The sequence below is a fragment of the Cervus canadensis genome, chromosome 12 (assembly GCF_019320065.1).
Source record: "Cervus canadensis isolate Bull #8, Minnesota chromosome 12, ASM1932006v1, whole genome shotgun sequence".
Taxonomy (NCBI): domain Eukaryota; kingdom Metazoa; phylum Chordata; class Mammalia; order Artiodactyla; family Cervidae; genus Cervus; species Cervus canadensis.
In genome coordinates, this window is record NC_057397.1 from 9,645,251 (window position 1) to 9,869,391 (window position 224,141).

The 224,141-nt window shown below is 59.9% G+C and overlaps 14 protein-coding genes across 35 annotated transcripts; 4 read left to right on the forward strand and 10 right to left on the reverse strand.

Annotated features, from left to right (window-relative positions):
• The first annotated feature begins 3,964 nt into the window (after positions 1-3,964).
• Positions 3,965-13,239, forward strand: RHPN1 (rhophilin Rho GTPase binding protein 1). Of its 3 annotated transcripts, XM_043484292.1 has the most exons (15): positions 3,965-4,160; positions 7,034-7,149; positions 8,169-8,297; positions 8,646-8,721; positions 9,274-9,351; positions 9,638-9,762; positions 9,854-10,020; positions 10,226-10,419; positions 10,789-10,945; positions 11,026-11,130; positions 11,358-11,552; positions 11,857-11,933; positions 12,142-12,288; positions 12,373-12,534; positions 12,866-13,239. In XM_043484292.1, exons 1-15 carry the CDS (start codon positions 4,080-4,082, stop codon positions 13,034-13,036), a joined length of 1,980 nt encoding a protein of 659 aa, XP_043340227.1. In that variant the 5' UTR covers positions 3,965-4,079; the 3' UTR covers positions 13,037-13,239. The 3 variants fall into 3 exon arrangements, with proteins under 3 accessions (XP_043340227.1, XP_043340228.1, XP_043340229.1); XM_043484293.1 differs by lacking the exon at positions 12,866-13,239 and having other exon boundaries at positions 12,164-12,288; positions 12,373-12,523; XM_043484294.1 differs by lacking the exons at positions 12,373-12,534; positions 12,866-13,239 and having other exon boundaries at positions 12,020-12,154.
• Positions 13,240-46,279: 33,040 nt separating this feature from the next.
• MAFA (MAF bZIP transcription factor A) lies at positions 46,280-48,978 on the reverse strand. Its single transcript, XM_043484417.1, has one exon. It carries the CDS (start codon positions 48,602-48,604, stop codon positions 47,537-47,539), a length of 1,068 nt encoding a protein of 355 aa, XP_043340352.1. The 5' UTR covers positions 48,605-48,978; the 3' UTR covers positions 46,280-47,536.
• A 7,572-nt stretch (positions 48,979-56,550) lies between these two features.
• On the reverse strand, positions 56,551-119,057 carry ZC3H3 (zinc finger CCCH-type containing 3). The gene is made up of 12 exons (XM_043484265.1): positions 118,843-119,057; positions 115,718-117,053; positions 114,493-114,689; positions 92,584-92,737; positions 72,619-72,803; positions 68,395-68,437; positions 68,159-68,320; positions 68,001-68,070; positions 66,299-66,430; positions 59,254-59,438; positions 58,340-58,734; positions 56,551-56,943 (listed from the first exon to the last, which is right to left on the reverse strand). The coding sequence occupies exons 1-12, from the start codon at positions 118,928-118,930 to the stop codon at positions 56,912-56,914; spliced, it is 2,979 nt and encodes a 992-aa protein (XP_043340200.1). The 5' UTR covers positions 118,931-119,057; the 3' UTR covers positions 56,551-56,911.
• Positions 119,058-123,032: 3,975 nt separating this feature from the next.
• LOC122451461 (ADP-ribosylation factor-like protein 13B) lies at positions 123,033-127,028 on the reverse strand. The gene is made up of 2 exons (XM_043484435.1): positions 126,873-127,028; positions 123,033-126,355 (listed from the first exon to the last, which is right to left on the reverse strand). The coding sequence occupies exon 2, from the start codon at positions 124,005-124,007 to the stop codon at positions 123,294-123,296; it is 714 nt and encodes a 237-aa protein (XP_043340370.1). The 5' UTR covers positions 124,008-126,355; positions 126,873-127,028; the 3' UTR covers positions 123,033-123,293.
• Positions 126,904-132,258, forward strand: GSDMD (gasdermin D). 2 transcript variants are annotated; one of them, XM_043484382.1, is made up of 11 exons: positions 126,904-127,043; positions 127,991-128,246; positions 128,402-128,594; positions 129,152-129,320; positions 129,466-129,568; positions 129,830-129,883; positions 130,302-130,397; positions 130,520-130,695; positions 131,462-131,612; positions 131,705-131,778; positions 131,892-132,258. In XM_043484382.1, the coding sequence occupies exons 2-11, from the start codon at positions 128,033-128,035 to the stop codon at positions 132,129-132,131; spliced, it is 1,470 nt and encodes a 489-aa protein (XP_043340317.1). In that variant the 5' UTR covers positions 126,904-127,043; positions 127,991-128,032; the 3' UTR covers positions 132,132-132,258. The 2 variants fall into 2 exon arrangements, with proteins under 2 accessions (XP_043340317.1, XP_043340318.1); XM_043484383.1 differs by having other exon boundaries at positions 131,471-131,612.
• Positions 132,259-135,254: 2,996 nt separating this feature from the next.
• Positions 135,255-142,195, reverse strand: MROH6 (maestro heat like repeat family member 6). Of its 8 annotated transcripts, none has more exons than XM_043484270.1 (15): positions 140,602-142,195; positions 140,324-140,350; positions 140,036-140,188; positions 139,746-139,900; positions 139,108-139,225; positions 138,729-138,913; positions 138,506-138,643; positions 138,302-138,416; positions 138,050-138,193; positions 137,801-137,974; positions 137,479-137,646; positions 136,829-137,270; positions 136,651-136,716; positions 136,413-136,501; positions 135,255-136,368 (listed from the first exon to the last, which is right to left on the reverse strand). In XM_043484270.1, exons 1-15 carry the CDS (start codon positions 140,983-140,985, stop codon positions 136,267-136,269), a joined length of 2,460 nt encoding a protein of 819 aa, XP_043340205.1. In that variant the 5' UTR covers positions 140,986-142,195; the 3' UTR covers positions 135,255-136,266. The 8 variants fall into 8 exon arrangements, with proteins under 8 accessions (XP_043340205.1, XP_043340208.1, XP_043340207.1 ...); XM_043484273.1 differs by having other exon boundaries at positions 136,829-136,931; positions 137,211-137,270; positions 140,036-140,350; XM_043484272.1 differs by having other exon boundaries at positions 136,829-136,931; positions 137,151-137,270; positions 140,036-140,350.
• Positions 142,196-142,323: 128 nt separating this feature from the next.
• NAPRT (nicotinate phosphoribosyltransferase) lies at positions 142,324-145,499 on the reverse strand. The gene is made up of 13 exons (XM_043484359.1): positions 145,218-145,499; positions 145,016-145,143; positions 144,842-144,924; positions 144,513-144,643; positions 144,306-144,421; positions 143,866-144,062; positions 143,643-143,783; positions 143,321-143,405; positions 143,143-143,223; positions 142,959-143,061; positions 142,716-142,870; positions 142,518-142,625; positions 142,324-142,442 (listed from the first exon to the last, which is right to left on the reverse strand). The coding sequence occupies exons 1-13, from the start codon at positions 145,441-145,443 to the stop codon at positions 142,380-142,382; spliced, it is 1,617 nt and encodes a 538-aa protein (XP_043340294.1). The 5' UTR covers positions 145,444-145,499; the 3' UTR covers positions 142,324-142,379.
• A 1,040-nt stretch (positions 145,500-146,539) lies between these two features.
• EEF1D (eukaryotic translation elongation factor 1 delta) lies at positions 146,540-159,289 on the reverse strand. 4 transcript variants are annotated; one of them, XM_043484290.1, is made up of 8 exons: positions 158,997-159,289; positions 150,867-150,987; positions 150,696-150,767; positions 147,646-147,745; positions 147,426-147,526; positions 147,056-147,274; positions 146,746-146,940; positions 146,540-146,631 (listed from the first exon to the last, which is right to left on the reverse strand). In XM_043484290.1, exons 2-8 carry the CDS (start codon positions 150,981-150,983, stop codon positions 146,593-146,595), a joined length of 843 nt encoding a protein of 280 aa, XP_043340225.1. In that variant the 5' UTR covers positions 150,984-150,987; positions 158,997-159,289; the 3' UTR covers positions 146,540-146,592. The 4 variants fall into 4 exon arrangements, with proteins under 4 accessions (XP_043340225.1, XP_043340224.1, XP_043340226.1 ...); XM_043484289.1 differs by lacking the exon at positions 158,997-159,289 and adding an exon at positions 152,695-155,046; XM_043484291.1 differs by lacking the exon at positions 150,696-150,767 and having other exon boundaries at positions 158,997-159,268.
• Positions 159,290-159,379: 90 nt separating this feature from the next.
• TIGD5 (tigger transposable element derived 5) lies at positions 159,380-163,824 on the forward strand. The gene has a single exon (XM_043484295.1). It carries the CDS (start codon positions 159,504-159,506, stop codon positions 161,427-161,429), a length of 1,926 nt encoding a protein of 641 aa, XP_043340230.1. The 5' UTR covers positions 159,380-159,503; the 3' UTR covers positions 161,430-163,824.
• A 303-nt stretch (positions 163,825-164,127) lies between these two features.
• On the reverse strand, positions 164,128-170,512 carry PYCR3 (pyrroline-5-carboxylate reductase 3). Of its 2 annotated transcripts, none has more exons than XM_043484431.1 (6): positions 169,875-170,512; positions 166,400-166,464; positions 165,835-166,014; positions 165,417-165,629; positions 165,029-165,121; positions 164,128-164,867 (listed from the first exon to the last, which is right to left on the reverse strand). In XM_043484431.1, exons 3-6 carry the CDS (start codon positions 166,009-166,011, stop codon positions 164,685-164,687), a joined length of 666 nt encoding a protein of 221 aa, XP_043340366.1. In that variant the 5' UTR covers positions 166,012-166,014; positions 166,400-166,464; positions 169,875-170,512; the 3' UTR covers positions 164,128-164,684. The 2 variants fall into 2 exon arrangements, with proteins under 2 accessions (XP_043340366.1, XP_043340365.1); XM_043484430.1 differs by lacking the exon at positions 169,875-170,512 and adding an exon at positions 169,715-169,873.
• A 126-nt stretch (positions 170,513-170,638) lies between these two features.
• Positions 170,639-177,223, reverse strand: GFUS (GDP-L-fucose synthase). Of its 3 annotated transcripts, XM_043484399.1 has the most exons (12): positions 177,070-177,223; positions 175,970-176,126; positions 175,519-175,633; positions 174,826-174,931; positions 174,368-174,576; positions 174,216-174,289; positions 173,896-174,029; positions 173,729-173,793; positions 173,360-173,426; positions 173,139-173,218; positions 172,830-172,929; positions 172,262-172,590 (listed from the first exon to the last, which is right to left on the reverse strand). In XM_043484399.1, exons 2-12 carry the CDS (start codon positions 176,113-176,115, stop codon positions 172,535-172,537), a joined length of 1,152 nt encoding a protein of 383 aa, XP_043340334.1. In that variant the 5' UTR covers positions 176,116-176,126; positions 177,070-177,223; the 3' UTR covers positions 172,262-172,534. The 3 variants fall into 3 exon arrangements, with proteins under 3 accessions (XP_043340335.1, XP_043340334.1, XP_043340336.1); XM_043484400.1 differs by lacking the exons at positions 172,262-172,590; positions 174,826-174,931 and adding an exon at positions 170,639-170,794 and having other exon boundaries at positions 174,368-174,496; XM_043484401.1 differs by lacking the exon at positions 174,826-174,931 and having other exon boundaries at positions 174,368-174,496; positions 177,070-177,222.
• Positions 177,224-177,519: 296 nt separating this feature from the next.
• On the reverse strand, positions 177,520-184,711 carry LOC122451453 (zinc finger protein 679-like). Of its 6 annotated transcripts, none has more exons than XM_043484422.1 (5): positions 184,329-184,710; positions 184,128-184,180; positions 183,832-183,958; positions 183,325-183,438; positions 177,520-181,894 (listed from the first exon to the last, which is right to left on the reverse strand). In XM_043484422.1, exons 3-5 carry the CDS (start codon positions 183,863-183,865, stop codon positions 181,155-181,157), a joined length of 888 nt encoding a protein of 295 aa, XP_043340357.1. In that variant the 5' UTR covers positions 183,866-183,958; positions 184,128-184,180; positions 184,329-184,710; the 3' UTR covers positions 177,520-181,154. The 6 variants fall into 6 exon arrangements, with proteins under 6 accessions (XP_043340357.1, XP_043340358.1, XP_043340355.1 ...); XM_043484423.1 differs by having other exon boundaries at positions 184,122-184,180; XM_043484420.1 differs by lacking the exon at positions 184,128-184,180 and having other exon boundaries at positions 184,329-184,711.
• Positions 184,712-190,800: 6,089 nt separating this feature from the next.
• Positions 190,801-201,506, forward strand: ZNF623 (zinc finger protein 623). The gene is made up of 2 exons (XM_043484378.1): positions 190,801-190,923; positions 197,656-201,506. The coding sequence occupies exon 2, from the start codon at positions 197,744-197,746 to the stop codon at positions 199,226-199,228; it is 1,485 nt and encodes a 494-aa protein (XP_043340313.1). The 5' UTR covers positions 190,801-190,923; positions 197,656-197,743; the 3' UTR covers positions 199,229-201,506.
• An 8,236-nt stretch (positions 201,507-209,742) lies between these two features.
• On the reverse strand, positions 209,743-211,552 carry CCDC166 (coiled-coil domain containing 166). The gene is made up of 2 exons (XM_043484385.1): positions 210,857-211,552; positions 209,743-210,774 (listed from the first exon to the last, which is right to left on the reverse strand). The coding sequence occupies exons 1-2, from the start codon at positions 211,295-211,297 to the stop codon at positions 209,845-209,847; spliced, it is 1,371 nt and encodes a 456-aa protein (XP_043340320.1). The 5' UTR covers positions 211,298-211,552; the 3' UTR covers positions 209,743-209,844.
• Positions 211,553-224,141: the final 12,589 nt, after the last annotated feature.

The following is a 224,141-nucleotide window of genomic DNA, read 5'->3' on the forward strand; positions in this document are numbered from 1 at the left end:
AGTTCAGTTCAGTCACTCAGTTGTGTCCTACTCTTTGAAACCCCGTAGACTGCAGCACACGAGTCTTCCCTGGCCATCACCAACTCCCGGAGTTTGCTCAAACTCATGGTCATTAAGTCAGTGATGCCATCCAACCATTTCATCCTCTGTCGCCCCCTTCTCCTCCTGCCTTCAATCTTTCCCAGCATCAGGGTCTTTTCCAATGTCAATTCTTCCCATCCGGTGGCCAAAGGATTAGAGTTTCAACTTCAGCATCAGTCCTTCCAATGAATATTCAGGACTGATTTCCTTTAGGATGGACTGGTTGGATCTCCTTGCAGTCCAAAGGATTCTCAAGAGTCTTCTCCAACACCAGAGTTCAAAAGCATCAATTATTCAGTCCTCAGCTTTCTTTATGGTCCAACTCTCACATCCATACATGACTACTGGAAAAACCATAGCTTTGACTAGACGGGCCTTTGTTGGCAATGTAATGTCTCTGCTTTTTAATATGCTGTCTATGTTGGTCATAGTTTTTCTTCCAAGGAGCAAGTGTCTTTTAAAAACTTCATGGCTGCAGTCACCATCTGCAGTGATTTTGGAGCCCAAAAAAATAAAGTCTCTCACTGTTTCCACTGTTTACCCATCTATTTGCCGTGAAGTGATAGGACCAGATGCCATGATCTTAGTTTTCTGAATGTTGAGCCTCAAGCCAACTTTTTCACTTTCATCAAGAGGCTCTTTAGTTTTTCTTCGCCTTCTGCCATAAGGGTGGCGTCATCTGCATATCTGAGGTTACTGATATTTCTCCTGGCAAACTTGATTCTAGCTTGTGCTTCATCCAGCCCAGTATTTTGCATGATGTACTCCACATATAAGTTAAATAAGCAGGGTGACGATATACAGCTTTGATGTACATCTAATGCTAATCACCTCCCATAGGCCTCACCTCCAAATCCTATCACTCTAGGGTTATGGCTTCAACACAAGACTTTGGAAGAGGGATAAAATTCAGCCCATAACATAGTTAGCTTAGCTACCTTACCAAATTATCTAATTAGTCCTAATAGGGGGTTTTTTTGGTTAAATTTCTTGCACGGAGGTCTCTGCCTTCTGGGGCTGACTGGCCGCCCCTCCCAGGCGGATTCTGTAACAACAGGGGCAGGGCAGGCAGATGCCAGCAGGTTCTGACACTCAGCTGTGTGGGCAGAGCCATGCAGGGCCTCCTGGCCTCTCCTCGTTAGCCGTGGGCCTCTGACCTTTGTAAGCCGTTCCGTGTCCCTCCATGTCCTACAGGCCGGGGTCCTCTGAGAAGTGGAGGAGATGTCTGCTCTCAGATGGATTTGCTGCAGGACTGTTGAGTCTGGTGCCCCTTTCAGCAGTTTGTTCTATACTCATTGGTGCCCCTTTCAGCAGTTTGTTCTATACTCATTGGTCTATCCTTGTTTTTCCACTTTTCTGGGGTCAGCTTTGATCGTTGATATTTGGGAACAGAATCATCTGTCTTCTCCAGACCAGTTTACTGTCATAATGCTCTCTCACGGTTTGTAGTTATCTCCCCGTGCCTTGGTAATTGTCTCTTTTCCTTTCTTGATGTGGTGTACTTGTGCTTTTGTGGGGATCCAAACCCACCCTGGTTGTACTGACAGACAGAACCACAATTATTTTGGGACGGCATGCAAGGACAGTGCATTTGCAGCCTCCCATGCAGACACATGAGGCCATGTGACAAAGTTCTGGGGGAACTGGGGGGATGTCTTGTTTTCCTCCTGATGCTTCTTCCTTCCTGGAAACCAGAAATTAGCCCAGAGGAAGTAACCTCACCTCCACTGTGAGGCTCACTGTCTGTGGTGGACACCCCTGCGGATGCACCTGCTGCCACCACCCACCTGTGAGTGGTGACCTGGGGAAAAATAATAAACATCTCACTCCCCAGGGCTAAGCAATGCACCCAATCTTATGCAATCAGAGGCGGAGTCCAGCGGATAAAATCTTTTTTCCCACCCTGATTGGGCCTCTTGGGGATTAATCAATTTTTTCCCTCAAATCCTCAGTTTCTTTGCTATGTAACTGATGTCAGCTTTAAATGTTTTGTTATTTCCTCCTCCTTTTTTTTTAATTTGGTTAATTTACCTCACATATATATGATATCTACATAGTAATAAACTCACATAAAGTTACAGAATTTCCTTTTGTTCTATAAATTTTATATAATGTTATTTACTTTCTAGTTATTTTTTAGGTAACATGCAGTTCGTGTTCTTTCTTCTAATTCACACCTTATTTAGAAGTATCTCTTCATTTCCAAAGGTTTCCTTTCATTTTGGATCCTTTTTGTTGTCACTTACTAGACATCCATTCTTCAAAACACAAGTTTTGGGGTTACTTTGTTATAGAAGGTTTGGGGCTTTACCAGCCTCAGGTCTCCAAGACCTGCTGAGCCAAGAAGGAACCTCCTCCAGCACCCCACCGCCTCTCCAGGGGTGACTGCTTGTAACTCTGAGCTGCAGATTTGGTGTTGAATCCCACAGTTCCGAAGAACATGCATCTGCAACTGGAGGTTTTTCTTTATTTATCTATTTGTTTTTGGCTGTGCTGGGTCTCCGCTGCTTTGTGCAGGCTTTCTCTAGTTGTGGCTAGTACGGGTTATTCTTCCTTGCCGTACAGGGACTTCTCCTTGAAGTGACTTTTCTTGTAATGGAACACAGGCTCTGGAGCATGCGGGCTTCAGTAGTTGTGGTGTTTAGTTGCTCCATGGTATGTGGAATCTTCCTGGACCAGGGATCAAACCTGTGTCCTCCATGTAGGCAGATGGATATATTGATTCCTATCCACTGCGCCACCAGGGAAGTCCCAGACCACATGCTTCTGCATCTGGAATTCTGCTTTCTAACTGAGGCCTTATCTACTGACTTCCCCTCAGCAGAATGAAGCTTCAGCTTCTCTCACCCACTTTTCTTCACCCTTCCCCTCTCCCCTCCTCCTAACAGAAACTCCTTATGGTGGTCTTATGGCCAAGCTGCCAGGGCAGCCTGAAATACACAGCTGAGTCAGGTAATATTATGTGTTACATTTTATTTTCCTCAGAGTTAACAATTACCTTATTTTGTTGTTACTATTGTTTCAGATGGCCAGGGTGGGCCAAGGAACTTAGTTTACAGGATTTAGCTCTGGGGAACTACAAGATCTGGCGTGGCCATTTGGGGAGGGGCCCAGGGCTCTGCACCGAGGCATGGCAGGGACCGTGGGGAGATGGTTACGATGGACAAGGCTGGAACTTTACCGGAACCTGATGAAGATGTGCTGTGGCTACTGCTTATGCTCTGGTGTTCCTGCCCCTGCTCTTCGGTGAGGTGAGCCCCACATGAAATCTGAGTGCGTTACAGAGTTGCCAACTAGAGAAATTATGAAGGGCCTGGGGGGTAACCCTGCGGTGAGAGCAGGTTAGGGAGAGTTCGGTTCTGGAGGCAGGCCGGTCCCGGGAGTCAGTTCTAGATGTAGGTGGTGAAAGTAAGATGACTCTGGAAGTAAGTTGTCTAGGGGAGGTTCTGGAGTGTAGGCTCCAGAAGCGGGTTCCCGAGGAAGGTTCTGGAAGCGGATTCTGGCCACCAGGCCAGAGCCTAGGTCCCCAAGCGGAGACAGCAAAGGGGACCTTAAGAGCTGCACGGGCGCTCATGCCAGGAAAACCGTTAACAAGCCATCGCGGATAACGGACTAGCCCCGCGGAGGCCCCGCCGCCCGGCAGGTGGAACCCGGACTGCCCCTGGGCCCTGCGCTGCGCCTTGTTTTTCCCTTTTCCGCCGGCCGGCGGTTGCCAGGGGCGACCACATTCCCCCGGGGCTCCGCGGGCGCGAGTGGGCAGAGCCTGGCTTCGGGAACCACCTCCCTCACGCTCTAGTTGGCCGGCGCTGCTGTCCGTCGGAGTCGCCGCGGCCGCCGATTGGGCAGCGGGAAGTTTCGCACGCTCGGAGGCCTGCGCCCCGCCCCTCCTGCCGGCCGGGCAGCCACCCCCAGGAGAGGGCAGTGCGGGGTCCCGCGCACCCGGAGTCCCTGCGCCTGCGACGGCCTCCAGGCGGGCGTGGCCCGAAGAGCGAGCGGCGATGGTCCCCGAGGACAGATCGGACGGCCCGGGAGACGGCGAGGAAAGGGCCCGGCTGCGAGCGGCTGGCACCGTCCGCAAGGTGGGAGCGCCTGGCGGGCGGGGGGCGCCGGGAGGTGGGTTCCCAGACCCGGCCGCACCTGTTGCCCGCTGCCGCCGGCGAGCGCTGGGCTGCGGGATCGGCACTGGTTTCTCCCGTCCGAGCGCGCCGCTGGACTCCGGGGCGAAAGGTCGCGTATCGCACGCCCCTCAGAGGCAAGGTGAGCTTGACGCTGGGGAACTGGGAACCCGTGCGGAGCCAGAGCCCGGCCGCTGGGCTCCTGTCTAGTGAGTTTGGGGGACCCCTCCTGCGTCGACCGGAACAGGTCGGAGCGCAAGTCCAGCTCGTGGTTTTCTCCACCACTCCAGGACCCCCTTCTCTGGCAGGTGCTGGGCTCTGGTCAGTGACAGCCCGTGGCCCTCGTGTTTGTTCCTGGCATCTGTCTTCCTCCTTTCCTAGCTGTTCCCTCTCTCCTAAGGCTGTTCGGCTGTGCCCTGGCCACCCAGCTCTGTGTTTGATGGAACTTTTAGCAACAGGTGCCTGATGCCCGCCGGGTACAGGAAATGGCTGGAGGATTTCCCAGCAGGGTGGTTTGGCCCTCCTCACTTCCCCGCACCTCTGCCGCCTCCTGAAATCCCTGATTCCGCGGGGGCTGTGGACTGTGGACCATTTCCAGGAGGACTGAGGAAGCGGTAGAAGGGAGGAGGGTGGAGACATTTGAGTCTGTGTCTGAGGAGGAGGTGCGCTCTGGCTGCCTCACCTTGCAGCCTGGGAGCCTGGTCGTTCCCTGGGAGTCACTGAGAGGCTTCCCAGTGTTTATGCCAGGCCTTGGGCATCCAAATACACAAGAGTTTTCAGTCCTGTACCACCAAGCATAGCTGCACCTACACCAGGGAGGGTGAGGCCTGGCCCCGCCAACCATCTTGCAGTCTGTTACCAGACCTGTGCTGGCCTAGTTGCCTGCACATTTAGCCAGTTCTGGCCACTGCCCCTGCCATTTCCTCCTGGGCTTCTGGGGAATCCATTAGACCAGTGCTGCCAGGGCTGCAGCAGGGAGGGCGTGGGAGAGGCTCGCTGCTCTTCTCCATCAGGTGGGGGTTGTTCCACACATGCGTGAGCTGGCAGACCCCTTCACCACCCGGTGTGGAAATGGGGGTGAGCGTGGCTCTCGCCCACCCAGCACTGCACATTGGGCCGCAGTCACACTTCCTACCAAGTCATGCAGTCAACCTGCATCCTGGAGGGTGCGTTGGGGTCACAAGGCCATGAGGGGTGCTGACTGCAGGCCTCAGAGGGGACTATGGTCTCCTGACTTCAAGCACATCTCTCCGGGAGCACTTGACATCGGACACCCAGTGAGCTGTGTTGACAGGACAGCCCCGCAGGGCTGGCAGCCTCTCCCCAGTACATGGGGCGCCCCTCCCCCAGCAGACAGCCATGCTGCTCACTCAGAACCTTAGGCTGGAGCTGTGCAGCTGGACCATCAGAGGGAGAGGAGTAAAGCTTCGGCTGTGGCCTGCCCCCTGTTCCGGATTCTCAGGCCTCCTGGAAGGGAGACTGCCTGTGTCCTCTTCTCATTCCCTTCTGCACCAAGTGGGTATGGGAGGTACCATGGGGAAGAGGTGAAGGCCAGTGGGAAGACAGACACTCAACTAGCAGAGCGGAGAGAGGAGAGCTGTATTTTGACTTCTTCCTGCCTGGTGCCACCTTGACACCAGCCCCCTTTCTGTCTACAAATGAGGACCTGCCCAGAGTCCCCCAGCAGGCAGTCATCCAAGGTGGTTGCTGTCTCTCTCCCATTGTTCAATGGGGACAAGTCCCCTCTCCCCAGTTACCTCAGGACCACTTGGAAGTCCCAGAAGAATGCTTCCTCCTACAGGAAGTCTTCCCTGATTGATCTCTCCTGAGAATACTGGAATGTGGAGGAAACATTGAACTGTAATCCAAGGTGGCCATGTGCCATGAGTCTTGTCTGTGCAAGAGAGTAAGGCCTTCTTTAGGGTGCCTCCTGCTGTGGGGCTGGGATAAGCTAGAGCCCCCAGGAGGCGGGGACTGCTCTGTGTGTGACAGCGGGGACATACATCCTCAGATTTGTGCAAGACAGCGGCCACTGCAGAGAGGCTGCGTTAGCCCTGCACGTCTATGCTTTCAGGGTGGGGTCCTAGGAGGCAGTATGTCCTCTTCCCTGTTCTGTACCAGGGCCAGGAGACCACCTGAGCCTGAGGACATGGTCCAAGGAAGAACATTCTGAGAAGTCCTTCCCAACTCTCGGGCTGGTGACTGACCAGGCCAGGAGGTCCCTAAATGGCCGCAACTGCACCCGTCCCACTGGGGCCCTGAGAGCTCCTCCCCTCACAGAGGAAACCTCTCACCCTCTGAACCTGCTGCAGGGCTCCCTGCCTGGGGCCCGGGACGCAGGCAGGCTGGCGGGATTGCCCGTGTGCAGGGCAGAACCCACACTGAGGCACCTCAGATGGGGATGCCAGAAGGCCTGGCCCGCTGCTTATGAGCGGATTGACCCTTGGGGCCTGTGGTTTGGGCATTTGCCACAAGTAAGCAGCCAACTAGGACGGAGCCTGGCCACAGAGCGTGTGGCCCAGGGGAGACCCAGCACCCTGCAGTCAGGGTGCTCTCCATCAGTGCCCTGGCAGGAGCTGGCTGGGCATCCCCTCCATCTAGACGTGCGCGGTCTGGCATTTATGTGGGCGGGACGGGTCGTGGGGGTTACAGAAGGAATTCAGAAGTGCAGGAGGATGCGGGGAGCAATTGGCCGTCTCCCGGAGGGGCTCCAGCTGGGCTTCTGAGCCCCAGAGCGGCACCCAACGGGCCCAGCGTCTTCCCAGGGCAGTCCAGCCCTGTCCCCGCCCACCATGTCCTTGCTGGCCTGGCCCTGGTGACCTGTGGCCTCTCCGCAGGGCTGTGACCTCCCGGCAGATTCATCGCATGGCCACCTGCAGAGCCGCAGGGCCCGGATCCACCAGCAGATCGACAGGGAGCTGAGAATGCGGACGGGCGCTGAGAACCTGTACAGGTGGGCGCTGGCTGCCCGGGACACCCGCCCCCGGCTGGACCCCCAGGAAAGCAGGGCTGTGTTCCCGGAGGCCCCCGTGAGGCAGGCTCACTCCGGGGCAGGCAATGACCCAGCGGGTGCCTGGTCTTTTGGTCCATGTGTAAGTCCATGACCAGGCCTCCTGTTCAGGCTCCTGAGAGGCAGGGCTGGACTTCGCACCAGGGTCTGGGGCAGCCATACTGCCCAGCAGGGACGCTCACAGATGACTCAGGCCCCCACCTTGGTGGCCCTCACTGGCAGGGTCAGCTCAGGGCCAGCCAGGTTCCGTGCTAAGCTGGAGAGGATGTCCCCACCGGGATGAGCATAGCAGCTGCACTTCTTAGGCTGAGCTGTGGCAAGTGACAGGTGTCCCAAGATTGAGGACCTGAGAATGAGTCCTTGACACAGGAATGAGTCCGCCTCGGAGCCTGTATGCTCAGACCTTCACACCCACCTGTTCTCCAGGTGCTGATCTGAGGCCCGGGAAGAGGGCCTCGCCTGCCCGAGCCCCCACCAGTGGGCACAAAGCCAGCTGCAGACCAGGGCTCCGCCAGGCCCTCCTTTTCCTTAGCAGCCCGGCCTCCCTGTCCACCCCGTGCCTTCCTGGGCACCCGCCAGTCCCTCTGGCAGGCACAGAGGGAGTCCGACCCCATCTCTCCAGGGAAGTTGCCTTCCAGTTTCCAGAGGACAGGCGTGAGCCATGTCCTGGGGGAGTGAGAGGTGGTGGGAGGACTTACGCCCTGGAATTTCTGGGTCCAAGCACATGTACTCAGGCCAGAGTCATGACATACATGTACAGACAGGAAACTGCGTGACCCACAGGGAACCTCAGAGAGGAGGGGGTCATCTGGTGGGCCCTGGACCCCACCACTGCCTCCCAGGGTGGCTGGGCCCCTTGGCACATCACTGTGGAATGGGCTCCAGAGCTTGGGCTGCAATGAAGCCCTGGGGCGTGGGTCCCTTGGCAGCACTAGGGCTTCACCTCGGCCTCCCTCCTCTAGAGCTACCAGCAACGCCCGCGTCAGGGAGACTGTGGCCCTGGAATTGAGCGACGTCAACTCCAGCCTGCAGCTGCTGAAGGAGGAGCTGGCAGGGCTTGACAGCAGTGGGGACACGGCCCAGCCCGAGAGGTGCGTTTGTGAGTGTGTGCAAGGACGTGAACTGGCCCCAGAGGCACGTGTGTGTGCAAGCATGAGCAAGGACACAGACTGGCCTTGAAGGCACATGTGCATGCAAGTGTGTGCAAGGACACAGACTGGCCCCAGAGGCGCGTGTGCGTGTGAGCGTGAGGCAGAACACCACCACCACGCCTGTGTGTGCAGGGCTGGCACCCAGGCAATACCTGAGAGACGTGGTGTGGTGTACCAGAATTGGGGGAGGTGCGTCCCGTGTAGCAGGAGTAGTGGTGGGTGACTCCAGGGCCACTGAGGACAGCGGAGTCCAGCCCTAGAGTTTGGACTCAATACTTCTGCTTCTAGCGAAGGCGTCACTGCCCCCATGATCCCCCTGGGGCTGAAGGAGACCAAGCCCCTGGACTGGGCCCCACCCCTGAAGGTGAGTGCCAGCCTGGGCTCAGCTCTCGGGGGCTTCCTGGTCAGCGGTCTCACTGAGGTGAGGACTCAGAGGGAAGAAGGGTCTGACCTGGAGCCACCTAGCCTCCACAGCCAGAGGAGATTTTGGTTGGGTGGGCTTTGCAGAAGAACGCACCCTGGGATGGATGTCTGCAAAACTGGAGGTTCCAGGATGGCTGCAGGGTCCCCGACTCCTGCTCTGAGGGTTCCGCTGGCTGGAGGCTGCCCCTCTAGTCAGAGCCTGTGCTGAGAAAACCCTCAGGCTCTGGGAGGCCTTGTGGGCACTCCCAAGTCCCTGCAGCCAGGCCAGGGGGAAGGTGCCTCAGCCTCAGCCTCAGGTGTCTGCTGGCAGGTGGCACTTGGCTCATGGGAGTTAATAAGGGTAAGGGGTTCCAGTAGAGATATCCCTGAGTCCCTGGGCCCCACATCTGTGGTGGGGGTCCCCTCGCTATGGGGCTTCAGCCATGTTGAGCTGGGAGGCTCCAGGGAAGTCCTGCACCCAGCCCCACCCCCCCACCCCCCCCCACCACCTCAGGAGCTGATCTGCAGGCACTTTGGGGAGGACGGCGCTTCCTACGAGGCTGAGATCAGGGAGCTGGAGGACCTGCGGCAGGTGGGTTTTGGCCCCCCTAGCCCCCAGGTGAGAAGACTGCTGGCCTTTGGGAATGGCTGCTCTGTGCCCGTGCCCGCCCCAGGGACCTTGCCCAGCCTCCCGCCCCAGCGGCCTGCAGTCCCCTGGAGTGGCACGTGTGGTCCCCAGCAACCCCAGGGAGGGCAGGTGTGACCATGTTCACCCCTAGACCCTGAGACGTCCCCTGGAGCTGTAACATCCCTTGGGCTGCCATGTGTGCCCTGGGGTGGGTGGGGGCGGTAGGACCCAGCTTACTTCCATCTGGCAGGCCACGCGGACCCCCAGCCGGAGCAAGGCCGGCCTGGAGCTGCTCACGGCCTACTACAACCAGCTCTGCTTCCTGGAGGCACGCTTTGTCACACCTGCCCGCAGCCTCGGGCTGCTCTTCCACTGGTAGGGGCTGGGGTGGGTAGGAGCCCCGGGGCCGCTCCTGAGACCCCCAGCTTCTTGAGGGAACTCTTCCCAGCCTGATGCAACCCTGCAGGTATGACTCGCTGACGGGGCTCCCAGCCCAGCAGCGGGCCCTGGCCTTCGAGAAGGGCAGCGTGCTGTTCAACATCGGTGCCCTGCACACCCAGATCGGGGCTCGCCAGAACCGCTCCTGCCCCGAGGGCATCGGCCGCGCCGTGGAGTCCTTTCAGAGGGCTGCTGGTGAGGCCGCCAGACCCTGGCACCACAGGTGTACCTGTGCAGTCCTTACTTCCAGGCTCGAGGGCCAGAGTTGGGGTCGGGGGACAGGCGTGGTGGCCCCCTAGCCTGAAGGGCTAAGCACACACAGGCTCTCTGAGGGGGGCCCAGGGGCTCGGGGCTCCGCGGGCAGCCCAGCTGAGCCCCTCTGAGCCCCCCTCCCCCGCAGGGGCCTTCAGCCTCCTGAGGGAGAACTTCTCCCACGCGCCCAGCCCGGACATGAGCCCCGCCTCACTGTCCATGCTGGAGCAGCTCATGAACGCCCAGGCCCAGGAGTGTGTCTTCGAGGGCCTCCTGCTGCAGGCCCCCGGGGCCGCCCACGACTGCCTGGCCCAGCTGCGCCTGGCCCAGGAGGCGGCCCAGGTGAGGGCAGGGCGGGGGGCGGCTGTCCCGGGGGACGGGCCAGGCTGCGGCTCTCAGGTGCCCGCTGAGCTGAGGGGCGGGGCCGGGGCGGGACCGGGGCCGGGGCCGGGAGGGGCGGCTGCAGAGTCTCTCGAAGCCAGCTGTCCTCGTGAGCTCCGGGGGGCTGTTCAGGGTCCCGGGGCCCTGAGTCCCCACGTCTGGGGCAATGCCAACCAGGGCAGGGACTGGGGGCCCCAAGCCCTGAGCTCGGCTCGGTGTGGGGCAGGGCCGCTGGAAGTTTGGTGGAGGCGGGGCCCCAGGGTGGGCAGAGGCCGGGGCCCAGGCCGCTGGGCTCGCGGCAGCGCCCTCCGTCCCCCTGTGCGCCAGCAGGTGGCGGCCGAGTACCGGCTGGTGCATCGGACCATGGCCCAGCCGCCCGTCCAGGACTACGTGCCCTTCGCCTGGACCACTCTGGTGCACGTGAAGGCCGAGCACTTCCACGCCCTGGCCCACTACCACGCGGCCCTGGGCCTGTGTGACGGCGCCCGTGAGTGCCCCTCCCCGCATGCCCGCGTGCCGTGCCGCCAGGGGCCCGTGCGGCGGCTCACCGCCCTCTCTGACCTCCAGCGGTGGCCGAGTCGGAGCTCCCCGTCCTCGAGCAGGTGTTCCTGGCCTCAGCTGAGGCCCGGAGCCCGGCGCTGCCCCAGGAGCGCGAGGAGCGCAGCAAACTGGGTAAGGCCCTGGGCCCCTGCCGGCGTGAGCGCCCCCCTCCAGCTGTCACTCCTCGTGGGGCCCCAGCAGCACGGGTGGCCTCATGGGCAGGGCAGGCAGCCGTGGGAGGCAGCTCTTCCCCGGCGAAACCAGGATGAACTCGGAAGCCCTGACCTGCCCTCCTCGGGCTGCATGTGGGGTGGGGGCCTGGAGGGGCCCAGCAGCGCGAGACAGCTCGGTCCCCGCAGGCAAGGCCCACCTGAGGCGGGCCCTCCTGGGGCAGGAGGCAGCACTGCAGCTGCACGCCGTGTGCCGGGCCCTGCGCCGGGAGGACCTGCTGCAGGCCGTGCTGGCCCGGGCGCTGCGGCGCTCTCTGGCCAAGTACTCGGAGCTCGACCTGGAGGACGACTTCCACGAGGCCACTGAGGCCCCTGACGTCCAGCGTAAGCAGCGGCCCTGGGGTGGGTGTGTCTTTGCCCGGGCGTGGGTGGCGGGCGGCAGGCAGAGGCCCCTGCGATCAAGCTCCGTGTGCCACACGGAGGGCCCTCGGAGGAGGAGCCGGGCCGCGGTGGCAGCTCCCCGCTGCTCATTCCTGCCCCGCCCCCCATGGACGTCAGACGCCAGAACCACCAGGCTCCTCCTGCTGGTGGTGCCCAGGGGGGCCAGAGTACACGGCTGCACCTCAGGCCACCACCCTGGGACCCTGAGCCTTGGACTCAGCCCCACCTCCCTTCACCATCCTTTCAGCTAAGACGCAGCAGAGGCCAGAAGGCAGGACACCCAGCTTCTCCCGGGTGAAGGTGGCTGATATCTTCCACAGGCTGGTGAGCACCCTCCCAGGCCTCCCCCTCCTCAGCTTTCTCCTGGTGCTCACGCAGGTCCTCCAGGGCCGCCCTCCGCCCCCGCCCAGGCCCCCTGCAGACACCACCGGTCTCTGTCACTGAATGGAGAGATGGCAGCAAGGGCGCTCCAGGCCGGGGGGCCCCTCCAAGTGCAGCAACCCAGCCCGGCCTCTGACCTCTGACCCCCCAGGGGCCCCTGTCCGTGTTCTCAGCCAAGAACCACTGGCGACTGGTGGGGCCTGTCCACCTGTCTCGAGGAGAGGGAGGCTTCGGCTTCACGCTGCGGGGAGACTCGCCCGTTCTCATTGCTGCCGTTGTTCCGGGGGGCCGGGCTGCGGTAAGGCCCCCTCACCGGGGGGCGGGGAAGGTGGGACCACCCAGAAGTGGAGGGGTGCGGCGGGACTCTCCCGGTCTGCTGCAGGAGGCCGGCCTGAAGGAGGGTGACTACATCGTGTCGGTGAGCGGGCAGCCGTGCAGGTGGTGGAAGCACGCGGAGGTGGTGGCCCAGCTGCAGGGCGTGGGCGACGGGGGCGTGAGCCTGCAGGTGGCCACGCCATTGCCCGCCACTGAGCTGCCCATCTCGGTGAGCCCAGGGCCCTGGGAGGGTCCCTAACTCCTTGTCCCACCCCAGCCCTGGCCTTTGGCCAGGCCCCAAATACCCACGGATGCTACGAGGGTGCCGGGACAGTCCTCCATGAGGCCCAGCCCGCCCCTCAGCTGCTCCGGGCAGAGGCTGCCTCTGGAGTGCTGCCCCCCGAGCAGGGCAAACCTATGGGGGCCCCGCTCCATGACCATCCTTACATGGACCCCCATCCCCTGAGTCCCCACCACTTCATCCCCTGGCATTCACCAGCTGGCCACAAGCAGGCCAGGCCAGGGGAGCTGACCCACGTCCGTTTCCATGCTGAACACAGGGGGACCGCCAGCCAGCCCTTGGGGGGCTTCTGAGGAGCCAGAAGGAGTGTGGCCAGGAGACACCAGTGCCCTCACGAGCCAGGCCCAGGCCCAGGCCCCTCCTTGGCTGGAACCGCAAGGCCAACAGGGGCAAGACTGGAAGGACGCTGTCCCCAGCCCCACAGCCCTGAGCTGATCGCTGCCCTTACCCTCTGGGTTGCCCAGGGTGGTGGTGCGGGGCCGGCTCCCCCCACACATGGGCCCCAGCGCAGGCTCCAGCTGGCTGGGAGTGAGGACCCCATGCAGGCCTTCCCGATCCAGGACCCAGAAACTTCAGCCAGTCTGCTGCCCCACCCAGTGCCTGGAGCTGCCCATTAAAGACGGTGTCTGATGAGATGTGTCTGAGCCCAGTGCCAGGGGCCAGGTGCAGCACCCACACGAGAAGTGCCACAGTCACTCTGGGCACTGAGTCCCACATGCCAGGAGCCTGTGTCTGACCTGCCCTGTCCTCCTGTGCCCCGACTGTCCACTTGAGGGCAGCTCCCCAGTGGAGGTGTCCATGGACTCCTCTCGGACTGGAAGGAGCTGTCACGGGAGAAGGGGGCAGGCTAGGGGGATCTGTGGCAGCGGCCCCTGCAGCTCAGAGGCCCGCTGCCCCTGTGCTGGGCTCCTGAGACCCCTGGCTGAGCTCTCCTGTCCCCTTCCTCCCAGCATGCCGCCCCCTGTCCACACCCTCCCTCAGGACCTCGGCCCCAAGCCCAGCTTCTCTTTGGCCTGCAGTGACCCCTGCCGGGCACCCCCCCTCCCACTGGTCCACCTGGCGCCCCACAGGCTGGAGAAGGACCAGCTCCCCTCCTGCCCTGCCCCTCCCTCCACAGACAGCCCAGGTGCCCACAGCACAGCCTCCCATCTGAGTGGTGTCCCAGCAGAGGCCAACTACTGCATGCCTTCTGCTGTCCCTCGGTGCAAAGAGCGGGACTCCCTCCCTGCTTCCGTACCTCCTGTCCCCTCTCCCGACCCCTTGTGCATCGTGGGCCTCTGACCCGAGCCCGGTCCCCACGTCCCCTCCGGCCAAGCTCCGCCCCCGCCCTGCCTGGTCTCCACCCCCACCCCGTCTGGCCCCGCCCCGTCCCTCCAGGCTCCACTTCCTCTGCCCCCGCCCTGCAGTCGAGCCAGGGCGTCTGAGGCCGCTGCTCCGGCTCAAGGGGTATCTATGGGGCCGTCTCAGCCTCCTTGCTCCCAGGCCCAGCACAGAGGGGTACCCCCAGCCCACCCTTCCACCCTAGCTCCCTTGGACTTCTCCCCAGCCCCTTCGGCACCAAACTGGGCTCCTCGGACCGTGAGCCTTCAGGGACCACGCCGCCCCAGCCACGCATACTGAGAACAGCCCCAGAAACCAGGGCGGCCACTCTGCCCCAGGCCCCACGGTGGTGTGGCTCAGGGTCTGGCCCCAAATGAAGGGCTGGGAGGTGGGAGAGGCTGCTGTCTGCAGTTCTCGCCGGGTTAGGTTGGGGGGGGTCCCGTGGCCACCAGGGGGCAGCCACGGCCCGCTCACGAGGCTGCAGGAGGCGGGGTCTCTGGACCGTGCAGGGTTAGGGAGGGGCGGGCAGCAGACCCTGGAGAGAAGGAAGGCCCCCTGCAGACCAAGGTCTAGCCCCCTCTTAGCACAGCAGGCCTGTCTCCTCCGTGGGGTCCCCAAGCAGGAGCAGCCCTTAGGGACCTGGACCCTGCTCTCTCCCACCTTCACCATTACTGGGGCTGGGGAGTGAGTGGGGGACATTGGCAGGGGTGTGTGAGGGTGGGTGAGTGGGTGTGATGAGGGTTCGCAGTGTTGGGAGTGGGAGGGCAGGGCTCCCCCCATCTGCCCGAGCCGGGGGACAGGACATCCAGGTGCGTCCGTCCTCGACCACCTGCCCCTCCCGGGAGAATGCCCCTCTCAGCAGAACCCGCCAAGGTCACCTCAGCTCATATTAATTTGATTAATAAAACTATGCGTCAAGGAAGCCATTACACGCTAATCAGGGACGACAGGACTGGCAGGTCCTGTCCAGAACTCAGCAGCATCCCCGCTTCCAGCAGCCGACCTGGACCCGGGAGGGGCTGGGGCCGGGAGGGAGCCACCTGCTTCTCACCCAGGCTGGTGGGGAGGGCCTGTCCCAAGGCCCAAACCCTCCCAGCCTTCCCAGGCGGCCTGGCTCCGGGCCCTCGGGCAAGCCAGGGCCTTTGCTCCCCTGGGTCAGGGGTGGCTGGGAGTCGCGCTCTCCAGGAAGCAAGGAAGTCTCTTTCCAGATGGAAAGTAGGCGTTGAGCGAGGGGCACTGACCAGACGATACCCCCAAGGAAGGTGGGGGCTCCGCCTGCACCCTTCCAGCACCCCGGGGTGGCCCGACCCACCTGGTCTCCCTGGCACCTCCCTGGTGTCCCCAGATGGCTGAACCAGCAGCTGGTGGAGTCCTGGGCTGGCTCCAGGAGGCCTCGGGGATGAGGTCATGGACACGACTCTGGGCCTGGCAAAACCCCCAGTGGTCAGCTGTGGGCCGACCCCCACCCTGAGGGCAATACTGCACCCCCAGGGGGCCGGGACTCAGGACAAGAGGCCAGCCTGCCACCCAGGGGTGAGCATCGCCATGCGCCTACCTCTCGGACAGCAGCCCCAGCTCATGTCAATACCGGATCTGGCCCAGAAGAGAAGCCCGTGGCCAAGGGGCTTCTCCAAGTGCTGGGGGTTGTCCAAGCTGGGAGACAGGCTGTTTGCCCCGAGAGCCCCCAGGTCCTATACCCTGATGGGCTGGCTCGTGGGGTCCACACACAAGTGGGCGTGCGTGTGAGGAGGCGTGTGCCTGCCTGACCGTCCACTCTGCTCTGTTGTATCTGGGTGCGCTGTCTCTTCCCATCCGCCTGCTGCCACCAGCCTCACTCTGCGCTCAGCCTATGCTCTCTGCCTCCTCGATTCTGGGCTGGGACGCACTCAGACGCGGCCACGTCTGAGGGCCCGGCGTTAGCCCCCCACTCTCTGGTCCAGCCACACCAGAGAGTTGTTGTGCCCCAGATGGGCTGTGGCCCATGGATGGGCACCACGCCCGCTCCTCCATGCCAGCAGCAGCAGGACACTGCCCTGTCCCCGTGCCCAGCGCAGAGAGGGCCCATGGAGGACATGGAGAGCCGGGGGCTGGAGGGGGGGCTGGGCAGGAGCACACAGATGTCCCCAGCATGTGTTGTGCCCACGACCAGGCCCCCTCCTCGGCCTGGCCCGGCAGGGACGTCTCACTTTCCAGGGCGGTCCTCCCCTGCGCAGGGAGGTCGAGGTGAGCGTGCGCTGTGATCATTTTGCTTAGCCAACAGAAAACTGCCGAGAGGGGAAAAGGCAAACTCTGTTTCGCTTGGGTCAGCAGTGAGCCAGTGCAGATTAATGTGTGGAGAGGCAGGCGGACGGGAGCCCCAAGGCGGAGGCAGCAGCGAGGGAGCAGGGATCAGAAGGGGCGCCAGGCGGGAGACCACGTCAGAGCCGCTGGCTTGGGGCCCTTCCTGGCTTCCCTCTCCCCCACAGGTTCACTCTCCGCTGGGCTCCTCCCTCAGTTTCCACCTGCCCCTGATCCCCCTAGAGGCAGGGTTGACCCAGGAGCCTCCAAAACAGGGCCCGGAACAATGCCACACACCAGCCAGAACCCCGCTAACTGTGGCTACCTGGGGGTTCACACCCTTCACCCCGCTGGACACCAGCCCCTGGGCTGAACCCACAGGAGGCAGCACTCGGGGATCCAGGGCCAGTCTGAGAGGTGCTGAGTGTCACCCAAGCTCACAAACACAGTCAATGGTGGAGCTCAGCCCCCAAGGCCATGCAGAGGAGGCTGGGGGTTACAGGTCTACTGGTCATGGAGGCCGGAAGGTAGGGCTGGAGCGCTGGGGCATTCCAAGCCCAGGATGCCTGGGGCACATTGTGTTGCCGGCACCCCAAGTCAGAGCCTTTGCTGGAGAGGCTGAACTTGCTGCCCGGCTGCAAGGGGCTCATTGGTGGCCCCAGACATGCAGCCACCCAGAACTGTGAATGGGCCCCAGTTTAGGAAAAGGACCTTTGCTGGTGTGATCACTTAACTGTCTTGGGATAAGACCATCCCGATTACCGAGATGGGCCCTAAATCCACCCATGCATTTTGCAGTAAGAGACAGAAGGGGCGAGGTCATGTGAGGATGGGCCAGAGACTGGAGTGGTGAGGCCACTAGCCAAGGACACCTGGAGACAGCAGAAGCTGGAAGGGACCACAAATGGTCCTCTCTGGTCTCTGAGTGAGCACGGCCCTGCTGCTTTGCCAACACTTCAGTCTCAGACCGTTGGCCTCCAGACCTGGGAGAGAACAGGTTTCTAGCACTTGAAGCCTCCAAGTTGATGGAAACTTCCTCAAGTCCCCGAGTTTCGGGACCTCAGTTTATCCTTCCGTAGCAGGTGTGACCCGACAGGGCTCAGGCGCTGGTTTAGAGTGGTGGGCTCAGCCCCGTCGTTCATGAGAAACACCCGCCCTGTTCGGGAAAGCCCACCTCACCCCCAGATTCCAAAGCGTGTGGCTGGGGCGCTCCGCCACAATGGCCTGAACACGTTTCCAGACTTCCTGCTGGAGACTGACCAACTCAACAAGGCAGCCGCAGACACCCCCAACCCTGCCCCTCTCCCCTGGCTTCAGAGTCCTGGGGATGCAGAGCCTTCTGTGCTGGCCCCCAGGGGCTGTGTGTCTTCGGGGTGTCACTATCTCTCAGATGGGCTGTGGCTCAGCCCCAAGTGGAGGCGAGGCCGTTCTAGCTGTGGCCAGCGAGGTGAGGCCCCAGGACTGTGGGGTTGCTCAGAGCCTGCGTGGAGCAGCGGCCGAGCCCCTGGCTGTGTGTGCTGGGGGGCTGAGGCCTGGGGGGCTCCCAGGCTCAGCCAGCAGCCCCATCCCACACACCCATCCTGGCCAGGCAGCCTAGCAAGCTCTGCTCCGCGCCGGGGTCTGTGCGTTCAGGCATCCTGCGGGCGGGTCCACCTCACCGAGCTCCTGTGTGGACGGTGCGCCCAGGTGCAGTCACCCCAGGTGAACTTGGGGGTCCTCACTGGGGATGTCCAGGGAGGTGGAGTGCAGACCTGGGCCAGGGTCCGTGTGGCTCTCGCCGGGACGCCCCCTCACCCACCCCCATGAGCCTCCATCTCCCAGCCCCAGGGGTGAGGGCCTCCCTGGGCAGTGCACCCCCCCTGCAGAGTGTCGCTAGGCCTCCGCTTCCCTACCTGTGAGCTCAGAGCCCTGCTGCAGGGGGCCGGGGCGCCAGCCTCGGTCCTGGAGGGGACACTCCCACCGCGACCCCTCCGCTCAGGACATTGATTGTGTCAGCCTGGCCAGCATGTGCTCACACACACAGCCACCCTCTGCCAGGCCCTGTGGACCCCAGGCTGGGTCCAGGCCCACAGGGAGCGCAGGAGGACACACCAGGCCTGGAAGGCGGGGTCACCTCAGAAATGCAGGAAGGCCCTCCTCACTCCGGGGACCCCCTCCAGGCTCCTGGGCCCTCAGAGGCCACTGCCACCTGCCCTGCTGGCCCCACGGCTGCGGCCGGTGCTCAGACCAGCAGCAGCTCCACCTCCGTCTCACCAGCACCGAGGGCGCCGTGGGCCAGCGCAGAGCCTCCGCCCCACCCGCCCCCACGGCCATCAGCACCCGCGGCCCCCCCACGGCCTCCGTCAGCACCCCCGACAAGCAACACCATCCCTTCCATGGGCTCACAAGTGTCGCCACCGATTCGGTCTCAATCCCCTCAACGGCCAGGACCCTCCAGCTCTAGAAGCCCCTGTCCAGGCCTCCCTTCACCACCGTCCTTTCCTTGGGACAGAGGACCCCAGGCTGGGGCCGGCTGATGTTGGGATGATGGCTCTGGGGACCACAGGCAGCCACCAGGGCCCCGCTCGGCTGGCCTCGCTGAGCTGGGCTCTAGGCACTAAGAGGCCAAGCTGGGCCTCTGCCTGGTGCGCCAACCAACTGGGGGGCTGAGACAGGCATCTCAGGGCAGTGGTGGAAACAGCACAGGGAGCTCTGGGAGCCCAAGGGGCCTTGACCGCCTGCCTAGTTTCAGGTTGGTCCCTCCAGGGATGAGGGGTGGGAGGCAGCAAAGAAAGGCAGCGTGGAGCCAGGGGGGCCAGGGGCCTGGAGTGGGGCGCTGTGAGGGACCGGGACTCATTCCAAGAGCCCACTGGGGGAGGGCACGACCTCAGGGCTGCAGCCTGCTCCCGGAAGGCCCCTGGAGGCCCGGACCCTGAGGACTAGGATTCGCAGTTCTAGGACATCTGTGAGGCCACCTGAGCTGGGGGTGGTGGGGTGGGACTCCAGGAGGCAAGCAGGTCGGGGTGGGTCGGCTCAAGGAGACTCACTGGGCTTGGGCTGTGAGGGAACGAGGGGCATGTCTGGGGAGGTTGGGCGTGGTCTGGGGCTGAAGGGGAGGGCTGTGGGTGGGCCAGGAGGGCTACCTGAGGCCTGGCAGAGGGCGATTGGGCGATTGGGCAGGAGGGGTGCAGGACAGCTTGGAGATCCCACAAGAAGAGGCGAGGGGGAGAATCTCAAGGGGTAGGGGGCAGCCTGGAGCACTGTGGGGAGCAGAGAGAGGAGCAGCCGAGCTGGGGAGGAAGAGAGGGGGTCAGCTCCTCCCTGCCCCCAGGCCAGCCCGGCTCAGGCTGGGTGGCTGCAGCTGCAGGCCCTGCGGACCCTGAGGTCTCCAGAGGGTGGAACTGGGATGAGTCCAGGAGGGGCAGGGGCCCCTGCTGGTCAGCGGCACAGACCAGGCTGGGGGGCGGCCCTCCCCGGGCCGGGGTAGGAGGATGGACAGAGGCCTGGGCAGGCCGCACTCGAGGGCAGCCCCTGGGGTCAGAGGTCTCGCCTTGCCTTGACCAGGAGGAAGGCCTCCGTGGGCCTCCCTCCTGGGAGTGGGCCTCCGGCCTTGCTGACCCTGTCTCACACACCACCTCTGTGCCCTCCCTGCAACTCTGCACGACTCTGCGCTCTCCTCTGCAGCCTGGGGCCTGCGGCTGGGGAGGGGGGCCTGAGGCCAACGCCCACCCGGGATGGGGCCCCATGGGGTGCCTCCCTGGGCCCAGGCCTAATGCAGTATTTACCGCCCCCAGGCTCCACGCTCCCCTCCCCCTCGGCCCCTGGACGGATGAGCCAGACGTGCATTAAGACAAGAGTGACTTATCGAGCTGTCAGTGGGAGCGTTTTAAGACAGAATTATAGGGGAGAGGAAAAAGATTTTTACCAAATTAATGAAAAATCAATCTGGCCTCAAAAATCCATTAGCCTTCATAATGCGCTGGTTACAGGCGGAGCCGCACAATCCGATAGCGGCCGTTAAATACTGCAGCCCCTCCCCCACTCATCACCCTTCGGTGCTTACTTCTGAGAATGACACCTGCCGCCCCTCCCCCAGGCGTCCAGCCTCGGCCGGCCCACGGCTCCCACCCAGAGCCCCTCGCAGGCCCGTGTGCTGGACCACTGCCCAGTTGGGCAGGCCCAGGGGTCCCCCAACAAGACCCAAGGGTCCCCGGGAACTGAGTGAGGTGGCAGTATGGTGAAGAGGGGGCAGGCAGGATGGGGGAGGCTGGCTGGGGGTGTGGGTGATGTCGGTGTCCGCGCAACTGGCCGCACGGGTGGAAGGCAGGATGTGGTGGGCCAGGGCTCAGGGTGTGTGGCCACAAGGGTCAGTGTCACCCACGACGGTGTTGCTGGCTGCGGAGATGGGCTGGTGCTGTGCGGGTGAAGAGGCCCCGCCAGCCCGGGCGCTGCGCTGGCTGCTGAGCCCTGGGGTGGGCGTTCTGGGTCCAAGAGGACAGGATGGGCCCGCTCCTGGGAGCCAGCTCCTACGGAAGCAGGTGGCATGCCTGGACCTCTCCCCCAGTGGGCTGCCACTGCGTGGAGGCCACAGGGCCCAGGGCTTGAGGGCAGCAGGAGGCTTCTAGCTGACCCCAGGCCCAGGTGTGACCGAGGGGCTTCCTTCCCCAGCAAGAGAAGGTGACCAGTGGAGGGAGGTCCGCCATGCCCGCCAGGGGCCTGCACTGGGCCAGGAGGCCAGGTTGATTGACTTTCCATTAAATTGGCAAATCTCTCTCAATTTCTCCCCTCTCTCCTGGAACCCTGCCTTGAAACGCCGCTGGTCTGACAGCCGCATCTGTCAGCAGCCCGGCTCCCTCTAACCCTCCCAGGAGGTGCAGTCAGCACCCTCCTTTCACTGTGTCCCTGGAGGGGTGCCCTCAGGCCTGACCTCAGTTGGGCAAGACCCCCAGGAAAGCCCAGGGCCCAGAGGGCAACCCCCTGCCCCAGTCCTTTTCCTCAGGGCCCCGCCTAAGCTGCTCTAGTGACAGCCATGTCCCCTGCCCTGTGCTCCCTGACTCTGCCCCCACCACACCCAGGTCGTGTTTTACAGTCTTTCCTGGAGCCTCGACTCTGAGCTGTCACCCTCCGGCATCCTCCTGGGGCTCTGCTCACCTCACTTGTTCACCATCCATTCATTCGCATGCTCTTGACCATCCTGGGGGCTCGCCCTGCCAGGCCCTGCTGCCCAGATGGGGCTCAGGCCTGGTCCCTGCCCCCAAGGGGTGAGTGGGGAGGTCAGGCAGGTGAGGGGAGGGACCCTGGGGTGGGGCGGGAGGCCGGGCTGGGGGGACAGAGGGGTCCAGCCACCAGGAGGGTCTGGGGGCAGATGTGGTGCCGGCCAGGGCCTTACAGCGGGTGTGGAGGAGAACGGCGCGTGGTCAACCAGGCAGGGGGAGCCCGGGGCGGGGGCAGCTGGAGAAACCCCTTGGGCCCTGCACACCCCCCTGCCCCTGGGGCTCGCTGCCAGAGTGGGTCACACTCAGGAGTCCTCCCAACATGGGGAGCCCCAGCCCAGAGGGTGACCGCCCCCGGCCCTGAGCAGAAGGGCGGCAGGCGGGGGTGAGGCCTGCCCCTCACCCGCCAGCTGGAGCCAGACAGTCAGATGGGCAGTGGCGGGCTGTGGTCTCGAGGATCAAATCCCAATTCATTAATGGTGCAGATCTGGGCGGGAGGGCCGGTGTGGGCAGGGGGCCGAGACCACGTCTGCGGTTTTCCAGGTGGCCTGGCCGCCTGGCTCCAGAGGCTCCCAGATCCCATCAAGGGAGCCTGCTCCCAATAATCAATCAGGGGTGGCGCTTGCCAACATGAATCCCTTGGGCGGCCCAAGGTGACTTGAGCCTGGCCTGGCCTCTGTGGGGCGCACAGGGCAGCGAGGGCTGGGTGCTCTGTCCTGTGGCTCCCTCTCTGTCTGGGCATGCCCTGGTGGGGGTGGGGGGTGGGGCTCTGCTCCCTTTTTTGCCCCCTCCCCAGCCTCCGGTCCTGCGGGTGCCACCTCCTGCTCTGGTTCTTGCGATCACACCCCTCCCTCGCCAGGGGGGCACCATCAGTTCTCGGGCCTGTGCCTTCTCATACCTGGGCAGGTCTGGGGGCCCAGAACCAGTCAATGCAGGAGGGGGCCAGGCCCCCCAGGTCACAGGGCCCCACGGAACAGGCTAGCAGTGTGCCTGCTAGGGTTCAGAGGTCACAGACAAGTTCCCACTTTGCCTGATATCAGGAGTGTCTGGTACCCCTGCCAGGGCCAGGCCCCAGCTCTGGGATGATGCCAAGGCAGCCTCAAGGATGCCCTGGCCTCAGGGTGGGCCCAGCAGAGTGTGGTGGGCACAAGGCAGAGGGTGAGTCTGCACCTCCATCACCCTGCACAGGCAGCCCCACCTCCCCAGGGCCTAGCCCAGCCAGCATCCTCTGATCAATGGCCAGGCAGGACTTGACATCCTGAGCTGGGGCTGGATCTGCTGACCCAGGCCGGCCGGCCCCATCCTGTCCAATCAGTCGATAGCAGAACATCCCGTGCTATGCTGCTCTCAGCCCCCCAGGGACCTTCGGCCCTCAGGGACCCTCAGCAGGACGCCAGCCGGGCCTACAGCCACAGCGGGCAGGCCCTGGGAGCCAGGTGGGTGGGTAGGCGGTCAGCTGTAGGCTCCTGGGCCTCTCCACCCCACCCGTCTCCCTGGTGGCCTCCAGGGCCCAAGAGGGTGGCCTCCCCAAGCCACCTGGGGGCCTCTGCCAGGCCTTGCCCCCAGGCCTCCTGAAGGGCTGACCTCCCACCTCTCAGGCATTGCCTTGTGGGGAAAAGAGCCTGGCAAGACCTTAAACTCCCACCAGGGCACTGGGAGGAATTCCTGGGCCAGACCACTCTGTTTAAAGAGCTTTCTCATTTTTGGCCGGACCACGTGGCATGTGGGACCGAAGATCCCACTCACGCCCCCTGCACTGAAAGGTGGCGTCTCAACCGCTGGACCGCCAGGGAAATCCTGGAGGAGCTCCTACGAGACACAGCTGTCTCAGGGGTGGGGACCGTGGAAGGAGGAGTCCCCGTCACCGAGCTGCTCACGACAGGGCCAGTGAGCGGCCCCCGGCAGACAGCTGGGGCCCTGCCTGCTCGGGCAGCCGCCTCCTCTGTCCCCAGGGGCTTGCCTGAGCTCCACACACGGCTCGCACACCACCACATCCTGAACTTCCCTGGGCAGCTCGCCCATCAGACAGAGCGTCCTGCCCTTAGAACAGGGGCTCCAGGAGGAGATTAGCCAGCCTGGGGGCAAGCCTGGACCACCAAGGGGCTGCCGGCCAGTGAGGACTGGGTTGTGGCTGGGGCTGTGGCGTGGTCAGTCAGAGGCTGTGGGGTGGGCAACCTCAGACAGCAGCCCGGGGCCCCTCAACCAGCAGGACCGCCGCCTTCGGCTCTTCGACCCACAGTGCCCCTGGTGGCCTAGTGACCTTTTCACTGCATCACTGGACCTCCAAGCCCTGGACCCTGACACAGGTGTTCAGGTCCCCGGGGCTGAGCCTGAGCTTCTGTTTTAGTGTCCAGAGAGGTTCTGAGACCTGTCCAGTGTCACACAGCGTTTGGGCAGTCAGTGGACCTAGACACTCACCTCTGGGCCCGTTCAGGCAGCTGGTTAGGGTCTGACTGGGAGCCCCGAAGGGCAGGCCCACCCTCTGTCTGCCACCGTACCCCCTGCTGTGGGCAACCCCCACTTTGGTGCAGAGTGGAGGCAGGAGGAGGCAGGGCGAGGTGCCTTCACTCTCTGCCCTGGAAGGAGGTTGTGTGGGGGCCACACCCAATGGCCCCCTGTGGCTGACTTGGCATGTGGACTGGAGTTTACCTGTTCTTGGAACTGGAGTTTACGGATATTCCTGAAGTGGAAGGTCCATCAATTATCCCCGGAACGTGGCCATTTCTCTAACTGGGAGAACATGCAGTTTTCTACACCTTGGAAGAGACGCCGGGGTGGATCGATCACTGAGCGAGCGCCATCTAAATCCTCTCTGGGCTGGCTGCTTCGCGGGCAGCCGGCCCCCTCCCCGTGGGACCCCCGCACTGCCAGGTCAGCAGCCCCCGCCTCCCACTGCTCATCAGGACAACAGCCATGATCCCTGAGATGGCCAGTCTCAAGTGCCCCCCTCCCCCGGCCTGAGGACCCCCCACCTGCCCTGTGGGTGACAGGGGGATCCAGTGAGGACCACCCTGGGGGTCGGCCTGCCCTGTCCCCGCCAGGCATCCAGGTGGTCTCATGCCTGGGGGACCTGCCCACCTGCCCTGCCCAGAATGGGGTGGGTTAACTGCAGAGTTGAAAAACTCCAGTTCAGTTCAGCTGCTCAGTCATGTCCGACTCTTTGCGACCCCATGGACTACAGCACGCCAAGCCTCCCAGTCCATCACCAACGACCATCTAAAAGTTGGCCTGCTTTTTATCATGACTGCATTAACCAGTGTCAACAAGAAAATGCCCGTCCCCCAGCAGACCCTCCTCTGCCCCCACCTCCAGCCCCGCTTCCTGCAGCCCCAGCATGGGTCTCAGCCTCCACTACAGGGACAGCGGGTGGTCTCCTGAGCCTGAGTCTGTCCTGGGGGAGCTGCACTCCCAGCCTGGCCTGAAACACCACCTGTCCCCCTCCACCAGCCCACTTGCATCCCCCAGGCTCCCTCGGCCACTGCCACCCCACCCAGGACATCCTCAGAGGAGGGCCTGCTGGGCCCGGGAATAGAAGGAAGAGGTGAGGCGCACAGACCCCTTAGTACTCCACGGCCAGGTGCCGGGCGTGGGCATTGAGGGCATGAGACACGGTGCACTTAGATTTTTTCAAATCATATTAAAATATATTTCACATAAATTTCTCCATCTGAGCCATTTTTATGAGCACAGTTCAGTGGCATTAAGCACATCTACCTTGTACAATCTGTACCACCATCCGGCTCCAGAACTTTCTCACCTTCCCAAACCAAGACTCTCCGCGCCTAAAAGGCCAGGCAGGGCCGGAATGCCGCCCAGCCCGAGGGGCAGGCCTCACCCCGGGAGGGTGGGGAAAGCCAGGGGGACCCCTCAGGTGGAGGCGGAGCGGTGGAGGGGAGGCGGTGCCGTAACTATAGTCCAGCAGCAAACTGGTGTCTCCAGCGGCCGGCAGCCCAAAGGGTTTTTAGAGTCCCAGAAGTCCTCGGTCAGCCGCAGCCCTGAGCTCAGCATCCCCGTGTGAGGCTGGGAGGGGCCTCAGCACTCAGCTCCCACCCCCTCCTCCCCGCCAGGGCCGCCGGAAGAGCTGGCGAGATGGCGAGGCTTGTCCTGTGGGTCTTCAGACACCGGTTTCCAGCCCTGCCTGCCAGGCCGGAACTGCCCGGCCCTTGGGGGCCCTGCTGGGGGCAGGGCCAGATTGAAAGCTCCCCCAGCCTCCTCGATCGTATTTGTCAAGGGGCCCATTAGCTGCTGACAGCTGCTTCCCTGGCTGCCCATCTGGGGGCGAGGCCATGGCCCCCAAACCCCCATCAATCACTGACCTACTGGTGATCACTGGTCTACAGCCCCCGCCGCCTTGGCCTGGGCCGAGGGCCCTCAATAGGACTGTTCGTCCGGGAAGGACAGGGCAGCTTGTACAGAGGAGGCAGCTCCCAAGCCGGGATGGGCAGCATAAATGGCCGCCCCCACCCCTCAGCCCCGTGCCCGCTGGTGGACGGAGCACATGCACTGCCCTTGGGGAGCCAGGGTCAAGCTGGCCGCAACCCCACCCCTCATGGCCCACCCTCGGGAGGGGGCCCGAGGCTGACCCTGCTGGCTCTCCAGGCCTGTTTTTGCCCACCACCCGGGCTAGAGGGTGCATGGGAGCCAGTCAGAGCCCAGGAGGGTGCAGCCGTGGGTCCTGTTGGGCTGAGCTGCTCCGGGCGTGGACGCCGGCCCAGGGAGCAGGGAGCCACCGGAAACGTCTGGCCGCTCGCTCCTCCTGCGGAGGCTGGGTGAGGGCCTGGGTGCAGGTGATGGCCTGGCCAGCCCAGCAGCTGCCTCCAGTTCGGGCCTGCCCGGCAGGCTGTGGTTTATTTATATGACGAGGTTTATTTATTTATAGGGCTCCCCCTGGGCGTTGCCCAGCTGTGGACTGGGAGCTCCCGGCGGCTGCAAGGCCCTGAGCCCTGAGTTCCTCAAGGCCCGGCTGCAGAGGGCCCACCGCAAAGCTGGCTGATGTCCATCCCCCACCGGGAAGCGGTCCCCAAGTGGGTGGGGAAGCAGGGGCCACAGGGTGAGAGTCGCCGAGGGGTGTCGGGCCGCGACGATGACAGCAGCCCTCCAGCACCGCGTTTCTGGAGCACCACGCCCTGACCGCTGGCAGCTGCTGGGCACGCTCCTGCAGGAGGCTGGTGGAGATGAGTGGGCCTGGGGGATGGGCGGCCTGGACCCTGCCGGGCCCTGTGGTCACAAGACTTCCCTCCTGCCTATCCACGGGCTCCCATTCCCTCCAGGGTCTTCAGGTAAAGACCCCACAGGACCCCACAGGCATGCGCATTTTACACAGGCTATGGATACTCTTTGGTATAAGTATTTCCCAAATCAGGAAGGGACGTACTTATACTCAAATGAAGTTGTTGATCTGAAATCTGACTGTGGCCAGGCCTCTTGGGATTTTATTTGCTGAATCTGGCTGCCCTCCAAACACTGGACAGCAGCTGCCCAGACACCCTGAGGGGAGAAGCAGCCCCACCCCACAGAAGGGCCACAGAAGGGCCCCAGGGCTGCCCGGCTAGAGCTGCCCTGCCCGCCGCCTCCTCACATTTCAGCCTCCCATTTGCCCTCTGCCCGCCCCCTGCACCGCGCCTGGATTAATTTGGGAAGGGCAATGTTTATATTAACCGTTCATTTATCGACATCTGCTTGCTGGGTCAATAGCCAAATTTATTGTCTCACAAGATGGGCCTTATTGAGCCGTGTATGCCCCTCCCCCAGCCCTGGGTGGACAGACACTGTCGATATGCAGACGGCTGACCTTGGGCCCGTCTCTGCTGGGGGCTTAGGGTCTCCCAGGAGAGGCTGCAGGAACCAGAGGAGAGCACCCCTAGACCCCACTGTCATTGCAGCCCTTCAGCAGTCAAACCTTCCCTCCTGGGCAGTGGTGGAACTACCAACAGGCCACAGCTGGGACCCAGGCAGGGGGAGGTCAGAGGCTCAAGGAGATGGGGGACAAGCCCACTGGGCACCTGCCAGGTGATGAGGAGGCAGGCAGGAGACAGCTGAAGGCCTCAGCAGTGCACAGTCACACGTGGCGGCTCCAGGCCGGAGCCTGTGGGGGGGGGGGCGGGGGGCCAGGTCAGGAAGGGAGCAGAGACTCCAAGGGTGCCTGAGAACTGGCCCTGCCCTGACACCGGAGTTACAGGTTCGTGTACACGGCTGGGTCATGTAGATGACTGGTGAGGACCCCTGCGCCAACACGGAGGTCCTGTGCAGACTGGGGCATTTGCAGGCCATGCCCACTGCCAGCTGAAGGGGAGACCAGGCCCCCAGGAGCCCTGAGCTTCCCCACATTCCAGGCTTGTCCTGGTCCCAGGGGTCAGTGTGGGCACTTGTCCTCCTGTCTGTAGGATCCTGTGGGGCTTACAGACAGGAGTCTTCCAGTCGGGGAAGCTGCCAGCGCCAGGGTCCTGAGCAAGAGTGGGCAACAGCCCGGGGCCAGGGGCCAGCGGGGGAGGCTGCCCAGGTCAGGGCCAGCAAGGGTGGGGAAGGGTGGGCAGGCAGTTCCTGTGTCTTCTGAAGGAAGACGTGAGAGAGGAGGGGTCTGGTGGCTGGTGGGGAGCAGAGTTGCTGGGGAGCTGCTCTGCTGGAGGCCCACCCCGCCCTGAGCTCCCCCAGGCCCCCCCTCCCCACCCCTGCACTGTGATGCCAAGGGCTCACTTGTGGGCAGCAGGTGGCCGGTGGGTCCAGGACAGCATGGTGCTGACCAAGATGCCTCCCTGTGTTAGAGCCTCCCGGGGGGGGGGGGGACAGGGATGATCAGCTCATCTGGGGAGCAGGGCCCAGACGTGGGGAGAGACAGGGGCTGGGAGGATGTGTGGGCCCCCTTGGGGCAGGTGGGCCCCAGCCCCTCAGAGACCCCAGCCCTCCATCCATTCACGCCAGGCCCCACATCATTTTGCTGTCTCCTTTGATAGCTAGGTAGCTAACTGCTGCTGCTGCTAAGTCGCTTCAGTCGTGTCCGACTCTGTGCGACCCCATGGAGGGCAGCCCACCAGGCTCCCCGTCCCTGGGATTCTCCAGGCAAGAACACTGGAGTGGGTTGCCACTAGACAGGGGTAAATATAGAAATAAAATTCATAGACTTTGGGGGGAATTCAGTGGTTAGGAGTTGGTGCTTTCCCTGCTGCGGTCTGGATTCAACCCCTGGATGGGAAACTAAGCTCCACACACAGAGAATTAAGAGACCACTTTTGAGCATTTTTTTTTTTTTGGCTGCACCGCACAGCATGTAGGACCCTAGTTCCTCTACCAGGGATGAAGCCGCGCCCTCTGCTTGCAAGGCAGATTCTTAACCAGTGGACCACCAGGGAAGTCGCTTTGAGCATTTTTATGTCTATGGAAAAATGAGCAGGAGGTAGAGTTTCCGTGGACCCCCTCATCCCTTCCCAGCACATGGCACTAATGTGATACTTGCATTGTAACCGATGAGCCAATACTGATACATTATCATTATGAGCTGAAGTCTCTAGTTTTCCCTAGGGGTCACTCTTGGCGGTGCACACTCTCTCCCGTGTACCCACCACCGCGGTATCATTCAGGAGAGTTCGACGGCAGAGAAGTCCCGGGCTCCTGCATTCTCCCTCCCCACCACACCTCTGGCAAACGCGGGTCCTTTCATTATCTCCGTAGTTTTGCCTTTTCCAAAACAGTCATAGAGACTGAATCACACAGTATGTAATTAGATTAGCTCTCTCATTTAGGGACATGCGTTTAGGGTCCCTCCACGTCTTTTCATGGCTGACAGTTCTTTACTTTCTTTCTTCCTTTTTTGTTGCCTTGAAGAAATCTCTCTCTCTTTTTTAAATTGAACCGTAGTTGATTTACAATAGCAGGTTAGTTTTAGGTACATGTAAGCAAAGTGATTCTGTTTTATATATATATATACTTTTTCAGATTCATTTCCCTTACAGGAAATGAAGCATAAAACGCTGAGCACAGTTCCCTGTGCTATACAGTAGGTCCTTGTTGGTTATCTATTTTATATACAGCAGTACGTGTCTGTTAATCCCAACCTCCTAATTTATCCCTACTGATAGCTCATTTCTTTTTCCATTAATACTCCATTGCCTGAACGGACCACAGCTTCCCCACTCATCTACTAGAGGACCCCTTGATTACTTTCAAGTTTTGGCAGTTATGAAGGTGCAGGTTTTGTGCAGATGTAAGTTTCCAGCTCATTTTGGGTAAATACCAAGGAGCAGGATCCCTGGACGCTGTGGTAAGGGTATATTAGTTTTGTGAGACACCACGAAGCTCCTTCTAAAGCAGTTGCACCACTTTGCATCCCCCCCGGCAATGGATGGGGGGGGGGCACCATTCCTCCACATGGGTGCCCATGGTCAGTTTTTCCTCTTTATTTCCAAATAATCCGTGAACGTGGCTCTCTTGATTTTTCCAGCGTTAGTTGTCCCGGCCAGTGGTCCCCTTCCTCCTCAGAACAGGGGGGTCTCCAGGCCCCTACCCTGCTCTGCCCACATCCTCAACAGTCTCACCTGTGGTTACAGCACTCTCTGGCGGGCCCTTATTGTGGCAGTGTAGACCGTCCACACGTGACACTGAGTCCCCCAGCTTCCTGAAGCCAGTTCCCCCCACCAGGGCTCCGTGCCTGCAGTGACTCTCAGCAGCGTGACACTCCCACGGCCTCCCCCAGGCCAATCCTGGACCTTCTGCGTGCAGGGCGTCCCTCGTCCCGGGATGACCTTGCTGCTCCTGTGGCTGCCCCCTGGGGCTCTCTCTCCTGTGCCAGATTCCCTTCTCTGGGGACCCATGTCTTCCTCCTCACTGGTTTTCTCTCACAGCTGCTGTCTGCTCACTTCCCCAGGAAGTACCCTGGAAGGCAAACCTCCGGGGACTTGGCACACCTTGAGCTGTCCTGATTCTACACCCCACTGCGCGGCGCAGCCAGCCCACACTCTGGCTAGAAGCCAGCTCTGGGACAACTCTGCTATCTTCTGGCTCCTCCCCTTCTGATTTCCTTCGTTGCCTGTGACCTGGGCCACCCCAGCCCCGGTCTTTTAGGATGTTCTCTTTGTCCTAGGGTTGGGAAGTTTCAGCCTGATGTTTGGCCTCTTTCCACCGGATGTCATGGTCCAGGAGTGAGATGCCTCATCGCCCATGGGACCCCTGCTAGGATCCCACCTCTCTGCACAGGAGTGGGTGCCCCCTCCCTACGCAGCCGTGCCCCCTGCCTGCCCCCGCCACCTTGGCCACCCAGCGGGGGCCAAGGGAGGCCAAGGAATAGGTGGGCAGCCAATTGGATGCCCAGGCAGGGCGGGAGCTGGGAACCTGATGTCCTGCTTGGGAAGGGGGAGGCTAGGGCAGGCTGGAGGCTGCAGAGGTGCCCCCACCCCCGGGCTGAGGTCACCTTCCAATCTCAGCCAGCTGCATTATTCATGTCGCGGCGGAGTGACCTGAAACCCAAGCCCAAGGCTCCAGTTCCCTCTGCAGAGCCCAGGGCCTGGCCCACTGAGGGGCCGTCACTGGCCAGAGCAAGGGCGAGGGCAGGGGTGGGTGTGGGTGCTGCCCGCGAGAACGTGCCCCAGGCCCTGTCCTCTCCACTCCCTGGCCTCTCGGCCTTAGCTGCAGGTCACCTGCGAGGTCACCCCCATGTCACCTCCCCAGGAAGCCCTCTCCCAAACTGTCCCTCCACCGTCCACAGCCCCTGTGATCCAGCCATGTGAACCTGGCCCCTATGAGTTTAGCCCCAAACCCTGAAGGCAAATTCTGGGCAGGTCCTTGGCCCCTTGGGGTCCCCAAGACTCCTGGTGCTGGGTGGGCACTGTGGTGGGTGCTGCCCTTAAGCACATGGGGTCTGGGGAGCCTACAGAGAGGGCCTGCGGCCCTTCTCAGCCTTTTAACGCCTCCCTCCTACCAACACGTTGTGATAAATATTATATACTTCACTTTGGTCAAATAGATCTGATTAGGAAAACACTGAGCTGAATTTCATTGCTTTGAGAAAATAAAGCAAATGCAGGCCAGAAAGAAATTCTATTTATTTTAATAAAAGTGCATCAGGCCTGGTGGTTTTTAAAAGGCCACACCCTACAGCCCCTCTCAGGTCCTCACAGTAGCCATCTGCTTCCAGGGCAAGCATCCCACCCCCGACCCCCACTCTCAAACCCTCCAGACTCTTCTGCAGTCTGAGCCCAGGGACCTCGCACACTGTGCACAGAGGTCTCTGGGCTGCAGCACGCCCACGCCTGTCCTTCAGTCTCCACCCCGCCTGCAGCATTCTCCCGAGGACCACAGCATGGTCTCCAGTGCCCGGAGCACCTGCCCCTCTGCGGTCTCCTCCCACCGCCCCACCCCTGGCATGTGGCCACCCCTCCCCACCCGGGCCTGGTCGACCACCCTCAGCACTGAGCCCACTCATGGCAGCCAGGAGGACAGGGAGCCCCCTTCGGAACGGGGACCCAGTAGGCTGGCCTGGGCAGAAACAGTGCTCCTCTCCCAACGGCCCCTCACACACCTCCTGCCTCCATCCCAGAGCGGCTTCAATTATCCACAAGCCAGCCAGTTCCTGGGACCACCACCTCCTTCCAGAAAGCCTTCCTAGCCCACTGCCCACCCCTCATCCCACGGGAGAGGGCAGGAGGCAAGGCTGCTCAGAGCAGACCTAGGCTCCAGGGCTCCAGCCCTTGCTCTGCCCGCCTGCTGCCTGCTCCCAGGAGCCATGACCTCCTCTTTGGTCTCCAGCACCCCCCTCCCAACCCCACTGAGGGCCTCACAGGGGCTCACAGACTACAAGTCTGTGCTCAGAGTCTGCTCAAGACAAGTGCTCAGCTGGCCGCAAGAATTAGGGGATGTGCCTCCCCCGGACCCTTAGAACCAGCCCATAGGGGCAACGCCAGTGCCCTGGGACCCCCGGCCTGCCCTGTGTTTTGAGGCTGTGTGCCCACCCCCGCAGCCCCATACCCCTCATCTTCATCTGGGGGCAGCCAGCCTGGAAGCAGCTAAGATGGCCCACCATCCATGCCCTAAGGGTGGGTGCCCTTTTAGCTGGATCCTTGGTGTAGGTGTCCCCATGGGACAGCTCCCAGGGAAACAGGGGTGTTTTTCCCCTCCTGACAAGGAGACAAGGGTGCCGGGCTGACAGTTCAGCGAGGCCTCGGAGAACTCTTTGTTGCTGCGCCTCTTCTGTCTTTAAGCCTCTGTTTCCTGCCTAGTCTTCGGATGTCCTGTGTGTGCATCCTCAGTCTCTTCAGTCCTGTCTGACTCCTGGCAACCCCATGGACTGTGGCCCACCAGGCTCCTCTGTCCACGGGATTCTCCAGGCAAGAACACTGGAGTGGGTTGCCTTTTCCTCCTCCAGGGGGTCTTTCCGACCCAGGGATCGAACCCAGGTCTCCCGCATTGCGACGAAATGCTTTACCGTCTGAACCACCAGGGATGTAGTGTACATCACCTAAATCATCACCTGGCCCCACGCCCTGCCACCCAGAGCAGGGGTGGGGAGCAAACAGCTCACCTGGGCCACAGGGGCAGCCCGGGGCAGGTGCCATGGTGCAGAGGCAGGCAGAGCCCGCGGGGGACGCGAGGAGCAGCGAGAGCCTGCTGGAGAAGGCGAGGGACGGGGAGGGCACGAGGGGGGTGTCCCGCGGGCTGGTCCCGGGCGCCCTGGGAGCCCCGGCCGCGCGTGCGCACTGGCGGCCCGGCCGGGTGCTGCGCAGCTGCGACTCGACAGCTGCGTCCTCCCGCTCGCTGGTTCCCACCTCGCCGCGCCCGGGCGCGTCGGGACAGCCGCGGGCACCGGCGGTGGCAGCTCGGCGTGTCACCTCCCTTGCCACCCGCGAGGCGCAGCGGGCACGCGGCCCCTCCAGATGCGCGGGGCCCGGGGCGTCCTCGGCGAAGGCGGGGGTCCGCCCGGGGCGGCGCCATCTGACACCCCCTCCATCCATCCGCCCCACCCTGCGCGCCGCCATCTGTCTGCGGTGGAGCCGCGCTAGGCCAGGGGCCAGGGCCGGGAGGGCGCCCCGGCCGCTCCCCACGGCCAGCCGTCCCCGCCCCCCGGGCTCGTCCCAGGTGACGCCCCTGCGGACAGGGCAGGGAGGGTGTCGGAGCTGCGGTGCCGGAACCTCTGCGGAGCCGAAAGAGGCTCCTTCCCAGGACTCCGCTCTGGGGCCTCCTCGGGTTCAAGCACGCCTGCCTGCTGCGGCCCTCAGTGTGCCCCGTTCCGGCCCCCAAGCCGGCCTGCTGCCGGCTCCAGCTCTCCAAGCGCCCCCTCCAGGCTCCTCGGGTTGGACCCTGAGTGCTCTTCACCTCTAGTAAGCGACCTCCGACCTCCGCAGCCCCGGAGCCGCGAGGAGCCTGGGGGCACTTTGCCGCTGGTTCACTCTTCGTGGCCCCTACTCAGGACCGCTAGCGGGATCCCCCTGGCCCCCCAGGCCATGCCGCCTCTCCTCACCTGGGAACCGGGCTGAGCAGCAAAGAGCCACGAGGGGGGCCGGCCCCCCTATCCCTAGAGGGAGGCTCCCCATCACCCACCACTTTATTTACAGATGAGGCAGCAGAGGCTTCGAGGGGGTGTGGCCATCCTCTGGCCGTCCCACCCTCCGCACCTGCCCATTGGCTCCTTCAGGGAGAGGACGGGTATGCTCTTCCTGCCCTGGGGCCCTGGGACCGGGAAACCCCCAGGCCGGACTGTGCAGGGCAGGCACTGTGAGCTGGAGGAGGGCCACAGGAGCTCTCTCAGAGAGACCCGATCCCTGGGTTCCCCCCACCTCTAGGCTGTCTTCTCCTCTCCCCTCCCCTCCCCCTCCCCCTTTTCTTTTTTCTTTTTTATCTTATTTGGTTGTGCCCTGCCGGGCCTTAGTTGCCCTCTGCAGGGTCTTCAATCGTCACTGCAGCGTGTGAACTCTTAGTTGCAGCATGTGGGCTCCAGTTCCCAATCAGGGATCAAACCTAGGGCCCCTGTATTGGGAGCTCATAGTCTTATCACTGGACCACTGGGAAGTCCCTCTTCTGATTTCATCAGTCTTCCCACTCCCCACCCCAGATCCACTCAACCCGATGACCTTGTGGGGAAGCGGCCACTCAGAGATGGGCTGCAAAGGTGTGGGGGTCTGCCCAAAGCCATTGCCTGTCAGGCCACTGAGTCCCAGTCCCCTGTGGCTCCGTGGCTGCTTGGAGTGAGGGAAGGCCGAGCTGGAGGGCAGAGGGGCCCAAGGGTCACAAATGGGTCAGGACCCTAGAGAGGGCAAGGACCCTGCCATGCGGTGTGGGCATGCTGCCCTCACGGCCAAGAGCTATGGTCAGGGCTGTGGCCAGGAGCCTGAGGACATGTGTTCCCTGGGAGAGCCATCTCCAGAGAGACGTACTCCCCACCACTGGGCGAGCTCAAGTCCTTTGGGCAGGGATGTTGAGGTGGAGAGTGGCCGGGGGCCAATCTGTCCGCAGTGGTTGGAGAGGGACAAGAGAGGCCCAGGGCCAGGGCCAGACCCGGGAGACGCAGGGAGCAGAGCGCTAAGGACGGGACCCAAGGACCAGGGCTGACCTGAGGGTGGGGCCAGCCTGGGAGAGCCAGAGAGCGGCCCAGCGAGGAGGAGCGTTCGCTGCCAAGGCTGCCCTTCACCCTCCTCCAGGCTCAATCAAGCTGCTAATTAGCATCCTGACCACTCAATTAATTAGGCTGTATGTGCTTAATTATGACAGAGCGCCCGGCAGGGGTGGGGCTGCGTTATCAGCCTGGGCCCCCCAGGAGCCGAGGTTTATTGACCAGAAAAGACATATGAGGAGACCCTGGCAGCAGGGGGTTGCCGGGTGAGTGGAGGGGTAGGGGAGGCAGGCAGGAGCCCCTCAGCCCTTGTGTGGGGGGCAGCCCCATGTCCTTAGCCCGGGTCCCACCCAGGTCCCTGGGTGACCCTTTCCACACCTCTAGTCCCTGAGTTTCTACCTGAAGTCATCCCAGGCAGGGTGGATGTGTGGCCTGGAGTCCCCAGAGTGGAGGCCACACCCATGCCCAGCCCTCTTCTCTTGGGGCCTGGAGCAGGTCACCTGGCATGCTCACCCCCAATCTGTCTGCCGAACTGTTCAATTTATGATGGACAACCAACCACAGTGGCAAGCCTCATGGCCCTCCCAGACAAGCCCAGCCTAGAGACTACTCTTCTGTGGGCAACAGCCGTCAATTTGGCGTTAGTTTTTCTCAGAAATGACAAGAGGTTGTGTCTTATCTCCCAACTACATGATCATGAATCTAGCAAGGTCTGCAGTAGACACTGAGGTACACGAGGCAGTGGTGATGGTGGTGGTGATGGTCAAGGTCAGGGTGGTGATATTGGTGACGGTGCTGATGGTCACGGTAGAGGTGATGGTGAGGTGAGGGGCCTGCCTTGGGATGCTTCTTACAGGCTTGAGTGACACGTGTCTTGAACACAGCCTGGCAAGGCTGAAGGAAGGTGCCCTTGTCTAGGAAAAGCAGCGCCGGTGTGGGCCCCAGGGACCTGGGCGGATGTTTGGTGGGCTCTGGGCTGCTTCTGGTTCCTGACCTCACTGTCCATATGGGGAAACCCAGAGTAGACCTCCACCTGACCTTTAACCTCTGTCCCAGACGGCCTGTCCCAGGCACACAGTAAGGCCACACTGTTAAGGACCCCAGTGCCCTCTGCCCAGCTGGGCCTCAGAGGTGACGGGGACCCAGAGGGACAAGCATGCGGAGAAGAGAGACTGGGGCAGGGTAGGGCCCAGGGCTTCTGAGGTGGGGCTGAGGGGCTGGAGGCAGCTCCCTAACGTGGGAGGTGGGGCCGGAGTCCCCAGGGGTCTTCCCAGCTCGACCTGCAGTGACCGAGACGCCCCTCACTGTGCACCTGCGCCCCCAGGCAGTCCCTGCCAAAAGTGGTGTCTCAGCAGAGAGACGCCCACCGGGGATGGCAGGAGGCCAGGAGGCCCCTGCGGCAAGGCCCTGCGGGGGAGCAAGGAGTCCAGGTCAGACCCAGAGGGAGCCTGAAGCTTCCTGGGAGGGAGAGAGGCGAGCAGCCCCGTCCTGGCTCTGGTGGGGTGCCCTGGGCCCCTGCGCTGGCCTGCGACGGACTCCCATCCGCTCTGGGAAGCTGAGAGCCTAGCCTTCCCCAGAAGGTGAGGCCAAAGAGGACCCCTGTCCCGGGGGCCACGGAGTGGAGGTCGGTCCGGTCCCGGGGAGAGGGTGGAGCTGACCCAACTGAGAGGGCCAAGGACTGGTACCCCTCACCCCCGAGGCCCTGGTGGGCGCTGGGAGTCAGATACAATTACTCACTCTGTGCATCATAATTACCGCAAATAGCCCATTAAAGAGAAATTACCATCAATATGATATTAGCAGACAGCGGGGAAATGAAGAAAGAAAAGTGCTTATTCTCCCATTGTCCCCTTAATGGGGACACGGGCTGGAGAGGCAGTGCCACCCTGCTCGCTGACCTGACCCCCTCCTCACTGCCTGCATCCCCGCATCCCCGAAGGACCTGCAGGCCCAGGGGCCATGGCTGGACTGGCGCACCCCTCCGCCCTGCCCCTCGCAAACCCAGCTCCGGGCGCCCTGGCCAGCTCAGGCTGGCCTCCGCTGGCCACCCCGCCGTCTGGCTGGGGCCTCCTGCCCCAGGCTCTTGGGAAAAGCCCGGCGATAGGAGGGGTCTGAGCTCTGCCCATCCTGGCTCAGCGCAGGAGCACCCCTCAAGTCCTGGGAGCCCAGACTTCTGTTAGACGTGGTGGCGGGGATACGGGTGTCACTGCCTGGAGTCTCCAAAATAATGGCCAGCGTGACAGAGAAGCAGAGAGAGAGAGATGGTCAGTGGGACCAACAGCCTGAGAAAGGATGCCCCGCAGAGGGCGCAAGAGGACCCTGCGGGCAGGTGGAGGGTCTGCTGGCAGAGCCTGTCCCAGCCACGCAGAGGTAGAGGTCTGCCTCGGGGGAAGGTGGCTGAGCCTGGGATCGGGGAGGGGGGCATATGGCGAGAGTGGCTGTCTGTCCCCAGAGCACTCGGGGACCTGTCTTGGTGAGTGATGTCCAGGAGGCTACCTGTACCCAGAAGGTACTTGCAGGGCGAAGGACCCCGAAGTAGGACAGAGCAGAGAGCCAGGGGGTTGCCTGACCCTGCCCTGTGCCCCCCGCCCCACCTGTGTGCCAGGCCCTGGACTGTCTCTGGTGGTAGCAGGTAGAGCCCAGACTTCAGCCTTGAGGAGAGAGTGCCACAGGTGGGGAGCTGAGGGAGCTGAGGGTGTGGATGGAGACGAGGGCCTCAGTACTTCTTAAGCAACCCAGCAGGAGCCAGAGACCAGCTCGGGGGGCAACTGTGCTCTAGGAACGGACGAGATGGCGGAGGGGAGCCCTCACAGGGTCGGTCCATCTCTCCACCCCCTTTTCCTGTTTTCCCCTTTCAACAACTACTTTTTAAGCACGTAGTCTGTGCCAGGCACTGTTATAAGCTCTAGGAAACCAACAGTGAAGTCACACAGAGGCTGCCCTCCTGGAGCTGACACTGTGTGGTGAGGGGAGGTGGAGTGAGTGAAAAAGTAAGGTGTATTAGAAGTGATGAGAGCCGAGAGAGAAGCAAGGCTGGGCGAGGAGAGGGGAGCAATGCGGACCCCAGTGGTGCCATAGGCTTCTCGAATCTGCAAGTGCAAGATCAAAGAGGTCTCTGAAAAGAGGGGAGAAGGGGACAGAGGTAAGCAGGTTCTGATGGGAGAGTAATAGTTTTGGAGTTGCCCTAGAGCTTTGTGCAGCATCCACTTACCTGTCCACCCACCCATCCATCTATCCCCATTCATCCATCATCCACCCACCCATCCATCTATCAACCATCCATACATCCTTCTATCCAGCCACCATCCTCCTGTCTTCCCACCTGTCCTAGCCCTCCATCTTCCTAGTCAGCCATCCAGTTTTCTATCTGTCCATCCATCCATCCAGCTAGCCAGCCAGCTCATATGTATCAAGTGTCTTTTCACTCCACATGGCCAGTCCTGACCCAGGTTGCAGCTGCTACCCCATTAGTGGCCTGGACTGTGGGAGTAGGAGTCTTGGGGTCTGGATCTGGCCCCTGGATTGGGGGCCAGTTGCCTGGGGCTGTAAGTCATGGTTTCCTGGATCATAATCTCAACATGACCCTCAGAATTTCTGTCCACGCCTCAGACATTCTGAATTCAACTTAATTCAGCCCCCCAAACTCAGCAGTATTTGCTGAGTGATGGGAACGGGACTGGCCCCCAAGAATAACCCCAGTGCACAGGTCTGGGCAAAAGCAGTGCAGGCACAGTCCCAGACTGGAGGTGGAGGAGCTCTGAGGAGTGGGGGACTGGGCAGCCTGGTGCCCCTCCTGCATGTCTTCCTTCCCCGCCCGCCTCCCTGGGGCCAGGAGCCTGGCATGAGGCTCCTGCAGGTGGTGGCTTCCACAAATGTGATCATGGCTTGCAACCCCTTTTGCAAACCCTGCCCCAGTGCACCAGGAGAGACATGTCCTGCTCCCCTCTGTGCAGAGCCTTGTCTTCCAGGAAGCCTTCCCAGACTGACAGAGGACTTACCTTTTCTCCTTTATCCCTCACAAGGACCCTGGTGGACACGGGTGTGGACAAGGGGAGCTCAGTGTCCTTTCCACCCACGAGGTGATTGAGCCCACAGAAGTCACTCCTCCTACTTCCAGCTGGTGAGGAGCAGACTGGGAACAGAATCAGGTCTGACGCTGGCCTTGGTGTGGGTGGGGTGGTGATTGGGGTGGGGGAGCCTGGGGAGCCAGGGGAGGTGTCTCCCCAGCCCGACCTGGCCCCTAGGCCTGGCCTCTGCCCACCCAAACTCCCATGACCCAGTGCCTAGGCACGGCTCCAGGCGGAACCCTCCACACCACCCCGTGCTTCCTGGACTCTTGAGGTGTCCAGGTGCTGGTGGCGTGTCTGCCAGCACCCACAAAGTGCCTGAGGGGCTGCCCTTTGGGGGCACCCAAACCAGACTCTGACCCTGGCTCTCCTGGGGGGTTGGCGAGATGGAGGGACAGGCTCTGATCACTGTGGGGGTGGAGGCTCTGGGGCCAAAGTTACCCTCACCGCAGCCCCAGGGAGATCTGTGTCACCCCCAACCACAGAGGAGATTGAGGCTAGAATGGGGCAGTTGTTGGCCCAGACCTCACCAGCCTGGCAGCCCGGGGAGGCACATGCCCTGGCACAGTGCCCCCAGAACCCAGAGGGCTGAGATGAGGGCAGGCAGGGCACCCAGGAGTGCCTGCACTCAGGAGAAGGAAGAGGGTGAGGCCCCCAGGCCAGGCCTGCCTGGCTGTACCCCGGCCCCGTTTCATCCCCAAGCAAACCCGCAGGAAAACTGAGGGCACCCGCCCCTCTGAGCCACAGCTTCCTCTCAGCCCTCCCCTGCCTCCCTCCTGCACCCCCTCCTCCACTACAGTCCCAGGGATTGGGCCCCAACCCCACCCCTTCCCACACCCTCCCCCACCCCTTCTCCCTGCCACTCCCCCGCCCGCCCATTTTACTGTCTGCGGTGCTCGCCTCACTCTGACTTACTCTGTCATTTACTTAACTTGCTGACGGGCTTCTTCCTAACAGAGCCCGCACCCGCCCCCCAGCGCAGCCCCTCCAGTGCCCCAGCATAGTCCCTGCTGTGCTGTTCCCAAGCTGTGCTCACACCCGACCGCCCCGGAGTAACAGGTCCCGGCACGGTGCTTCCACGCGTGTCCTGCGGCGACCGAGCCAGAACGTCTCACACACGGAGACACACATCTGGAAGTGCCACCTCTCGACACCCTCTGCCACTCACACCCGCAGTCACGTGTCCCAGCCTGGGAAGGAACGCGGCCCTCCTTGCCTCCACAGTCAGCGCTGGAGGAAAGCCTCCTCCGCCCCAGGGGTGCAGGTCAGGGACCATCCCCCACCACCCACCAGGGCCACTCCACCCTCTGGGGTGTCCTGGACTGGGGAGGGGTCAGCTGTGTTGTGGCCCCAGGCAAGTCTGCTGGCCACGTGGCGGGGGTCTTCACTGCCGATGGCCTGGCGAAAAGCCCTCTGTCTACCGCCTGTGTCTGGGGTGGATGAGCAGGGCACCACAGGGGTCAGCAAAGGGGATACTAGGAAAGGGTCGGAGTCAGCTGAGGCGACAAGAAAGAAGAGCCTCCTGAGAGAGGAATCAGAGAGCCCTAAGGCCCCAGGGCTGTGGTCAGATCCCTCAGGAGCTGGGGGTCAGGGCACCAGGGAGCCACAGGCAGCTCCTGCCTGGAGCTGAAGAGGAGAGACCAGAAGCAGGAGGGAGAAGCTGGGGTCAGGCTCTGGGTGGGCCCTAACCTCAGCCAGTTGTGTTTAAAACCCCTTCTGTCTCAGGGGAGCAGGGCGCATCCTGCGCCTTCTGTGTCCTCAGCGCTCCCTGGGGCACCTGTGCCCTGCAGAGAAGAAGCCGTAAGGGGTCCCTGCCGCTCCCCCGGGTCTGTCACTGAGGAAGAAGGGGCAGCGGGACCATCCTTAGCAGAGCAATGGGGCACCTGGGCATCATCATCTGGCCTCTGGGGCCCTGCTGAGCCCCACTGAGCCTCCTCAAAGACAGTCCCTCCTCCCCCATGCCCCAGCCCCCACGCCCAGCCCCTCATCTGCAGAACGGGCCATTGCCACGCCAGGACCATTCCCAGGAGGCCATCAGGAGATCTGGAGCCTGGTGCATGCTGGACAGTCCATGACATTCCTGGGCCCTCTAAGGACAGGGCGGGACAGAGGGCCATCAGAGGAGGGCGGTGGGAGAGAAGGGAGGCCAGTCCCCTGGGGGGCCAGGACCAAACTAGAGCGATGCAAGTGTTCAAGTGGAGGCCCAAGGGGCTGGGTGAGTGGAAAGGAGATGGAGTGGGATGGGATGGGGCTGAGGACGGTGGTCTGGGAAGGCAGGGGCCTTTGAGCCTGGCATGGGCCTGCTTCGGGCAGCTGGAACACCCCTCCCCCTTGGCTCCTGCCAGCACTGGGCTGACACCCACCCCCACCGATACCCACCGCCTGCTTCTTTCGGCACCACCCCCCTGACTTTTGGGGGCTCTCCCTGCCGGCCTCTCCACCCCTGACGCTTGCCTCCTCCTGCGACCAACTCGGGCCCCAAAGAAAACCTGATCTCTGCCCCCTGCCCTATGACTTCAGTCTGAGCGCCGTAGAAATGCAAGTCAGGCACCTGCATTTTAGCAGGGTTCTAGCCGAGTCGTGAGGATGTTCCGACCCGGTTCTCCTCCCTAGGCGAGGATGCAGGGTCCACCTGGAAGCCTCCTGAAGGAGGGGGCGGGGGACAAACAGGAGCCGGGGAGGCCCCGCCCCGGCTCCCGCCCGGTGCCCCTGGCCGGCCCCTGGCTGGCCCCGCGCCCGCGGTCGCCGCCCATCCTGTTCTCCGCCCCCGCCCCCAGCCTCCTTTCCTGCCGGGTCGCGGGTAATCGGCTGTGACAGCTCGAGTCCTCCGCAGCTGAGCGGTGTCACCGCGCATTAGGCAGGCGCTGAGCCCGCCAACCGCAAATGACTCGTCGCTGCAGCGCCGGCGGCGACAGCCTCGTGAACAGCCCGGGGCAGGTGTGCGGCGGGCTGGGTCCGAGGGACGGTATGGGGGGCGCGCCCCGCGGCCCGCGGTGCCCGGCCGTCCCCACAGACCACCCTTCCCAGCACGGCAGCCCCAGCCCTTCTGCCGCCCCTAGCCTTGCCGACGCCCGCCCCACCCTGGCCCCCCACCGCCGCTCCTCGCCCACCTCCGCTGATCTGCTTCTTCGGAACTTGGCCCGCAGAGGTGGGAGCGCGCCTCCGCCTCCCGGGCCGACGCTCCTCTGCCGGCGGCCTCCCCGCTCCTCCGCCCCGCACTTGCCCAGTTCAGGCTCTGGCTCCCCGGCCCTCCCCGGCTGGCCTCCAGCGAAGTGTCCTCCGGGCCCTCTGGGGGTGGGGGCTCCGGCTCTAAACTCTGCCACCTCGGGACGCTGCAGCCCGGGCCCGGCCCCCCACTGCCCCGAGGGGCCATCACCCTCAGCTCCCTACGCAGCGCCCCTCCTGGAGGTCCTCGCAGGCAGCCCCACCCGCAAAGTGCTCCACTCGCCTGCACGCTTCACCTCAGCCCCACCACACCTGTTACCTTCTCCTGCCCCAGATCCCTCCGCCAGGAAAGTTCCATCCCAGTTCTTGGGGCCCCGGGTGTCAGCGGTGGGTCTCTGCTGGCTACCCCCGCCCCGCGCCAGCCGCTACAGCTGATCTGCGCCCCGGCTGGAGGGCGGCCTCCCACCAGAATATGACCAGGCGGTGGGCTTCCTGCTCCCAGGTCTGACCTCACCTCCAAGAATAGGCCTGGCGCGCAGTGGTGCCTAGTGGATAGTTCGGAGTGAATGAATAAGCCCCCTGCCCTGGAGAAAAGGAGGCCCTTCTTTCCAGGCTGGCCCTTCTCTACCGGGGCCAGTGTCCCCTGGCAGCGGCGAATGGGCTGGGCTTGTATCTGGGCGGGCAGGGCCGAGGCCGAGTTCCCAGCACCCTAACGGGGCCTCCCCAGCGAGTGGGTGGGGGAGACTCTGGCCTGGGGAACTGCTGACCCAGGGAGGTGAGCCGGCTGGTCCTGTGCTCAGAGCTGCAGGCAGGGCGAGGTGCTCGGCAGGAGGACAGCTTTGGACTCCCGCAGGACTGACTGGTGGCCCTTCCCTGTCCCTCAACTGTCCCCTCCAAGTGCTGGGGACAACTCAGCCTGTCATCAGTGTGGCCAGCTCAAACCTCCCGCTTGTCTGCTCCCTGGAGCAGCTAGAGGTGAGGAGACCCAGGCTCCCATGCACTGGCTGAGTGTGCGCCCATCCTGGGGAGGGGGAGGCCAGGGAGGCAGGCGGACACCTTGGCCTTGGCTGGCCCCACCCCAGGAGCAGCTATAAATAGGAGGCCAGGGAGGGGCGTCCAGACAGTCCCCTGCAGAGGGCAGGGCTGCTGTGGAAATGGAGAGGGGCTGGGGGGGGGGGCTACAAATGGAAGTGGGGTGCCCCCAGTGTAGAGCCCCCTCTATAGGGCCAGCAGCTGGGGAAGGGGGCCAGAGCCTCTCTGTCTCTTGGAATCCCAGCTCAGGGTTTTTGCTGGAGCCCTTAACCAGCTGCAGAGGGCGGGCAGCTGTGGCAAGTGTGAGTGTGTGTTTGGGGTGTAGGGACCCCTGCACCAGTGGAGGGGGAGGCCCAGCCAGGTGCTCTATGTGTGGGGCGGGGCCTGAAGTGCTGCTGCCCGCAGAGGCTGGGGCAGGCCCTGCGCGGTGGGCGGGCGGTGGAGGAGGGCTGAGGTGGGGTGCTGGTGACCAGTTCTCAGCTCAGGCAGCCTCCCTGGCCCAGGAGCTGGGGCTGTTGGGGCAGGTAGCCCTGGGGATCCCAGCGGGCAGGGAGGCACTCGCTGCGGTGGGGCAGCCTAGGGGAGTGTGTGCTGGCCACAGGTGTGCACCCATCTGCTTGTGGATCGTGTGTGTCGCGTGTGTAATGAGTCGACAAGTGTCGTGTCCAGCGTGCTTGGGTGCGTGCGCCTCCCTGTCCCCTCCAGGGCCGCACTCTTGGCCCCCAGGCCTCAGGAGGGCGACTCTGGCCCCGGGAACACTGCGTGCATGCCGCCCTCCAGACTGCCCCAGATCTGTTCTAACGTCCCAGGTCCCCCCGAATTGCCACCCCTCCTTTCCTCCAGGCACTCAGCCATCTCTCCCCGCTCCGGACAGGGCTGAGATCTTGGTCCAGCCTCTGGTCCCCAGTGGACGAGGCAGAGTTGGGACTCACACTGAATGAAGTCACAAAGGAGTGAAAACCAAATCCCCCCCAGAGGTGGGGGCAGGGTAGGGGGTCGGGGGTGGGCCCAAGGCTGCGAGGTGCAGCTTCTGTCTGCAGGATGGTTCAGGAAGCCTCCTCCCAGAGTGCACAGGGCGGCGGTGTGAGCCTCCCTGCCACGCCCAAGGCGCTGGGACAGCGCAGCCCTTGAACGTCCGGCGGGCACGACAGCCCAGGGACCTGGGCGTTGAGTAGGGGTGTGTCCTGCAGCCTGGACGGGCAGCGCCCTCCACCCCAGGCCGGGGCCCTCGCTGCCCCACCAGCTCCCTCTCAGCCCAGTCCAGGTGGCTCCGGGGTCTCGGTGCAGTCACTGCCCCTCACACCTACAGGATGCAACCCACATCACAGGCACACAGGTGGGCACAGATATTACAGGCACACACATGGGTACAGACACGCCCAAGCACTGAGCATGCCCGAGGTCCCCAGGTGTGGTGAGGTGGTGGCCCTCCACCAGGCACCTCCCTCCTGGGCCCCCCCTGGATGCAGCAATCCTTCTGGGGAGGGTAGAGGTTCAGCCCCCAGCACCTATAGGGGCTGTGCCCCGCTAGAAGGGGGCGCCCTGAGGGGGCACGTGGGGGCCTCTGCTCTGCTCTCCACAGGCTGCCTGCTTTCCTGCAGGAGGTCTGCACCCCATCAAAAGCTTTCTGGAAAAGATTTGTCCCTAAACTCACATATGAGCACTCCTCCTGTCTCCCCGAATAATTTCCACGTCTTGTATGTTCGTTTGTCTTCTCCATTTTATCTTAGAGGGAAAACTGGAGGAAAGAAGTGGGGGGGGGGGGCGGCGGGGGAGGAAGGAAAGAGGGAAGGAGGGAGGAAAAAGAAAATAGAAGAGGAAAGTGAAACCAAACCCGGCACACAGCCCGTGCTCCGGCCGGCCTGCCCTGCAGAGAAGCCCAAGCAGGAACCTAAGCTGCGGCTCGTTTTGCGGGTGGGGTGGCCCCTCTTCCCAGGCCTCCCCAGCCCCTGCGCTGGATTCAGGCCCCAAGAACTGGGCTCTGGGAGGCCTGGGGTGCTGCAGGGAGCCTGGCTCCCTCCCCCTAAAGAATACCGTCGGGCCCGCGGCCCTCAGCCCTCAACCTGCTTTCTCTGCCAGGAGGACTCCCCAGTGGCTCCTTAGGCGACAGCAGTGAAAACTAAGGTGCCCTCACCCACACCAGCCAGCAGCCCGGCCCTCCCAAGCACGCAGACGCTGGGCCCTCCTTGGCCAGGCCGGCAAGGACCCTCCTGGTGCCCCCTGGCCGCGCTGCAGCCTCCCCAGCTACCCTTAATTCATCCCCATCCCTGCATTTCTACTTCTCTCTGCAGCAGCAGTTTTGCCCACCGAGAGAAGCCTGCTCCATTCCGGGGGGTTAGGGTGCTCAGCCTGTGTTTGGGGATTTTGCTCAGTTCCTCTCGGAGACCCAGCATCTTGGTTCTAAGTTTCATTCTAAAGCAAAGAGGAAGGGGGCGGCCCTCGGTTTTGCTCTGCCTCTCGGATTGAGACTCTGAGACCAATTTAGGTGATGTCCTCTCGGGAACCGCAGCTCTCCCAGCCCAGAGGAGGAGCTGGTGCCCCCAGACAGAAAAGCTGGGTGCTCTGCGGAGGCCGGCGGGCTCCAAACGTGCAAACCACAGGGTTCACCGGACCCTGCCCCCATCCCAGTGTGAACAGACAGTACTGGTCAAGCATCCTGAGCTGACCCCAGCCCCCCAGGGCGAAGTTTCCAGGGTGCCGCCCTGCCCGCTGCTCCCGCAGTCCAGGCCTTGGTCCTGCAGGTGGAAGATCGCAGCCTCAGAAGAGCTGAGGACAGCGCTTGCCCTGCCCAGGACACATTGTGCTGCCAAGGGTGGCCTTGAGCGCGGGGTTGCGTTGGGCTGTCATGGGGGTCGGGGCCTCGCTGTGCGGCTTCCTCCCCACGGGGCAGCTCAGGGGGCAGGTTCCTGCCAGTTGGCCCAGACTGCAGCATTTTTAAACAACTCTGGCCACTCCCCCCTTCAGCCAGGGTGGGTCACCTGGAGCTAAGGCAGGGCTTAGTTCGGGAAACTCCTTTTCTTTCTATTCAGGATGAAATACGGCAGAAACGAAAACCACAGAAAAACGAGCCAGGCTCCAGTGACTTTTGGATCTAAATGAATTTATTTTGTGTGTGTGTGTTTTTCTTTCCTCAGTTTCATAGCAAATGAAAAAAGAACCCAACGAAACCCCACAACACAACAAAACTTGCAAGAAGTTGGTGTCTCCCGGGCCCCCCACGTGCAGGCACGGAAGGAGCCCAGGCCGGGGTGCAGGGGTGCAGTCCGGGGCTGGGGGCTTTCAGAGGCGGGAGCTCTGCCTCCCCTCCCTCTCTTCCAGCCACTCCAAAAGTGATCAGATTGTTTAAAAAAGAATCCACAAACAAAACGAAACACATTTTAAATTAAAATAAAAACACTTTCTCCACCCAACCCCATGCCAGGAGATTCAGGCGAAACCTCCTCTCAAAAAAAATTTTTTTTCTGCTAGAAATACTGTGCATTACTTTTTTTTTTTCCCCACTTCTCTTGAGGGTTAAAATAAGATATATTTCCCCAGGAGTCATAAATAGGATCTGGTGCATAGAGAAATAGCAGCACGGGAGTCCCGGCCAGCTCCCCCCTCCTCCCCCCCCCCACCCCCGTGGAGTACAGTAGGGCAGCAGGACTGAACACAGCTTAGATAATGCTCCTCCGCGTCAATCTCTAGGGGACACCAGTGGCAGGGTGGGGGGCAGGCGGGCAAGCGGGCAGGCAGGGGCCGGGACCCTCCGAGCGAGCGACACATGCTGGGACACGCGGACATCCGAGGGCAACCGCGGAGGGAAGAAGGGAGCTTTCTCCGGGGTTTCCTTTTCTGATCACGGAGCAAAATAAATACGAATACTTCGAAAATAAGACCGCTTCAAAAAGGAGTACAAAAGGTCTGGGTAGGGAGGCCGAAAGAAAGGAGACCAAGAGTGCAAGGCGGCGCGGGCTGCCCGCGGCGGTCCGGGTAAGGTCGGGCGCACAACCGCGCTCCACGTATGTATAAGCGGACGCCAGGAAGGACTTCGACCCGGTCCAGCTTCCTGGGAGTCGCCGTGCTCCGAGCAGAGGAATTGGAGCAGCGTCGGGACGGCGACCCGGGAGGTGCGCAGGCCAGGAGCGAGGAGGCCGCGCCGAGGGACGGGCCTCTGTCCGGCGCCTGCAGACGAGGCGCGCGGGGCCGGCTCGGCCGGAGGCGGTGGCACTCACGCGGGGGCCGGCGCGCTGGGGAGGCTCGGCGCGGCCGTGCGTCCTCTCCCTGAGCTGCGGAGTCCAAGTCCAGGCCCCCGGCCGCCCGCGCGAGCCTCTACTCCGCGGTGGCGCGGGCTCCTGGCCCCGCGCTCACAGGAAGAAGTCGGGCGCGCCCTTGGCCCCGCCGGGCCCGGCCTGCGGCGGCGAGGACTCCCGCGGGAAGCCGGCCCCGCCCGCGCCCCCGGGGCCGCCCCGGCCGGCCAGCTTCTCGTATTTCTCCTTGTACAGGTCCCGCTCCTTGGCCAGGCGCCCCACCTCCAGCTTCAGCTGCTCCACCTGGCTCTGAAGCTGGCACTTCTCGCTCTCCAGAATGTGCCGCTGCTGCACCCGCTTGAAGCGGCACGACTGCGCGTAGCCGCGGTTCTTGAGCGTGCGCCGCTTCTGCTTCAGCCGGATGACCTCCTCCTTGCTGAAGCCGCGGAGCTGCCTGTTCAGCTCGCGCACGGACATGGACACCAGCTGGTCGTCGGAGAAGCGCTCTTCCAAGCGCACGTGGTGGGAAGTGCCGCCGCCGCCGTGGCCCGCGCCGCCGTGGTGGTGGTGGTGGTGATGGTGGTGGGCGGCGTGGTGGTGGTGGTGGTGGTGGGCGGTGTGGTGGGTGCCGTGGTGGTGGCCGGCGCCCATGTCGTCCGCGCCGCCGCCGCCCGCGAAGCCCTGGCCCCGAAAGGCCTCGTAGGCCGCAGCGGCCGCTGGGTGGTGCGCGCCGTGGTGCCCAGCGTGGTGGCCGCTTCCGATGAGCGCCTCCACCGCGTCCTCGGGCGTCAGGTTGAGCGCCTCGGGGTTAAGGTGGTGCTGGTAGCCACTCATCCAGTACAGATCCTCCAGCGCCGGCTTCCCCGAGGCGCCCCCGACGGCTCCGGGGCCCCCACTCGCCTGCCCCGGGGCGGCCCCGGCCTGCGCCGCGCCGCCGCCGCCGCCCCCCGCGCCGCCGCTGGTGCCGGGGCTGGGCGCGCAGAAGCTGGGCGAAGAGGGCACGGAGGAACAAGGCGTGCTGAGCGGCGTCGAGGACAGCGAGCCGGGCGGCAGTCGGTGGCAAAAGCGCTCGGCCTCGGGCGGCTCCTTCTTCACCTCGAACTTCATCAGGTCGAAATCGTTCACGTACTCGATGGCCAGCGGGCTGCTGGGCAGCTCGGCGCCCATCGCCAGCTCCGCGGCCATCGCCTGGGGGGCCCCACAGCCTCGCCCGGCTGAGCCCCGACGGGAGGCGGGGCGGGGGGGGGGGCGAGCCGCGGGCCTCTCCCCCCCCTTCGCTTCCCACAGGCGGTGGGTCCGGGCGGCGAGGGGCGCGGGCTTCGAGCCGAAGCGAGAGGCGAAAAGTTTCACGCGGCCAACTCTGGGGTAGCCAATGGGGACGCCGCCGGTAGGGCCTCTCGCGCAACCCTGGGTTGCTCCCCGGTGGATGCAGGCCGGCCGCGGTCCCCTGTTCCCCCCGCCAGCGGCCCGGCGATAGCCGGGCAGGCGGCTGTGCAGCCACCGCCTCGGGCTGCTCGGGTTCCCCGCGCTCCGCCCGCGCACGGCCGGCCCCGCCTCTACCGCCAAGCTCGGCGCCGCGCGCACCCCTTTATAGGGCCGGACGCCTGGGCCCGCCTCTCTGGGAGGAGTACGCGCCTCCGGGCCAATAAGAGCCCCAGATCCGTCACTTCGTTTGCATATCCCCATGGCAACCGGGAGCCCAGCTGTCAATCTCCTGCGGGGAACAGCTGTGGGAAGGGGTGGTGACCCGCCGCCCAGCAGAGGAGGGGCAGGGCCCTCTGGTGGCCGCCTCGGGGGGCTGCACGGGCAGGACCTGGGGCTCCGGGGGCGCGCGGGGCGCGCGGGGCCAGGCCTGCGGCCTCCGAGGCCTCGCGTCCGCCACGGAGTGGCAAGAGTCTCGGGGAGCAGGGGGTGCTCCTCGGTGACCTCGTCCTCCTGCCGCCGACTGGCCGTGATCCCGCAGCCCCCTCCCAGGATTTTTTCTGTCGGTCCATCGGGGAGCCCGCGTCCAGCGTACTAGCCTAGTGGCGCCGGGACATTCCGGCCTCTCAACACGGGTGACGCTGCGCGGCCTGGCCGGGCGCTGCGCGGGAGCGCTGGTTATTTTTAGCTTCGCGGTTCAGGCGGGTTCAGGAATTTAGTCAACAAAGTTGCTGGCACCTCGGTGCGGCGGGATTCACCGCCGGACGCCCGGTGCCCCGCTGTGCGGTGCAGGTGGAGAGGGAGTCGCGCGTGGAGCAGCGAAGACGGGGCCAGGGACCCGAGCGTGGGGGCCAGAGCCTGCGCGGCTGGTGGGGCCTGGGGCTCCAGGGCTGGACCGACCCGGCACGGGCGGGGAGCGGGGGCTGGCCCAGGGCTGGAGGGCTGCCAGGCCGACAAAACGTTAGGAATCCGCCCCCAGGTGCCCACCCGCCCAGATCTGGCCTCCTGGCCCAGAATGGGGCCCAGAGCTAGGTGGGGGCAGGGATGGGGGGTGGGCGGAGGTGGGAGGCCTCCAGCGCCATGAGAAGCCTTGAGAGCCGGACTGAGAGCCAGACTCGCAGAGCAGAGGTGGCTGGTTCCCCAGGGCTTGGTGACTGGGTAGTTATCTGTGGAGCCACAGGTGTGCCCTGAGCAGGGGCCCTCTAGGGTCAACTGAGATGGGGGGCATGACCCAGAGAGCCCTCCACCCATTCTCTATACTATTATATGACTTCTACAGTTTAATTCATTCTTAAATGCAACCGACTATCTATGCACAGAAGGAAAAGTCTGGAGGGACTATAGGCAGGACATCACCAGGGGCAGCCTACCCATGTGCTGGGGAGCATTTATCTATCAGGGCTTCTACCCTGTTCCTCACAAGTGTCTAGTATTTTATAAGAAGAAAACTGTCACAATGGTGAGTGAAACCTCACTTTTTAATGTACCATGGGGGTGACCCAGCTCCTCTCTCCTCCCACAGGGATGGCCCCAGCCTGGGTGCTCGGGCACGTGTGTTGCCAGGTTTGGGGCTCCCTTTAAAGCCCTTTTGAAAGAGATGGGCATACCAAACCACCCTATCTGCCTCTTGAGAAACCTGTATGCAGATCAGGAAGCAAGTTAGAACTGGACATGGAACAACAGACTGGTTCCAAATAGGAAAAGTAGTATGTCAAGGCTGTATATTGTCACCCTGCTTATTTAACTTATATGCAGAGTACATCATGAGAAATGCTGGGCTGGAGGAAACACAAGCTGGAATCAAGATTGCTGGGAGAGATATCAATAACCTCAGATATGCAGATGACACAACCCTTATGGCAGAAAGTGAAGAGGAACTAAAAAGCCTCTTGATGAAAGTGAAAGAAGAGAGTAAAAAAGTTGGCTTAAAGCTCAACATTCAGAAAACTAAGATCATGGTATCTGGTCCCATCACTTCATGGCAAATAGATGGGGAAACAGTGGAAACAGTGGCTGACTTTATTTTTCGGGGCTCTAAAATCACTGCAGATGGTGACTGCAGCCATGAAATTAAAAGAGGCTTTCTCCTTGGAAGGAAAGTTATGACCAACCCAGACAGCATATTAAAAAGCAGAGACGTTACTTTGTCAACAAAGGTCTGTCTCATCAAGGCTAAGGTTTTTCCAGGGGTCATGTATGGATGTGAGAGTTGGCCTATAAAGAAAGCTGAGCGCCAAAGAATTGACGGTTTTGAACTGTGGTGTTGGAGAAAACTCTTGAGAATCTCTTGGACTGCAAGGAGATCCAACCAGTCCATCCTAAAGGAGATCAATCCTGGGTGTTCATTGGAAGGACTGATGTTGAAGCTGAAACTCCAATATCTTGGCCAACTGATGCGAAGAGCTGAGTCGTTTGAAAAGACCCTGATGCTGGGAAAGATTGAGGGCAGGAGGAGAAGGGGATGACAGAGGACGAGGTGGTTGGATGGCATCACCAACTCAACGGACAGGGGTTTGGGTGGACTCCGGGGGTTTGGTGATGGACAGGGAGGCCTGGCATGCTGCGGTTCATGGGGTTGCAAAGAGTCAGACACTGAGCGACTGAACTTAAAGCCCTTGGCATTCAGAGAGAAGCCACAGCTCAGAGGGGAGATACCGCATGGCAAGCTGGTGGTCCATCTGCCCCTCTGAGATGGAGCGAGCCCTTGCACTGGCCACCTGGGCTCTGCTCCTCATGGTGTGGCTTCAGCCAGGCTGCTGGACCAGGCAAGAGTGTGGTTCCAAGCTTGGGAGGGTGCTGGGTGGAGCCAGGCTGGTGCAGATGGGGGTCCTCCTCACAGCTCCTGGCCCCAGGCCAAGGGCCACCAACCGCAGCCATTCCCGAGTTCTGTGGCACCCCCAGTCCCACCCAGTCGCCACGCCTTGTCCTAAGAGGTGCAGTAAGGCTGCTAAAGCCAGGGAGGCCTTGCAGAACAGCCCCGCCTCACCCCAAACCTCCGTGAGGCCTGCGCTCAGCCACCCTAAGTCAGGGACAGCTGCCCCGCATCTGGCCCCAAAATGTGGTGCTCCGGGGTGCGGGCCAGAGCCAGCCAGCCCCTTGCCCAGTCATACTCACAGGCCTGTCACTGTCTGTCCCCAGGGGAGAGGGACCCAGGGCAGGGCCAGCTGTAGAGACTGCACTCAGAACTGGGAACAGGCACAGGGGCCTTTGGGCAGCCTGGGACCAAGCGAGGCACCCATGGCACTGACTGCCACAGGCCCTTGGTAAGTTCTCCGGTCCTGGGCTTGGCCTCAGGTCAGACTGGCTTCCCAGAAGGTCTCTGGGCCTGCAGGCCTGGCCTAAGCTCTCAGGAGCAGGAGCCCTGGAGGGTGGAGGGGCCTGGAGTCTGCTCCCTGGCTTCTCGTGGTGGCGGCTGAGCCCTCCTCTGTCCTGAGTCACTGCCAGGGGGCTGGGAGAGGGGCTGAGCGCCCCCATACACAGGCCCCGAACCCCCGGCGCCCTGCACTGCGGGCGAGATGGGCTCTCCCAGCCCAGGGAAAGTCTGCCCCTTCCTGACTTGGGTTGCGGGCTTCAGGCTCGCTCCTTTCTCTTCAAAAACCTCTTCGCCACTTGGTGGCCTGGGACCAGGCAAGTTCAAGGAGGGCCTCTCAACTGACTCTCAGGGGCAGAGGCCACGAGGGCCCAGGGCCACCTCCTCTCTGCCACGAAAGGCTCGCAGCCCCCAGAGACGGCACTCAGGAGTGCTTCAGGCCCAGCCGTGGCTCCCTAGACCAGCAGTGGAGCCGGCAGAGGATGCGCCAATTCCACGTGGCCCAGAAAAGGCTCCTTTTCTTCCTCGCCCTCTGGGGGCCTCCCCCCGCTTCCCCGCCCCCAGCAAACCACCAGCACTCGGACCCAGGGAGCCACAGGGACCGCGTAGAGGCTGCTCAATAAATACACCCACGTCTTTACTGAGCACCTTCTGTGTGCCAGGCGGCCTGTCCAGGGGCAGTTTCCGGCACCTTCCACCAAGGAGGTGGCCCAGGGGTCCCTGGTGGGAAAGAGACACACGTGCGCTCTGCAGTGGACGGGTCATCCTGGGTGCAGCTGGACCGTGGCGGCTGGGAGGACTTGAAGGCTGAGGGACAGGACAGCTGGTGGCCGGCAGACTACAGGGCCGTAGCCAGACCAGCATCCACACACGGCAGACCTCACAGCGTGGCGGCTGGTTCTCAGAGTGAGTGTCCAAGGGAGCCAGGCGTGGAGGTGGCAGTGCTTATATCCAGGGGGCAGACACCATCCCCCATGGAGTCTGTAGGAAAAACTACACAGTCACAGCATCTCTAGAAAATACAATCTACCAGAGAGGGGGTGAGAGAGCAGGAAATAAACCATAAAATAGAAAGTGAACTACATAGCACATCGGTTTCCTGCTGCTGTGCAGGAAGTCAGCACAAGTCCAGCGCCTGCAAGCAGTGCTGTCCGGAGTCCTGTGGGGCTACGGTCTCAAGGTCGTGGGTGGGGGCGCTCCTGTCTGGAGGCTCCTCTGGGGAAGATGCTCCCAAGCTCGCTCAGGTTGTCGGGACTGTTTCTTGGCGTCTGAGGAGCCAAGACCCCGGGCTCAGGGGATTGGAGGCCGCCCTGGTTCCCCACACCTGACGACTGCCCTAGAGAATCCAGGCAGGTGGAGGGGCCCCTACAGAATGGGAGACGGGAAAGGCCAAGGGGCCTGGCCTGATGAGGGGGGATCGGAGCCTGGGGGGCGGCCCCTCTGGGGACCGCGGGACCACCCTTGGGCAGCGCGGTGCCAAGGTCTCAGCTCAGTGCCCTAGGCTCTCGACAAGTCCAGCCACAGGGTGCGTGCGCCATCACTCAGCACTGCGCGGCAGGGTCTGCCCGGGCCCAGCGGTCACCCAGCCGTCCAGCCTCACGGGAGTCACAAGGCGAGGCTGCAGGAGTCCTCGCTGGGAACAGAGGATATCCCACTCTCCAGGCGGGGCTCAGAGGTGCTACACAGGCTCAGGCCCGGCCCGGCTGAAGACGCGGCAGCCCCACTGTCCCGCCAGGGGCTCCTTCCTGGACTCAGTGAGGGGTGGGTGCCTTCCCCACCGACCACGGTCAGGAGCAGGCAGCGCGCCCTGGGGAGGGCTCAGGCTGCAGAGGAGCCGGGAGAGGCAGGCCCCTCCCAAGTGGCCCCTTCTCCAGACCCCATATGGGGGCACTTTCGGGTCCCCACCTGAGATGCCTCCCCCGAGTCCAGCAGCCCAGATCCCGAGGCCCTGCTGGCTCACCTGAGGGTCTGCTCTGCCCGCGGGAGAGGTGCTTCACTGTCACCGTGCCCATCCTACTGCCCTCACAGGAGGCTCCCTGTCCTTGCAGCCGTCACCTGAGAGGCAGCACCAGGGCGAAGGGCAGTCCACGGGGGCACAAGCCTGGGGCGGCAGCAGGCCCCCGTGAAGGGAACAAAGGTGCAGGGCCTGCCTGGAATCCCCGCCCCCACGCAGTCGGGGCTGGTGGGGATGACGGACCCTTCCTCCCGGGAGCCCAGCTGATCTGCCCTTAGCACAGGGAGCCCAGAGTGACGGTGACCGCCTCCCCTGCCAGGAGCAGGGAGTCTGACCAGGCCGAGCCCGAGACTGACCGGTCCTCCGGGGGTCACGGGGTTCGGGCCCGCACAGCAGGGGCCCAGGAGCACAGGGCAGCTGTTGGCAGGGCTCCCCCTGCGCCCTGGGGTGCCCAGCCCTTCCTGAGCCTTCCACTCTGGCCTGCAGCTGTCAGGCCGGCTGCCTGGTGGGCTGTGCCGTGGGCAGTGGGCCCGGGTACAGGAAATACACCTGAGGAGGCGGAGCGGCTGGGGAGGCCACAGCACTGGTCCCAGCCGGGCGGTGGGCAGCCAACAGGAGGGGCCCAGCACCCACTTGTCTGTCGGGAGCGCCCCGCGCAATGGATACACCTGCCCACCTCCTGTCCTGCTGGTGTCTGCCTCACAGTCTGGGGTCCCCTCCGCTACTATGGAGGGAAGCGTAGGGAGGTCAACTGGATGGGAAGGACAAACACCTGATTCTCCATCAGTCTCCCGTCTGTCCAGGCAGGGGAGGGAGAATTGAACCTCGGTCCTCCCATCATCAGAGGTTCCTCTGCCCCTCTGTGGTGGAGCCAACTGTGGGAGTCAAGGGCAGCATATGGAGGAGGTGGGGGAGGCCTTGGTGGCCTCCAGGCTGCGCCCTGGTGCCTGCTCCTCCTGCCAGCCTTGGCCAGGAGGAGGAGCCGAGCAGGGGGCTCAGCCCCGGCCCAGGGCGCCCGGCCGGGCAGGTTGCTGCCCCAGCTCTGCGGGCTCCTCACTGTCAGCACTCAGCCCAGGGGCCTCGGCCTCCCCCACCCCAACCCACGCGGCTCCTCCAGGGCCGTGGCTGAGGCCTGCACCGAATCCCACGGGGCCAGCTGGAGGAAGCAAGCGGGCCCACAGGGGGCCCCTCAGCTTCCTGCTGGGCTGGGGGCCCATTCTTCGCAGTCAGGTCTGAGCTCGGTCTCCGCCAGCCTGCTGAACTAGCACAGGTCAGGCCCCAGAGACAGGGCTCGGGGCCCTGGGCGGTGGTGCCAGCAATCAGCGCAGGACGACGGGAGCCCTGCTCTGTTGGACAGCAGGCCCCTGTGCGCTGACGCCAGGCGGGCTCCTCACCACGGCCCCCCTGCCTGGCTCTCGTCATCTGTGGGACCTCGTCTCGGCCTTGGGGGGGCAGTGTCCGTCCCCCCTGAGCCGGGGAGGGCCCAGGGGCCTCCTCTGGTCAGTGGGACCCTCGAGGAGGCAGTGTGCGCAGAGGCCCGCGCTGCCCCCGTCAGCCAGTACGGGACAGCGCTCTTCCCACCAGGGCCAGAAGAAGCAGCGGGACGATGAGCGGCCATGCAGCCGACTCCCCTGCGGTCAACTGCAGAAGGCGTGTGGGGCTGCGGGCAGGGGAGCCCGAAGGCGCCCCGCCTACGGGGTGGTTTGTGGTGCAGATCCCGGGCAGCAGCCGACTGACTGACGGGAATGGAGGCAGGCGGGGGCAGAGGCACCCCAAGAGCGAGGCTGTGGGCAGGTGCTCTAGGGGAGCACACCCCACTTGCCTGGGGGTGAGGGGCAGATATCCTGAGCGGCCTGGCTCTGCTCCAGGCCTTGGCAGTGGGGGGCTACCAGCCGGGGCTGCATCCTGTCAGGGCCCCGGGCTGAGGCCATCACTCTCAGCCAGCTCGCCCAGGTGCCCTGGGACTGGAGACAGCTCAGGGGGCGATGAGCTGTGCCCTCTGTCTGGCGGCCCTGGCCCAGCCCCCGGCCCTACTCTGGCCCAGCTGCTCTCCCGAGGCCCCGGGGCAGGGGCTCTGGAGGAGAGTTCTGCTTGGGGGAGGCCCTCTGGCCCCAGCCTGGCACCTCCAGTCCCCAGGGCCTGCCTGGGCCTCTCCCAGCCGCAAAGCACACTGGCCTGGCCACGGGGAACAGGCAGCCTCAGCCCTGAGCCACCCGGGGCGGCAGGCGAAGGGCCCACGTACCCGCCCAGAGGCCGGGCCAGGTGGGCGGCGGGGGCTGGAGGAGGCTCTGGGGCATACCCCTCACCTTTCCCTCCACCTCAGGCCTCCAGGCCCTCTGGAGTCGCACCTGGGGGAGGCTCTGGGACCCCTGGGCCCTGTGCGTCCACCTGCACTGTGCTCAGCAGGCAAGGCAGCAGAGGCAACGGTCGGGACAGCCAAGCAAACACAGGACAGAACCTTTATTGCTGAACACAAAGTACCCGCCAGGGAGGCCCACCCAGCAGTCTCTCCTGCAGCAGGAGGCCTGCAGGAGGACAGGGTAGGCATCGCACGGGGGAGCCCTGCCGGGCACCCCCTGGGACAAGGCTGAAGGCCCAGGGGTGGGGAGGTGGTGGGGCCCAGCCTGAGGGGGGCCAGGCATGGGCACTGGTCACACAGGGCTGAGAGCCAGGCAGGCAAGGGGACTGCCCTGCTGCCTCCGGGGGCACTCCGTGGCAGGTGGCCCCTCGTCTGGGGCGGTGGCAGACGGAGCCTCCCTCCTCTCGGGACAGGGCTGAGGTAGGCGCGGGCTGGCCCCCTGGGCCCTCACAGACGCGGCTTGATGTGCAGCGACTTCCCTGTTCCAAGAAGGCCAAAGGTCAGGCATAGGAGGGCCCCCTCAAGGCCTCTGGGTCAGGGCTCGCTGGAAACTGGAAGGGGGCTGGGACACCACCCACTGCATGGCCCGGGGTCCCGCATGGAGCAGGCCCAGGCCTGGCCCTGGGCAGGGGGCGGCCCCGCAGGAGCTCAGCAGCCTGCAGCTGAGCTGTGAGCACCGGGAGCCGGCGGCCTGCACACACAGCTCAGGCTCACACCCGGACGGGTGTCTGGCGCTGCCAGACAGCGCCTTCCACACAGAAAGCCAGGGTGTGTGCGAGCAGCTGCTGGGGGCCAGGGCCCCGCAGACCGGCCGGGGCTGCAGGGCTAGGGTGGGAGAGGCTTCCCAGGACCGAGCAGGCTGCCGCCCTTGGCCCCACGCCCACTGGGCACCCCGGTGCCTCTCCCCACCGAGGACACTCCTGGAGACCTCACAGGCTGGCAAACCAGCTGCCCACAGGCCAGCATTGTCCGCGTGCCCCCTGCAAGCTCGCGTCTCCTCCTAGGACCCCACTGCAGGGCCAAGGACCCCAGTCACCTGCTCAGCCAGCCAGAGCCCCGGGCCCCTCAGCCTGCCCCTCAGGCCCCCAGGAAGCCGGCAAGGCCTGGGCAGGGAAGGACGGCCACTGGGCCCCAGCCGTGGAGGTTGACAGTCACCTGCCCCGCAACCCTGCTTGCTGCCTCTGATTCTAGGGCTGGTTGCAGGGTTCCCCGACGTAATTAAAGAACGAAAATTAAAACGCTGGTGGCTTGGGGCTATCTGCTCCTTCCTCCCGCCCTCAGGGCATCCTGGCCACGGAGGGCCTGGCCACAGCTCGGTGCCCCTGGCTTGGGGGCTCAGCAGGCGGCGTGTAAGCTCGCTCAGCAGAGCTGGGAGAGGAGGCTGCAGCAAGCATCTCACGTTAACATTACGACCGTGAAATATGACAATAAAATGATAGCCGTATGGTCGCAAATTTGCAGCCCGCCGAGCTGCGTGGGGTTTATCGTCACTCAAACGCGCAGAGAGCTGTAAAATGTTTACAGAAAGGGTCGTTTGCAGCCATAAAATCCTCTTTTCTCTCCTAAACAAGGCTGAGTGGAGCCATTTACCAAGCCCCAAATGTTCATCGGGGGAGAGGAAACATCTGTTCTCTCCAGGAGTGTGCGGTGATCTTCCAGAACAAATTAACAGAAATGGGTGCTTTCTAATTAAATCAGCCCTCGGCTGGGCAGTCTGTGAGCGGCGCTCTGTGCCTGCACCTTGCGCCCGCCCTGTGGGCCCGCAGGCGCGCACCTGCCATGCCAGAGAACATGCCGCTGGCTCCCCAGGACCAGCGGGCCCCCCAGGCTGACCCACAGGCCTGAGGTGCGCGCGGCCAGAGGTGGGCTGCCTACCTGAGTCCTTGGAGGGGGCGCTCCTGGGAGCCCGGGCCGTGAGCTGGCCTCCAGGACTGGGCGAGGACTGCAGGGCGATGAAGGAGGGCAGCTTGGAGAGGCCGCTGGAGCCCGCTCCCGCCGAGACCGAGGCTGCCTGCAGAGACAGCTCCTCTGGCTCCAAGGACAGGGAAGCCGAGGGGGGGCAGGGGGAGGAGCGGGAGGGGGAGGAGGAGGGAGAGGAGGAGGAGGAGGGAGAGGAGGAGGAGGGAGAGGAGGAGGAGGGAGAGGAGGAGGAGGAGGGGGAAGCTGCAGCTAACACCCGTGGGGAGGAAGGGGGCGAGATCGAGCCAGCAGCCATGGAGCTGGGGGGACTGGACATCCGTCTGGCAGGGCGCAGGGTGGCCGAGGGCTTCCTGCAGGAACGGGAAAGGAGCAGGGTGTCAGGGGGGCGGCGTGGGGCAGGCGGGGTCCAGAGGGTGTTGGTCCACCACCTGCACACCGCCCGTCCCTCCCCACCCACTCCCGCCCAGCAGCTATCAGGCATTGCCACGCAGGTTCAAGGCGGGCCTGTGGGCCCAAGGACAGGCTGGTGACACTTCAGGGCCTCCAGCGGCTGCATGCTGACGCTGTCCTCGCCTCCTGGAGCCTTCCCTGTCCACACGGGCTCCCACACGTGCAGGCAGGGGAGCACACCGTGAGGCCCAGCCACAAGCATCGCCCAGGACCTCCCCTGCCCGGAGAGTGGGGTGGGTCAAGGATGCTCTTGGCTTGTCCAGCCTGAGGACCGGGGGTGGGGCACCTCTGGAGGTCACTTCCCCATCTTTGACAGAAGTTTCTTTGGGGGCATGAAGCCCCCAGACTGGGCGGGGGTGCAGGGCTCCCTCCTGCCCCCACCCCGAGCCTACACATGCCACACCAACAGTCCCCGTCACCTGGGCCCGTGGCTGGTGGAAGCCCTGCTCCTGGGGGGCGTGCTGCTGGGCTCCGGGGCCGTGGGGGTGGCGGCCCGCCGGCCCGGGCGCCTCGGGCCGCGGTGGAGCAGCTGGCACTGGGCGCCGCGGGGGCACGCGCCCCTGCGGGAGAAGTCGGGGCACAGCAGCGTGTGCTTCTTCTTGCACTGTGGGAGAAGGGGCGCAGCTGGGCGAGCCGGTGGGGCCTCGGCACCACGTGGAGGCCCCGCCCGCTCCGCCCAGTGGGGCTCAAGCTGAAGCGTTCCTGCTGGGGGGCTGAGGTCCTCAGGCCAGAGAGGCCCCAGGGCGCGGTCAGTCTGAGGCTCAAGGGCACTGCCCTGGTTGTACCAGCACCACCCAGCCTGGCCCTGGGCCTGGACTGAGGCTGGGGTGGGGATTCCCAGGGCGCTACCCCCTTCTCCTGACAGCAGCCCACCTGTCCTGGCAGAGGACCAGGGTGGGGGCACCCCACGGGGGGTGCACCGTCAGGCAGGTCAGGGAAACAGGTGGCCTCAGCTCTGCCCACCAGGCCCACAGGGAGCATAGAGCCTGGACCCAAGGCCTGCCTCTCCATAGCCCCCCTGCCCCCACGGTGGGAACTGAAGCCCTGCCGTGTGCCTGCTTCTTGCCTGGTCCTCCTAGAGGAGGGGGCCTATTCTCCCACCCCTAACAGCTGGCTCAGTGGGCACCACCCAGGAGGAGGAAGCCACCTTCATGCTGACCAGGTGACAGGTGACATGCCTGAAAGAGACCCAGATGGAAACCTCTGCAAGTAGAACCCAAACCCACCCAAAACCACCCTGTGTGCACTCAGGCGCTCCATCGTGTCTGACTGTGTGACCCCATGAACTGTAGCCCACCAGGCTCCTCTGTCCATGGGATCTCCAGGCAAGAACACCCGGAGTCAAGTTTAAAACCAGCCCTGGTGCCTGAGCAGCTCGAGGGTGCCCCCTGGCACAGCCACTGGAAGTGTCATGGCAACAGCCTCAAGACCACTTCCAAAAAAAAAAAAAAAAAACCACTTCCTTCTGGACCCGTCACCCCCACTGGGCACATGTCCTCTGAGCCCCAGATGTCGACCTGGCTCCCAGCACCCCAAAGCCGGCCGAGGACCCCACGGAGACTGTGCCCATTCCGTGAGCAGGATCTGGGCACTGACCCCATTCTCGTCCCCACACCTGGCCCTCGGCTGCCACGCAGGAACCAGAGGCCCTTCACACTGGTGCCTGGGGCTGGTGTTAAGACAGGCAGTTAGCACCCCCGCACCCAGATGGCTACCCCTCCCTGTGCTGGGCAGACCCAGCCCTGCTCCCCAACACCTGCTCCCCCAGCCCTGGAGCCAAGGGCCCTCTGCACTGAATCCCAGTGGTCCCCTCGGTGGCACATGCTGCAGCGGGGCCTCCTGGGGAACGAGGGGAGTCTGGGCAGGCAGAGGGATGGGCAGGCCCTCTGGGCGAAGAGCCCACGCTGGGCTGGGTGCAGAGAGGTGGCTGGAGGGTGCTCGCTGTGCCGTCCTGTGGTGGCCCTCAGCCCAGTGGCTCAACAGGAGCGACACACGGGAGGCGGGACCCAGCACAGAGGGACCCGGTAAAAGGCAGCACCTCGGTTTCCTCCCTGACTGCACAATGACATCTGTGAGCTACTGGGTCACATAAACTCATTCCAGCTGTTTCTGTCTCCCTTTCTTCTGGCGGCACTAGAAACTGTGGAATCCCACATGCGGTTCACATCCGGTTGACTGTGGGACTAGAGATGGCTGGTCTGAACTGACTGTCCTCCCAGAACAACCGAAATCTAGGCTTAAACGTAAAGAACTTTCTGAAATCATCCAAGAACTACTGAGCAGGTGCAATGATGGAGGAAAGTCTACACAGAGATGTGGTGGGTGCAGGGCTGGTCTCAGACCTCAGAGGCCCCCTGCCATCCTTAGAGAAAGGTTACTGAGGAAAAAGCAAACCCAGCACCCCTGCCCCTGCCCCATGCGCCCCGTAGAGCTGGAAATAAGGAAAATTCCTGGGATTATAGACTGCCAGGCTCTTCTGTTCATGGAATTCCCCAGGCAAGAATACTGGAGTGGGTTGCCATTTCCTTCTCCAGGGGATCCTCCCGACCCAGGGATCGAACTCGGGTCTCCTGCATTGCAGGCAGACGCTTTACCATCTGAACTACTAGGGAAGCCCGGAAATAAAGAAAGTCACTGCTAAATAATGCGTCAGTCAGTCAAGAAGCAACAGAAATTAGGTGATATTTAAATGACAACACTAAAACAACCCATCAAAGTTGATGGACTAGAGCTAAAGGAGTGCTTGGAGCAAAGCCCTCAGCCTCAGAGTCTTACATTAGCAAAGAGGAAACACCTCAAGTCAGGGCAAAACAGAAAAATAAATAAAAGAAAGCAGACAGAAGGACACAGAGAGAAAAGGAACATATAAACTATATTAGGAATGACAAAAGTGTCGTTAACTTCTGGTGCTGCAGAAGGTGATACAATGAACAAATTTTATGCCAATAAATTTGAAAACACAGACAAAATCTACAAATTCTAGAAAAACTGCCAAAAACTGACATTAAATCTAAATGAATATTCCTATGACCATAAAGGAATTTGAATCAGTAGTTAAAAAAATAAGGCAAGTGCCAGCCCAGGGTTTCACGGTGGTTCTACCAGATATTCAAGAATGCACCACCAACTTCCCATGAACCGGCCCACAAAAGAGGAGAGCAGAGACCACTCAGCTCAGTCTACTCAGCCGAAGGGGTCTTAAAACTGGAGCCTGATCACAGCAAGATGATCAAACAACCTTCAGGACAACTGCATGAACAACAATCCACAAGTTCTATGCAAATCATAAGTAAACTGAGTCCTGAAATATGTAAAAAGGCCATGTCAGGACCAAGCTGAGGTTATCTCAGGAATGCAAGGTTAGTTTAACGTTAGAAAATCAGGGAATCGAAATTAGCACATTAGCAACCTAAGAGAAAGGAATCACATGATCACCTTGAGAGGCAAGAAAGAAGAGCTTCATAAAATTCAGCATCAACTCAAAGTTTAGCAAATTAGCGATAAAAGGGAGCTTTCTTAGCTTGATATAGAACCTTCTAGAAACCATCATCATCACTCACCAAGGGGTGCAGCTGGAGGCCCATGGCCGTGAGTTACTATCTCACTGGGCTTATAGGCAGGGCAGAAAAAGAAAAGGCATTTAAACTCAAAAGGAAGAAAACACGGTCATTATTTGGAAAAGATATGATTGTTTATGTAGAAAAACCCAAAAGACTAAGTCCCATGGATAAATTACTACAATTATTAATATAATTTAGCAACACTGATGGAAACAAAATCAATATTAAAAATCATATGTCCGTAACCAATGAACAGTCAGAAAATAACATTTAAAAACTAGCTCTTTATAATAATAATAAAAAATGTGACAGAAATAAACTTAACAGAGGTAAGACAAGCAAGAATTTTATCAAACGTCAAAGGAGAGTCTGTGTCACAGAGACAGTGCCTTGATCATAGACAGGAGACTGACTGTAGAGACCGGTGAGACCAGTTCTCACCAAACTAAGGCACAGGTTCAAGACAACCCGAATTCAAATTCCATCTCTAAAAACCTTACCTGGAATTTAAAATACATTTCCGGAAGGATAAATGGGCAAGAATAGTTAAAACAGCCACAAGGAAGAAAAAAGTGAAGGAATCTGCTTCCTTGTTATGACTTATCCCAAAGCTCAAACAACTGACAAAGGTCCCTGTAGTCAAAGCTGTGGTTTTTCCAGGAGTTATGTATGGATGTGAGAGCTGGACCACAAGGCTGAGCACTGAAGAACTGATGCTTTTGAACTGTGGTGCTGGAAAAGACTCTTGAGAGTCCCTTGGACTGCAGGGCGATCAAACCAATCAATACTAAAGGAAATCAACCCTGAATATTCATTGGAAGGACTCATGTTGAAGCTGAAGCTCCAGTACTTATCCATCCACCTGATGCCAAGAGCCAACTCGTTGGAAAAGGCCCTGATGCTGGGAATGACTGAAGGCAGGAGGAGAAGGGGATGACAGAGGATGAGTTGGTTGGATGGCATCACTGACTCAATGCACATCAATCTGAGCAAGCTCCAGGAGACAGTGATCGACAGGGATGCCCAGTGTGCTGTAGTCCATGGGGCCGCAAACTCAGACACAACTGAGCGACTGAACAGCAGCAACCTGGGGCTATCTAAATAAGACCCAGACTCGTGGGACAGCCAAGAGTCCAGGTTTCAGCAGGAACTGATTCCATACCAAGAGCTGCTGGCATGGGGACAGTGCATGTGGTGGGCTGACTATAAAGTTACAGGCAGATTTTATACTGTGTTGGGGGTGCGGTGGTATTCAAGGGTCAACTGTATAGTACAGAGATTGAATCAGGTAATCATAAAACCTCCCAACCAAGAAAAGCCCAAGACTAGATGGTTTCAACAGGTGAATCATACTAAACATGTAAAGAATTAATACCTATTCTTTTCAAATTCCTCCAAAAACACAGAAGATGAGAGAATACTTCCGAACACAAACAAATCTCACACACAGCCAAAACAATCTACAAGGCTAGCCTTACCTTGATTCCAAAAGCATACAGAGATACTATAAGAAAAGGAAATTATAGATCGACATTATTATGAATACAGATGTCAAAATCCTCAACAAAATACTACAAAACTAGACTAGTGGCGTATTAAAAAGATTATATACTATGATCCAGTGGGATTTATTCTCAGAATGCAAAGATGGTTCAACATCCAAAAATCAATCAATATACTTGTGGTCAGTATGTCTGATTGACCATCTTAATAGAATGAAGGGGAAAAAACCCACATGATCATCTCAACTGATACAAAAAAGATTTGGGCAAATACTATAAGATTCCACCTATGTTAAATACCTAGAATAGGCACATTCATGGAGACAAAATGTTGATTTGTGGTTGCCAGGAGGTGGAGAGACGGGGGAACACGGAGTCATTGCCATGCGTTTAGAGATTGTTTGGGGTGATGAAAAAGTTTTGGAAACAGATAGTGGTGGTTGTATAATATTGTCAGTGTAATTAACACCACTGAACTGTACACTTAAAAATGGCAAATTCTGCTAAAATTAAAAATGTAATACACAAAACCCACAGTACTGTGCACTTAAATGGGTGATTTGTATGGGATGTGAATTCTATCTCAGTAAAGCTGTTAAGATTAGAAAAGACTGATGCTGGAAGAACTGAAGGCAGGGGGAGAAGGGAACGACAGAGGATGAGATGGTTGGATGTTATCACCGACTTGATGGACATGAGTTTGAGTAAACTCCAGGAGTTGGTGATGGACAGGGAAGCCTGGCGTGCTGCATTCCACGGGGTCACAGAGAGTCAGACCCGATTCAGCAACTGAACTGAACTGACACGGAGACACTGTCTGTGATTTCAAAGGAAGACGTCCAGAGGACAAGGAGCTTCTGCAGGGCAGGCGGTGGCGGGGGTGGGCCACTGACACACGCGGGGGACAGAGAGATGAGGCAGTTGTGGAGAACCGGCCAGGGAGCACGAGGGTGGGGGAGTCCCTGTCGCTACAGAGGCACCTGTGGATGATACCCATGCTCAGGTCTGCTCTGCTCCAGGAGGGCCTGGAGAGGTGAGCCCTAGCTGCAGCGCGCACCCAGACCGCGAGTTTCAAACCAAGGATGGGGCCAGGGGGCCTGGAGGTGCGGCGCTCCAGGCCAAGGCAGGGGCGGGCCTCCGGCCAGAAAGCGCCCTGGGGGCTGTGTGGGCAGCATGGGTCTGCGAGGAGTCCTTGGCCCACAGTGCCACAGACACCTGAGTGGGCAGGCCGGGGCGGAGGGCAGCACTGGTGACGCAGGGGCCGGTGCTCCGTGCTGGGCACTCATCTGGAAGACCAAGCAGCAGCGCTGTAACACTGCCCTCGGTGTCTCCTCGACACACGCGCGGACTCGGCAGCAGCGCCAGGAGTGGCAGAGCAAGCGTGAGGCAGTCGCTGGGACATCCGGCGGCTCACAGAAGGCTGGCCGTGTCCCCGAGTGTCTGAGAGTCCGGAGGGACAAACTGAGGAGCAGCTGACCATTGAGCCCCAGACCCAGGAGTAGAGTGTGGCCCCTTAAGATGAAGGACAGGGATCTATTCCAGCTTAAATTATTCACAAGAAAAGGGGACGCGTGTCTTTAACAAGCCAGCGCTTTATGAAGCAAGGTTAACAATTCCACTTGATTCAGTGGAATATTATAAACTCTCTGGGGCCCATCTGAGGACTTCCACTTCAGGAGCAAGGTGACGACTCAGCACTTTTTATATCATTTAGAGAATAAAATTAACCCTCGCCAGCCCAGGCTGCTGCCTCCACCCCTGCTGGATCCGGCCTGCTCAGCGCTTTTCCCATCTATAATTACAAGCCGCTATCCATCATGTGGCAGCCACGCAGCGCCCACACGCCGAAACGCACGCAGTAAGCACTTCCACTAATAGAAGCAGAACTTAAATATCGCCTTGATATTTTCATTTACATTGGAATCTTTTACAATAATCACCCACAGCCTCCGTGGGGGTCCTGCGCCCCCGCCCCACCCCCCTGGGCTGCTCTGGAGCCGCCAGCCGGGCCCCACCTCTGCAGGAGGGGCCTCCTCGGGGCCAGCAGGGGAGCAGCGGTGCTCCCGCCGTGCTCCCCACAGGGCGAAGCCCGGCCGGGACGGAGAGCTGGCCTGCAGAGACGTGCACTCCCCGGGCTCAGGGCCCGGCCTGCGCCCCCAGGGCAGCCACAGGCCCCGAGGCAGGGTGGTCACTCACGAGCACCCGTGGCCTGTGGACGAGGAGGCAGCGAGGCGTGCTGAGGCCCCTGGGCTGGTGAGGAGGCCCCCCCTCGGGCACCGGGACCTGCTGCCCAGGGTGGGTGGGGTCTTCCCCGGAGCAGCGGGGCTGAAGCAGGTGGGGAGGACAGGCCCCCAAGGCAGGGTGGGCCTGGCCCCCGGCGCCCCCCACCCCAGGCCCCTTACCTTGGCGCCCAGAGGACAGTAGCCTCTGAGGAAGTCGGTGCAGACCTCCGCCTTGCGGGACACGTACACGTGGCTGTAGGGGCAGTTGCTGTTGCTGCAGACGCCCTTCAGGAAGTAGGAGCAGACGGGCATCTGCGGGGCGGAGGCAGTGAGGCCCAGGGCAGCACCCCGGCCGCCCTCCGTGCCCCGCCTCAGGCAGGGCCCACCCAGGGCTCCACCACCGGGCGTGAGCCACACAGACTGGCCCATCCCGACGTGGGACCCCCAGCCTCCCCGGGGGCAAGGCCGCCCGGGCTTGCGGTCACGTGAGGACAGAGACGGTGACCCAGCCAGCGGGATGGCTCAGGCCCAGATGTGCTGTCCCCAAGTCCGCCACCTGCCCCGAGCCTGCCTGCTCTGGGCTGCGGGGCTGTGGGGGCCTGGAGGGGGCCGGCACCCAGAAGAGCAGGGCAGGGGAAAAGGGAGGCAGCGTGCGGGTGCTCCAGCGGGATGACGGCCTACAGGGCCTGACATCCAGCAGGCTTTCCAGCTGCCCGACAGGTGGGCACCTGGCAGCGTCCGTGAGCTGGAGCAACCCTTGTGGGGGCTCTGCTGGCACTGACCAGGGGCGGGCACCATAGGGGCCTGGCAGGGGGCAGGCCGGCCCAGGGGAGACCTGGCGGGGGACACAGGTGGGCAGCCCACCTCCGCCTGCAGGCCAGCCTCCTGGGGTGGGGGAACCCTGCCAGGAGCTCACACAGCTGTGGCCCTGCAGGTCTCACGCTGCGCACCTCTCCCGGCCCCTCCCTGCGCTGTCAGCCCTGCCTGCCCCATCCATGTGGTGCCCACTGCACCCACCGGGCGCTCTCCTGCCTCCAGAGGACACACAGGGGCTTCACTTCTCTGGAAGGAGGTAGGGGAGCTGGGGGGGGTGGGGGGTATGACTGTAGCCGAGGAGGGAAGGAGGGAGGAAGCAGAGAAACAAAGGGTGATTTAGCGAGGAGAGTTTATTTTTAATTGTCTTTTAACTGCAGCGCAGAAGGGAGCGGCCGGCCTGGGGCTGGCGGAGCCACGGCTGCAGACAATTCCCTTAATGTGCGTTTTGATACAGGGCCCAAATTAGCGCTAATAAAAAGGGATAATAAAGCCAACTCTTGCACCAAACGGAACTCCTCCTAGCTGTCAGCGCCGCTATCAAGAGGAAACTGCATTCTCATTTCAATTAACCTTGTTTGCACCCAGCACGTCCACACAAATAACAATAACATTAATTCAGGGCGCTGGTGCGGGGCGTCCTCCTCAGACAGCTCAGAGCCTGTGCTGGCTCCAAAGCCGGAGTTAATGAACCCGAAACTCGACGTGAATTTCCAAATTGCTCACAACAGAGTTTCGAAGCTCTATTAGGGAGAAAAATGCTGATTCTTCCCAAGTCCCTCAAGGGGAAAAGCTGTAGCAGCAGCAGCGCCTCCCCGGGCCCGCCACAACCCCCGCTCGGGGCTGGCAGGACACCAGCAGCCGCCACAGACCCCTGACTTCAGCTGCCCGGACAGGAGGGCTGACACAGCTGTGCGCCTCCCTCTCCCACCGCTGGCGCACCTGGTGGGGGGGCCCCCCACTGGGCGTGTGGGGGATGGGAGAGGGGAGAGGAGCCCAGGTGAGCCTAGCAGGGTGGAGGGGCAGACCCTTGGGGCTGCGCCAGCCCCAGGTAAGGGGGGACGCTCACCTTCTCCTTAGAGACGTGGTGGGAGAAGGGGCAGGTCCCGTCCGTCTTCTTGCAGGTGCCCCGGACAAACCTGCGCACACAGGGCGGGTCTGAGGGATGGAGCCTCGGACAGCCCTGGCCCCACGCCGCCCCGGGCCCGCCTTGGGGTGGGGGCGCACCTGGTGCACACGGCCACCTTCTCAGGGTCGTGAACGTAGGGACAGCGCTCGCCACGGTTGCACCGGCCGAAGCGGTTGTAGTACATGCAGTACTCCTCCTTCCGCCGTCGCCGCCGCTGCCGCGCCTGCCGCACGATGGCCAGGCTGCGCTGCACGGCCCGGCTAGGGGCAGGGAGAGAGCTGTGAGCCCCAGCAGGCCAGGAGGCCGGGGAGCCCCCCAACCCCGAGGCACATACCTGGCCAGGGAACGGCTGCAGCTGCCGGCAGGGTCCATGCGGCCTGTGGGAGGAGAGGCTGGGTCACTCCAGGCCCACCGCCCAGGGCTCTGCCCTCCCCCTGCTCACCAGCCAGGCCACCCCGGCCAGGGCAGGGAAGAAGCCAAGGGGAGCCGGCAGAGGCCACCCTGGTGTCTGGCCAGTGGTCCTGCCTCAAAGCGGGTGGTCAGAGGAACAGGAGGTGGCCTCCCTGCCACCTCCCTCTGCTTGGAGCAGAGCCCAGGGACATGGGACCCGAGTGGGGTCTCAGAATGCCACTCGGTTTTGCAGCAGCTAAGAAGGACTTGTTTAAAGCACTGTAAAATAGAAGCTAAGAAACGTATGGCCACAAATGCTGAAATCCTCCACAAAAGCTGAAACCCACCGGAAGATGGGTGTCCCCTGCCTGGAAACCAGGATGGCCTGAGGAGCAGGCTGCGGGCTGACCTGCCTCACGTGACACCCCGCTCCTGAAACTGTGGAGGCACCCCGCAAAACACTCCTCAAAACCCCAAGTGCGCAGACCAAGCAGGGCCTCTCTGAGGTCACTGACTGTGGCCCGAAGGGGAGTCGTTGACGGTGTGATCCGTGGTGACAGGAAGACAGGTGGACACGCGGCCAGGCTAACCTGCAGCTCCCGCCTGACATTTAGATACCCGGGCAGTCCCCAGGACCAAGGCGGGCAGGCAGGGTGAGAGCTGCTCGGGACAGCCACAGCTCCTCAAAACACATGTGACCCTCCCCAGACCAGATCGGGTTTCCCACAGGAGGCACAAGTGACATCACTCAGAAATTCTAGGGACCTGAGGCGATGACAAAGCATTCCTGGTTTAAAAGGGGACGTCCCCAAGCTGCCCGGCCTGGAGGCGGCCCTGGGGCAGGCCTGGGCAGGTGGCCCCCGCGCCACCTGGAGGGCCCTCCCCCGGCTCACCACAGGGCGCCCAGCGCCACCCCAGGCACGCGCCGGCTGAGCGCTCTGGGCAGCGCCCGCACTGCGCTGCTGGGGCGCTCCTCCGAGCCCCAGTTTCCTCTGGTTAGAAGGCGGCTCCAGGGCTGTACAGCGGAACCCCTGGGAGGGAGGCCGCTCCTGCGGGGGTCCAGGCCCAGGGGGCCGAATTACAGGGTTGAATGGGGGGACACGACATGGAAAGGAGAGGGGTGCCCAGAGCTGAGGGGCCGGCAGGGAGGGGTCGTGGGGCAGCTCCAGGCCGTACTGGACTCTGGTTTCCAGGCAGGGGACACCCATCGTCCAGTGGCAGCGGAGGTCAGTCCAGACGGCACGTGGTGGCCCCCACCTGCTAGCCCGAGGGTGACAGTGCAATCTGATAGCGGTCAGTGAGTGTGGCTTCCCGGCCGCCACCCAGGCCGCCACCCAGCCTGCCAGTGATGCTGGGGCAGCGCCTGCCCCCCAGGGACATCGTCGTCAGAGTTCGCTGGCCTCTGGCGGGTGCTTAGGTTCAGGCCTCTTTCCACAGTGGCTCTTAAAAAAATGTCAGTGTGGGCCTCGGTAGGGATTTTTACAGGAACGGGAGGAGGCACCTTTGCAAATGCTTTGCAGTGTTAAAACATGCACATAAAGTAGCTGGCTTGAGAGGCGCCGAAACGCTCAGCTGGAAACCCTGGCAACCTCGGGGGCAGGGGGGCTGAGCCTTCTGCAGAACTCACGCTTCCTAGGGGTCTTCCCGAAATAGAGCAGCAAGGCCGCCCCACCCCCTCCCAACCCAGGCAGCGGCTCACCGCCCCAGCTGAGGGCCCTGGGGTCCGAGCGCACAGAGGGGCAAGCACCACCAGCTCCCACAGCCCCTGCCCGCCCATGATGCCCTGGAACACGCCACCCTGGGGAAGAGGCGTCCAGGAGTGGCAGAGGTCGCAGGGCAGGGCCTTGGATGCGCAGGGGCAGACTGACCAACCGGTGAGACCCTCTCTCATATGCAGCTCTGCGTGACCCTGCAGCACCCAGAGGGGGCGACAGGTCACAGGTTACAGGTGAGGTGCAGAGACCCCCCGCCTGCCCAGGGCCCGAAGTGGAAGGCTGGTGGCAGAGAGACTGCCCCCCACAGCCTACGCCTGGGGCCTGAGGCTCAGAACAAACCTGGGAGCCAGCCCCACAGCGCAGGCTGAGCGAGGGGGCTGGGGCAGGCGGACTGGGGTCTGCTCTACTGCAGGGCCTCGCAGGCTCTTAGGGCTGACCTGTCCTTCCGGGCGAAAGCCTGTGGGGAGTAGGCCCTGGGCTGGGTCCTGCAGGCAGGCAGACTTCAGACCAGGAGGAAGTGCTTGGCTCCAGGGTTCTGGGGAAGTGAGGTGTGCCTGCTAGAAGGCCCTGCCCCTGGAGCTGAGAGACAGGCAGGGCACAGCTCTTCCCCACAAGGCCTGGGATGGTGGGCACCCCGACGGGGCTGAGGCTATGCTGAGAGGCCTGCAGCCAGGAGAGGGGGGATGGAGCCCCCAAGCCCCACAAGGAGGGCTGCACTTTCTTGCTGAAGTCACAGTTCCGTCGACATCAGAGGAGAAAATTTATTTCTTTAATTATTACTCATCTAAGTGAGCTGCTAGTCTGTGGGCATTCCCACAGCTGGGAGCAATCCACCCTCCTTACAGCCAGGAGCTGGCCACCGGATGTGGGTCTAGGCAGCTGGTGCTGTGCTGGCCGGCCTCGTGCCCCCAGGACAGGCTGCCCTGTGGTCTGTGCACCAAACCCCACCTCCCTGCCCCCAGGCTGAGGTGGGGGACTGCCCTAGCTGACTGGTCAGCAGAGCGTGGGCAGCGGCAGCCTGGGGGGGCAGGTGGGCAGGGAGATGGCTGGGGGGCCAGGGAGAAGGATGGGGAAGGCCAGGACCCCCCCCCCACCCCCGCAGCTCTGCAGGGGAGGTGGGTTCTGCGGAGCTCAGCATGCAGCGTGGCAACTCCCCAGAGAGAAGCATGCTGCCAGCCCCAGCGGAGGGGCCCCCGGATGAGGGGGGTGCACCCCCGCACCCCGAAGGCGGACCCCTCCTGCCCTGACCATGCCCCAAGGCGGCAGTGGCCTCAGACTCAGGCCCCGCGCCCGGCGGATGGCTCTGACAGGGCTGCTGGACTGTGAGGGGGCAAACCCGTGTCTTCCTCCCACTGGCGGGTGCCCTGGGGGGCGGAGCAGCCCAGGTCACGGGTGGCCCCCACAGCCCACCAGTCCATTTGGGATCGGCCTCACGTGCAGCCCAGGATTCCATGAGAGCCACAGCGGCCAGCGCCCAGCGGCCAGCCCGAGGGGGCAGAGAGCAGGGCCCACAGAGAGGCCTGGTCGCTCCACAGCCCTCGTGGGCTCATGTGGAAGGGCCCCACGCACACCGCCTGGCTGGGGCAGCCCTGTACGGGCCCCAGGTTCAGGGAGGACAGAGGGGGCGTCTGAGACCCCTGCCCTCTGAGACACCCAGAGCTGTATGTGGGGCCCACAGACCACGTGCACCCAGTGAAGGCAGCAGAGGGGGCCTGCACCTGCGGCGCCACCAGGCAAGCTTCTGAGGCTGGGCAGATGGCGGGGGCAGGCCCACAGACAGCCCAGCTCCTGGAGCAGGGCAGGATGCGCGGGGGAGCAGAGCCCTGGGCCCCCAGCCCCCTGCGCCTGTCCTGGGGGGCCCGGTGCACCCGGCCTGGCAGAAAGGAGCTTCCAGGGGGCCCTCCACTGTCTCCTGTGCCAGCCGGCCCCACGCCCCACCTACTTCCTGAGCTGGGCTTTTTCTCCCTTCTGCCCCTCTAGGGGGGGTCAAGCTAAGGACAGGGGGTAGCTGGGCCTGTACAATCCCCACAGCCCCTGCAAACCCCACCTTTTTTTTGACAGAAAAGGAAAGGAGTAAAATTGGACTGAAACCAAAATACTTTTCTAGTTAATTTGTACAATAAGCGAATCAGAAGCATTTCCTTCCCTGAGGCCTGTCTCCCTGGGCCGCGGGGATGCCCGCGCTTCTGGGCACGGTTGGGAGGCGTTGCCAATGCGATCAGGCGCCACGGCCCCAGGTGCTCACATGGGCTGTGTTTACCATACCTGACTCATCTCCTTTGTCCCCGAGCAAAACACGGAAAATCAGAGGCGGCTCAGCCAAGCGCAAGTTGGGTGCAGCCGGCGCGCCCTGGGGGCCTCCCTGCCGCTGCCGCCTTGGCGGGGGCAGTTCCAGGACGCTGTCGGGGTGCCCTCACAAGGGCACAGGCACAGCATCCCCCCAGGGGCCTCACCTGTGCGCAGCAGGGGCCTGCCACCCCCGTCCCCACTGGGCCGGCTGTAGGTCTTGGAGAGCTTGTTAGCCGACACCTTGTAGAGGACGCCTCCGATGCAGCGGTAACCTCTGCTCCGCCACCGAGGGGAGCCGGTCTGGGCTCTCCCACCCGCAGCTGGACGCAGGGTGTTCAGTGCCAGGGACCTGCAGAGATAGGAAGGCCCGTCAGCTCAGCCCTGGGGCGGTCAGAAGACCTCTGTCCCCCACCGTCCACGGGCCCAGGAGGTGGCACCCTCAACCCCACCTCTGAGGCTGGGGCACCTTTGTGAGGGGAAAGCGCTCAGTGCCAGCACTAAGGCGGCCCTGGCGGGTCACCGGTGTCCGGAACACCTCCTGGACGCCGCCCCGTGCTGCACCCTGACTCTGGGACAGCGGTGTTGTGCGGTCAGCAAGGTCTTCTGCCCATCCTCCGCTCCTCTGTCCTCTGCACGGAGCGCCTGGCATCGCAACCGGGAAGGGAAGGCCTCATGGACCCCCCAACCCAGGGAAGCAATCTGGGGCAAGACTGGAGTCCCCTCAAGGTCAAGGGCTGGTAAAGGCCTGGGCCGCCTGTGGGGCCAACCCAAGGGCAGATGGGTCAGAAGTCCCCCACAGACCCCCTGGCCACAGCAGGCAGGGAGGGCCACCCCCCCCCACACCCCCAACTCAGGTCCCACAGAGGAGGGCCTGCAGCTGCCCAGGAGCTGCCACATGGGAGGGGTTCGGGACTCCAGAGCTACTTGGCCTTGACCTTCCACATGTCCTAGTAGAAACCTGCTTATGCAAATTGAGCTCAGTTCTCTCTGAGCTCAGGGCACGTCTGGGCTGCTGGCAGAGCTGGGCAGGGGAGTGCCCATCCAAGAGTGTTACGTCTGCTGCGGCAGGCGGGGCGCGAGGAGGGCGGTCAGTGGCAGGCAGGGCCACCAGCCGCAGCTCTGGGCTGTCCGGGGATCCTAGGCTCCCCAGCGCCTCCTGCTCCTCAGCAGGAGGAGGAATCCTGAATCCTCTTCCCCAGGAGCCTATGAACCCCAGCTCCACTGGAGCAGCAGAACATGCTCTTCTGGCAACCCTGGGACCACACGGCGGGGAAGCCCCGACCTGGGTCTGCAGTGTAGAGCTTGCCCCACAGGTGGCCCACGGCTGGCCTGACTCCCCACCTGCAAAACAGCCGGGCGAGCCAGGACCTGAAGCTGCAGTGTCAGGAGGGAAGCGCCGAGCAGGCCTCTAGAAAGCACTTAACCCAGTTTCCCTTAATTAAAACTCAAGTTCACAAACACCAATCTTGGAGGGATCGACCCCCACCAAGGTCCTTGACAGCCCTGCCCACCCTGGCTGCGCCAGAGGGGCTCCTGCTGCCCACTCCCTGGTCCAGCCAAGCGCTGGAGAGGCAGCCAGACCCCAGGCCCTCCCCAGACCCCAGAACCCAGGTCTCGTGCCTTGGGCTCAGGGCATCTGTGTGCCCAGCAGGGGCCTGGGCTCCTCCAAGGCGGGCAGGGGCTGAGGAGGGGCGGGGCTGGGGGGTCCCGCCCTCACTGAAGAAGCCCATCAGCCTTGGGAGCTCTGGAGCCCCTGCAGGAGTCCCGGACATCGCCCAACGGTGCAGCTGGCCTGAGCCCTGACCCCCCACGGAGAGTGGAGCCCACCCAGTGGTCCCCACAGCCCCCAGCTCGAGGCCAAGAGGCGCCCGCAGTCCCAGCCCTGTGCTGCCCAGAGCCCTCAGGGGCCTCCCACCCACAAGGCAGCTGCCCTCCGTCAACGTGCCCTGGGCAGGGGGCAGAGTGGGGGGTCACCATCAGGGCACCACCCCCAGCGCCCCCCCAACAGTCTGTGCTCCCAGATGCCAGGATGCACTTGCTGGAACATGGCCCTCTCAGCCATCCTCGCCTCGCTGGAGCACCCTCTCCCCCAGCGCTGGCCCCCATGAAACATGAGACACAGGCAGAACGAAGCGAGACAGTAGGGGGGAGGAAGCAGGGCCATGGATGCCCCGAGACCAGCCCTCCAGGGGGTGAGGAAGCGCCCTACTTGGGCACATGCTCCGGGCTAAGGCTGGACAGGACACCACCCCCAGAGGCAGCCACGCAGGCGAAACTATGGATCCCAGCAGCACAGGGCGGCCCAGCCCTGGCAGGCCCAGCGGGTGGAGGCTGGAGGGCCTGGGAATGACTGTTCTTACAGATGAACATGACCAACCAACCCAGCCCCTTTTCTAGAGAGAAGACCGTGCTCCTGGGCTCTGCTGTGGGCCTCGGGATGGGGCGGGGGCGTAGCAGCCGGCCAGTGCTCACACCCATGCTCACACCTGTGCCCAAGGACCCACATGCCCAGGTGCAGGGCTGTGGCAGGGCGGGAGCCTGGGAGCCAGGCTGGGAGGAGCCACGTCCCCAGGATGGCACCCTGGGGCTGCAGGGGGGAGGTGGGCGCCCCCAAGAACTCGGGGAGGGCCCTGCACCCATGGGCCCCAGCCCAGCCGGCAGCCGCACAGCCCCTTCTGCCTGCCTTTGCCCACTGGGCCCACTGACTCTGGGCCTGCGGCCGGCAAACACCGGGGCAGGCGGGGGCTGGAACACTGGGCTGGGGTGCTCGCCCCAAACGCCTCGTAGTTTTTCACTGCTGTGGGTGTCACGGCACTCCAGTAAATTGTTACCCTAATGGAGAGGACAGCCTTTGGAAACGAGCTGTATTGAGAAGAGGGGATAAAATTAATGAGATAATAGCAGGGCCAAGGACCCAGGGAGCGCTCCTGCCCTCGCGGCAAGGGCCTGTAATTCCTTTTCTACAACAGGAGCCTCAGACCTAAAGCCTTCTCCCATCCGTCCGGCAGGCCCACGCCGCCAGGAAATTTCATTAACGCTGGAAAATAGGAAAGGTATTAAGCGTGGATAATGAAGGCCAGGGAGGGAACCATGCCTTAAGATAGTCCTCTTTCTCGCCTTTGTAATGGGAGGCATGAACTTTCCCTTCAAATCCATTTCTAATCCATTTGAAATACTACAGCAAATTATCTTTCCTTCAGCCCGAAAGCGGCCAGCCAATTTACTCCGAATAGAAGTGACAATGCCCCAGGATTTATCACCATAACCTTGACTACACAGGGGTGAGGGCTGGGCTTCTCCTGGGCGCCCCCCCCGGGGGGCACCACGAAGGACAGGGCGGGTGGGAGATAACATTTTAAATGAAAAGAGCTGGTAACGGGGAGAAAGACACACACACCGCAAAAGTAGGTTTAAAAAGAAACGCGATCCACATGTCCGCTGCCCGGGGAGCAGCTGAAATGTTCCAGGCCCAAGGCCGTCCAGGAGCTCCCAGGGGCTCTGCCCTCAAAGGCCCCCTCAGCTGCTGCGCCCAGGAAGCAAGGGGACGGTCCCAGGGAAGCAGGACCCTGAGAGCCAGGGCATCAGTCTGGGCAGGACAGGAAGGCTCCCCCAAGAGCCGGGATGACTGTGGCACATCCTCTGCTGGGTCTGCAGGTTGCCCCCACCCCGCAACAGCACCGAGCCCACCCTGGAGGGTGCCCCCCAGCAGCGCCGAGCCCACCCTGCAGGGTGCCCCCCAGTAGCACCCTGCCAGAGTCCCCCTGGGCTCCCTGCACACTCCCTGGCCACTGCCCAAGCAGGTTGGTGCAGGCCCAATACGGCATACAGGGCACCTGCCGCGGTCTGCTTCTTGAGCTGCACGGCTGAGACGGGCCCACCCAGGCATCCTCGCTAGTGGCCTGGCAGCCTGGGGGACAGGCGTGCACCCAAAGAGCCGCAGGCAGACGGGCTCCCAAACACGCCTACACACCGAGCACACGTAGCTTGCCCTCCCACTGGCAAGACCTGATGCACAGTGAGTGAGTGCACCCCAGGCCCTGGGCCGGGGACAGGCAGCCTGTGGGTTGTGTCACCTGAAGGCCACAGAGTGGCTCCCCCTGAGCATGCAGGGAGGTGGGGGCAGAAAGCTGACCTGGCCCTGGAGACTCTGGAAATGGCCCCAGCCCCCAGGATGCCCGGGGCAAGGTAAGCTGCACCCTGGAGCTGTGCCCACCTCCGGCCCTGACATGGGCCCTGCCTCGCTGCTGCTGCCCGGCCGGGACCACAGGAGCACACGGGAGTGGAAGGGGCCCGGCTCCAGCAGACCCAGGGCTGAGGGTGCCACGGCCTCTCAGCGCCCAGTCGTAAGGCAGCCTGACGAGAGTGGGCCCTGTGCACCCAGAGAGGGTGGGGAGCCCCTCGGGACAAGGCCAGGGCCAGGCCAAGGGGCCCACACCTGGACAGGGAGATGCTGATGGAACTAAGGGCTGCTTTCCCACAGGCAGGCCTCTCAGCACAGAGGCGTCTTGCTGGCACGTTCTTCCCGGTCCCCACAGTCTGCGTCCCCTGGCTCCTCCTGGAGACCCTCATCTCTCTGGGGACCACAGGCCCAGACCCCAGTCACCAAGGACCCTGCCTCCCTGAGCCAGCCTCCGCTCTCGCCCCAGAGGCAGTCTGGGGCCCTGCCCTCACTGAGACTCCCCGGCGGGGTCCCCGCCGCACTCTGTCCCATCAGTTCATCTGAAAACCTCGAGTCGGATCCGGCTCCCATCACTCCACGCCCTGGCAGTGCTCCCTGTTCTGCTGCGGGGCCCTCACCACCACTCCCACCGCCTGCCGTCCATCCCTGCGCGGGGCCTCTGCATGTGCTGGGCCTCTGCCATCACCTGGGTCCTGCCCTGAGCCCAAGCTTGGACGTCGGGGCCTTGGGAAGCCTCCCCTGACCCTAAACAGGGCCCAGTCACACCTGGGAGCAAGCACCTGGGGCAGGGGCTCCAGAGACTCGTGCGGGGTGAGCGCACACCAAGAAGAAGGCTTGGAGACCACCTGAATCTCCCACCCTGGGGTCTGCCAGGGTGCCAGTAAGAGAAACGAGGGGAGATCTTGGTGGGCGGGAGCCGGGATGTGTGGGCACCCACACCAGGAGAGGCCTTTGGCTCAGCGCGGCGGGCCAGGAGGTGGGCAGCCTGCAGGGAGCAGAGAAAACAAGCGGGGAAGCAGTTTTCAGGACGTGGAGTGGGTTCTGCGCAGCTTGAGCAAGCGAGGAGTGCGCCGTCAGCAGAAGGGCGCCAGGGGCGGCCGCACAGCGAATCCCAAGTAGGTCAGGCTCGGCGCCGCCACCGTGACGGCTGCAAACTGCTTAAGCGGGCTTTCCACAGAAGCGCTGACACCCGGCGCCCCACAGGCCGGGCCGGCCGGCATGCAGGCAGCCGGTCCCACGGGTGCTGACAGAACACGCTGGGGACAAGGGCCCAGGCGGGGCAGTGCGGCAGGAGGGCCAGGAACTCAGCGGGCAGGAGACAGACAGAAAGCGCAGGTCTCGGGGTGACTGGGGCCACCTGGCCTCCTAGGACCCTCCTCCCGAGCGTGCCCACCTGCCCTCTGAGCTCCAGCCACCTTGCAGCAGGGCCAAGGTGATGGCTGGGCTTCCCAGGACGCACTTGCTCGCAGTAGCTGGGGCTATGGCCCAGGTGGGAGCTGAGACCTGAGGACCCTGGTGGGTCACAGCAAGGACAGGACGGCACCCAAGAGGGCTGGCGGCCCAGGGCTCAGGCTGAGTGCTTGTGGGGTGCAGGACACACCTGAAGGCCCTGCTCCTTCCCCAAGGACCACTGCTCCGTCTCTCCCCAGCCACTAGCAGAAATGACTCGGGGGCGCCCTGACCAGCGGCACTGGGAGGTGGGGGAACAATAACTGCCACCCCCAGGGCGAGCACGGCAGCTGTTCTAAGGAGCCAGGGCTGTTTTATGTGCTCACATCTATTCAATCGGTATTTCGATCAATGGATGCATTACAAGCTTTCCCTTTAAGAGCCTAATAAACAACAAGATAGAAAGTAAAATTCTCCATAAAATGACACTTTTAAAAATCCATTTTAGCTGAAGCTATTGGTGTTTTGTGTGTTAGCTGCAAAAAGCAGGTATCGCTGGGCCTTAGGGGCCCCCCTCCAAGTGCAGAGCTCAGCAAGCCAGGCCCAGGATTGGCCGGCTCAGCCGCCCCGATCCTCGTTCCCCGGTGTTATCCTGTAGGCCGGGCGGTGGCTCAGGCCCCGGGCCTGACACTGGGGACGGCGGGGAGGGCCTGGCCCCGCTGCAGCCGCCCCTCCAGCGCCGCTCACTCCAGCCATCCTCCTCCTCTCTCTCTGGCCCACTGATACCCCAGCCCCAGCCTGCTGTGCATGTGAAGTCCAGTCTGCCCATCCCTGTCCTCTCCCCACACGGGCAAGAGGGGAGGGAAGGAGGCTGGGGCAGCAGAGCCCGTGCCCCGACTCCTCTGGGAGGGACTCAGCAAGTCGAGGCCCCACCTGGCTCACTGGCTCCCAGAGAACACCCCGGGGTCACCTCCTGGGGCTCCCTCCTCCACTCTGGGCCTGCCCGTCAGCCCCACTGCCCACACACCCCTCTCACTGCAACCTCTCCTCTGTGCCCTGGTGTCCGTGGCTCAAACCCCATCACCAGGGGTGTGGGGGCCAGCCCAGCGCGCACCCTGCCACCACACCCCCAAGAGCCCCAGCAGCTGCCACCAGTCGCTGTCCTTTCAGCAGGACAGGTCTCGCCAAGGCCCGGATCAAAAGCCTGGCTGCCTGGCCTCTGGCAGCAGAGGGCTGCACGCCTTCGCAAGGCCTCCCATCACGTCCTGCTGGTGACCTCGCTCGGGGTCTCTGCCCTCACCCTCCTTGGGAGTGCTGCTGGCCCGCCCTTCCCAGGACACCGCTCACAGCCCCTCCCTTGCTGAGCTCCGCGCAGGGCCTACTGCTCACAGTGGGAGGGCGCTGGCCACCTGGGCCCCACGCTGTCTCTCCAGCTCCCCCTGCCACCAGGCGGGCCCGTCACTGGCCCCAGGACCCAGGGCCACTGTCCGCCTAGCTTGAGCCTCCCTGTCCCTGCAACTGCAGCCCCTCTTCACCTCTGATCTCACACCAGTTGCCCGTGCCCCTCGGGGAGCCCTAGGACACTCACGCTCGAGGGCACGTCATGAAGGGGCCCCAGTATCTGGACACGGCCGAGCAGAAAACACCAGAGGGCGGCCCAAGCCAGGGACACGTGACATAGTGGAAACGTTACAAGACCCCAGACGCCACAAGCCCCGGCCATCAGTGACCCTCGTGTCACGGCTACCTAAAGATATTCGGGAAGAGGGGAGATGGGGGAGGCAGGGGACCCACCCCACCCCACAGGCCCCAGCAGGAGGGCTCCTCTTAGAATCCTGTGAGCACAGCACAGCTCCCGGGAGAAGCTGTGGTGGGAGCGGAGACCCCAGGCACAGGCCCCTGAGCTCAGCGTAAAAGCTCCTGCAGGTCAGACAGTGAGCAGGGAGCCAACTACAAGTGAAGCACTCCCACCGAAGCTGCCAGGCCACCAGTGGGACCAGCTGGACCACCAGGAAAAGCCGAACAAGCACCGCAGGCGACGCTGTGGCGAGTGGCCACTGGGGAAGGCCGAGACTGAGCCAGTGTTCCCATGGCTCACCTGAGGAATGCGGGGGGCCCAGCAAGGGCACAGTCTCTGGCTCTGCACTTCTGGGGGCGGGGGGTTCAGCTCAGTAAACGTTTTGCTGTCAGGAGACCAAGGAACCTTGACCCTCCCACCTCAGATCACAAGTAAAAGTTAACTCATAAGGGATCGCAGACTTAATATAAACACTGAAATAGCCAAGCTTCCAGAAGAAAATGTGACCTTGGCAAACAGTTCTCAAACAGGACGACACTCATAAAAGAAGACTGATGAACTAGACAGCACTGAAGGCAAGCCCCGCTGTAAGAGGATCTCTGACACAGGAGTATAGCCATCATATATAAAGAATACTAGCAAATCAATAAAAAGACAAACCGACACAAACGTGGGTGAAAGCCTGCACAGGGCACTGCACACTACGTCACGTGTGCAGCCTAGGGTGGCCTGCGGTAGCTGTCCTCCCCAGCCACCCGCTGCCCAGCATCCATCTGCCCACTGAGGCTGCAGCTCCACAGTGGGGCGGAGGGCGGGAGTCCTGGTCACTTGGCAACATGCCCCACAGGACAGGGCAGCAGAGACAAGAAAGCCCCAGATGCCCACCGAGAGCACCATGAGCGCAGCATGGGCACACCTGGAGAGGAGCAGGACAAGCTGGCTCCGGCTGCTATAAAGCGCCCGGTTTCCCCACAGTCCTGGAGGCTGGCAGCCCGGATCAAGGCGCCAGCCAGGTTAGCTCCCGGCACAGCCTCTCTTCCTGGCCTGCAGAGGGCCTACGAGTGCTCACAGGGCCTCTCCCCAGGGTGACTGCAGAGCAAGCCCCGTCATCTCTTCCTCCTCATATAAAGACACCAATTCTATCAGATCAGGGCCCCATCCTAATGACCTCATTCAGCCTTAATCACTTCTCATCTCCAAAAAGCCACAGTGGGATTCAGGCTTCAGTCTATGAGTCTGTTTGGATAACAAATGGTAAGCAAAAGGAGTTACACAAAACAGCACCTATTAGACGAACCTACATATATGAAGTTCAAAAGTTTCGAGACAGAGATTTTCCAGACAGAGAGGGACCACAGGGTAGGTGGGGATGTATGGGAGGAGCACCCTGCAGGGGGTAGGTAACGGGCACACTCTGTGGTAGATACACAAGATAAAAATCCACACAACTGACTACTGAAAATACAAACAAATCACCCGTTTTGCCTATGGAAATCGAATGTCTGTTCAGAAAGTCAAGTTCAGGAACAAGATTTTACACAATAAAGGTGACATTTTCAAATAATGTGGAAAAGTCTAAATGTTTGATAAATGTTCTGAAGACAACCAGATAAGCATTAAACAAAATTAAATTCGACCTTTAACCTCACACCAAGTCTCCAAATAAATTCCAGGTAGATTACAGTTTTAAATGTAGAACTGGAAAGTACAGCACTAGAAGAGAATACCTGACCTCATGTTATCACAGGACGACGAAAGCAGTTCTAAGCAAATCAGTGTCTTAAGAGACTGACAGATCTAAGAATACAGAAAACATAAAAGTTTCATTAAAAATCCTCACGAACAAAACAAAAGGCAAAACAGAAATTGAGGAAAAATGTGTACTCTGCCAAAAGGGTGCCCCCCCAAATATTTAGATTCTTGAAAACCTGTAAGAAACAGGCCAGTGGCAAATGGACAGTGCAACAAAAAAACCCCGCTGAACTTAACGAAGAGCATGAATACAACTGACATTAAAGGAGTTCCCTGGTGGTCTAGTGGTTACAGTCTGGCTCTTTCAGCACCATGGCGGGTGTTCAACCCCTGCTGGGGGAACTGTGATCCCACAGGCCACGTGGCGTGGCAGCAACGAAAACAACCAAAGTCTGAATGAACACTGGATCGCAATCTCTTCTAGAATAGGCAAAAAGTTTGGCAGGGGCAGCTAACACCTGGAAGGACAGAAGACGCACACCATCGCGGCCGAAGGTGCGCACCTGACTCTCCCCACAGCCCAGGAGCCGAGGCCTGACCTGGATGGACCAACCTCAGCTGCGGAAAGAAGACCGCCACCGAGCGGAGCAGCCCCTTGCTGCAGCACAAATGCAGACTAGGGCAGCGCCGGGGAGACCGGCCTCGCGGCTACAGTCCAGCATCCACCGCGGAGGCTGCGGTTCAGGCCGCATCCACCTCCACTGCCAGCCCCGGGAGGCTTCCAGAAGGCTTCCCGGGGAGGCAGAACCCTGGGCGAAGCCTTCTGCGGGAGCGGGAGGTGGCGGCAGTGCAGTCCGTGCAGGGTCTCACACGGCAGAGTCCTTACCAGCACCTGGGGCACCTACCGGCGGACGACCGTCCAGGTGCAAAGCACTTGGCCCACCCGCCACCCAAAAAAAAAGTAAAAAAAAAAAAGAAAAGCACTTGGCCCCCACGACCCCTACTAGGGGGAGGGGCGGGTTGGAGGGAGCCCTGGAGGGCAGGGGGGCAAAGCCCACCCTTCCAGCACCCAAGCCCAGCAGGGAGGGGCGCTGCAGCCGGCAGGCCGCGCCCCAAAGCAAACCCCGCCCCGGGCACGCCCACCGGGCCCCCACCGGGCAGGCGGGCAGGGCCGGGCGCAGCCCCGCCCCACCCCGCCCCCAGAGGGGCCCCACCGAGGGACAGAGCCCGGCCTTAATTTATGGTCCCCCGCCTATGCTTTATGGCTTTCTTAATTCGGCTCCTGCTACTATTAATGTAGTTAATGCTGAGATTATATCTATTTTCTGGTGTCAGGCGGTGATTTATTCAAGCCATTTTTCCGGTGGAGGCTCCCACGCTGTTAAATCAAGCGCCTTGCCAATTAAGTGCTGACTTGGGAAGTGGACGCAATCTTAACAGACATCTAACCGCAAATTAAACCGGGGCTCCTTTACTCTGGGGAGTGGGCGGAGCGGCCACAAAAACCTTGCTGACTTCGAGGAAAGTCAGAGAAAAATAAACCAGCTCGCTCGCCGGCTGCCCTGACTCCAGGAGACTGCTGGGCAGGCTCGCAGCAGCCGGGGTCAGGGTCCTGCCCGGCCGGGAGCGCGAAGCGAGGGTGGCCGGGGGAGGGCAGCAGTCGCTGGACCTGCCCCAACACACAGAGGCTCTGCACTCGCAGCCCCTCCCACCCGGAGCAAACGCTGATGGGCGTCTGGCTCAGCAGATGCTGGGTGGAGCCCTAAACAGCAAGGGGTGACTGAGGGGTTACCGAAGGCCCCCCTCTGAGGACCCGCAGGGCACACGGTGGTGGGGGTGGGGGCAAGCACGGGGGGGGGGGAGCAGGAGGCTAACTGGAGCTCTGCAGGGGGAGCATGTACCCAGCCCATCAGAGGGTGCCCATGCCCGCTGGGAGCTGCCTGCCCAGAGCGCCTGAGAGCCGCACACGGGGCCCTGGGGACAGGCGGCAGCCAAGCGGCCTGAGGCCTGGCAGGGCCTTTAGGGCATGGTCCGCAGCACAGTGAGCCCCCACACCCCACAGCCAACGCAGGGGGCCCATTTTTCTGTCCAGGGAAACCCCTAGAACAGTGGCTTCCCTCACCCATCTCCAGAGGCCCTGGCCCGTCCCTGAGAGGGGAACTGTGTTTTGGGGTACGACCAGGCTGGAAGTTGATATATGCAAAGAGTTAAATGTGGTATTGATTATCTGAACGATACTTTACTACCACCTCTAAAACCAAGATAAAAGTGGTGTTTAAAACGATGTTTGATTGTGTAAGGCACCCAGGAACCGCTGGGTGACAAGGACGTTTTATTTCTTCCTGTCAGGAGCAGTATTTTCAGCTTCCCTGCTCCTCACCTCCAGGGACCCCCGGGGGCACCGACACAGAATGCGAGGGCCTGGTGCAAGGTGTGGCTGGGGCCTGGGCACGACTGAGGGAAGCCCCATGGGGCTCCACGGGGAGGGGCCTCGAGGGACCCTCCCAGCGTCCTTCCAACAGTCCTGCTGCCTGCAGAGCAAAGCTTCCCTCGGGCAAACGCGGGGGTTCCCTCTAGGTTTACCCTGAAGCACCCTGGCAGATCCAACTGTGTCTCCGTGAGGCGTGCCGCCAAGCACGTGGGGCGGCCACGCAGTGGCCGCTCACACAGGGCCCTGCAGGGGCCAGGGCTGGCCAGGGCGACACGTTGCCTGCCCGACCCTTTTCTACTGCCGGTCTGAAGGCTGCCTGGCAGGCCCTGGACACTTGAGCCAGCTCCCAAAAAGCAGAGACGCCAGCTGCACATCCACAATCAAGACACACTGCGCTGTGGATGGCCTGGTGTCCATGCGGGGGGGGGGGGGCAGGCAGGGGGTCCGCGCGCAGCAAGGATGAGGGTGGCCTGGGGCAGTGCTGCCCCGCCAGGCTGCAAGACAGAGGCTAAGGGTCACCGCCAGAGGGGCCAGGGACACGGGCACCCTCCTCACCTCCCTGCTCCGGGCACCCGCACGCAGCCGAGGCACCAGGGAGCAGGACAGAGGGAGGGGTGCACACGTCTGTGCGTGGAGAAAAGGGACAGAAAGTGAGAAAGCCACCGATGTGAGGAGGCAGCGACAGACAAACAGGACAGAGAGACTGAAGAAAGAAAGCCAAAGGCTAGAGGGCCTGTGAGTCACACACAGACGAGAGGCCAGCAGGGCAGGTGGGCACCTGGGGGGCTGCAGATGACAGAAACCGTCCCACAAGCGAGGGGCCTGTGGCAGAGCCTGGGCGGGGGTCAGAACGCAGGCCACCCCGGAGGCTGCCATGACCGACCAGCCCTGACCCCAGCCTTCCACGGCAGCTCCTGCCGACCAGCATGGCCTCAGGGACACCAGCCCAGGGAGACACCCTGGCCCACGGGCTCTGGGCCAGCTCGCCATGGGCCTGGAGAGGGAAGGGCCCAGTGCCGCGTGCCGCAGCTCCCGTCTAAAATGCAGAAAAGGGGGTCCAGTGTGTGCCACTTCCCACACCGCCCACAAACGGAACCCAAGTGCCACCTGTCATGCGGTCTAGCCACAAACACTGTGGCAACAATGCCCGTGACCCGGGCCCACGCCAGCAGTCCCATAGCCAAGGAGGAAGGGGGACACGGAGCAGCCTCGGGGGCAACCGTCACAGCGCTGTTTGGACACCGAGGAGGGTGGACCACAGGCGTGGACGGAGCCCCACACTGGTGCCTCCACGCCCGTCAGTGTCTGCCCAGAGCTGGCCAAGGAGGACAGCCCAGCTTCGCCCCTGCCCAGGGGCCGCGTGGCACCGGTGGCCCCGCCGAGCACACCCTCTCCTCAGGGCGCTGGGCCCTCGGTGCTGGGCCCCCACACTGCTGGCCACTGCCCCCGACCTCACACGGCCCACCCTGGAGCTGCCCGCGCTGGGGAGCATGGGGACAGACCGGGCCCAGATGACCAGCTGGTCTGGTTTGAAGCCAAGGCAGCCCTGGGAGGGGGCTCCACGTGCCAGCCCACCCAGGGTGGCGCGCTGACAGAGCGTGGACAGAAGAGGGAAGACGGCAGCTGGCCTCGGCCCGGGCCCCTCAGGGTCCTGCGTCCCAGGCCTGGCCTGCCAGGCAGGGGCTGGGCTCTATCAAGGCCAAACAAGGCTCCCTCTGGACCAGGTTCTGGAGGGAGAGTGGGCATCCCACGGCGCCCCAGCCCCTGTGCCCACAGGGGCAGCTGTGGCCTAGCAAGGCTGGTCCCTCGCCTCCCCCAAACTACCGAGGGGGCAAGGAGCCAAGGCCACAGGCCCTCCCAAGCCCCGCCGAGGAGGCAGACAGGCTTTAGGCCTCAGGGCTGCCGACAGCCAAAAGGCCTGCTGGACTCAAGAGAAATGAATAAACCACCTAGGCGCGCTCTGAAGCTACTTCCAAATTAAGAGTTGCATCCTTGCTGTCAGGTCCCCGCCAGCAGTTTCCGTGGCACCTCCCATGCAGAAACGCACCTCAGCCCATCTATTAGAATGATGGAGGCAAAGGGACCCACAACCACACTCCTTCCTTAATGAGCAGCCAAAGGGATCAGTAAGCATAATTCCAGAGGCCAGTAATATTTTATATAATCGCCGAGCGGTTTAAATTGAAAACCCCCAACTGAATCAATATTTACTGCATTGAAACGAAATGAATAGTAATAAGTCACTAAGCTCTCTGTCCTGTTTCATAAAATAAAAAATTATAAAAATGAGCACAGGCACAGGGAGGCCATCACATTAACTTTTACAGCACTCGGGGAGCCGTAACCGCCTGTTCTCATAAAATAAAATCCTAAAAAACCTGCCAGAGGAGACCTGCTTCAGCATCACACAGGGAGGCAGGAGAGGAGGGGATGGGGGTCACCTCAGGGCCTGGCCTGACCCCTGCCAGTCCCACCGAGTCTCCAAGAAGGCCCAGAGGAGGCGCCCCAACCCCTCCGAAGCTCAGCACCAAGAGCTCTGGTCTCGCACCCCCTCCCCGCCCCTGCCATCACCCTCGGGCTGAACTTCCTGCTCTGATTTCTTTCCTCTCTTCAAATCCCACCTGGCGTGCTCTTGGCAGCTCCCGCAGGCACAGGAGAGCCTGTTGTTTGAGCATACAGGCATCTGTGGCGAGGGCGGAGGCCGGGCTCCAGCACAAAGGTGCTGTGAGAGGCAGGCGATGCCGCAGAGCGCCACCAGGCCAGGTAAGAGCCCCCGAGAGCCCCTGAGACCTCACGCTGAATGGGGCACAAGCCCCTAGTGGGCCGAGAGCCCTGGCAGACCCACCCCAGGCTCCGAGGCAGGAAAAGCTGGGCACAGAGCCCTTCACAAGTGGATGGGTCCCGGGGCTCAGGAGCAGGAGGCACAGCAGCCATTAAAAACAGACACGGGCCGTGAGCATGAAAGACAGAGGAGACAGGAAGAGCCTCAAGTGTCTGTGCTTAAGTGTTCAACACCCCTGGTGACCAGGAAACTGCAGATTAAAGCACCAGAGAGCCACACACGTTGAGAGCACGCCCGTGATGGGAACACATGGGACTCTGACCCGGGAAGGCCTGCAAGGAGGATGCACACCCCTGCCCAGACCCCTCGACACGCTCCCATCACCCGTCAGCACTGTCGAGAGACACCCCCCCGCCACCGCCCACGCGGGCTGAGAACCACCAGGAGCCACTGGGCTCCCAGGAGTTGGGCCCACAGAGAGAAAGTCCCAGGTGAGCCTGGAAGTTTCTGCTGTGTGGGCGAAGGAGGCTCGGTGAGGGGCGATGCCACGTGGAGGGAGCCAGGGCAGCCCCCAGGGGCCTCCACAGGCCAGTGAAGACGGCAAATGGATGGTCAGAACGGAGCAAATGGCAACAGATCAAGTAAGGACCTCGAGTCCACGCAAACGCAGCAAACAGCAACAGATCAAGTAAGGACCTCGAGTCCACGCAGACGGAGCAAACAGTAACAGCTCACAGCCTGTCAAGTAAGGACCTCGAGAAGGACGTACAGGGTGGTGGGAAGGAGGGGAGGCAGCTCCCTGCAGGATGCCGCGCCCCCGGGGCAGGAGGCGCGGAGGCTGCGGGAGCACTGAGGTCCAGCAGGGACAGGCCGCTCACACAGCCAGGCACAACAAACACCCCGAGGGACCTACAGGGCTCCTGCCGAAGGGCGAGCTCCGTCTCCTCATGCAGGGGGTTGTCTCTGGAGCCCTGGTCAAGGGCGCTCAGGCTCGTGTCCCCACAGAGGGGGCGGAGCAGAGGGGACAGCGCAGCAGATGGAGCGGGGTGTGCAGAATCAGGGCGCCCAGGCAAAGAACACACTGTGGTTCCACACACCATCACTGCAACTCTTCTGTGCTTCTGTGTAGCTGAGAATGCAGTTACCCACAACACTGCATGCTAGAAACTGACGAGGAAAGGGACCAAGAGTGAGCCCAGGAGCCCATGGGACTGCCTGCCACCCCGCCCTGCCCACCGGCCCAGCCCCGCCCTGCCTCCTGACGCACCCCTCTCCCCGACAGCCCCTGGCACACAGCTCCCCTGGGGTGGACAGGGGTCAGCCGCAACAAGGCACTGTCCCCAACATGCTGACATAAAGCGGCCACTCAGGGCACGAGCCACAGAGCAGGGCTGCAGCCCAGAGGTGACCGTCTGGACAGAGCTGTGCCTGGTCCCCTCCACACAGCGCAGTCAGGCCTGGCGGAGACCCCGGGTGGCAGTCACGCCCGGGTGGCACCCAACACAGTCGGTCCGCCACTGGGCCACAGCTTCCAGACAAGCAGGGGCCTGACACAGGGCAGGCCCCCCACAAGCACCTGGGGACTGAGTGGACCAGAGGAAAAGCATGAACTGACCCCTCTTCCCGAGGCCCAGGGGCAGCAAGGTGTCACCAGGGCCACCTGCCTGGGGCCTGCTCTGCTTGGCCAGGCCTGAGCTGCGGCACTGACAACCCAGGAAGGAGAATGCTCAGCCAAGAGTCACGTGCAAACACCTGCCTAAGTGGAAGGCCTGTCTCCAGAGGGAGCAGCCTGTGGGGGCCGCGGCAGGCCCTGCAGAGTGTGGGGGCCCCTCCTGTCCCATTCAAAAGCCCCAAGGAAGTGCTCTCACCCACGTCTCACACACCGGGTGAGGGGTGGCCCCACCCAGCTCCCTGACCTCAGACGTCCAGCTCCAGACCGAGGAGTAAACGTCTGTGTGAGCCGCCCAGCACCCTGGTGAGGCGGGTGGGGGGAGGCTGGGCAGGGCAAGGGGGCTGCCTGCCCCCCCAGAAGGGCGGGTAAGGGGACGGCGTGGAGCCACAGCCCCCGCAGGGACGCTGCCCATCCTTGCAACGAGTGTCACTTTGGAGAAGCGATTTAAAGCCTTCAAAGTCACAGCCAAAACCTCGTCAAACCGCCTGAGATTACTTAAGATTTACTGCACAGACACAAAAATAAAATAAAAGAGGGCAGCGCGGCGAGCGGCAGGCCCGGTGACAGCACCATTTGTAGTCGGGACAGCGCGGCCTACAGACGCGGCTGCTTAAGCACAGAGGCTTCTGTTTATTCCGCACTTTCCCATCAGATGAATTCGGAGAAAAAACAAGTGACAGGCTGTTTAGGGACATAAGTCATACCTCAGCTTCAGTTCAGATTCATGAACTTGCTAGAAGCCAGAGAGGGCATGGCAAATCCACAAATCTTTGAACAAAAAAATTAAGCCCTCTCTCAGCGTGAGCCTCAGCTCTGGGGCGCACTCTGTGAGCCCCTCTGGAGCAATCACCAGCCTGGGCCCGCAGGGCCAGTCACCGCGGCCCCCACAGCCAGGTGGTCCCCAACTGGGGCGTCTGCCGGCCTGGACCGCAGCATGGAACAGCACCGAGGACTCCACCCAACTCCAGCCAGTGTCGCTCCCAGGAGGGGCAGATGCCCCACCCTGTGTCCCACCTGCTCGGGCCTCCACACACTCTCCTGGCCAGGGCAGCCGGGGGCTTTCGACGGGACGACGGACACATGTCTAGGGAGCCTGGTGGACAGTGCCCGGGACAGGGTGGCGTGCGTCCAGGAGCTTCCTACCTTCCATCTGCCCCAATGGGATGAGGGCTGACTGGCAGACGGACCTGATGGGCTAACGGCCCTACTTCCAGCGGACTGCCGTCTCAGGTGTTTCTGGAGTCAGAGCCTCACCACAGCAGCACCAGGACCTCCTCCACCTCCAGAGCAGACAACAGGGGGCGGGCGGGGACCCCAGCCTCCTGCTGCGAATGTGGGCTACCAGGTGGGCCTCAGCCCCCCACACATGAGGCCAAAACTGACTGGGGGCTCAGAGTAGGTAGGTTTCCATCTAAATCAGCGGGCAAAACGCAAAGCCACCTCCTGAGGCAGACGTGCTCCCTGGTGCCCGGGATAGCGCTAACAGTGGTGGCCATGCCGGCACGTGGCTCAGGCCACAGTGAGGCTCACAGGCCTCCAGAGGGTGGAAGGATGCTGCCATCTCTGTCTCTTCCTGGACACCAGGAGTCAGGTCTGGGGACACCCACCCTGCTGGCTCCCACAGGGCAGGGGGTGGGCAGAGGGGCTGCCGCCCCCCGAGGATGGGCGGGTGGGCTGAGAGCAGGCTCAGCTTTCGGAGGCCACAGGCCCTCCTGAGACCTTGGGATGGCAGGGCCTGTCCGCCAGCCCGCTGTAGGCATCCTCTCTCCCTGGGGCACCAATCCGTAGCCCAAGAAGAGCCTTTGGTTCCTGGGCTCAGCCCAGCGCCTGGTGGACAGCCCCGCTTTGGGGTAACTCAGCAGCCAGGAGCCCATCCTGGCCTCGGCCCAGTCGCCAGCCCAACTCCTCCTGCCAGGGAGAGCTGGGGAAGCTGCCACTGCAGGACAGAGGTCAGGGCCAAGGCCAGCAGGCCCTGGGACCTCTCCACTGCCTGCCGACCACGCACAGGCAGCCCCAACTCTGAGGAACTGAAGGAGCAGGGCGGGCAAGCATCAGGGTGGCCGCCAGCCCTGGGGACAGGCCCGTCCCACTGCCTCGACAAGCTGAGCCGGGCGCAAGCAGCTGACGGCGGGAGGGGCAGTGGCAGGCGGCAACTCTGCCAAGGAGGAGGCCGCACCAGGGCACAGGAACCCATCCACTGGCAGCCACGCTGCCTGAGCCTCCCGGCCGCTCAGCTCCCCCACCCCCAGATGACGTCGGGGGGCCTCCCAGGCGCCTGGCGGGGGTCAGACAGGCCTTCAGGGAGGCGGCCCCTGAGCAGGCCCCACAGTCGCCCTCAGCTAACACGCAGCTTGGCCGCACCTCCGCACGGGGCTGCTGAGAGCTGGGGCAGCTGCAGCCACCAAGCACGGCCAGGGCTGCGGGGCGGTGACCCACCCTCCCCACCGGGCCCGGACACCTTCACAAGACGCAGCGCTTGAGGCAGGCAGCGGCTGAGAGGGGCTGGAGGCCGGGCTGGGTGGGCCTGTCCCAGCAGCCCGTGCTGCGCACCCGACCCCTCCACCTGCCCACACAGCAGCCCCGCGGCCCCCAGAGCTGAAGTGGAGGCACAGCCCAGGCCCTGCTGCTGACCGGGCCATCCTCCACCTGGGGGGCTGGGTGATCGGCTGGAACCAAGGCGGCGGCTGCCTCGGGGGTGCGCCCGATCACCCCCTCCTCCGGAACCCTGCCCCTTAAGCCTGTGCTCATTTCTGGTCAGTGACCCCATCATGGCCTGGCACGCTCAGCACTCAACACTGGCCCAGCTGGATCCACACCGGGGCTCCCATGGCCCCAGGAGCCAGAAGGAGAGGCCCGTTGGCGCCTCCTGACAAAGGTCACGCGGCCCCAGCAGAGGTGGGGCCAGGCCTGGGCTGCCAAGGCGGCCGGATGCCGACTGCAGGAGGGGGAGGCAGGAGCAGGAATCAATAAATCTGAACCTCATTCACGATGATCTGGGGCTCTTATTAAGTAAATTAATTTAAGTTAATTTAGCTCGATCATGACTCCCGATCACAGTGATTTAGTGAGGGGGAAATTGCATTAGGAAAGGCCATGCTCACCAGATAGGAGAACGGAAGAAAATTAGACCCACTTAGCACTGTGAATTAATATGGAAATAGAAGGTGTAAATTTAACCTTATCGAGAGAGTGAAAATTATCTTCATAAATTTGTAGAAATAGCCCCCAAGATGCTTATAAATCTATTTAAAACAAAAATATTACAAAAAGTGCAGTAAAATTAATTTAAAATATACTTCTAGCTATCGCCTCCAGAAAAGTCGGCAGCAAGGCCAAGTTTCGTGTGGCCTAGCGGGAGGGAGGAGGGTGGTGAGCACTGCTGACCACCTGGGCAGGCTGACCTCCTGGCAGACCTATCGTGGACCAGCAGGTCCCCAGCGCCTCTCCCACGGCCACAGGGCCAGGCAGCCACTGTCCAGAGGGTGGGGGTCCTGAGGGGGCTGGCAGGAGGGTCCCTGCCCAGGGCAACAGCTGCTCTGCCCCATGGTCAGCCCCAGTGCACCCGGCTGGACGCTGACAGCGATCCCTCAGAGGGCAGAGGGCAGAGGGGAGGATTCCCACCCACTCGAGCTGTCACCCCCTCCCCTGCCTCACTGAAGGAAGGGGCCACACCCCACCTTCTGCAGCCCTCCTGCTTCTGGGCCCCTGGCACCAGGAAAGAGCATGGGGCCGCCCACCCTGCACACGCCTTCAGCCACAGGCCGCCCGGAGTGAGGCCACAGCCCTCGGCGGGCAGGAGGATCCTGGTGCCAGCAGCTGGAGCAGGCTGCAGCCTCACCCCCCACCCCTGACGATCACCCTAAGGACAGAGAGCTGGCCCAGCCTCTCTCACCAGAAGCTTCTCCCTGAGGGACACCCAGTGTGCTATGGCCTCAACAGTCCAGGCCATGGCTGCTCCCAGACCACCCCCGGTGCCTTGCTTGATAACAGGACAGGGAGCGTGAGTGCACGAGTGTGTGGCACACACAGGCTGGCCACATGACTGGTGCAGAAATTGCTGGGTAGAAAAATGAGCGCATTCCCCTGCCAACAACTACAGACCAAGCTCTTGAGGAGGTGCGCTCAGTCCCTGAGGCCCTCTGGCCTGCCCCGCCCTCTGGAGCCCACCAGGCGCAGGCCTCTTACCTGGACACGGAGAGCCGCCGTGTCCGCCAGGAGGGCGGGGCTGGGGGGCCGGGGGCGGTGCTGAGAGGCGAGATCGGGGTCTTCTTGATGATGCGGTAGCGCGTCTTGATCACTTTGCTGGTGGGAGGGAGCCGCTGGCCATGCAGGCTGGAGGCTGCAGGGAGACCCAGACACAGAGGTCAGGAGAGGTGGGGGAGCTGCCCACCGCCCTGCCCACGCCCACCCCACTCCGGGGAGCCCAGCAGCTCCTGCAGCCAGAGCCGGCGGCAGGGCAGGCCCAGCTCCTGTGGGCAGTGAGGACGGGCCGCGGGTGGGCTGCGGAGGCTGGGATGCGAGGCGCTCACCTCCCTCTCTGGCCACCCTCACCCACACCCTGCCTCCACGTTAGATTTATGTCCTTAATCATTTCCGTTTCCATAACATTTTGCAGAGTGATATACACCACAGCTTTCCTCCTTGCTGAAGGTTTCATGCAATTAACAGGGATCTGTTTTGCCCCAGTTCCCTCAACTTGATAGCCAGCAATTTCTCCATGGCTTCGAGGAACGAATCTAATTGCCACCTTTTGAAACGCACGGCTCTAACTGCCCAGATAATTAAAGTTAATGCAGCACTGCCGCCCCTTGTGGCCCAGCCAGCACCCAGGCCCTCAGGCCGGGCTGCTCAGGCCCAGGCTCCCAAGGGCGCCTCTCCTGGGGCCCACTTCCACATGCCTGCACGCAGCCCAGGGCTCTGCCTGGAAGGGGGCCACAACCACCACCCCCGCAGCGTGCAGCTTCTGGGCAGCACAGCTGTGGGGGATGGACAGACGGGGGGCCAGGAAAACACACTGGTCTCACCACCAGAACTCCAGCACAAGGAAGGGCAAGGATCAGCTGACCCTCAGCTGAAGGCTGCCCAGGCCCGGCATGGCCCAGAAGAGGGCGCGGCCCCACAAGGCCCCATGTGCCTCGCTGCTTTACGCCAGTCCTGGCGATGCCCAGCCACCCCACTGCCCAGCGGCACAAACCAGTGCATCCTGACCCAAACCTGCTCCCCTAGGCCCAGGACACATCTTCCCAGCACCTGCAAAGCCCACAGAAAGTAGTTACTGCTCTATGAATGATGACGGTAACACTAACTAAAACCATCTCCCAGAGCTGGGAACAAAACAGCCCACCAAGCCACAGCCAGGCCCTCCCCTCTCAGCAATCAGCACCTCGGCCCGGACCTCCTCTCCAGACCCACCCAGCCTGGCGGGCGGTGGGGTAGGGGTCTGCCCAGGCACAGCCAGGACCAGCCCACCCAGCAAAGCAACCACACCTGCACAGCCATCGGAACAGGCACTGTGCCTCCCGGTCCAGATGCTGGAAGGGCCCCGCCTTCCCGCATGAGACGGCCAGGACACGGCAGGGACTCCAGGCCCTCCTAGGAGCCCCCACAACAGAAGAAGGAGGTGTGCAGGCTACACACAGCCAGCCGGGTCAGGTTACGCGTGGGCCACAAGGCCCAGGGAGTGCTGAGAGCGGGGGACGCCTCTGCTCCCCAGGACTGACGGCAGGGACCCACAGCCACTGCCCACCAGGGGGGTCCACAGAAGCCTGGGCAAGGCCGGGCCGGCACCCCGCCCCACCTGTCCCCACCTGTCTGTCTCCTAGCAAGGGCGGAACCTCAGGAGGGGTCGTGGGGAACAAGCGGAGCTCAGCAGAAGCACAGGATCACCTGGGGGCCCGGCCCTGCCGAGTGACCAAGGGGCGGGCCTCCAGCCTCGGGCAGCCCCACACCACACACTGCCCAGCATGCCCCAGCAGCTGCTGCTGCTGCTGAGTCACTTCAGTCGTGTCCGACTCTGTGCGACCCCACAGACGGCAGCCCACCAGGCTCCCCCGTCCCTGGGATTCATTCTCCAGGCAAGAACACTGGAGTGGGTTGCCATTTCCTTCTCCAATGCATGAAAGTGAAAAGTGAAAGTGAAGTCGCTCAGTCGTGTCCGACTCCTAGTGACCCCATGGACTGCAGCCTATACCAGGCTCCTCCGTCCATGGGATTTTCCAGGCAAGAGTACTGGAATGGGGTGCCATTGCCTTCTCCACAGCATACCCTGGGCATCAATAAATAAATGTTTGTTGAATTGAATTTTCAAGGTCTTACAAGCAAGGAGAGACCAATGAAAATCAATAATAGCTTGCTCCAACTATGAGCTCAGGAACATGAGAATTCCTCTAAGTTATCACCAAGCCCCATGCTGACCTCATAGCCTCCAAACCCACCCCAGCTCCCTGTTCCCAGAGCCTCTGACCTGGACAGACCCCTGCCTGTCCCCTCCAGCGGGCCGCCCACCCTCCGCCCCATTCTGACCCCCCACAGCGGCCACCACCCACCAGCTGAGGCTGTGACATGCACCGCAGAGCCCAGGGTGCCCTGCTCTGTGGCCTGCGGCACGGCTGTGTGGGGTGGGAAGGGGCGCTGGGCCGTGAGCAGGCCCCCGCCCCAGTCTGGCTGCTTCCATCCCACACTCCACCCCCTCTCCCAGATGCACGCCCCCTTCTCCCATCCCCTCCCTGCTCCACCAGGCACCACCTCCTTCAGGAAGCCCCCAGTCCCCATAGCCCAAGGGATTGGACTCCACATTCTGCAAAGCGCCTATTGAGACACAGCCTCTGCGCCTGGCCCTCACTTCTGCCTGTGAAGAGCACTGGTGTTCACGACATCCCTGTGCAATGCAGCCCCACTGTGAGAGCAACTTCATCATCAACTTACTGCGTTTTCCTTATCGGTGCCCCATTACCACTTCCAAAAAAACAAACTAATAAAGCAGACCGTCCCTCTTAAAAGGCTAATTGTCACTCTCCAGACATCTCCCCTGTCATACCCCTGCCCTCTAAATCCAAAAGGCAGGAGGGAGGGCACAGAGCCCATGCCGGGCCCCCACAGTGGGCTGTGACCCCCAGCCTGGCCCTGTAGATCCTCCCGGTCTTCCATGAGCAGCATGTGCCTGGGGGTGGATGCGCCTGACAACGGTCACAGAGAGGACCGTCCAGGGCGCCCCTGTCCAGGGCACAAGCTCAGCAGGGCAGGCAGACGAGTGGCGTGCCACCCTTGTCCTAGGCGTGGTAGGACTAGGGGCTCCTAAGACCGCACATGGCACATAGGGGCCAGAAAGCTGGGGTGGGAGGCCCAGCAGCCCCGCAGGCTGTGTGCAGACGGAGTGGCGGGCATGCTCTCCAGGAGGCAGCACGCTCCTCACGCGGGCAAGGCCACCTGAACCCAGCACAGCCCCGCCAGGCAGCAGGCTCTCCCCTTCCTCCTGGCTGGCTGAGGTCTGTGTAGATAATCATGTTATTTAGATAGAATGTTGGTTTAATTCCCTTCATTACAGACTCCCAGGGCTGTAATTTTTTTCTCCGCATGATGTATTCCCCGTGGCACATTTCACTCAAATCAAACCCTTCGCGCCTTTATTGCCAACGACGCCCGGGCACCGCGTTATCAGGCCCACACACACAGCCCTCTCCGCCCCGCTGTGCAGAGGTCACTTCTAATGACTAATCGATCTCATTAGCTTCCCTAATTAAAAACTTTACTACCGCAGTAGAAGACAAACTACAAAAAAACTGCTGGCATCATATTTGAATGGGTATGAGCCCATCCATCAGCCAGGCCCTGGCCCCACGCACCAAGCACACGGCTGGGGGTGGGGGGGAGGGGCACTGCCAGGGAGGCCGGCCGCAGGGTCTGGCCGTCTGGGAACAGGGAGCACCAGCCCTCAGGGGCCCCCGCCGTCGGGGTGGCCATCCGGCAGCATTGTCCAAAGCAGCCTGGCCTCCGGCTGACCCCAGCCTCCACTCCACCTCAACAAGCACCACAGACAGCAAAGCCACCGGATGGAGGGCAGGCCCTCACTCTGTGTCACTGCGGGCTGGGGTTGAGAGGGGGTTCAAGTTTTTATGGAGCTTCAAAGAGCGAGAACTAGGAGGAAATGAGCTGATTTCACGACTGTTTAATGAGAGAAGAGGAGCTGGAACTGGAGCTCCTCTGAGCAGAGACTGCCTGGGGCTGCCGATAGGAGCAGGAGGCGGCGGGACAAGCCCCCGACAGCCCGGTGGCCAGTGGCCCCCACGCCACCCAGCGGTCCAGTCAGCTCCGGACATCCCAACGGAGGCAGGGTGGGCGCCATCAGGAAAGGCAGGGCGGGGATGGCGAGGCTGATCTGGGACCTTGAGGAGCGTGGACCAGAGGCCTGTCCCAGACTTTCCCTGATCAGGCAGGCCCCCGGGCCCCGCGGCCCATCGTGCATCTGCTTCCAAGTCCACACAGGCATTGGGGCCTCTGGAATGGGCAGAGTGAGCAACAGGCCGTGGGGGAGGCCCGAGGCAGCAGACAGTCACGGCTGGGCTTCCCACACGGTCCAGGGGCATCACCCCAGCACCTGAGGGCCAGCAGAGCGAGGAGACAGCTCAGAGCCACCGGGGAAGGCTAAGCCAGAGAACACGGACGCCGCCAGCCCTCCCACCCGGCGGGGTGCAGGACAGGACTGTTGGGCCACAGCCAGTGCCTGGCGTCCAGGTGGGGGATTCTCCAGAACCAGATGCACGAGGTGCCTGGGTCAGGCACAGCCTGAGGATCGAGAACCCCACCCGCCTGTCAGGCACCCCAGAAACCAAGCTCTGCTCCTGAAGGGGGCCCCAGGCCCCGCCAGCAAACCGAGTGGATGGGGTCAGTCAAGCACCCGGCCCCCTAGGGCCTTGCAGCGCAGCCGCCGGGAAGTGGGCGGGTGGGCTGTGGGGTGAGCCTCCTGCCGGCCTGGGCATCCCGTGCCCAGTCCTGTGACTCAAGGCCCCCAGTCACCGAACCTGCTCCTCCTCAGCAGCTGCCCTGACACTTCCTCACACCCCCAACTCTGAGGTAAGACAGCCGAGAGGCCACGTCACGGCTCAGGCTTTCAGGAGCCCCAGGAGCTGCCCTCCCCTCCCAGTAACGCGTGTCCCACTGGCCCGTCGCCTAACCAGCAGCCCGCACTGCACCCTGCTCCCCAAGGCCACTCAAAGCCCCCACAGCGGAAGGCCTCCACCTGACTGGGGCCGTGGGCGCCAACAACCGAAGCAGCTTCCGAGCACCCAAACCAGCTTCCCCTGGTTCCGAGGTCTGACAGGGCTTTCACGCCCATGGTTCCCAAGAGGACTCCCCCATGACACCTCTTCCTAGGGCGCCCCCCAGACCACCCCTGGCCTCCACGAGAACAGGCCCCTCCAGCTACTGCCTGCTTAGGGATCACAAGGCAAGGAGCTCGGGGAGCACGCCCACAACACCGCCGGCTGGGAGGGCCTAGACAGAGCGGGTGGCACGGCCACGGCCCCCGGACAGTGGGAAGCAGGGAGGGCTGCAGGCAGGCGGAGAGTCTGGGCCCGCCCTGTGCTGCCTCGAGGCTGGTGGAAGGCTCACACCTGGCCAGCAGAAGAGAACCCGCCAGACCGCCAGCGACCGGCCTGCCGTCTCTGGACACCATCTTTTCTGAACATCAGCCTGTCTGAGCTGTTCCCTTGGTGACGCCTATGATCCTGGAGACGGTGAGACCACAACAGCATCAAGAGGACTGAGGAGGGGCGCGCAGTCCCCAAGGGCCGCCAGGAGAAACTCCTCCACCTTCAGGAAGCAGAGGGATAGCTACGCGGCCAGAGGTGCTCCCAGAGGGGGTGCTCCCAGCAGACGCCAGGGGCAGGGCAGCTCCCACTCTGGACCCACGCGCCCTGCAGAAGGGCCGGGACCTGAAGTAGAGCCAGCGAGACGCTGCCTGCAAAGAGACGGATGGAAGCAGGCATCATGGCAGGAGGCTGGGCCCCTCACCCCACCCAGACCGCAGTTCGCAGGGGAAGACCCAGGGAGGGCTGGCTCTGGCCAGCTCAGGGGGTGCCTCCTTGTCAAGAGAAGTGGGGACCCTCTGCCGTCCACTCCCTACAGAGAATCCACAGTGCCCACCGTGCAGCAGAGCCGCCAGGCACATCAGCCCTAAGGAAGAAGGAAGGAAAATGACCTGCCCACCTTGCCCAGCAGGACGAGACCCAGGCTGGGCCAGACGGGCACCAGGCCTGGGGGCCTCTGCCTAGGAGTCTGTCAGGAAGGACAGAAGAGGGGCTCAACTCTGACATCAGCCTGGAAGACACGTGGCTCCAACCCACAAAGACAGCTAGAAACACACTGCGACCTCCCCCTGCCCCGACACCTGCCCCAGCACCCCAGATCTCCCCCTGCCCCTGCAGGCTCCCTGCGCCCCCAGACCTGTGTCTCACCCCTCACCGAACACCGCTCACTGCCCACCCTGGACCCACTGCATTCAGTGCCCTGGCAGCCAGCAGCCGCAGCCGGTCCCAGCCGCGGACCTGCAGGTGCAGGGCGCATGCGGTGACCGGGCCTGGCCCTCCTGCTCCCACCCACAAAAGTACAAGCGAAACATCAGGACAAAACCTCCTGGAGGAGGCAGACGCCCTACCCCCAAGCTCGCTCAGTGGGAGCTGCCAGGGACCGCAGCCCCCGCGCTCTAACAAGCTTCAAACGGAGGGTGACGGGGATCGCAAAGGATGAATTTTTATGAGTCTAATAAATCACTCCACTTTTCCTGCGCTTGATGGCTGCCAGCACCTCAAACGGTGGAAAAGCCCTGCCGCGGTCAGGCAGCTCGGCCGTGTCCCCGCAGGCGCCACACAGGAGGGGACGGGCCACCGAGGCCCCGCCCGGCTCCCACGGCACCCGGTTCTGCCTCCGGACCAGCCCTCCTGCAGGCCCCCAGGAAAGGCTCGGGCAGCCCGTGGAGAGGCTCTGCCGGACTCCGACACACAGAGGGCCCACCCCTGCCTTCCAGGCCAGAGTCCGCACAGGGGCCCTGGGGAGAGGGGTGGCCACGTGGACACGTGCTCGTTCACATATGCGCTCGCTCACACACGCGCACTCACTCACACGCAGGCATAGGAGGCCCTGGGGAGAGGGGTGGCCACGTGGACACGCGCTCGCTCACACACACGTGCGCTCGCTCACACGCAGGCTGTGGATGCACGTCAGCAAGGGGGAGGGACGCCTGTCCCTGAGAGGGTAGAGGCAATCTTGGGTCGCACCCCGCGAGACTTCCTGTCTCCTGCTCTGGGGACCAGCCTCAGCGAACACCTGTTGTCACCAAATCACAACAGCAGCCCAACCAGGCTGCACGCCACCCGGCGGCCGGCGGCACCAGAGGAGCATGGGCAGCAGGGAGGTGACAGACAGCCCTGTTGCCGCCCGGCCCCGCGCGACACCATCCCACGCTACCTGGTGTTTAATGACGATACTATCGGCCAGAGACACACATTGCCGGGACTGTCAGGGCCCTATTAGAGGGAAGATTGAGACCCTACTCTTCTCAAACTCACTCAAGCAGCACAAGCCGCCGGCTCCTGTAATTATCATGCGCGAGCCATCGATCGCAGACGCCACCCTGTCCGTGTGAAACGGGGCAGCATGCTCCCCGACAGTCTGTGCATTGCGGGGGCAGGTCTAAAGGAGGGAGGAGGGGAAGGGAGCACCTCCCAGCCCCCACCCACCTGCAGGCCCAGGGCACAAGGGGCAAACTCGGGGAACAAGGCCCACAGGTGCAAGAGACAGCCACACCCCAAGGCCAGGCACCCCAAGCAAAGGCAGGGAAGGTAGGATCCAGGCCAGGCAGACAGCCCACCCCCCCCCCCACTCCCCCAGAGACAGGGCCAGGCCCGAGCAGGCAGAGAGCAGTGTCCAGACACGGCTGGGCTCCCCACCGGCCCCCTGGAGACCAGGCGGCCCCTGCCCGGGCTGAACCAGGCTGTGCTGGGATTACGCACCTGCGTGCAGAGGTCCAAGGCCTGACTGCCCAGGGGACCAGGGGCCGGCCAACACTTAGCCCCGCACTGGGTCTGTGGGCACATGGTCTCCATCCTCACAGGACGGCAGTCCTTTCTCACACCTGTGTCCGTCCATCTGGGAGCCTGTCCCAGGCAAGCCAGGAGGACAGGGAAGTGGCCTGGGGGGGAACCCGCCCCCTACCAGACTGAGACCCTGGAAAGCCAGAGCCCTAGGGAGCAACAGGGGCTCCCAGGTCCACTAAGGGAGTGGAGGGGCCTTGTCCACAGCCCACTGACAGCACCAGGGCCCCCAACAAGCCAGGTCAGCTGAGGGGCCAAAGCCGATCCTGGGAGGTGAAGGCCCACCCCACCTTGGCAGTTTCTGCTGAGGTTTCTGGTGGCAGAAAAGTGCCCACCAGTCCCACGTGGACAGAGGCCCACGTTCCAAGCATGAGCGACAGGGGATGCGGTGCAGAACATGCCTGCCCTCCCCACGGGGCTGGCCCAGACACTAACCGCCATGCCACAGGATAGGCGCCAACCAACATGCCCGCCTCCACCCCGCTCACCCTCAGGGACCCTATCCTCACCCACGGGGGGGGGACCGAGGGGGGGCCCCCAGCAGACACAGGGTGTGCCCCCAGAAGTGTGACAGACAGCGGGCCTCAGTCGTCCCCAGAAACCCCAGTCCCACTACATGGCCCAGAGCCGGTGGCCCGCGCGAGGACAGCGCTCCTGCTGGCCACAGCCTGGCCCCTCAGGCGCCTGGTCCAGCTTCCTCAGAGTCGGGGCCAGAGACGGATGCTTCTGAGAGAGACTGGAAATAACCCCGCTATAAAAAGCAGTGACCACGGAGAGAAAACCACGTGCGCCCTCACAAGTGCCAGGCTACCCGGATTCTCCTGGCCACTCACCCATCCTATCCGGTGGCTGGAGGGGCAGAGCTGTAGCCCAGGGGCAGCAAGCAGGCCTGAGGGCACCTGGGCACAGGGTAGATCTGGCCTCACTCAGCCCTGGAGCCAGCCTGCCTGGCCAGAGACGGGCCAGAGAGAGGCACCGTGGCCGAGGCGGGAGGGCAGCAGAGCCACTGGGGCTCACGGGCCAGAGGAGGCCCGCTGCCAACCACGGAGGCAGCAGGGGGGCAGCACAGGCTGGCCAAGAAGGGGACCAGGGGCCCCCCACCCTCAGCTCCGGGCCCGCAGGGAGGAGCCTGGGCCTGGGCCACTGCAGGGTCCTCCAGTCCTGCTGAGGGACAGCTCCTAGGCTCCACTCGCAGAAAGCGCGCTACTGGGGCCAGGGTAAGGCTGGGGGCGGCTGTAGCCCCACACACCTCTGAAGAGAGGGCCTCGGACCTCTGAAGAGAGGGCCTCAGGCCTCTGTGGCTGCCATGGGGGAAGGAGGGGTGGGAGGTGGCAGGAACAGGGAGGAGGGTGGGGAGGGGGTCTGCGAGGCACTGTGGGGGCTGGGGCTACCCCGGGCAGGGAGGGAGCCGGGCAGGCAGAGGCCCAGAGCAGAGGCCTCCCAACCTCAGGGTGGTGGGCACCCCAGGTCGGTCTGCCCGAGGCTGGTGGACTCTCCAGAAGAGGGCGCCGCCTGTCGTGAGGCTCAGCCCTGCAGTCGGCAGCCCAGAAAAACTCAGCAGATAAAGAGAGGGAGGCAGAGGTGCCTGGAGGGAGGGGAGGCCGTCCCTCACTGCTGACCCCCCGGTCACAGCGCCCGGCAGCAGCACAGTCTGCAGGAGCACTTGGGATGCCCGGCCTCCACACGGGTGCAGACGAGCAGAGATGAGAACACGTGGTGCTGGTGACTCGCTGCACAACGTGGCTTCAGCAAAGCTCACCCCGGACACCCTGGGAGCCGTGGGCCCCCGCCTGATCCTCCCCACCCTCCCACCGTCCTTCCCAGACTCTATGGTGGCACCAGGGCTAGGGAGTTTGTGTTTGCTCACAGGGCCAGGGCCTGCCTTCCATCTCCTGCATGCAGTGAGGTACGTACGCCATCTCTCCCCCAACACCCCGAGCCCCACCGCCCACCCCACATACCTCTGCCACCCGCACTGACTCAGGACCAGGTGGCTGAGCCGCTGCGGCCGGTGTGTGGGCAGCGAGCGGCTCTGAAGGCACCCCTGACACGAGTCGCCCTGCACCTGCGGGACAGCCTGGGACAGACGGGCTCACCCCTGGACCACACCGAGCACATGCTGCCTCACAGGACGCCCCCTGCTGGGTGGCGAGGCCATTTGCTGTCAGCCGCCGGGGGCCCGCCCGTGCCCAGCGCTTGGAGCAGCGGCCGCTGTCACACCCAGCGCCACAGAGAGCATGCTCCGCACAGGCCACCACTGATGAAGAAGGGCAGTCAGGAGGACAGTGGCCAGAGCCCGGGGGTCTGCACAGCCTGTGGCACACCATGAGAAGAAAACAGCTCCAAACTGACTCAGAAAGCGCAGCGCTCCAAAGGAGGACAGCAAACAGCCCGCAAGTGTGGGGAGCTGGGCCCTGCACCAGGCCCACAGCGCCCAGAGGCCCAGTCTGGCCCCCCAGAGGCCCTGCCAGACGTGCGGCTCTCCAGGCCGGAGCGGTCGGGGCTAGGGCCGGCCCACACCAGGCTGATGGCCCAGGCACTGGGTCCCCAGACTCTCAGACTCTCCTCAGCCAGGCAGGCAGGAGCACCAGGAGGAGCACCACCTGGGGTGTCCCCAGGCCCCCACCACCCAAAACCAACGCAACGGGAGGGAGTGAGCGCACCATGAACCAGGCCCCGGCCCAGCCCCACATTGCAGATGCCCGGGAGCATGCTGGCTCCCTCAGCACACCTGGGGGTGGCCCCTGAACAGCTGCAGCAGGTGAGGACAGGCCCCCAGAGAACACCGGCTCAGAACCCTCCGGGCATCTCCAAGCACAGTACCCGAGGGTCAGCTGCCAGGGGCACAGGAGGTGGGGAGGACAGCAGCTCGCTCCCATCCACACAACCCCACAGAAGGGACCTGCCACCTCCCTGAGCTGGACCCCTGTCTGGACGCCGCCCAGACTGATAGCGGCGGGACTGCAGACTCCTGAGGACCGCTGGGCGCAAGATGCCATGGGGCCGGGCCTGGGAGAAGACACGGAGGCAGAGCAAGAAGCACCTGCACGTCTCATGGTCAGAAGCTGATGGATTTGCAGTTGTTGCGCACAGCTATAGACTGTATTTGCAAACCCCATCAATTCTATGCATTAGGACCAAACCTGCAAACCAGAGGGATCCCTGGGAGCACCGAGGGCCCTGGGCCACACAAGTGATGCTCAAGTGGCACCAGAGGCCCCACTGGGCCAGGGGGCCTTCTCAGCCTGGGATCTGCCTGGCAACAGCTCATCTGGGGAGCCCAGGCTCACCTCCCACAGACACCAGAAAAGACAAGAAGGCAGGAGGGCCACTGAGAGCAGAGGGCCCCGAGGACCCCAGCACCTGTCCAGGGTCAAGTGGTCTGCCCAGACACTCCGACAGCTAAAGAGGCGCAGTCCCCCTGCAGAGGAATACCAGGACCCGCCTTCCCAGGACAGCTGAGCCCTCAGCTCATGTCCCTCCCTCGGTAGAGTAACCCGTGGGAGGCCAAAGCGTGGGAAGCAGAGGGTCTCACCTCAGACCTGGGGGAGGCCCCCGCTTGGGGCCTGTCCTGAGCGGGCTCCATTCGTGCTAATATGCCCCCACAAGGACACAGGGCTGGTGGGGGGTGACCAAAGGGCACAGTCCTGAGGGATCCAAGCAAGCGCACCAGCGCCCACCACCCACCAGCTCTGGGGCGGCAGTTCTTCCTGCCCAGGACCCCTTCCACCACCCCACAGGGAGAGACAGGGCCTCGGGTGCACAAAGCTGGGGGCTGTGTGGCACCAAGTCCTGCTCCACCCCACAGGAGCTGCAGGAGCAAGCGCCCAGAAGCCTGAGCCCCACCGGCCCGGCCCCCACGCCCCCTGGAGCAGAGACCCCTACCCTCCCCGGGTGAGTGCCAGCAGAGGCCTCGGCACACTAGGGCAGCCCACAGGAGTGTGCGCTGAGGCGCTCAGCTCTCAGCCAGACCAAAACTGATGAAAACCATCAAGCCACGATTCAAGAAGCATCACACACCTAAGCAGGATAAATAAAACGCACGGGAAGCACACCATCATACACCTGCTGAAAACCAGAGACGGAGAAAACTCCACAGCCAGATGGGGACAGCAGACCCCACAGGAGAGCGGGGCCAGCCGGCAACAGCCAGGTCTCCCCCTGGAGCCCTGCAGCCTCCCACGCAAAATCACTCTCCAGAGAGGAAGACTTAAGATAACCGTCCACGGAGAACAACGGCCCCCAGCACAGCTGCACATCACCAGAAATCTCAAGAGGTGTTTCTCGGCAGAAGGCAAGGAAGGAGTGAAAAGAGATGGGAAAATAAATACGTAGATGTCTGGGTCAAGGCTGACCATACACAACATTTTCTAGGGTCTAAAACACATGGAGAATTAAAATCATGGTAGTTGCAGCATGTCTGATGGAAGAGAAGAAAAAAGGGGGATGGTGCTCTAAGTTTCTCATGCTGTCCAGGGAGGGGTCAGACGGCAATTTCCAAGACTCAACAAGACTCAAAACAGACTCAAAAACATACAATACAACCGAAACAAAAATAAAAGGAAATATAATAAGCTAATGGAGAAAAAAACGGAATTTAAACATATACGTACAAAAGAAGAAAAAAAAGAAAGAAAAAACACAACAGGGACAGTAAAGAAGCAGCACATAGTAAGGGCCTGGACTTAAACCCAAATACACCCAAGCTGTGGTTTGTTGTGAACATACGAAATCTTTTCTTACAAGGACAACTTCAGGTTGCAGTTAAAATGCAACTATTTGCTGATACAAAAAAAGAAATCTAACCGTAATACAAAACGGCTTTTTTTGGACTGTTTACAATACTTTGTGCTGTTTACTTATAAAAGTAAACACGTTTGCATACGTCACACACCAACATTTGCAGAGAGAGAGAGAGAGAGAGAGAGAGAGTGTGTGTGTGTGTGTGTGTGTGTGTGTGTGTGTGTGTGTGTGTGTGTGTGTGTGTGTGTGTGGCTCAGTCGTGTCCGACTCTGTGCAGCCCCATGGACTGCAGCCACCAGGCCCCTCCATCCACGGGGTTCTCCAGGCAAGAGTGCTGGAGTGGGTTGCCATTTCCTTCTCCAAAAGGAACTACAGAAAGAAAGAAAGTGCATTTGCTCAGTCATGTCTGACTCTGCAACCCCACAGACTGCAGCCCACCACGCCCCTCCATCCATGGGGTTCTCCAGGCAAGAGTGCTGGAGTGGGTTGCCATTTCCTTCTCCAAAAGGAACTACAGAAAGAAAGAAAGTGCATTTGCTCAGTCATGTCTGACTCTGCAACCCCACAGACTGCAGCCCACCACGCCCCTCCATCCATGGGGTTCTCCAGGCAAGAGTGCTGGAGTGGGTTGCCATTTCCTTCTCCAAAAGGAACTACAGAAAGAAAGAAAGTGCATTTGCTCAGTCATGTCTGACTCTGCAACCCCACAGACTGCAGCCCACCAGGCCCCTCCATCCATGGAATTTTCCAGGCAAGAGTACTAGAGTGGGTTGCCATTTCCTTCTCCACGTATGTATGTATGTACACAAGTGTATATGTACATGTTTTGCGACATTAACTAAAAGGAAATTGGCCTACATATACTTACTTTAGAGAAAGTAGACTTTAAGGCAAAAAACTGGAGATTAAAACAAAAAAAATTTCATAACAGTAAAAATTCATTCCACCAGGGAGATGTAACAATTCTAAATGCTTTGCACCCAGTAAAATAACCTTAAAATAAATACTAATACAAAAGTGACAACTGGAGACATGAACACATTCACATGCTCAGTGGAAAGTCTCCACACTCTCTCGGGGACTGTAAAAAACACAAGTCTTCCCTGCCTCTCAAAATCAGGCAGTTTACCACAGGTTTGAACAACACAATGAATACAATTCTCCTTAGAGCCCCAAACTCATCAAGTGGAATCATTCTTTCTAAGCACACATAAGAGCTTTACCAAAGTGGACCCTAAACCCCCGCCAGTGAAGGTGGGGAGTGGTCATTTTACAAAGAATCTCAAAAGCCTCAGGGGTTTAGAGATGAAGGAATACCTTCTGAATAACCCTGATAAAAGAAAAAATTACAACAAAAATTAGAAGAAGTTTTAGAGGAACACAAAAATAATTAACTTGCAGAAGACACCTAAGGCTATGCTCAGGGGGGAGTTTATAATCTTACATCTGCATATTTCAGAAAAGAGAGGCTAAAAGCAAACGTCCAACCATCTGATCCTGGTGTGCTGTGTCCAAGTGCAAGTGCACTGGCCCGTCCGGGAAGCTCTGACAGCAGCCCCGCCGGGGCCTCCGCCCCCACTGCTGGCCCCGGGGCACTGTCTCAGAGCTGGCCAGGGACACCTCCAGCCAGACCCACCATCAGGGCAGCAAGAGAGGCAGCGTGGCCCTGCAGCCCAGCACCTGCTCCCTGCCTTCGCAGCACAGCGTGGGGGCAGCAGCCTGAGTCAGATTCAGCCAGGCCCCCCACCCCTCCTGGCATCCTTCCTCGTGAAAACACGTGGGGTCTCGAGAGCCAGGAACAGAGCGCTCCCCGGGAGAGGCGTCTGCCAAGGTCTATCGGAGATGCCATCTGGGCCCAAGTTCAGGTCCCCATCCCGGTGCCCCCAGCTCCACGCCAAGAGGGACAGGAGAATACCTCCAGCCCAGAGCCTGGCTCTGAGTCTCAAGAGGGAGGGTCCATCGCATCACTGCCCGCCCTGCACAGGGCCTGGCCAGGGTGTGCAGAGGGGTCTGGGGATATTGTGTGGAGGAGTCCGGGGCGGGCTCTTGGACTGGGAGCCATGGTGGTCATGCCTGCTCCTCCCACTAAAGCTGGAACCTGTGGGCAGGACCACTCCAAAGTCAGCGACCATCCCTCTCCCAAGGCCGGCTCCACAAGGTCCACCCCGGGGACACCCCCACCATGGCCTGCGGGGTCTCCCTCCCTCTCACAGCTGGCCCCGGCAGGAAAGAAATCCGCCCAGAGGGCTCAGGCTGACACAGCCCTGCCTCCCAGGCAACTCCCAGCACCAATCCCCAACTGGGTCCCGAGCCACGGCCAGGCCGTGCTGCCCCAGCACACCATCCACATTCATCAAGACGCCTGGGGACCCTACCCACGAGCCCCCAGGGCCGCAGTCGTTGGGAACACCGCCCCTCCTTCCCAGGCAGGAGCGGGTCCCAGGGCTTCAGCTGGCGTCACGGCGGTGCCCTGGCTCCAGGAGCTCACAGCACCCCGGGAGGCCCACACTGCCGGGTACACACAGCACTGCGTGCACATGCACACGCTCCTGCGCCAGCCCTGCCGAAATAATTAATTAGCACCGCCGTGACAGACGTAAGCCGGGAAGCCTCCGACATGCCTAATAATTTATGCAAGGCTCAGGATCGCTGCGACTGCCTTCTGCAGGGCCTGCTTCAGCGTTTTCCTTTTTCCTTAGGAAAGCAGGGCTCCGGATGGAACAGCTCTTGCGCCCTTTGTGGTGTCTGCAGCAGTAAAACTGATAACCCATCGGCACCCCAGCAGGAGATGCTGGATCACAGATCGCTCCAAAGTGGGAAAGTCCAGCAGCCAGCCAGTCTAGCGTCCACCAAACCTGCTCTAAGCACCTGACCGCCCCGCTCCCTCAGCCAGCACAGAAACCCCCAGGACATGGGAAGAAAGCAAGCCAAGGTCAGCACCAGCCTGAAGGCTCATAGCCAGGGCTTTCCGCACCTCGGGGAGGCCCCAGGACAGGAGCACAGGTGAGCACGGGGACACCTGGGGAGTCCCCCAGGCCTGTGTCCCCTCTGTGCCATGGCAAGCCTGCCTCCTGGCCCTCCCAAAGCGCCCCCGGAGGGTACTAGTGATGAAAACGCTACTGACAAATGTGGAGGCCCAGAGCAGGCTTCGCTCTGCTCCCTCTGACCACTGACCGCGGCCTGGAGGCCAGCGAGGCCAGGCACGGGGCTGCCCGGCACGCAGCAGTGGGTTCTGGGCTGCCTCCGAGAGCCATGCTGCAGGGCCCCTGCCTGCTGGGCACGCCTGGTCAGAGGCGGGGTGGGGCAGGGCCCTGTCGGGAGGGGCGCGGGCCTGGTGAGACCGGAGGGGCAGGGAGGGGGCAGGGAGGGTGTGGAGCGGGTCTCCTGTGCATCTGGAGCCATCAGGCCATGGAGGAGGTTAAGTGAGGACAGCTTTGAGGATGCCCTTGGCTCCCCGGGCACTGCCAGAGCAGACAGTGGGCAGGCGGAGCACTCCCTGTGGGTGTCCACCCCAAGTCCCTGAGCTGGTGCTGCTTGAGAGGAGCCCTGCAGAGGCCCCTCAACAAACTGAGCTCCACGGGCCAGTTTTGGCACCCAGGCAGCTGAGGGCCTGCTGACCTCCACTGGCACAGGAGGGCACCCCAGGGACCTGGGGACAGCCCGAAGGCAGGCCCTTCAAGCCCAAATGACCCAGCGGCAGGGGAGGCAGCCCCAGGACGTGCCCTCAGTCAGCCCACAGATGGGCCACCAGGGGGCTGTGCGCCTCAGGGACCCCCAGCCCCCACAGGCCCCTGCTCTGGCCTGGGGGAGGGCAGAACAGTCATCCAGGGCCTTGGTGAGGAGCCCAGGCACCAGCAGGGAAAGGCGGCCGGGGTGGGGGCCCGTGGGGGGCTTACACGGGAGAGACTCCCTGACAGCTTCCTGGACAAACTCGGACACAGGGATCGGGGGCTGCAAGGTGAAGACTGGGCAAGGCCCCCACCTTCTCTGCTGGTGACCGAGGACGCGTGGCCACCCCGCTGCACCCACAGACAGGCGGCGCAGATCTCCCAAACCGCACAGCTGGCACGGCAGACTGAGGGAAGGCCCCGGAGGCCCTCAGACCCACACCTGGCTGCCCCCGGAAACCTGGGCCCTTCCTGTCAAACACGGCCCCGTGGCTGTCTGCGCACCCGGGGCTCCGGGCAGGCGGGCGGGCGGTGGGGGCTACGGCCGTGTGCCCACTGTGCTGGGCAGGTGAGGTGGAGGAGGCCAGCCCCCAGCAAGCCCCGGGAGACGAGGACACCACTGCCCATCCAGTCGCCTGCAGCTTTTCCCTGGCCCAAGAAGCAAACACTTGCTGCTCCCAGGAAGCCCCCTTGCAGCCTGGAGCCAAGTGGCAAGTGCAGCGCGGGGTTCCCGTGGCGCCCGCTGCACCCTCTCTGCACACAGGGAGTCAGGGTCCGCGGTACACACGGAGCCTGTCACCTCAGGGGACCTGAGTCAGAGCGCTGGGCCCAGTGTGGCGGGGAGGGGAGGCCCAGAGCGGGCAACCCCAGAGCGGGCCCTGAAGCCCCAGGCACTGGAAAGAGCCCGCCCTCAGCACACTCCCTAGAAGCTCTCTACTAAAGGTTCTCTATGCTGCAGCCTTCTCTGGGGTCTGTCTGCCCTGAGGCAGATCAACTGAGGTCTCCTGCAACCAAGGTGCAGGTACTCCCCAGGGAGCTTGGGGAGGGCAGTCACACGGAAACCCCCAGGGACCACCTGCCCCTCCCCCAGCCAGAGTCGGACTCTAGGCCCAGGGACTAAGGGGAGGGTCTGAGGGCTTGGCCCAGAGCCAGGAAAGCAGGGCAGAGGCAGGCAAGAGAGAGAAAGTAAGCGGCGGAGTCAGGCTGAACCTCCAGTTCAGCCCCCAGGCGCAGTGTCCATGTGCCTGCTGAACAATGCAGTTTTGAATTCAATTAAAGCGATTATCTGTTGTGCCAAATAAATTGTGTACAGCATATATCCTGCGGCACTTTACACCTCCGGGCTCATTATTCCCTAACTGTTTCCTCCTGTTTATGCGCTCTCAAATTAAATTGCTGATAATATGCGCCAAAATAAAAAATGAGCGCACCTTGTCCCAAGAAAATTGATTCTCCCTTTTCCTGAGCCGGCGATTGCCAGGTTTTATATACTCTGTTCCTGGTGATCATTAGTAATTCAATTTTCTTTTTATTAGCCCCCTTATCTGCTGAGCAATATAGTGGCAGAGCTGACCTCTTTCGCACGGGTAAATGTTTAAAATCTTTTCCCTGATTAATTTTGCCAGTTAAGAAAAAGAGGAGAAATGGCCCGGCTCTTAGCCATCACAATGAATAAAGCTTAATGTTGATTGTGATGGAATTTCTAATGCCAGGGAAATTGATTGAACGCGGCAATTACACTGCAATAGTAACTCAAGGGAGATGGGATCGCTTTCTCCTGGCCGCAGCCTTTTGGTTATTTAAAACAATCCAATTTGCAAGGATAATTATGTATTAGTGTTTTATCTGCCACTTGAAATGAACAGGGGAGTTTCGATACTGGCCCAGCATTAGCAGGTTATTGCTGCAAATTACTTGATATCTGCTTTCTTTCACATAAAGAGGAAATTAGGCAATCAATTACCAGAAAAAGGTGGACGAAGAATAAGAGGGGCGAGTCCGCCCTCTTCTGGCCACCGGGCTGCACAGCAGGCCTGGAGGGGGCCCCAGGGCTCTCCCTCCCCCTCCTCAGCCCTCCCAGCCTGGGCGAGCCTGCTCAGAGGAGGGCTGCACCTGGCACTAAGGTCTGTGCGGGGAAACAGGGCAGAGAAGCAGATAAAGGGGCCGCCCCTGCAGCGATGTGGACACACGGACACACACACAGCTGCTCAGGCCCACCGAGGGGGCCAGGAGGGGCTCACCTGCTCATCCCAAGCACCCACAACACTAGATAAAAGCCCCAGTCCCCACAGAGCTGAAAGGGAGGGAGCCGGGACGGGCGGGGAGCAGGATGGGGCTGCAGCAGCTGGGGAAATGCTGCCCCTCACCCCTGCCCCCAACCCCAGTCCTCACACCTGCCCTCATACCCAGTCCTTACCCCTGCCCTCACCCCTACCTTCACCCCTGCCCCCACCCCTGCCCCCACCGCTGCCCTCACCCTGCCCTCATACCCAGTCCTCACCCCTGCCCTCACCCCAGCACCCTGGTCTCCACACAAGCCTCTCCCGCGAGGTCCCTGCCATCAAGTCTGGGGGTAAGGAGCCCAGCCCTGGACCTGGAGGTCAACCCTCACCCACAGGCCCACCCTGGCTCCTGCCCCTCTGGCCCCGGTCACTCCTCGGGCCCGGACACGGCCGCCTCGTGTCCCCGAGCACGCTTCCGTAGGACCCCTGCGCCTCCCCCCTCCCCAGTGGCTTCCCAACAGGATCCCCTTTCCTTACTGTGGCCCGGTGTCCCTTCCCCCACTCCAGGCGCGCCTGCCTCCAGCCTGAGCCTCACCTGCCTCCAGCCTGAGCCTCTCCCGCCCTCCGCAACACCCAACACTGCGCAGGACGGGCGTCCACTCCTGGGCGAGCGAGCTCAGCCCCACGGCGACCTCGCCTGCACAGGTGTGTCCCCTCGCTCTCGCCTCTCCTCACATAGGTGGGTTCAGGGCTCAGAGGGAGCGCCTCAGACATGCCCCAGGCTGCCTGCCTGGCCAAAGCTGCCCCCCACCACCCGTAGCTCCTGAGACACCACCGCCAGTTTCCTTTTCCGCAGAGCCCTTCTGCTGCCTGAAAGCAGTTTTTCGACCTGTTTACAAGCACCCAAGGAGCTTTCTGCGTCCACCGTCCACCTACACACCCCGGCCCCGGCACGTGGGGGACCGCGGGAGCCAGCACACAGCACAGCACAGAGGTGCAGCGCATGGAAGGCTGAGGGGTGGAGGACACGTGGGGGGAGGAAGGGTGGCTGAGCGAGCCTTCTCCAAGCCCCCCAAGAGGAGCCTCTTCGCAGCTCCCCCTCCCTCTCCCCTGCAGGGCGCAGTCACCACGCGTCTACAAGCTGATCTGTCCGCCTCCGAGCAGGGAGCGCGCGAGGCGCCGCGGTCCGCACCCCACACCCCGTGGTGTCCACGGCCTTGCTCCCCCTCCCTTCGAACAGCAGAGCACCCTGCCAGCAGGAGCAGCCTCCACCGTCCCCAGCCTGCCCCCCCACTCTGCCTGAGGCCTAAAACGGGACCATACGGTTCCCAAGTGCAGGTCCAACTCCAGGAAGGACACAGGCCGCCTCCCCCTCGTGGCCTGGCACCAGATTTGTGGCCCCGTCAGCCCCTCACCCTGTCCACCCTGCAACCGGGTAAGCATCCTAGAGTGTCTCCAGCCCACAGCCCTGGGATGCTGCCCACGGGCCCCTGTCCCACTCCCTGGCTCCCCGGCAGCCCCTCGGCCCATGGTGCCTATAGCACGGCTGCAGCCAGGCTGTTTCCAGGTCTGGGGCAGCCCTCACCCCGACCTCCAAGCCACCAGAGCCCTCCAGCCTAGAGCAGGAAGAGCGGGCCCCCAGGACTCTGCATGGACAGTCAGCAGTGCTAACCTCCCCCCGACCTGGAGAGCGCTCTCAGCCCACGGCACAGGATGACCTCTTCGACTGCACGGTACTCCTTCCACGGGGCCCAGGACACAGGATGGCAACCATCTGCCTTGGGCCCATCAGCCCGCAGCCCAGGCTCCATGGGGCAGGGGCAGCACAGGGCTGGCAGGGACACAGTCGAGGCCAGCGTTGGTCCTTGCGTCAGGACCCAGCACCCCAGGCAGCAGGAAGGCCACCAAGAGACCCAAGGCCTGTCTGCCACTACCGTGCCGCCCTCAACACCTGCCCAGCAGCTGCTCCACACACACACTGGCTTCCAAGGGAGCCCAGTGCCTGGCAGACACCCACCAGCTCCCCCAAGGGCTCTGCTGCCCCTGCTGGGACACCCTCCCCAAGCCCCCTCCTACCACGTCCGTCATTCAAGACCTGCGGAAACACCACCTCCATACAGGACCTCTCCTGGATACCCCCTCTCCCTGCTCGTAGCAGGTTACTAAGGAAACGCCCCAGCACCTGGCCGGCTCGCATGCAGGCCCCAGAAGGGCAGGGGGGAACACCCCCGCCTTGGGGCTCTGGGACCCCCAACTCCGGGGTGGCCCCCTTCCCACTCCCAGCCCTGAGCACCATCACCTTGCGGCACCTTACCTGTGGGACAGCTCCGCCTGCAGCTTCTCCGCCGACAGAGACAGCACCGTGACCGAGAGCACCCAGACAGAGGCCATGCGGCCCGGCAGACACTCACCCTCCAGAGAGCACCCCGGCCCCTCTCCCAGCTGCCCCAAGAGGCCCCAGCTAGCCTTGGGCTCTCGGCGGGCTCCCCAGCCCCTGCCAGCCTCTTAAAACACGAGGCTGCTCCACTTGTTCTCTCCAGTCAGTCCCGCAGCCAAGGCCCAACCCCCAACCCAGCAACCAGAAGCCGCTGACAGGCTCCCTCTGCTGCCACCGGGGTGAAATCCAAGCCTGCTGGGACCCCAGGACATGCAGCCAAAGGAGACTGGGTAAAAGGGAGGCTGGCGCCCTCTCTGCCCCACGCGGCCCTCCGCCTGGGCTCCCAGGGCCCACGCTCTCTGGCCGGCTCTGCACAGGTGCTGAACGTGGTCCCGGACCCCAGCTGGGCCCTGAGCACCAAGGCGGCACAGTCCCTGGAGCACAAGCCCCAGCGGCAGTGCCCAGGACCAGATCCCTGGCGCATCCGCAGGGAAGCCCCAGCTGCTCTGAGCAGACACCCAGGACCAGCACGCCGGAGCACTGCCATCGCCACGGCGTGGGGGGGGGGGGGGCGGTTGCCAGGGACTCACTGAGAGGGCAGAGCAACCCCTCCCAGGCCCGCTCAGGCCTTGAGAGGAGGAAGCAGCCCACAGGGAGGGCAGTGAGGACAGGAGGCAAGGGTCCTGGGCAGCACCAGCCAGGCCGCCCCTCCCTTCAGGGCTGCCTGCCTGCCACCCTCTCATCCCCTTCCCACTTCTGCCAAGATGATACGGCCATGTGGGCATGGAGGGATGTGCTGAAGAGGCTGCATGCGCCCGCCTGGCAGCCTTTCCCCGGCCCCAAGTGCAGCACACAGCACCCCAGCCCGGGCCGCCCACTGCCCACCAGGCCAAGCAGCTCTTGGGCCACGGCCTGGCAGCACAAGGTGGACGGGGACCATGGGTCCCAGCGGGGAGCAGAGCCAGCACAGGCCCAGGGGGCCCCTCTTCCCAGCGTACCTTCCTTGGAGGGGAGGTAGGCACGGCCGGGAGGCAGAGAGCACGGCCGGTGCTTGGTAACCGGCATCAGCCCCTTGTTGGGAGTCTTCTTCGTAACGGGGCTGCTCTTTCCCCGGAGGGCCTGCTTCCGCCTCAGGCTGAACTGACTCTTGGCCATGGCAGCAGGTGGCGGGCTGCTCTTCTTGTCCCCAGGAAGGCTGCAGAGACAAAGCAGGTAGCTCTAGCAGGCACCCTCCCTGTCTCGCCCACCCAGATCCCAGAACCAAGGGATCAGCCCTGGCAGGCAGCCAAGCCCCAGCAGGGTCTGGCCCCCCCACTTCGCTTTCCCACCTGATCGACCTCAGCAGCTCGCTGCCCGTCCAACTCCCCCCAACCCAACCCACCCCACCCTACCCCACCAGGCTCCCAGCCGCAGCCCTGGAGGACCCCAGAGCCAGGGCAGGTGGAGGGCGGAGGAGCGCAGCCCTTGACCCCCACCAGGTGTTTCCAGGACCACTTTCTCCACCTCCCTGGACAGATGAAATGAGGCCCCACGTGGAACTGCGGAGAAGGAGAGGAGGCAGGCGTTGTCCCAAGGAGGAGCTGCCATCAGCCTCATGGCTCCCCTCTCCACACTCACTGACACAGAGGCTGCCAGAGAGAAAATGCGAAGAGAGGAGAGCATGGAACCCAAGTGGTCCAAGATGGCACCCATCCAGGAGAGCAGGGCCCAAGGTCAAGGTCAGCGGTGGGAAGGACCTCTGGAGTGGGACATCAGGCATCTGGCAGCCTCCACAATTAAGTCCCTGACCCTGAAGCCCTGGGCCACCATGCCATCTTCCAGCCTCTTCAGGACCTAAGTGGGTAGAGGGCGGGGAAGCTGACATGCCTTCGGTGAGGGAGTGAGTCACTGTCACCTGGCCACCTTTCTCCCGCAGAGACCCTGCCCCTAGCCTGGACACAAAGCTGTCCATCCACCATCCCGCGAGCCGAGAACGGAAGCCACCCCAGCAACTTCTGGTCTCTCGCCAACAAGGGAAAGGGAGGGCTTGCTGGCGCCACCTCCGCCCGTCCCCTCCCCATAAACTGAAAAGGACAGCAGTAAGCGCGGCCTCATTCCTGCCGGACATGCTGACGCATCACAGGCCAAGCTCCATCATCAGGCTCCATCGGGGCGATGCTTCCTCCCTGCCTCCCACACCCCTGCCCAGACAAGACCCGGGGGGGTGGGGGCAGGGACCCGCACCTGGCACTGCCCCGCCTCCGGATGATCTTGGTGCGGCTCTTCACTTTGTAAGCTGAGAGCGGGGTCTCACTGAAGACAGGCTGCAAGCTGCTGGGTTCCACTGCCCGTCTGTCCACTGGGGGAGACCTAGACGGGACGGGGGAGAGTTGGGCAGCACGGTCCTTGCTGCCAACCTCTGACTGCCAACGGAAGGAGGAGGCCGAGGAAGCCGAGGGGCTGGAGGCCTTCCACTTGTACTTGCTGGGGGAGGCCCCAGGCATGGAGGACATGGCAGACCTCCTGGGCTTGGCGTCTGGGTCGGCTCTGAGCTGTGGCTTCTCCGTTCGTTCTGCTGAAGCAAAGGGGGCCTTGCACATGTTCTCTGCCACCGCCCTGGGACTGAGGGCCCGCCGAGAGGCCCGAGGACCCTTCGCCGAGGCAGCCACCCACTTGTAGTCGTTCTTCCGGAACTTGTTGGTTCGACAGGACGCCAGCATCGAGGGCCCCCTGGTCTGCCTGGGTCCAACAGCAGGTCTAGCTGGGCCTACCACCAGGCCAGAAGCGGCAGACGGACCTGAGAGGCTGGTGTTCACGCTCCCGTCCCCACGGAGCTGTGTAACACAGCTGGCCACAGAGGGCGAGCCCGCTTTCCGGCCTAGGGCCATGCCGCCTCGCTGAGGCAGGCTGGAGGGCAGGAAGCGGGACTTTATCGCAATTGCACTCTCACTGACCGTCCGCCGGGGCTCCAAGGGGCTCTCACTCATGCTGCTCATTGACTTCACTACCCGGGGCTTGCCAGGCTCCTTCTGGCAGACGAGAACGGGGTCCTCTGAGCTGCAGCTCCCCTTGGCTCTTCCTTGCCTGGAGGGCTGCCGCTGCCCACCGGGGGGCTCACCCTCACCTTCCTGAGGCCTGTGGTCATTCCAGGGGGTGTCCTCGTATTCTTCCAAGGAGGTCCGCAGGACCCCCGCAGTGCTGGCCGAGCCTGGCTTGGACGGTGGTTTGATCTTGATGACCATGTTCTGATCTGGACTGAGCTGCACTTGCCTCTCCAGGACGTACTGCTGCGGTTCAGGACCCTGGCTGCCCCCGGCCCTGAGCGGCGGCTGTGTGGCACCATCGCCGGGAGGGTCCGAGGAGCCCAAGGGCCGATTCACGAGGGAGTATTTCTTGCGCCACACAGGCCCATGGTTTGCAGAGAAGCCCCTCCGGCTCGGACGAGGGTAGCGAGCACCAAAGATCCTGCTGCTGTTGTAAGTGGGCGGCTGCCACTGGGACGTGGCGGAGGTGCCCAGGGCAGCGGAGGTGCCCGGGGCAGAGGCACTGCCATGGAGGCTTTTGTAGTCATCGATCAGACCTGAGGAGGCAGGAGCATAGACTCTGTCAACCGGAGGGTGAGGAAAATCAGGGAGAATCCCCTGGAGGGACATCAGCTGACCAAACACCCTGTAAACCCCACTGGACCCTGCCAAGTCCCAGTACAGGAGGGGCAGCCCCTGGGCCTGAGAACCACTCACAGTCAGCCTAAATCCCCCAGGCCAATCTTTCCCATGAGCCTCTTCCCATCAATTCTACTTCAATCCTATCTCTGGCTGCTTATTCTTACAATGCACCCCTGTGGCATAATATTCCCTATTCACCAGAGATATTATACTGGATTCACAATCCTCTGAGGCGAACTGTCACCCAGCATGAAGAGACCAGCAAGGCCCATGCTGCAGAGCCTCAAGAGAGACACGGAAGTCCTCTGGCTTGCCCACAAATACAAAGAGGGCAGGGCTGCACCTTCATGACCTCCCTGCCTGGCACACACAACAGCGAGTGTAAGATAACTGACACCCTGGGTACTCAACACGTGACAAGAATGTCACATCATCCTTCGACAAGAAAAGAGGCCTAACATTTAGATTTCCAGTGCAGGGGACCACCAGGTGCCTTTCCAAGGAAGCCCCTGGACAGCGCTGTGCAGGCAGACACAGGTCTCAGCTAGAACCACCCAAGCTGTCACAACTTAGCCAACAAGCCCTCCAGTTACAGCACTCCCCCACCATATGTCCCACCCCCACCCCCAAAGAGAGTCACATCCAGACCTGGTGACACCTCAGGGTAGGTATGATAGAGAGCCAGGAAGTGGCTGGTAGATGGGCTCAGCACAACTGAACTCTTCCCAATACACACTTCCCAGTTCTTAAGTCTTCTCTTTGTGGGAAGAACCTTTAAAACGATTTAAAAAAAAAAAAATACAGCAAGCCATCTCTCATGACTCAGTTGTAAAGAATCCATGTGCCAATGCAGGAGACACAGGAGATGCAGGTTCAATCCCTGGGTCGAGAAGATCCCCTGGAGAAGGAAATGGCAACCCATTTCCTTCAAAGTCCTGGCAGACTACAGTCCATATGTGCTCAGTCGCTTCAGTCGTGTCCGACTCATTGACCGTAGCCTGCCAGGCTCCTCTGTCCATGGAACTCTCCAGGCAAGAATACTGGAGTGGGTTGCCATGCCCTCCTCCAAGGGATCTTCCCCACCCAGGGACCGAACCCGCGTCTCCCGTGCCTCCTGAACCACAGGCGGGTTCTTCACCGCTTGAGACATGGGGCAGCCCCGGGCTATGGTCACTGAGGTCGCAAAAGAGTCAGACACGACTTAACGACTGAACAACATGCCGTCTTAGGTCTTAAAATGGAAAAGTTTGGGAAAATCTGAAGGTCGGGGATTCTGGGCCAGGAATATAAAGGAGAATGTGGCTGTAAGGAGGGACAAAGGCATCAAAACCGGGCGTACGGGGAAGAGATACACACCCCTGGCCCCGAGCGAGGGAGCGCGCCGGGGGCGCCGAGGCCGCGCACGCCCGCGGCGGCGGGGAGGGTCGCTTCCTGCCGGTTACTAAGCGACAGCCAGGCCGCCAGCGGCCGCAGCGCCGGTAACGCTCGCACCCGCCGCGGAAACCCGAGCGGGGCTGAGCTGGGCCTGCCGGGAACGCCCCTCAGGGTCCCCAGGACCCGGCCCGACCCCACCCACCTCCCCACCGACCGGACCCGGCCTCCGACACGCGGGTGGGAGCGGCCCCCTTCGGGGAGGCAGGCAGGGGCCCTCTGTGAAGCGAGGGATAGGAAGGGGACGCGCGACCCGGGCCCGGCGCGACCCACCCTGCAGGAGGCGGATCTGCCGCCGTAATTGCTCCTTTTCCTCCATCTCCGGAGTCCGCGACGCCCGGCCAGGCCCCCGCGACGTCATCGCCGGGCGACCGTTTTACCGCGGGCGGGGCGGAGCGCTGGGAGGCACCGCGACTGCGCACTGCAGCCGGGCCCCGGGCGACCGACGGCCGGAAGTGGGGCCTCGGGAGACGTGCCGCCTCGGGAGACTTGCGCCCACGCTCTGGCTGCGCCTGGAGGGGCGGGGTCACGCACGCGCAGTGCTGGGGGTGGAGGTCACGTCACTACGGAGCGCCGGGAAGTCCTTTTTCGGCGCCTGCGGAGGGGACGCTGCGGCGGAAGTTTTGCGCCCTGAGGCGTTCTGGCCGGGTTCTTCGCCGAGAGCGTTTGTTCCCTGTGGGTCCGGGGCGAGGGGCCGAGCCGGGTACTCCACGCTACCCACAGCGCAGGTCCTTCCGCGTCGAGTTAGGCTCTGGGGCCTCTGCGGGAGTGAGCCGGCGCGGCGAGGGTCCGTGCGGCTCTGTTTTGGGGCGGCCCGAGACAAGGGAAGGGACGTCCGGGTTCGAGAGGCACTGCAGGGACGCGTTAAACCTCTGAAAGCGTGAAAGACTGTGCTGTTTCCGTAGAAACAAGTATGAAAACAGGTGTATACATCACTGTATAGAGCTGGGGGGTGTGAAATGACATGGCCGCTGTGGAAAACTAATGTTTCCTCAGAAAGTTAAAAATAGACGCTTTGACCCAGCAGTCAGATACTTCGGGGTATATACCCTGAAGAAGTGAGTACAGGGACTGGAACATACGCGTGCGCCAACGTTGGGTGAAGCATTATTTGCCATGACAAAATGTAGAAATAGCCCAAGTGCCCATGAGGGTGAATGGGTAAGCGGTGTGTATCTGTACGATGGAATAGGATTTAGTCCTGAAAAGGAATGTAGGACTGGTCCGTGATACAGCGTAAACGAATCTCAAAAACAATGAATGAAATAAGTCAGCCACAAAAGGACAAATAGGATAAGATTTCACTTGCATGACACATCTTGAATAGGCAAATTTGTAGAAACATCAGAGGTTAGGAAGGGTTGAGGGGAGGAGAAACAGGGAATTAATGTTTTTTGGCTAGGGAGTTTATGTTTGCAGTAATGAGAAAGTTTTGGAAACATATAGTGGTGATGGTTGCACAACGTTGTGAATCTCCTTAATCCACCGAATTGGACACTTAAAAATGACGATATGAGGACTCCCCTGATGGGCCAGTGCCTGAGACTCCAATCTTCCTACACAGGGTGCCCGGCTGCGGTCTCCGGTCAGGGAACCCAATCCTGCATGTCACAACTAAAGATCCCACATGCCACAACTAAGACCTGGCACAGCCAAATAAATAAAAATAAATTTTTAAAATAATTATATGACAACTTACGTACTGTATATATCTTGTTCAATCGCTAAGTTGTGTCCAACACTAGGACCCCATGGGGTACAGCACGCCAGGCTTCCCATCTTTCAGTATCTCCCAGAGTTTGCTCACATTCATTTCTGTTGAGTCGGTGATGCCATCCAACCATCCCATCCTCTGCAGCCCCCTTCTCCTCCTGCCTTCAGTCTTTCCCAGCATCAGGGTCTTTTCCAGTGAGTCAGCTCTTCGCATCAGGTGGCTAAAGTATTATAGCTTCAGCATCAGTCCTTCCAATGAATATTCAAGGTTGATTTCCTTTAGGGTTGACTGATTTGATATCCTTGCACTGCAAGGAACTCTGAAGAGTCTTAAACACCACAATTCAAAAGCATCAGTTGCTGCTGCTGTTAGTATGTATTTTACCACAATAATAAAAGGCGGACACAGTGTATCTGCAGCAGACCTGAACAATAGGAAATGTTGAAGGAAATTCTTCTAACTGATGGGGAATGATACAATATGGAAACAGATCTTTATGTAGAAAGAGAACAGGAAACATTTTAGTATTAATAACTTTTTAAAAAGTCTCACTTTTTATTTTCTCCAAAAGATAGTTACAGCAAAAATAATAAAAACATGGGTTTGTAATGTAGGTAGAGGCAAAACATGCCAACAGTGATGCAAGGGGTCACATGAACTGTGTCTCCTGCAGGTGAGGACGCAACCTCCAGCCTGCCTCCTAGGTCAGCGCCTGCGCCCGCCCCAGGGAGTTAGTGTTACTCTACTTAACGTGCAGCAGTGAGCACTCTGGAGTTTCTTAGCGGTGGTGGTACCAGGCAATAGAATGACCCCTGCACTCAGGCTGTGGGACAGGGTGAGCCACAGGTCATGCTGAACACTGTGTGAGACCCTTAGGCCTTGGCAAAACTCTGAGGGCGGGGTATGGGAGTTCCCAGACAATGAAATGGAATTTCCCACCAGGGGTCGTGAAAAGCACTTCTTTGGGCTGGTGCTGTTTTGGCTTCTGAGAATCCTGCAGCCATCACCTCCTGAATGCGCCAGGACTGGCCTGCGGGAGGACGGGCAGCACATGCCCACTTAATACCACTGACCCTCTTGACAGTCTGCTGTCTGCCATCAGGTGCTAGCTAGCCACAAAGTTAATAAACCCAGGTGATGCCACGTGGAGCAGAGATAAGCCTAAATGTCATAATTTAGGGCACCTCATAATTTTGGGCTTCCCTGGTAGCTCAGCTGGTAAAAGGAATCTGCCTGCCATGCAAGAGACCTGGGCTCGATCCCTGGATTGGGAAGATCCCTTGGAGAAGGGAAAGGCTACCCACTCCAGTATTCTGGCCTGAAGAATTCCATGGACTGTGTATAGTCCATGGGGTCACAAAGACTCAGACATGACTGAGCAACTTTCACATAATTTTGACCAAACCAATGAATGTTTACCTCACTAAGTTTTAGGGTGATTTATTAGTACAAATTGATGGATTCATTGGTCTGGCATTGAACCTATTGTCTTTTGTGCCCAAAAAGCTCTCTGCTCCTGGACTTTAGTCCAAGAGTGGCAGAGGGGAGAGCCCAGCCCCTGGCCAAGAGGAGGTGAGGTTTGTAGATTTGTCTCCTGGAGTTGTGAAACTAAAAACTGTAACTAGGATGTAAGTGCTGTCACAATTATCTGGCTAAAACTGACCTTGGCAGTTACACTTAAAATACTTTGATGCCCATCAAGCTGGCAAAGATTAAAATAGCCTGGGGGAAAAAAAAACAATCTGCCCTGAGTGTTTGGGGGTGAAAGGGAAGAGACTTCACCGTTCAGTTTTTTAGGGTGTTCGCATAGCCTTTCTGAAGGGCAGTTGGGAATATATGCCAAGACTCTGAATACCTTTTGAGGAATTTCACTTTTCGAAGTCCCCCCAAAGGAAATAAGGAAACACACGCAAGGCCTTCTGAACAAAAATATCAGGTGCTGGGGGAGGGATAAATTAGGAATTTGAAATTAGCAGATACAAACTGATATAGATTAGTTTGTATATTCAATTTATTATATTCAATAAGAAACTATTCAATTTCTTATAATAAACCATAATGGAAAAGAATATGAAAATGTATATGTATATGAATCACTTTGCTGTACACAAGAAACTAACATAACATTGTAAATCAACTATACTTATATAAAAACTTTAAAAATTAAATGCTGAGTTCCTTACATGGGACAAAAATATTGAGCCTGTTGATAGCCCATTATAAGGCTTCCCTGGTGACTCAGGTGGTAAAGAATCCACCTGGAATGCAGGAGACCTGGGTTCAGTCTCTGGGTTGGGAAGATCCCCTGGAGAAGGAAATGGCAACCCACCGCAGTATCCTTGCCTGGAGAACCACGGACAGAGGAGCCTGGCAGGTTACAGTCCATGGAATCATAGAGTTGGACATGACTGAGCGACTAACCACAGGCCCTCATAGGAAGAGGTGTTGACTGGCTGGGACCACTACCGCATGGATGCCCCCTTGCCTTCCGTCCCAATGGGGAGGAGCTGGAAGTGACTACAAGAGACCAACCATTGAGGACTCTGTGGGTCCCCCCATCCCAGCCGCTAACCCCCACTCTACCCTCGCTGCAAAGCGTGACCCTCAGAACCAGATCCTTTGGGAAGAGAAGTTGACTAGTTGCTGTTTCCTAGATGGCAGCATTTCCACGAGGCTCTCAGGGGCCACGGAGGATGGATGGTTGGGCATCACCACAATGTCCCACATGCCCTAGTCCTGGGCAAACCGGGACAGGGACCCTGCCAGGTGCAAAAGTCACCACCCACCCCCAGCCAAGCGATGCCTGGAAGCCAGTGGTCAGAGACTCCTCCTGCTAGGGCAAATAAAGGGAGGCTCAAGAGCACGGGAAACCAGAGCAGTAGGGCCCCTTCCCCTGCAGGGTCACTCGGGGTGGGGCAGGACCCTGTGCCGCTTCCCCAGCCCCTGCCGGCAGAAAATCCAGGGAGCCAGGCAGGGCTCAGGGCCGCTAGGACCGTGCGGGAACCGCTGGTCACGCACCTCGAGCCGGAGACCGGCTGTGAGCCTCCGCTGATCTCGGCGCACCCTTTCCCGATTCTGCCCGGCCTTCCTGCGGCCTCCGCCCCTCCTGACTCCGGAGCTCCCCTGGGCCCGAGGCCGCCCCGTCGCCCAGCGATCCGCTGAGCGTGGACCGCGGGCCTGCTGGACAGGCGCTGCTGCCCGACGGTCCGAGCCACCGCCGAGGGCCCGGGCCAGCAAGGGGGGCGGGGGCGGCAAGCGGGAGGAGGCCCCGCGGGGACTCAACCCAGGAGGAAAGGACTCCTGGACTTCGGTGCGATCCGCACCCGCTCGGCCCCGCAGCGCTGCGCTCGTTCCCTCCGGGCCGAGCGGCTCTCAGGCGCGCAGGGCCCTCCAGGCCGCCCCTTGCCCGCGTGGGTTCTAGAGCTGGAGGCACGGGGCAGCGGCCGACATTGCGGCGCCCCGTGTCACTGGGTGGAGGGCCCAGGGTGGAGCCGCCGCCTGCCGCCCCCCACGCCCCTACCCCGTCCTGCGCTGAGGCCCGGTGCCCTGAAGCCGGATGGTCCGGGACTGGGTGGGCCCGGTGGGGTGGGAGCGCGGGTGGGTTCCTCAGGACCACTCCCCCTCCCCTCACCCCACACTCCCCCATCTCCTCTGAGGGGGTGTCCCAGCCGCTGCCTCTTGCAGCCGGTCTGGTCCTGCTCTGTTCCTCCGAGGGGCTGGGCATTTCCAGGACAGGGACCGGCCCCCACTGCCCAGCTCCCTTCAGGGTCTGGCCGGGTGCCCGCCCCACTCTGGGTGATAGAGGCCTGCGGCTGCAGTGAGCTGCTTCCTTCCAGCTCTCTCGGAGGTGCCACAGCCTCCCTGCACACAGCCCAGAGCCCCTCCCAGCCCTGGTCACATTTCCCCATCAGGCACAGTGTCCTCCCTGGCTCTGGACCCAGGGCCTGCCCAGAGTTTGCCCAGGGAGGCCTCTGCACCCCCATGTCGCCCGATGCTGCCCCAGACTTCCTGGGGCTCCCTAGGCCGGCGATGGGGGAGAGGGGTGCAGGGCCAGCCCCTCCCGCCTTCCTTCTGCTGCTTCTCTAGTGAATTCACTTCCTGCCTTTTCAGGCTGACCTCTGCCCTCAGGAGCCTGGTGACACCACCACTCACCAGCCCAGTGCCTCTTGGGTAGGCTGTTGCTAAAGAACTGAACCCCGGACTTCCCTGGCCCTCCAGCAGTTAAGATTCCTCGCTTCCACTGCAGGGGCACTGGTTCCATGATCCCTAATTAGGTCAGGGAACTAAGATTCCCCATGAACAGGCAGCAACAACACCCTTCCATGGTGCATTCAGTCCCAGGTCACTGCCTGAGGCAGGGGGCACAGTGGAGCATGACCCCCCTGTTGCCATGGCCACTGGAGTCACCGCACTGCTCCTCCGTGTGGATGGCACCTGCCTCCTCCACTGGTCCACCCACATGGCAGCAAGGCCTTCTAGAAAAATAAACCCGGGGCCAGTCATACCCCAGCTAGAAGCCCACAACAGCTTCACCCCATACTGAAGAGGCTGCTACCCCTACCCTTGGCCTAGAACTTGACCAACTGGAGAGGTGGAAGTTAGGGGCCACTGGGAGGCTACACAGCCTTCCAGAAGCTTTGCTATGGGAACAGGGAGAAGCAGGAGAATGCCTGGTGGTCCCAGCACACACCATACAGAATACAGGACTGCACATACGAGGACACACACAGAGACCCAGGTACAAGCACATAGCACGCAAAACACAGCCATACGAATACACACACATGAACACAGACATGCGTAGACCTACATCATGCACGTATACCCATACTTGTGGACATGTGCATACATGCTTACATTATATGCACACGGGAACACGGACACGCACACTCAGCCTCCTGGAGCATCCTGCCACCACCAGCAGCATGCCCTGCTCATATTGGCAAATGGGCTCCAGCGACTGGGTCAGATGTGGGAGCCCCATACCCCAATGGGTGAGGACCCATTGCCCCAGAGGCCCTCAGCCAGCAGAGCTCACTGGCCTGCACTCTAGTCCCCTGATGTGGAGAGACAAACGGCCTCAGAGACCCCAGTTAGGCACTGAAGTCACCCTGCTCCCCACACCACCCCCCTCCGATGGACAGTGCCTGCCTGTGTCTGCCCAGAGTTCACAGCAGCTCCAAACTTCTGCTTTCACAAGATTGCTTCCTTCCTGTTTGAATCAGCATTTCCACTTATTTGCGGCTCCAACGTTCCAAAACATACAACCCCTGCACTGGCGTCGGGGCTGATGCCAGCAGCTCTACCTGGCGGGGCCCTCATCCAGTTCACTTCAGAGCCCTCATCTGCAGGAACACGTGGTGCCGGGTGCTGACACACAGCCACCCCGCCAGTGAGTGTGCACGGTGGAGCTTGTAGGCTGTCTCAGGCCAGCCAACCGGCAGGGACGCTGGCATGCGCTCCAGATGGTCATGAGACCTAGAGGCAGGATGTGGCAGTGGAGCAGTGGAGAAGCGGGGTGTGGGGCTCCTGGGCACCTTGCCCCGGACACGATCCACACATGGCCCAGGAAGGAAGGACATCAAGAGCCTGCGCTGGGCCTGGATGTCGTCACTTGGCTTCACGTTTGCACAGTAACAGCTTTGAATGTTACTGTGGTATGTGAGATATAATTCACAAACCATACAATTCACCCGTTAAAAGTGTAAAACTCTGGGTGTTTAGCATATCCAGGCTCGGGCAACCACCAGCACAACCAATCTGAGAACATTCCCATCACCCCAAAGACACTGTCACGCCCCTCGCCCCTGGCAGCTATAACTCTGCTTTCTGTCCCTGCAGGATCTGCCTGTTCTCATTTCATACACCCAGGTCCTGAGAGCTGTTCTCCTGCGTGCCTGACTTCTTACCTTGGCCTAACGCTCTGAGGTCCACCCACTCTGTGCTGTGTGTCAGAACCTCCTCTGCGAGGCTGCACGCCGACCGCTCCATCGTGTGTGTTTGACCACGTTGTTTGTTCATGCCTCCATAGGTGGACATTTTCCATAGATGGACATTTGCAGTGCATCTTGGCTGTTAAGAATAACGTTGTGAGAGCATTCATGTGCAGGTTTCCGCATGAACATGTTTTCATTTCTCTTGAATGCACACCTAGCCGTGGAATGGATGAGCCTATGGTAGTTCTCTGTTTAACTTTTTGAGGAACTGCCAGACTGTTTTTCACGGGCGCCTGCACCCTTTTACAAGCCCAGCGCTGTGTGCTGCCCGATTCCTCCAGATCTTCTCCCACACTTTTTATTCCCCTTTTATATTACAGTTAACCTATGGGTGTGAGGCAGCCTCTAACCTTGCTTTGATTTGCATTTCCCTGACGCTAATGACCTGAGCCTCCTCTTCGGAGTTCACTAGCCATTTGTACACTTTCCCTGAAGAAATGTTTTTTCAGACCCTTTGCCCTGGCCCCGGGGTTTTAGGAAAGAAGGATCAAAGAAGCTCCTCGCGGATGGAGGCTGTCGGGGGTGGGGTGAGAGTCGCCCCCGCCCCCACCCTTTGCACCCCCACTCCCAGCCAGGCCAGGGGGCGGGCTCACCAGGGGCGTTTCCGGCTCCTCTCAGCGTCGCGGAGGTTTCACTTTTGGGTCTGGGAACCTTCAGGCTGTGTGCGCGCTGGGCAACTCCAGGGCAGAGGCTTCCGATCCTGGCCCGCAGGGCAACCTGGCTTCGGCTTCGTGGGCACAGGCACGCGACGGTCACGGTCACTGGTGAGCTGCCCCTGCCCATGCCCTGCGCTGCTGCGCCCCGCAGGGGCTGCCTGCCCTGGCTCCGGGGTGGGGCACTTGCTTCTCCTGGGAGTGGGTGGGGGGGAGGCCAGCAACTCTGGGTGGAGATTGGGTCCTGTCACCTTCCTTGGGCTTCCCCAAGCCCCCCAGGACTCCCCTCATCAGACCAGCTGGGGAAGCCCCAGGCCTCTGGGAAGGGGGCTCCCTCCGAAGTCTGACTGGTTTGGGCTTAGCTCCAGGCAGGCACCTCCATGTGCCCCTGGGCCCACTCTGGGATCTCAGGCCAGTGCCAAGGCTTAGAGGCTTCCTGCAGCCCAGACGTCCTGGGTCCTGAGTCAGGCCTGCAATGACTCCTGACCGCTGAAGACAGACGAGTGACTCACGGAGCTCTGGGTGTTGAGGAAGTCCTGGAGGACAGGCCTAGGGGCTGGGGATGCTTGGGCCAGGCCTTGCCTGGGCCTTCGCACCAACTGCCCAGGAGGCAATGGCTTCTGCTTCCTCCCTGCTCTCTGAGCACCTTGGCCAGGAAGGCAGCTGCTAAGGCAGACAGAGCCCCAGCCTTGCCCTGCTCTTTCTCGGTGGCTGCTTTTCATGAGCAGCCCGAAGCCTTGTTGAAGTAGCAAAGTGATGGAGGGCTTGGTGGGCGGCCAAGGCTGCCCCCTACCCGACAAGCGCTGCGTTCCAGGGCTTTTCTGGGCTTCATGCGGGCACTCTGGCCACAGGACAGATGGTGTGCATGGCTGGCCCGAGTCCTACGGAAGGCTGCGAGTGACATCCAGCCTGGAAGCGCTTGGGGACCCTTGCAGAGATGGACAGTGGGTGACAGGGTGCACTTGGAGGCGAGCATCCCAGGCCTGGCCAGGCAGGACTGCCTCAGAGACACTTGAGCAGCTACCTCTCCGCTCTTCCCCTCCCCTGCCCTCTTCCAGCCCTGAGGGTGGAAGGCTGGACCAGCTGCCCTCCTCAGGAGTATGGCATCGGCCTTTGAGAAGGTGGTCAGGAGCGTGGTCCGGGAGCTGGACCACAAGGAGCTGACCCCTGTGGACAGTCTGCGGAGCTCCGCCAGCTTCCAGCCCTACAGCCTTTTGAGCAGGAAGCCCTTGAGCTCACGGTTCTGGAGACCACGCTACATGTGTGTCAACTTGTCCATCAGGGACATCCTGGAGCCCGACATGCCGGAGCCAGGTACCTGACCGGCACTGAGTCCGAGTCGTGGGTGGGCAGAGGGGTGGGCCAGCCAGCTCCCACTCGGGCCCCTGGGTTCTGTCTGCAGAGGCCCCTCGGCCAGGCGGGACAGGCAGCGGTCGGTGGGCAGGGCCTCAGCTGTGCTCTCGCTCCAGCCCTGGAGTGCGGTGGCACCTTCCAGTTCCAAGACACGATGGACGGGCAGCTGCAGGGCAGCGTGAAGCTGGCAGCCCCAGGACAGGGCAGGCTCTCAGGCGGGGCCGCGGTGTCCGGCAGCTCCAGCGCCTCGATGGACCTGTGCACTCTGAGAGTGGCCCCCAACACCTGGGAAGCCATGCACCGTGAGAGGTGAGCCCCAGGGCTGTGGACCCGCTGACCCTGGGCAGCTCCTGGGTCAGGACCTCGGGGCGGCAGCAGTCATAGGGTGTCTGTGAAGGCTGAGGGACGTCCCAGAGTCAGGGGCCGTGTGGGGACCAGCAGCTGGGAAGGAGGCTACCAAGGTCCTGGGGGCCTGCATCCTGCAGTTCGGGGGGCCAGGGGTCAGACTGAGCCCTGCTGCAAAGAGGCTGGGGTGGAACACACACAGGGACCTTGGTGAGAAGGACCATTAGCTCAGCACACAGACGTGAGATCTGAACCCAGGGAGTGGAGAGAGACAGCAGACAGGTGAGCAGCCAGCCACAGAGTGGGCCCCTCCAGAGGCCCGCTTCTTCCTGCCCCCCATCTGCCCACAGGCACTGAAGCACCCAGGGGATGGGGCAATAAGGGTCCCGTGCCGGGGCATCCACATCACCCCATCCATGGCCGCAGACACTGAGGTCCGGGGAAGGGAAGGCCATCCTCGGGCAGGGGGAGAGGAGGGCAAGGCACATCCTGCAAGCCTCCCACTGGCCCACTCACCACAGGCGCCTGCGGCAGCCTGAGCCCAAAACCCTGCAGCAGCTGCGGAGTCGGGGGGATGACGTGTTCGTAGTGACCGAGGTGCTGCAGACACAGAAGGAGGTGGAGGTCACCCGGACGCACAAGCAGGAGGGCTCAGGCCAGTTTGCACTTCCGGGAGCCCTCTGCTTGCAGGTGGGCAGCGAGGGACCTGCAGTGGACACAGCGGGGGAGGCAGGAGGGCAGTGTCCCCACGCAGACCCCTGCCACCAGCACCTGGCTGCCTCCAGCCCCACCGGGTGGTGGGGAGCCCAGTCCTGAGCCCACATCCGTCCCTCAGGGCAAAGGCGAGGGCCACCTGAGCCGGAAGAAGATGGTCACCATCCCCTCGGGCAGCACCCTCGCATTTCGGGCAGCCCAGCTGGTTATTGGCTCTGACTGGGGTGAGCCGGGGTCTGGGTGACTTCTGGGGCCCAGGCTCCGTGGCAGAGGCGGGGAGGCCTGGAAGAGTCACCGGCTGCCTGGGGGTGCTGGGGACATCTGGTGGCATGACTGTGGGCCGGGGTGGCTGAGAGCTGCTTGTTCAGGCAGGTGGGAGGTCAGGGCACAGAGCGGGGACTGCACAGGGAGCCCCAGGTGGGCCAGGGAAAGGCCAGGTGTTCCGCCAACCTGCCTCCCCCATCTCTGCCCCTCCCGGCTTCCAGACATCCTCCTCTTCCCAGACAAGAAGCAAAGGACCTTCCCGTTGCTGGAGGCAGGTGAGGCCCATGCACCTGAGAAGTGGGACAGGCTGATAAGGAGAGCCCAGCACAGCACATCTGGGAGACACACACACACATGTGCACACACACATGCACACACTAGTGCAAATGCACACACACACCCATGCAAACACACATGCACACTCACGCATATACACACACGCAACATGCATACTTGTGTGCACAAATGCACACACACACTCACACACATACATGAGCAACACACACACAGTCGTGCAAATGCACACACACACCTGGGTAGCATGGCGACAGGCTGGCACCAGGTGGGTTTGACCTTGCTCCTTGCCCCAGGCTGCCAGGGCTGGGGTGACAAGCTGTGAGGGCCCAGGGGAGGCCTCAGCCCTCTCTGGCTTGGGCCCCGGCCCCCAGCACTGACCAGCCCCGCCTCGCCCAGGCTGCAGGCCCTTCAGCAGTGCAGACGGCCATCCATGTTCGTGCTTCAGCTTTGCCTCCATAAGGGCCCTCTCTGACTACTTCCAGTTCCAGTCGGGTCAGTACCTTCTGGGCCACCCTGGGGCCCCTGCTCCGCTTTTGCCCCCAGCATCTGCCCTCCCTTACCAGGGCTCCTGGGGCCACGTGGGCACCTGGGCAATTGCAGACCTGTCCCCACAGATGGGTCCATGGAGCACTGGCTGGCGACCACTGATGACTTCCAGGGCCTGCGGGCAGAGGTGGAGGCCTGGGCCATGGGCTTGGAGGGCTTGTCCAAGGGGCCATGTGGGCAGCTGCTGGGTGGCCTGGGGCAGGTGCTATGGGACGAGCCGGCTCTGCAAGCCCTGGAGGAGTCGGTGAGTGAGCTGGGCTGTGCGTGCGGGGCATTAGGGGGTGGGGTAGCATGAGAGCTGGGTGGGGTGGTGGAGCAGATGCCTGCCTGCCCTGCTCATCCCCACTCCCCCGGGTGCCCCCACCAGGAGCAGGGCCTGTCCCGCCCTGCTCATCCCCACTCCCCCGGGTGCCCCCACCAGGAGCAGGGCCTGTCCCGCCCTGATCACCCCCACTCCCCTGGGTGCCTCCAGCTGGAGCAGGTGCCTGCCCACCCTGCTCACCCCCACTCCCCCGGGCGCCCCCACCTGGAGCAGGTGCCTGCCCGCCCTGATCACCCCCACTCCCCCGGGTGCCCCCACCTGGAGCAGGTGCCTGCCCGCTCACCCACTCCGCCCTGGAGCAGGTGCCTGCCACCTCCCCACCTCCCCCGGGTGCCCCACCTGGAGCAGGTGCCTGCCACCCTGCTCACCCCACTCCCCAGGCGCCCCCACCTGGCAGGGCCTGTCCGCCCTGCTCACCCCACTCCCCCAGGCGCCCCCACTGGAGCAGGTGCCTGCCGCCCCTGCTCACCCCACTCCCCCTGGGTGCCCCACCTGGAGCAGGGTTATCCTGCCTGCACCCCACTCCCCAGGCAACCCCACTGGGCAACTGTCCTGCCTCTCACTCCCACTCCCAGGCGCCCCCACCCAACCTGGAGCAGGGCCTGCCGCCCTGCTCACCCCCACTCCCCCAGGCGCCCCCACCTGGAGCAGGTGCCTGCCCGCCCTGATCACCCCCACTCCCCCTGAGTGCCCCCAGCTGGAGCAGGGCCTGTGCGGCGGGCAGGTAGAGCCACAGGACGGCCCGGTGGGCACCATCCTCGAGTCCCTGGTGCTGCCCTCTGGACGGCTGGAAGCAGAGCTCGCAGGCCCCGTCTTCTACCTGCTGCAAGCACTAGCAGGTAAGGGGCTCGGAGAGGGGCAGGGAAGGGGCAGGGACGTGAGCTCCTCTGGCTGGCCCCTGGAAGCCCTCTCACCCAAGGTCTCTCCGCAGTGCTGAGTGAAGCCCAGCACGTGCTGCTGGCTAAGGTGCTGGAGACGGGGGCCCTGTTGGGGACCTTTCGGCTGGTGAGAAGGCCAGGGTGTAGGGTAGGGGTGGGCTGGTGTGGGGCCCAGTGCCCGGCGATGGGGTGGTGTGGGCGGGTGCCCGATCCTCTGACCGCTCCCACCCTGTCTGCCAGGTGGAGAGCCTTGTGGAGCAGAGCAGCCCGTGGCAGGAGCGCCAGGCTGTGTCCCTGCCGCCCGAGTGCCTGGGCGACAGCTGGGGCTCAGAGGCGCCCGCCTGGGCCCTGCTGGAGGCGTGCGGCCTGGAGCCCCAGGTGGGCGCCCCCCAAGTGTGCTGGGAGCCGGGGGCCTGCGGCTGTGTGTGCGCACTTTACGCCTGCCTGGCACTGCTGCTCAGGCTGAGCCGGCTCTGCTAGCCTGCGGCCCACCCGCCGCAGGCACAGCCTGCCCACCAGCTGCCAGGAGCCACACCCAGCCATGTGGGCGGCTCTTCACAAGACCTGGGGGATGGGGACAGCCAATAAATGGGACGAATGACACACACAGGGAATGACGCACTGAGCTTTCGAGGAGCCCTCTCTCAGGGGTCGGGGGCCCAGTGGGGGATGCCTGCACAGGATGGGGAGGGACCTGGGGGCCAGGAGCAGGCACCAGGGGCCTTCTGGGTGCTGGACCTGGCCACTCCGGAGCGACCAGCCACGTGGCCAGGCTCCTCCCCGCCCCTGCCCCCCCATAGCAGGCTGGCCTGGAAAGAACAGGGCAGGGCAATGCCAACCCCCAGGACTGTTCTCTGTCCACCTCAGGAAGCCTGAGAGCATCCTAATGTTCTGATGCAGGCAGTGGGCCGCCCTCCCTCTGCAGGGCTGCAGGGGGGCAAGGACACGGCGCTAACAGACAGACAGGCCTGCACTCCTGGGGCTGCATGGGGGCCTGGGGGAAATGACCCGAACCAGAGAAACTGGCCTTTGGGGTGTGTCTCATCCAAATTCATTCACTCAAAGGTAAGAGTCTGTGGAGAGGAGAGGAGACCTCCCGGCCTGAGCCGTGGTCCCTGGGCCTCGCTGGGCACAGAGAGGTGGTGACTGATTCAGCCAGGCAGTTACTCTCACCCTGGAGTTGTCACAGCCAGGGGAAACTTGTGGGAGCCGGTCTGCGGTCCTCCTCTTGGTGGAATGCGAGGGAAGCCATGTTCCCTTCCTGTCCGACTCGCCGCTGCCCTGCAGCCCCAGGACTGGCTAAACAGAAGGGACAAGAATCGCTGGTGGTCCAGTGGTTAAGGACTCAGCACTTCCACTGCTGGGGCCTGGGATCGATTCCTGGTTGGGGAACGAAGATCCCACAAGCAATGTGGCCAAAAAAAATAAAAATAAAGAGAAGAGGTGGTCGGCCCAGCTGTGGTTGGGACATTAACCTCTGAGAAAACTCAGGATTGAGGTTGACAGTAAAATTAATATTAAAACAGAGTGCTCCCTAAACATCCCAGATCCCAGTACCGAAACGCTTAGCAATTGTCCCCTCACCCAGGGCAAGGGAGAAGTTGGATACCTCCCAGGCCTGTTTGTGTTCCCCGGAGCCCAAGCTCCTCCTTTGGGAACCTTGCTAGGGCACTGAAAGGCATGACCAAGGTGAACAGGACTGGAGCAGCGCAGGTCTGAGAAAGCGGCAAGTAAGCAGGCCCACCAGCCCTGCTTCTGGGGCCCCGAGATGCTCCCCGCAAGGTCAGGCGGTGAACCGGGCCTGCTGAGCCCCACCCACGTGCCCTTTGGAGGGTCTCACTGTTGGCCCTCAGGCTCCAGGGTCGCCAGTGCCCGGAGGTCTCCAGTGACAGCTCACTTGAGAGCATCTAAGCATCCTCTGTGTAAAGCAGCGCGCCCCGACCCTAGACCTTGGGGGGAGGTGAGCGCTCTGTGGGTAGCTCTGCTGGGCCTCACTGACCAACAGTGCTCACCCAGGAGTGGGGCTCACCAGGGAGCAGGCCTATGGTGTCGCCGCCCTGACTGGAGCCTCTCTGGGGACCGCACCGGAGAAATCCCTGAGAAGCGTCCCACTCCCAGGACAAAGCGGCAAGCAGGGTGTCTGGTGGGGCCCCGGCTACAGGGCAAGGGATGCCCTCACGGGGGGGCAGGTGCACACAGGACTGAGCATGCGGGGGCATGTGCACTCCAGATGGCCAGTGGAGTGGAGGGGAGTGGGTGCCCAGGCCAGAGAGGCCCAGGCCCTGCAGGGAGGCATGGGAAGAGGCAGGGCGCTGCCTGCTGAGCCCCCCATGAGGCTGGGCCGCGCTTTCCAGCGGGCCTCGCTGGGGGCTTTGCCCAGCCACGCCCTGTGGTTGGACAGGCTCGTGCCTGGTGGAGGCAGTGGGCCTCAGACGCTCCCCCAGCTTCTGGCTCCAGGCTGCAAGCCCCTGAGGGGCCCAACCATCAGGTGGCTGGGGGGGGGTCCTCCTGCCACCTTTTGGGCAGCAGCGGAGGGGCCGCAGGGCTGGGACCTGGCGCCTCCCTGAGGGGGTCAGGCTGGAGACCCCCGAAGACATTCTCACCAGCCTCCCTTCCTTCTGCCTCCCAGGTTCTGACAGCCTCCTGACCTCCCCAGCACGTCCCCGGATGTTTCCCATAGTTTAATCCAGTTTTGGCATTCCCCTTGGAGAATCATGGACTAATACACCAAACTATGCCCCTGGCTTCTCACAGACGAGTGCCCTTGGCCAGGGCCTCCCCTGCCCTCAGAGTGACCAACGAGGAGACCCTGGCCCCTCCCTGCTGAGCTCTGACTCTGCTCAGGGTCTGTGTGGGCAGCACAGCTTCTCAGTCAGGGCAAAGCCTGCCTGACTCTGCCCAGGGCTGACACAAGCCCCAGCCACATGCTCAGCAGTTCAGCTCAGATCAGTCGCTCAGTCGTGTCTGACTCTTTGCGACCCCATGGACTGCAGCACACCAGGCCTCCCTGTCCATCACCAACTCCCGGAGCTTGCTCAAACTCATGTCCATCGAGTTGGTGATGCCATCCAACCATTTCATCCTCTGTCGTCCCCTTCTCCTCCCGCCTTTAATCTTTCCCAGCATCAGGGTCTTTTTGCATCAGGTGGCCAAAGTATTGGAGTTTCAGCTTCAGCATCAGTCCTTCCAATGAATATTCAGGACTGATTTCCTTTAGGATGGACTGGTTGAACCTCCTTGAAACCCAAGGGACTCTCAAGAGTCTTCTCCAGCCACCACAGTTCAAAAGCATCAATTCTTCAGCACTCAGTTTTCTTTATAGTCCAACTCTCACATCCAGACATGACTACTGGAAAAACCATAGCCTTGACTAGATGGGCCTTTGTTGGCAGCCACCTGCTGCTTTCCCTGTAATTTTAGCCCAAGCCTGATCTTGGACCAGGCGCAGCTCATCAGAGCCCAGCCTTGGCCCAGACAGACACTGAACCCCTAGGATCTATGTTTTTCATTTTGGCTGCACCATGCGGCATGTGGGATCTTAGTTCCCTAACCAGGGATCGAACCTGTGCTCCCTGCATTGGGAGTACAGAGGTTTAACTGCTGGACCACCAGGGATGTCCCGCTGTATCTTTATTTTAAATGCTTTCCATTGGGATGGGCAGGACCCCAGCCTCCAAGAGGCTGTGTGAGTGGAGGCCTCCTTCTCTGAGGAGGCAGCTTTGGGGGCCCTGAAAGGGCAAGAGGACACCTCAAGGTGGGCATTCCAGGTGGCAGAAGCCACTTGTCCCGGGTCTGGAGAGCCTGGGTCACTGCTTCAGAGCAGTCCTGAGGGACTTCTTCCATCACCCGGCCCTGAGCAGGTGCTGGGATGCGGGTGTGACAGTTCAGCCTGGTGAGGGGCAGATGCTGGCACTCCACACCTGAGCCCGCAGGTATCATCTCAGACCTGTGGTGTCCAGTGGGAGGTCAGGGGCAGCCTCCAGAGAAGACCCGGGGGTGTTGAGATGGTGAGCTAGAGGGGAGGGGCAGGAACAGGGCCAGGCTACTGGGCAGTGGGTGTGGACAGGTGGACAGACGGATGCTTCTTGAGCAGGGAGGGTGTGGCCGGAAACCTCAAAACCTCCCAGCCAGCATGTGGCCAGCAAGGAGTGGAGCACATCAAGGGGGCTGACGAGCAGCCGGGAGGGCCAGGCAGAGGCAGCCTTTTATGGGGCTGGCTTCCGGGGCGGCACCCACTTCTGTGTCCCCACCTGGCCTGGGCCCAGAAGGCCAGGCGCCATCCAGGCAGGGCACACACTGGGGGGTTGGGAGAGGAACAGGCCTGTTGGGGGACAGACGGACGGAGGGATGGATGAGGCGAGAAGCTGAGGGTAAAGGTGCTGCGTCAGAAACTCGTGGTCCATCTAGTCACACACATCTGTCGGGGTTGGCGGTCATTGTGTGCAGCAGACTATGCAGAGCCCCGACGGGGTCGGGGACGGGCTCTGGTGCCCAGCACCATGCCCAAGGTGCCCCTCAAGGCGGACCTCTTCTGCAGATCTGCCCCCCGGCCAAGACAGGCCACAGAGCAGGGAGCCTGAGTCAGCACCCTGGCCCCCATCGGAGGGCCAGCCGGTCAGCTCAGCCTGGACCTGAGCAGCCCCAGCGGCCGGGGAGGCTGCAGTGCTGAAACGGGCTGTCGGCGTAGATGGGCGGGGGCCGGGCCGGCAGGCAGCTGGGCCGGCCGGGGCGGAGGAGGCGCCAGCCGCAGGGCTGGGGCTGCACGCGGGCCAGCAGCGCCACCTGCTGGCCAGACACGCGTGCTGCCTCCGCCACAGCAGTCTCAGGGTCGCTCTGCAGCCTCCCCAAGTCTGCGGGGACAGGGCAGTTCATGTGGCGGGGGGAGGGGCTCTCCAGCGGTCCCCCACACATCCCAGTCCCCTACCCATCCACTTTGCCCTGGCAGCCACCACCTCTCTGGAACCCTGTGGAACCCCACGAGGGCGAGTCGGGCTCTCACCCTGGAACAGAGAGTCCAGCAGGTCCTGGTTGACGTGGCTGGGGCTGGAGTGATGGACCAGGAAGCCTGGACCAAAGCGAAGCCCTGAGTGCTGGCCCCGTGCCCACAGCAGCAAGGGGCTGGCCCAGCGCCCAGAACCCTGGGTGCAGGGAGCAGCGTGATGCCAGGCCTGCCTCACCTGTGAGTAGGGTGGCCGCCAAGCGCAGGGGGCTCTGAGGGCTCCGCAGGTAGCCCTGGGTCTGACTCAGGAAGCTGGGCACGTGACTCGGGTACCACTGGACCTGGGGACAGAAGGGCTCCTGGGACGGGAGGGCCAGCTCTGCGTGGAGCGGAGGCCTCAGAGGTGAGGCCAGGGCCCAAGGGCCTCTGAGGCCTTGACGAGCCACCACCTTGACCGGAAAGGTGAGGAGTCTCAGTCTGGGGGGGAGTGGCCGTGGTGTATACTGGACCAAGTGGGCAGCTGACCGCACCCCGTCATTCTCACCGACCCCCCAACTGACCAGGCGGTGGCAGATGCGGCTTAGGGCCTCAGGGCTGTGGTAGTGGGCCTCCGTGCCCACCTCCTCCAGCAGGCCCCAGGGCAGGGCCTGGTCACAGCAGGCCAGCGTCCATTCTGCACTCTGGAACGGGTACGGAGCGAGGTTAGAGGTCTGAAAGCAAAGTGGCAAGAAAGGACCTGGGAGGCAGGAGGTGGCCAGGGTGAGGGGCAGAGGAGTCCTGCTTGTCCAAGCCTCCTGCGGTCTTCGGGTAAGTCCCTGACCTGCGCTATCTGGAGAGGCGGCTGTGGTGGGGAAGGGTGGAGTGGTCAGGACAGTGTTGGGGGCTGACCTCAGCGGTGTCCGGGCTGGGGTCGTGCAGACGCAACAGCAGCGGAACGAGACTCTGCAGCACCAGCTTCCGCAGGGGGCGGCGGAGCCCCACCCGGAGTCCGCCCCGGCCGCGCCGCACCAGCGTCCCGAGCAGCCCGACTGCGGAGGCGCGGACCGAGTCCCGGGCCTGCACAGGAAGGCGCGATCAGGAGCCCGCAGGAAGGGGGCGTCCGGAGGGCTGCAGTCTGCGGGAGTTCCCTGGGGGCCCCAGAGGGGCCTGGGTCGGGAACTCGGGGGCCGGGCCGTGGGAAAGACAGGCGGAAGGGGCGGAAGGAGCTCACGTCGTCCAGGAGTGGCGGGAGGCGGGGCCGCAACTCCACGCTCAGGAGCCGCACCGGCGCCCGCGGCCGCAGCAGGACCCTCTGCAGCGCCCCCAGCGCGGCGTCCACGAGCCGCGGGTCACCCTCGCTCAGCGCGCCCAGAAGCGCGGGCAGCAGCGTGGTCGCGTGGCGCACCTGCGGGGACAGGGACTCGTGGGAGCCCCTTGCCCCGCCCTGCCCCGCCCCGCCCCGCCCCCGCCCCGCCCTCACCTTCCCGCAGTTCAGCGCCAGGTGGCCGAGGCCCAGCAGGCCCAGCCAGCGCACGGTGGGCTCAGGGTCGCCCTGCCAGGCGCGGAGCCGTTCCAGGATCACCTCCTCCCGCAGGAGCCGCGCGGTGGGCCGGCTCTGCAACAGCTGGCCGGGGGACACAGGGTCAGCACGCTGACTTTCCGCACAGGCCAGGGCCGCTCAGGGGCCAAGCTCACTGTCACCCCTCCCCACCCCTCCTGGAAGCGGGCTCACCCCAGTGAAGAAGGCCATGGCCGTCAGGCGCTGTGCGTCGTCCGTGCTGCGCAGCCGCGGCAGCAGGTCCGCAAACAGGCCTCGCAGGTGGTGGTCAGCGTGGGCCACCAGGGCACTGGGACGGGGCCAAACGGAAGCTCTCCCTCAAGAAGCTGCCCCTGACCACCCCCATGTCCCTGCTTCTCCCACACCCCCGCCCCGCACCTGGCCAGCAGCAGGACACCCTCCAGGTGGGTGCGGGCTCCCACCAGTCTCCTCCAGCCTCCAGCCTGCTCCATGCACGTTACCACCATGCGGCCTCCATCCCCAGTGAGCAGGGCCTTCAAGGCCTCCACAGTGCAGCTGGAGGCGGGGGCAGCAGCAAGTGGGCAGTGAGGGCCAGCAGGGCACGAGGCCAGTCCTCACACCCTGGAGTGTACCCCCTCACCTGGCGTGACTGTGCGGTGGCCCTCGATGAGATGGGGCCCAAACCTTGGGTGTGTCGGGGGGGTGTGCATCCCAGGCCAGCTTGTGGAGCTGAGTGACCAGCACCAGGAGAAGGTGCGGGTAGAAGCCTCGGGTGGCACCCACACAGCCGGACACAGCCAGCATCTCCCCAAGGGCACGAGTGGCCTGTGGAACCAGGGGCTCTTTCAGGCTCAGACACGGCAGACAGGGAGAGGACAATGCCTCCACGCTCGAGGGACGTTATGGTCGGGTGTGACTAGGGTGAGCGCCTGCTGTCCCCGAGCCCCTGTAGCCAGACTCTCCTGGCCTCTTGGGCCAGGGCTGGGGTGTTCTCTGGCAAGCTGGACAGAGTCACCTACCGCCAGCGCCTCCAGCTGGGTTCCGGCTGAGCCCTTTAGCGCCCACAGCAACTGCACCAGCACCTGTCCATTCACACGCTGGTTCCGGCTCAGGCTGCGCCAGAGCTCGGTGGCCGCCCTGGGGGCACGGAGCATGTGAGACAGGGTCTGGGGCTGGGGTGAGGTGAGCCCCCAAGTCGGGGAGGCAGCCACTAGGACTCCAGCAGGAGGAGGGAAGGTTAACTGCCCCCCACCCCACCCTGGCAATCCCTGAGAAACAAGATGAGTGGCATCTGTTCAGACCACATGGGACCCCGACAGGCCAGCAACAAACCTGGCATCATGAACAGTCACCGTGGGGAATAACATGGAAGATAACGTCCCTTGGGGGCAGACTAACCAGAGCCAGGGGCGTTGGGGGTGCAGAAGCCACCTGGCTTGCTCAGGCCGGCACCCCCAGGCCGGGAGAGAGAAGGCCAGGCGCAACCAGGAACTGGCAGGGGACATGAGGTGGGAGGGGCTGCGGGAGGGAGGAGGGGAGGGGAGGCTCCCTCCTCCACCTGCCTGCCCTGGGCCAGACTCCACGACCTAGCCGGAAGGGGGAAGGAAGCCGCGTGGGGCCCCAACGGACGCTCGCCTGGTGGGGCAGGAAAGGTTACCGGTTTGGGGCCGGTGAGCAGCGCAGCAGCGCGGACACCACGTCCCGGGAGTGCTCCAAGGCCAGTGCGCTCAGCACCCGCAGGGCCGCCCGCCGGGGCCGCCCCTCCGCCAGGTGGGGCACCTGCGCCAGCAGCCCCCGCACAAGCCCAAGCACCTGGGGGACGGCGGGCGGCAGTCAGGTCTCTGTGAGCCCTGCCCCCACCAAGCGGGCACAGCTCACGCCGACACCCCCCCTCCCCCCGAGCCGCCCCAGCAGGAAGGTGCCCGCGGGGAGGGGCCGGGGGCTCACCTGGTCCTCCAGCCTGTGCCCCCGAGCCTCCAGGGCTGAGGACAGGGTGAGCGCTGTCGCCTGGGTTCCCACAAAGCCAGCCTCTTCCAGGCAGGTGGCGGTGTACACGGCCAGGTCTGCGAGGGCCCCCTCCTCCCAGGAGCTCCAGGGTGTCTGGGGATGGGGTGGGGGGGCTGTGGAGCCCCCTTGCCTCTCCCACGCTCTCCCTCCCTCCACAGAGCCTTTCTGCCCTCTCCCCGCTCTCTCCTCGGTTACCTCCCCTGCCCCACAGACAGCCCTCCGGCTTACCTGCTGGGGCGCCCCTGGGGCTGGTTCCTGGGGAGGGGGCGGGGAGAGGGGCTCACCACCAGCCGTGGGGGCGGTGGCTGCCCTCCCGGGCTCCCCTGCTGCAGGTTCAGGCTCAGGCTGGGGCCGAGGGCCTGGGGCAGGGGGTCCCCAGGGCTGCCCCCGGCTGGCCCGGATCCCTTCAGCCAGGGCTGTCAGGGTCAGGGCCCCCACGGGGGCCCCACGGGCTGGGCCCCACACGCCCCTAGCCATGGCCGCGGCACACGCCGAGCTTGTAGCACCTGTTGTTGGTCCTCCCAGGAAGTCGTGCCCAGGCCTGACCTAGAAGCAGGCCCCAGGCAGGCGGGACCAGGGACAGGTGTGGTGGCGTGCGCGTGCGCATGCACGCGTGTATGTGTGTGTGTGGGGAGGGAGTGGGGAGTCATACAGAGGTGTCTCCAGGTGTGGTACCTGCCAGGAGCTTTAGGGGGGCCCTCCTGCCCAGGCTGCCTGCAGCCTGAGTGTCTGGGGTCCGGTTCTGCCCACTGGGCCCTAGGAAAGGGCCAAGCGAGGTCCCTGGGGGACAGATGATCTGCCGGGGGAGGGGCACAGGGCTGGTGGCAGGGAGGAGAATCCTTGACCTGACCTCCAACCCTGCTGGGCATGGAATCCTGGCACGTGTGCATAGCTCTGAGGGTCTGGGCCCAGCCCTGAGCCAAGACCTTGCCTGACTCAGCCCTGAAAGGCAGTCAAGTGCACGCTGGGCCAGGAGCCGGGGGCTGGACTGTCCCCTCTGTGTTCCCACCCAACTGGACCTCCGGGAAGGGGACGGTCGGAGAGCGGTCGCCCCCTCTGAACTCAGAGCACCCTGGGGGTGGGCCAGAGGAAGAGGAGCTGCCCGGTTCCTCATGTCACTGGATGGGTCACTGGGGGAGGGTCTGGGTCCTGGTGCCAGAGTGCAAAGCTCAGAAGTGGAGACCTGAGGGGGCCTTGGGCCTGGGTGTGTTCTGCTGTGTGCGTGCTAGCAGGGGTGTGTATCTCTCTCCAAGCCCCCCTCTCCCAGGAGGCCTGACCGGGCCTAATCCTCACTGTCATCCTCACCCAGCAACACAGTGGCCACTGCCCAGCCTGGGCTGGGGGAGCCGGAAGAGCTGGTCCTGCCAAATACCTGGGCAGGCGGGAGAGCCCTGGGCCATCCCCTGGACAGTCAGCATTCCCCCGCGCCCTTGCCGGCTCCTGGAGCTGCCCACCGCCCGGACAGGAGGCCGAGGCCTTGGCCCCCGTGTCCCACAGAGCCTTGACCCTCCCTCCTGAGCGGCTCCGCTGGAGCGGAAGCCGGTGGAGACCTGACAGGCCTGCGGCACAGAGGCAGGGCAGCCAGGGCCTGGCCGGGCGCCCAGGGCGGGCCCCTACTCCCTAACTTCCTCCCTGGCTCAGGCAGGCAGGCCCCACTGCTCCACGCCTTTCCTGGCATTTTTCAGGCAGCAGCTGGGTCCCCACGACCGAGGCCTGGTCCACACTGTGACACGCTGGAGCCCGAGAGGGAGCCGGATGGGCGGAGCCCGGGGCACAGGGACCCGCAGGCCTGCCAGCAGCAGCGGCAGGGGACACCCAGGCCTCCCCTTGGGGAGGTGGAGGTATCCCAGCGAGCCTTCCAGCGAGCCTTCCTGGGGGGAATCCCAGAGCCCCTCCAGCTGGTGCTTCAACCCACCTCCAGCCTCATGGAGAGGTCTCCCAGCCACTCCCCCAGCTCTTAGTTGGGCACAAAGATGGCCCCCGTTTCCCTACAGCCCTGCCCTGCCCCCAATCTGCCCCTAGAGTCCAGCTCCTCAAGCCTCGGACACCCTCCCACAAGCCTTAGCTGACGTCAGGCCTCAGCACCGGGCTGCTTCCCGAACCCTGGCCAGGCTGGGGTCTCCCCTGGGAGCTTAAACCCTCTCACTAATTCCTGACTCCAGTCCACCCCAGGAAGCCCTGAGGATCCAGCGAGTGGCAGGCTGGATGAAGAAATGACACACGGCAAGTTGTGGGGACAGTGAATGACTCATGTTAATTTCAGGCAGGTCCCGGCACGAGGTTGTCAGAGGGCTCCTCCGGCACTCAGTCTGTCCACCAGGGCCTGGAGCTTCTCAGACAGTGCGACCTGCAGCGGGGAGACGTGGGGGTGACATGGGGGCAGAGAGCACAGGCTGGGTTGAGGACGTAGGCCTGCGCGCACCTCGTACAGTGCCGGCTGCTCCAGCCGCCTGTGGGCAGGGCTCAGACGGTGCAGGGACTGCTGGGCGAAGGCTCTGGATTCAGCCAGAGAAGGCAGTGGCTCACACAGCTGTTGGGAGGCGGGAAGGAGCTCAAGGTCAGATGTCAGAGCTTGGTCTGGGTTGAAGGTGCAGACTCGGGGATGGGTAGGGGTGATCACCTGTCCCTGCTTGACCCAGAGTCGCAGCAGCGGCTCCACGTGGGCTGGCCTCACAGTATGGGACTCCCGGGCCCCTTGAGGCCAGACTCGCAGCTCCTGGCCAGCCTGGGGAGGTGGCTCCTCTGACAACTGCAGCACGTCTAACAGCAGAGACCCTGTGTGTGTGTGCACGTGAGGGGCGCCAAGAATAAGGTGAGGGGCCTGGGGCTCGGAACTGAACTGAGGAGAGTGGAGGGGCCTCACCATCAGAGCCCAGGAGCCGGAAGGCAGCCTTGCTCCCAGGCAATGTCTGCTTCTTGGGGTCCTCAGTCAGCTTCATCCGCGGCTGGCCTCCCACAGACACCAGCTGTGGGGACAGGTGCTGGGCTAGCTGGACCTTCTCCCCGGACCCCCAGTCCACCCCCAGCCCACTCGCACTGCACCCCACCTTGTAGACACAGCCCAGGGAAGGCTGGCGAGGGCAGGTGACCACGCTAGTGCCGATGCCAATGACATTCACCTCACTGCCCTGGAAGGGGAGTGGGTGGGCACTGAGCTCGGCCAGCACGTGCAGGCCCAGGCCCCCACGCCACCCTCTGGCCTGCCCCTGCCCCTGCCCTGCCCACCTTCTGGGCCAGCCGGGCCAGCTCCTCCTCATCAATGTTGTTGCTGACAGCAATGGGGACCGACTGCAGCCAGGGCACCCCAAACCTGTGGCGGGGGAGCCCCTCGGATGTTCCCGACTCCCGCGGCCCCCATGACCTGTCCAGCCGCCCTCTACCACCTGCTGGTCTGGCTCAAGCCTTCGTGCCTACAGGCCCCTGAGCGAGCCCAGCGCAGCCTCCTCGCTCACTGCAGCATCGAGACTCGGGTAGCATCAGAGAGCCTCCCTCCTCCTTCCCCTGAGCTGGAGGGGGTCTCTCAGCAAAGCCCCTCCCAGGGACTCACTGGGCCGCAGCTGTCCGGAAGACCCCGCGGATCTCCCGAGCCTGCTGAAGTAGGTCGCCACTGTCCAGCCTCACACCCACTGCCTGGTAGCCCAGCTCCTGCAGGGCCAGGGCTACAGCCAGGAAGTTGGGGAGCCCACTCCTGGGGACGGGGACAGGAGGGTCAGCATGGGGGGTCTGCAGCTCCTCTGCTGAGACCACCCCGGGGTGTGGCCGGGCCTCACCTCCGCACACTGTAGGTGTCCAGCAGGCCCTGGAAGGCCCGGGGAAAAGCCAGGGCGTAGGCCACAAAGGCTGCCCGCTCCCCCCGGTGCGGCTCTTGCACACCCAGCCCCAGGTGGCCACACACACGCTCCAGCCACGTCTCCACACTGGCAGCCAGATCCACCTGGGAGCCCTGACCAGCCGCCGGAGCCAACATCTATGGAAAGGGGTGAAGAACGGAGGACCCAGAGCATGGTGGGGGTGCTGACTCGCCCCAGTAGACAATCTGAGCACCCGTCTGCCAGTGCCACACCGAGACACCATCCCAAGGTGGCTTGGATGGGCCAGGCATGGTACCTGCCTGAGAGCTGAGCAGGGACTGGTGCCTCCTCCTTCCGGGGAAGGGATGGCCCTGGGGGTCTCCCCTCTGGAATGTAGCTAGGGGTACAGGGGTACTGACCGGGTCAGGGGGCACCTCGCTGCCTGAAAAGGAAGTGACGAAGGAGTGTGCCAGGGTCCCGGCCACCGGCACGCCCCGCAGCTGTCCTGCGAGCACGTTGCTGCTGGCATCAAAGCCTGGATCAGGGTAAAGTTGGGGGACTTCAGACATTGAAGGGGGTAGGTCTCGGGGCTAGACTCCTCCTCCCTTCTGTCTCCTGGCCCTCACCGCCCAGGTAGCTGTAGGTAGAGGCAGTAAGACCCCCGTCGGGGCCCTGAGCACGCCGAAGCCCCATCTCCAGCAGCCGCTTGTCAGGCCCTGCGATCAGGCGAAGGCGCGCGGCATTTGTGGCGATGAGGCTGTGGGAGCGGGGGAGTAGGGGACCGGAGTGACGACCAGGAAGCTACTCGGCCCGGCCTCTCTTGAGACACCGCGCAGCGGGAATGGGCGCGGGCCCGCGCTCCACCCCCACCCCGCCCCCACGGGGCCACGCCCCACAGGCCGGCGGGAAGGCCCCTCCCACTCGCAGGTTCCAGCCTTCCCACCCCGGGCCCCACCTGGCGTAGCTGACCAGGCAGAGGAGCGGCGTCTCCAGCAGCTGCACCACCAGCAGCGGCCCGGACACCTGCAGTAGCGGCACCTGCGGGGCGGGCTGTCACTCGGTGCCGCCCTGCCCCGCTCGCCGCCCCCCTCCCGCCCCGCCGCCACCGCGTCCCACCCCCCGCACTTACGCCGGGGAAGGCGAGGGAGCCCTCGGGCAGGGCCCGCACCGTCACCCCAGAGCAGTCGAGGGCACGAAGGTGCTCAAAGAATGCGGGGTCTGTGTCTGAGGGCAACGCCGAAGCGAGGAACTGCACGTCTGGGGGCGACAGAGGCCATTGCGGGCGGGGGCTCTGGGGCGCGTGGGCGGGGGCTCGCCGGGCCGGGGCCTACCTGCGTCCCGCAGGCGGAAGGCGCGCAGGAAACGCACGCAGTCGCGCAGCCCCGCGGCCAAGGCGAAGGCTCCGCCGAACGGGCACTGGCGGAAGAAGAGCTCGAACTCGGCCTGGTCCTGCGCGCGGCCGGCGCGCCAATAGCCCAGCGCCATGGTGGCCTGGTACAGGTCGGTGAGCAGCGGCCGCGCCGCCGCGCGCCCCTCAGGGTCCTGCTCCGCCGCCATCGCCCTGGACTCTGGCCGCCCCGCCTGCCTGCTTGACGTCCGCGCTCGCCGGGGCCTGCCCCGCCAGCGGGTTGGAGCTGAGAGGTTGGGCCACCAGGGCGCGACCGCCTCTCCTGGCAACCAGAACCCACGGGGCGGGCCGCCAGCCTCCAGACGCCGGGGAGCAGTTCCTGAAGCTGGACTCGAGCTGGGGCGTCTGCTACCCCTGGTCGGCCCCGTGGGGCACGGTCTGTCTTGTCCCCTGCCGCCCGCGGCTCCGTGCAGCGTAAGGAAGGTAAAAGAGGGCAATGCGAACTCCACACCCCCGGGCAGCTCTGGGCCACCACCACACCGCAGCAAGGCCACACTGTCCTAGGCGAAACGTGGTGCCAACCCAAGTAAGGGGACTTCTTGTCCACCAGCTGGCATGGAAGGCTCTCCAGTCCTGCACGCTAAGCCCCACGGGAATCCTAAGGGGCCTTGGAGGCCCCAACAACTCTCTTTCTCACCAGTCACACCAGATCCAGGGAGGAAACACTCGTGACACAATCCTGCCCAGACCAGAGGCTGAGGGGGGCACAGGCGGGCCAGGGGCACAGCTCCATGGGGTAGTGTGTCCTGGGGTCTGTCAGGGGCCCAGGTCTCTCTCCAGTGGGTGTGTGTGTGCCAGGTGGGGTGATGGGTGCCCTTCCAGGGCTGGAGGGAGAGGGGCAGGGCTAAAGGAAAAAACCCCACCTCCTTCCTAGACATAGATGCACACAGGGTTTCCCACAGGTGACTATCTACAGTCTCAAGGGCATGGTCAGGACGGCCACTGGGACCTCTTCCCTGGATGGTTCCAGGCTGGCACTTTCGTACCCATGGGGATAACTCAAAAAGAGGAGGCAGACCAGGTGGGGGACCAGGTACCCCCCGCTCCCCAGTGGAGGAGACAATGCACGCTGTTAGGGCTCGACCTGGGCATGGCAGTGCAACTGAGAGCTAAGCGAGGAGGGGATGAGGTGGGCAGGCAGAGGGGTGCCCGCATGGCCACACCAGGGACCCAGGCCAAGGGCACTCACTCCCTGGATGTGCCCACCCACAGGGCCCAGACTAGGACACACAGGAGCCAGAGGGCTGGAATCTATCTGTCTTTATTGGCTGCAAGGCTGCACAGGCTCAGGCCAGGGCTCAGATCTTGTTGAAAGCAGCAATGTCGACACTCTGCACCTGCAGACAGGGAGGCTGGTGGTCACACGGGGCCTTGCTTCCGAAAGTCCCACGCCCCTGGCCAGGGGTTCACGTGGGACACCCCTGCACCTCCGAGTGCGCCCCCTCACTCACGTGCTCCTCGAACTTGGTGATCTCCTCTTCCAGCTGGTCTGTCCCCACCTTGTCGTCCTCCACCACACACTGGATCTGCAGCTTTCGGATGCCGTAGCCCACAGGCAGCAGCTTGGAGCTCCCCCAGACCAACCCGTCCAGCTGGACGGAGCGCACGCAGGCCTCCAGTTGGGCCATATCCGTCTCGTCATCCCACTGAGGTGAGAGGGAAGGGGCACAGGCTGAGTTTACACCTGCCTTGCCCAGTGCTGACCCCTCCAGAACCCCAGGCATGGGGAGGGGAGGGGAAGGTCGGAGGTGAGCCACTCACAGGCTTCACGTCCAGTAGGATGGAGGACTTGGCCACCAGGGCAGGCTTCTTGGCCTTCTTCTCTGCGTACTGCCGCAGCCTCTCCTCACGCAGCCTGGCAGCCTCCTTGTCCTCCTCCTCGTCGCTACCGAACAGGTCAATGTCGTCATCCTCATCGTCCTCCGTGGCGGTGGCCGCCTTCCTGCTGGGTGGCTCCACTTGGCGCATGGGAGACACGTGCTGCCGTGGTGGGGGGAGCGGGTGTGGAGGCTGAGACCCACACAGGCAGGACCCCAGGCCCCTGCCCCTCACTGCTGCCTGGGCCGGCCTGCAGAGGGCCCCCAGCTCCTCAGCACCAGGCCGGGGGTCCCTGGTGGGGGTGGGCCCTCACCTGGGTCTGTGGAGTGGTGGCCCGGTGGGCAGGCGAGCTCTTCTCCAGGGCACTCAGCCGTGCCTCCAGCTTGGAGACAGCTTGCTGCAGATCCTGCACCACTGTGGGGGTACAGGGATGCTGGTCGGACGGCAGGGCCCAGGGCGGGACACCCCCACATTAGGCCCAGGGTGGGACCCCCCACCCCCCACCCCCCACCCCCATCAGCCCAGGGCCTCACCCCCTCGCAGGCTCTGGTTCTCTACTTCCAGGCTGGCAATCCGGGTGACCAGCTCACTGTGGTCTCCACTGGGCCCGCTGGAGGCCCCAGGGCCTGCACTCTGCAAGGCAGGAGTAAAGGCAGGGCTCACACCCTTGCCTGCCCCTTGGGGTCCCCCATTCACAGCTGTGCTAAAGCAGAGCCCTGAGCTCAGCCTGCAGGGGGAGCCCTGTGAGCACCAGGCTGAGGCAGCACCACAGCCGGGTGGGAACCCAGCCCAGGAAGCCGGGGGCTCGGGCGGCCCCGACACGGAGGCAGCGCAGAGCTGAGCCTCAGCTGCCGCTGCCTGTGGGACAGTGGGAGGAGGCCAAGGACTCACAGTTCCAGGAGCGGCCAGACCCAGGGCAGGGGGACCAGGCAGTACAGCCTTGAGCTAGAAACAGGAGGACAGCAGGGGAGGACCCGCCGGGGGCAGAAGGATGAGCACCCGGTGCAGGAGCGGCAGCCTGGCCCTGCCTCCCCGGGCCACACGGCTGCCCGCCTTGGAAAGCTCCGGTCCAGCCTCCAGCCTGCTCCGCTCCTCTCTGAGGGGGATCCGTCGTCTGCCCCAGGCGGCACTGCCCAGGGAGCTCACCCACATGGCGCCACAGCTCGAGCCCGAGCTACACGCCAGGAGCCGGCATGTGGTCACGTGCACCCTGCACCCAGTGGAATGGCTCCCAGCCCTTTCAGACAGCTGCTGCCCGCCTCCAGCATCCAGTCACGAGAAAGACCTGGGGCCTTGGGCCTGCCCACCAAGCACCATTTGGAAAGCACGTGGCTGCTCCGTGCCCTGCACACTCCCAGACCGCTACCGAGGTGAAGGTCTCCGGAGGCTGACCGACGCTGGCTCCCCGTCCCAGGACCAGCGGGTAGTGCTGGGCTGACACCATGTCTCGCAGGCCATCACTCCCACCACACAAAGCACCCAGCAGAGCCGGCCAGTGGTGCTGGGTGGCGGGAAGGGGCAGCGACCAGCCCCCGGACGCCCCCTCCCTTCATGTCAGCCAGGAACCCACCCCAACCACCCCCAGCTCCCTACTCTGGTCAGTGGGTGGCCGCCCCGCCCCCACGGCTGACCACCCTGGCCACATCTCCGCCTCTGGCTCGCAGCTCAACTCGCGCTGCAATTCCCACTAGGAGGGTCCGCGGGTCCCCTGGCTAGGGGATGCGATCCAGAACCACCTGCTTCTCGGAAGCCCACCCCCCTCCAGGGCTCCACCAGCCTCAGGCTCCCCCACAGCCAGGCCAGGCCTGCCCTCCTGGAGGATCCGCACCCACAAAGCGGATCAAACAGGTCCCGGAGCCTCGAGGTGGCTGCAGCCTCAAACCTTCGCACTTCTGTGCCTGCCACCCAGCCCCAGCCCCGACAACACTGACGGGCCCCCAGGTCACAGGTTCCAGACAAGGCCCCACCTGCCGCACGGCCACAAGGACACCAGCCGCTCAGCCCATGGCCTCCAGGCCCCGGGCCTAGCCTCCCACCCTGACTCTGCGGAGGAAGCCGAGGGCTCAGGGCGGGGGCCGTTCCACGACCGCAGGGTGCGGGCGGTGCCACCTGAGGTTCTGCGTCCGGAAGCCCGCGTCCCTGCCTGCAGCCTGCCTGGCACCAGCAGCCCCCAGGAACCTCTGGAGCCCCGGTGTATGCTGAGCCCGTCTGTCCCAACCCAAGCCCAGGGCTGGGCCGGCACCCTTCCCGGGCAGCTGAAGGCCCCACCACAGGGCCTCAGGGTGGGAGACACTGTCAACAGTGGGGTCCTCACAGGGGTAATCAGCTGCAACGGGGTCATGATAGGGGTCCCAACCCAGTGACTGGTGTCCTTGGCAGCGGAGATTTGTTCACAGAAAGAAGATGGAAAGACACAGGAAAAAGACAGCGGCCAACATGCCAAGGCCTCTCCTTCTGAGAACCTCAGGAGGAGCCCACCCCATCCACACCTTCCGCTCCGAGTCTGACCATCCAGGTTGTCAAAACAAGTTTGTGTTGTTTCGGTCACCTGGTGTGTGATGCTTTGTCATTACAGAGCCAGCTCAAAGTCCCCTGACCCTGTGGAAAGGTGACCCCAGGGCAGAGGGTCTGTGGAGCTGGATGGGCAAGCTACCCTAGATTAACCTGCAGGGCCCAGTGTTGTCACAAAGGGCCCCATCAGGGAGAGGCAGGAGAGAGAAAGAAACGAGATGGAAATGGGTGTCATAGTCCCGACACCGCTGGCTGGAAGCCACAGGCCAAGGCATGTGGACAGCTTCTCAAGGCTGAAAAGGCAGGAAGGTGGGTTCTCTCCTGGAGTCTCCAGAAGCACAGCTCTGTGGACACTGAGCCCGAGGCTGGACACTACCCTGCGGCCCTGGGCGGGCGAACAGCAGGGCTGCCATCCCCAAGGGCCGTGCCCCAGTCAGGCCAGGGACAGAGCTGGACGGGGCTGTGCTCCCCTCCTGACCTCAGGTGGGCCGGGAGGCCACGCTGGGCTGCAGGCCCCTCTCTGGGCCTGCAATCAAGATGGTAGCTTCATGCCCTGTGAAGCTCCAACACTTCAGCCACTTGATGCAAAGAGGCCACCTGACTCATTAGAAAGACCCTCACGCTGGGAAAGATTGAAGGCGGGAGGAGAAGGGACGACAGAGGATGAGATGGTTGGATGCCATCACTGACTCAGTGGACATGAGCTCGAGCAAACTCTGGGAGTTGGTGAAGGACAGGGAGGCCTGGCGTGCTGCAGTCCATGGGGTCGCAAAGCGGACACGACTGAGCGCCTGAACGACCATGACGACATGGTGACCCACCCCTCTGGGGACAGCCACACTGACGGGGGAGGAGGAAGGAGGGAGGCGCCAGCACGCAGGCCCGGGGTGACAGGAGCCACCACCGCGAGGCAGGCAGTGCCAGGTGACCACGGGCTTGGCGAGGCCACGGGAGGGAGGGCGCCCTCTCCTGCAGTGCGGTGGACAGCCCTGCACGCCTCACCCCAAGGTGCCCCGAAGGCCATGCTGGGGGAAATGCCAGACAGGCCGCCTGGCGTGAGGGCAGTACTCACTCCAGCCAGAGACTTCTGGATGTTTTCTCTGGCTCTCGCAATGTCACGGAGGATCACACTGGCGCCATTCTCCTGCAGATGGTGCAGAGAGAACCTGTCTGTTTTTTTCAATTAAAATTAAAAAAGAAAAAAAGCCTCAGCTACCCCAAGGCCAAGTGCAGCAGCCCCTACCTGGCGTGAGGAGCCAGCCATGGGCCCGTTCATCTGCTCATAGAACTTCCTTTCTGCATCATCATATTTGAACTTGTCAAACCAGATCTTCTCATGCACGAGGAAGTTTGTGGCCATTTTTCTGTTGAAGAGAAGAGAGAGACTAAGACCCGCCAGGAGGAGAGGCTGCCCGCACCAAGGCCCCAGGACCTGCCCACACACGCACCCTCCCGACGGCCTGGACCCCGAGGGAGTGGGGCAAGCTGTCCAGTCCTGGGTGGCGACGGCTCCAGGTCCCAGAACAGGGCACCAGAGATTCTCAGCATGGGCTACAATGAGCCTGGGACCCCCCCTAACCCCAAGCCCACTGTATGGACCCCCTTCAGGGCTAAGGCTGGTGGTCTCCAGGCCAGTCCCCAAGATGAGCAACTCTCAAAGCATGGCCAGGGACCTCTGGCGGTCACCAAGGTCGTTCCTTTCCCCACCACATATCTGTTCAAGGCGGGATTGGTCAGACAATACACACCCACACACTGAATGCATAGCAGGTTTAGGAATCCAGCTGTCTCCTATTAAGCCAGACACAAGATTTGCAAAAATACAAAATAAGGCCACCCCACTTCACTGAATATTTGTTACAGAAAAACTATTCCTCACATAAATGTTAGTAATGTGTAACAAGCTTATTATACTGCATTTAACTGCTATGGTGGGAAAACCAATAGAGAAAACAATTGCTCTCTAACACCCCGAGTGTGAGTCTGGCTGCTCCAGGTGTGTCTGTGAGCCGGATCCAGCCACATTCAAGGCTGCAGCCGGCAGCTTTTCCACCACTCGGCAGGGCAGGGGAGCCGCTAGACCTGGGCCACGGCCCAGACGACACAAGCAAAGTCCGCTGCTCAGGGCTGCCCGTCCCTCAGCCAGTGCAACAGAACAGGATCCGATCGAACCAACACTCTTTGCTGCAGATCCCCGGCCACCACTGGACCTCAGTGATGAGAGAGGAGGGACCCTGAGACCCCCCCACCCCTCCCCCAAGAGGCACCGTGAAGACTGTTTAGTCCCACACCTCACCTCCGACCTTCTGGGGAACATCTGACCACAACAGACCCCACACCAAGGCCAAGACCCTATCAAAGCAGCATGTCTACGCCCTCTGAGGGGGCAGAGGGGCTCCTGCCAGAGTCTGGGGTCCAGGGAGCGCCCCACACGCCCGCTGGCCCTCTCCCTAATGCTGTGCCTCCAGGCTGCCTGCGGTCCACCTGTCTCCGCCCACCTGCCTGAGCCCCGCAGGCTAGCAGACCCCTTCCTCAGACAGGCCCTGGCCCCCAGAGATCAGCTGGCACTGCACAAAATCACTCTGGGGCCAGACCCCCAGATTCACAGGCAGGAGGCAAGCTGGCCTGGTCCAGTGGGTGTCTTTCAGACTCAGGTGGAGCACCAGAGACACCCACCTCATCTCAGGTGGGTTCAGATGAGGGCAGAGGGGAGACGGCAGGAGGGGTGGGGTGCCGGGCCCAGTGGGGATCAGAGACCAGGACCCGCCATCGCACACCCCAGCCCCCACCCGTGACTGTCAGGGGGGACTTTGCAAGCTGCCCGGCCAGAGGGGAAACTCCACACAGGCCACATTTGGGCCCACTCCGACCCCATGGGAGTGATCAGGATGCAGGCCCAGGTGGAGCCCAGAGGCTGCAGTGCCCGGGGCAGAGCCCTATCCCTGGAGAGCTGCTGGGGTAGCCCACTTGGGGGGCCGGCAGTCTTGGGAGGAGCCCTGCCAGGGTGGGAGCAGGGAGGGGCGCATGCTGGCCTGGGAAGCCCAGGCACCCAGCCGGCACGCTTCTCCTACTTGGGTCTCAGGCTGGACACAGACGGGCCTGGCCGGGCACCAGGTCGGTGAGCCAGGGACGCAGCTTCGAGGCGCCAGGCCATGCGCAGGGCCTCAGCCGCGTGGTGGCGGCACTCCGCGCTGTCGTAGGTGGGCTTGCTGAGCCAGGGAGCCTCGGCGTCCTTGTGCAGGAAGTACCAGTAGGGCAGGGCACAGGCGGCCTCCCCGTTGGCCCGTCGCGGCCCAAGCCGCTTGCTTCCCGCAGCGTTGCGGCCCCGCCGGTCTCTGCGGCCCCGCCGGGCACCCTCTGCCTGGCCGGCTCGCTCCTGCAGGCGCACCTTCCCAGGCGGATGGCCGTCAAACAGGGCCTCGTAGAAGCCCCTCTCGGCTGCATCGTAGCGGGGTTTCTCCAGCCACACCTCTCGCACCAGCGCCTGCAGGCTGCCCAGCGGTGGCTGGCCGTTTGCCGGTGGACCAGACTGGTGGAGAAGGCGCAGGTCAAGGGCAGCCGCCCGCTGGCCTGTGTCGGGAGCCCCCTGAGCACCGCTCCCCTCTGCAGCCAGCAGCAGGGCCTGAGACCACTCCACAAATGCCCGCTCAGCCTGGTCGAAGGACGACTTGTTGACCCAGATGCCCCAGGTCACGTGGTGGCAAGCCACCTGGCTCCCGTGGGTGCAGGGGTCCCCGGGGGCCAGGGTGGGACGCTGGGCTGCCTGGGCAGCCACATCGGCCAGCCTCTGGCGGTATGAGCTCTCCGCCTGGTCGAAGAGCGGCTTGTCCAGCCAGACGTGGTCGGCCGAGAGGCCCACAAGGGCCAGGTCCGCCTGGCTGAGCCAGCCCTTCGGGGAGCGCTTCCTCTTTTTCTGCAGTGGCTTCTTTCCGTCGAGGTTCTTCCCGGGCTCGCTCCTGCTGCCACTGTCCGCCTCGTCCTCCTGACCTGGCCCATTCATGGCCAGCGTCTCGGCCAGGAGCTGCTGGGTGGCGGCTCTCGTGGCCTCGTGCTCGTAGAACCTCCGCTCGGCTTCCCCATACTTCTGCTTGTCCTCCCAGACGGTCTCCAGGGCCCAGGCGGCCTTTCCGCTCCTCATCTTGCGTGCAGCGTTAAAAAGTAAGCACAAGAGGGCAGTTGCAACACGGCCCCTCCCAGTCGGCCCTCCCGGCTCAGCCTCCCGAATGGGGTGCCCTGGGTCAGCATGCACAGGGAGCTCGGGAGGCAGTCAACACGCGTGTGCAGGGCCGGGGCGGGGGGGGGGGCACGTGTGCGTGTGTATCATCTTAACTGCAAAACTTATCTCATCCAACAAGTACCCAGGCTCTCTCCAAGAGGTCCAGAGAACACTTTCCAAACCTCTTTGGTTATAGAAACCTTTCCTGTGAACCCCAAGAATGGCCACCAGGTAAAACACAAGATACACTCAACTAATCTGACTTTGATGTTGACAGCAAATGATCTTGAGAATAAGTTTGTCCCATGAAACAGTTGAGACTCCCAGTCTCAACTGGGAAAAGTGACTTTACTGTTCATCTGAAATTTTAACTGGACGTCCTGTGCTTTCACTAGGCCTGGCCAACCCCCGAGGCACTAGGGCTTCTGTTCTAGGGAAATGACTTGGCGGTCTCAAGAGGACGGCCCCTCACAGGACACCCCGCCTGACCTGAGTCTCCCACCCGCATGGCCACACTGCCATCCTAAGCAGGGCCTGTTCCAAGGGGGAACTGGAGGGTCAGGGACAAGGGGCAGCCAGGAGCAGATGGTGAGAGCCCACCCCCATGGAGGCCAAATCTGGGGACACAGCAGGGAATCACTTTCTAAAAGGGAAGGTACCCAGTGGCCCAGGCAGAACCTGATCACCCCGTCTCCAGAGCAGGAGGCAATCAGCCCCACCATGGGTGCACCTCGAGGGGCCACACAGGAACCTGAGTCCTGTCCCCGCACTTTAGCACCTTTTGGTTAAGGGGCTCCATCACCGGAACACTGGGAGGTGACCACGGGGCTCTGCACCTCCCGCATGACCCCTAGACAAGCTTCTGCTACACCCCAATCCTGCTGCTGGCATGGGGTCCCCCGTTCTGCTCTGGGGCATCAGGTTCCACAAAGACTAGACCCCACCCAGGCAGCCCAGAATGCTAAAGCGCCCCCCACTGCCAGAAGCAGCCCCGCCCAGGAAGCCAGCCTGCTCTTGGGATGCACCAGGGGCCCCAAGCCCACACCAGACCGGCCAGTTCTAGAGTGGGGCTGGACTGGCCAAGGTCTCCATGCTCCTCAGACCCTACTCTGAACCCTGTGCTGGAAGCAGAGGCACCAGGCCAACTGGCCCAGGGGCTGGGCAGCTGCCCCCTAGGACGTCCCGTGTCCCCCTGCTGCTGCTGTGAGGTCTGTGGAGCCCTCACCCAGGATGAGGCCCCAGGGGGAGGCAGATTGATGGCACACCCTACCTACCGTTCCCTGCAGGGTCTACAGCCTTTCCTAACACCATCCCCCCAACCAAAACCCGATTCCAATTACCCTGTGATGCACAGCCTAAGTCCCGATCTGCCCAGGACTTCAGAGAGACCCCTGTATTCTGAGGGGCAGGTGCCTCAGGCTTAGAGGGGTCCCTGGCCGTCCCCTCGAGCCTCCTGCTGGGCAGCAGCAGCACTTACCGAGGCTAGGCTGACGGCAGAGGCAGTGATGGGGGGCAGGGCCGGGTGACCAGGGGGCAGGGCCATTGTGACATCACCCACTGTCCCCGTGGGCTGCGGGCCTACCAGGCTAGGCCTGTCTGCCCTCTGCCCACGCCCACAGACCCTCACACAGCAGCCTTGCCCACCAGGCTGAAGCTCTGCCTGAACCTAGCAGCCTAGACACGTGGCTCCTCACGCCAGGCCAGGCTCCGCTAGGAGCCCTCTGAGCCACTGCTCCGGACAAGGGGGCCGTTTCTGAACATGCCTGAGAGCAGGAATGGCCGGGGCGGTGGTGGCACCCTGCCCTCCCACAGGTGGAGGAACGCAGGCTGATCCCTGCTCAGGGGTACCCCCCACTGCCGGGGCTGGGGCTGACTTGGCCCGGGACAGAGCAGAGGCTACCCCCCAGGCCCAGCCTCCACTTCAGATGAGGTCAGGCACCCTGGAGGTGTCAGGATGCAGCAGGCACAGGGGCTGGGCTGTGGTGCCCAGGCGCCTGGGGCAGGAGGGTACTTACTTTCCCTTTGGTCTCCTAGGACAGCATGAAGAGAAAGCAGCAAGGTTAGAGGTGGTCTAACAGGGCGGCCCGAGCAGGCTGGGGGCCTTTGCTAAAGCTGCTTGGTGAGGCGGTGTGGAGGCACGTTTGGTGGAGGAGAAAGACAGCCAGAGCTCACCCCCAAATCCCTGTTCAGTTCAGTCGCTCAGTCGTGTCCGACTCTTTGCGACCTCATGGACTACAGCGCGCCAGGCCTCCCTGTCCATCACCAACTCCTGGAGTTTACCCAAACTCATGTCCATTGAGTCGGTTATGCCATCTAGCCACCTCATCCTCTGTCGTCCCCTTCTCCTCCCGCCTCCAACCCGCCCAAATCCCAGGGGGTGGCCAAGTCCACGCTCGAGGCAGCACTGCTCCATTGTCGCTCAAAATGGGCCGGAGCCCCTGCAGCACCAAGGCCCCAGCTGGGCTCCGCCCTGAGCCCACCTGGGCATGAGCCAGCACCTCCAGCACCCCACTGTCCACGGGGAGCAGGGTGGGGATCGCCCACTCCACAGGGTCCAGGCCTCTGGATCCCTCGGGGCCACTGTTGGGGCAGGGGCAAAAGCCCAGATGGGCAGGGTGCCACTGTCCCCACAGGCCTCTCAGGGACAAAAGGACAGATGGGGCGCCTGGCCCTGAATTCACAAGGGGCAGCATCCCAGGAGCCAAGGACCCGGCCAGCCCTGCCCCCCAGGGTCCTGCCATTCCCCCCCCAGTTCATGCCACGCTGAGGCCAGCACTAGAGCGCCAGCATCAGGTCAGCGGCACACAGGGCGCACCAGGAACCTCAGGGGGCATGCAGCAAGGCTCGGGAGGAGGAGGACTGCGCAGGACAGTCATCCCAGCGAGGCCGACCACACAGTGCAGGCCGGCTGGTGAAGCCGGTGTCGGGACAAGATGCTGGAGGGCGGGGTGCCAGGGTATCTCAGGACAGCCAGACCGCTGGCTCGCCTGCAGGGCCAAGGGCAGGCTGCTGACCACTGAGGCCAGTTGAGACCTCTTGCACAAGAGGGGCCACAAGGGCTGCCAGGCCCCGGGGTGAAGGCAGTGAAGCAGCTCACCCCTGCCTCCCAGCCCAGGCCCGGGGAGTGAGTACACCAGCTCTGCCCAGCGGACCGTCTCCAAAGCGGGGCCCAGGCTGGGGCTCCGCGCAGCTGGGAGGGCGTTCCTGCAGTGACAGAGGGACCGGGCAGCGGCCCTGCCCAGAATACTCTGGCCTCAGGGTCCCGAAGGTGAGGACACCATGGTGGGGGGCCCACAAGTCCCTGGGTGAATGGAGGTTTCCAGGTAACCCAGGGCTCACACGGCCCCATCGCAGCCACACAGAGGGGCTCCCAGGTGATCTACCTGGGGATCAAAGCGCTATGCCCACCTTCCACAGGAAGTGGGAATCGGGGTGAGGTGTGTGCAGACAGGGCCCTCGGCTGGCGTGGCCTGACCGAGAGCTGCCGGACAGAGCGCCCCATGCGTACAGGGTCCAGGAGGGCGGGTGAGGGCAGCTATGCCCCGGGGCAAGTGCAGGGCCATGATGCCCCCTGCCCTTCCCCTAGGGGTGACCGCCACAGCCCCATGTTCCTCCTCAGATGCTTTCCCACCCGACTCCTGGACAGTTCACTCCCACTCAGAAATGCCAACCTGCCTCGCAGGCAGGAAGGGGGGCGCCTGCACCCCAAGACTCAGGCCCTACGCTGTGTCTGCCCATGGCACCCCACCCCAGCCAGCGCCCCGTCCACACTGCAATGCCACAGCCATGGCGCTATTTCTGCCCCGTCTCTGGTGCCCCATCAATCCACCCTGGCCGCCGGGTCCTGCGCCCCTCCCCCGGGGCGGCTCCAGCAGCGTGCACCCAGAACCCGTGACCCCTCACACAACTGGTGGGCTGGAGGAGGGGAGACACGTCCCGGGCCAGTAGGTGAGGGGCTGGGACTCCACGTCTCACTTTGACACCAGTCCTTCACACAAATGTCACAATGTTGTCCACGTTGAAATCACACATATCATCTTAAAACACGGGCACAGGGCCAGAGCTCACGCCAGCACTTCTTGCCTGCAGCCCCCGGAAACCTGACACCAGGGCACAAACACTGGAGATAAGCTGTGCTGAGCCCTGCAGCCTCACCCAGCTCCCCAGGACTGCAAGGGGCTCTGCCAGGGGACCGTGCCACCCACCCAGGCTCCTGTGAAGCCCACAGCGGCCGCGCTCCAAGGTGAGGAGCTGGAGGGAACCCCCGGCCCTGGCCCAGGACTGACCGCCCCGCAGAGCTGGCCCAGAGCACCTGCTCCTTGGAGTCTGTGTGCCACCCCTTCTCAGCGGACACCTGCGTCTGGAGCTGGTGGGGAGGGTGGTCTCGGGAAGGACGCAGTCACCGTGAGCTCAGCCCACTTACCGGCTGAGGCTTCTCAGAGGAGCTGGGAGTGTCAGAACTGCTTCTGAGACAAGACCTGGGGCCTCCTCAGCCCCAGGCCCGCCAGGGTCAACTTGCCCTCCTGACAGACAAGGATCACCCACACAAACGGCTTTCTTGCTCTCCGCGGCACTTTGCTCTGCAAACCTGAAGACGCCTCCATCGGGTCCCCATCCTACTTAGCTCCAGCACAAGCCTCTCCCTTCGTTCCAGCGACACTGCCCAACAGCCCGGACCACCTTATCCAAACCTAGCTCCACCACCACCACTCTCAAGGAAGGCGGTGTTTGAGTCACCCAGCAATCACGTCCTTACTCTTCCCCGCGTCCGTGAACTGTCCAGGTTCTGAGACAGCTTGACAGAGGTTGGGCCCGCGCCTGGACCCCAGGCCCAGAGCCGGCGTGCAGCAGTCAACTGTTCAACAAACGCGTACAAACGGGAAGCTACAGGCCCGGGCCACGGCTGGGCAAACATCCATGTCACCCACCGAGGCGGGGGGCAGAGCGGCCCCGGTATGCCCGCCGCCGCCCTCCCGCCCAGCCGCAGAGGTCCAGCGGGCACATGGCCCGCGCGCCCCGCCCCTCCGCGCGGCCACCAGCCCGCAGTAGGCCCCGCGCCGCGGACTCCGCGGCACTGCAGCCCGGCCCCCGCCTGCGCAGCGCGGGCCGCTCCTCCCCTGGGCCCGGGGGCCTGGCGGCGCGAGCCGCGGTACTCACACGCCAGCCAAGGACGCGGCGACCAACGAGCAGGGTTCGGCGGCGCGCGACGGCAGAGGAAAGGGAGGGCCACGCGGTCCGCGCACGGGAAGTGAAGCGGCGGGCTCTACCACAAGCCGGAGCGCGGGGGACGCGACCCGCGCGCACGCCCTACCGCGCGGCCCGGGCCCTCCGTGAGACGCTCCCCGCGGGAGCGAGGGCAGAAGCCAGTGGGAGACCCCCGCGGAGCTCGATCTTTCCGAGAGGAGCTGGAGCAAACCACTGGACACGGCGCCGGCCCCGGCCGTCCCCCTCCGCCGCAGCTCGGATGGACTCGGCGGGCGGGGGCCAGTGACGCGCGGCGCGGCGCAGGGACTGGGGGCCCAGCGCGCCTGCGCGCGCCCGGGGCGAGACAAAGGGGAGGGCCCGGCCGGCCCCGCCCCCGGCGCCGGCCCAGCGCGGCCGGCCGGGAGGGCGTATGGCTCCGGCTCCAGCGGCCCCGCTGCCGTCGCGGTCGCCGCAGAAGCCATGTACCCTGCGGGACCCCCGGCCGTCCCGGCCCCTCGCCGCGGTCGCCGACCCCCGCCCGGACGCCCTATGCAACCGCCGCGGCCCCCCGCGCCCGCCCCGGTCCCCGCCGCGCGGCCGCCGCCCCCCGCTCCCGCGCCGCGGCCCCGCGTCGCCGTGAAGATGGCCTTCCGCAAGGCCTACTCCATCAAGGATAAGCTGCAAGCCATCGAGCGCGTCAAGGGCGGCGAGCGGCAGGCCAGCGTGTGCCGCGACTTCGGCGTGCCTGGCGGCACGCTGCGCGGCTGGCTTAAGGACGAACCCAAGCTGCGCTGGTTCCTGGAGCAGCTGGGTGGCGAGGTGGGCACGCAGCGCAAGAAGATGCGGCTGGCCAACGAGGAGGAGATCGACCGCGCCGTCTACTCGTGGTTCCTGGCGCTGCGCCAGCACGGCGTGCCACTGTCGGGGCCGCTCATCCAGGCTCAGGCCGAGGCCTTCGCGCGCCAGATCTACGGGCCCGAATGCACCTTCAAGGCCAGCCACGGCTGGTTCTGGCGCTGGCAGAAGCGCCACGGCATCTCCAGCCAGCGTATCTACGGCGAGGCCGAGCCCGCGGCCGCCGGCCCCGCGCCTGGCCCGCCCGTCAAGCAGGAGCCCGCGCAGCCCACCCGCGCCGGGCCCCTGCCCGACCTCGCCGCTAGTACCCTGGCCCCCGCAGAGGGCGGCTACGGCGACGAACAGATCTACAACGCCAACGTCACGGGCCTCTACTGGAAGCTGCTCCCGGAGCAGGCTGCGCCCGTGGGCGCGGGGAGCTGCGGCCGCCGCTGGCGGGGCGACCGGGTGACGGTCCTGCTGGCCGCTAACCTGACCGGCAGCCACAAGCTGAAGCCGCTGGTCATCGGGCAGCTGCCAGACCCACCAAGCCTGCGCCACCACAACCAGGACAAGTTCCCCGCCTCCTACCGCTACAGCCCCGACGCCTGGCTCAGCCGCCCGCTGCTGCGCGGCTGGTTCTTCGAGGAGTTCGTCCCGGGTGTCAGGCGCTACCTGCGCCGCAGTTGCCTGCAGCAGAAGGCCGTGCTGCTGGTGGCCCACCCTCCCTGCCCCAGTTATGGGGCCAGGATGCCCGCCCTGGAGGAGAGCGAGGAGACCCGCAGGAGGTACCGGCCCGAGCCCATCGGTCCCCCGGAGGAGCTGCAGACCCCCGACGGGGCCGTGCGGGTGCTGTTCCTGTGCAGGGGCAGCGGCCGGGTGCACATACCCGCCCCGCTGGAGCAGGGGGTGGTGGTCGCGTTTAAGCAGCTGTACAAGCGGGAGCTGCTGCGGCTGGCCGTGTCCTGCGCTGGGGGGTCCCCGCTGGACTTCATGCGCAGCTTCATGCTCAAGGACATGCTCTACCTGGCCGGCCTCTCCTGGGACCTGGTGCAGGCCGGCAGCATTGAGCGCTGCTGGCTGCTGGGCTTGCGGGCTGCCTTCGAGCCCCGGCCGGTGGAGGAGCGCGCTGGGCAGCCTGCTGGCCAGGCCGAGGAGGCCGCGGAGCGCAGCAGGGTGCTTAGCGACCTCACACACCTGGCAGCCCTGGCTTACAAACGCCTGGCTCCTGAGGAGGTGGCCGAGTGGCTGCACCTGGACGATGATGGGGGGCTGCCCGACAGTGGCAGAGAGGACTGGGGCCCCAGCCGGCCTCCTGTGCTGGTCCCCGGGGGCCCCCTGCTCCCTGCCAGCCTACCCTCAGCGGTGGCAGGAGGAGCAGAGGAGGAGGAGGCCGTCCCCACCGCTGGGGAGGCCGTTCGGGGTCTGGAGACAGCGCTGCGGTGGCTGGAGACCCAGGACCCCCGGGAGGTGGGGCCGCAGAAGCTGGTGCAGCTGCGCTCGCTCATTAGCACGGCCCGGAGGCTGGGGGGCATCGGGCCCTCATCCAGGGTTCCCGACGACGGGCTGTGACCAAGCCCGCCCCGGCAGCCCCCAGTGGCCTTTCTCCTGAGGCATGCGGAGGGGGGAAAGACAGAGATCCCGTCTTGCCTTGCCTTCCCTGGAGTGGCCCACCTGCAAAGCTCAGGGGTTGACAGGGATCCCGGCCTGGCCCAAGAGAGCCCTGTTGGTGAAGGGCCGGCCCCTCCACTGGCACCCCATCTGGTGCTGGGTTAGCTGGAAGAGAGGCCGTGGCCACCCCTCCTCCCCGGGCAGGCCCACACGTGGCTCGGCAAGGTGCCCTCCCACGCGGACCTGGCATACGCCACAGCGCTTAGCAGAGAGCAGGTAGCCGTGTTCTCTCTGGCCCCTGTGGGGCTGCCCCAGCCACGTTCCTGTCCCCCCAGCCCCCGTGGCCCAGCACTTGCCCTGGACAAGGGCCCGGCATCCGGTCCCCATGGACCACAGCCCTGTGGTCGTCCCAGTGGGAAGCACACCACTGGTCTTTGGTTTGGCGCATTAACTCTGTTTTTTCCAGGTACTCTTCAGGCAGATGCTTGGGGGGCTGGGAAAGAAGGATGGGGCTTTAAGTTTCTGGGTGCAGCCAAGGTTCTTGTGTTTTTTATCTTTAAGGAAATGCTATTCTAAACAGCTTTCATTCTGTAGGGTTGACGAGCACTAGACCTGGGCCCCTGCCCCACACCCCAGCAGCCTCAGGGCCCGGAGCCATGCTGTCTTCTCGGAGCAGCCCTGTGGCACCGCCAGCCATGCCAGGACAACCCTCAGTGCCTTAGCTCCCCTCCCAGGCTGCCCAGCTCCCAGCACTGCCAGGGGTGTAGCCGAGGAGCCGCTTCCCACAGGCTGTGAATTAGGCTTCTGGGTGGCACGGCTTGAAAGGAGGTGGCGAGGGCTCCGTGTGACCCTCCAGCTCCCACACTGTTTTGCTGCTCCACTCAGCTCTAGATTCAGGACCCTGTTGGGGGCCTGAGGCTGAGACACCCAGGTCTCCCAGGGGCTGCCCGGCAGAGACGCCCAGAGCCCTGAGGAGGGCTGGATTTGAGGTGCTGCTGCCTGCCTCGGTGCTCTGCCCACCTCTTCACCTGCCCCTGCCTCCTGGTGCTCCTGGGCTGTGGAGGCCGCACCCAGGTGATGTGTTTCTGGGAGGGAAGGGCCATGCATGGTGGCAGGGCCACGGGGGTGCCCCCGGAGCAAAGATGTCAGCTCTTCCTTGGAACCACCTCTAATCAAAACACCCACACATGTACGTGTATGTGTCAGATCTGAAAGCTGATCGATGGTGCGGAGGATTCCAGGCGAGAAGGGAGGCATGGCCACCAGCCCCGGCTAAAGCCTCCACCTCACCTGCTGCCCTCACTCCGCTAGCAGCTGCGGCAGGCCTGCACCCGGCCCGCACCTCTGGCCTCAGGATGTCTTGCATGTCACACCGTCAGGGGCCCAGGCGAGAGTGCCTGTTCACCATAGCCCACCTGCGGGGCCTCTGTCCTGCAGGTCCCTGCGAGGGAGCGGACTTGGAGCCTGGGTGGGCGCTGGGCCAGAGTAGTCTCTGGTGGCATCCTCGGTGCCACCCCTCTCGCCAGGTTCCCCGTCTCACCTTTGATCCTCTGTCCCTGGGGTCTGGGCAGGGGGGCTGCGGTTGATGTTGAGAACTGGGTGTTGGGACAGAGCCTCCTGCCTCACCCCCTCTGGGGCACTGAGGCTGCACCCCAGAAGGCAGCTCTGGCCAGTGCCCGGCCCCAGATGGCAGTGCAGAAATGAGGCACAGCGCAGGCTGGTCTGGGCCTTGAAGAGCCAGGGCCCTGTCGAGGGTGGGGCTGGGGACACCTCACGTGAGGGCCTCTGAAGTCCTCCTCCCTAGAGTGCAGGCCCAGCTCCTGGAGCTCAGCTCTGTGAACCGTGGGGAGAACAGCTGAAGTGCCTTGCTGTGGTTACCGCTGGGCCCGAGGCATCTCAGCTGCCAGGCTCTCCACTCCTGTTCACCATCATCTGTTGAACCCTTAAGGCAGCGAGGGTCACGAATTCCAAGCCAGCAGCCCCCAGGCAGGACCTCAGGGCTGGCCTGGCAGAATCAGCAGCGGGCAGAAAGTGTCACCCATGACTTTGGCTGATACCAGCCCACCAGGGGGGTCGGGAGAGTGAACCCACCCGTGTGAGGCCAGCCTTGCCCGAGGGGCCACACACTGGGGAACAAGCCCCCAGGTGACAGTGGACCACGGATGGAGCCCTGGAGCCTGCGGTGAGGAAGGGGCCTTGCCAGTGCAGGGATTGGCCCTGAGCCTGTGGGCCCAAGAGCAGGTCAGGATCTCGGGGGCAGGGGGGCTGGAGTGGGCTCTGAGGTGCTTACTCTGTCAAGGGGCCCTTTCACAGCTAGCCTCACTTTATAATAAAGGCTGAACATGCCCACTTCACACAAGCTCTGTCCCAGTCTTACTTTTGTAACCACCCAGTGCGTAGCTCCAGAACACCATCTGAGAAGCAGGGAGGAACAGCAGTGGGCCCACAGATGCCTCACGCAGACTGGCCACCTCAGGGCAGGGCCCCAGCTTGGGCCCAGGGACTTTGCTGGCTGACGCATTGCTGAGGGGGGTGATGGGAGATAGAGGGGAGCCCCGTCTGCACCACCCACCTGAGTCTGAGCCCAGGGCCTTGCTGATGGGACTCCAGGCACTGGGATTTGGTTTTATCCACCTCCAGTGAAACATTGATCGCTCCATGCTATAGGACAGCATCTTTATTTCCATTTTAAAGGTTAAAAAAAAAAAATAGGTGAAGAAATGGACTCAGGCTGACCCTTCTAACTAGTAGAAGGGCCGGGGTCAGACAAGCAGTCCCTGGCTGAGGGCCAGCGGGACACTGGTGGCTGAAACTCGGGGAGGGCTTGAGGCCGGGCAGCAGAGTGGGGGTGGCCAGTGGGTGCATCAGCCCTGTTCACAGACGCCTGGCAGGTGGCAGGAAGGGGCTCCAGCACTTGGGCCTGCGTGGGATGGGTCTGTCCCCCAACAAAGGTCCCACGTTTCTGGCTTTCCAGGCCTGTTGGTCCCTTCACGGACATGTTGAGAACCAAATCCGGTAGTCAGAGGCCAGGCCACAGGACCCTCCGGGGCTCCTGACCCAGGGAAGGGTCATCAGGGCCAGCTCTCCCTGCCCTTGCCAGGAGCTTAGGGTCCAGGGAGGGGCCACACCCTGCTGTGTTCCCTGCGGGCCAGGGCCCCTCCTCCCTGTAGGACAGAGGGGACCCGAGCCACCACAGGGTAGAGGTGTGGCCCGCACCTACTTCCTGCTGAGCTCCCTGGCCCGGCAGGTGGCGGCCTCCACGGCGCTCATGGCTGCGGCCCGCAGCCCACCCTGCTCCAGCGCATGGAGCCCGTAGATGGTGGTGCCGCCTGGCGTGCACACGTCAGTCCGCAGCTGAGCCGGGTGTTGCCCTTTCTGCAGAAGCACCTTGGCTGTCCCCTGGAGAGAGGTGTTGGGGTGACTTGGGCGGGGGGCGGTGCTGGCAGCCTGTCTGCAGCTCATCCCCCCCAGCACCCTGTCTCAACTCAGGCCAGCTGGCCGCCTCCCCATGCTGACCCTCCCCTTCTACACATTCCCCGGGCTGTGCAGCAGGGTCTCACCAGCAGGGTCTGGGCAGCGATGCGGTGGGCCAGGCCACTGGGCATGCCCATTTTGACAGCACCTTCAGCCAAGGCCTCAGAGAAGGCACACACCTGTAGCAGTGGGGAGGGGGCGGGAGTCAAAGCTAGCCCTCCCTGGGACTCAGCACCCAGCCTGGAAAAGGCTGGGAACCTTCAGAACAAGGCCCAGGGCACCAGCCACCAGAGCCAAGGCCGGAGCCCAGAGGTGTCTGCCAAGGGGCCGGCCTCAAAGGCCCAGGAAGGCACTGATGTGGGGTGGGCACACATGGGCAGCTGAGGAACAAGCGCGGATCCCTGGGGGCAGGGGCTGTTGGGGGGGCTTGGGAAGGTCCCACTTTGCAGAGGGAGGGCTGCCCACCACACTCACAAAGGCTACGCCGCTGCCGCTGAGGCCGGTGTGGATGTCCACCTGGGCCTCGGGCACCTCCTCGCACTGCCCGCAGGCCTCCAACAGGGACCGCAGGAGCTGGGCCTCGTAGGTCCCAGCGTGGCGGCCCCGCGCCATCACCATGGCACCCTCCTGGACAATGCAGGGCAGGTTGGGTGAGACCCTGAGCACCCGAGCCTTCGGGGGCAGCAGCTGCCAGAGAGAGGCTGTGGTCAGTGAGGCCTGTGCTAGCCAGCGGAAAAACTCTGCTCCCCAACCCACCCATGCTGGCTTCTGGAAGGGCCAGGCCCCAGCTGCAGCCGGTCTGGGATGGCCAGGTTGGGAAGTCGAGTCTGGTCAGCAGAACCCAGCCTGAGGTCAGCGTCTCAGCCCCACCGCACCCTCAAGGGCCACTCACATCCTCCAGGGTGCTCAGGGACACCCCAGCAGCCACGGACACCAAGATGTGCTCCGCAGTGACGGCAGGAGCCACCTCCACCAGCACGGCAGGCAGGATGTGGGGCTTGGTGGCGAAGAAGACGAGGGGGCAGCTACGCAGCACCTCCGGGTTGGAGTGGGTGGTCCGGCAGCCCATGGCCTGCAGCGGGGACGCCAGGGCCAGGTCTGTCAGCAGGCGTCCTCCAGACCGCAGCCCCCTGCAGGCCCCCACTGCGGATGGCTCTACTCCCAGCGGCCAGACCACCCGTCCCTGCTCAGGACCTGACCTCAGGTGGGCCCTGACGGCAGCACAGCCTCAAGCCCTCTGAGCCAGTGAGTGCCCATGACGTTTCTGCCCACCCAGCACGCACACCCCTTTACCCCACCCTGGCCCTCCACGATCCTGATGTTCCTTCTGGCCTTTGACCTCCCCTTCCCCAGCCCAGGCCATCTCAAAACTTTAGCCAAGTAAGCAGCGCTTCCCTGGCCCCAAGGAGCATCTGAGGGACAGGAGCCAAGAGCCACCTGGGAACTGCCCGGCTCACCTGGAAACGGCAGAGGTTCCTGTCGGAGGGTGCGCTGGCCAGCACGTGCTCAGGTTCCACTTTTCCTGGAGGGAAAGACAAAGAAGAGCGGGGGTGTCAGTGAGGAAGGCGGGGCGGTGGAGCGAGCCTGCCGGGTCTGCAAGTCTCTGAGGCTCAGCCACACCTGGGCCATCCTGAGCCTCTCCAAGAAGCCAGGAGCTCAGCGGGGCAGTTCCACGCAGCTGGGACCAGACCAGACCACCAGCCTCACTTGATTCTACCCGGCAGTCACTGCTGCCTACCTGCTGCTGAGTCCAGACACGTTGCTGGACACAGGGACCAGGAGTTCGCCTTGTCTTGTGAGGACATGGATCCCAGGGACTGCTGCTACTGGGAATAGGAAGGCTGGGGAGGGGGCATGGTGGGTACGGAGGCCCAGGAACGGAGGGTGCGGGATGAGGTGAACCCTAGAAAGAGGGTGTGTCTGTGCTGGGACATCCAAGCAGAGAATGCCTGTTTGGCAGAATCCTCTACAGATCAGATTTCTACAAGGTCTAACAAGAAGGCAGAAATGCACCCCACAACCTGGACAGATGGTGGCAGCCACTATGTGTTGCCTGCACTGTGTCAACATGAACTCCATGTAGCTGGGGGTAGCAATTAACACTCCCAAGTTTTACAAGTAAACACCTGAGGCTTGCAATAACCTGCTTTCTGATGATTTTCATCTCTCTAGACATTTCATCTCTCTAGACATTGACATATAGCTAAAGGCAAAAAGCTAGTCCATAATCACCACAAAACAATCCTAAATACTGTGGAGCACAATCAGGACACCACCACCATTCCTGCTGTAGTTCAGTTCAGTCGCTCAGTCGCGTCCGATTCTTTGCAACCCCATGGACTGCAGCACGCCAGGCTTCCCTGTCCATCACCAACTCCTGGAGCTTGCTCAAACTCATGTCCATCGAGTCAATGATGCCATCCAACCATCTCATCCTCTGTTGTCCCCTTCTCCTCCTGCCTTCAATCTTTCCCAGCATCAGGGTCTTTTCCAAGGAAGTTCTTCACATCAGGTGGCCAAAGTATTGGAGTTTCAGCTTCAGTATCAGTCCTTCCAATGAATATTCAGGACTGATTTCCTTTAGGATGGACTGGTTGGATCTCCTTGCAGTTCAAGGGACTCTCAGGAGTCTTCTCCAACACCACAGTTAGAAAGCATCAATTCTTCAATGCTCAGCTTTCTTTATAGTCCAACTCTCACATCCATACATGACTACTGGAAAAACCATAGCTTTGACTAGATCGACCTTTGTTGGCAAAGTAATGTCTGCTTTTTAATATGCTGTCAGGTTGGTCATAGCTTTCTTCCCAAAGAGCAACCGTCTTTTAGTTTCATGGCTGCAATCACCATCTGCATTGATTTTGGAGCCCAAGAAAATAAAGTCTGTCACTGTTTCCATTGTTTCCCCATCTTTTTGCCATGAAGTGATGGGACCGGATGCCATGATCTTCTCAACCAATGATTTTGCCTGCCCCCAACACTGGCAGGGTTTGGAGACATTTTTGGCTCTCACAACTGGCGATGTTACTGACCTCTCGTGGGGAGAAGCCACGGAAGGGAGCTAAACACCCTACAACGTGAAGGATGGAGGATGATCTGGCTCCAGATGTGCAGTGCCAGATACTAGGAGTGCCGCTGGCAAACAAATCAAAAGAAGAGACATAGGCTCAGAGTGGTCAGGCAACTCAACCGAGGCACGAGATCTCACTCTAAGCTAGGACTGTCCAAGACAAACATCGCTCAACCCATACATGTCACGTTACAACTTCTAGTAGTCATATTAAACAATCAGGAAAAAAACAAGTTTAGTTATAATACATTTTATTTAACCTAAGGTAGCCAAAATGTTATCCTTCCAACAGGTAGTCAATATTAAAAATTACTAAGATACATTACTTTTTGTTTGTGTGCTGAATCTTCCAAACTCGGCATATGTGTTATTTTATGCACTCACAGTGGAATACCAGAGCACCTGACCTGCCTCCTGAGAAATCTGTATGCAGGTGAAGAAGCAACAGTTAGAACTGAACATGGAACAACAGACTGGTTCCAAATTGGGAAAGGAGTAAGTCAAGGCTGTATATTGTCACCCTGCTTATTTAAATTATATGCAGAGTACGTCATGTGAAATGCCAGGCTAGATGAAGCACAAGCTGGAATCAAGATTACTGGGAGGAATATTAATAACCTCAGATATGCAGATGACACCACCTTTAGGGCAAAAAGCAAAGAACTAAAAAGTCTCTTGATGAAAGTGAAAGAGGAGAGTGAAAAACTTGGCTTAAAACTCAACATTCAGAAACTAAGATCATGGCATCTGGCCCCATTACATTATGGCAAACAGATGGAGAAACAGGGGAAACAGTGACAGACTTTATTTTCTTGGGCTCCAAAATCACTGCAGATGGTGATTGCAGCCATAAAATTAAAAGACACTTGCTCCTTGAAAGAAAAGCTATGACCAACCTAGACAGCATATTAAAAAGCAGAGACATTACTTTGCCAACAAAGGTCGATCTAGTAAAAACTATGGTTTTTCCAGCAGTCATGTATGGATGTGAGAGTTGGACTATAAAGAAAGCTGAGCATTGAAGAATTGATGCTTTCTAACTGTGGTGTTGGAGAAGACTCTTGAGAGTCCCTTGAACTGCAAGATCAAACCAGTCCATCCTAAAGGAAATCAGAATATTCATTGGAAGGACTGATGCTGAAGCTGAAACTCCAATAATTTGGCCACTTGATGCGAAGGACTGACTCATTGGAAAAGACCCTGACGCTGGGAAAGATTGAAGGTGGGAGAAGGGGACGACAGAGGATGAGATGGTTGGATGGCATCACCGACTCGATGGACATGAGTTTGAGCAAGCTCCGGGAGTTGGTGATGGACCGGGAAGCCTGGCGTGCTGCGGTCCATGGGGTAGCAAAGAGTTGGACGCGACTGAACTGATGCACTCACAGCGCATCCCAATTCCGACCGCCTCACGGTTACCGTGTGGACGGCTGGCTCTGAGCCTCTCCACCACATCCCCTCCAGCCGCGCTCCCAGAGGAAACAGAGTCCGGAAAGGCAGAGTCCGCGAGCCGTCCTGTCCCACGCCCGCCGGCGAGCTCCACCCTGGGGCCCCTGCGCCTACGGCGCCGCGCTGCTCTGGGATCCGCGGGGCAGGTGGGCACGGGACAGGTAAGCCCGCCCCTCTCACCTCAGGCCGGTCTCGGACGCCCGCTGGCCCCGAGCCTGAGGTCCCCACGCGCCCTACGCCCGTGGCGCCCTACCTGCTTGGATGAGGCCATGCGCGATGGCCTCCGCCATGCGGCCCGCGCCCACGAAGCCCACTCGCCTCCCGCCGGACTCCGCCGCCGCCGCCGCCATCACGCCGCCGCGCCGCGCCCCACCCCCGTCCTCAGCTACGCCAATAGGCTGCGGGGGCCTCACCTGCGCTCCTCCACTGGCTGCGGAGACCTCACGCTCCGCCCTCTCCCGGGGTTTCCGTGCGGTGCGTAATGCCGCGAGAGGCGGGGCGCGGCGCCGCGAGAAGCGTCCGGTCCACTGGCCGGTTGCGTACTTGGGTGCTCCACTGGTGTGTGAATTTCGCAAGTAGCAACTTGAGAGGGTCCATTTACAAGCGAAGGGTCGGAAAGGGTGGAGGCTGCTGTGGGATGGGGTCCCTCGCGGGGCCAATGGGAAAGCGCTGATGGACACCGGCCAGCTGAGCTTCCAGGAGGGGGCGGCTGAGCAGATTCTGATGAAACTCCCGGCAGCCAGAATGCGGACTTCCGCTTATCAGTAGATAGCGAGTGGGACTCTGCCGGCCTCGGGCCAGTTTCTGGGTGGGAACAGGGCGCGCTGGTTCTGTTTGGAGCCTGTGAGCAGTCGGGTGCGGAGGACAGGGCTGCCTGGTCCCAGCTTGTGGTCAGCTTTCCCCCAAGTTGCAGTGGGTCCGAGTGACAGCATAAAATTGGCGCAGCCAGTGAAACGTGGGAGCAGCGTTCTGCGGCTTTGCTGTTAAAGAAGCTCCTCAGGCCAGCCTGGGTTTTGGTTTCTGAGAGCCTCTCAGGGAGCTATGTAGGGAGGCAGGGGAGACCTTCCTGAGGTGTTCCCCAGGAGAGACCTGGCCTCTCTAGTTGGTCCTAAGGAAGAGAGTGTGTGGCTGAGGACAGGAAGCACGTTAGAGACTGAGGGGGAGGGTGGGTGTGGGGTGTGCTTGTAATTTTTTATTGACTTAGGAAAAATAAGCTTAGGCTGCAGTTTTTAAGACTGCATTTTAAAAAACGTTTTATTTTCTTTAAACTCTACTTTGGCACGTTCTAAATTCTTCAGCGGGCTTCCCAGGTGGCTCAGTGGAAAGAATCTTCCTGCAACACAGGAGACACAGGTTCAATCCCAGGGTTGGCAAGATACCCCGGAGGAGGAAATGGCAACCCACTCTGGTATTCTTGCCTGGGAAATCCCGTGGACAGAGGAGCGTCGCGGGCTCCATGGGGTCACAAAAAGAGTGAGACACAACTTAACAACTGGAAAGTTCTTCAACAATGAGAGTCCCTCACTCACTCAATGCTGTCCCTTCAGTGAGAAGCCCCTGCTCTGGGGCTGGGAATGAAGGCCTCACAGCAGCAGAATGGACAGCCAAAGCCCTACCCTGCAGACCTGCCCCTCTATGATACACACACCCTGCAAGGGACAGTTCAGGACATGCAACCACTATTAGTGTCCTCCCAGGCAGGTCCGGGCCTTTCTGCTCCTGCCCCCTTCTCACTGGGCTGATCCAAGCTCCAACTCAGGTGTCACCCCTGCCCATCTCCCTTAACCAGCAGACCCTTCATTCACAAATGGCTGGCACCCGGGGGGATAACACCATGAAGGCAGACCTGGTCCTGGACCTCTGAGTCGTGGGGGTGGGGGAGGGGAGGAATTTCTGGAGAAGCAGGCTGGTGGGATGGGCTTCAGAGAGGAATAACCGTATGGACAGAAACTGAAAAGGTAGGGAGGCACTGACACTATCGGGGAGAGGAATGGGGTGGTGACAAACGCAGTGTGTGGTCAGCTGGACAGGGCGCAGAGGGCGGGACTGTGTGCCCAGCACAGGGGGGACAGCCGACACTGCCCAGATAAACAAAAGATGTCATGACTGTGTGGGCACACACACTCGTGAAGAGGGGGACCCCAGAGCCAGGGAAGGTGCCTGGGTCCTGAGGGAGGCAGTCCTGCTCTGGCCTGGAGGCTGGGCACCCACAGCACTGCCTGACTGGCCAGGGCGCCAATAGGCCAACCCGTCTAAATCTTCCTGTTGAGGAAGGTGCCACTCACCTCCCTGCCCACCAGGCCCACTCCTGCGTGACACCTGTCACTGTCCACGGGAGAAGGACAGGCTGGGCCCCAGCACCCAAGCTGCCACATGAGGGCTAGGGAGATGAAAGGGCCAGGTCGAGCTCCTCTCTACTGGAGCCCCAGGGGAGCCTGAACCAGCAGACTGACAATCTCCTCAGATCCCTCTGTGCCCACCTGGCCTATCCAAACCCAGACCCAGCCTCTTTCCCCGAAGTCCTGGGAGGAAGCAGGGGAGCCCTGGGGAGTGCGGTTACCCAGGCCCATATGTGGCCGTGTGGAGAGAGGCTGGCTCTGGCCGCCACACTGGAACCACTGCAGGTGCCCTGCCCTTTGTCCCCACCAGCTGACAGCCCACCCTCTCCTGCCACCTACCCACTCACCACTCCTCTGTGTCTCCGCCCACTGCCACCCTTCTGCCCCAGGGGCAGTTGGTCACCATGGCCCAGCAGCTCTTGGGGGCTGGTGGGTGGGGACGGGGATGGCTGGCACACAGGCCTGTGAAAATGCTCTTTATTGGCTCCCAGGGATCAGAAGGGGACACTCAGGGATGGAGTTGGGGAGCAGGGTGCTGGGCCTGGCTTCCCTGACATGGACGGAGGCCGCACCAGACAGTCACTGAGGCCTGCCTCGGCAGACGGAGTGGAGCAGAGGCCACTATCAGGCAGGCAGGCGGTGCCCCTGGCTCCTGGCAGGTTCTGTGAGTGGCTGCCGCTGGGCACTGCTGGCCAGGCGCTGGGGAAGTGGTGGACCGGCTCCGGCCGCAGGCCTCACTTCCGGGCCTGCTCATAGTTGTCGGTGAACCAGACACAGGTCTCCTTCACGGCTGCAGAGGCGGGCAGGTGAGGGCCCGGTGGGCAGGTAAGGGCCAGGGTGGTCCTAACCTCCCGGGAGGAGGGAGGAGGAGGGGGACCCAGGGAGTCCTGCCTCTGCAGTGAGGGCATGGAGGCCAAACCCACAGAGTGTCCCCCACAGCAGGCAGTGGGGAAACTGAGGCCTGGGCAGGGGCAGTGGTGGCCCCCGGGAGAGGCCGGAAGGCCCTGAGGAACAGGGTGGGAGGCTCACCCTGCTTGAAGGGCGTGAACTGGAAATCAGGCAGGTAGGCCCGCAGCTTGGCATTACTGGCCGTCTTCTTAAACTGCCCATCTGACTTGGTTGTATCAAACTGGGTACCTGGTCAAGGCTTCAGCACGAGGGGAAGCCCCACCGCCCCCCGCCTGCTCTTGAGCCTGGCCCAGCTTTCCCAGAAGGAGCCTCCAGGGCAGAGCAGCAGTGCCCCCACCCCCCAGCCGCCAGGGTGAGTGCCATGGGGGCATCAGGGCACAGTCTTCTGCAGGGAGGCTCGAGGCACCCCAGCCTCCGACCAAAGGATACAGTGACCTCCCCGTGGAAGTCCATGGCCTCCACCACGGCCTCAGCTGCCTCCTGGATGGACACCTCATCCTCCTCACCCACTGTGGGGAACCAGGGACCAACGGCCGCGTCAGGCCCCCACTGCCCAGCCCCCAGAAGTCCCCTCCCTGCTCGGTGGCTCCAGAGACAGATGGGGTCCCGCCCAGCTGGTGGGGGTGGGGGTGGGGCTGCTGGGCGCCCACCTGACAAGATGATGGGCTCCACCTCATCGTACTCCCGCAGGGCCCAGATAAAGAGCCGGGCCAGGTCCTGCCAGTCAGACGTCCAGGGTCAGAGGCCACCAGTGACAGCCCACAGGCGCGCGTCCCCTCTCCAGCCCAGGTCCCTCCCTTTGGGCATTGGCCGGCCAGCTGTGCCCCAAGTCCCTCCTCCAGATGAGCTCAGAGCTACCTCAGTGACTCTCTCACAAACAGGAACTGACAGGGCCCCAGCGAGGATGGGGGCAGCCTGGACCCCCACCCCTTTCCAGGCTCCCTCCTGCCTGCCCACGGCCAGCATGGCGGCCCCAGGAGATGTTCTGAGGGACAGCCGTGCCCCGCTGTGGCACCAACCAGTGAGTAGATGAACTGCCTCCGGGGCCTCCCCGTGCCCCACACCGTCAAGGCTGAGCCGCTGCCTGTGGGTCGGGAGGGCAGGTGTCAGAGGTGCTGTGGCAGCATCAGCCATCCCCCCTCCCCGGGCTGCGCCCCAGGGGCCCCCGCGGGCAGCAGGCACTCACTCTTGGCCAGGTGCACCTTGTGGATGAGGCCAGGCAGTACGTGGCCGTCCTCGATACTGAAGTTGTCGTGGGGCCCGAAGACATTGGTGGGGATGACCGCGGTGAAGGTGCAGCCATGCTGCTGGAAGTAGGCTCTGCAGCGGCACAGCATCCCCTCTGGCCCTCACCCTGGGGCCACTGGCCCATCCCATCCCGAGTCCCGCCCCAGCTGAGATCTGGGAGCCCTGCCGGGCTGCCCTCTGGGCCCACCCACCATGGGGCACCCAGGACCCCTTCCCCAGCCCTGACTGGCCTCCACCCAGGGGGCGCAGGAGGAGGACCTGTTCTGCACGTCGATCATCCTCTTGGCGTAAGAGTAGCCAAAATTGCTGCTGTGTGGCGGCCCATTGTGAATCTGGGGGAGCAGAGGACCCGCTGCTTCTCAGCCCCGCCCCCAGGCCAGGCCCCACCCTGCCCAGGCCCCTCCCCTCACCATGGTCTCATCGATGGGGTAGGTGGTCTTGTCTGGGAAGATGCAGGTGGACAGGCAGGAGACCACCTTGTGCACGCCCACCTCGAAGGCCGAGTGTAGCACATTATCATTGATGTGTATGTTTTTCCTCTGCGGGGGGTGGGAAGCAGGGCTCAGGCCCCTCCAGACAGGGTCCAAGGCCTCACCTGCTCCTCCAGAGGGGACGCACCCTGGAGGCCACATCTGAGCCTGAGTTCCAGCTACTCCCAAGGCCCACCCCCAGGACTGCAGAAGGGTCTAGGCCTGCCTCCCCTGAGGCTGCGGGAGGACCTTGGAGGAGAGGGCTACACCCCAAGCTCAGGGCTGAGCCCCACCCTCAGGGGCTGCTGAGGCGGTGCAGAAGCCCAGGGGGCCCAATCTGGCCCTGAGGCAGGGAGGGAAGATGGGGGCCTTCCACACCCCCAATCCCAGGAGCTCACCCCTGGCTCTACTGCTCAGTAGCAGTGAAGCCTGGGCCGGCCACACCCCTCCTCGGGCTTCACTTCCCTCTCCGACGACATGACCTGGCAGGGGCATTTGGGTGGTCTGGGGAGAGGGGAGAGGTGGTGGACAGGCAGTCTCCCGGGAAGGCTGTCGCTGAGACAAGGAGGACAGGCCCACGTGCAGAATCGGGTCTAAGCTTCCACCATCCCAGGCCCAGAACAGGGCTGAACCACACCAAGGCCAGCGGCAGAGACAGGGATAGCCCTCAGGGGCAAAGCCTGGCATGGGTGGGGCCCTGGGACGGCCCAGCTCACACCTCTGCAGCCCAGGGTGCGCCCCAGGCTCAGTGCAGCTGGACCTCCTGGGAGCAGGGGCATCTGGAGGCCCAGGAGGCAGGAAGCAGTTGGGGCAGGGTCACACGGCAAATGCTGGCTTCTCTCAGCTCACCCAAACCCCATTTACCTCTTGGCTTTCCCTATTGGGCCAAACGTCCCCCAGTCTACCTGTGTGCCCCTCTGCCTACAGCCCAAGTGTAGGGCACTGGGGGCCCTCGGGGCTGCCCCACCTGCTGGGCCAAGCCCTGACCCTCAGGAGCTTCATGGGGCCAGAGCAAGAGCTTGGGAAGCTGGCCAGAAAGCCCCCAGAATCTGGGATCCTGGCTCTCAGTGCTCACTGGGGCTCTTCCTTACCCAGAAGTCCAAATTGTATTTGATATTCCGGAACAGGCCCCCCACCATTGCAGCAAGATGGATGACAAGTGTGGGCTGGACCTGTTCAAACAGCGCTCGGGTCTGTGCAGCATCCCTGTGGGGAAGCCAGGCCGTCAGAAGCTGCTTGGAGGCCCGAGGGAACGAGCGCCCTGGCTCAAGGCACTGGGGGCGGGAGCCAGGCAGGACCAAAGGCAGGAGGGGCTGCCAAAAGGCAAAGTGGCCAGGCCAGGTCCTGGCTGGTAAGAGAGTGTGGACTTCCAGGAAGAGAAAGGAGGAAGTTTGCCCAGGAGCAAAGCTGTGCACACCCTGGCCAGGCCAGCCATCTGGCAGGGAGGGCCCGGATGCGAGGCCCCGCTAGGGACAGGGCTGGTCTGGAGCTCTCAGTCTGGAGAGGTCACAGTGGGGGTGCTCCAGGGATGGGCGGACTCACGTGAGATCGGCATCCTTGGAGGAGACAAACACCCAGTCCTCTCCGGGCAGCCTGGCTCCATCTTCTACCACCTTCTGGATGGCTCTGCCCACCAGCCCTGAGCCCCCAGTCACTAGGATCCGCCTGGTCCCCCGAGGATCACTCATGGTGGCTACACCTGTAGGGCGAAATTATGTGAGGCTGAGGCCATCTGCTCCCACCCCACAGAACCCCACTCCCCTGGGCTGCCCCAGCCCAGGGTCACCGCCCCTAGCGCTGGGGCACAGTATGAGGTCACCAGGCCAGGGAGACTGCCTGCTGGGGACCAGGCAGACCCAGCTAGCTTGAGCCATCCGCTCCTCTCAGCTCTTTTCCTCAGGGAGCCCTGTGCCTAGAGCTGCACAGGGGGCCTGGGGCTACCACTCAGCCCGGAGAACCAACCCTGATCCCAACTGGACCAAGAAAGAGAACATTTGGCTCCTCTCTGGCTCACAAGACGGGAGGCAGCCAACCTTGGGTCTAGGGCTTTCTGGCCAAAGTCCACATGCTACTGACTGCAGGAAGGGGCGGCGCCTGTGTTTGCAGCCCAGTGCCCACTCCAGCTAGCCTTGGAAAGCTTGGTTCCTTCTGGGCAGGTAAAGCTTCTGGCTACCTGGAGAAATAGACAGGCCTCAGGGCACCACCACCTCGGAGGACCCTATCCTGGGGGCTGGAAATCTGCTCGGGCAGCTACCGGAGGACTTTGAACTCCCCGATGCAGAGCCCCACGGGCAGCCAGGACCAGAGGGGGCCCTTCCAGGACATTCTGCTGCTCCAGATGGCACGGGCAGTGTAGCAGCAGGCCCTGGGGTAGACGCTACTGCAGCCGGGCGCCTCCCACGTTTCCCCAGGCGCTTCCCAAGGCCTCCACCCCTGGACCAACCTCTGAGCCCACTCGCACAGTGCAGTTGGGCCCCTTCCGTGCTTCCTGGGTCCCTCCCACGCCCCCAGTTCCCGACACCCTTCAGGCATTTCTGATGGTCAGGGGGCACCCAAGGTCCAGGCCCCGGCTCGCCATGCCGCGCCCCCACCCGCCCCCGCCCCCGCCCCCGAGGTCCCCTCAGCGCTCCTCGCCTTCTTACCTGCGCTTTATCCCACCTGCCCGCAGAGCCGCTTCCGGCGCCGGCTGAGCGCCCAGCCACGCGCCGGAGCCAGGTGGAGGGGGCAGGACCAGGTCAGGTCCTCCCGAGGCACTCTGGGAAGTGGAGTCCTCGAGGGCCGCCCCGGGCGCTGCAGGGACATGAAGTCCAGGGCCGCGCAGTAGCCTGGGAAATGTAGTTCCCGTTGGCTCCGCCCCACCAAGGCCACTCACTACTAGCCTCTAACCCCGACGCTGCCGGCGTTGGGCCCGTGGGAGAGGACGCGAGGCAGCGCATCTCCGAAAGCCCGCAGGCTCTGGACGCAGGAGTAGCGGCAGGGCCAAAGAATATTCTGAAAACGGAGGAGCTGCAGCTGCTCGGTGCTTTCCTAGGGTAAAAACTGCATTTGTGAGAAGCAATTGCAACAGTTACTATATTCAAGACACTGAGGGGGGCAGTATATAAAATATACTTTAATAAATACATTAAAAAGACAAACACATTTCACGAGATTATTAATAGCAGGAGATCGCTTGGGGGCCACTGCTGCAGTAATAAGGACTCAGAAGTTTACTGACTGAAGCAACATCAAGTTGGAAGAATTAAGAGGATTCCTGCTTCATTGGCTAGGCAAGCTAAGGGAAGAAGTTAGGTACAAGGCCTGGTGTGATGGTTGGTGACAACTGGTTATGTGTCAACTTGGCGAGGCTGTAGCACCCAGTGATTCACACACAAACCTAGGTGCTGCCAGTGAAGATACTTCATAGACAGTAGCATCTTAGATCAGGTGACTTTAAGAAAACTAGACTTTGCTTGATAATGTGGGTCTCATTCATTCAGGAGGATTCCCAGGTGGCACAGTGGTAAAGAATCCACCTGCCAATTTAGGAGGCACAGTTTTGATCCCGAGTCAGGAAGATCCCCTGGAGGAGGAAGTGGCAGCCCACTCCAGTACTCTTGCCTAGGAAATCCCATGGACAGAGGAGCCTGGTTGGCTACAGTCCAAAGGGTCGCAGAGCCGGACACGACTGAGCGAGCACATCCATTCAGCTGCAAAGCCTTAGAGCAAAACTGAAGTTACACTGAAGAAGACATTCTACTTCAAGACTGGAGCATTAGCTCCTGCCTGAGACTTCTAGCCTGCCAGCCTGTCCTACAGACTTCAGACTTGCCAGCCCCACAATCATGTAAGTCAGTCCCTGGAAATACATCTATATCTACCTATCTATATATACATATATGTATTTGTTATATATATAGTTTGAGTTTCTGTCTAGGGCACTGCAAGTATGGTGAATGGAGTTTTCACCAAGGGAAGTAAAGAGCCGGAATAAAAGCAACTGTAAACTGAATCCAGCAGCATAGTAAAAGGATTATACACATGATTAAGTGGGATTTATTTCTGCAATGCAAGGGATGGTTCAATTAAAAAAAAAAAGAATCAAGTACACCACATTCATAGAACAAAGAACAAAAAAGTTCTCAGCTGAGGCAGATAGAGCATTTGATCATGTCTAACACCCTTTCATGATAAGAACACTCAACAAACCAGGAACAGAAGAGAACTTCCTCAACTTAATCAAGGGCATTCATGAAAAACCTACAGCTAACATCACACTCCTTTAACATCCCAAAGGAAATCAGTCCTGAATATTCATTGGAAAGACTGATGCTGAAACTCCAATACTTTGGCCACCTGATGCGAAGAACTGACTCATTGGAAAAGACCCTGATGCTGGGAAAGATTGAAGGCAGGAGGAGAAGGGGATGACAGAGGATGAGATGGTTGGATGGCATCACTGACTTGATGGACATGAGTTTGAGCAAGCTCTGGAAGATGGTGAAGGACAGGGAAGCCTGATGTGCTGCAGTCCATGGAGTCACAGAGTTGGACACAACTGAACGACTGAACAACATCATACTCAATGAATGAAAGAATAAAAGCTTTCCCCTTAAGGTAAGAAATTAAACAAGAATGTTCATTTTTGCCACTTCTGCTCAAAATTGTACTGGAAGTTCTGGCCAGAGTGACTGGGCAAGAAAAAGAAAAACAAGGCACCCAGACTGATAGCACCACTGTGACTTCCTACAACGGACCCTGGGAAGTGCTGCAAACCGAAGGAGAGGTACTTTTACAAAAAGAAAGGAGGATGGATTCCGGATGGGCTGAAACAAGATATGTTCAAGACAATCCACGCCTTGACGACCCAATATCCACATCAGTACATTTTCTCAAAAACCAGTTTCAAAGCTTCCGCCCATCCATACGTAATTATTACATAGCTCTGAAGCTGCTCCCTCCTCTACCCCAAAGGAACATCATCCAGTGTCTCTTCATTAATTGCGTCCTGTTTCATCCAGTGTTTCTGAGCCATGTCTTCTTTATCTCTGACAAGACTCCATCATATTTTTTGCATCTAATGAACTTAATTTGAAGAGGTAAAGGGAAAAGAAAGGAAATAAGCTTTAAAATTTGACTCTAGGACTTCCCTGACAGCCCAGTGGTTGACTCTGGACTTCCACTATAGGGGGCTCAGGGAACTAAGATTCTACACTCCCCAAGGCACAGTCAAAATAAATAAATAACATATGGTGACACATTAAGGAAATAAATATGGAAAGAGCTGCAGTCTTTGTTAATTAAAGCCTGGGGCAAGCTTATTTTTTCCTGTTGGTGATCTACATCTTTTTCCTGGGTGTTTGTGATCCAGTCATTTCATGAAACTTCATGTTCTCTGTTTTTTCTTTTGCTCACAATCAAGTCTTTCAGTGTCAAGAGCAGGCACTCCTTTAGCTCAGGAAGGTTTTCTTCTGCTACAGCTTTGAATCTAGATAGTCTGGGTGAAACACTGTGGGCAACACCCAAATCCCACCTTTTCATTGTCAGTTTATCAGGTTCCTTTGAGTCAAAATAAAACTTCCGGTTATATTTTGCTCTATTTTATTTTAGCTGCACTGCACATAATGTGGGATCTTAGTTCCCTGACCAGGGATCAAACCCATACTCCCTACAGTGGAAGCCTAGAGTCTTAACCACTGGACTGTCAGGGAAGTCCCATATTTTACTTTATGTTTATATATCTGTATATTTCCTCAAATGATCACGTATTGCTTCTGTAATTAAGTTATTTAATCTGCCTGCAGGAAAATGGCTGAGCACGTTTAGTTTCACTAGACATGTGACACTTGGCCTCTAAGCAGCGAAAGGTATGCCAAGAGTTCAGTGGATGGTCACAAAGGCACAGCCTCCCCCTGCCCACCCCCTGATGCTTGGGCAGTGCTTGCCAACTAACCTTCCTATAGATATCCTGTGTTTCATGACCACTGGCTTCTTTTATATCTGTTTTCTCTATTTCCACCATGTGTTTTAAATTTTTAATGTTATTATTGTATAGAAAACATCCATACTATGCAAATATATTCTCTATGGAAGAACTGGCTGGAAAAAAGAACAGTCCAAATGACATGCACACTCTTAATGTTTCATATGGCCTGACTCAAGCAGAGTTGGCATGCAGAACGGTGAAGCTGAGCAAGCAAAGCCACAGGGCCAACAGCAAGGGCTGAGCTGCCCAAGATGGAACACTCACATCCTGCTCAACTAATTAGCATCTGAAAACAACCAGCCAGGACCAAACGGTGACCAGAGTTACGTGATCTTCTCCTGATGCTCAGAGCTGCTGTGTGATGGAAGATTGATTATACAAAAGTTTGGTAGCCCATCTGGATTTCAAAGGCATTTAGAACCCACCTATGATGCAAATAAACCAAAGACCTACATTTTAAATTTCAGAAATAAAATCTGGATGCACGTGAAAATAGTAACTTTCAAAGTATCAATTTGTCCACAGATGTCTCACAGCTACACTGAATCCAGCAGGCTAGCAGGTCCTGCTGGCTGGGGCAGGCAGGCCTGAGCTACCCCTCGTTGTGGGAAAGACGTGAAATGCGCACATTGGTCTCCGATGGAGAAACAGTCCAGTCCCTCATGCTGGTCTCACTCTGCGCTGCGCCATGTGCTAAGGACATCCTTCTGGAGCCCTCCTTGCAGCAGCAGCCAGCCCTACGCTCCCCCTGCCAGCGGCTACTTAGCTTACAGAGATCCACGCCACGTGGCTGCACAGGTGCGATTTCTGATGAGTCCGAAAGCTGGACTTCCAGATGAAGCTCTTCCCGCACTTTGAGCACCGGAACGGCCTCTCTCGTGTGTGGATCCGCTGGTGCTGGGCGAGGAGAGTGCTATAACTGAACGGCTTTCCGCACCACTGGCACCCGAAAGGCTTCTCCCCGCTGTGGACGCGCTGGTGGCGGTGCAGCGTGGACAGCCGCGTGAAGGCACGGCCGCACTGCCCGCAGGTGTGCGGCTTCTGGCCGGCGTGTGCGCTGCGGTGCTGTGCCAGGTGCGAGCGCTGGCTGAACGCACGGCCGCACTCCCCGCACGCGTGCGGCTTCTCGCCGCTGTGCGTGGCCCGGTGTCTCACCAGGCGCGAGAGGTATCGGAAGGTCTTGGTGCACGTTTCGCACGTGTGGGCTGTCTGCCCTTTAGCGTTTGTCTCGCGGCTACAGAAAAGGTCGGGTCCCAATTTACCGCCTTTCTGGGCCCCTTCTCCTTTGGAGATGGTCCAGAAGGTCCCATGTGATGGTCTCTCCTGGATAAGGAAGTTCTCCAGACTCCCTAGCCTGCCCTTCTGCCCAGGGGCTTCTTTGCAGACCGGTTTTGGAGGCTCACCCCCGGAGAGGCTTCCAGATGCTCCTCCTGGAGGCTCTGCAGCTGGAGTCATTTTCACCCTTGCAGTCACATATTTACACAAAGACCCCTGGGTGGAATCTGAAATAGAGAAAGGGACCACGTGTTACCCTGTTTGAGAAGGTCCACCTGGGCCCCCACTCTGTGCCCGCAAGTATCAACCACCTGCAGGCCCTCTCCACGAGGTGTCCACGGGTGAGTCCAGGCTTACTGGCTGTGCGCATGTGCCCACCTCCTTCATGGACCTTCCCCTCATATGTCAACTTTTTCTCTCCACCTTTTTCTAAGAAAGTTGAAGTTTGTAGCTGATGCTGCAAGCACCTTACACCAAGCCCCTGCCTCCCTGGGATTCCAGCCCTGCTGCAGCAGACAGCTCTGAGAGCTCCACCTGCCAGCATCCTCTGGGGCACGCGTGCCTCTGTCTTAGCCGAGGTCTGTACTTCCAGCCCAGGCTGCAGACAGGTACCGCCCCGGGGGGAGGGACCAAGGACAAGTGTCCCCCTCCCTTGCTCTGATGGGCAATCCCAGATGCCTCCTATAGCCTCTCAGTGGTCATGCTCCTGGAGCTGTGGTGCTCCACACGCTGGCAGTGGCAGCTCTGTACTGCCTTTTCTCTCCTCTCTCTCTTCCTGCTTTCTCTTGCCTGCTTCCAAAAATTACTGCCTTCCAAATACACATCTATACCTGAAACTCTAAGGCTCTACACTCCGGAAACCCGAAGGACTGGAACTGGCCCTCAAGAAGGGTTTCTGGGACAATGCTCTCGCTGCTCAGACGTCCACAGGCATCCAGTGCAGGAATGAGGTGTCAGAGCTGGACAGCAGGACAGCCAGTGGGTGTGCAGAGAGGTGAAGAACTGGGTGGTATGAGGAACTCCCTATATTTGGTGTCAGAAGTGATGCTGTGAGGAGAACAGAAGTTCCCGTTTAAGGGCAGGTGGGCAGACACTTCCAGATCATGCAAAGGTCACCAGGGGCCACTGTTACCTGTGGCCAGCAGCAGTTCTGGGAGGCGAGATGTCTGGCTTGACTGATGTTAAGTGTTCTGGATCTCAAACTTATGCCAAGGGCATTATTTGGAGCCTGAGACCCATGATGCTGAGAACCAGCCCCAATTTTCACGACTTGAGCCAAGAGCCTCCCCCCAGCTCTGGCTGGTTTGGTTGGGTTTTCAGTTCCTTGTAACTGAGGGTTCTAAGTCATAGCCCATCCCATGGGAGAAAGTGAGGCACAATTTGTTAAGCATCTGGCACGGTGCTGGACTCCCAGAAAATTGTCCTCAATCTGCAATGAAGGGGAAGGGCAACAATCACAGTCTTTACCCCTTCATTGCTAACTGGCTGCCTGTCTTCAGTTGATGGATGTCCATGTGCCTGGGAAAGGACACCAAGGGACAAGCCAACAAAAGTGCACTTTATGACTGTGTCCTTCTGTCTGGATGTTGACAACACTGGCTGTGTATGCTGAGTGCAAATACTGAACAACCAGAGGCCTGTGGCTCCCCTCACTCACCTATACCGGCATCTCCCACAGTCTCTGCTTCCTGGGTTCCCAGCAGGTCTGAGCCCCAGGGCTCCCTTCCTTGCTCCAGTTGGGAGATCAGATCTGGTTTGGATCCTGGAACCTCTGCCCGAGAGGAGAGAGGAAATGGGTGAACTGAAGTGCTAAGGCAAGCTTGGCTTCCCGCTCCAGAGGCAGTCTGGGACTGGGGAGTTAGCTGGCCCCACTATGCAGGCTCTGAAACATGGAGTCTCCCCAGGAGGTTGAGGTGGGTGGGGAGCAGGGCAGGGATGAGGACTCAACAGAGGCCCGCCTCTGTGAGAGACACGGACACCTCTAGTCTCCAGGCAGCAAAGTGCTGGCAGAGGCCCTGCCCCGGGGATGGGTCCAGAGACCCCACCTGTCACCTGGGAGCAGAATGTCCCACCTCTGGTCCCAGAGTCACAGCCAGCCTGGCCCCTCCTGGATCCCACCTCAGCTCTGAGGGGGGCTGGGGGTGGGGAGGAGGGAAGGGCTCACCTAGAGAGACCAGGTTCCTGTAAGTCTCCAGCATCACGTCTCTATACAGGGTCCTCTGCCCAGCGTCCAGACGCGCCCCTTCTTCCTGGGTGAAGTGCACAGCCACGTCCTCAAAAGTCAGGAGGCCCTGAAACAACACTGGTTCTGCCCATGGGGTCAGCACATCAGGATTCAAGGCGGAGGAGGCAGATGGCTCACCAGCAGGCATGTGGGACCCCTGGACTCCATCTCAAGGTACCCTGCTTGCCAGGGAACCCCTAATGACAACCGTCAACGCAACCTATCCATACCCCAACCTGCTCAGTACCGCCTTTCCTGGTGAGTGTCCCTCCGCAGCCTCCGGAAGGCCCTGGGGAACAACGCGGAGGGGCAAGGGAAGCCCCTGTGAGGCCCCGTCCTGGAGAGGACCTGGGACTCAGGGTCCCAAGTGAAGTGGGCTCCGAGGAAAGATCTTCTGGGAGGCAAGGAGCCCAGGTCCCGGGGGCAGGCGCGCTCACCTGGGGCCAGGCGGCCGGGGGGCTGCCCGCCATGCCGGCTCCCCGCCCCTCCGCGGCGAGGGCAGCGGCGGCGGCAGGGCGGCCTGCAGACAGGAGAGAAGGCAGGGGACGGCGGTGGGCCTAGGGCTCCGGAGCCAGCCCCAGCCCTGCAGCGGCTCCAGCTCGCAGGCCGGCCGGGGCAGGGGCCTCGCGAGGACGCAGAGCTCTGCGTTAAGGTGCGAGCACCAGGGCGCGCTGGTCAACCATAACAGAGCAGGGTAGCTGGGTGGGCGCCGCGCGGGCAGACGGAAGTCGGCTCACGCCCTGTCCCGCCCGCGTGCGGCGAGGCTGTAGCTCCAGGTCTGCTCGGCTCCCGAAAGCTCCCCGCTCCGCCCCGCCCCGCCCCGCTTTGTCTCCACAGGCCCCGCCCCCTCGGCCCTCGGCCCCGCCCCACGCCCCGCCTCCTTGGGCTCCGGCCCTGGGACACCTGCGACGCTTGCTGAACTCAGAGATCACGGGCCATTGCCGCTGAAGTTCTAGTTCCGTGGGTCTGAATGTACTTCGGAGTCAACTTGAGGAAGCTCTCCTGGAGACTCTATGGAGGGCAGACTTTAGCACCCTCCCGTTCCTAGGACGTTCCGCACCTTCTCCACTGCCTGGCCGGTGCTGGAGGGCCTGCTAGTCACACACGCCTCCCAGGATCTGGGCTTGGCGCTGGCACAACTCTGTCAGGAAGGAAGGGAGGGAGGGAAGAAAAGGAAAGAAAGAGGCACCCGGTCCAGATACCAGGAAGGTTTGTGGTTGTGACCAACCGGTGTTGGAAAAGTCCTGCTTCCAGGTACAAGGAGGTTTGGAGCAGCGGAGGTGCTGCTCAGGTGAGGAGACAGATGACTGACTAGATCCTTCGCAGGCAGTTGGTGCAGCATAACGAAGCGCAGCTGGTAGCAGCGAGGACGGGATAGACCCCACCCCAGATTTGATTGCGATGTGGACTTATGGTGCCACACACACACCAAGAAGGTAGCAAAACATTTACTACTTACATGAGGAGGCTTTTCTGGGGGCAGCAAGGCAGCCCGCTGAAAATGGCTTGAAAAAGCAGGCAAAGAAGACTGGATTGGGGCTTGATGGTGGTTAGAGGGTAAGCCAGGGTATTCCCACCTGCAGGCAGGGAGTTGGAGGGAGCACCCAGGCCTTTTCATCCACTTGTGCAGATGTGGGGCAAAGGGAAGAGGGAGAGGTGAGGTTTAAAAGCCACAGCACTGAAAGAAATGCAGACTGTCAACATCTTCCTGCTGCAGGCTGTGGCTTCAGAGCTCCTCACACACCCCCTAGCATTCACAGTGTTTGCATACTTTGCACTATCAAGTGATTCATGTTCCTTTCAACCACGTATATTTGTCGATGTAGACATTGGTTGCCTGTACTGATTTTTTATCATGGCAATTAGATGGACATTGAACCTCAAACTGCAAATATTTTATTTTTATAAGCACATTTAATGACAACTATATTTTCAAAAAGCTAAATTTCAGCATTTCAGCTTTAAAATTCAAGAGCAGAGAAAACCAATCTATGGTGAAAATACTGAGAGAAGTGTTGTGTCTCTAAGAGTCTGGGGGCAGTGGGGAGGCATTGGCTATGCAGAGCCTTGACATTCTTCGGGGTGATGGTGACACTCCTTATCTATATAAGGGTTTGAGTCACAGAAGTGTCTGCATATGTCAAAGTTCATACAAGGGTACGTGTAAAACATGCATTTCACTGTCTAAGCTTTACCTAAAATGTCTCCTATAAACATAGTCTAGTCGGTGATTTGCATGGTGAATTAGGAGTGGACTGTACTAATATCTGCAACTTACTTTGAAATGCACCAGAAAAATAAGATGAATGAGTAGAGAGAATAGATAAACAGCTGAATAAATACATGATAAAGACAGCAAAACAGTAATTTTTTGTTGTTGTTCAGTCGCTAAGTCACATCTGACTCTTGACCCCATGGACTGCAGCACTCCGGGCTTTCCTGTCCTTCACTATCTCCCGGAGTTTGCTCGAATTCATGTCCACTGAGTCGTTGATGCCATCCAACCACCTCATCCTCTGTTGCCCCCTTCTCCTCCTGCCTTCAATATTTCCCAGCATCAGGGTGTTTTCCAGTGACTCAACTCTTAGCATCAGGTGACCAACAGCCACCTGTTGGAGCTTCAGCTTCAGCATCAATTCTTTCAATGAATATTCAGAGAATAAACACACGATAAAGAAATATAGCAAAACAGTAACAGTAGAAACTAAATACTGTGTATATGAAGGCTCACTGTACAAGTTTTTTCAAATGTATTTTAAAAAATAGTCATGATATTGGCATTTTTCATTTATCAAGTTTTATTTTACAACTTTATACTCATTAACTTTATGTTGGGGTTAACTTCAGCTTCTTATTTTGAAATAACTTTAAACTCACAGGAAGTTGCAAAATACTACAGAGTTCCCATGTTCTCTTCACTCAGTGTTTCCCAATAAAACATCTTACATTATTAAAGCCAGGAAATGGATGATGGTATTAATTCATGTACAGACCTTACCTGATTTCATCAGTCTTGCATGCACGCTTTATTTTGGGAGTTCAGTTCAGTTCAGTCGCTCAGTCATGTCCCACTCTTTGTGACACCATGGACTGCAGCACAGTGGGCCTCCCTGTCCATCACCAACTCCCGGAGTTTACTCAAACTCATGTCCATTGAGTTGGTGATGCCATCCAACTATCTCATCCTTTGTCGTCCCCTTCTCCCGCCTTCAATCTTTCCCAGCATCAGGGTCTTTTCAAATGAGTCCGTTCTTCTAATCAGGTGGCCAAAGTATTGCAGTTTCAGCTTCAACATCAGTCCTTCCAGTGAATATTCAGGACTGATTTCCTTTATGATTGACTGGTTGGATCTCCTTGCAGTCCAAGGGACTCTCAAGAGTCTTCTCCAACACCAGAGTTCAAAAGCATCAATTCTTTGGTGCTCAGCATTCTTTATTGTCCAACTCTCATATCCATACACGACTACTGGAAAAACCATAGCCTTGACTAGACAGACATTTGTTGGCAAAATAATGTCTGCTTTTTAATATGTTCTCTAGGTTGGTCATAACTTTTCTTCCAAGAAGTAAGAGTCTTTTAATTTCATGGCTGCAGTCACCATCTGCAGTGATTTTGGAGCCCAAGAAAATAAAGTCTGTCACTGTTTCTACTGTTTCCACATCTATTTGCCATGATGTGATGGGACCAGATGCCATGATCTTAGTTTTCTGAATGTTGAGTTTTAAGCCAACTTTTTCACTCTCCTCTTTCACTTTGATTAAGAGACTCTTTAGTTCTTTTTCGGTTTCTGCCATAATGATGGTGTCATTTGTGCATCTGAGGTTATTGATATTTCTTCCAGCAATCTTGGGTGTAGGGGTATATTTTTTGAAATTCTGTCACACCTGTGGAGTCTTGTAACCACCACCACGATCAGGACACAGCATTGCTCCATGGCAGCAAAGAAATGCCTTTGTGCTACTTCTGTATAGTCACATCACCCTAGGACTGTAACCCCTGGAGATCACCCTGGGTCTCTATCACTATGGTGTCATCATGTTTTAAGATTGGCTTTACCATTCAGGATAATGCCCCGTAATCTGCCCATGTGCATTAGAATTGTGTTCCTTTTGGTTGCAGACTTTTCTCCCCACCGTGAGGCTGGACCTGGGTTTGTTTGTTCATTCAACTGTTAAAAGACATTTGGCAGTTGTGAATAAAGCTGCTATAAATATTTAGATGCAGATCTTACTGTGAACATACGTTTTTATTTTTGTAGGATAGATAATCAGTAAATGCAATTGCTGGGTCACATGACAAGTTTATGTTTAACTTTGCAAGAAACTACCTCTTTTCCAGAGTTCTTTTTATATTCCCACCAGCATGGCAGGAGTGATGCACTCCTTTACCTGAATTTAGTGTTTTCACTATTTTTATTTAATTTAGCCATTTGGAGAGATTCATTCTGAGAGATGCATTCTGATAGATATCCCACTATGAATTTAATTTGTATTTTCCCTTATCACTAAAGATGTTGAATATCTTTTCATGTGCTTTTTTGTTATCTGTATATTGCTTTTTGATGACATTTCTGGTCAAATCTTTTATCCATGTTCTAATTGAATTTTTCATTTTCTTACTGTTTAGTGAATTCCTCATATATTCCAGACAAATTCTTGGTCGGATATGTGATTTGCAAATATTTTCTCCCAGTCTGCAGCTTGTCATTTCATCCCCTTGACAGAATTTTTTGAAGACCACAAGATCTGTGGGTTGCAGGGCAAATTGAGCAGTGGAGGCACTCAGATATGAAAAAAGGTAAAATAACTAATGGCTCAAATCTTTCTTGCTTTTCTTCCTGTTCCAGTCTATAACTCCAGGAATACTCAGGAACCAGTGCAGTACTTGCAATAGTAGCTGAGGAACATTTTGTAGTATTGATTCATACTTCTCTTGAATTTGTATGTATGTAAGTCTAGATGAAACATTCATTTGACTTAAGGAAATGACTGGAAAAAAAATAAACTTACCATTTTAGGCACTGATTTTAAAAATTACCAAGGGCAAGTAGATACTACTGGCACTGACATGATTAGAGACGTTAAAGGTGTGTAGAAGCCAGAATTTTGGCCAAAAATTTAGAAGCATTTTTTGTGTTCTGTATCATGTTACTGGGAGCCTGACCTCAATTGTGATCACGAAGACATCCTCTGGAACAATTAAAAGATCATATGCAAGACTTTCTGGATCTACCCAAAGATGAAACATCTTGGGAAAACTTATCACATTTGACCTTGTAGCTGCCCCTGGACTTGTGATGGGGATGCTAAGCACCTTAAAGAAAGTAGATTAGGTTAGATTCTAGAAGAATCAGAAGAGTTAAGCAAAACATGATTCTCAAATAGAGAGCAAATCTTGGTCCTAAGGAGAAAATGAAATCTGAACTTTGCACCACTCACAGGTATTTGAGACAGACTGTTTATTAATATTGACAAAAGTTTAACAAAAAAAATTCCAAGGTTAACTGGTTTACATTTTTTTTAACAATTGATGAGCCAACACTGATACATTATTAAGAACTGAAATCTCCATCGAATTGCTTTTGCACTTTTGTTAAAAGTCCGCATTGGTGTGGATCTGTGCCTGGTTCTTTATTCTGCTCCAGGGACCTAGGTGTCTGTCCCCCCACCAATGCCACACTGTCATGATTTCAGAAGAAGTATTATAGATCTTAATATTAGGTGGTGGTCCTCCCATTTTATTCTTCAAGAATGTTTTAAGCTATTCTAGGGAATAGCCTGTTCATATCCATTTTAGAATAAGCTTATCTAAGTCTACTAAAAATCTTTCTGGAATTTTGATAGGAATTGCATTAGACCTTTAGATTAACCTACGGAAAATTAACATTTCTACTATGTTGAGTCTTCCAATCCATGAACATATTTATTTATTTAACTCTTCCATTTATTTAACTCCTCTTTGATCTCTTTCACCAGCATCTTTTAATTTGCAGCATACAGATCTTGTCCATGTTTTGTTAACAGACAATCCTCTCAGGCTTCCATAAAAGACCCCCCTCCTCCAAGAAGCTTTCCCTGCTGGGCAGAGAGGTGTGGGGGGGGGGGCGGGGGGGGAACTGGTCAGGAGCAGTTCCTCAGGGCCCAGTGCCCTCTTTGGCACGGCTTATTGTTGTAATGACTCCCTTGCTTGCTCCTGGCATCTTACCCCCTGACAGAGCAGGTGCTTGTGAATGCTGCTGTTCCCCAACTCCAGCTGATGGTTAATTGGATGCCTGCTGTTCCACCCGGGAGGTGGGGGTGGGGGGTGGGATAATGGCATTTCCCACGACTGTCCCCAGAGGCCACCCTTGCGCCCACAGGACCAACAGCATAGCAGGGCCAGGAGCGTGGCCCCAGAGGCGATCGGCCTGGCCACTCACTAGCTGTGTGACCTCTAGTGACCTGCCTTCTCCGGCTTCAGTCCCTGGACTGTAAAAAGGACTAAGTCAGAGGGCCCTCTTCGTGGCTGAAGAGGGAAGGGAAGACGCGGGAAGTCTCGGGAATCGCTGCCCGCTGCGAGAAGCAGGAGAAAGCCCTCGGCGGCCGCGCCACGCCAGACCTCGCCTTTGAATAGCCGCCCTCCGACCAAGCTCGAAGGCGGAGGGCGGGGGCACGCTCTGGGGCCCCGGGGCGATGGGCGCAGGGAGCTCCGCCTGCCGACGTTTTTAATGTTGGCATTTACAGCTTACAGGAAGCCAGTTCACCCTTGGGGAACAGGCGGCGCTCAGGGCTGCAGGGACGCGAGACGTGAAGTCTCGCCCGGCCCTCGACTCGGGTCCCTGCCAGCTGTACCCGGCCGGAAGTGCGCACCACCGAGAGGCCGGCCGGCCCCGGAGCGCCTAGAGCGGCACCGGAAGCTCTCAGGGCGGGCCCTCGGGCCGACTTCCGGCCGCGGCGTGCGGGCTCCTGTGTAGGCTTTGTCGGTCGGTCAGCGGGGCGGGCGGCTGGCAGTCTGCGTGCGGGGCTCCGGCGTCCTCTCGCCGCTGGGCGCCGGGTGAGTGGCGCGTTCCGGGCCCCGAGCGGGTCGGCAGGGTCCTCCAGTCGGGTGGACGGGCGGGCTCAGCGCGGCCGGCCCCGCACGGGGGTCCAGGAGCCTCGGGCTCAGTGAGCCCGGCTCCCAGCAGCCGACACGGCCGCCCCCGCCGGACTACAGTCCGGCCCGGGTCCCGCAGCTTCTCTCCCCAGGGAACGTCGTGTGGGTAAATGCCTGATTCCACTCTCTTGGTTCCTTTCCCTGGCTCCAGAGGCCACACACCCCAGGCGTAGAACCCCAGCTTCAGCGTCAGTGTCGCGGCTCTCAAGCCCACTGCTGGCGCTGGGGTGGCCTGGAGGTAGGTGAAGGGCACGGTGTGGGTAGTGCTGCTCTTTTGCTCCAAGCCCGCCGGCCTCTCCCTCGAGCCCGAGGGAGCTCTCCAGATGATGCTGGGAGAGTGACCGGCGCCTCGAGCCTGCCTGTGCTGGAGGAGGTGCAGAGCCGGCACCGCTGCCCTGGTGGGGTAGAGGTGAAGAAGAGAATCCCCTCCAGATGCTGGGCGGCGCCGTCCTTTTCTCGAGTCATATCAGTCCTGGAGGCCGTCTCTGCTGGTGCCCTGGACGTCTTGCTCTTCATGCAGTGGCTGCATCGTAGTCATGGGAGCCTCAGGGCCTGAGTAGCATGCCTCTCTGTGTTCCCGGGAGTGTTAGGTGGAGGCCCGTTTGAACTCGGGCAATTTGTCTGTAGAGCTCATGCTCTTAATCAGGCCGCAGTGCCCTCTCTGGAGCTCATCTTTCTCCTGAGCTCCAGTCCCAGTGAATGACAGGACTTGGTCCTGTCCACGGAGGTGGGACTTTCGTTAGATGTAACAATAACAGTATCTTAATAATGGCAATAGCTACAGCGTCACTCATGTGAAAGATACCAGAGAAATGGGGCGGGGCGGGGCGAGGTTGCTATGTCTTTTCACAAGCCTAACTTCTTAGCTCCAGTGTCTCCTGGAGAGATGGGGATGGATTTCTCCTGCAAAGGCCTTAGGGATGGTAAGGCTTGCACGGCGGAGCTGAGAAAGCCCAGACCGCGTTCACAAGCTGGTAATGGAAGGGGTGCTCAGAGAAGCAGCTGACCCAGAATAGGGCAGGGCCTTGAAGCAGTTCAGGGAGCTGTCAGGCACGTCCAGTGCTGCCTCGGGTTGTGGAATATGACCGGTGAAAGGACACTGAACTGCTCAGGAAAGGAGAAGACCATTGACATCTGGGCAGAGCCCTGGGAACAAAACTCAGATGGCTGTGGGGGTGGTTTGGGGAGGAGACCGCAGCCTGCAGCAGGCTCAGCTGTGAGCCAGCCACCTCCCCGAACCTCATGGATGATTGTGTGGTGAACACAGGAAATAAGAGAAGCACGCGCGGGGCACTCGGTCCCCCCCCGTGGCTGTGGTGGCACAAGTACAGGTTGGTGACACTGTGGCCGTGGGGCCGTGCGAAGGTGCAGATTTCTCCTGCAGCTCTAGTCCTGTCTTTCCTGGGCGCCCTTTTACTCTCCCTTTTCCTGCTGCTCCCAAGGGTGGAGCTCTGCACACCTACCTGCTTCCTTTCTTTAGACTGTAAGCAGCAGACAGCCACACTGGTAACTTGCAAGCCCAAGGCTTATAACGCCCCTTTACTAGTGCGCGTGCACAAACAGCTTCCCGTCCCTGCAGTGGGCACTGCCCCCTCTCATCTCAGAGCCACTCTGGCGGCTCGTAGGCCTCACTCCCAGCTCAGAGGCTCGCCCATCTCAACCTCAGCAGTGTTGTGTTATATTTTGTCCAGCAAGTTCTAACAAAAGGGAGGGCCATGTTAGCCCCAGACATTATGGAACCAGCAGTCTGATGTATTTTTACTTCGTTTGCTTCATTCAGGTTTCTTTAAATGAAAAAGTATCAATTTAACTTTATTTGAATTCACAGGGGAAAAAAAGGCATTAAGCAGAAACTGAAAGATTGCTGATATTCAGATAAACGTTTATTCAAAGCAAGGTATATTTAATTTTAAAAACTTCCTGAAAAGTTAAAGTTATGAAAATCATGAAAAGGCACACATTTTAAAGCTCTATTCTTATAAATAGACACAAGCCTGTTTTCAGGTGTTATAACAGTCCTTTTAAACAACAACAACAAAAAATAAGGAAATATCACCTCCAAAACAAAAAACCAAATATACTTCCTTGTTTGGATTAAAAAAAAAAAACAAGATTTAAAATATAAGCTTACTTTTAGAATACAAATCCCAGCTGCTCTAAGCAAAATACCCTGTAACAGCAACATCACACTTGCGGAGGGAAAAACATCTTTGAGAATGGACTCTGGAGGCAGACAGGCCTGACTCTGAACCTAAGCTCTGCCACTGACTGGCTTAGCAGCCTTGGGTAATTGACTTTCTCAGCCTCTGTAAAATAGAGTAAATAATCGAGGTCATGTCTGCCTTTCAAGGTTTGGAGGTGTGCCTGAGACTGTACAGGCCAGTTCAGCAGTGCTGGGTTAGGGTTGAGGGAAGCTCATCAATAGCACCCCTCCTGCCCTCCGGAGCCTGCACCAGTGAGGCCCACGAAGAGCGAAAGTTCACCTCGCCACTTGTCCAAGCCTTGGTTGAAGTGATGCTGGACTTCTAGGCCAAGTGTCCGGTTAGGCCATGTCCTGCCTGCCCACAGGCGGCGCTGGATTGCCGCAGCCTCTCCATAGCGCTGCACTCCTGGCCCAGAGCAGCAGGACCTGTGCCCCAGTGGATGAGGCTGGGTCCGACGTGCCTAGTTATTCTCCCAGACCTTTCATTCGGCTAACTCCTTCCCCCAGTCTGGGGAAGGGAGGTGGGCCGAGTACTTCAGGGAATGTCGTCCTCATGACACCAGGGGCACCTCCGGCATCTGAAGTGTAGTGGGGCTTCGGAGCACCAGGGCCCCGTGTGAAGGAACTTGAAGGATTCGGGGATGTGTTAGAAGTGGGGGGAGGGTGTACAGATGGACAGGTATATATGACCCCGTGTTTATACCTACAGATGGCATGCATGGAAGTAAATGTGTCATTTTTGTTTAAGCAGAAGTCTGGATGAATGTATATAAACTGAACAGCTTGCAGTGGTCTCTGGGATTGCTGGGGATTATCCTCATTTTTGTTTACCACTTGAAGTGTTCTTACAGTGTGGGTCTATAATTGCTCAGAATGGACAGTATAAAAGTGAAGTAAAATAGGATGAGACTGAGGAGTGTGGTCCTCATTTCTTAATACATTGGTGCAGAAAAAACGTCAGAGAAAAACGTCAATGTGTAATCTGAGTACTGGGGTTAAGAATAATTTTATTTTTAGTCTTTCTCAACTGGCATAGTTTACCCTTATGCCTTGAAAAAAATAACTAATTAAAGTAATTTCTGTAAGCAGGAGAAAGATTTAAATCAAATTAGTGGGCCTTTAACTCAGAAGAACAGTGTCAGTGAATCTCACCGGGCAGTGGTCAGAAATGCTGTGTCACAGGGCGCCCAAGAGGGCCACTGCTCCAGGAAGCTGTGTTGCAAACCTCACATGGACAGAAACGCCTCGAGTAGACTTGCAGCTTCTCACTCTTACTGTCTGCTGTTGGTTCAGTGTCTTCATCATCACAGGGAGTGTTGCATCTGAATAGTCAGGTTGTCTAACAGCATTATTTAAGCATGGGTTCCTTTTGCTGTAACGGAGATTCAAAACTAGTGTTCCCAACAGTAAACTTGGTTTCTGGTATCCCATCTCAGAAACAGGGGGAGGGCCCTGCCCCCCCAGGAGCCTGCGGTGTGGCCTCGTGCCCATCCCTTGGGCTGGGCTAGAGGGTGGTGCCCTGGAATCAGTCACAGGTCACCCCTGACATCAGGGGACTTCTGGAAATGTGGTGGTTCGCTGCTGGCTCTGTGTCCACTGAAATTTCTGGAGGGATTTCTGTCACTCAAAGCAGGGACACTGAGCGGCCTCATGTCTGCTGTAGCTGACCAGCTGGCCCTCTGGCCCCCACACTAGGCCGTGCTCAGTTGCTGCCTCCAGCCCGGAGCCAGGATCCCTGGCCTGTGGCCTTTTCTTGGCACCAGTGCGTGTCCACACAGCCACAGTCTACACTCCCCAGATGCTGCCTCCTCCCCCAGCAAGAGTAGATGACTACATGAATGCGTCCACTCAGGAAGGGGAGGAGCCCAGAGCACAGGCAGTCACTGGTCCACAGCGTCAGCAGTTCCTGGGAGTCTCCAAGGGCGGCCTGAGCTGTAGCCACTGAAACGAAGGAGTTCCAGGGCTCAGCGGGAGCAAGGACCTCTGTCGGCCAGAAGACAAGCACAGGACCGTGCTGCGAGCCCCTTGGGGTGGAGAGCAGAATCGTGGAAAGGACACAGCGATGTGTTCACGCCATGAAGGCTGCCCACACTGAGGTCCATGCAACACAGGTGGCCTCCCTGGTGTGGTGCTCAGCGTCAGCAGACACCTGGGGGGAATCTTGATGATGCTCAAATTAGTGTGGAAGGTTCTACAACCTTAGAAATACGCTAAGAAGCACTGAATTGTGTGCTTTAAAATGGTGGATTTTATGATGTGTGAGTTCTAGCTCTATAAAAAAGTGGGTGCCTATTGAATAAAAAGCAAACACAAAACAAACCATATGATTCCATTTAAATGCAATTGAAAACTGCAGAATTATAATAAGAGACAGTTCCCCTTAGAGGGGGGCCTCCGGGTGATGGGAATGGTATGGTTAGAAAGGCGAGCAGAGGAGTCCAGGGAGACTGTGTGCTAGATGTGCGCTGTCACTCGAGAAGGAAAGCAGCCTGTTGGAAGGAACCTGGGGAGCCCTCCTGCCCCCAACGGCTCCCCACCACCTGGCTCTGTCCTCAGGGGCACATCTTTGCCCTTGGGGACTTGGGAGCATCTCTGTGGGGCTGCACAGCCGGCGGACTGCTTCCCACTGGTGCAGATTTGGGGAGAAGTGGTCCTGCGGGGTCTTGGGCGGAGCTCCTGGGAACTGGGCTCAGCTGGGGAGGGAGCACTCGGGGAAGAACCTATGAGCAAGTTGGGATGGGGCGGCAGGGGGAAACTGAGGCTGGTGGAGTTCTGGGGCTGGACGACCCTTCAGAGTTGTCCCACATGGAGACTGGGGCACTCTGGGCTCTGTCAAGGGCCAGGACCCCTCTGGGATGTGGCAGGCAGGGTTCTTCACTCCGGACGCAAGGGAGGGCTCTTTCAGTCATTTGACGAGAGGTGGGGCTCATCACGAACCTTTGGAAAGCAGGGTTTTTCCAGCTGGTTGCAGAAGAGAACGAGAGGGCATCTGAGCTGCTCCTACCTGGAAGGTGCGGGTGCTCCCAAGGGGCCATCCCATGACCACAGGGAACCATGTTCTGCCAACAACCTGAGTGAGGTGGAGACAGTTTTCCCAAGCTTCTAGACCTTCCTGAGCCTGGCTGACACCGCGTGCAACCCTTTGCAGGGGCCCACTTGGGTCAGGCTGGTGTCTGACCTGCTACCTTGTGAGATAGCAGATGGGTTGTAGTGATGGAGGGCTGGCAGTAGAGAGGGCATCCCCTCAGCAAATTCCTGCTGAAGGAGAAATTTTCTGTTGGGGCAAGAATTCCAGAGCTGAAGGCACGTCCCAGAAATGGTGCGAGGTTCCCTAAGCACAGACTTTTCCATGGCAGACACACCTGTGCAGCACAGTGCCCCCCTGTACTCGCAAGTACCATCTTCCTAAAGACCATCTGTGACTCGAATTTCCCACCATGGCCAGCTTTGTCTGCGTCTGAACTCCGTGGAAGTAGGATCACACACTGAGCTCTTGGGCTCAGTGTCACCCCAGGAGGTCCACATGTACTCTGGTGCAGGGATGCCCTCCTTGCTGGAGGACACCTCAGTTGGCCCTTTGTTCTGCTGATGGATGTTCTGGTGACTGCGTGATGCTGTGGTGACCATTCCCACCTCAGACTCTGCTGCTGGGCGGGCGCAGGGTACACAGGTGGACGCGTTTACCTCGGATTTCAAGGAGGATGTTTAACCCAGTACAGAGGGTGGGCCTGGCGTGGGCGCGAATGCTGGTAGCATGGTAAATGTGGGAGAAAGTGGGTGTTCTCATCTAATCGCTTCTGTTTTCTCGTTGGAGGAAGCCACAAGGCCATCATCCCTGGGGTGGGGAGTGCTATTGCACTCTTGAGAGGAGAAGCCAGAAGATGGTCTCACGGGAGAGTTAGCCATGTGTGGGAGCTGCTGGCAGCTCCGGGGGCCTGTCAGGCAGGTGGTTATAAACGTGAGAGCTCCATTGGCAGGAACGGAGACACCCATCAGGAAGCAGGCTGAGCTTTGCCCCAAGGGGAGGGCTAGAGGGTACACGTGGTGGAGGAAGGAGAGGGCAGGGGAGCAGGGTTAACAAGCCAGAGCTCGTGTGAGTCTCACCCATCCAGCGTCTCAGCTGGGCAGGGGGCGACCGAGTGGGGGTCAGAGTGGTCTTCCTGTGTTTCTTAGGAAACATGTCTTGATTTTGAGTGGAGTTGAGACCCATCCCTGCCCATCAACCCATCTGTCCCCTGAAACTGGTGGTGGTGGTGGAGCCCCCTACACCAGTGGAGAGGCCAGCAGGCTGAGCCGAGTGTTGTGCTGAGCGGGGCTGTGGGCAGGGGGCACGTCTCTCTGCTGCTCCAGGTGCAGTTCACCCCATCTGCTCCAGCAGATTCCCATCTCGTAACGAAGGGGAAAGATGATCTTACTCTGCTTTATTTCAGATGCTGACTGCTGACCAGAAGGGGACTCGGAGCCTGGGTTTCTGGGCGTGGGAATCTGCAGAAGGCAGTGTCCAAAGCCCTCCCAGTGATGGAGCTCACAGCCCCCACGTCTGGGAGGGGCCCTGACCCCAGACTTGGGAGGCTTTTAGGAAACCTGGATGCACAGAGCCTGCGGAGCTGCACCTCGCAAGAAGGGGGTTTCCAGCAGGTGACAGTCACCCACTGGAAGATCCAAACGACAGAGGCAGCACAGGCGGGAAGTAAGTCTGAGGGGAGCCCTCTCCTGAGCCCAGACCTCCTCCTGCTTCAGAGAGAGTTGATCGAGGGGGAGGCCCCCCAGCACGAGGCCTGCCGCAGCTTCCCATTCAACCCGGGCCTGGCCAGACATCAGGCTTCTTGTGCTGGGGAGAAAGCTCACAGGTGTGACGAGTGCGGGAAGGGCTTCAGCCAGAGCTCCCACCTGGCAGAGCATCAGCACATTCATGGCAGGGAGAGGCTATACGTGTGTAACGCGTGTGGCAAGGACTTTGTTCTCTACACGGATCTCATGGAGCATCAGAAAGTACACACGGGAGAAAGGCCCTTCAAGTGCGCTCAATGTGGGAAGGCATTCTGTCACAGCTCAGACCTGATCCGCCACCAGCGGGTCCACACCCGCGAGAGGCCCTTTGAGTGCAAGGAGTGCGGGAAGGGCTTCAGCCAGAGCTCACTGCTCATCCGGCACCAGAGGATCCACACGGGGGAGCGGCCATACGAGTGCAATGAGTGCGGCAAGGCCTTCATCCGGAGCTCCAGCCTCATCCGGCACTTCCAGGTTCACACGGAGGTGAGGCAGTACGAGTGCCAGGACTGTGGCAAGGCCTTTCGCCACCGCTCAGACCTCATCGAGCACCAGAGGATCCACACTGGGGAGCGGCCCTTCGAGTGCAATGAGTGTGGCAAGGCCTTCATCCGGAGCTCGAAGCTCATCCAGCACCAGCGCATCCACACTGGGGAGCGGCCATACGTCTGCAACGAGTGCGGGAAGCGCTTCAGCCAGACGTCCAACTTCACGCAGCACCAGAGGATCCACACCGGGGAGAAGCTCTATGAGTGCAATGAGTGTGGGAAGGCCTTCTTCCTGAGTTCCTATCTTATTCGACACCAGAAGATTCATACCGGGGAGAGGGTGTACGAGTGCAAGGAGTGTGGGAAAGCCTTTCTCCAGAAAGCACACCTCACCGAGCACCAGAAGATCCACTCTGGGGACAGGCCCTTCGAATGCAAGGACTGTGGGAAAGCCTTTATTCAGAGTTCCAAGCTCCTTCTGCACCAGATTATTCACACTGGAGAGAAACCCTACGTGTGTAGTTATTGTGGGAAAGGCTTCATTCAGAGGTCAAACTTCCTTCAGCACCAGAAGATCCACACTGAGGAGAAACTCTATGAGTGTAGTCAGTATGGGAAAGAGCTCACCCCACCCCCAGACTTTAAAAGCAGTCAGGAGGCTCCCCAGGAGGGCCTTCCCTTGAGTCAGACAGCTGTACACTTGGGGGACACGTGTGGAGGGCCGGGGGGGCACACAGACTTCTAATTATCCTCCAGCTCACTTAGTGATGCTGGAAACAAGTAGCAGGGGCCCTGATTCGTGAGGTTTTGGAGGAGTCAGCATTTTCCAGGGTCATGGATGGGCGGGGCTGCCACCTCTCACTTGGCTGCAGTGGGGCCTACTGTCCTCCGTTGGGAGCACATGCTCACAGGAGAGCCACACGATTGGACAGCTGGCATGGAGCTGGATCAGTTATGGGAGAGCTGTGGGTGTAGGAGCAAGGAGCTTGGCCTCGGAGAAAAAGATTCTATTCCACTGCACAGTAACAATTCACCTTTGAGTTAAATCCCTTTTAAAGCAGAGTTATGTATCTAATTTTATAACTTTAAAAGAGTATTCCTCAGCCATTTTTGATCTGTCAGAAAGGCAAGTTGGAGAAAGATACTTTGTTACCTAAAACCACAACTTGATTCCCTGTGGTCCTTAGGAGAAATTCTGAACTCCCCACCGTGCATCCAAAGGCTTCCTGGAGCCTCATCTGCTCCCGGTTCACTCCTGATCACAGAGATAGCACCAACTGCTGGATGTGCCCCCTCATCCAGGCACTCCTGCCTCCCAGCCGACGCTCAAATGCCCCCTCTCATCTGGCTGATGACCCATCACAAGTCAAGACCCATCCCAAGCTTCATGTTGGGTTCAGCCCACTGCCCCTCTGCTGCTTCTGATCCTTGGTGGCCATTCACCTCTTGTTACTGTGCTTGCTCTGATTGTTCTGTGTGCTCTCTCATTGTTAAGGACCGTGAGTGTATCTCACTGATTTGTGTGTCCCTGCTATCTGGAGCAGGGCAATAAAAAGCACAGCCCAGTCTGTGTGCACTTGGCACCTCTCTTGCTTTGTCCTATCTACACTGTTATTTAAAACACTAAAAAAAATTTTTTTTTTTTGTCATTGCTTTTTTGTTTTGTGACAGTGTAGTCTGCTGGTCTACTGGAAATACCTCCTCTTGGCCCTGCTGACGTCTCTGTTCATAATGCATTCAACACTTGCAGGCAGTAACAGAGTAAGACTGGCCTCTTGTATGTTTTGCCTTCAGAGTTTGTCTATGAATGACTGTGCTTGGGGGTGCTGTGGCGGGGGGGAGGTGCTCATCTTCATTTAGTGTTCTGTGTATCTCTAATTCACTCAGAGGGCACACAGTCCTGATACACTTCATGACTTTCTTCTGTCTTAATTCCATGATTGAGCCCAACTTCTTCCCCACCTCCCTGTTCTCCAGCTCACTTTCTCACTGATTTGAAAATGTATTGATCAAAAGGACCAGTGCTAAATACTTGGAAACCAAGGTGAATAAGACACCATCTGTCCTGAAGTTGTCCATAGTCTGATGGAGGCAGAAAGGTCATGGCAAGCTGAGTTCAGTGTTGGAGTTGAAGTATGTTTCCAGTTGTGCAGGGGTGTAGGTCAGGAGGCAGCTAGTTTGGTGTGGAGATGTGAGGCAGCTTCATGGAGGAGGTGACAGTGAACTGGACAAGTAGACACTTGTCACCTAAAAAAGAGGGTGGTCTGGGAGGGACTCTGGAGAAAACAGGAAGCCTGGAGGATCCCTCTCTGATCTAAAGCAGGTGAGTTATATCACACAGTGGATAACTGTCTAGCAAAAGTGTTAGTTGTTGCATCGAATTTCTTTTATCTGAACATGAAAACAGTTTTGAAATGCTGTCAGAATGTACTGCCCGTGAGGGCATATCTTGAGTTCTTAAATTCTAGCAACTCTAGAAGCCTTGAGTGGGTACAAAGCATATAGTACTCCATCGTTGGAAGACTCACCCATAACAGATGTTTCAAATGGTATAGAAACATATTACCAGACCATTTTAACCAACTTTGATTGAGGTCCAATTGCCATATAGTAACACACTCATTTTAAGTGTACAGAATTTTGGCAAATCCATATACCTGTATAACCATCATGACAATCAAGAAAAATAACACTTCTGTCACCCAAAAAATGTTCCCTCTTGCCCTTTCCCAGGTCCCACTCCAGGCCCAAGTAAACGCTTTGTTAGTATGTATTCATTCTGCCTGTTTTAGGACTTCACATAAATGGATTCATATGGCATGTAATCCTCTGTGTCTTATTCCACTTTGGCATGTTTTAAAGACTAAACCAAGTAGCTCTGTGTTTCCAGAGCTGTTTGTGAGTAGTGTTCCATTGTATGGGTGAAGGTCAACATCATATATTATTCATTCATCTGTTGGTAGAAATTTGGGTTTCCAGTTTTGGCTGTTATGAATAAAACAGTTATCAGCATTTGTATAAAAGTATTTGGACTTGCCTCTTTATTTCACTTGGCTAAATGTCTAGGAAATTAATTGCTGGATTATAAGATACATGAGTTTTAATTTTATAAGGAATTGCCAAAAAGTTCTTCATCGTGGTTATGGCCTCTCTTGCCACTGTCAGGGTTCAACTGGTCCACATCCTTATCAACATGTAGTATGGTGACACTTCTAAAATGTAATCCACTCCAGTGGCATATATGGGTGTCTCTTTATGCTTCTATGCTTTATGCTGTGTATTTGCCTACTGAATGAGGGGACTCCCCAGGTGGCTCAGCAGTAGTGAATCTGCCCACGAGTGCAGGAGCCGCTGGAGACATCCCTGGCTTCAATCCCTGGGAAGGGGAGGAAGATCCCTGGAGGAGGAAATGGCAACCCACTCCATTACTCTTGCTGGGAGAATTCCATGGACAGAAGAGTCAAGCAGGCTACAGTCCATGGGGTTGCAGAATCTAACACGACTGAGCACGCACAGGCATACTGAGTGATGATATGGAGAATCCATGTGATCTTTTGTCCATTTTAAAACTGGGTGGTTTGTCTTATCTACTTATAAGGATTTTGGCAAAAAAGAAAAAAAAAAGGCAAAATGGTTGGGGAGGCCTTACAAATAACAGAAAAGAAGAGAAGCAAAAGGCAAAGGAAAAAAGGAAAGATATCCATCTGAATGCAGGGTTCCAAAAGAACAGCAAGAGGATATAAGTCTTCCCATGTGATCAATGCAAACAAATAGAGGAAAACAATAGACTGGGAGAAACTAGAGATCTCTTCAGGAAAATTAGATTCCAAGGGAACATTTCATGTAAAGATGGACACAATACAAGACAACCGGTATGGACGTAACAGAAGCAGAAGAGGTGGCAAGAATACACAGAAGAACTATACAAAAAATTGGGAAAGGAGTACGTCAAGGCTGTATATTGTCACCCTGTTTATTTAATTTATATGCAGAGTAGATCATCCCAAATGCCGGGCTGGATGAAGCACAAGCTGGAATCAAGATTGCCAGGAGAAATATCAATAACCTCAGATGTGCAGATGACACCACCATTGTGGCAGAAAGTGAAGAGGAACTGAAAAGCCTCTTGGTGAAAGTGAAAGAAGAGAGTGAAAAAGTTGGCTTAAAACTCATCATTCAAAAAACTAAGATCATGGCATCTGGTCCTATCACTTCATGGCAAATAGATGGGGAAACAATGGAAACAATGACAGACTTTGTTTTGGGGGGCTCCAAAATCACTGCAGAGGGTGACTGCAGCCATGAAATTAAAAGACACTTGCTCCTTGGAAGAAAAGCTATGACCAACCTGGACAGCATATAAAAAAAGCAGAGCCGTTACATTTGCTGACAAAGGTGCAACTAGTCAAAGCTGTGAGTTTTCCAGTAGTCATGTATGGATGTGAGAGTTGGACCATAAAGAAAACTGAGCACAAAGAATTGATGCTTCTGAACTGTGGTGTTGGAGAAGACTCTTGAGAGTCCCTTGAACAGCACGGAGATCAAACCAGTCAATCGTAAAGGAAATCAGTCCTGAGAATTCATTGGAAGGACTGCTGCTGAAGCTCCAATACTTTGGCCACCCAATGCGAGGAACTAACCATTAGAAAAGACCCTGATGCTGGGAAAGATTGAAGGCAGGAGAAGGGGCCGACAGAGGATGAGATGGTTGGATGGCATCACTGACTTGATGGACATGAGTTTGAGCAAGCTCCGGGAGCTGGTGATGGACAAGGAAGCCTGGTGTCCATGGGGTCGCAGAGTCGGACACGACCGATCAACTGAAGTGAAGGATTTGGGGGGCTTCTCTGGTGGCCCAGTGGTTGAGAATTCATCTGCCAATGCAGGGGACATGGAGTCAATCCTTGGTCTAAGAAGATCCCACATACTATGAGGCTCTGGAGCCCTGGAACCCGCAACTACTGAAGCCGGCTGTATCCTAGAGCCTGTGCTTTTGCAACAGGAGAAGCCATGGCAATGAGAAGCCCGCTCACAGCTAGAGGGTAGCCCCCGACTCTCCTCAACTACACAAAGCCTCCCAGCAAGGAAGACTCAGCACAGTCAAAAATAAACATCCAAAAAAAAAAAAAAAAGTGGAATGTTAGATACTTAGTTTTAGACCTTTCTTCTGTAAATATTTAAATCCAGGAACATCCCTCTAAACATCGCTCTAGCTGCATTCCACAGATTTTGACGTGCTGTGTTTCCATTATTCCCGCAGCCCGGAAGGGTGGGACGAATCCGGCGGGCTCGGGCAAACAATGCCACTAAGACAAACTCCTAAAGGGGCGGAAGCGCCGCTTCCGGCGGTGAGAGAAGCATTTCCGCTGGGGCGTGTGCGTCATGGCTAGTTCCCTCTGGCCTACTTGTAGAGTTCCCAGGTGAGGTTACCTCCGGGTCCTCGCCAGCTAGTCAAGGTGCGGCCGCCGGCCTGACGCTCCTCCGGGCGCTGGCCCCCACCCTCATCAGGCCCGAGCCTGTTTCTGCTTCCGGCCGCGCGCTCCCTGGGCGGCCGGGTGGTTTGGGCAGCCTCGACTTCTGTGAATTCAACCTGGACCGCTCCGGTGGGAGCGCTGTGCCCCGCTGCCTGCTTAGTACCAAAAAATACCCTCGCTCAGGACTCCTTCACAGGTGGGAGCCGCGTGCTCCTGCCTAGCCCATCGGCCGAGATGACTGGCACCCTAACTCAGGAATCGCCTTGAGTTTTGCCCTCTCCGTTTCCACCCTCCACATCTCCGCCCGGGCCCCCACTCATCCCTCCACTCGACCATCTCAGTGGCCAGTGATCGTCTCCCTGTCTTCCCTTATCCCGTCCTGCCCTGCTGCCGTACGATTTGCTCACCGAAGGGATAATCTTTCTGAAGTGTAGCCATCACAAAAGGACCTGCCTTTCCTGTAAAACCATGGGATCTTTCTGAAGGTTAGGAAAAGATTCTTCAGTTTCTTTTCTTCTAGAAGCATTACAGTTTCATCTTTCACATTTTGGTCCAACATCGATCTTAAATTATTTTGGGGTATGGTATGAATTACATTGATGCCCTTGTCATAAAACACACTTAACTGGGGGATTCCCTGGCAGTCAGGTGGTTAAGCTTCCACTGTTTCACTGCTGAAGATTCGGGTTCATTCCTTGGTCAGAGAACTAAGATCCGGCAAGCTGCCTGGCACTACCAAAAACAAAGAAACCCACCTAATTGTATGGGTGATTCTATTTCGGCACTCTCTGCTGTTTCATTGATCTATATATTTATGTCTGTGCCAGTACTACACTGTCTTAATTACTGTAGTCTTAGAATCAAGGAGAGTGTAAGTCTTCCAGTTTTGTTCTTCAAAACGGGTTATTTGATGTCGTTTGCTTTTCCATGTAAATTTTATTGTCATCCTGTTGATTTCTACAAAACAAAACCAAAAAAACCTTGCTGTGGTTTTGCTTGGAGTGGTGTTGGATTTCTAGATTGGTTTAGGGAGAACTGATGATACCCATAACCGGGGGACATCGCTCTGTTTGTTTCCATCTTAAAGTTTGCTTAGCATTGTTTTGTCGTTTTGAGAGTAGATGATTTGTTAAATATATTCCTATGTCGAATGTGTGTTTTTTCCCCACACCACCAAGAAACTAACTGAATTGTAACACACTGTATCTGGAGATAATGTCAGATGCCACAAGTTAAGGGCTCAGTCCCAGAAGGCTGCCTCTCTCCCCACAGCTGAGAGACCAAACTTAAGTCCAGGTTGTCACTTGTGCTTCTGACTGGCTATAGATCTGGAGGTTACCACAGCAGAGGCTGTGGGTTTGATTAGTTTGCTAGAGTGGCTCACAGAACTCAGAGAAACATTTAATTCACTGGATCATGGTTTATGATCAAAGGATAAGGATCAGAATAGCCCGATGGAAGACCCATAGGGAAAGTATGGGGAAATGGCCCATGGTCTTCCATGGTCTCTCCAAACACTCTACTCTCCTGAATTGCCATGTGTTCACCAACCTGGAATTTCTTGAACCCTTCCAGCACTGGAGTCCCTCACTCCAGGCACTGGAGATAAAACCAACATTGTGTTCTTGGGATAAACTCACTTGGATGTGATACAGAGTTCTTTTAGTAAATTGCTGTACTGGGCTTCCTAATGTTTTGTTAAGGACTTCTGTGTCTGCTTATGAGAAAGTATTTTTGTATGTTTCTTGTGATGTCTTTATCAGGTGAAGGCTTTGCTGGCTTCATAACACAAGCTGGAAAGGGTTTGCTTTCCCTTGTTCTCCTATAGGCTTCTAAGATTGGTATAGTCTTCCTTGAGGGTTTGGTAGAGTTCATCAGTGAATCAGCTCAGTCCGGTGTTTTTTCTGTGACAAGGTTTCTTCTTTTGTCAGATTCATAAAATTATGTCTATAAGGGAATTTGTCCATTTCATCTGAGTTGCTGAACTTGTTGGCCAGAGTTGGTCAGAGCAGAAGTAACACTACTCTTCATGTTTGTAGGATCTGTAGTGTGACCTCATTGTTTCATCCCATACATAGGGAACTAGGCATCTTCCTCCTGCTGGCCTTTTTCTTAAGGTGTCTTGGACACTGTCCTCTCTTGCATCATCAGGAATAGCTCGATGGATGTCTGAAGCAGGGCTCCCTGCTTCACCTGGGAAAGACACAAGGACTCACTGTAGCCAGAGACTTTGGGATCCTGAGGAGGGTGATTCTGAACAGATCATCTGGGCAGAAGTTGGATCTGAGCAGACCAGGTCTGCATAGTTTGGGGCGGAGCTTGTGGCTTCTTCTCAAAACTTGGTGAAGGATAATGAAGCCCTGATGGAAGAATCTGATTTGGGGGGAAATACCCAAGAATCTCCATGTGTACAGTGCTGTGGGTATGGGCTGTCTGTCCTGGTCCCATCTCCTGGGGAGGTACCAGGTGGGATCTGATCCCCAATCATCCAGTCAGGTATCTGGCTAAGCTGTTGGCTTTCGGCCATAAATGGATGGTCTTGGTCACCATTTGGTGGTAGCCTGTGGCTTGCTCTCTGGAACGTCAGAGTCTTTTGTATGGCAGGGGGGACACAGGACACCCAGTGGTTTCCTTAATGATGCTAGCACCCACTCCACTCCTAAATTCCCCTTCCATCGTGGAGCAGGCATGAGTCACTGGGGAGGGAGGACTAAAATCCTGTTATCAGCAGGTTCTAAGTCAGGAAGGTGTGACGGAAATCTAAAGCATTCCAAGGGCTGGGAGGACGGTCAAGATATCTCCATGAATTATAGTTCAAATGTGCATTAACACTTCTCAGGTGACCACTGACTGAGAAGAGTGTGACTGTCACACAAGCAGAGAAACAGTGAAATCAGAGGGAGGAGGGTTCAGCTGAAACACAAAGGGAGAAATACAGAAAGTATAAAATTAACTGATAAAAAAGAATACTGCTATTAACACTGCAAGTAAACCAATGTAAAATATGCCCTGAACTTAAAAGACTGAGACTGTCAGACTGTATTTTAAAACACAAGAATGAGAGGGATGCGGGTTCCATTCCAGGTTGGGAAGTTGAGATCCCACATGACGGGGGGCAACTGAGCCCATGCACCACAACTAAGGCCTGATGCAGTCAGAAACAGATAAGTAAGTAAATATTAAAAATAATAAGATACAAGCACCATATTTACTGATTCTAGGGACACATCTAAAATATAAAACTGACACTGGTAGAAAGGGGGTGCAAGACAAGCCCCCTAAAAGCTGGAGCTGCCATATTACTGTCAGGCTGTGGGCAGCAGTGAACACTGCAGACTGATGAGAGAGTTAGTGCACAGAGGACAGCCAGTAGTTCTACACGCATATGCAACTCATAATTGCTTCAGCACACATAAAATAACAGAACTACAAAGAAATTGACAAGTGCCTACTCAGAGCTGTCTCTCAGGGAGCTACTTCATGGAAACTAGCGGGCTAGAGGTCCTGAGGACCCGAGGTGTCCAGGCAGGAGGGCAGTGAAGTGTCAGTGCTGGGAAGAGGATTGTGGACTGTGCTGCTGTCCATTAGCTTCCTGGTTACCAAAACACTCCATTGATTTAACACCACAAATTAAAGCAAAGGCTTGAGCAAGGTCCACAAGTCCCATTTAGTGGAAATGTTTCTTAAGTCTCTGTTGTTTAGTCTCAAAGTTGTGCCCGACTCCTTGCTACCCTGTGGACTGTAGCCCGCCAGGCTCCTCTGTCCACGGGATTTCCCAGGCAAGAGTACTGGAGTGGGTTGCATTTCCTTCTTCAGGGGATCTTCCCAACCCAGGAATCGAACATGTGTCTCCTTCATCTCTTGCATTGGCAAGCAGGTTCTTTAACACTGAGCCACCAGAGAAGCCCTGAGCCTCTGATACTTGTTAACAATTTCCCCTCTATACTTTTAAAAAATTCTTTGCTATTCATTTTTGGCAAAAAAGGAGAGTCATTTGTCCTATAGAGGTTTGGATGACTGCATCCCTACTCTGCCTTTTAACATATTCCTCTGTCCCCTGTATTTTGTATCCTGGTAGTTACAACTAGAAGCTGGATTATATGAATGTTGTTTCTAATGCTGTATAGGTTGCTTGGTGTAGATGCTACTGTTTCACACCAGAAGGCACTTCATATCTCACTCTTAGTAAAGTCAGGGTCATTCATGGATTCAGGGGTCAGCTAGACCCATTTATTATCCTCATAAAATTCTACCCATAGACTTTAGCAACCATCATGATTGAGTATTTTTTCTACACCTATATTAGGTGGAGTTCTGTATGTAATTTTCCTTCATCAACAATTTGTTTATCCTGACATTCAGGTCATATGGGAAAGGCAGACTGGATGTGTGACCCTCTGTTTACCAAATTTTATTATTTATTCACTTGGCCCCTACACACACCTTGTGGGACCCTAGTCCCCAGTCCAGGGATTGAACCCAGGTTCCCTGCAGTGATAGCACAAAGTCCTAACCACTGGCCCATCAGGGAATTCGGAATCTAGCAATTTTTAGAATGCTAGATTATTGCATTTTAAGTTCATGTATTTTATGTATTTGATGTGTTTCTATTCAATACATCCTTTTTGATGCTGAAATTGTTGCATTTTTGGCCAATCAGAACCCTTTACTTTGCTACTCTGACCTCTGGGAGCAACTTTGTATCTGGCACTAGTTGCCACAGACTCAATTTGCTTTACTTCCTTTCCCAAATCTCTAAAGAGACCCTTTAAAATTGAAATCAGTTCTGAGAACCTGACTGTCCTGGATTTCAAACAAACTTTTCCCAGAGAATTTGTGTTTGCTGCTGCCAGGCGCCTCTGAGGATTTTCAGCCTAGAACCAGAATATTTAAATTTCCAAGGGCGGTGTCCGGGTACGGGGGTGGGGCCCAGTTTGAAAGCTGCGGTCTGAACTCCTTTCTCCAAAGGGCCCAGGTCCGCTGGGTACTGTGGCGCGTCCGCCTGGGGAGACCGGGGAGCCCCTCGAGGTGTCCACGCCCAGGAGCGCTCCGGCCGCTCTCGCTGCGGCCACCTCGCCGGTCGGTTCTTCCGACCCCGTGAAACCTCTCTCTGCGCTTGTCATGAAATCCCTACCCCTTCGGCCAGGGCTGAGGGTGCGTGGGGCCTGGTTTCCCCCACACTTACCTCCCTGATACAGCCTCGAGGAATGCAAACCACACGTGATGGACACCGTACTACCCGGCCTCCACGCACTGGGTCTGACAGCGAAATCAAAGTTAAAAATTATCCCCGGAATTCCCCAGTGGTTAGGACTCTGCGCTGCCGGGGTCCAGGTTCAATGTTCAATCCCTGGTCGGAGAACTGAGAATCCAAAAGCCGCCCAGCAGGGCAAGAAACAAAAACCCCAGTAGGTTAAACATAAAAACTCCCACGGCTCCGTTTGGCGCCAGAACAAAGCCCAGCCCCTCCGATGGCTCCCGAGGGCCTGAGACTCTCCACCAGCGCCTCCCCGGCCTGCCAGACTCCCTCCCTGCTCGAATACTACCTGTCCATGCCCCCGATGTCCATGTCTGCCACCAGACTATCAGCCCTGTGGGCAGGACGGTGGCGTGGTCGTCTCTCTCTGCCCCTGCCAGTGCAACCAGCTGTGGAGTCCCGGCAGACACCCAAAGCAGAGAACGACCAGCGTTGCAGGTTGAAAACTGGAAGCCATCATGAGTGGCCCCTGCGCTGGCCGGAAACGCTGGACAGCGAAGCAGGTAGTGCCAGAGCGGAGAGTGGAGGAGGGAGTCACGCCTTTATTTATAATCCACTCACCAAACCCGCCTCATGGACAGCCCCTTTCCCCGCCACCTTCTGGCCTCACTAGCCTTCCTCGAGGTAGGTTCAGGCTCTCCCGGAGGCGGCTTCATCTGCAGCATCACGGTCGCTGTCTTCTTCAACTGGGAGAGGGTAAGAGCCCGACCTGGGGACGAGCTTCCCAGAGAGGATGGTGTTCTGTGAGGCGGCATGCAGTGAGGACCGCGAAGAGAATTGAGAGTCGGGTCGGGACGGTGTTAAGGACGCGACCCCGGACCCCGGGCCGGATGGGGTCAGGGATGGGACCCTGGAACCTGGGCGCGACAGGGACAAGGACTGGACCCTGGAGCCCGCGTGCGATGGGTCGTGGGATGGGACTCGTGAATTGGCCCTCGAAGGGGCCAGAGACAGGACCCTGGAGCCAACACGCGACGGGACCAGTGACGGGAGCCTGGGAACTGAGACCTTCGAGGGCAGGGGCGGGGTCCAAGAATCCGCGCGGCTTAAGACCTGAGAAGGGTTCTGGGAGGCTGGGACTAATGGGACCGGGAAGGTCGCGCGCGACGGGGTCTTCGAGGGAAAAGACTCGGGGTCAGAAGCGGCCGGCGACGGCTCCCAAAGCGGCGGGCCCTCGGGGCCGCGGCGCAGCCAGCCGTGCACGCGCGCCAGGTCCCGCGTGTCCTCAAGCTCGCGCCGCAGCTGCTCGCGCTGCTCCAGCAACTGGCGCCGCGTGTCCCGCAGCACCTGGGCCCGGCGGCGCAGCTGCAGCAGCTCCTGCCGCAGGCGGCCGTTGTCCACTCGGATGGCCTGGGTGTGCGCCAGGAGCGCGCGCGCCGCCTCCCGCTCCGCGCGCCGCGCCAGCGACTGCACGCGCTGGCGCGCCTCGCGCTCAAACGCTGCCTTGTCCTCCAGGAACTGCTGCTTCACGCGGTGGAGCAGCTGCGTGTGCTCCACACGCATGTGCAGTAGCTCGCGCTCCAGAGCCCGGATCCGGGCCAGCTGCTCCAGCTGCAGCTCCTGCGGGCGGGGCACGGGTCAGCACCGGGCCGCGGCGCGCACCCACCCCGCCCGGCCCGCCCGCGGGCGCGCGCCCACTGACCTTGTAGGGCTGCAGCTCCTGCACCTGCTGCGCCATCTGCGCCGCGCGCGCCTCCATCTCCAGCAGCTGCGCGCGCAGCCCGTCCTCACGCGCGCGGTAGACCGACGCCAGCTCTGCGCGCTGCCTGTGGATCTGCGACAGGTCCACGCGGTTCTGCTCTTCCAGCGTCACGACGGCGTTGGCGCAGCGCTGCGCGCGCGTGCTCGCGTAGCTCGCGTAGAACCGGTTCTCCTCGCGCAGGCGCGCCGCCTCGCTGTCCAGCAAGTCGTTCTCCTGCCTCAGTTGGTCCTCTCGCTGCTTACAGGCGTTCAGTTCCTCAGAGAGCAGCTTGTGCTCGCGCTGCAGGTACTGACCGCGCTCCGACAGCGGCGGCTCGGCGCCCTCTCCTGCCGCGGCCCCCCGTCGCCCGGCGCCCGGCCCGCTCTTCTTCTTGGGCGCCATGGGTCGGGGCCCGCAGCCCGGTCTTCTAATTCATCCCTGCCCCGACCCCAAGCCCGAATGTTCTGGCAAGGCTGGACGCGTCTCAGGGTCACGAAGCTGCGGGAGGAAGAATCAGGCGTTTGGGGTCAATCAGGGGTCAGGGTTTTGTCGCCAACCTTTACCAGTGGGGTCTTACCGGACCCTGGCCGTCAGTTGGCTGTCCTCCACCTTCAGTAGTGGTGTCGGTTAGCCGGAACGGTCTCCATGGAAACAGAACTTAGTCGCCCTTCCCAACTCCAGTCCCAACTCCAGTCCAGGCTTGCGCAGCGCCTCCCGACCCCCACCCCGCCACCGCCCCTCTTTCTCCATTCCCCCCAACTCCCTCACTCAAAGTCGGTGCGTGATGGCCCGTGTGCCTGCCCTGCAGAAATCGGAGTCCAGACGGGCAGGACTTTGGCTTTCCCCGGAGGACCACGCTGGGCTTGCTTCTGAATCTAGCAGACCCAGCAGCAGCCGGAGTAGACCCCATTCTCCATATCCAGACGGCCCTTTTGCAGCCCTGCGCCAGTGGCCGCCATATGGGGAGAGCTTTCGCCAAGTTCTTGGCCTCCCCCACCGCACCCTGTCACACACAATATCTCCCTGTATCTCGTCAGTACAGAACGCTTCCTCACAACGTTTCATCACTCAGAGACTCAGTTTTCCTCGAAGCACTTCGTGATTCCTTCCTCCTCTCTGGAGCCCTGTAGGAGTTAGGACTGCTGAGAAGGCCAAGCCCATACGGATGCCATCCCCTGGTCAGGAAAGCTTTTCTCTGGGATTTCCTCTCCTTAGCAGGCCCTTGAGGCAGCTGTTCAGCTCAACCTGATTGCGCCCCGGGTGGCATCAGAGGCAAGCGAGGTGAAGAGCTGGACGTCAGTCAGGGATGCCATCAGGTCTACCCCTGGTGCATCCCCGCCCTGTCTCGGTGGTAGAACCGGGAGGGACGCGTGTGACGCCTGCGTCGGTAAGGGACAGACTAAGTCCGACCAGGAAGGAAAAGCTTTTGGTGTAACGTCTGTCTACACCCCCATCTAGAGCACGGAGGGACGCCTCCGGTAGAAAAAATGGCGCTGGTCGCTTTTTTCTCTCTTACAGATGGGAGCTAACAATTCCAGCCTCACTCCTTTGAACTGTATCCTGAAAAACTGGGATAGATTTGATCCCCAGGGCTTAAAGAAGACACACCTGGTCTTCCTATGTGATATTGCATGGCCGCGGTACCCACTGGAGGACGGCGAACGGTGGCCAGTTGGAGGGTCTCTTAAGTATAACACTGTTTTACAATTAGACCGGTTCTGTAAAAAGCAAGGGAAATGGGTAGAAGTAGCGTATGTGTTGCCCTTTTTCTCTCTGCGAAATATGCCAGACTTATGTCCTAAGGGTATAGATTTGGGTGTGAAACCTTCCACTCCCCCGTGTCCTCCTACTTTGCCCCTGTATCCGGGTCTCCAAGCTGAGGTTCAAACTGCTTTGGTCTCAGTGGAAACACAAACTGAGACTCAAACTGCTTTGGTCTCAGTGGAAACACAAACTGAAACTCAAACTGCCTCGGTCTCAGTGGGAACCCAAATTGAGATTCGAACTGCTCATGTAGAGGTCCAAACAACTCCTGTCTCAGTACGACTTCAAACTACTCTGGTTTCAGTAGAAACTCAGACCATCGAAGTAAGAGATGAGATAGAGGACAGGAGGCAAAGAGATAAAGAAAAGCAGCTTTCTCCAATCTATCCCTGGGATACGTGCAGAGCAGCCAGAGGGACTGAGGGACAGCCACTCAAGCTGTTGCCTCTTCATGAAGTACCCACCGGGAGAAATTATCAGTCTATGAGAGTTAATAAGCCTTTTTCTTATCAAGAAATACAAAGAATTAAGGAGGATCTGGGAGACTATTTAGAGGACCCAGAAAAATATATTAGAGCTTTTAAAGGTGTTACTCTGCATTATGACCTCACTTGGAAGGATGTGATGTATATCTTGGGACAAACGTTGACTCCCGACTCAAAGGCTCGAGTTTTGGGAAAAGCGGTTGCTTATGGAGATGAATGGCTTGGTAATGAATCAGTGGGAAAGAGGGAGGACGAGATAACTGCCCTCCCCACTGGGAGTCAGGCGGTCCCAGCTACAGAACCAGACTGGGACTATAACACTGCTAGAGGAAGATAGGATCAGAGTCATTTTGTCAGATGTATTCTTGAAGGACTCAGGCAGGCGCGTTCTAAGCCTTTAAACTATGGCAAACTGGCAGACATAGAACAGGAGGAGAAGGAAGCTCCTGGTAAATTCCTAGACAGACTGAGAGAAGCCCTTCGCAGATTCACTGAGATTGATCCCGAAAGTGAAGAAGGGAAAGTGATCTTAAAAGATAAATTTCTCACTCAGTCGGCTCCAGATATTCGCCGTAAGTTATCAAAACAGGCGTATGGACCAAATCAGTCTTTAGATAATCTGTTACAACTGGCTCAGACAGTCTATTATGGTAGGGAATATGAGGAAAAGAAAGAAAGGCAGAGAAAGACGAAGGAGAAGGCGAAAGCCCTCGCAATGGCTATGAAAACCGTTCTTAAGCAGCCTGAGAAAAATGCCCAGAGGGACCCAGGTGAAAAGGGATGGGCTTGCTATTGCTGTGGAAAGGAGGGGCATCTCAAGCGGGATTGCCCTCAGGCATCTAAGCCGCCCCCGGCTCCATGTCCGGTCTGCAAGGGACCACACTGGAGGAGAGACTGCCCCCAGAGGCGTAGGTCTCAGGGGTCTGACTCTCAAGACAATCAGGACTGAAGGTGCCCGGGGGTCCCCACACAAGCTCCCGTCCTAATTACACCTGAGGAACCCCGGGTATTGATAACAGTGGGAGGCCAATCCGTCAATTTCCTTTTAGATACTGGGGCAACTTACTCCGTGCTTACTGAAGCCCCTGGCCCACTTTCTTCCCGATCCGCTTCCGTAATGGGACTGTCGGGACGAGCCAAAAGGTATTACTTCAGTTATTCTCTATCATGCAACTGGGATTCTGTGCTATTTTCACACGAGTTTCTTATCGTGCCAGAATCACCCTCACCCCTTTTGGGGAGGGATATACTGAGCAAGGTCCATGCCTCTGTTTTCATGAATATGGAGCCTTCCCTTTCTCTCCCTTTAGTTGAACAAAATGTGAATCCTAGAGTATGGGCTGATGGAAAATCTGTGGGTCGAGCACAAAATGCTATTCCTGTGGTTGTCAAGCTCAAAGACCCACACTTATTCCCACATAAGAAGCAGTATCCACTGAAACCTGAGGTTAAGGAAGGGTTAAAACCCATCATTGAGAGTTTAAAGGAGCAGGGACTATTAGTTCCCTGTAACAGTCCATGCAACACTCCTATTTTGGGTGTAAAAAAATCAAATGATAAATGGAGATTAGTTCAAGATTTACGAATAATAAATGAGGCTGTGGTTCCTTTACACCCTGTGGTGCCTAATCCTTATACTCTATTGTCTGAAATTCCTGAACGAGCCAAATATTTTTCAGTAATTGATTTGAAAGATGCCTTCTATTCAGTGCCTTTGGCAGAGGAAAGTCAATTTCTATTTGCCTTTGAAGACCCTACACAGCCAGCTTCCCAGTTAACCTGGACAGTTTTGCCGCAGGGATTTCGTGACAGTCCTCACTTATTTGGACAAAGTTTGTCACGAGATCTACAAAACTTTAATAGCTCTGAAGCGGTAGTGTTACAATATGTAGATGATATTTTGCTCTGTGCTGAGACAGAGGAAGCTTGTTCACGAGCCTCAGAAGATTTCTTAAACTTTCTGGCAGGCTGCGGTTACAAGGCATCAAGAGAAAAGGCTCAGCTTTGTCAACAATCTGTTAGATATCTGGGCCTAATCATCTCAGAAGGGACTAGGGCCATAGGCCCTGAGAGAATTAAACCTATACTAAACCATCCCCTACCTATGACTTTAAGACAATTGAGAGGATTTTTGGGAATCACAGGCTACTGTCGTATTTGGATTCCGAGCTATGGGGAACTTGCCCGGCCTTTATATAAACTTATAGCTGAAACTCAGCAGGCCCAAACCGACAAACTGGTTTGGTCTCCAGATACTCAAAAGGCTTTCAAGGTTCTTCAGACTGCTCTCCTGCAAGCTCCCGCTTTGAGTTTGCCCACAGGGTCAGAATTTAACCTGTTTGTCACTGAAAGAAAAGGTATGGCCTTGGGAGTTTTGACACAACCCCGGGGGCCTCACCAGCAACCTATTGCTTATCTAAGCAAAGAATTAGATGTAATTGCACGTGGGTGGCCCCACTGCCTAAGAGTAATTGGGGCAGCGGCTTTATTAGCACCTGAAGCTTTAAAAATAATTAATGGGCGAAACCTTACTGTACTGACTTCTCATGATGTGAGTGGAATCTTAAATTCTAAGGTTAATATTTGGATGACAGACAGTAGACTTCTTAAATATCAGTCACTGTTGTTAGAAGGACCAGTAACTAAGCTTAAAGTTTGTGGAAATTTAAATCCTGCCACTTTCCTTCCTGAGAAGGAAGATGAAACACCTGATCACGATTGTTCCCAATTCCTAACCTTAAACTATGCAGCTCGGGAGGATCTAATGGATACCCCATTAGACAATCCTGACATGGAAATATTTACAGACGGCAGTTCTTTTGTTCGGGATGGAAAGCGCAAAGCAGGTTACGCTGTGGTGACTGCTGAACAGGTTTTAGAAGCAAAATCTCTCCCCCAGGGAACCAGTGCCCAGTTAGCGGAGCTTGTGGCTCTGACCCGAGCTCTAGAGTTAAGCAAAGGGCAACGAGTGAATATCTACACTGATTCTAAGTATGCTTATTTGATTTTACATGCTCATGCTGCAATATGGAAAGAAAGACAGTTTAAAACAGCAACAGGAGAACCTATTAAGCATTTCAGAGAGATTGAGAGACTTTTAACTGCTATCTATTGTCCTAAAGAAGTAGCTGTTATGCATTGCAAAGGGCACAGCAGGGATGGGAGTAAAGTAGCTGCCGGTAACCTGTTAGCTGACTCTCAAGCCAAAAAAGCGGCACTTTACGAAACCCCCTCCCTACAGACGCCTTTGATCTGGACAGGTCCTGTGGAACAGGAAAAACCACAATATACTGAGGAAGAATTAGAAAGATATGAGAAAAGAGGAGCAAAGATTACTGATAAAGGATGGTTACAGTCCGAGGATGGACGATTAACAATTCCTGAAAATGCTCAGTGGAAAATTCTTAAGGGTTTACATCAGAGTTTTCATTTGGGTGTAGAAAGTACTTACCAGATGGCTTCTCGTTTGTTTGAAGGTAAAAATATAATAAAAACTTTAAAGAACATTATCAAACGGTGTGAGATATGTCAGAAAAATAACCCAAAGACTGAAAAGCTAGCAAAATCTGGATTACAACGAAAGGGAAAGTATCCTGGAGAAGACTGGGAAATTGATTTTACTCATATGCCAAAAGCTAATGGATATTCTTGCTTACAAGTTTGGGTGGATACTTTTACTGGATGGATTGAGGCGTTCCCCTGTCGTAGTGAACAAGCTAAGGAGGTTATAAAGATTTTAATCCATGAAATTATCCCCAGGTTTGGGCTGCCACGGAGCCTTCAGAGTGACAATGGCTCCGCCTTTAAAGCTGCTGTAACTCAGGGGGTGTCTAAAGCTCTAGGAATAGAATATCACTTACACTGTTCCTGGAGACCCCAATCCTCAGGAAAGGTTGAAAAAGCTAATGACATTATCAAAAGACATCTGCGCAAATTAACTCAAGAAACGCAAGACAACTGGATTAAAGTCCTACCCATAGCTTTAATGAGGGCTCGAACTGCCCCAAAAAAGGAGGGACTGTCACCCTTTGAATGTATTTATGGAAGGCCTTTCTTACGCACAGACATTGTTATAGATCCTGAGGCCTTAGAGTTAACTAATTATGTAACTCAACTCTCAGCTTTTCAACAGGCATTAACAGAACTCCGGGAGACGACTCCTGACCCAGCCTCTGAATCCAGCAAGCCTCTATTTGAGCCAGGAACCGAGGTCCTCATAAAAACATTGGGATCTGGGGGCTCATCCCTCGAGCCCCTCTGGGAAGGCCCTTACCAGGTTATTCTTTCTTCTCCCACAGCTGTCAAAGTCCCAGGAATTGATTCGTGGGTACATCACACTCGAGTCAAGAGGTGGCACCCTGACCAGAACTAAGTGATGTCATTTTATGTTTTTACTTTCTATGCTCTGACTTTGTATGTTTCAGATGGGCCTGATAATCTATGTGAGCCTACTTCTGCTGACTCCAGAAATCCTGAGTCTGCCCTTTGATCCTCAAGACAATGCCTTCCTGTCCTGGGCTCACTCCTATGCTGCATTCCACAATCGGTCTAACTGCTGGGTCTGCGGAGCACTCCCCTCTTCATCAGTGGAAGGCTTCCCGTGGTGGACATCTCCACTTCAAGGAAAGGACTTTCTCCAAGTCTGCGAATACCTTCGACAACAATCACATGTGATGCCTCTTCTTCATCTGATGACATCTAACAACCCTAGAATGGACTGGTGCAATACTTTGTACCTTAACTATGGACATAATGTGACTTTTAATTTTGATTATACACTGTCTCAGTTTGATCACTATTTTGCTGCACATAAGACAAATAGGTCTAGATCTGATGGTTTTTTACCTGACGTTTATCAAATATGGGATGAGGTTATATGGCTAACTCCTGAAAAGGGACGTCTAATATCTACTGCCCCTATATGCCGGGAACAAGCAGAGCCATCCCCCAAAGTTAGCCAGCAACTTAATTACACTGATTGGAAACAATTGGGATTTTTGCCTCAAGAAATATGTAACGTAATCATTCCCGTGTTTTCCAATCCCAGTTCAGGACCTCCCTTTGTCTGGCCAGGCACTAATTGGGACTGGGTATCTCAGTCACGCTGGCTTGCCCCAAACGGGACTTACTGGATATGTGGCTCTTACCTATGGGCTTGGCTTCCCCCTGGCTGGATAGGGAAATTCACCCTGGGTCTAGCCTTTACTCATGGTTTTATATTTTCAGAGCTGCCAGAAAAGCCTGCTAATTTACCCCACCTTAAAACTCGGTGGGCAAGGTCTGTATTTCACTGGTATGATTATTTAGCTGCAGTGTTTGTCCCCTCTTTGGGAACTACAGATGTTATGCTACGAGTAGATGCTTTGACTAATTTTACTCAACAGGCATTACAAGATTCTCAAAAAGCTATTTCAGCTCTTAATGCTGAACAAGCACAAATTAGAAAGGTGGTTTTACAAAACAGATTGGCTTTAGATATTCTGACAGCTGCACAAGGAGGAACTTGTGCCATCATTCATACTCAATGCTGCACATATATACCTGATATGAGCACTAATGTTACTCATTTTACTAAACACATGAACAAGATGATTGGGGCCATGGATACTCCTGAAGCCTCAATTGCCTCACTTTGGGAGACGTTAACTAGTTCCCCATGGTGGAAAACTATCTTAATTACAATAATTCTGATTGTTTTGTTTTTGCTGTTTGCTCCCTGCATCTGTAACTGTGTAACTAGATTTGTTTCTAGTCGCATGAAAGCTTTTAAGTTACAAATGATTGCTCAAACTCCTGCTATCACTGCAGCTTCTTCCGACTACTATTTGGGGCCCCTGGATCAGACATCCTCACTATGAGGATGAGGAGAATATGTTGCCTCACCAATTTAGGGACAACGCCCCTTGTCAGCTCGGAAGCAGTTATGGAATGGAAACGACGCCCCTTTTCCCTAGGCAACATAATTCTCCTAAAAGAAAAGGGGGGAATGAGAGGGTAACAGGCAGGAAGGCCAGGGGTCTCCAAATGGAGGAAAGAGGCTGTAAGTGCCAGACATTTTTATCTCTCTTAAATGGCAAGAAGAAACAAACCAGCGATCTGTTTTTCCTTCTCTATACAAATTAAAAGGAGGTTTCTCTTAACATTCTGGTCTCACCTAAAGCTAACCACTCTCAAACTTTGAGTTAACCAATACATGCCTTTTTCGTATGGAAATGTGGTCTTAAGCTATGTTAATGAACCCCAGACTCAATCTTCAAGTTGGTTCTGCTAAACGGCCTAACTTACTTCCTCAGGTATTGTTCTCCTAATCTATGTAAACGGAACTATTTGTTGGTATTCTGCCCTTCTAAAAGATTCAAGTCAATCGTTTTATGGCCTGGGATAAATTATCTGATGCCATTCTAAATTTTATGACATTCCTTTCATTTCATTAACAGACTGTGAGTGACTATATAACATACAGCTAAAGACTAGGAGGGGGGTACTCTTTTGCCCCTTCTGATGCCTATGTCAGAAGCTTTCCCTATCTCCTTTATATTTTAATAAAACTTTATTACACAAAAGCTCTGAGCGATCAAGCCTCGTCTCTGGCCCCGGATTGAATTCGTCTCCTCCGGAGGCCAAGAATCCCGTGTCTTATCGTTCAGCAACAACCTTTCATTTCCTTGATGGCACTCCTGAGAAACCCCAAGAACACTGTTTCAATGCTAGAGGGATCCTGAGGTCACTGTAGCAAAACGAAAGAGCTCCGTGGAAACAAATCAACTCGAGATGAGAGGTTAGTCCCTGGCTTCGACTCCAGAGGAATACCACCTGACCACAAGCACCTCAAGAGGAGGCTTCTCTCAGCTCTAGGTATGTGAGAGGGACCCTGAGTTTGCGGCCTCAAGTGGAATGGACACCACGATGCCCTGACTCGAAATAAAGCCGGATATCCCTGCAGTGACTTGAATGCAGGCTCGTCTTGCATCTCCCAAGACGAAAGGATGTCTGAATCCCCTGTGGAGACACAGAGAAAGACCTAGTTCCCCACCTCATCGCGACCGGAGGCCTCACATCCTTTGAAAACTCCAGAGGTACGCGGAGATCAGTGCCTCCAAAAGGAGACGATGCGTGACTCCTCGGGAAACTTGATAGGAGTCCCAGGATTCCTGTGGCACGTTGAAAGGGACCGTTCGTCTCCCGCCTCAGCTGGAGAGGCGTCCCACTTGCCCTGCCAACCCTCGAAGAGAATCCCGAGTTGTCCCTCGCAACTAGGCAGGAGTCCTGACGTCGCTGAACAAATACGTGTGTGGAAGGGCCATCCCCGTCATAACTCGAGAATATATCCCAGGTTCCCGCTGCAACTCGAGAGAAATCATGAGACTTCTCCCTTGCCGCGAGATTCAGCCCGATTCCCCTGCACTGCGTGCAGAGCAATTCCGTGTTGCCCATGACACATGAAAGGAGCCTTGATTTCCTTGATGGCACTCCAGAGAAATTGCAAGAACACTGTTTCAAGGCTAGAGGGATCCTGAGGTCACTGTAGCAACACGAAAGAGCTCCGTGGCCCAAAATCAACTCGAGATGAGAGGTTAGTCCCTGGCTTCGACTCCAGAGGAATACCACCTTACCACAAGCACCTCAAGAGGAGGCTTCTCTCAGCTCTAGGTATGTGAGAGGGACCCGGAGTTTGTGGCCTCAAGTGGAATGGACACCGCGATGCCCTGACTCGAAATAAGGCTGGATATCCTTGAGGTGACTTGAATGCAGGCTCGTCTTGCATCTCCCAAGACGAAAGGATGTCTGAATCCCCTGTGGAGACCACAGAGAAAGACCTAGTTCCCCACCTCATCGCGACCGGAGGCCTCACATCCTTTGAAAACTCCAGAGGTACGCGGAGATCAGTGCCTCCAAAGGAAGACGATGCCTGACTCCTCGTGAAACTTGATAGGAGTCCCAGGATTCCTGTGGCACGTGGAAAGGGACCCTTGGTCTCCCGCCTCAGCTGGAGAGGCGTCCCAATTGCCCTGCCAAGCCTCGAGGAGAATCCCGAGTTGTCCCTCGCAACTAGGCAGGAGTCCTGACGTCGCTGCACAAACACGTGGGTGGAAGGGCCCTTTCCGTCATACCTCGAGAATATAACCCGCAGGTTTCCCGCCGCCTTGAAAAACCATGAGACTTCCCCCTCGCCGGCGAGAGAGGGAGGCCCGATTCCCCGCACTGGCGTGCAGAGCAATTCCGTGTTGCCATCACACCATGAAAGGAGCCTTGATTTCCTTGATGGCACTCCAGAGAAACCCCAAGAACACTGTTTCAAGGCTAGAGGGATCCTGAGGTCACTGTAGCAACACGAAAGAGCTCCGTGGACCAAAAATCAACTCGAGATGAGAGGTTAGTCCCTGGCTTCGACTCCAGAGGAATACCACCTTACCACAAGCACCTCAAGAGGAGGCTTCTCTCAGCTCTAGGTATGTGAGAGGGACCCTGAGTTTGCGGCCTCAAGTGGAATGGACACCGCGATGCCCTGACTCGAAATCATGCCGCATATCCCTGCAGTGACTTGAATGCAGGCCTGTCTTCCATCTCCCAAGACGGAAGACTGGCTGAATCCCCTGTGGAGGCCAAAGAGAAAGACGTAGGTCCCCACCTCATCGCGACCATATGCCTCACATCCTTTGAAAACTCCAGAGGTACGCGGAAATCAGTGCGTCCAAAGGAGACGATGCCTGACTCCTCGTGAAACTTGATCGGAGTCCCAGGATTCCTGTGGCACGTGGAAAGGGACCCTTGGTCTCCCGCCTCAGCTGGAGAGTCGTCCCAATTGCCCTGCCAAGCCTCAAGGAGAATCCCGAGTTGTCCCTCGCAACTAGGCAGGAGTTCTGACGTCGCTGAAAAAACACGTGTGAGGAAGGACCCTCCCCGTCGTAACTGGAGAATATACCCCAGGTTCCCACCGCAACTCGAGAAAAACCATGAGACTTCCCCCTCGCCGTAAAATGAGACCCGATACCCGGCTCTGCGTGCAGAGCAATTCCGTGCTGCACATCACACATGAAAGGAGCCTTGATTTTCTTGATGGCACTCCAGAGAAACCCCAAGAACACTGTTTCAAGGCTAAAAGGATCCTGAGGTCACTGTAGCAACACGAAAGAGCTCCGTGGACCACAAATCAACTCGAGATGAGAGGTTAGTCCCTGGCTTCGACTCCAGAGGAATACCACCTTACCACAAGCACCTCAAGAGGAGTCTTCTCTCAGCTCTAGGTATGTGAGAGGGACCCTAATTTTGCGGCTTCAAGTGGAATGGACACTGCGATGCCCTGACGGGAAATAAGGCTGGATATCTCTGCAGTGACTTGAATGCAGGCTCGTCTTGCATCTCCCAAGACGAAAGGATATCTGAATCCCCTGTGGAGACCACAGAGAAAGACCTAGTTCCCCACCTCATCGCGACCGGAGGCCTCACATCCTTTGAAAACTCCAGAGGTACGCAGAGATCAGTGCCTCCAAAGGAGCCGATGCCTGACTCCTCGTGAAACTTGATAGGAGTCCCAGGATTCCTGTGGCACGTGGAAAGGGACCCTTGGTCTCCCGCCTCAGCTGGAGAGGCGTCCAATTGCCCTGCCAAGCCTCGAGGAGAATCCCGAGTTGTCCCTCGCAACTAGGCAGGAGTCCTGACGTGGCTGAACAAACACGTGGGTGGAAGGGCCATCCCCGTCGTAACTCGAGAATATACCCCAGGTTCCCGCCGCAACTCGAGAAAAACCATGAGACTTCCCCCTCGCCGCGAGATGAGGCCCGATTCCCCTGCACTGCGTGCAGAGCAATTCCGTGTTGCACATCACACATGAAAGGAGCCTTGATTTCCTTCATGGCACTCCAGAGAAACCCCAAGAACACTGTTTCAAGGCTAGAGGGATCCTGAGGTCACTGTAGCAACACGAAAGAGCTCCGTGGACCAAAAATCAACTCGAGATGAGAGTTAGTCCCTGGCTTCGACTCCAGAGGAATACCACCTTACCACAAGCACCTCAAGAGGAGGCTTCTCTCAGCTCTAGGTATGTGAGAGGGACCCTGATATTGCGGCCTCAAGTGGAATGGACACCGCGATGCCCTGACTCGAAATAAGGCCGGATATCCCTGCAGTGACTTGAATGCAGGCTCGTCTTGCATCTCCCAAGACAAAAGGATGTCTGAATCCCCTGTGGAGACCACAGAGAAAGACCTAGTTCCCCACCTCATCGCGACTGGAGGCCTCACATCCTTTGAAAACTCCAGAGGTACGCGGAGATCAGTGCCTCCAAGGAGACGATGCCTGACTCCTCGTGAAACTTCTTAGGAGTCCCAGGATTCCTGTGGCACGTGGAAAGGACCCTTGGTCTCCCGCCTCAGCTGGAGAGGCGTCCCAATTGCCCTGCCAAGCCACGAGGAGAATCCCCAGTTGTCCCTCGCAACTAGGCAGGAGTCCTGACGTCGCTGAACAAACACGTGTGTGGAAGGGCCATCCCCGTCGTAACTCGAGAATATACCCCAGGTTCCCGCCGCAACTCGAGAAAAACCATGAGACTTCCCCCTCGCCGCAAAATGAGGCCCGATTCCCCTGCACTGCGTGCAGAGCAATTCCGTCTTGCACATCACACATAAAAGGAGCCTTGATTTCCTTGATGGCACTCCAGAGAAACACCAAGAACCTGTTCAAGGCTAGAGGATCCTGAGGTCACTGTAGCCACACAAAAGAGCCTCCTCCGTGACGAAAAATCAACTCGAGAGATGAGAGGGTTAGTCCCTGGCTTCCGACTCCAGAGGAATACCACCTTACCACAAGCACCTCAAGAGGAGGCTTCTCTCAGCTCTAGGTAGTGAGAGGGACCCGATTTTGCGGCCTCAAAGTGGGAATGGACACCGCGATGCCCTGACTCGAAATAAGGCCGGATATCCCTGCAGTGACTTGAATGCAGGCTCGTCTTGCATTTCCCAAGACGAAAGGATGTCTGAATCCCCTGTGGAGACCACAGA

Coding starts and splice junctions, on each gene's coding strand:
- TIGD5 (XM_043484295.1), top strand. CDS start 159,504: ATGTACCCTGCGGGACCCCCGGCCGTCCCGGCCCCTCGCCGCGGTCGC.
- GSDMD (XM_043484382.1), top strand. CDS start 128,033: ATGGCATCGGCCTTTGAGAAGGTGGTCAGGAGCGTGGTCCGGGAGCTG. Junction 128,595..129,151: donor GAAGCCATGCACCGTGAGAG/GTGAGCCCCAGG, acceptor CACTCACCACAG/GCGCCTGCGGCAGCCTGAGC. Junction 131,613..131,704: donor CCTGCTGCAAGCACTAGCAG/GTAAGGGGCTCG, acceptor GTCTCTCCGCAG/TGCTGAGTGAAGCCCAGCAC.
- ZNF623 (XM_043484378.1), top strand. CDS start 197,744: ATGGAGCTCACAGCCCCCACGTCTGGGAGGGGCCCTGACCCCAGACTT.
- CCDC166 (XM_043484385.1), bottom strand. CDS start 211,297: ATGGCGCCCAAGAAGAAGAGCGGGCCGGGCGCCGGGCGACGGGGGGCC. Junction 210,775..210,856: donor AGGAGCTGCAGCCCTACAAG/GTCAGTGGGCGC, acceptor CCCCGCCCGCAG/GAGCTGCAGCTGGAGCAGCT.
- LOC122451461 (XM_043484435.1), bottom strand. CDS start 124,007: ATGCCCAGCCCCTCGGAGGAACAGAGCAGGACCAGACCGGCTGCAAGA.
- GFUS (XM_043484399.1), bottom strand. CDS start 176,115: ATGAGTGATCCTCGGGGGACCAGGCGGATCCTAGTGACTGGGGGCTCA. Junction 174,932..175,518: donor AATACAATTTGGACTTCTGG/GTAAGGAAGAGC, acceptor CCCTCTCCCCAG/ACCACCCAAATGCCCCTGCC. Junction 172,591..172,829: donor GTTCACGCCCTTCAAGCAGG/GTGAGCCTCCCA, acceptor CCGCCTCTGCAG/CCGTGAAGGAGACCTGTGTC.
- ZC3H3 (XM_043484265.1), bottom strand. CDS start 118,930: ATGACGTCGCGGGGGCCTGGCCGGGCGTCGCGGACTCCGGAGATGGAG. Junction 68,321..68,394: donor TGCAGCCGTTCCCTGGCCAG/GTATGTGCCTCG, acceptor CCCTGCCCCTAG/CCGGGCCGTGCAGCGCAGCC. Junction 58,735..59,253: donor TCCACCAGCCACGGGCCCAG/GTGACGGGGACT, acceptor CCGTTCCTGCAG/GAAGCCCTCGGCCACCCTGC.
- LOC122451453 (XM_043484419.1), bottom strand. CDS start 184,039: ATGCCTGCTGGTGAGCCATCTGCCTCCTCCGCCTTGAATCCTGATGTG. Junction 183,439..183,831: donor CAGGAACCTGGTCTCTCTAG/GTGAGCCCTTCC, acceptor CCTCTCGGGCAG/AGGTTCCAGGATCCAAACCA. Junction 181,895..183,324: donor TGTGGGAGATGCCGGTATAG/GTGAGTGAGGGG, acceptor TCTCTATTTCAG/ATTCCACCCAGGGGTCTTTG.
- MROH6 (XM_043484268.1), bottom strand. CDS start 140,985: ATGCACACGTGCCAGGATTCCATGCCCAGCAGGGTTGGAGGTCAGGTC. Junction 138,914..139,107: donor CCCAGCTGGAGGCGCTGGCG/GTAGGTGACTCT, acceptor CTGGTTCCACAG/GCCACTCGTGCCCTTGGGGA. Junction 138,194..138,301: donor CCATGGCCTTCTTCACTGGG/GTGAGCCCGCTT, acceptor TCCCCCGGCCAG/CTGTTGCAGAGCCGGCCCAC.
- MAFA (XM_043484417.1), bottom strand. CDS start 48,604: ATGGCCGCGGAGCTGGCGATGGGCGCCGAGCTGCCCAGCAGCCCGCTG.
- RHPN1 (XM_043484292.1), top strand. CDS start 4,080: ATGGTCCCCGAGGACAGATCGGACGGCCCGGGAGACGGCGAGGAAAGG. Junction 8,722..9,273: donor ACTGGGCCCCACCCCTGAAG/GTGAGTGCCAGC, acceptor CCACCACCTCAG/GAGCTGATCTGCAGGCACTT. Junction 10,946..11,025: donor GGGCCTGTGTGACGGCGCCC/GTGAGTGCCCCT, acceptor TCTGACCTCCAG/CGGTGGCCGAGTCGGAGCTC.
- EEF1D (XM_043484289.1), bottom strand. CDS start 153,761: ATGAGGAGCGGAAAGGCCGCCTGGGCCCTGGAGACCGTCTGGGAGGAC. Junction 150,988..152,694: donor GTGTCCAGCCTGAGACCCAA/GTAGGAGAAGCG, acceptor TCTCTTCAACAG/AAAAATGGCCACAAACTTCC. Junction 146,632..146,745: donor TCACCAAGTTCGAGGAGCAC/GTGAGTGAGGGG, acceptor CCCTGTCTGCAG/GTGCAGAGTGTCGACATTGC.
- PYCR3 (XM_043484430.1), bottom strand. CDS start 169,811: ATGGCGGCGGCGGCGGCGGAGTCCGGCGGGAGGCGAGTGGGCTTCGTG. Junction 166,465..169,714: donor GCATGGCCTCATCCAAGCAG/GTAGGGCGCCAC, acceptor CTTTCCCTCCAG/GAAAAGTGGAACCTGAGCAC. Junction 165,630..165,834: donor CCCTGAGCACCCTGGAGGAT/GTGAGTGGCCCT, acceptor TCTCTCTGGCAG/CTGCTGCCCCCGAAGGCTCG.
- NAPRT (XM_043484359.1), bottom strand. CDS start 145,443: ATGGCGGCGGAGCAGGACCCTGAGGGGCGCGCGGCGGCGCGGCCGCTG. Junction 144,644..144,841: donor TGCCTGGTCAGCTACGCCAG/GTGGGGCCCGGG, acceptor CCGCTCCCACAG/CCTCATCGCCACAAATGCCG. Junction 143,062..143,142: donor CCCTGGGCTGTGTCTACAAG/GTGGGGTGCAGT, acceptor CTGTCCCCACAG/CTGGTGTCTGTGGGAGGCCA.